The sequence below is a fragment of the Embiotoca jacksoni genome, unplaced genomic scaffold (assembly GCF_022577435.1).
Source record: "Embiotoca jacksoni isolate LCO1_2020_lvr unplaced genomic scaffold, fEmbJac1.0.p SCAF_8, whole genome shotgun sequence".
Lineage (NCBI taxonomy): Eukaryota > Metazoa > Chordata > Actinopteri > Embiotocidae > Embiotoca > Embiotoca jacksoni.
The window spans coordinates 7,055,635-7,343,992 of record NW_027185436.1 but is presented as its reverse complement, the minus strand read 5'-3'; the positions used below and the strand labels follow the sequence as shown (position 1 = coordinate 7,343,992).

General features: G+C 40.4%; 14 protein-coding genes across 24 annotated transcripts in view; 7 read left to right on the top strand and 7 right to left on the bottom strand.

Moving 5' to 3' along the window:
* The window catches only part of sema6a (sema domain, transmembrane domain (TM), and cytoplasmic domain, (semaphorin) 6A), a 106,671-nt gene extending 70,868 nt beyond the window's left edge, over nt 1-35,803 (top strand). The window contains exons 9-19 of one of the 2 annotated variants that reach the window (XM_069178004.1): nt 125-213; nt 2,523-2,740; nt 4,521-4,652; nt 6,558-6,713; nt 9,161-9,334; nt 11,074-11,214; nt 11,339-11,416; nt 15,829-15,887; nt 16,766-16,786; nt 19,819-19,998; nt 31,359-35,803. In XM_069178004.1, coding sequence (XP_069034105.1) covers nt 125-213; nt 2,523-2,740; nt 4,521-4,652; nt 6,558-6,713; nt 9,161-9,334; nt 11,074-11,214; nt 11,339-11,416; nt 15,829-15,887; nt 16,766-16,786; nt 19,819-19,998; nt 31,359-32,521 — 2,411 coding nt within the window. In that variant the 3' untranslated portion in view covers nt 32,522-35,803. The remainder of the gene's footprint in view (nt 1-124; nt 214-2,522; nt 2,741-4,520; nt 4,653-6,557; nt 6,714-9,160; nt 9,335-11,073; nt 11,215-11,338; nt 11,417-15,828; nt 15,888-16,765; nt 16,787-19,818; nt 19,999-31,358) is intronic. The other variant, XM_069178005.1, reaches the window with a different exon arrangement.
* A 45,851-nt stretch (nt 35,804-81,654) lies between these two features.
* commd10 (COMM domain containing 10) lies at nt 81,655-141,798 on the bottom strand. 2 transcript variants are annotated; one of them, XM_069139009.1, is made up of 7 exons: nt 141,675-141,798; nt 140,381-140,471; nt 139,225-139,335; nt 138,437-138,592; nt 135,327-135,437; nt 82,716-82,775; nt 81,655-82,296 (listed from the first exon to the last, which is right to left on the bottom strand). In XM_069139009.1, the coding sequence occupies exons 1-7, from the start codon at nt 141,701-141,703 to the stop codon at nt 82,258-82,260; spliced, it is 597 nt and encodes a 198-aa protein (XP_068995110.1). In that variant the 5' UTR covers nt 141,704-141,798; the 3' UTR covers nt 81,655-82,257. The 2 variants fall into 2 exon arrangements, with proteins under 2 accessions (XP_068995110.1, XP_068995112.1); XM_069139011.1 differs by lacking the exons at nt 81,655-82,296; nt 82,716-82,775 and adding an exon at nt 99,446-100,329.
* A 2,144-nt stretch (nt 141,799-143,942) lies between these two features.
* ap3s1 (adaptor related protein complex 3 subunit sigma 1) lies at nt 143,943-155,556 on the bottom strand. 3 transcript variants are annotated; one of them, XM_069138341.1, is made up of 7 exons: nt 155,266-155,556; nt 151,703-151,794; nt 150,866-150,977; nt 150,032-150,103; nt 149,156-149,263; nt 147,646-147,687; nt 144,664-144,751 (listed from the first exon to the last, which is right to left on the bottom strand). In XM_069138341.1, exons 1-6 carry the CDS (start codon nt 155,332-155,334, stop codon nt 147,652-147,654), a joined length of 489 nt encoding a protein of 162 aa, XP_068994442.1. In that variant the 5' UTR covers nt 155,335-155,556; the 3' UTR covers nt 144,664-144,751; nt 147,646-147,651. The 3 variants fall into 3 exon arrangements, with proteins under 3 accessions (XP_068994441.1, XP_068994442.1, XP_068994440.1); XM_069138340.1 differs by lacking the exon at nt 147,646-147,687 and having other exon boundaries at nt 143,943-144,751; XM_069138339.1 differs by lacking the exons at nt 144,664-144,751; nt 147,646-147,687 and adding an exon at nt 147,694-148,947.
* Nucleotides 155,557-161,345: 5,789 nt separating this feature from the next.
* cdo1 (cysteine dioxygenase, type I) lies at nt 161,346-166,825 on the top strand. Its single transcript, XM_069138841.1, has 5 exons — nt 161,346-161,581; nt 162,736-162,813; nt 163,993-164,150; nt 164,716-164,885; nt 165,798-166,825. The coding sequence occupies exons 1-5, from the start codon at nt 161,412-161,414 to the stop codon at nt 165,825-165,827; spliced, it is 606 nt and encodes a 201-aa protein (XP_068994942.1). The 5' UTR covers nt 161,346-161,411; the 3' UTR covers nt 165,828-166,825.
* Nucleotides 166,826-172,677: 5,852 nt separating this feature from the next.
* On the bottom strand, nt 172,678-184,271 carry cep78 (centrosomal protein 78). Its single transcript, XM_069139085.1, has 16 exons — nt 184,190-184,271; nt 181,737-181,999; nt 179,792-179,973; nt 179,394-179,466; nt 179,178-179,281; nt 178,902-179,076; nt 178,698-178,811; nt 178,260-178,324; nt 178,063-178,165; nt 176,957-177,068; nt 176,767-176,809; nt 176,431-176,571; nt 176,268-176,345; nt 175,820-176,001; nt 174,369-174,531; nt 172,678-173,910 (listed from the first exon to the last, which is right to left on the bottom strand). The coding sequence occupies exons 2-16, from the start codon at nt 181,990-181,992 to the stop codon at nt 173,329-173,331; spliced, it is 2,373 nt and encodes a 790-aa protein (XP_068995186.1). The 5' UTR covers nt 181,993-181,999; nt 184,190-184,271; the 3' UTR covers nt 172,678-173,328.
* A 5,116-nt stretch (nt 184,272-189,387) lies between these two features.
* On the top strand, nt 189,388-209,028 carry lifra (LIF receptor subunit alpha a). Its single transcript, XM_069178042.1, has 18 exons — nt 189,388-189,518; nt 195,736-195,947; nt 196,145-196,281; nt 196,816-196,969; nt 197,243-197,518; nt 198,795-198,921; nt 200,339-200,475; nt 200,660-200,802; nt 200,945-201,098; nt 201,380-201,444; nt 201,786-202,017; nt 202,275-202,460; nt 203,109-203,210; nt 203,334-203,480; nt 203,699-203,836; nt 204,180-204,273; nt 204,502-204,568; nt 204,698-209,028. The coding sequence occupies exons 2-18, from the start codon at nt 195,842-195,844 to the stop codon at nt 205,382-205,384; spliced, it is 2,952 nt and encodes a 983-aa protein (XP_069034143.1). The 5' UTR covers nt 189,388-189,518; nt 195,736-195,841; the 3' UTR covers nt 205,385-209,028.
* A 401-nt stretch (nt 209,029-209,429) lies between these two features.
* spef2 (sperm flagellar 2) lies at nt 209,430-226,330 on the top strand. The gene is made up of 38 exons (XM_069178041.1): nt 209,430-209,603; nt 211,663-211,765; nt 211,901-212,153; nt 212,390-212,560; nt 212,824-212,970; nt 213,095-213,171; nt 213,314-213,515; nt 213,815-214,003; nt 214,936-215,123; nt 215,974-216,139; nt 216,339-216,561; nt 216,684-216,757; nt 216,871-216,937; nt 217,091-217,419; nt 217,611-217,714; nt 217,930-218,177; nt 218,317-218,401; nt 218,513-218,655; nt 218,888-219,067; nt 219,552-219,670; nt 220,006-220,133; nt 220,624-220,762; nt 220,882-221,019; nt 221,215-221,360; nt 221,611-221,686; nt 222,025-222,084; nt 222,197-222,317; nt 222,429-222,548; nt 222,788-222,926; nt 223,235-223,307; nt 223,414-223,570; nt 223,670-223,776; nt 223,963-224,145; nt 224,240-224,332; nt 224,705-224,875; nt 225,096-225,311; nt 225,789-225,911; nt 226,179-226,330. The coding sequence occupies exons 1-38, from the start codon at nt 209,546-209,548 to the stop codon at nt 226,242-226,244; spliced, it is 5,382 nt and encodes a 1,793-aa protein (XP_069034142.1). The 5' UTR covers nt 209,430-209,545; the 3' UTR covers nt 226,245-226,330.
* Nucleotides 226,331-228,541: 2,211 nt separating this feature from the next.
* On the top strand, nt 228,542-232,007 carry LOC138191818 (UDP-glucuronosyltransferase 3A1-like). The gene is made up of 8 exons (XM_069138847.1): nt 228,542-228,607; nt 228,843-229,006; nt 229,269-229,433; nt 230,072-230,280; nt 230,502-230,647; nt 230,785-230,870; nt 231,379-231,598; nt 231,700-232,007. Exons 2-8 carry the CDS (start codon nt 228,871-228,873, stop codon nt 231,965-231,967), a joined length of 1,230 nt encoding a protein of 409 aa, XP_068994948.1. The 5' UTR covers nt 228,542-228,607; nt 228,843-228,870; the 3' UTR covers nt 231,968-232,007.
* A 2,875-nt stretch (nt 232,008-234,882) lies between these two features.
* pdxp (pyridoxal (pyridoxine, vitamin B6) phosphatase) lies at nt 234,883-237,870 on the top strand. Its single transcript, XM_069178347.1, has 2 exons — nt 234,883-235,677; nt 236,767-237,870. Exons 1-2 carry the CDS (start codon nt 235,080-235,082, stop codon nt 237,111-237,113), a joined length of 945 nt encoding a protein of 314 aa, XP_069034448.1. The 5' UTR covers nt 234,883-235,079; the 3' UTR covers nt 237,114-237,870.
* Nucleotides 237,871-239,411: 1,541 nt separating this feature from the next.
* Nucleotides 239,412-243,158, bottom strand: kgd4 (alpha-ketoglutarate dehydrogenase subunit 4). Of its 3 annotated transcripts, none has more exons than XM_069178349.1 (5): nt 242,792-243,158; nt 242,424-242,537; nt 240,989-241,052; nt 240,556-240,764; nt 239,412-240,028 (listed from the first exon to the last, which is right to left on the bottom strand). In XM_069178349.1, exons 2-5 carry the CDS (start codon nt 242,475-242,477, stop codon nt 240,011-240,013), a joined length of 345 nt encoding a protein of 114 aa, XP_069034450.1. In that variant the 5' UTR covers nt 242,478-242,537; nt 242,792-243,158; the 3' UTR covers nt 239,412-240,010. The 3 variants fall into 3 exon arrangements, with proteins under 3 accessions (XP_069034450.1, XP_069034449.1, XP_069034451.1); XM_069178348.1 differs by having other exon boundaries at nt 242,811-243,158; XM_069178350.1 differs by having other exon boundaries at nt 242,424-242,495; nt 242,811-243,158.
* A 1,261-nt stretch (nt 243,159-244,419) lies between these two features.
* LOC138191795 (betaine--homocysteine S-methyltransferase 1-like) lies at nt 244,420-247,854 on the bottom strand. Its single transcript, XM_069138806.1, has 8 exons — nt 247,748-247,854; nt 246,922-247,054; nt 246,663-246,775; nt 246,326-246,517; nt 246,075-246,222; nt 245,447-245,629; nt 244,996-245,224; nt 244,420-244,884 (listed from the first exon to the last, which is right to left on the bottom strand). Exons 1-8 carry the CDS (start codon nt 247,763-247,765, stop codon nt 244,707-244,709), a joined length of 1,194 nt encoding a protein of 397 aa, XP_068994907.1. The 5' UTR covers nt 247,766-247,854; the 3' UTR covers nt 244,420-244,706.
* Nucleotides 247,855-249,130: 1,276 nt separating this feature from the next.
* LOC138191980 (betaine--homocysteine S-methyltransferase 1-like) lies at nt 249,131-251,647 on the bottom strand. The gene is made up of 8 exons (XM_069139101.1): nt 251,563-251,647; nt 250,897-251,029; nt 250,669-250,781; nt 250,350-250,541; nt 250,107-250,254; nt 249,819-250,001; nt 249,492-249,720; nt 249,131-249,383 (listed from the first exon to the last, which is right to left on the bottom strand). The coding sequence occupies exons 1-8, from the start codon at nt 251,578-251,580 to the stop codon at nt 249,302-249,304; spliced, it is 1,098 nt and encodes a 365-aa protein (XP_068995202.1). The 5' UTR covers nt 251,581-251,647; the 3' UTR covers nt 249,131-249,301.
* Nucleotides 251,648-260,432: 8,785 nt separating this feature from the next.
* On the top strand, nt 260,433-272,896 carry LOC138191946 (LHFPL tetraspan subfamily member 2a protein-like). Of its 4 annotated transcripts, none has more exons than XM_069139050.1 (4): nt 260,433-260,629; nt 268,656-268,868; nt 269,035-269,396; nt 271,096-272,896. In XM_069139050.1, exons 3-4 carry the CDS (start codon nt 269,069-269,071, stop codon nt 271,350-271,352), a joined length of 585 nt encoding a protein of 194 aa, XP_068995151.1. In that variant the 5' UTR covers nt 260,433-260,629; nt 268,656-268,868; nt 269,035-269,068; the 3' UTR covers nt 271,353-272,896. The 4 variants fall into 4 exon arrangements, with proteins under 4 accessions (XP_068995151.1, XP_068995150.1, XP_068995149.1 ...); XM_069139049.1 differs by having other exon boundaries at nt 268,977-269,396; XM_069139048.1 differs by having other exon boundaries at nt 268,659-269,396.
* A 529-nt stretch (nt 272,897-273,425) lies between these two features.
* On the bottom strand, nt 273,426-282,666 carry LOC138216008 (secretory carrier-associated membrane protein 1-like). 2 transcript variants are annotated; one of them, XM_069178567.1, is made up of 9 exons: nt 282,438-282,665; nt 281,375-281,455; nt 281,058-281,168; nt 279,308-279,419; nt 278,466-278,594; nt 278,005-278,164; nt 277,701-277,802; nt 277,478-277,595; nt 273,426-276,058 (listed from the first exon to the last, which is right to left on the bottom strand). In XM_069178567.1, exons 1-9 carry the CDS (start codon nt 282,492-282,494, stop codon nt 275,897-275,899), a joined length of 1,032 nt encoding a protein of 343 aa, XP_069034668.1. In that variant the 5' UTR covers nt 282,495-282,665; the 3' UTR covers nt 273,426-275,896. The 2 variants fall into 2 exon arrangements, with proteins under 2 accessions (XP_069034668.1, XP_069034669.1); XM_069178568.1 differs by lacking the exon at nt 281,375-281,455 and having other exon boundaries at nt 282,438-282,666.
* Between the last annotated feature and the right edge of the window lie 5,692 nt (nt 282,667-288,358).

Here is a 288,358-nt window from a genome sequence, read left to right as displayed (position 1 = left end):
CAGTCAGAGCTTTTCTGCATAATATGACAGATATTCTGTCTGTTTACTGTGAAATATTGTCAGAACTGTTTTGTCACACCAAAACGTCACTTTGACTCATATGTTCTTTTCTTTTCTCCTGCAGAGCCCTATTTTGTCCAGGCAGTCAATTATGGGGACTTCATCTACTTCTTCTTTCGGGAAATTGCTATGGAGTACAACACAATGGGAAAGGTAAGCACAGGCCCTATTCTTCTGCTATTGTTTGAACTCTAATCAGAGGTGACTTCCTATTTACAGGGAGGATCGGGAAGTCCCTGAGGAAACTTAACACATAGCTGGAAGGAGGCTTTCAGGAGCTGTAAAGTGGCCAAAACAATTTTCAGCAAAAAATAAACACTGGGCAGGATACAGGACCTAAAATAGAATCAAAAAGAAAATCCATGGATGTCTAGAGATCCCATTTTGAAGTCTAAATATATCCCTTGAATTGCACGTCCGTAAGCGTCCCGCAGCGCTCCCATTTGACCTATCATCTCAATGTTTCCCGAGAGGAATTCCACCCAAGAGTCTCTGAGAAATGAGACATGGTGGAGAAGAAAAAGGTTAAAGAAGGAACAAGCTTTCCTCAGGTATTACATCAGGAGGACTGACATTTTTCTATTAATCTTCTTAATTCAGTTTTGGACCCTGCCCTGGGAAGGTTTAATTTGATTGCAGGTAGAAGAAAATACGTTATGGAAATGAAAAGCTCATATTTTTTTGCAGAATAAATGAAAGGAAACACACGAGAGAGAGAGAGGACGAGATGTGAACAGAGCGGAGAGAATACAGATCATGCCAGGGTGTTTTGAAAGCAGTGTCAGTATAATTATGCACGTGATGGTAGAACTGATGGTGCAGAGAGCAATTTAACATTTAGTGAATGATATCTCTTCATTATTACACAGCAGAAAAGCCTTCCCTGACAAGGTAAACGGTGCTTTATGGTGAATTGATAAATCCGCTGCAGCACGTTTGTGTTTGCTCTAGTTTTAATGTTGGGCTGTTACATTGTTATCTACATAACACAAAAGGATAAATATTTCATTACACAAGTGAATTAAGAAGCCTCAGGTAAGGTATTTGTTCAGTGGAAGTCATCTGTATTTGTGTGTACATTAGCCCCATTTCTGTGTTGGTGTGTATCAACACACGGATAAGCCAATGTAGACATGTGACATTGAAGTGCAGAGTGTAAAGCTGACATAATTCCACATTCAACTTGACAGTGTCACCTATTCTGCCTAATACATTTACTGTAATCTCAATGCTCCAAAATCTCACTCTGAACAGGCGTGTGTCGGCTTAAGTGTTTTTTGTTGTTGTTTGTTTTGCTGCGCTTCTGAATTCATATTTGTGTGTGTGGGTCAATGGAGAAGCAGAGGGTTGTGGTGTATGCATTGGTGTGTGTGTGTGTGTGTGTGTGTGTGTGTGTGTGTGTGTGTGTGTGTGTGTGTGTGTGTGTAGGGATCTGGTTTAAATACATGTTTGCTCCCATTCACACTGTCAATTTCAGGTCAGGGTTAGATTTATAGCTGTTAAGTATAGTGTGACAACAACTAATTACAATACTGGCTACATGATCTTACAGCAGAGTTGTAATTACAGCGCTGGCTCCTATTTGAAGCTGTTTAGTTTAAACTTTCTGTTGCCAGGTGATGACTCTTTAACAGCATATCAAACACACCCATTTACTCCTCTGTCTTTAATTTGCTATAAAGTGATGAAACACTGGATTAAGACAGTAGTATCTCCCAAGGATTTTTGTCATTCAAACAGAAATACATGTTTCACATGAGGACAATAAAACCTGTACGTGGTCACATGTCATCACTTGAGTTTTTGCATATGTGAAATTAATGTGGTTTTGCTGTACGGTTACCATGGATGTCTGGTCAAACTCCATCGGTTGATAAAAATCATCTAATGATATAGAGCTCGAAAATAGATTTCCAACGCTCATAAAAAGGTGAAAGCATCAAACAAAAGAGTTAAATATCCCAGGAACTATGAAACATTAATAGATACTTTCACAAGTTTTTCTCTCGTGTTTTTTGTCATATTATATATAAAAACCCTAAAAATAGAAGAGGTCACAAAACTTTGAATGCTTTGGTTGTTAGATAGAATAGAGATAGAATTGTTAGTTTTGTCTGTTTTGTTAAATAAACCCCAGACCCCCATATATTTGACACATTTGTGTATTGTTCTTGGAAAATATTAATATGTATGTGAAAAAGCCCTTTTATGGCTCCAGAGAAAAGCCCCAATGATGAATTGCTTCACCTGATGTATCTCTGGCTCTGCAGCAGCGATTGGGATTTCTTTTTTAAACTGCATCATGACTCTGACCATGTTATATTGGTGTAATGCTAAATCAGAGCAGTACTATTTGAAGGATTCCAAAGATACTGAAATTGCAGATGTAACATGTGACTTAAGTGACTTGACAACCTGAAGCCATTCAAATGTTGCCTTTAAACTGTTTGTGGTCTGATCAGGTGGTGTTTCCTCGGGTGGCGAGGGTTTGTAAGAACGACCGTGGTGGCTCGCCACGTGTCCTGGAGAAGCAGTGGACGTCGTTTCTCAAGTCTCGCCTGAACTGCTCCATCCCCGGTGACTCCCACTTCTACTTCAACATCCTGCAGGCTGTGACGGATGTCATTCACATCAATGGGAAGGATGTAGTAATGGCAACTTTCTCCACACCTTACAACAGGTACCCTGAGAAACAGAAAGCTAAATAAACATTTTAAAGATTTTAAGCATTTTTAAAAAAATATAATTTTAGACCCTGAAGAATCAACATTGAATTGTGTTTCTTGAAGTTATTAAATTGAGCTTTTCTGTCATCTCAAATATCAGCAAGTTCATTCGTGTCAACTCATTTCCATTTATTATCCCGATTATCTTTCTCAGTTTGAAATTCTTATAAAATGCCATTAATTCATCAACATTATGACAGTCTGACCTTTGTTAACGTTGGTAGCAAGTGCCCTGCTGTGCCTCTTGGCGACATGTAATTTCTGAGCCCACTGGGTCAACATTTACATCTTCTGTCAAAACAGTTTTGTTTCCCTCTTGACGTGCAGGTGTTTAATCTTATTTTCCCTTTTTGCAATTCATATTCAGACCTCCTTTCATATTCGCAGGCAGTGGGAGTTTTTATCTAAATTGAAAATTACTACAAAGCCATAGAGCTTGGCTGATAGCTCACACATATTGTAATTTTCCATTTTATGGCTGCTTTTTAGCAGATAAGACAATTGCTTGTGACAACGCAATTGAGCATGGTTAATGGACATTAAAACCCAATGAAGCAGTGCCTCTGAAAATTTCTATAAGCCCTGGTTTTGATCCTGGCATTAATTTTCCATTTCATAGTCAGGGGGTGAAATTAGAGGGAGCACATTCAGAGTGTCGGCAGCGCTCAGAGTTTGTGTCTGGATGTCTGCTGAGTTGCTGCACGGCCTCGTCACTTTTTAACTGGCCGGCTCGTTCACCATCTCTCTGCCTTGTTAGCAGCTGCGTATAAACAGACATATGACTGTCTAAGTTTCTGTACATAGCCAACGCAGAGGGTAATTACTGTAATTTAGTAGCTCAGCCAAGAATTAACAGCTCCCTGACCTTGCTCTCTATAATACTGCCCTTGTGTATGCTGTCTCGCCGATGTTACATGATGAATTTAACCCATGATGCAACAGCCAGAAAATCCAGCCAGCTAAGAGGGAGAAAAAGATTTATGTCTTTGTAAACAGGTCCTCGTTTTTATTTCTGAGAATAGATGCATAAAAGAAATCGACAAGTGACTCAGTAATCTGCTATGCATTGATTCCACACAGACAAAAATAAGTCAATGGCTCCACTGCTATCAAGATTTGGTGATTTTCCCCTAAAAATGAAAAGCAATAATAAGATAATCTGTTGTCCATATTTTGAGCCCAACAGTGGACTTGTGATGAACTTTAACGCCTCAAGGCTTTCCGGAAAACCAGCCAGGGAGTGAGGGGAGGCGGGGGGAGGAGGGGGTGTCCTCATGAGACTCTGTAGGCACAGACACTGCAACTCTTACATTACTATACTACAGTATGTGCATCGAAATATTCAGATCTGAAATAACAATCAACACAGAATAATAATTAAAGTTCTATTAAAAAATAGAGGACATTGAAATGTTTTTGTTGTTATATGTCTTTTTTTTTTTTTTTTATAGAAAAGGGAAGTCAGAAGTAAAAAAGTTAGAGTCTCTTATTTTTTCAATCTGACAAAACCTTGACAACCTTCAAAACTTGACTGCATCACCCAGTGTAAACATGCAACAGCTAAAATAAGCCATCGTCAAGGGATTTAGTCCTTCTGAAAGAGGACTTAAAATCCATTTTTCTGTCTCCTGGTGATAGTCCAGAATTGGCAAGGTGTTTCTTTGATTTGTTCAGTCAAGAGGATTGTTAATTTAGTTTTTGTGTGTGTGTGTGTGTGTGTGTGTGTGGTGGCAGTATTCCAGGTTCAGCAGTGTGTGCCTATGACATGGCGGAGGTGGCCAACACGTTCACAGGGCGTTTCAAAGAGCAGAAATCCCCAGACTCCACCTGGACGCCTTTTCCTGAAGAAAGGGTTCCCAAGCCAAGGTACTTACAGCAGTTAATCACACACACACACACACACACACACACACACACACACACACACACACACACACACACACACACACACACACACACAATATATATATGCCCCCCTAATCAATGCATAAGACTCACATTGTGTTAAAATCACCTCATTCTTAGCTCATGGTGCGTCATTTTTTTGTACATACCCACATTATTTCAAGTTACACATTGCACCTCCTATGTCACATTGCGTCCCACGCACCCAATGTATGCACAGACACACTCACACAGATATCACCTTTTTTTTCCGAGTTGCACCTCTAACCCATTACGTCACCTCCCCCCCACATGCAGCTGCATCAGCATCAACAAATGAAGCATGAGATCATTTTGCAGATGGCTGGCTAATTCTACAAATGTGCCAACCTGATCAATCTCCCATCTATTGCTCACTAATTAGTGCGCTAAGAGCTACTCTCCCATCCTCCAGAGGAAAAAAAAACAGATTTAGCTGCTACAAAGATCTGGGCCATGATAATTGTTGGTACTATGTGTGTGCTCCCATATGGCTGAAAAGACGGTTCCCCACCTACAGAGAACCTGAACTGTGCATTAATCTCCATGCGTTGTGTGAATGAGTATATATGTGTGAGTTTACTCGCTTACTTCAATTAGCATGTAATTGCTTGTTTATGTTCGACAAGGTCAGACTCTGCAAAGATCAGATACATCCGCCGTTGTTTCTGCAGTAATTGATGTGATTGATTTCATTTCCATCCTCTGGTGTGTTCAGACCTTTTATCTGCAGTCAAACAGACGGAGAGTTGTAACAATGCCACCTAGGTCTGTCCCCGCAGCAGACTGTTCCTCCATGTGTTAGACTCTCATACTGAATCATTTACAGATTTTCGTATTTAAGAGATGTCTGTTTCCGTTCTGCCGTCCATATGTGTGCAGACATAAATGTAGCTACAGCAAAGAAAATGTTCGAGTGCCGACTATTACTGACTTTTTTTTTTTTTACAGTGACAAACGGCTGCTTGTGCTTAATTTAACGGTATCAATTTGGAGGTTGACTCAACATTAGCAGCAGCCCACTTGAAATCATCTGTTTTCTACACTTTATTTCAGGTCAAGGGAAAGTTGACCAAAAATGAGTTTTCCGAGTATGTTTTCACTGTAGGTTTCATTCAGCAGCGCTCTACTTTCTTCTGCAGGCTCTCATGTTTTATAAAGACTAAATCAAACTACATTTATGTTGAATTTCTGTCCAGTCCTGCGTTGTGAGATGTGTATAGCTATGCACAAAATGGCTTTTCTTCATTCTTGGATTTTTCTATACTCACACATCATTACCTCAAAACCATTATATAAATGAAGTGTTTCACAGGAAGACGAATATACATTTCTCTTGAGCACACACAAATACATGTATCTTGACATGTTGACAGTGGCCAGCTGGCTAATATATCTAGGACCTGGTGTGGATTATGTTCTGTGGCAGGGTATCAAAGACGACGCAGTAAAGGGGTTTTACAAGCTCTCAGAGGTGAGATGCCTGCAAAGGGGATATGCTATCAAAAGCAGCTTCTCTTTTACAAGAAGCTCACCAACTCCCTGTAAAAGGATCAGATAGACAGAATGCCTTGTAGCTTTACCCCGAATCCAGAGAAAATAAGACATCTTGTGTCCTTCTATTTGACCAAAGCCACATGAAATGAGAGTTTGGTCATTTAAAGCTGCGCTCACATTGATTTTGTGAACTTTCTTTCTTCTATTGGGGCTTTCGCTGTGAAAAATTCCCCCCTACAGTCAATGTGGTGTTTTTTTTTTTATTTGAGCTTTTTCCTCCTTCTACTAACCATTACATTTTCTGCCATCATCCCTTCTCCTCATTACCATTGTCTTCCTCTCCATTTGCAGGCCTGGCAACTGTGCCGGCACTCCATCCATGGAGAGGTACAAGGTATCCAATGAGTTCCCCGACGACACTCTCAACTTCATCAAGATGCATCCTCTGATGGATGAGGCCGTGCCCTCCATCGCTAACAGGCCCTGGTTTCTGAAGACCATGGTTCGGTGAGTATTACACACTCCAAAGGCCGTCGTCATCAGAGGCTCTATGAGCCTCTTCAGCCCAGGACAATAATTACATGCAGTGCTGCTCAGAGAGTCAAGCTCATTAAAAGACAGTAGTACTCCAACGCAAACCAGCTGCTGACCTATTTTTTTTTTGTAGTAGAGGAAGCACCATTCTACACTACAGTATCTGTCTCCCTGAGTGACTGTGATGAAGATGAACTATTTGATTCTCAGCAGTGTTTATGTTTATGCTGAAATGTGTCAGTTACATGAAAACATCTAGCCCTTACCCAAAAGATGAGTTCATCTCTTTGTCGAAAATTGCTTGTTTAAATCCTGATACTGGAGTAAAAAGTCATTGTTTTATTCTGTGGTTGGCTTTTCTCCAGAGCTTCTGTAGTTGAGCCCATTTCCCAAAAGCCAGTGCACTGAGGCTGATGCTGTTTGATCATAGAGGTCTGTCTGGCTTGTACTTACACTCCTCACAGACATTTCAGCCAGTCTCTAGGGGAATGCGACAACGTACCACCATCCCATCCGTAGGGTTGAACTAACTGACAGCGTATTTGGCAAAAAGTAAAAAAATCTACTTTTTAATTTGGACCCACTGAAAACTTAAAGTTTGGACAGCTTGCCAGACCCTTGACAAGCCTCAGTGGTGGTAACATCCCTTTAAAGATCGGCTACATAAAGAATTCTTCCTGTTTCAGGTTTTACAAGTTATTTGCATCGTATCACATCTTGCCACCACTTTGCTGAGATCTGACCTACATACTGTGCTGGAGTAGTCAGAATATGAACAGAATATGAACAGCTCTCATCAAGGTTATCCCGACAATTCTCTTTGTTCATTAGTGTGCTGTATCATATGACTATACTAAGAATGACACCGTGTTTCTGTCTTTATAATCTTTTGAAATATCACAATGAGCAGAGCCTTGCATGCAAGTCCATGGCAGTAGTTAAAAGTGTTATGTAAGCTCAAAAAAATTCATGAAGGCATATGAGGTGGCAGAGGAGTGATGCTTTTTACGATATCTGTCACCGTGTCGATGTGGGATTTCAGTCTTGAGCTGAATTCAACTAGAAATGAAATCTTTAATAGGGTTTGATCCTTGTTACACCCCAGCGAGGACACCCCAATATCCAGCAAGACATTTTTTCTGTCTTGAGACTTGGCTGTGCTTCAGCAAGGACCTCAGCTGGCTCGGCACAATGAATCACTTGGAGGCGGGAGACACTCTGAAGAATCCCCTTTCTTGTGATTTTGATTATCTTGAATAGGAAAGACAGCAAATATCTTATTCCTTAAACCGTATTATTTCACTGAGATCAAATCCCATTGAGACAGTCCTTGGAGCTGCTGTTATGATTGAATAGATGGAAACCACATTAGAGCTTCAGATTACGGTTAATGTTGATTGGATGAAGCCGGTGACAGAGAACTGTGAAAGATATTTAAAGAAAACAGAAGTGGTGAATAGGATGAGAGGACGTGACCTTGTTTTTTAATGGGCTCAGTGCACTCTGCTGGGATTAAATTTATTGTCACCACCTGCAAAGACAAGCTCTTTCAGAGTGATACATCAGTTTGTGCCCTTTCGCCCATTTTCACATAGAGAGCATTCAGCAAGCATTAATGAGGGTAGAAGGGGACTTCCTAGATTTCCCGATAAGCTCTCATCTTTTCAATCCCATCTCCCAGAAATCATAATACACACTGATGTGCAAATAGGTAATTTTTTTACAACTCTTACAACTTCTTTGCCACAGTGCCAGCAATGCAATAAAACCAGAAGTAAATATCCTGAGGCGATGTATCTTAAATCCAGTTATTGTCTTACACTCACCAAGCACCACTCTGAAACTCACTGACTGGCAGGTGTCTAATATGTTAACCTGAATTTGAATTTGTTGTTTGGTATGACTGGAGCCAAACTTTGCAATCAGCAGCTGTCAATTACAGGGGGAAAAAAAGCAGTTTTTCTGAAAGGAACCACCTGACAGGCTCAATGGCAATCTGATTGAGTTTCTAATGAAATTACAATCAATTAACGAGATTAATAAGAGTCCCCTGCTGTTTCTAAATATCCTTTTGACATTTGACCTACATGATAGAAGGCCCATTAATTGATTCATTGACTATATAATTATTATCTGGGACATAACATTTATCTCTTTTTGTTGTTCTTCTTTATCAGTTTGTTTGTTAGCCGCTGTAGTGTGTGTTTATTGATGCAAATCTAATCTCCCTCCTCTCTTGAATGAGATCCAGTAGAAGAAGTCCTATACTGGGATAGAGTTCAAAACATTTACATCGAATCCCTGCTGGTGATGTTCAGCACCATCTGTTGCTCTTCCAGTGAGCAAACACTCCTGCTGGGAGGCAAATGGACTCATTAATTGACAGATTTGTTGTTTTTTCTTGGTATTCCTTCTTCCAGGTATCGACTGACGCGCATCGTGGTGGACAACGAGGCTGGACCCCATAAGAACCACACGGTGGTGTTCCTGGGATCTGAGAAAGGCATCATCCTCAAATTCTTGGCCAATATGAACAACGGCCTTCTCAATGATAGCCTGTTTCTAGAGGAGGTCAACGTCTACAACCCCGACAAGTATGTCACTGGGTAATGGTGTGTGTGTGTGTGTGTGTGTGTGTGTGTGTGTGTGTGAGGGATAGATAGAAACAGAGAAACACATGGATACAGTTGCTACAAACGAAGGAAGGTCATTTATTGCATATGTGTGTGTTATAGAGAGATCAATTTAGCATGTTTCCACCATCTATCGGCTCAGCCAACCCACCAACCCACCAGCTCCATCACTACCAGTCAGCTCCCCTGACCCAAGCTATTCAGCGAAGCCAGCCAACCAGATGGCTACTCTATCATTTAAAAGAGTTTTATCAGGTTACACTCTGCCTAACCACAACTACTAAATTAAAGACATGGACCCTAAGGCTCTGGATAACGTAGCGCTGTGGTTCCTGACCGCAGTGGAGCCCAGCTCCTCCAAAACGTTGGTTGATTAAAGGAAACACACACTCACACCGAGGTCTGTGTTTGTCTTCAGGGCCAGCCTGGGATCTCTTGCTAATATATTGCACGTCTGTTGGTGCACGTATAGATGTGAGTGAGTGTGCTTAATAAATTGGTAACGAGGGGTGACTTGAGCATTGTTCTGTACTGTGGAGCATAAGTGAATAAGGATAAATAAGTCTCAGTATGACCCTGCCAAAGCAAATATTTACCTGAGGTGAAAGATGAGAGGGAACGAATGGCAGCACAAACACAGAAGGCAGAGAGAAGAGCGCTGAATATCAGAGAGGAGCGAGAGGAAGAAGCAGAGCAAAAAATATAATATTGTGTTAGACAGCCAAGAAGAAGAAGGGATGGAGAGTGAGGGCTTTCAAGGTTACCAGTGTTTGTTATCCAACATGCTTCGGCCATGTGATGAGACGTATGTAGGGGATGAAGGGCAAGCCCTCTCGTCTCTCCTCTTCCTTTGCTGCGTCTCCTTCTCTACTCCTCCCTATCTTTATTTCCCTTCTCTCCTCTGGCTGGGCCCGAGCATTCGTCGGCTGCCAGCCATCTAGCTTTAGTCGCGTACAGTAAGTGACTTTGCCCGCCTACCTCCCTGCCTGGCTGGCTGGATCAGCGCAGGCCCGATTGTCGTGCATTACCCTGTGTAGATGGACTCTAAGCCCTAATTGAGAGCGTTAATGCAGGACCAGAGCTCTGCGAAGGGGAGATTAAATCCCAGGAGCTGGATGGCAGGATGGAGAGAGGAATGGAGGGAGAGAAGAGATAGAAAGATGCTTGACACGCCCCAAAGGGATTAGAGTGTGCTCCTGTGGGGCAGTGGAGACAAAGAAGACTAGCAGGGATGGAGGAATTGTAAAGTGTGTGTGTGTGTGTGTGTGTGTGTGTGTGTGTGTGTGTGTGTGTGTGTGTGTGTGTGTGTGTGTGTGTGTGTGTGTGTGTGGGAGGGGGGGGGGGTCAAAGGGTTTGAGTTGGTGTTAGTGGATTTTAGAGCTAAGTGCAGCGTTACTGCTGACTGCTCACAGTGCCCATCTGTTTGTTTATCTGTTGTATCTGTATCACCCCTTTCTTTATCTCCCTGTATCGCCCACTCTGTTCCTGACCCCATGTTCTCAAGTCCAGCATTATCTCTGTTCACCCTGACCTCATAGTTTGGCTCTCTGCCGCGTCTTAATCTTCCTTTTTTTTTTTCTTTAAATTAGCCTTTAAATCTTTGTGACTCCAATTTTCCTCGAAACTCTGTCCTTAAGTTACCATATAGTTGAAGTAAAGACCTAATAAGTCTGTTTTATCCTCTTCTCTGCCTACTATAGGTGCAGCATAGATGGTGTGGAAGATAAGCGCATCATCGGTATACAGATAGACAGCAAAAGTCATGCTCTGTGGGTCGCTTTCACCTCCTGTGTGGTCAAAGTGCCGCTCTCTCGCTGCGAGAGGCATGGACGATGCAAGAAGTAAGTTTGATGCTTGCCTGCCATCATGCCTGTAGTCAAACAATGTCCATTCCTTCGGAGAGACTAAAAATAGTATTCTTTTGTACAATATGAGGTACAATATAAGGGTGTGTTTGTCCTCCAGGTCCTGTATAGCCTCCAGAGACCCGTACTGTGGTTGGGTATCAGAAGGAGCCTGCAGACAGGTGGTCGGCAACACAAAGTAAGTAAACACAAGAGCAATCACAAGAGAGATGCCAAGTGGGAGAAATAGTTTGAGCATCCAGTTCTCTGAAAGTTAAAAAAAACAAAACACTAAGTTTAGATTGGTGTAAATTGATTTTTTTTTCCCCCCCCTACAAAGTCAAAGGTTGTGACCTGTGTGCAGAAATTCTGTAAAACTATCAAGGAGCATTATTGAATGAAACATCCAATCACGATTCCTTTTGGATGAATCTTTAAAAGTTTGTGCCTCTAACTACTTTTCCTCCACAGTAACAGCAGCTGAGACTCATGGGTATTGTAGTATTTAGATCCACCCTCCATCATTTATCAATTCTCATTATCCAAAACTGTTTCTTATGACATCATACTATACCATTTCTACTGAATATTGAACTGAAATCACATTTATATCTTAGGACTTGAATTATGTTAGGTTGAGTTTAGGTATTAAACTGGTATTTCACCTTTTTTCTCATACCCGGTGCCCTTCTGCTTTCTAGTCTTCATATCTGTGATCTTTCTAATTTTATGGTTTGTAACTTTAATTTCCTCAAGCTTAAAGGGCTATTGGAAGGATAAATGGAAGGAAAGTGGTGTTTGCCCCAGGCTCGGACTCGGGTACGCAGCACTAAGGAAAGCTTGACGGCCGCTGTAACTATAATTTGTGGCTGTAGTTATGACACAGAACCAGATTATGCTTTCTGAACAAACAGCATATGGAGTTCTGTGGTGGGAAAAAACATTTTACAGATGAAGTCATAACAAAAGGACCAGAGCTCCACTGGCTGTTTGACGATGAATGAATTTGATCCCCCTGCTGCAAAATGATTGGTCTGGCACGTCAATACACCAAAGGCACACGTACCCACATGCACACACAGAACTTGCATAGCAAAAACACACACGCTATACCCATCCTATTATTATTCTGCAAAGCCGATGCGGTGGACTGTTCTCGTTGACTTTCCACTTTGGAGCCGACACAGAGGCATTAAGAGGGCAGATGACCTCGCCTCTTTACTGTACAATATTTCTAAGTGAGAGAGGGAGGGGATTAGGTCTGGCTGGATCTGTTGGTCTGTGGTGAGCTATTCAAAACATTTGCCAGGCTGGACAGGAGGAGAGATGAATTAAAGGAAGGTGAGAGTGAGAGACATTTTGTTGTTTGCTCATACAAACAGGTTCTTGCAGAGTAGAGACTTCTCTTCCTTAACACCAGGCTTTCTTTTTTACTTTTTCTTTTCCATCATTAAAATAAAAAAAACCTATTGTCTCTTCCCCTGTTTCCTTGTCTGTCTACCTCGCCAGCTACGTATCTTCTTATCTGCGTATGTCCATCCCTGTCTGTGTGTCTATTTTTATTCACCTTTCTTTTTCCATCTTTCCTCTGACATATTCTTTCTCTCTTCCAACCCTCCCCTCCTTTCTTCTTCCATCTGGCCCTGATGCCTGCGTGCCAGCTTTTTCATGTGGAGTTATGCCTCTTGTACCTACTGCCTATAAACAGCTTGCACTCTGTTCTCTTGCAATATGGTCCCCAGTCAGCCCCTGTTACTGCATATAATTGCATATGATTCTGTATGGTTCCTATTTTGTAAACTAGACACACGATTCTGTTCCTCTGACTATCAGCATATCAGATCAGCATAATAATAGTAATAATAACTTCAGCCATAGTCTCAGACACCAACCTTGACATGTCTCTGGGTAAAACTGATCAAATATGCCCATATCTACTTGGTGAGCCCTTTATTCTTTTTAGAATTAAAGCGATGAATCACAATGAATGGGCAACTTTGAGGAAACACTGTATGTCACTGTATGTACAGTATGTCAAGTCCCTGATCGCCTCTTCACTTCTGATATGAATAATTAATGTTATTATGCCAGACCCGCATTTCAACATCCAAGTCCCCTCAGTGCAACCACACATCTCACATAATAATCACATCTGATGCACGATAATCTAAAATGGGGTTCAGTGCTGCCTCCAGTTATATACAGGGCAGCTTGAATTTGATTTAAATATGCATTCTGTGGTTGCAGTGGGATCTTAACCCTGAGCTGAACTGTCTGTAGTGTCACATTTGAACAGACTGCACTTCTGTTGCTATAATGCGGCCACTACGGGACCTGAACCCCTCAACGGAGGGCTCACACTGTGTTTCATTCACTTTCATATGTGCCAAGTACGGCCCAGACACTGCATCTGTAGTGTGACGGCTCATTGTTAATTCATCTCGAGACCAATGGGATTTAAACCTTGTAATCTTCATCTCAAAACAGTCCCACCACAGTTCTGTAATGTTATTACCAACCTATATTGGAAACCATGACCACAAGGTTGTCTTGTGTTTTGGTCTTGTCAAAGAAGCCAAACAGCGTTTCATAGCATGGTGGGACGAGGTGACGATGCCTGCGAGGAAAATCTGGCAGATACTGGGAGTGCCTGGGCTGCATTTGTGCTTCGACAGGTTCAATTGTGCAACTCTGCGTCTGCTTTGTGATTATGACAGTGTACGATAAGCAAATCAGATAAGCCGATTAACTGTACCCCCTGATATGAAAAGAGGATGCTGCTGTTGTTGTTGTGCGGATGTTGTTGTGCTTGAATTTGAAGGGGAATTGGTTATCAAGAGGGTAGAAATTCATCATCTCCTTTCCAGCAAAGGTTCTGTCAAACTGGGGGAAACAATGACTTGTAAATGAATTCATTACGTTTTTCAATCATCTCCCAAATATAAATATACATGAAGTTGTGACTTTGACTTTGTTTCTGATTTGAGCACCGAACAACAGTAATCTTCCTAAAATCTTGTCAGGTTCACATTTCCGGCTCTGATCAGGACACAAGGGGTGAATGATGCTGTTTTGGAAAACCATTCTTCTTCATGCTATAATTGTGACCAGTGGAGGGTGAGGAAGATGAGAGGCGGGTGGACAGGCAGGAGGAGGAATAGTGAGGGGGGAGCTGAGGAGGACTGTGAAAAGCTGTCATGCGTGACTGTGATCCTGGTTGACAGTTGGTCCGCTCTGTTTCACAGACCTCCTTGCTGCCTGCTTGGTGGTCTTTCGGGGAAAAAACAGGTCTCGGTGCAGATTGCATCAGAAAATAACATCTCCAAAACTCCCTTCCTCCGTGTCATATGATGGCCCTCGAGCATGGTTACCCCTCACTGCTTTGGTCTTGGCCCATGTGATTATAACAGACTCATATCTATGCTGAAGTTCGATGAACTCACACGCTGCGTAGAGGGAGAAAAAATTGTACAAAGTGAAGTTCTTACAAAACCATTACATTGGGAAATATGCTTTTTTTTTTTGCATTCTTACCAAGAGTTAGATGAGAATATTGATATTGAATTCCTTGTATTGCTATACAAGGAATGTAAAGCTGAAAGCAGCGGCTGGTTAGTGTAGCTTAGCATAAAGACGGGCTGGATACAGCTTTCATAGCTCTGTTCTAAAATTACATATCCGCCTACCTGGTCTTGAACAGCAGGTAGGCGTTTGTTTAACCATCACAAAAACCGTGAAAATTGTAATTTGCCATTATATGAAAGGAGTTTGTGCTGGACATGTTATTTGTTATCCCACATGTATTCCTTTAAGTCCTGTCCTTACTCTGCCTCTGACTGGCTCGTACTCATTGCTTTTGTTATGTTAGTTATGTTTTGGCATGATGAGTTTGCATAAGACAATGAGGATCAGAACCAATCACAATACAGAGTTGTAATAGATCTTAAAGGGAAAACAACAACATGTACTGGACAATTTTTTGGCTCCGACCAATAACTTCACAGAGTCCGAGCTGGTTGCCTAGCAACTGATTACAGAATTAAACTGCACATAAAATGATAATCTGACTGATGTTATAATTAATATACATGGGTTGCTATTAATTAGTGGGCTAGATGCTAGCTATTTCCCCCGTTTTCCAGTTTGTAAGCTAAGTAGCGGCTGGCTTTAGCTTCACATTAACCTTACTAACACGAGAGTGGTAGATATCAGTCTCAAACTGCTGGCAAGGAAAGCAAATAATCAAACAAAACTGCTTCTAAAATCGACACAACATAAGATAACTGTTTTTTTTTATTACAGTCAAATAAAACATCTATTTTTATCAACACTACTGTCAGTGAGTCCTGTGCCAGCTATGGATTTACCGGCCTGCTGCATTTTTCATAACCACTGATTTTCAGCCTCCAGGCCACCTGCTAGGTGGTCTATGATTTCGATCCAGCATCGGGGGTTTCCGTATTTTGCACTGTGTGCTCGAATAGGAGACGCTGTGTTTGCTGGTGTTTTTGTAGGAGCTCTCCTGTAGCTTTGTTACTTTATTAGGTGAGGCGAGTCTGCATGGCCTGGCCTGTTTTCCACTGCTGACCATGATGTCTCTGTTCCCCGCAGATCAGCCTTTGAGCAGGACGTGGAGCATGGTAACACAGATGGCCTGGGAGACTGCCAAAGTAAGCAGGCCCCCTTCACTCTTATCTTTCCTCCTCTATTCTATACCCCCACCAGCACCACCACCACCACCATTCCTCTCTTCTCTGTTAACTCCGTCTCCCTCTTCTCTCGGCCCTCCGCTTCCTTCTTTGCTGCTGTCACCTTTTTCTCCCCCGTCTGTTCCGCCCTCACAATCCTCTCTTTCAGCCTCTTCCATCCATCTGTCCCTTTCGGCTCTCGTCCTTTTCTGTCCTTCTCCCGCTGTTCCTCTGGTACCCCCGGTCAATAGAGAGTTGTGTCCCATTGGGCAAAAGACTGGGTTCCTTCTTGCAAATCGCTTCGAAAACACAACACAAACATTGAGCGACACACAGGGAAGGGATTTTTACTTGTGAGCAGTCACAGGGCTCATTTTGAAACCCAAAACAAGACGGGGCTCTCAACCAAGTCAGACTCAAAATTCTTGAAGGGTCTCTTTTACTCCGCAACACAAGGAGTGGCATATGGGGACTGTATATTTGATCTTTTCATGTCCAGAATAACGGTTTTGATTTGTCCAATGCGATACCCTGTTAATATAATACTGAGCTGCTCAGTTTGGAAAAGACACTTCAAAACACCTTGACATGAAATCATTTATCTTAATCCATTTAATTTCGATTTAGACTATTTACTAAATAAAGCCGATGCATTTTAACTTCAGTTTCATTAGTATGTTTGGTCAAAGCAAACCACAGTGTGGGCCCCTATTAGCTGTAGGAGCCATATAGATCACCTCTGATTAAAAGTAAGCAGAATATTGAGCAATGAGTCATGGCTTTTGAACATGTTAAAGCGTAAGCTCCCTTTACTGCAAGCAATAACATGTTTCCCCTCGTTTCTTTTCTTTTTCTTTCAGATACATTTGTGGCGCTGAATGGTAAGTATCCCACATGAACTGCACAGGCAAATCTAATAAACAAGCGGAGCTGCATTTCATCTCCCCTGACTCTTTAACTTCAGCCACACCTCCTCATCTAGTCAGTCAATCTTTCCCTCTCAAGGAAATTAAAACTCCTCCCACATTCGTAAAGACAGGTTATTAATGACTCAAGGTTTTAACTAAATTGATTTCGCTCCTTCTTTTTGATAGACATCCCTTCCAGTTATAAAGGTAATGAAACATTAAAGCACAGTTGGTCACGTTCCCCGCTCGTAGCATTTCCCCTCATCCAGCCCCTTTGGTGTTTAGAATAAAGGTCATAGAAATAGAAATCAGAATTTAAAAAACTTTCATGTTGATTTTGATTCTATTAGGTCCATTAGACATTCTATCTGAAAGGGCTAATGTAAATACTGCACATGTGCACACAGTTTTACTGCTGGCTTCTTCTCGCAGATACGTTCACTCTTCTAATCACACAACACAATATCACACTTCACTGTCGGCTGATTGATACCATTTTCCTCACACAAGACTGATAAACAGATTTGATTAGCCGGCAGCAAAGTCACTGTTATCCATGACACCTACACCTACACTCCCGTTTTCCTTATTTTTATCTAATCGGAGAGCACAATCGTTTGGTGAATCTCTCTCATGCACACACACACACACACACACACACACACACACACACACACACACACACATCTCAGCTGCCAGATCAAAACAGTCAGATCCATACAGAATGACAAGAATAGATATTTTGAAGTCGTTCCAGAAAGCCCAGCGCTCTCTCTGTGCCCCCCCCCCCCCCCAGCCCCCCCCCACACACACCCATACCTCCACTGTGATCCTCCCTCCTTTTGGAGATCCAGGGTCATGGAAAAAGCATCTGTGTTGGTGTGCACCCCTATAGTGCTGAATATGCTCCCACAGGTTTGGCTGTATGTTCTCCGGCACACACACACACACACACACACACACACACACACACACACACACACACACACACACACAAACCCACACAGACAACACCCAGTTTACAACCCCCTCCAAACAAAGTCTCAGCCATTGCCCCTGCCCCTCCATCAATCTGTCGGTGGTTGATATGGATTTGAAGATAAATAAATGCCCCTTCTCCATTCTCCTGTCTCCCACTCCAGACTAGACATCCTCGCCTCTCTTTTAATCTGTAGAAAGAGAGGGATGTGCATCCGTCGGCAGTTTAGGGCTTTTTTTTTTTCCTGATCCGTGGAGGAGCTCCGAGCTCTCTCTATGTGTGTCATCTGCCTGAATTGCACTTCCCCTGGCGGTGGGGGAATGAATTATAAAATAGGCCTGTCACACTAATCTCTCAGCCTTGGGCCAATAGTTAAATAAATCATTTTAATGATTGCCACGCCACACAGAGAAGGAGGAGGCTCTGGGTCGTGTTGTGTGTGGGTGTCTGTTGTGGGTCTACCAGCAGCATCAACGTGAGCTCACTTAAACGCCTCCCCATCTTCAAACACAAGCATAAACACATATTGAAAAGGAAGTCGCAGATCCCCAAACAAACACACACACACACATTGCTTTCGCCTTCTCCGTGGAGAGAGCGTGTCAAAACAGTAAATGGGGGTTGAGCTCCACAAGAGGCTGTTGATAAAAGTGTTGTCACTCTTCATCTAAGGAAGATTTTTTTTTTTTAAACATGTGGCGTCAACACATTATATTTAATACAATATATAGCTTGTGAAAAATTGTGTGGGGTGGCTTAACTGTAAGCATGTGGGACGGGAATGTGATTAGCATGGTTCAAAAATAAGCAGTCAGACAAAGCTTATGCACAAATTCTGCCTATGAAAGAAAATGAGAAAACGGAGACACGGGGATGCAGCGAAACACAGATTGTTTGAGCAAAAGATCGACAGAGACGCGAGACAGTAGGTGTGATCCATCATCCACAAATAAAAGAATACTTTTTTGTTCTTCATTTCCACAGAGACACACATCTAGTGTGTTTGTTTACTGTCAGTGTTAATATATCCACCAAATGTCTCCTCAATTAACTGAGTTATTATTTACTCTATAAATGTCAAAAAAAGCATGTTGTGTGTGTCAAATGGTCCAAAGCAAAAATGTTCAGTGAAATGTCACATGAGATGATGAGATGATGAGATGAAAAAAACAACAGCAGCAAATCATAACAGTTGTGAAACTTGAACCACAGAATATTTGGTGTTTCAGTTTGGAAAATGACAAAAATAATTGTTTGATTATCAAAATAATTGTTGTTCAATTACGAATTCTGTTTCAAGCTTTGTTTCAGCTCTCGGACAAAGTATGATCTAAAGTTGGAGAAGTTATCGGCATACATCAAAATGAATTGAACGTTCCAACAAAATCGATTGAAAAGTTTGATTTAAAGGAAACTTTAGAAAGGTTGCGAGAGGAACATGAACAGAGTTGGAGGCGCTTTGCAAGCAAAGGAAAGTTACAGGCAGACTTCTCGACAAGAGCAAGGGGAAAAAAAGTTTCTCTCTTGTCCTTCATATCGAAGGTAGGCACCCTACGGTGATTGTGGAGAAACACAATTGTAGTTTTCTCTGCTCTGACAGGCCCAGCAGAGCTTTGACATGTCAGTCAGAACAGGAGTGGAGAGAGTGAGAAGGAGGAGGATGGAAAAAAAAGAAACAAGTCTATCCTGAGAAAAACACACACACACACACACACACACACACACACACACACACACACACACACACACACACACACACACACACACACACACACACATTTGCTAATGACTTGCCCAGGGTCACAGAGAGAAACACTTTGTTGCCTCATACAGCCCAGCAGCTGTCCTTGTGTGTGTGAGCGTCTGTGTGTACGCTTCAAAATAGGAATAGATATGTGTGTGTGTGTGTGTGTGTGTGTGTGTGTGTGTGTGTGTGTGTGTGCCCCCCTGCTGGCCTGTGCCTGCGTGCACTGAAGCCTGTCCCTGTCTGCCGCAAGCGTCAGTTAACCTGTGTTGTGTCCGGCAGGCCACCATCACCATCACCATCACCAAACCCTCTCACTTCCCACCTCGGCCCTCCCCGAGGCGGCAGAGGGCCCCCTGGGGCGGGGCCGCATGGTGGAGCGGAAGGACCTCCCCATGAGTTCAGACAAAGGGGAGGACCCCTACGTGGCCGTGCCCTCTCAGACTCAGCCCGAAGCCAATGGTAAGCCTTGGAACGCAACAGTGAGCAGTCAATTTGGTCCATTGTCACCTGTGGCAAGGGAGGGATGAAGGGGAGGGGAGGGGTTTGTGTAATTGAGATTTACGGCTGCCTGGCTGCTTCCAGCTGATGAGGTGCAGAGATAGTGGATCGGTTTCTCTCTAGGGGACAAATTGTCTCACACTGCGCACGCAAACCCCCCACAGAAACGTACGCAAACACACCTACACGACACATACATATGCAGGAACAGGCGCATACACCTTCCATGCTCATTAAGACGCATGTACACGCACACAAATGCTCATACACACACGCTGTGGGATGGATTTATTATCCGTGGCCTGTAATGTCCCACAGGAGATGTAATATCCAGACCATTACACTCAGAAAAGGAAGATGGCAATGTATTTATTTCCCCGAGAAGATGGCCCAGTCCCCGGCTTTGTCATGCTTTGTGACACACTGACATGACATTGAACGCCCTTTTCTCCTGTGTTAACAACCTGCCTGGTGCTGAACCGCCTCAAGGACAGCTCACTGGATAAATGAGTCAGAGTAAAAAAAAAAAAAAGAAGGGGAGGAAACGAGAGGGACGATACCCGTTGGAAGGAGGAAAGAAAAAAGGTCACTGCAGTGCTGGTGATCCATGTTTTGTCCCTTAATAAAACAGAAAGACCCATAACACGTCCCATTAAAACAACATGCAACATGTCCCCACTATATAGTTCAGGCTGTCAGACGCGTCACCATGGCCACCAAGGACTTATGGAGGTTTTGATTAAAATAATAATAGTGATTTATCATTAGTGTTGATAGGTACTTTCTACAGATGAAAAAAGGAGGCAAGAAAAAAAAGAAGAGCCAAGACTAAAAGATTTTGTCATTGAAGCGTTTTACAAAAAACATAGCTTCAACCTTAAAAAGACCAAACAGAATATTTTTTTACTCACAAAGTTGGAAGAGTCTTTGAAGACTGAAGTGATGACAAGTTAGATTGATGGGTGAATAAATACATCCCAAAAGTTTAAAGATACTTGGTGATGTGATTCAAATGTAAGGTTGTCACATGACAGCCATAAACTTGGGCGAGCCAAAATCACAGCGTCTCTCATTGCAGCCTCTAAAATAAAACATTACGTTAGTTGAGTCTTTCCCAAATGCACATTTCAGTATCTCCTGTCTATGGACTGAACAGACGTACAGCAGTGTCTGCAACATGTCAGCTGGAAGCAGTGAGGCACCAGTAGGTAGATCCAAGCACAATGGTGGCAGAGACTTCAGACAGCATGCCTACAGCCAGCATCACAACATGCTGTCGCTCCCCTTGTTGCCGCTACCTGAGCAGGTGTAACATTACTTGAGCCTCACGCAGAGCGGTGAGGAGTGCTGAGCGTCAAATGTAACAAAAGCCTAAAGCTGTTGTACAATGATAACAAAATTATAGAAATATTGTTCTTATTTTGGTATAATGTGGGTGACCCATGCTCAGGTAACTGCAACAGGACTTCACATTTCAAAACAATGCTTCCTGCTATTTTTTCTGTATGATCATTATTATTATTATTATTATTGTTTTTATGAGACACCTTTGCAGCTTGTTTCACTCTTTATCAGTTCAATTTCAGCTCTACAGTCTTTTTGTTTTTCTTTTCTCTGAGAGTCAGCGCTGCTGAGATTTCCTTTGATTTCCTTGATTTTTGTGGCTTCTCGTGAAAAGTTCTTGATATTCTGCATGGCTTGGTCTAAGATTATGTCCTTTTTTGCTATTTATGTACTTGCCTTTTTTCCTGTTTTGATTGCTTTGAAGGTATTAAGCACAGTTTTGCCTCCATGCAGCTTAATGCTTTTCAGCATGGCAAATTGAGCACCACAGCCAACAGTACTCATTTCCCGCTCCACCCATCCTGCCTCCCCTTCCTTCCTGTCGCCCTCAGTATTACTGGCTTCAGGTGTCAACTGTACTGTGAAAACTTAGCAAACTGCGTGTGAAAGTGAAAATGGAAAAAAACAAACATTGTGATTATGAAGTCAGAAACCAAATAAACAAGTCATTTTATCTACATTTTATTGGCACAGAGATAAATCTATGCAGTCCATTTTACAGAAGAAATCAGGCATAAACATTTAAGTATACCATCAATCTAGAGTTTATGCTCGAGTGAAAACGTATTAGCTCATATCCAAAATCGTTTGCAAGCTTTTTCATGATTTAAAAGAAAGTAGAATTACTCCCTAACTTTTTCATTTGCAGTTGAGACATTGTGGAATCTTATCTGCTAATGAATATTACAGTACTGCCAATGTGTATTAGCCCAACACCACCAGAGTAATTAGAAATACTGCTAAGTGATGAGCATTCACACTGATGATATTTAGCGCCCAACAGCGTCATCGATCGGAGGCCTCTTGTGTTTCACAGTACATTTGAGCTTGGTGTTTGTCTGTCTGTCTGGGCCTCATCTGTCTCTGGTATATTTTATTCTACCAATAGCCACTCAACCATGCATCTCTCCCATTTCTCCCCCATTGCGCCCCCCCAACCCCCCCAAAAAAAGAAGAAAAAAAAAAAACAGCAGCCCCGCCACTTTCCACCATCTGCTGCCATTGTGATCAGTCTCCCTTCCACAGGACTTCTCATCTGACTGGGATGGCATGTTCCAAGGCTATACCTTACCTATAGTGCAAATTAATTCCTGAACCAATTTATGGAGCCCCCCTTCCCCCCTTTCTTCCTCCTCCATCTCTGCACCTCCTCCTCCTCCTCCATTTCTCCCCTTGTAGTCTGTCTCTTCTCCGGCTGGAGTCATATCTCTTCCCCTGTCTGCAGGAATGAATCCTCGCCCTTCTCCGCCTTTGCTCTCTATCCTCTTTTTCTACCTGTCTCCCTGTCTCTGTCAGGCTCAGCTCTTCTCCCCCTTTCCCCCTTATATCCACCCTCCCCAACCCCGACCTGTAGCCACTGCTGTGTTGCTCCAATTTATGGGTTCATTACAGCAGCTATCCAGGGGAGAGGGGACGAGGGAGAGGTTGGAAGGAAAGAGGGATGGAGAGAGACAACAGGGAAAGAGACATGGGAAATAAGGGGATAGGGGAGTGCATGATAAAGATTTAATAAACAGAACAGGACAATAATGCAGCAGTGAAGGTTATACGCCGGCAAAGAGATAACAGGTATACAAACTGGCTGAAAGATGTAAACAAACATGATGGAGGAAAGGAGAATCTGGGAGGATCTGTAATGAGATATTGTAGCTGAAGCGAGTGAGCGACAGTGTTTCTCTCTATCCCTCTCAGTCATTTGTCTTCATAATGACCCACAATTTTAACCCTGAACAGTCTACGTTCCGATTTTATGTTCACCCAGCTAACTCAGCTGATCGCTGCTGAAACAGCTGAATGTCAAAAATCTGAGTACATCTGATGCCGCCCTGCCTCCTAAAAATTACATTTATAAACCTCTATACTTTGTACAGCAAATTCATTTTGAAGTAAATGTAATGTCCATTTTACATTTTATCAACATGATAAGGCTGTTGATTAAGTGGCAAATTACAAAATGAAATGATGAATAAAACATTGCTGGAAAAGGTCCTTCATTTGCTCTCCTACAGTATTCATTCATAACAAGAGAAGCATGATTTCGGTTTCATGTTAAGGGTTGGGGTTGGGGTTGGGCTTTGCACACAAAGCACTTGATCCTGGTCTTAAAAAAGTCGAGAACTACTTGAAGCACAAGGACGAGTGTATAATTAACAATAACCAACACTTGAATTAGCACATCTCTTAAACAATATTAGCAAAAACTGATCATTAAAACAAAAAGTAATGCAGTACTGTTTTATTAGACAGTATTGGTTTTAGTTTGATGTATCTAATAAACTGGCAAAGTAGTATACAGTAGTACAATGTATGTAGCAATTTCTACATTCGAAAAATCTATTTACAAAATACTGGCAGCAGTTACTTCTCTTTCCAAGATATAATTGGAAAAAGTTTTATTATTGTAATTTCTAGGAGACATGGTTATCTGATGAGATGATTTTTTTTCGTCATGATCACAAAAGTCAATCCACTGCTAAAGAAGAACATGATGCAGTGTTTTTATCGTGATAATTACAAACTTGATCAGCGAATTTATTCTGAACAGCCATAATATTTCTTTTTTTTTAAATTCAAAACAGCACAACATTTTGATGAAATTTCTTCTCCATTACACGAGAGCTACTGTAATTTATTTGGGAATGTGACTTCCCTACCGTGTCAGGATTTCACACTAATACCAACTGTCAACTGACAGCTGCTCTGCAAGGGTTATTTTCAGATGCAGGCAGCTTTCTGACACCTGTGTGCCAAGGTGAGCCTGGTATGATAGATGGAGAGTATGACCCTGCACAGACAGGGATGCAGCACTATTTTTTTTTTCGTGCCAAGATGTCTTGATAGCGTGAGAACTTCAATTCATCTCACTTTTCTGGAAAGCAGTTGAAGGAACATTTCACCATCGTTATTGGGGATCCCACGTCAATCTAAAATGTTACCTGTAGTTATGGAAGGAAAACTGTCAAATCTGTCCAGTAACAGCACAGAAAATAGCATTTTTTGTTTATAGTCAAATTCTGGTGTCAAACTTGTCTACACTCGAGCATATTTTAACGGGTCATCTTGATTCTGTTCAGCTACATTCCCCTGCAAGATCTAAATTGTGGGTTTGCAGTTGCAATTATGCCTGTACAGTTAGAAAAAAACACAAAAACCAGAAAAGTAAAATATCTAGATTTGGAAAGGTGAGTGTAACCACTGATTTCTACACATATCAGTTCTGAAAATGGAACAACCAGTGGCAAATACAAGAGAGCTGTTTAGGTGCTAATTCTCTGAAATGTGGCCAGTATATAACATCACACATAACCTTTCTGCTTTATTTCTTCTTCTACTAGTGAGGAAGAAAAGATAGAGTAGGGATTTCTTGGTTGTCTGATCATTATAGACAACTCTTGTTTTAAATTGCCCTCCTATGGAGGTGAGCCGATGAGATTTGAGGTAATAGAGGCTTAGGCTTAGTTCACCGTGAACTCTGCTCACTGTCAGACAATGCACTTGGCTGGTGACGTTTCTAAGGAGCCTTTGAGGTTGAGCACATTTGGGAAATTTAATGTTAGTAGTTTCATATGTCCTTGCAGTTGAATGATAGGGTTTAGGTTAATCCCATTAAGAAGGATGCTAGGATTTGGGAAAAAAGTTGGTGGAGTGGCCCTTAAGCCAAGACGACGACAGTAGAGTAAAGAAAAAAATATTTATTTTAATTACATGCTCTTACAACCCATATTCCTGTCATTTCTGATTTTGGTTTTGTGTTTCTTACTGGCCAAAGATGTGTTAGGTCTTTTGAAGCAGATGAATTATTCACAGCTTCATTGTGAATCATAATAGCAACAGTGGACTGGATGTTTTCCCAGCATTACGCACTTCCCTGACTGACGTCAAACCATAAACCATAATTTTCTCCACTGATTAGCTTATTGTTCTGTCAGACCGCCTTTGTGCTCGACTCACAGTTGATGCTTACTTTTCAATTTTTTTTATGTTTTGGTTATGCTTTTCAGTGAGAGTCATCACCATTTCTGTTTCATACAAAAGCTGTGTTTTGTTTTTCGGCCGTGTGAGACTGAATTTCATATCACGGCGGCTCATCCTTTTGTGCTTTTGAAGCTCGTCTAACCCACATTCAGCTGTCATTATTCTACTTTGAACTGAATTTAAACTTGCAATGTCCATGACTGAGGCACTCATCACGTAGATACAAGCTGAGTCTTTGTTCTGCGGTGGTGTTAGGACGGGCCTGTTGTGTACTAAAACATCTCTGAATGATCACCAGTAGCTGCATTTAAAACTGGATGAAATACAATGAATATCAGTGCATGCATACTGTGGCACTTTTACAGACGTCAGAAGCTTGCCACACATTTTCAGCAGCTGCAGTTGGTCACCATCTGTGTAACAGTGACTCATCAAGCTTAAATATGAATTAATGAGAGTCAAGATGATGAACTGATAGCCACATTTGATTTCAAACCCCTGTTTTTCTACTTCGAAATATCCACATTTGTATAAACTGTGATTTCTTTTCTTTTTGCGGTAAAACTGCTGTCAGGGAGTTTGTTTTTTTAACATGTCAACATGGTATCACTCATTCAGAAAGAAGTGGATTAAATGTTTTAGCTTTGCTATTCATGTATTTTAACAAGTCTATCACTCAGTAATAGAAACAGTAGTAGTGTCAATTCAAGGCGTCCCAGGGATGTTTAATTGGGGTTGATTTCCTATGGCTATTAAATACTATACTTTGTATAAAGGGAGTTGGCTACTGCAGGTACAACAGTATTAATACCTGAGTAGTAGAATGATATAATTGGGAGTTTAATTATATCTTAACTTGCTCATCAGTATGCACTGCACTGATTCTGGATTGTCTGATGGATGCTTTAATATTGAGTAACACTATTAATGCAAGTGCCTCTTGAACAGAAACACACACAAGACTTAATGGGATAATATCCAAATGGGGGATTAAATAGGACAAAATGAATTACTGTCATCATCTAAACAGCAATGTCCTTTTTGAATGATGACAACAAGCTAGTCCGCAACAGAAAACCGTTTCTCAAGCTCTCACTGCAGTGAAAGCAGACTAAACGTAAGCCACTAAACATTTTGTGCTTCTACTCTTCATCTTTTGCCTGACTCCATTCTGTAGTTGTCAAGGTCCCCCGTTCTGTCTTTCAACAAGTGACACATCAGTGAGTGCAGTTAAGTCTGATTAAGATTTTTATCATTTTGCAGACAATGTGTAACGGCCTGTAGTCAGAGGTTAGGGCTCTCTCCGTAACCTCTCTGTGATGTGTAACTGCCTTTGAAGTTTCCCCAACACCAACACAAAGACAAGCTCTGTGGGCTTAAGTCAGCTGGTGCCTCTGAAGAGATTAAAAGAGTGTAAGAGTGTCTATGTGTCAGACAGATAGAGAGAGAGGGAGCATTCACGAGTTCCAGTCACAGCAGATTACAATGTTTCTGATTCACAAGTAAGTGCTGCCGATCCAGCCTGTTTTGACAGCAAGAAATATCTGATATGTGTTTAATATCTGAATGTTGAGGCCCGAGGCAGTGTGAAATTCAAATCAATTCAACCGCTGAGAGAAGTGTCAAGCTGCAGGAAGCCTCGCGATACGTTCTGGGGGCGAGGCGAGAGTCGAAACCAGAAGATTACAAGTCACTATATAGTCAGAACCCCAACATGATGAGACTAAAGCAGAAAATCTGTGGGTTTTCGCTGCACTTTGATATTGTTCAAGGTCACGCTGTGGAAGTTTTGAAAAGTTTTACCGAGACCACAAACGGGCATCGAAAAATAAGAGGCAGAGCCACCCTGATTCAAAACTAAGAAGTCCTGTGAATCGACTGAGACAGCGCCGGTGTCCTCTGTGGCAACTTTCATTCTCTTTGATGTTCGGATGAGAAACAATTCCTCACATGAAAAATTGAAGTTTCAAAGTTTCCCCCTTTTCTTTCTTTTGTGTTTTACTCAAAGCCCTGGGCTAAATACTTTCTAGGAGTGTGTGTGTGTGTGTGTGGGAGAAGTGAGTGATGGATGGAGAAGGAGGAAAAGAATGAGAGCGTTTTTTTTTCTTTAAATCAGGAAGAGCCATGCAGTGCAGGTTAAATAGGGCTTTAACCTTGGCTCCCACACCCAGAATAGAAGACAAAGATCCACCTCCACAGTTCGCCTACTTCACCAGGATGGACAACCGTTTGGCTCTGCTGCCCCCCGGCTTTTGTTATTCAATGTGAAATCCAAATGCCCAGTCGAAGAAAGTCAGCAATAAACTCACTGTCATGAAAATTCATACCAGTTTTGACTTGCTGTTTCAGCATGAAAGCACCATAGACCGAGATGAATGAATGTTCTTCCTGTTAATTTTGAATTGGTTGCGACAGAGAGATTTGGCAAAGTATTTGTTTCTGCTTGCACTTTTATTTTCTTATGTAAATTTTTTTTTGTCGATTTCCAGGACTCCTCACCTCAAGTGAAGCCGAATTCCTTCCTCCATCTTTTCTTTGTTCACAGAAATATTTAACCCAGCAGCTTTCAAACGGCAGCCGTCACCACTGCTGTTTCTGCCAACGGATGATAACTCACGAATACCACAAGGTTGTAATTATAGCCTTCCCAGTTTCCACTGAATAAGAACACTAAACATATGGAAGATGAGCAATGTGAAAGAAAACACTCTGAACAAGAGGAAAGTCAGAAAAGTGAGTCATTGTTTTCTGTAAAGAAGACAAATAGCAAAAAAAAAAAGATCTAAGTGAGGACAGAGCAATGTCAACTGAGTGAAAGATAGCAGTGAAGAAGAGTATCTCTCGCTCTTAGATGTTGCTGAATGAGATGTGAAGCAGATGTTTCGTTGGACAGGCGGGGCTGTTTGGTCACACGAGTCCTCGCCATAACACTTCTCAAACCTCAATGCTTTGCTGCAGATAACACTCATCACTTCTCACACACACTATCCACACAGACAGGCACGTCCCTGATAGAAAGATTTTGGCCCGAAAATACGTTTTTAAACCTTTTGTTTAGCACTAAATGAGGTACGACTGAGCTCCATTTTGTCAGCACTTTATTAAAGAGAAAAGTGAACTTTTGTTTTCACAATAAATGACGAATGATCAGAGGAAATGCTCTTTTTTAAAGTGAGGTATTGCTCAGTGCTTTATTTCAACAAGGAAAATGGGTTTTAAGTCATGTTGGACTAATGAAGTACGACTGCAGCGAGTGAGGATTATGGATGTTAGTTTAAGAGAGTCTGGATCTCAGTTCCATGAGAACAGATTACCCTGCTGTCTCTGTGTCTGTGTTATGTCTCGCTCAGGAGACGCAGAAAGAAGATATTCTTCGAGTACATCCTCAGTGACACAGACGAGCTGAAAAGCCAAACATGATTACCCAGCCCCCTCAGGATTTTAGAGAATTATTGGAACTAAAGCTTTGTTTTGTGGCATCTTCTTTTGAAAAACTACAGAGCAAAAATTGCAAGATGTTTCGTGTAAACAGCAAACTGTAAAAAGACTAGATTGCATCGATGTTTTGTGTTGACAACTCTTTTGATCAGTGATTTGGCAAAGTTCCTGTTTGCAACTCACACTGAAGAAATTTTGAATGTATTTGGTTTTCCTGTGAGAAGGTATAGTGTGCAGTGTAAGTTTTGTGGAACAAATTTAATCCATTACAGAAAAACTACACGAGTTTCCACATGGGACACATGGGATTACATGTATGACACATGTTTATCACATGTTGCATTATCACATGACCACATGGAGAAAATGTGTAAAAGTTTTCACATGGGAATTTACATGGTCTTCACACATTACACCATGAAAATGTTCCAAAACCACGTTTCGCAGACATCTGTATGTTGTCATGTCATCACGAGTTTTTGTATGTGAAATTCATGGCTTTTTCTGCAAACAATGTTCATGTTCATGTTTTAAAATATCTAGAATAATATTGTATGTCACATCTTAAAAAGCATTTTACTTGAAAAAGAGAAGACATTAACAAGGTGGATTCAGAAGATTTTACGAATGCCAGTCAATAAATTACACTAAAATGACACAGTCTGGGACATTTTCAGCCATGGTTGCCCTTTTTAGGTTATATACTTGCAAATTTATTTTAGATTCACTGTCAACCAACAACTACAACCAAAGTACCAGATATTTGTGGAAAAACTCCTCAAGGGTCGACTGACTCATCTTTACTACCTGTCATGCCATAATAACATTACCTTAATACAACTACCCACATTGCTCGTACACCCAAGTAAGACACTACCTGGTACAAAGCCTCAGAAACACGGTGAGAATGTGCAGTATCTTACTGGGGTTATCAAGTGGGCACCTCCCTTCACTGGTGCTTCGTCTAGTTAAGCCCACGACACCTCGGGAATGCTCAACAGCAGTCCTGACGTCCCAGTACTACCCTCAATACTCACACCTACCCCTGCTCCACCTGTTTTACATCTAAACTATATGACTTGTGGCTACATACTTTGGGAATGTTATCTTTGCTCAAAGTATAAAGAAACACATGATGGATTATGTGAAGTTGAGTTCCATTCATACATATGGATATCAGTTTAATTTCCTCAGATAAATCAGGTTTTTATGACCTCCTTCTCAAAATGAAAAATGTTTGATATGTATGTTCTGTGCATGGAGTAATACATACCGTGATATGAGACTATGAGTGAAGTACACACGTGTAACTGAGTCACGTTATGAAGACTGGCAGTGCACTGTGGGAGCTTTTTACTTGATAAAGCCCACCTGCCTAATCCTCTGTCTGTGGTAACTGATCTGTGCAGGACACAGGTCATGTGTGAAGTCATTATAAATCTCTCTGCCGTGGACCGGTGTGTTTAACCCAAGGAACAGAGTGCTGCATTAGATGTCTACATTCATCAACAGGCTGCGGGTTATCATCTGTGTGTGTGTGTGTGTGTGTGTGTGTGTGTGTGTGTGTGTGTGTGTGTGTGTGTGTGTGTGTGTGTGTGTGTGTGTGTGTGTGCGTGCGTGGAGATTGTTGTTGACCCTGTTTTATTACACACAACCTGCTGCTCCCACTCTCCCACCGCTAAAATACTTCACATCTGCTTTTATTGAATTATCTTTTATTTGGCCGTATCACATCGCGTTTTTGAAAGTAGCGCTTTCATAAGACACTGATGACACAGCTCATTGGATTTAGCGCCTAATCAGTGGCTTTTTAATGTATTCTCTGTGATTCATGAGATTGGATCCAAGCTTTATGAAAAGTCTCCCATTTGCATCTACGAGAAGAAAGGGTTTGGGTATTTCAGGCTCCTTTATCTGCGCTCATATCTTTTCTCATTTCAGCAGAAGGTTTTATCTTGGATTTAAAATGTGAATCATTATCACCCCTCCAAAACACATTTTCAGTCTAAGATTGGATTTTCGGGACGTATTGAATGTTGCCACTTCAAGCTACCATTTTTTGCCCGTTTTTGAATAGATGTTCCTTATGATGGGATAAATCCTTCTTCATTTGCATTTTTTCATGAAATTATTTAAACCGCTAATCTTTTTACCCAATAAATATCTTTTAATTATTTTAATTTAGTATTGTTTTTTATATTTTGGCAGGTCTAATAACAAGTATCTTTCCCTACAGCTTTATTTTTCTTAGAAACAATTTTCTCTAACCCCGCCCCCTTGCAGCAGTGTCACCTCTCCTTCATGCAGTCTGCCTGTCTGAATGTCATCTTTACATCTCTCTGCAGGTGTGATCCGTGAGAGCTACCAGAAGGGTCGTGACCAGCTGGTTCCTGTGACTTTGCTGGCCATCGCCGTCATCCTAGCATTTGCCATGGGTGCCATCTTCTCTGGCATCATTGTCTACTGTGTCTGTGACCACCGGCGGCGAGACATGAACCTGACAGGCCGCAAGGAAAAGGACAGCCACCACCTCCACTCGCGCCGGGGATCCATGAACAGTGTGACCAAGCTGACGGGCCTCTTTGAGACGCAGGCCAAAGACGGTCGCCCCGAGGCGATCCTCACCCCTTTGATGCACAACGGGAGGCTGACACCAAACGGAAAGATGCTGATAAAGGCAGACCAGCACCACCTGGACCTTGCTGCTTTGCCAACACCTGAATCCACCCCGATGCAGCCACGTCGTAAGCCCAGCCGGGGAAGCCGCGAGTGGGAAAGAAATCAGAACCTCATCAATGCCTGCACCAAGGATATGCCACCTATGGGCTCCCCTGTTATCTCTACAGACCTGCCCCTGAGGGCCTCACCAGGCCACATCCCCAGTGTGGTAGTCCTACCTCTGCCACAGCATCAGCACCAGCTTCAGCCTCATCTGCAGCAGCACCAGCAGTCCTACCAGCATGAGTATGTGGAGCAGCCCCATCATAGTGATCTGAGCATGGGCCACGGCCTCATGGACGACCAGGGGGCCACCCTGGAGTACAAGACAGTGAAGAGCCCATGTCACAACCTCAACATGGTGGATCCAGACGGAGTGCTGCCACCTCGTGTCCCCCAACGAGAGGCCTCTCTCACCATACCTCCTGCTGTCCCACAGATGGGCAAACGCCTGGAGGTCCACTCGTCAGTCTATGGGCTCCGGAAGGGATCGGCCTCCGCTGCTTGTGGATCCTCCGCCCTCAAGAAGCACAACACCAACTCATCTAACTCCTCCCATTTGGCGAGACATCACAGCTTCAACCGTGTGGAGACCCCACCACCTGCACCTCAGAGGGTGGACTCCATACAAATGACAGCACAGGGCATATCTCTGTCGCGGCAACCTGGAATGAGCTCCTACGGTTCACTGCCTCGAACGGGCATCAAACATCTCAAGCCTGATGTCCCTCCCAAACCCTCCGTAGTCTCACTCTTGACAAAAGTCAAGTCCAGTGACTCCGGCACATAGTCAGCTCGTTACCCCGCCAGTCCAATGTGAACAGACAGTAGTGAAAGGTGTTTTCTGAAAGAGAGAAAAAAACAGGGAAAACTGTACAACTTGCGTCTCCTTTTTGTGATTTGTTTGTTTGTTTTTGGTGTACAGTACAGTGGAAAATGCAACACAGTTTTTTTTTTTTTTTTTTAAGAAAACACTTTCTTTTTATATAAATATGTAAATATTATACAATGGTTGTCGTCAGTTGTTGCCGTCATCGAGCTCAGGCTCTGGCTGGCTCCCAGTTCCTCTGTTAACACACACAGGAACACGTGCTACTGAAAAAGAAGATGATGGTTGTCCTGAATATTTCATCGAATGGCACCCTGTAGCATTCAAGACAGTGGCTCTCTTGTTTGTGGTGTCTTTGGTCACTGGGACTTGATACTTTATCTTGCTGGAAAAGCACATAAGAAGACAGCACGTGGGGTGGGGGTTGGAGAATAATCGTTGTACAGTACCTTGAGGATCGCAGAATCTGAGCGAACAAGCACTCAGAGGGATTGAGTTTGGACTGAAAGGACAGACGGCTGCCTGAGTTCTGTCGGAAACTGTGAAAAGCCTCTCAGTGTTACAGCAATCAAGTCCTGCCCGGGTTTCTCTCAGAGCTCGGGCCAGAAGAATCTTCTACTGTACTGGTTACTGAATAACACATGACTGTTAATACTAATAGCTTGTTGTATTTATTTTTATTAAGTGCTTTTGAAAAAAAACAAAAAACAGACTGACTTTCTAGGCTCGGAGAGAGAGAGAGGACAAAGAAGAGATCTTTTAATATGAATTAATCAAGTGTGAGAAAAAAATATTTAAAGTCATTAAACTGGAGCCAGTAGAACTTTCTTGGTGACTAAAGGTCCACGAGGTCTTACTGTGTGCTCAGTGGGACCTGCAGCTTGAGATATACGTGACCTCTGTGACGAGGAGGAGGAGATATTTATTTAAACTGTGCCAGACCAGGACTTTTACCTTTGCGGACCAGAATTTCCATTGTTTTAGACCAATCATAAAAAAAAGACTTCCTGAATCTCACCCTGTCACTCCTCCAATGAGCATCCCCCAATCAGCACTGTGGTTTTCGTGTGAGTCAGAAACATTTGTCCTGATTGGTTGCTGGATTACCAGTGCCATCCAAGCTCACTGTTGCATGTTGCAATTATAAGAGAAGCAGCTGCAGCAGCAGTTCGGGAATCTGCATACACACATACGAAAAGAAGCTGTAAGTGGCTGCAAGCAAACGAGCGGTGCCTCCATCTCGGAGCGTGTTGTCTTTTTTCTGGCGGCCTCACAGATGAGCAGGTGAAAAGGAAAACTATAAAACCATCTGTGTTGCCTGCTTCTTTTTCCACATGTAAATTTGTGCCTTACACCCTAAAGTAGTTACAATGTTTTCTTTACTAGCTGTTAACTTTGTCTCCTTGTTGTATTTTATTTTTTATTTTTTCTTACGTCATGATATTTCCCTGGTTTGATAAAAATGCAATTAAAGAATGTAGGTGTTATTGTTGTAATTCTGGTCCCTAGACATAACACACTTATAGCCCTGAGGGAGGAGAGAGGAAGGAGCATTTCCTTTCTGTTTTCACTCTTTCTCTCTGGCACCCACACATAAACACATGCACATATATACACACACACACACACACACACACATACACACACTCATCTTTATGGTTCATTTCTGATTGTGCCATTAATGCGCTTAAAGCAACCCTTTATGTTGTGCTGGCAGTGTCGACTACGACGTTGTGAGTGTTTTTGATTTTTCTATTTTATACAGGTCCTGGTATTTGTTTTTACTTGTTTTTTTTTGCTGTCTGTTTGTTTGGAGTGACGGTTAATTGACTGATTAACTGAATAATTAACATTTGTTACTTGAGAAAGGCCAACATATGTGTATCTTTCTGGTGCACCGCAATAATAATGCAACAATGACACCATAGCAAACGTACAGTATGAGATACACATAAGCACCCGGTGTACTAACACAGCTTTAGGCTTCTTGCGTGCACCGTAACACTCATTTGTTAGGCAGTTGCATAAACAGGCTGGTTCCTGTGAAGAAACATTTTAAAACGACAATAGTCAAAAATTGTACTTTCTTCAAAGCCCCTTTTTTGTAAGAGACAACACAGCTTGAGGAAGTTTAGAGTTGCGTTTTTATTTTGCTTCTTTAACTCTCATTATGAAGGCCTTACTGATGGCTGAGAGTTTGACTAATCTGATCGTTTTTGCATTCACTTCCTTTTTACTTGAGGATTTTTATCGATCACCCCACCCCTCACCTAAACACTTAAATCATCTGAGCACTCCCTTAGTGTCGTACGTGTAGATAGGTAAAAGTTTTCTTGATATCAAAGCATTTTTCTGTTTCTCAATGGAGGAAAGCCAACTATGTCTCAATCCACAGCTAAAATAGGAAGAACGTGTAGGATCTGTGACCTGACTAACATGTGTACATAGGCGCTGGCAAGGTTCGGTTGCTAATGACAGAGTCATGGGCAACAGATGAGGTCAAAGCATGAGCCAGGAGGAAGGTGTCCCATCAGAAACATGGTCTGGGGTCAGTTGAGACATTATCAATATAAAGATCTTCAAAGTGCAAATGACTCGAGGTTAGCATGAAGATGTGCGTTCACTCCAGACTTCCAGATTACCACTGTGTTGTTAACTTGCGACTGGACACAAAAAGGCCCTATTTACACCGTCCAATGTATTCAGTGCATGAATCCGCAACTTTCCCTGGCCTTGAGTAAGGCTGATCTACGACTAAATATTTCTTGTTTGGAAATGTACGGTCGTGTTGGCTCTCGCCTGCGAGAATTGTCCACAAAGAATGTGAACAGGTTAAATGTCCACATCCTCTGGAGTAAATTCAGCTGCAGGTGCATTTTAAAGTTTCTAAACACGAGGCGTTTTGATAGAGGAAGGTTCGAACATTTTAAAGACTGGATTGGGTTTGACTGCGAAGGTTGCTGTGGACAGTGATGTTCTTTGGTGTGTGCCTTTTTGTCTTTCACCCTTGTTATAATACACTGCTATTAGATGCAAATCAGCTCTCTTCTCAACTTCTCAAACTTTTGAACTTTGTAAGCTTGTAAGATATTGTGACGTCACAAAGTTTTTTGCCCTACTCTCCACTTCCTTAACATCTGATTCACAGCTTAATGTATGTTGTAAAGAAAAAAACTCTTTAATTTAATGCAAAATGTAATAAAAAAAAAAAAATGAAAATAAAATTCTTGTCATGAAGACGTTGATATGTCCTTGACTTTTTCACTTGTTTCTGTGCCTTAGGTTGTTATCTTTATACTGGTAACATCTTCAGTTGTTGAATTCTGTGCTGTACTATTTGGGGAAAACCAAGCCCTGGTTTCGCGCAGGATTTCAAGGCTCTTTTGATGGAGAATCCCTTTTAAGGAAAATGTTTTACTTTTGTGACCTCGAGTACACTATTCTTCTTTGGTTGTAAAACCACCATCAACCCCTGGAGATCTGAGAAACGCTTCTTAGAATAAAATTCTACTTCTCATAAAAAGCTTGCCTACGTGGATGAAAGTACTTTCAACCTAAGTGAAAATTATCTTTTTAACTTCATATCCAACAAGTTAAAAAAAAGACTCAGTGATGAGCAGGATGAAGAGGCCTGTACTCTGTTTTATTATTGATCCTGTCGTTTAAATGAAGCAAGCAGTTTGATGGAGATTGGAAGCTGATTTCTGTTATGCAGGCTACTACAGGAGACACTCTAAATCACCTCTTAAACTATAAAACATTAGAAGGAGTTGTGTCAGGTCCTATTTCAAATTAGGGTCTCTAGCTTCGTTTTAGCACATTCTTCAAACCATTTTGTCATGAAATACGGCTTTGGCAGGCAGTTTCAGACTCCTGCCTTTGATCCTGAGGTGAGTCATAAGTTACAATCATTGGTAGAAGTTAGGCTGCGTGGAGATCAGATAACCAGGATGGGGTGCAGATAATGAAGCCTGTCACTGCCTCCACAATGCTGCATTGTGCAGTTCCATTCAGGCACCTGTCTTGTTGCACTATTCAGAGATCAAGATTCGGATATTCACCGCGAAGTCTTTTTCAACATGACAGGAGCACAATCGTATCTAATGATGACTAATGTGAGCTGGTATTTTTACAGGGGTCAAAACAGGGGAGCGAGGGTTGACTGGGAAAGATAAAGACAACACGTCACCCTCAGGACAACAATATGAACGAATGATTAAATAATGAGTGGTTTGATTAGATGTTATATTTTTATAACTTTTTGGGTTGTCAGTGTATGGATTATTAAAGCCATCCATCTTGTTCTGTTATGATGGTTTGTTTAAAAAAAACCTGAAATCACCTCACCAATACTTTTACGATGCTTTTGCTCGCTTCTTGCTGAATGTTTCTGTGAGTATGTTTTCTACTTTTATCAGTTTAAAATTAAATTCATAACATCAAGGAAACTCTCAAGCCTGATCAAATAATTGAGGATAATTTGAATAGATGCAGTGTCTGTTCTGTTTAAACTGCACTATTAAGGTATCAAGTGGGACACGAGTTATTGAATGAAATTTCATTTAATTTCATTGAATTTTATCTATTTCAATTTTGTGTAAGTGCAGACACTACAATATATTTCCAAAACTATGATGTCAAAATATGCTCGTGTGGAGCTGAAGCGTCAGATCTCAGCAGTTGCATCGGGTCCAGTTCTCCCCTATGAAACCATTGTCCTCAAGCGCTTCATAAAGACTGTTTATCTTTATTAGTATGAGCAAGTTACATGTGTGTCCCACAGGATTACTACCTGTGAATGTGGATTGTGAGTCATCATATTTCTAGACTAGCCTATGTTTTGTAAAGATTTTAATTTACTATCATCTGTTTTTTTTGTTGTTTTTTTTTCAAATAAATGCAATTTTATTTTTAAAGCTTTGTAAGATTTATAGATAACTTATATCTTAATCAGTGGAGCAGGTGGGAGTGCTATAGAGACAGAAATCTGTCAGGGAGGGATTTCTTGATGTTTACTGTCCCTATAGTTACTGTGTTACGGATTTCAGAAAAGAAATCAGAAGAAACAGCTGTGCTGCTGCTGTGGGTTTGTAGCTTAATATACTAATACTTTAATGCATCTGGTAAGTATGAATCCCAGTTGATTAGCAGTTGTTGTGGAAATACAATCTGCTGCGAATGTTATGTAATCATGACCCTAACGTTAAGACCTTTCAAGCAACAGCCTGATGGCTTTTTGCCCTGACAGCACAGAGGGCAGCCAGCCAAGCTTTCAACAAACCAGCCAGCCAGCAGCTGACCAGTAAACCAGCCAGCCAGCAGCCGACTAGTAAACCAGCCAGCCAGCAAACCTTTAAGTCAACCATCATGCAGCCAACAGGTCCCCGCCTCCATCAGTCCTTCACAACTCTAATCCACCTTGCTTGGCCGTGGCCCGGCAGTGCTCATTTCGAGTGCCCTGCAATCTGTGGTCACAACAAGCTTAGCTGTGTGCTAATCTGTGCCGTCCCATCCAGCAATCATTATCCTCTCACTGATACCGTCTACATCCGTCACTGCTCTTAATGGCAACGCAGCCGACTGTTTTTTTCATGCATTTTCCTTCCAAAATATAGCTGCTCCAGCTACGACAACTCAGACACAAAAGAAATAGACACATAGGCACAAAAAAATAGATAAACAAGCGAACGAGATAATTACCTGCCAAATGAAAAAATAAACCGGCATAGATTTGAAGCCGAAATAGAGAAGGAGGCAGACACACACGGCACAATCATGAATAATGTGTCCCCTGTGAATTAATGTGGCTCTCTATGAGTCATTAATGGGGGTCAATAAGCACCTTAATGGCCATTCTCCCTGTTGGTCAGTTTGTCATTGATGTGTCATGGTAAAAGTACATGAGCTTCATAACACAGTCGGTGTTTCAGTTTTACAATCATTTCAATGTGTGTGTATTTGTGCTGTGAATGACAACATTACCATTAAAAATGATTCAGTAAGAACTGTTGAAAAAAAAACGTTTTTTTTCAGCAGCTTTCCTGTTATCACAAGGAGCGCAGTTGACCAGGCGTCAATCGAGGCTCAGCAGCCTTAACAAGGCATGGCAGGTCTTTTAAGCTGTGCTAAAATGGTGTGCATGGTGGTATTCAAAAAGTTTGAAAGAACGTGGTGTCTTTTTAAAGTCTTTACAAACCTAGCAACACATGAGCAAAAGTAATGTGTTTAAAATGCGTGTTTATAAGCTTCAATGTAATGTAAGCTGGTTTACTATCTCATTTCCTGCATCCCTAACATTACGTCCAAGGCCAGGAGCATATATTCACGAAGTCGGCTATATCAGTTTGTGTGGTTAGATGTCATAGATGTTAGATGTTTAATTTGCCCTGTTCATGGCATAGACATTTACTCCTGGATCAATCCGGGACCAAACAAGCTAAGAAGCCAAACTGGGGGATGCCAGAGTGAAATAACTGTCTAATCTTCTTTTAATACATGGACCAACACGCTCTACACTGCAATGGCAATGCTTCTTCTCAAATACGTCAACTGGAAACATCAGAAATGTTTTCAGCCAGCTAGTTTCAGCCAATTTTCAGCCAATGGCACGAGAGCCACATTAATTAGCTAGCGAGATACAGCCGATCAAATCTGCCAGCGACAGTTGTAGTTCAGCCAGAAAAATCACAGAAATGAGAAGCTGTTTTTGTTGATCTGTTTAAAATCAGTGGACTGAATTTTGACTGTTAAATCTGTTTATCGTTGTTAACTGTAATGTGCAATGCTTGCATAGAAAGCTTGACAAACATAGCAACACGAACTATGCAAGACTTTGGGACTTTGGATTGTGAGCCTGATAGTGTGTCTCTCTGTTTGGCTGTATGTCTGTGAGGGTTTCCCTATCAGTGTTTTATATGCATGGATGTGTGTGTATGTCCAGTATTTGACTCTATGCATGTTTCTAATCCTGGCCTCCTTGGAAAAACAATAATCCAGAGAGCATGCCGATCTTTCTGCTGCTCCATTGTAAACCAGCCCGGATAAAATATTGGCTTAATTTGACCAATGTTACTGTATCTGCACTTTTGTTAATTATTATAATGACATACAATGCCAAACAATACCTTTGTTGTGCCTTGCTCTTAGATACTGACTATAATGATTTTAAAAAAAAGTCAAGTGGTCGTTCAGCTTCACAGTGGTAATCTCCACTTTGCTGAGGATCTCTGCGGTTTAATGGCCAGCGACAATGTTTAAAACTGCACCTTATGTCTTGTTCACTGAACAATATCTGCACCATGTCGTATTAAGCTGATTAGGTCTTGCAGAAATTTGGATGCTGGCCAAAATCCAGTGCAAAGCAGACATTATTGCCTTGTCGAATACATAAACGCTCACTGGAGACATTTTACCCTTGTAGGAAGCACATTAACACATCCCAAGCACTTAAACAGCACTAAATGTACCTTTAAGGCATTTAGTTGGCCTTGTTGTGAAGTGTGGAGAGATGTAAAGGTGTAAACAATGAAGCAAGTCTCGCTGCTGCTGCTACTGCTGCTGCTATTGAGTCATGAAGCCTGGAAGCCACGCAAAGCAAAGACAATGTGAAATTCAAAGACATTAAAATAGATACACTGACATAGTTGTGACATCATCCGGATAAACCGAGGGAAACTGGGCCAATTAAACAAACCACAGTGTAACTGTGTGGCTGAAGACATAGCTTTCTGATTATGTAAGTGTATCTTTTTTGCATCTCTGAAAAATGTGATGCTCACATTCATACAAAATTCAAAATGTCTGTCATTTCAACTATTCCATTAGCAGTAAATCCACATTTGGTCCATGAACTTTCACCAAGAATCCATTAAAATGTCCTTTAAAGGGCGTCATGATATGATGGCTCACTGAGAAAGATGGATGCACTGAAGGGATGGGTAGCACGCCGAAGACTGTTGTGGTGATAACAGCCTATTCTTGTATGATTTCCAGCATACTAGAGCATGCATCATTCAGCTCAAAGTTCTCAGAACCCAAAAAGAAACCAGCAGAAGATTCTCAGCAAAGATTCGCAGGAACGAGGGCGAGAGCAACTGTCTCTCACGCTTTGAAAAAAAAAAAAAAAAGCCTTAGGCTGTAAAAAAGCAGCAAGAGGAGTATACCTTTGAGACTTCTGATGGCAGAGTGAGCAGGGAAAAGAGCCAAGCCTTGTTCTGCCGTCATAAGCCCTGCACTGCATACACTGATGAACAAGCACGGGAGAAATTGGCAGTGGGAATAAGGGCAAGATGGTGTAAATTTGGAGCACAAATGGCTTAAGGGGGTACTGTGCATTCATCCCTGTGGCCCTGCACACACACATACAGTGCAGTATGCACGGGGCTTAAAAGGTGGCTGTGGAGAATGGCTGGTGAGGGGATCAAAACAAAGCCCATGGGTGATGTTGGAGGGGAACTCAGGGACTTGGGATGGAAGTCTGCTCCTCAGCTGCTGGTCATATGCACATTCGGACGTGCACACACTCACACATGGAACATATTCAGTCAGTCTAAGAACATAATGACCATAAGAGAAGGAGAGATAACCCAAAAAGAAACACCACCAGGAGAAATAACTGAATCCCAGATGTATTCATTCCCACATACACACACACAGCATGAGCTTCGAAGTGGCTGATATTGCCAGGAGTGCAAGGATAATCCTGTGAAACTGTGTTTGTGTGGAGAAACTTAGTTTTTGTGGCCAGGAGAAAACCCCCTCCAAATGTTGAGCGAAGATGCCAATCAACTTTATACCACAATCATCTGTGACCTGGTTTCTCGATGCTGTCAGCATCTTTGAGGGGTGAAAAACAGCAACACAGCTACATCCAATTATTTTCATTTCAGGGCATTTCAACATTTTCTGCAAACATGCCTGGTATTTTCATATTTGCAGTTCAGAGCTGCGATTGGCCCGATCAGAACGCCCCGTGTGTATAAATAGTGTGGAACAAATAGTGTGAGTTGTATTTGCGTAGGGCCTTGGTGTGACTTAGCCATCCTCCAACAGCATAGGTGCACTGAGTGGCAGGAAAATGTGGCGATAATTTACAGGAAACCAAAAAGTCAGAGTTTCTGGAAGTGCAGCTTCTATTAATGGTGTCATCCTGTGAGGAGCCATGTGTTACAACTGGGATGACAAAGACAGAAATGGAAACGTCACTTGATTTATGAATTCCCATATGTTGTTAATTTTGCACAGGGCAGTGTGGTGGAGTATAAACAGCTCCTTCCCAAAGCTATAAACTGGAGCAGCTAGACTTTTTTCTGTGCTGTTAGCATCTCGAATAAAAGTCAATATGGAACTGATTTTTTTTGTGGGAATGGCAGTTATTACAAAACTGAATGTTACAAAACTTAACAATTTGAAGTAAGAGATCTGCTTTGTGAGTTTTAGCCCCGCTTTCTATGTCTCAATAAGATAACACAAAAGAAAACTTGTGTTTGTGTGCAAGCTAAAGATACGTTTCCTGAAGTTCTCACTTTCTATTGAAAATTCTGTTTCTGTTTGTGTTGAGTGTGTTTTATCTTGACTACAGCAAACATGTCTAAAGGTGCTTCAACTTAAGTGCTTGGCGGAAGGTTTACAGCATCTGAAACTTCGCTGGTGTTAGAATTGGGGAAGCGGTGGGAGTGTTAGTGGTGGTGGGGATGGTGGGGTGCATCCAACAATCTGTAGCTGACGCTCACACTCTATGCAGCCTGCAGTCAGGTGCGCAGAGGTCAGAAAATAAGCTTCTGTGTGTGTACACTATGGCTGCCAAAAACTGTTCACCATAATCTCATTTAAACGATTTGCACGTCTTGTCAATCTCTATGAAGGCTTAATTATGTTAATGTTAATGTTTAAATAACTTTTATTTCAATTTCACAGCACAGTTTTCTCCTTTGACTGTTCAATTTAGAAACTATATCATATAATTATTTGTAATTGCCATCATTAAGACTTTATTTGTCAAAGAAGACAAAAAAGGCAGAACCATGTATGTGATAGGTGTGTTCCCTCATGCAAACCAAAAGGGCAATATTTCAAGCACACACAACAGCCCACTATCAAGCATGTAATACATCCGTCAGCTCTCTAGAGGATACTGTGTCAGTGTAATGTTTTCCTCTCCTCGGTGTGAAAAGTACAAACATGAATGTCCAGGGTCAACCAGAAAGTAGAAGTCCAAAGGTTTGACTCCTTGTAAAAGTGACATGGATTTCTTTAAAGAAATCTGTTCCAAATCCAAAGAAAGCCGTTTTAGTGCATAACCCTAACCATATTAGTTTTTCATGCCTAGGTGAAGAAAAACTTAACACTGACACAATATGCTGTAGTGGACTGAATGGTGTATTACACACTTTGGCGTGATACCGGGTTCCTCTGTTGATGCAGCTAAAATCCTAATTGACGTGTTGATGGATGGTACCCCTATCCTTACTTTTAGAACTTCAATTACAGTCCAAAAAAACTGCTTCAGTGTGCCTGCAGTCATCAGAGACGTGAGAGGAGGAGGTCAAAGGAGTAGTGTAATGAAAGTCTCACCTCATTTCTATCCTCTCAGGCCACTGCGACAGGGGACAGGAGTGAAAACATGCATGTGTGAAAGCTGCCACATACTTGTTAATTCGCTGACAGGCTTTCATCCATCTACACTGAATAAGGGAATAGAGTTTGTCACCTTGTTTTTTTTTTCCAGCTGTGGAAATGTTCTTTACTTTAGATCTGCGTTTCTATGCTTCTGCTGTCTTTATATTAAGCCCGTCATTTTTCTTTATTTTATATAATCTTTCACTGTATGTTTATTTTGCACTGTCTTGACCTTGTTGATGCCTGCATCACAGACTTTTAAAAAAGTCTTCAAATAACATGAGCATTGAAAATTAAAGAGCGTATCATCAGCTATAAAGGTTAATAGAGAATCATGACTATTTACTTCTTCTCCCTCAGAGAGGAGACAATAATTAATAGTTAAAATGGAAACATAAATAAAAGATGAAAAACAGAGGATCGGTCATATCTAGCTGACAAAGTCAACTCTGCAAAACATTTTTCTGAGCTTAAATCATTTAAGGACAATATTTTTTGATGGAAAAATTATTATTTCTAATATAGGTACAAAAAGATGCGTGCAGAGAAAATTATAACGCTGCACCTGACTTGAGTTTTGATGTATACGTTTCAGTAACGGGATCAAGCCTGCAGCTCTGTGAGGTGAGATAAATGCTGATGTCAGTATGTTAACATGGTCAAAATGATGGCCCCAGCTGAGGTTGATGGGAAGTCATTAGTTATGCTGTAATGATATGGGGTGTGAATGGACCCAAATGCAGCACGCACAACAGCAGACTTCAGGTAGGAATGTTTGTTCAAACACAGGACAGGCGATAATCAGTCTAATGAATCGTGTGTGAGCACAGAACCAAGTCCGGAGGGAACCAAAGTCCCCGTAATCCTCACTGGGGTGAGTTGGGCTGGAGCAGAAAACCGGCTGGCAAGTCTTATGTTTCAACCTATGGGGATCATGAATGTCAAAACAATTGTTTAGATGTCAAACACTGATGTTTTCTGCTATGAATTGATTTCACAAGGAGCCCATTACAGAGAGTTACAGAGACAATCTTATGTTGGAATGAATCCCACTAATAATGTAAAATGAGATGGACCCGCATTTGAAAAAGAAAACATGCCAATTTCCCATTAAAGTAATCATTCAGCCATCTCACATGGTGATCATTCATCCAGGACCTTTACTGGAAGGACATGGCGCCTGCTGCTGCTGATAGCTGCTGTCAGAGGGGATTGTCTGGGCTTGTCTGACACAAAAGTAAGAAGAAACATGTTGCACTGTGAGTGTGATCACGCCTCGCTTTCAGCAGCCGAACCCTGAAAACAAGAACATCTAACTGAGATCACATAGGGCCTTGTAAACATGTAGTTCTTCCTCATACTGCATGGGTAGGTCAGTCTAGAAAATGCAGTTTCCAATAGCTTAAACACTTCCATGATGACAGTTTCTGTGAAGATCAAGAGTGTCTAAATAACATTTCAGTTGGCTTACAAACTTGAAAAAAAAAAACTGTCTGAACTCATGACACCTGGAAACTGTTGTCAGAGGAGATTGCCTGCTTTGTCTGATTCAGACATCCGCATTAGGCTGTATCAGATGGAAAAAGTGAAAAGCTCAGTGTGATAATCATTTCTCTCTGTCTCTATCTCACCCAACCTTTCACTCTCTTATCAGAGTTGCAACTCGAAAAGGACAGCCTTGGCACTCAGATGGACAGATAATGTAGAAAGTTTGTTTGTGTATGGCTGAGGGAGGGGGTGAATATTAAATACAGAAGATACACTGTTGGACTGAGTGCAGTGCAAAGCATCTTACGATGTTAGCTGTGGTCAATGGAAGAATGGAGCATTGTTATCTTGAAAGCTGGATTTTTGTTTAGTTCATAAATGTGCAAATGGAGACTCAGTAGTGGCACACATTTGAATGGAATTGGAGCAGATGGAGGAGACAAGAAGTTCAACAGCTCTGTCCATTAAAACAGTAGCGCGAGTGAGAGAAATATGACAGGACGTAGGAAGAACGGATGCTTGTGTAACATCTTTGGCTATGACACAGTCAAGAGGAGTCAGCCTCAGACTGAGGACCTGGGTTACGCTAAAACACGCCCACAAGACTGAACTTACTTTGATGAAGGTCCTCAAATGTTATTTTGCTCCAAGATGATCAAATGCAAAAGATGAGTGAACTCAAGATGGCCGGTTAATGCACAAAAATGTCAGGTACAGAGGAATAGCTATAAAGTGTATAAAATGTGATGTACACATGACCGAAAAAAAAACACTCTTTTTGGTCACATTCAAAGCAAATATGCCAATAAAAGGAGATTTTCATTGCTCATATTTATTGTGAAAAACATTATGTGTTAGAAACAAGATTATAGCCTCCACACATAGAATTACGGAGGTCTTCAAAAGATGATACACTCATAATTTTATGGCTTTACATCCTTTTAAAAATGTGCATATGGGATGGTTTTAGTTTGTGCCATATATCTTAAAAAAGAGACTATCACTGCTCAAGTATTTTTGCATGATTTCCTAAAATGAATTCCCAGGAGGACAGATATACAAAAACAGTTTTCTTGAACCACAGGCCTGCGTAAGCAGTTCCCCTCAGCCAGATGAGCCACCTCCCATATCTTCACACATTATAGCCTCTCTGTGGTATCAGCCCAGCATTCTGTGTGCAAATGCAGACATATTTGTGTGTAGTGGTGGCTGTCGTCCCAAAATGCACTTCTGATATGAAAACAGGGATATTTTACAGAACCACAGATGTGGCTACTGAAAGTAGTCTCTCTGCTCCCCAGAGGAATACTTTTTATAAAATCCTGCAGACGTTGTGCAGCATTAAGAAATCTAAGAAGCTGGCTAAGCAACTGATATCAGGTGCAGATGTTATTATAGGCATGGTTATTATAAAAGAGCATTTAAAAAGCATACTAATGATCTTCCAATTATTTAATAAACAATGGTAATAACTATGTTTTTGATAATACATTTTTTCAAGGTGGAGTTCAAAGTTTTTCAGATAAAAGGATTAAACTGTGACTCATAGACAAGAAAATTATTTACACATATATTCACACTTGCAATGGGCCAAAGGATGAATAGGCGAAACTGGACTTCAGTTAAGCCCGTTAAAAAAAAATTCAAAACAACGCAACACACTAATGTTGCCTAAACATTTGCCAGTGGCACTATTGGACATACATTTTTGCCTCCTCTTTTTTTGGCTGCAAATTTCTCAATGAGTCTCTGTTTAAAGTCTGTCATGTCAGTCACAAGCTTCTGTTCACTCAGCTTGTGTCTGTTAGAAGCCTTGATCAACACTGATATTGACACATTTACTCGGATGATACTTGTAAGTCCATTATCCGTGCCGGATATTAATTTCAGCTGAGTAATCGTCTTGTGCCTAGGAATAACCGAATTTTCCACAGTTCCACTTTAAGCTGATGTTCCAAAAACGTAAAATAATAAATAATCATTATAATAATAAAACATAAAATAATACCAATTAGCTGCCTATGAAAGAGGGTGGGTCGGGGGTGTAGACATGTGCACCCCATGGAAAATCTCAAACAACCAATTAAAGAGCAGCCTCTGGTCCCGTGGTTGACAAAAATCGAAGGACTTGTATTTAATCTCATTTGGCTGGCGCCCTGCACAAGGAAGTATATGTATCTGTAGAGAAATTTACCAAATACTATTTATAAACAGTTTTTATTGAATGCTCACAGGCGCTGACAAGACTATCTGGTGCAATTTATAAGCAAACTATTATTATGTTAGTAATTTCTGTTTTACATTTTACATTGCATTACAAGTAGTATTTTTTTTTCTCTCGATGTTGACGGGGGCGGCGCCCCAGCGCCCCGTATTGACAAACCGCCAGAGATGGTAGAGATGCACTTTATCTAATCAACTCTGATGATTGGAGCATCGTATTAACTTCAGATCAATCATAAATTTTGGCTGAAAAATGTGTCCTCCATTTGAAATCAGCTCAGGGTGGGATGCTTTCATCTCCAGTACAGAATGAATAATTGTATCAAGCTGTTATGATGTTCAAAATAAGAGCTCATGACTGTCACAGTGAGACCGACTTGAAAAACTGAACACCTGTTTGCTTTGAAAAAGACTGATACGACTGAGGAATCGGCTGGCACGCCTGATGTTTGTTAGCTGCTGTTTGATTGTGATACTTTCACACCTGCATTCTTCAGGCCGGCGATGATGTCACTGTTGTGTTTGTTTTGTTTTAGGGTTCTTCTTCACAGCTCGAAGGATTTTTCTGTCATTTTTCTGTTTTTTGTGGACGAGCTATCCTGTGTTTATTTTGAAGTGTACTAGTGGTTTCTTTTTATCTCAAAATCTCCCACACTGCTGTACTTGATTTATCAATTTCCCTTGCTGCTGTTCTCAATGGATTGTTTTTTGGTCTCTTCTTACAGATGAGCTGTTTTTGTTGTAGTCAGGTGTCTTTATGTTAGCACAGGACGGTTAGATAAAGAGAAAATAAGGTAATAAGAACAAGTGTGCACAAAAATTGCACTGAATAATATTGAATGTATGAATGATAAAACAATGTGCACAGATGGTTGTGTTGTTATTGTACAGTGCTGTGTTGAAAGGTAAGAATACTTTCCTTAACAGTCTTTACGCCAGCAGAGCTGGTCGAGTATGTTTGAAAATGAGCTCTACTGCAATAGCATTGTGTCATGGTGGAGGTTGGATGGACTAAAACTGCAATGTCAACAGATGAAAAGATGAAGCCTGGACCCCATGCCATTTTAAGTCATGAAAAACACCTGGGCAACAGGTTACATCTGTCAGTCTGTTTTAACCTACTTTTGCACACCTGGAAGTAGAAGCAAACAACACAACATAGCCATTTCTGGGAAAAATTTAAGTCGGCTACATGTGCACAATTAAATGAGTTTGGATAATCACTGCTTTCATTTGAGCCTCAACTTTTCATTTCAGATCCAAACACCTTAATGTAATGTCAAAAACATCAAATTTCACACTACTTTTGACACTTTTGGAGGGCACCGCATACTGTTAGTAGTTTTCAACTATTGAAGCATTAAGCTGGCCTTATGGAGTATCTTTGTTGCACAATGTACAAAAATAAAAGTATACACCCAAAATGTTTAGGTTTATACCATCCAAATATCTTTAGGGTCACAACATCTTATGGTCTTTGGTACCATATTTGGCTGCTGACTGGTTGTGTGCATATAGTGTGTGTGTACTGTCTGTCTCAGTCAGAGCTGTGTACAATTCATCAGCTCACAGCTGTGATTTACTGCCTGTTGTAGTCAAGGTCGTCTCACACACAAACACACACTGTCCTTGAATGATCATGACACATAGAGTGTATCTGTAACTGCACATCACTGAGTCCTGACTTGACAAAGCTAAACTCGTGTGTCACCACTAATTCCCTTTTTAACATTAACTAAACTACTCAAAGTGGACTTTGAGTGAGGTATGTGCCCCAACATTAAAAAGCATGGATTCAGATGGGGCTCATGTTTTATGTCTTTCCCCTTTTCCCCATGTGTGCTGTCATTCTCCAACATATGTTATCTAACAAAACATTTTATAAGCAGGTTTGGAGCATTTTTAGTTTCTTGCCCCTGTCCTGTTGTCGTGCAGCAAGTAAACAGCTTTCAAGCCTCTGAAGATCAAGCCATTTCAAGAGAAATTGGCTAATCCTGCAACTGTGACTGTCAATTGGCCAATCAAAGCCCAAAGTCCCACTGCAGTTCTTGAAAAGACTGAGCCCAGTTTGAAGATGCCCCCAGTCCAAACAAATTGATTCCTTGTTGTAATGTCTGTCCAATTAATTTACCTTTTGCAGCTGAGGCTTTGTGGAGAGGTTGGCTAATTGCAGCTGCCTTAGTCAGAGCCATCACTGCCCTATGCAGAGAGGGAAGCCAAACACTGAACCAGAGGAAGACCGACCATCTGTAAAGGCTGGTCAAATGGGGGGGGTAGTGGTGAATAATGAAATAAACACCAGCAGTTTCTTACTGTAGACCAACACCTCTTTAATGAGGCAAACATATTTTTCCAGCTGTGAAAGTGATGTGTTGACATGTCAGTTTAAAAAATGTAAATGTTGAAAAATTAAACACAAATAAATTCACAACATAAGTTGCAGTAAACTTTGCAAATACAACAGATTTAATTGGGTTTGATACTTTCAAAATGTGATAATTGTCTGTTTTAGAGGGAAAAAAAACAGATGGAAGCTCAATTCAAGCACTGAAATAGTTCTCATTTTGCCTCTGTAAACACCTGCACTGTGAGAGCAGCTCTAATGTATTCCATTTTAACACATGACAGATAAACATACACACATAACAGGCATCATAAAATTTAAACCAGTGATATTTTCCGTCATGTACACACTTCACCTTTATCCTTGTGTGGTCCTTGGTGGGGGCACACACACACACACACACACACACACACACACACACACACACACACACACACACTATGCTGTTGTTGCCATGATGCTGCGTCTCTAAATTTTATTCAGACCACACAACTCAGTGTTGATAATAATTACACGGATTACCTGGAGCCATAATCACATGATGTGTGACGAGGAGAAGGTAAAACATAGACCATCTGGCCTGCCTGGGTGCGGCCGATGAACACACACACACACACACACACACACACACATATTGTATGTATACAGGCCAGCAGGCAACACACACACACACACACAATTGAGAGAGGCAGGCAAAACACACACACACACACACACACACACACACAATTGAGAGAAAAGCAGGGAAAACACACACAAACACAGTCAAAAAAAGAATGCATATGCACAATTCTGTAAAAGTGTCATGCAGTAAAATCTCCAATTAATCCAGTGATGAATTATGCCTTAATTTTAGCTATAAAACATCTGTATAAATCTAGAAGACAATTTGTCTTCTATGTTTTTTCTTTAATTTTTATATCAGATGTAATGTTTACAAGAGTTGCCCTTACTATTTAACAGCAGAGGTGGGTCATTTTATGATATGAACAAGACAAATTGTATTACCACAAGTTTAAACTGATCATCAGTTTTGTCTCTTTTCTCTCTTGTTCATCAAGTCTGTTTTTATTGTCATTTTATGGAAATGTTATACATAAAGAGGAGTGAAATAGTGTTTCACACAGGGGCATCAGCACCAAATAGAACAAATGATGCACAATGAATATGAAAAAAGTACAAATTTAACTGTTTTTGACTTCTGAATTCGATGTTTTACTCACATGTACATTTTATTCTGAATTGACGGATCTTGAATTTTGACATAAATACCGAACCTGGCTCCGCCCAACTTTTGCACACAGCTTTAGTCTTCACTGTGATTACGGTCTGTAAACCAGTCAGTGACCAGTGAGCGTGGCAAAGTGCAAATACGTTGAAGTAATTCCAACAGCGGTGGCGTTGGTAGAATTTCGGCACACAACATACAGTAAATGGTGGTGAGCGATTGATTAAAGGCTGCTCCAATAGATTTAGAATTAATCCAATGTCTACGGCCATTAGTATGCAACAAATGGAAACAATCCTCAGTGGAGCGCAACCAGACTCATATATTCAGGCAGGGAATTTGGTTCTGGTAATACGAGGTTGGAAAATAACTGTGGAATATGTGAATTATTCAAAGGTTAACCCTAAAACTATTAGAACTGACTCTCTAGAATCCAAACAGTTCAAACTCCAACAAACATCATAAATGCACATATATATTAAAAACACATGCATATCAACATTCACAGCCTGTATCTGTCCTTCCCTTCACCCTCCCATTGTTTCTTCCTCCCTCCTCACCTTCCCCCATGAGTGTTGCATCATCTTTCCTGCTCCACCCTGCTACCACATCCCTCCAACTCTCTCCTCCTCCTGCCTATCAGCTCAACCACCAACCTGTCACTTAAGCCTCAGTGCTGTGGGACACAGCTGCCGGGTCTCTGTAACCTCTATGAATACACACACACACACACACACACACGATTGTCCCCTGCTGCCTCTCTGGACTATAATCAGTGGGGTCTCAGCTGCAGGTCTGGCCATCTCTTCTCTGAGGACCGTGGAGATCAGTCATCCCTCCAGGGGAAGACAGTGTGTGTGTTTCCAGTGTGTGTGTGTGTGTGTGTGTGTGTGTGTGTGTGAATGTTTTGGACTTTTCACACATTTGGAGATAAATTTAGAATTTAAATCAGTCGATCAGGGCGACTTGTCTAATTAGTGACAATTTGTTTTCAATGCAGCTGCATTCAGTGTGTGAGTGCAGAAGCACATGAACTAAAGCATTTTAAAACGATGTGCAATGTCTGATCCATAGTCCGTCGATAAAAAAGGTTTGATCCCACATTTGATGGCTGACTCATGAGACTGTGTGTGGAAGCTCCATGAGCCTTGCCCTGACAACACTTACACTGAGCTGACTCGATATATCATTTTTTTTTTTTTTTTTTTTCATTTTTCACCATTACTGTGCATGTGTGCAGTGGTGAGTTCTCTGAGGAATAAATTCACAAGTCCATGCAAAGCCCCCAAAGGAGATTTAAACCAACAATGTGTGTGTGTGTGTGTGTGTGTGTGTGTGTGTGTGTGTGTGTGTGTGTGTGTGTGTGTGTGTGTGTGTGTGTGTGTGTGTGTGTGTGTGTTAGAGAGACAGCGATTGAGAGGGAAGTTCAATAATCTGTGAGTATGTGTGTGTTTGGGTCTGTACCTTCATGTCTTTGTCAGTCTAACACGTGTACAGTACATGTGGCAGCTGCTGCATGTTTCTCAGCCTGTATGAAGTATTTTATGTGCGTGCGTGTGTGCGTGCGTGCGTGTGTGTGTGTGTGTGTGTGTGTGTGTTCTCCGGAGGCCCTGAAGGTCAGCGCCGAGGTGATTATACTTCAGCAGCATCCAGGTTTGGAGCACAAACGGCTGCACTTCCACATTGATTTCCTGTCACTCCAGATGGAAATTCATACTGTACACCAGATTGCCCCCCCCCACCCATACACACACACACACGCACGCACAGACACACACCCTCACCTCAACCTGTTTCTCTCACACACACACCCTAATCATCCAAAAACTGATAAATTATTTCAAAGTTGGCAGTGAAGAGGTGAAGGATCAGGCTGTGTTTGTGACAGGTCACTGATGATTTCCGTGGATAGTTAGAAATTTATTCTCTGGGATCTGGATGAACTGTCAAATGAGGTTATAGGAAAAGGTTTCATCTGGAATTTAAATTCTCAAATTTAAAACGTCTGACATGTTATTGAAATTCAAATGACCACCTCCCCACTATTTCTCAATCTTACTGCATGAATATGAATGGAGTGATAGCCTCCATCTGATTCTTCCTTAATATGCATGAAGGGAGAAGACTTGATGAATTACCCGAATCTGTGTACTGATCTCCATTTGAGATTATCGGACCAAGAAACCAATTGTTCTATAATGAGAAGCATTTACGTTTGCTCTGGATGGACTTTTAATGTCATTTGGGTTCCTCCCTGACCTGGCCTTCTTACACGAGGGGTCAAGGGTCGTACATCTTGTGAAGGGAGCATCAGTCACACTTGACATTTTGTTTTGACCTCTGCAGAGTGTGTGCGTCCTGGAAGCCGGGAGGGGCGGGTGAGCTGCTGACAGTTCATCAGCAAAGGTGCACGAGTGGAAAAGCACATAAACACGAGCAGAGAGCCCTGTTACGTGGACGCACACGGATGCACACACCCATTCCAGTTTCATCCCAACCTTCCCCCATCCTAGACACACATTTAAAAAGCTTTTTATTTCGAGCAGTAATGATAGGCTTTAACCATTAATGGTGAATAGGGACCACCATTAAGGCTTGTTCATTGCTGTGCTAACAGCCCTGCACCCAGTGACAGGTCAGGGCTGAGTAAGGGGAACCGCATGACTGCTGACATCAGTGCTTGATTTTTATGCAAAAAGCTGTAGTGCAAATAAAAACCATCATTTGGCATCATGCCATGTAATGGATTTCAATCCACCATGTTTGACCTGCAGTCTATAATTTGATTGTTTCTTTACTTTTTTGACCACTTTATAAGACTCAGAATCCTGACAAGCATCTCAGCCATTTGTATTCGAAAGCGTCGTCTTGAGAGAAGATCTCTGGTGGATCCTTTTTTTTTTTCAGTTGCTGGGTTCGTGTATTTTACTGATGTGGCCTCAGCTGGTTCATCACAGATGGAGAGGGTATCTCACGATGACACACCCGAAGCGCTCGATAATCCCAGGACACATCACTGAAGATGTATTCAGGACACATCAGTGAAGATGTATTCAGGTTCATTTTAGGATGTATTTCACAAACTACCTGAGTAATTTATTTATATGACTTCTATAATTTAATTTTTTTTTTATAAACATATAAGGAGTATATGAATAATCACATGCATAAATGCACTGCAGTACATTAACCTCTTTATACACTGTTGGATAGTTTACAGTTAAATCCACTTCAGTCAGGTCCAACGTTAAAAGAATGATTACATTTTAATGTCTGGTATTTTATGACCATCACGGATTGATTAACCTTAAAACATTATTATTGGCTGGTCGAGGTGGAGCAAATTTGAGCTATTTTATATAGATAATTAATTAATTTAACCAATAAAAACACATAATATCTTTTAAGTTCATTACAGTTGACATTTTGTGTGCAAAATTCAAAAGATAACTCTTCCCTACTTTATAATATATGATTGTCAGATATATGTTGGGGAGAATAAAATACAACATTTGGTTCCAGGGTGCAGTGGATTATACAATTATAACGAATAACACCACCACAGTTATCATTTCAGCAATAATATTATATTATAATAGAGTTGAAATTAGAGATAATTTGCCTGAGTACCTTCTTCATAGGTTCATTTTTTTTCTGATAATAGTTGACTACTTTTACTTTTAAGTAAATTTGTGAATGCTTTTACTTATAACGTTTTTTTTTCCTTCTATTTTTAATTTTAAGCAAAGGATCTGAACACTTGTTCAGCCACTGTATTCAGTTTAAACTTTCTATCGTGTCTTTATGCTCCAATCGTCATATTTTCCATGCTACGAGTTTAGTAATGGGAGAAGGGTGATTAGAATATTTGTATCTTTGCGTGGAAGGTTAGATGAACATGACCAGTGCATTTGCTGAACTGATTCCCGTCCGTAAGAGTGTTTCCTTGCCCCCCAACCACTCCCCCCCCCCTCTCTCTCTCCCTCCCCATACACACTTCTTCCATAATTGATGTGGGAGATGGGGCTCCCCAGGGGTCATCTCCTCTCTCTTCACCCCTCCCAATTTCCACTGCTGTTCTTGGCTGTCTCCCACTCACCTTCTCCTCTCCTTCTTCCTCTTCTTCGTTACATTTCAGCTCTTCATCCCCCTGCCTTTCATCTTGCCCATCCATTTACATGCCTGCTGGCTCTCATCCATTTAATGTGCTGATGGCGCTGGGGGTTACCGGTTCGGTTCCAGAAAACCACTCATGGCAACATGCCCCTGTTTTTCACCTCCTCTCCGTTTGCCCTCCTCCCTTTGTGTATCTATATCTGTATCTCGGTACAAACTCACCCTCCCCTACACACAAGAACTCTCACAAAACCCTCAGTTTGCAATTTACGCACGGATACACACACACACACACACACACACACACACACACACACACACACACACACACACACACACACACACACACACACACCTTGTGTCTCTCTTGCTCTCTCTCCTCAGAGGCTTTTATCACACCGCGCCTGGGTCCCTCTCCAGATGTTAAGTGTCTACCTGGCTGCTGGAGATAGTAAGGAGAAGACGGGCACAAGTAAAAGCACACACACTCACTTGGAAGACATACATGGCAGGGGAAAAGCTCATTTGCCGCGAGACCACCAGCTGCCCTTTATGGAACAGACACACATATTTGCACACACACTAAGACACATGTTCACATTAGTTCTGACTTTGCTGGTCACCTGGCTGTAATCTTTTATTCTGATATACAATACAGGCAGTACATCTCACCCCACATCATGAATTTACATATAGCGTGTCTCAATTTATCAAACATGATACTCGCACTCTCTTTCGGGGTAATTGTGGCACAATGTTATTTTATGTTGCTTTAAACTCATCTTTATTGGATTTATTAATGCAGCTACTGAAATGCAACATGTTTTATTGCTAAAGTAAAAACAAGAAAATACACACTTCATAAAATCTCTCAAAGTGCCCATTGAGAGAGAGGACATTTTTCACTTAGTCCTATTCATGTTAAAAAAATCTTCCTTCACAGTTATTGTAGAACCATCAGGATATCATAGTAAATCCAACATGAATGTCTGAAAGAGTTTTAGGAAATGTGACATACTCAAGTTCATCATAAATTGAATTGAAGTGAATTAAAACGGAATTAAATGCTCCCTTTGATTTCCAATGTTGTTTTTTCTTAAATTTTACATTTGGGTTGATTTTGTCAGTGGAAATTATTGAATTCTCTGAACATCCTTCTCTTACTGTCCTGCCACCATGGTCCAAATCTAAAGATCTGAGTCGATATAAATGTTGATACACTCGTCTTGGTTGTCTTCCATTATGACAGTGTTTCCAGCTACTGCTGGTGGTTGTTGGTGCTGTACGAGGGTGGGTCAGAAAGTTCAGAGACTGCCTCTGTTGTATGTAAACAGTGTTGCAGCACCAATATGTGCAGGAGGAGGCTATAATCTGTGAGTAAGTATTTCAGATGTCATCACTTGACCAACAACAACAAAAATCTTTGCATGATTTGTTATTTACTAAATTGATTTCATTGTTTTTAAAGGTAAAGTTCAGTATAAGAAGCATAAGTGCTTTTCGTAAAATCATGCTATGTTGCTGAACACTATTCTTCTAAATAACATTGCCTGAGTGTGTTACGGGTCATGCAGTGTAGCCTGAGGAGGTTGTCTGGTGACTGTGTCTGGTTCAGGTGCCTCGCAGGCAGCCCTTGAGCCCAGAGAGGGCCCCTGCTCCCAGGAGACCATCTGAATGTCCTCCAATCACTAAACCAGCAGATGGTGAAGGACCAAGAACTGATTGGCATGAAATGCTCTCTGAAATGCTTCCTGAAAACAACAGTGATATAAGTGAGAACACGGCCACACAGTGGAGCAACCATGAATAAAACATAGGGCTATGACTCCTATTTGACTCCTCCGTGTTGACATTATTTAAAAAAAAAAAAATCTCTAGCTCTTCAACACAAGAATCAAGAAGAGCCTAGATGGCTTTACATGCAGTGGATATACGGATGTTATGTGGCAAGAGAGGCAGACTATTATGAGACATCTCTGCTTTAAAACTAGACAGCAGGAGGGCGAGTGACAGGGAGGACAGGCAGAGGGGGACATGAAACAAAGTCTTTGAGCTGGAATCAAACCTGCAGAACCCTAGCTCCCAAAACATGAGGTCTGTTCTGTCAAACAAAATGTAAAAATATGCCTCAGTTGAGCAGGAAGTTTTCATATTTGTCCTCAGAAAGTTGTAGATGTCTGGATTTTGTAGACTCGTGTGAATTAATGCGATTTATTCTGTCATTTGTTTGACAGGATTTATGGTCATCTCTCGTCTTTTTTTAGGCATATCATCCAAGTGTACTAGTGACCACGTTTATGGGTAATTTGGTTGGTTATAACAGCCTGTTTGGCAGTGTGATTTCCTGGATTGCTGTGCAGCTGTCTCGAGAACAGCTCGCTGTGGAAGTAGATGAAGAGACGCTCGACTCTGTCCACTGCAATGCTCTCAACTATGGCTGTTGCAGTTGCCTGTCTATTAAAGTTTATTAATATTAAACGTGCCGCGTGTCCAAATCATACACAATTCCTCAGTGCACATCCTCAGGTCCCAGAACCACACGCACAAAGTTTTAAGCAGATGGGATGAATGGTTGTTGAGATATTCGGTGACAAACATACAAACATACAAACATAAAGACAGACAAAGATTACTTGAATTATGTATAGTAAGATATTGCCTGTCAAATAATGACAAGATAAATAGCAAGACCTGTTGAATATTTCCAATCATCAGTTGATGTTACCAGCATTGCACTGTGGATGGCTGTGTTGGTGGATCCAACACTTTGACCCAGACTGACATATCTCCACAATTCTCCACATGTAACTTTGCAGACACACTCATGGTCCTCAGAGAATTACTTCTTGCAAATGTGTTGATCCTCTAATCTTTCTTCCAGCAACACTAGCAGGGGAAGTTTTTTACTTATTTGACACACTGAAAGTAATTCATTGCAAAAACATATACATTAATTAAGAGTTACTAAATTACCAAAAATATTGCAAGAAAAAAAACTAACTGCCTTTGTGGGACTTCTGGAGTAAATCAGCAACTCTCAATCAAAGGGATATTTTACACTTTTACTAATGACCCCTTCAAGAGATTGAATCTGCTGCTGGAAAAACACAATTGACTTGATTGGAATTTAAAGTCATACTCTCAGTATCAGTTATCAACATTGTAGTTGTAGTAGAGATGAAAATAGTAACATGGTTTTAAAATGCTGTTAAAGTTCTCAATAGCTGATGTTAAAACACATGTATGGATGTATGAGAACATATCACCATCCTGCAGGTCGACACCAAGAAGCTCTTCAGCATATTAAACAGCTGACAGCAGAGGCTAAGTTTTAGTGTTTCACACATGGCTCCTGCACATGCTCCACATTAGACAATGGATCACACGATTACAGTAGTTCACACCGGTTGAATGGGTGGTAATCATGCATGTTGCAAAGTGTTTTTCACCGTTGTATTACTTGCACGGCAAACATCTGCCAAGCCTGAGAGAACAAATAGCTCGATCTGAAATATTTGATTGGACACGCACACTTACGGACACACACAGATTCAGAGTGAGACTCAGTGATGTTTACTCCCCAGAGACAAGCTCATTTACCACAAGTGCAGAGCAGTTTTTACCATCGCTCACAGAGTTCATGATCATCTAAATATTGTGACACATGTGTGAAGAGGACCATAGGTAGCACTGATGGATGGGGTGAAACTCAGGGAATCCTTCTTCCTCATATTTGATTAAGACAAACACAAACAAACGCAGCTCTTCAAATGTTCTTTCATGTGTGATGAATGTCCAATAAGCAAATGTAAAGGAAGTGATGATTTGATCATAGCTGACACCAGCGAGTGTTGTGTTGATCTAATGATGGAGAGGCAAAATCTGTTTGATATAATTTAGTTCAAACGGCCATTTATCTTCCTCAATTCTACCGCCAGTTACCCGAGAGGTTTCTGTACCTCCATCGCATCTGCTATGCACCCAACTAATTCATGTTCTAGAGGTCAATGAGATGTTACAGCTTCAATAAGTTAGTATGCTAAACTTTGTGTGTATGTGTGCTTCCTCTTTTTGAGAATCAACTGTACCTTCAGGATTATAGATGAAAACTTGTTTTAATCTGAGACCTCTCAGTGAATACAGGTTGAGGGGGTCAGACTAAAGGTTAATGAAGGAGGACGAACAATGAGTGTGTGTCACACACACACACACACACACACACACACACACACACACACACACACACACACACACACACACACACACACACACACACACACCTGTCTTTGTGAGGAAACTGAAAAACTTTGTGTTTCCTAGCTCCTTAACCATAACCACCACAACTAAATATTGAATCCTTGCTCTAACCCTGACCTGATTCTAACCTTATTCAAACCAATTTGCCCCTCAAACACTCAAAACTTCCACACCCTCGGGGTCTAAAACTCATACTGGGCCTCACAAAGGTAGTCATTCAGGTTTACATACACTCACACACACTTACAGGAGGGAGAATAAAGGTGGATAGTCGCTCTCATTTGTCACAAGAACCGTCCAATCATAAACGAGATGGGAGAAGTTGTGACTATCAAAATGTTAAAACTCTCATCTGAGTCACCTTCATGAATTACCCTGTACTCACAGTTAAGTTAGTTAAGCCTCACAAGCAATAGCGACTCGTTTGTGAAAATCTTTGGGCTGAATTTTGTCTCTCATGCAGCATTCAGAATAAGCTGATGACTGCAGAGATTACTCAGAGCAAGAAAGGTTCCCCAGCTCTTTGGCTGTTTTTCTTTACAGATCAGAATAAATGAAAGATAATGAACTAAACACATTATTCTTAATCTTCCCCACCTCCTCAGCGTGCAGCCAGGCTTCCTACCAAGTGATGTTGTCAATCTCATTAGAGCACACAGGCTTTAAAACCACATGGCAAACACACACCTCTTTAATATGCCCCTATGTCCATGTTAGTCTCCCTCACACATCCACGCACACACAAATATGAATACCTCGACAACTGCAGGCAGATATACACTGAGAGACAGATGGTGAGAGCACACAACTAAACATGCAACCTTACTGAAATCCCATGATGACACTAAAGCACTTACAGGTATCCATCACATACTCTCACTTACTTGCGCGCGTGCGCACACACACACACACACACACACACACACACACACACACACACACACACACACACACACACACACACACACACACACACACACAATATAATCCATGTGGTTGGCACAGAAGTCTGGGAGCAGTTGCTTTGCTACACACATTGAAGTAGGCATCATCTGGCTGCTGAGAAATGCCTGTCAGATATCACACATTTGGACAGACGTACAATCCTGCAGACACAAATACACACACACACGCATTGTCACATACACAAAATGTCACAATCACAAACGTCACACGATTAATTATAAAGTAAGCCGTACAGATTGAATGCAGGCAAATGGATCTGACAGTCCATCCTATCTTCTTTCTCGGTAACAAACACTTGCGTTTCACTGAAAAAAATATACCCTCATTAATTCTTAACTAAAACTCTATCAATAAACAAACAGAGCAATAAATAAACCACTAAGTTAGTTACAGACTGGCAGGCAACCAGGCAGAGGACGACAGCAAGTGTCCCATTTGTCTGTGTTTTTGTGTCTCCGCTTCACATACTCTGCCCAACAATGCAGGCAATGATAAACTTGAGACATTGTTGATTATAGGCGGGGTGCAGGGATTTTGTGGGTGATTTACAGGACAATACATCGGGAAGGCAGGCTGGAGAGAGACAAAGGCAGTCTGGAGGACAGAGGATTCCTGTATGCTAAAGCGTATGGAGAAATGTGCAGCACCAATAGGATTTTCTCAGTGGAGTCCAAGGTACTGGGATTTGGGAAACAGGATTAACTGCTGTGTAATAATGTGGATGTGATGGGGGCAGCGTGCTCAGAAGAGTCAGCCCATGTGGTGTGTGTGTGTGTGTGTGTGTGTGTGTGTGTGTGTGTGTGTGTGTGTGTGTGTGTGTGTGTGTGTGTGTGTGTGTGTGTGTGTGTGTGTGTGTACGTGGCCTGAGGGGTTGAAGAGAGCAGTAAAGGGGATTATTAAGATCCCAAGAATGAAATGTTCTTCTTTGTCTCCCTCTGTCTGAGTTTGATGCATCCATCCCAATTTTAGGGCTGAGGGTTATAATGAAACATGAATGGGGCTGGTTGGGTTAGCAGGTGTGGGACTTCGCTTACTCACTCACACACACACACACACACACACACACACACACACACACACACACACACACACACACACACACACACACACACACACACACACACACTCAGACACACACACACACACACACACACACACACACACACTGCAGAGGCCTGAGAACAGGACTAAGCCTCCTATGACATGTCCTGCTACAACCAGTCTTGCTAAATTAAAAGTGAAATAAAAAAACAACTTTCTCCCCTTGTTTTCTGACTCATCACAACAAACTGAGATAAACGGAAAAAAAACTATTATGAAAGTCAACGACAACATGCATTGATGAAATCCCTTTAAAAATGCATAATTTAAAGTCCAAACAATATCTCCTCTTTATTTGTATTTTTTTTAAATAATCTTGCTAACACAATTTAGACGAACAGTGTGACAGATTTTTCAGAAAAAATAACTTCCGACAGTAATTGCTAGCACAGAGGAATATATATTTTTTTATTTTCATGGTAGGTTTCTTAATTTATCAATACAGGAACTGACATTTTTGGCAACCAGAAACACCATTACAGCTTTTATGAATGATTTCTAAGTCTTTATTATGCTATATTAACCCAAAGCTGCAGGCATTAATACGTCTCCAAGAGTGAAGCCACCGCAGACAGTATAATGGTGATGATAATGATGAGTACTTGGTTTTTGTAACCAAAATCGTGTTTCTTTGGCACCAGCATGCGACCCGAGGATGAAAGTCCTTTTCAGTGAACCCCACTAAAGAGAGGCAAAGAAATCCAATCAAAAATCCTCAGCTCTTACTGTTATTCAATAAAAGCATAAAATTAAAAAAATATCCTTCTTCGTTACACAGTCAGTCCTGTCATACTCCATTACCACCGTAGCTGTTGTTGCTCCTGCTGTCTTCCCTGCTGGATTAGCCTCTTTAAAGCTGATTGCTCTGTGACAATTGTTACTGGGTTTTATTCACAGCTTCCTAACAGGAATGGGCCTTTAATAGTTGCTGTGTGATTGTCTGGATTTGAGGGAAACTCCACAGGTTTTTGAAGTCTGATATATTGTTAATAGAACATGATAAATGTTTTTAAAAGAAAGTTTGAAAATGAAAAACCACCTGGTGGTGTGGAGTTAGAAAGAAGTGAAATTACAGACTTCTGCAGTCGACTCCTCATCACTGCATGAGCTTTATTATCCACAATCACAGCCAAATCTCCAGCTGAACTGAAGTCAGTCGTGTTAAATTGTGAGTAATGTATTCACAAAGTTTGGACAAGGAAGCCTTGAAAGACAATACTTCTGGTTCTACTGCATAAATTTTGGAAGTTAAATCAGTGGAGTACTTATTTAAAATGGCATGTTTATGATCTCAGTTGCAGGAATTTCCCCACTGAACCTAAAATCCAGATTCACTGAGAAAAATGTTAAATTGCATGAAGCAATACAACACTGACATCCTTTTGCTCTTTGATTTGAAGTGCATATATATATATCACCCATAGTTGTTTTGTTCCAGTTTAATCAAATGGTAAAGTAGCACCTAGGAAAGGGGAGTCCCTCTATAATGGCAGACTATTACTGGATACTATAGAGGGATGTTCCTGAGGCCAAACACAGGCAAACATTTAGTGTAAATGACCCTAATTCTATAAACCGATCCAAATTTAGTTTAAAAAGTACCATAAGATCCAAGTTCCAAGACTAAACTTCTCATGTGTTTATTGAAATATTTACAGGGTGAAAACTGAGAGGCCAGTTTCTTTTCCCACCTTTTGCTATGTCATATATTGTAACTTCTACAGTTTATAACATTATGTATATAATAATTTTTTTTTGCCAAATTTATTTGTCCAGGTATTGCCTACACACACCAAAGAACCGAGGGTACTAACTCGAGGTTGGACTGAGATTTTTGGAGCGAAATCAGGAGGCGGTGACATGTATAGTTCTGGACCTTTACATGTTACTACCTCCGTGTCTGTATTGTCATATTTGTCTCCACTGAAAACAACCTAATAAAACCAAAATGTTTTAGAAGAATCATAATCTTAAAACACCACCTCACTCTCTGCCTTTCATCATATTTCTGTTGACTGTAACCTCTCCGTTGAATCAAATATATTAAAATAAGAGGAGTAGTGGAGATGAAATTTGATATTATAACATTTTCACCTCAAGATACCTACAGATAAACAAGTACAGGCACAAATAAAAGCATGTCAGTTTGCATTACTGTGGTCGACACTATGGTAACATGGTTGTCCCTGGATCCACTCTACCTCTGTTCTCATCTCTGCTTCATTTAATATCACTGCTGGAAAAAACAAAACCAAAAAAAACCCAGCATTGTTTCAGACCGCGCAGTTTGGCAGCTTAAGCATTGCAGGGCTGCACCACCGGCCTGCAGGACACAGATCTGGAGTGACAGGTTAGGAAGTCAATAGTTCTCCTCTGTTGCTTACAGCCCTGACCTATGGACTGTCATCTCACATCTGCAGTAGGTTGGTTTCAGTAGCTGGACAACCCTGCTCCTGTCTCACATCACGGCTCTCTCTTCTCAACAGCCAAGAAATACTTTTACTTTTTCCCAAATTCCGATGATGGACAGCAAACCTGCTCATTTAATTTTTTTAAGTGCATATCTTGAATTAGATTTACATTTATTTAATTTTATTCCTCAAAATTCGGATATAATTTTAGACACATGAAATAGTCCATTTGACGATTAAGTCTGCCATCAGTAACTCTTCATTTCATGTTAATAATGTAGAAATTTAGAGATCAGAATGATATTTATGAGGACACTTCTAATGTTCAGGTAACTTAGTTCCATTCTTCCCCTCACTGCAATCCCCTGTAGCCCAAAGCACTATAAAGTATATTTAGTTAAAATAATGTGAAGCTGAGAAATGAAGGAAAATGTAAACATTTTCTTGATTAACAACTTGGAGAAGGAATCAATTACCAAAATGATTATCAGTTTGCTGCATCCTGTTGGGGGATTCATGTTCTGTTGTGCGCACCTTTGTTCTGCTTTTATTGTGAAGGTTGTTCATGTTTTGCCTGTTTACTTTCTGCGGCTTTGTTTTGCATCAGTTTCTGTATACACCTTTTTCTCATGTATTGTTTCTATGATTTTTGACTTTGCCTGCCATTTTGGATTTTGGATATTTGCCTTGCCCTTGCCCTTGTCCTTTTTATGGCTGACTGGTTTGGACTGCCTACATTGTATGACCTTTTTTTGCCGAGTAAAGACACTGCTTTGGCCAGCACATTCCCTGGTCTCTTTCTGCTTCTGAGCCTTAGTTCCCCTTCAGTACGTTACACAGTTCCTCTTACGCTGATTAATTAAGTGACAAATTGACTCTTTATTTCAGGACTAGAAATCAATTCCTCTCAAATCAATACAGACTGTAAATAAATCAATTCATCACATGATTCAGTGCTTTGGTTGTTCAATATATTTCCTGCTATTAAATAACCACTGAATTATTTCATTCCTTATTCCCTTTGGTAGCTGTCCCTTTGGGATTCTTCTGGAGCTGAGAACACGGTCAGTGTGTGTGTATGATATGTTTTGTATTACTTTGTGGCCTTTGTTTCTTCCAGATGATTTATCGAAGTTTATAAAATCTTTCCATTTTTCTTCACCACCAAAGTAAAAGATAAAAGCATCTGGTCAGAGTTGGCAGGTCCTGCTGGAATAGAAGAAATAACTTGACAGAAAAATGTATTCCCTGTCCAGAACTGCAGGACACCTGTATTGAATTGGCTGAATCGGTTTGTAACACACCGTGTTCGCTGAACTAGGGAGCAGAGCTTCCCCATCAGGTCCAACACAAGACCAGCAAAACGGCTACAAACTAGCCAGAAGGCTGTAACAGTCACTAATCTCTCTGTCCTACTTTCCCTCTTTTCATCCTCCTCCATCCTCCTCCTCCTCTCATATCTTCCCACCCTCTAACTCTATCCCTCTATTTCACTCCTCCATCAGAGAAAGGAAATAGCAGCACTGGTCTGATTGCTTTAAAGTGCCATTGATAAAAATAAAAACACCACTTTCTGGATGTATCTGGGAAAATTCAGCAGAAGATTTAAAGTTGTTCTGATCAGCTCAGATCATTTGATATCACAAATTACTGTTGGCTATGATAGAAATAAATCATACTATTCACGGCATCCGGTTTCATTTGCAAAATTTGAATATGCAAAAATTAGATGAAATATAAACATGTGCAAAGGAAAACCAAACAGGACATGAGAAAGAACCTCTGAAAAATGAAAGATCTCAGGTTGAACATCCTTCAGAAGCAAACAGACTTCCACTTTTTCCATTTTCTCATCTCATTTCCTTATCACTGTCTACAGGCACACCAAACCAAGGAGTTCAGGATAGCCAATAAAGATGGTGAGAGCACAGGCCTGCAAGAAATGTTGTACATTTCAACTTATTAATGCATTTCATTCACATAGATTTTTCTCTAAAACAAGACAAGCCACATTTGGGTCTTTTTAGGTAGCTGAAGGGTGCAAGAGAAAGTGATCTCATAAGAATGCACTCACCAACTAGTAATGTTTTCTAACTATTATCATCAAATATTTGTTTGTGTGTGTGTGTGTGTGTGTGTGTGTGTGTGTGTGTGTGTGTGTGTGTGTGTGTGTGTGTGTGTGTGTGTGTGTGTGTGTGTGTGTGTGTGTGTGTGTATGTGTGCGTGTGTGTGTTGTATTGCTTATACAAACTAAAGCATGGGAAATTACTTTATGGTGGTTATGTTTAGACATTCAAAATATTTGGTTAGGGAATGATTGTGGTCTTCTTGATTAAATATTGAAAAAGTCAGCACATCTTTGAAGCAGTAAACCAAATGTGTTGACTTTTTAAGCATGTAAATTAAACATTATTTCATCACAAACCTTACCGAAGACCTTTTGTTGGCTAAACTTAACCACACATAAAATCCAAACTCAGGTCTCAGGGGGTCAGTCCTGCAGATTCCTGTGCTTTCAACAATCACTCATCCACCCTGATTACCCTAACTTTCGTGTGGCACATAGATGTACCCCTTTATTCACTTGTATGTATTTATAGAAAATTCAAGCAGTAACTGGCAAAATAAATAAATGTAAATGTAAGACAGTGGATTGACTGTTCTAGTTTTGGGTGCAAATAGGTTTCATGGGGAAATATCAGCTATTAAAGTACCAACAGTTTGGGTCTACCATAAATAAATTGGTGCAAATGTCTTAATTACTTTTGGGGTTACAGTGTTCTCAATAATAGACTGACTCTCATAATGATGGGCAAACTTAGGAAAATTATATTCATAAATTGGAATTATCCTTTAAAAGCAGTACACAGGACAGCACACACACTCACAGAGAGAGACAGGTACAGACAGCGTGGCAGACCAATAAAGACAGTGACAGCAGGTGCAGAAGACAGACAGAGTGACAGACAGAGAGAAAAGAGAGCGAGAGATAAGAGAGAAAGGGAGGAACGAGGAGGATGGTGAGCTCCCCTGGCTGTGAACTTGCCATGTGTAGAGGCATGCTGCACCATCTGTGATGAGACCGTTTACGTAACACACCGCTGCTGCAGACAACCTGCAGATACACAGCCCGTACCACCTTGCCTGGGACATCTCAGGGCAGGGCAGAGTTACGCTTCACTTCGTGTATGAAAAAAGCAGCAAAAATGGCAAAATGCAATGACAACAAAAAAAATTTGCAAGGAAAGGGCCATCTGTCTGCAAAGTAATACTATAAATCTATATGGCGACATAAAATGGGGATGTAAATATACAGTGTTACTATTGATTACTAAAGTGTGACACTGGTAACAGTGGAACCAATAACAGTCAAATGGGATAAAATAGAGGAATAGAAATGAAAGAAACATGGCAGCATGTTACTGTCACCATTTGTTCCCCTGCAACTCAACATGACCCTAAACAGCAGTGATTGCTATTGACTGTTGTCTATCATTGGGCCCAAATCCCATGCAAACACTAATCATAACAAATTTACATTCATCAGAACTGTTAACAATGAACAGCCGCCATAGTGTCTGCCACAGCTACACACGGAGAACAAAGAGGAGCAAGAGAGTGGGAAAGAAAGGACAAGACAGAAAGAAAAAAACAAAACAGAAGTGATGTCATACATATTGACAGAGAGGGAAAGACAAGGCAAGACATGATGAGGTTTGTGAGGAGGAAGAGGGAGAGGAGGAGAAGGGTAAGGAGTGTTTGAGAACAAGTGGGGTAAAAGAAGGCCATGAAAGAATGACCAGGGAGACGGGGAGAGTGTAGTGCGTGTTGACAGTGCTGTCGTGTCGTGGCGGTGCCAGCTAGACTCCAGAGATGTCTTCAGCAGACACTGCCGCTCAGAACATCAACTCTTTGTGTGGAACCAAAGCCGAATAAGTGTCCACAGAGAGGTGGTGGCAATTGTGTTGGTGGAAGATAAAGGCCCGAGTTTTCCCATAAGCATTTTAGAAAGAAAAAATTGTCATCAACTGACCTTTACCTAAACCCCTGCCCTAAACAGTGATTATCCAGCCATAACAAAGTCAGACAGGCCTGTCAAAGCTTTGGATTTATTTTATTGTATTAAGAGGCAAACTATGTATAAAAAGTTTGAAGGGTCATGTCTGTTTGATCAGCTGTTTATAGCTTTTCAAAGCCAAAACCAAATGGGTGTACACAAGAACAGTGCTTGTTTATTCTAACCCCATCTGCTCATACGAGCATTTACGGCAAACTAGCTGATATTATATCAACATGTCAACATAGCAATGGCTAACTGCATTATTTTATGGCGTTACAGGGTATATTAAAAAAAGCAACATTTAGGACTGACATCAGTCCTGGATAATATTTCATCAGCTGTGTCCTACTGAACAGTAAATTTGACTTTACAAATATACTCAAGTTTGCCAGACTACTCTGTAATAAAAACATACTTACTTGTAACATAGTAAGAAACGTAAAAATAACTCATGTATTTCTGTCATGGATATCTAGTGTTGTGTTAAAAATAAATGTCTGTAAATAATTTTTTTCTTTGTCAATATTGTATCAATGGGGCAAATCGAGTCTGTCTTCATGCATCATCAATTGGTGAAGATATTGACCTTTTTAATGAGTAGGATTAGACTTTTTTCCATTGTAACATGACCCTTTGTTATCTTGTCTGTAACCGACAATATTTAAGATCCTTTTGTAGGCTTGAGTTTTTAACCAGCTCATAGAGTTTATTCCTATTGTCTAATTAGCTAAAATGCTGTGGACAGCACTCAAAGGTTCATACAAGGTTGCTGAAATACTTGATTTGCACCTGCATTCATGTGTGCATAATTACTGTCTTGCGTATCCTGTCTCAGTTTGGAGCTTTGGCAATTAAAAGTTAACATGATGCATCAACGAAATGTAATATGCACATAAACAGTAGGGGTGGTGTAGAAAATGAAAGGATCAAGAGTCAACAGGCAAGAAAGCTGCTACAACAGTGGTAGAAAGTTTTAAAGACACGTTTATAGACCAAGTCTGTTATTACCCATGTCTGTAAGATGTGTCAAATATGCTTGTCAGAACAACTGGTGTTGCTATTGTCACAACGTGCCTGATTCTGGGGCCTCATATTGTCTACGATGGTGGTGCTTTCGCCTTTTCTGTCATGATCACTGAGTTAACAAAGTACTTGACGTCCTCCAGTGTCATCATGTTTAGCATCTACATGGAAATCTGGAAGTTCTATTTATGTCCTTTGAACTCTTGTGTGCCCTCTACTGGCATCCTCCAGTAACATGCAAAGTACATGGGTGACTTACATGGGTAAACAATTACATTCACAATGATGCCAGTTTCTGGCAATACGTGGTTGAAAAGGCAAACACATCTCCAATCATAGATGGAGCAAAAATGATAAAAGCATAAGATCACCACAACATCAGAGCATTCACAGAAGCTACATCCCCTCTAAAGTCAAAGGGACATGCTGTGTCAAGGTTTGACTGAGTGATGCAGACCACCCAATATGTGAGACCAACCTGCTCTGAAAATATATATATATATATATATATATACATCAAAACAGAGACACAAGAGCAAAAAATAAACATTTCTTATGCCACAGCAGCAAATTTCCTTCTTCTGGGCCAGGTGCACTTTGTCTGCGCCAAGGTCGACTTCATAATATCATATCACAAGATCAAAACTGTGACTTGTTTATTGGAAAATCTGCCCATCTGGCTAAGTATCACGGCTGGCAGCGAGATGAAAAGATGACTCACAGAAATAATTTTGGGGAATGAGGGGAAAGCAAACGATGTGAATCATGAGTAAGGCCTGGCACGCCCGGATTGGCTCTATAATGGAAACCAGACTACACCGAGCCAGACTAGGCTGGGTGCCCAACGCTGCCACCTAGGGCAGTGGACCAACAGAGAGGCGCTAGCTGAATGAGTGTGCCTATTCATTTGGCCAACTGTGCAGCCAGCTAGGCAGAGCATGGAAGCAGAAACAGAGAGACAGAGAAAGATGAGAGTTTGAGGAAGACATCATGGTCATAGCTGGAAGGGTTTGGAAGAGCAAAGACTTTGAAAAAAATAAAAAGGAGGGGTGGAAAGGAAGACAGGCAGTAAGTTTTCAGAAGAGATAATGATGTATCTGCTTTGAACAATGTGGACGGCGGGACAGCGGCAGTGTATGACCTTTGAATCAAGGAGCATTTGCGGTGCTGGCTCCAGCCTCTCAGTTAGAAAAACTTTAGACAACTTTAAGTACTATAAATAGTCAGCTGTGCACACTTTAGCTATATATTCTTCTTCCTCCGCTTGACATTACTAATGTCCACCTCCAAAAACATGCCATACTTTTAATACGAGCAATTGCTGTCAGTTTGTATCAGGAAAGCGTGGAAATAAACCTGTCATATTTTTCTGGCCTCTGTATGTGAGGCTTTTATGTTTTTTTTACTTGAAGCAATGTGAAACTGAAAGCTTTATTGAACAACAAATTCAAATCAATCAAGTAAAACAAAATCAATCAAATGAGATATCATAAACAATGATGACACCAAAGTATTCGAACAAAAATAAATTATTAAAGTAGCTATGAAGTTTAGTACATTGTTTCTCCATGTCAGGAAGAAACATACAAACATATACATATTAAGTTCAGTATGGCAATTTAATCTTGTGAATTAACTCCACAAGAGTAAAAGTAAAAAGAGTAAATTATGTACTGATAATATTGTCTTTGTAACACTTTAGCCAGACAGCTAATCTAAGGGCTAACTTGGCTGGTACAAAAAACGAAATAAAGAGATAACAAATGAACAATTACTAAACAGCTATTATAAAGATAAGTACCTACATATAATGGTCCAACAGTAGAAGATGCTTGTTAACATTTCCTTACTCTTGCATAGCCAGATCGACCTCCACCATGCTCTGCCAGCGTTTGAGAGTAATCTGGTTGTATATATCATTCTAATATAGGGGAAAATCTGTGCTCTGGTTTGTTTTGTATTTTTTTAGACTCATTACACTCGTCTTGGGCGGCTCTAAGTCCAGCATGCAGCGACAGCTTTGCAAAATAGTGTTGGGGGGAACTTGTTTTATTTGGTGCACGTGGGGAGGCAAACCATTAAAATGTCTAAATCCTGAAAATAATCACTTGGATAACCAAGCAGACCTGCTGAAATGTGTGAACAAATTTCTTTTGTCAAAACCTGCTATTTTCAGGGTGTAGGTTGCTGTTTGGAGGTTGTTGTAATTGTTTCAGGTTGTGAAGAGAATTTTGAAAATGATAACTCACAGATAGTGAAAGACGAGGAGTGTCACTTGACCTGTTGGCCCGTCGGTATAATATTAGCTTAATCACATTTGACCAAAAGATGGTTATAAAAATACAAGTTGTTTTAAAACTTGTGCAAAGTCTAACCTGCTGGTGGTATAAAATTTATGTTGATTTATCAGAGTTTTACCATCATCTGTCATCTGTTTCTGTTGTATGTAGGGCATTTTTGAGGGTGTTTATTTTCAAGAGCCTTCCAGAGCCTGTTCTTTATTAATGATGTCCATTGTTGCTCATTTTGGTCTCCTGAGTGTGATTTCTTGAAATGTTTCCTAATTAGTGCAGCACTTATTGATTGCTGTCTCTCAAACCCTGATCTTTGCAGGAAACAGCATCAACATTGAGGAGTTTAAAGAGCAAGGCCTGCTCATTTTCGCATTATCAGGAGACTTTAATATATCTTTGGCAAGAAAATAAAGGTGACTCATTGCCAACTGTGATAGATCTCGTGCCAGTTTCCAGCCTCCGTAAGATAATTTCTATATTTTACTGTTATGAATGAAGTAAACAGCTCCCTGCAAGGTAGAAAACAAGTCAGTGTGTTGTGGAAGACAGTTGGCAGCAGCATAAAGTACACAAGATTTGTAGTTAATGGGGTAAAAGAGTCCTTTCATGCATTCCACTAGAGAAAAACAACCCATTTAGCACAATAAACTCCTGCAACATTATTAGCTATAGTTGTATTCACAATGAATCATCACGCTTTGGCTTATGTTTGAACTCATAAAGCATTGCTGCTGCTGATCTGTAGACGGCCATGCTGCTCCTCGGGCAGGGGAAACAAAAAGACGTGGGCTAATTTTAGACATGCTTTAGCACACAGTGAAACGCCACAGAAAATTTGAGTTACGGTGACATGTTTTGTACTTCATATAAATGCATTTGTGATACTGGCAGATGTCTCATGCAGTCCCGTCTCAGGTGGATAAGGCTAAGCAACTAAAAACACAAAACAACATTTTATATGACAGAGCAGTTAGTGTCCAATGATTCATAAACATGACAGCACAGAAAGTTGAGAGTCAGTCTAAAGGTGGGTGGAGGGGGAGCAAAGGCAGAAAAAGTTATAATAACCCCTGTGCTGAGGAACACTTTGGTTCTAAAGATACAGAGGAGAAAAGAAGCTTTAAGGGGGGCTGGGGTAAAGTGTCTTTATCTGTACAGGAAGCGGAGACTGCTGGGTGAAGTGAGGCTCGTGGCTGGGTGGAGTAGATAGTGAGGCTGGAAAGTTGTGGGAGAGTGTTGGCAGGATCATAACGCTGTGATAAGAGAAGACAGAATTCAGGGGGAAGCTAGGTGTCCCAGTTCACTTGAAGAAAACGAGATGAAATTCCATTCAAGTCAGCATCCTTCATAAAAACATGGAGGGAAGACACAGAGGTTACGACTGTTTCTGTCTGCCCTGCGGCAAGACAAAGCAGCAAACTCTACACGGATAATAACAGTGAGAAAAAACAAAAAAACACCAGAAAACATAATTGAAACGAATTTGGTTTTAGAATAGAAGGGAAACCTGATCATTTGGAAAACATTTGTTTGTGTGGGGACTGACCCAAGGTGGATTGTTGGGGCTCAAAGCAGAATGGTAATTTTGGAAGGAAAACAAATAGAGAGCAGCACTGAATATTTCTGCTGGTTATAAACGCTGGTGCTGAAGAAAAAAAAGAAGCCGAAGATGTGACGTGACCATTTTAGCACCACTGGGCTTATCACAACAACAAAAAATTCAGTCAGTAGCGGCTCCACAAGTATGAGTCCAAAATGAACAACAGATACTTGTGAGAATATTAAAATACAATAAGTCTGCTTATTAGGCTGGAGTGACATTTGAAAAACTGCAACAAAAATCAACATATCATACTTCTGCCTGATAAAAAAAAATTTAAATTAAGAGAGTAAATATCAGCCGCTGACTTATTGAACCTGCTCTAAAAAGTCTCAGCCAAAAGTCTACCAAATCTGATGCAACAGAAATGAAGCACAACAAAATGCTGCATCTATTTTAATCATCGCTGTAGGCCCACTCTTCAGTGAACGTGGTATGCTCTGCTACCTTCTCTAAGTGGTGGTGGGTTGTGTTTTACAGGGACTTCCAGGGCAGATAAAGGGTTAAAATGCACACACCCTGAGTCTGTGAACACAACTTTGCACACAGAGGCAATTTTATAGGTGTAGCTGTAGAGAAAGTGTGTATGATGAGAAGTGTGTACGACAGGGAGTTAAAGGGAGCTGAAGTGTCACAGCAAAGCCTGAGTAAACAACTGCAGAGTTAACAAAGCAACAAAAGGGACTGAAGTGCAAAGTTCAAAGGAAACAGATTTCACAAAAAACTATCAACCTGCACTTTAAAAAAAAAAAAGATTCCAGAGTGCGAATATCTTTTAAGTCAAGTCTGTACAAAGCTCTGTGACAGTGCCATAATGACATGACTACCATACAAAACGGAGTGGAAGTACGTATGTATCTTCAGTTCAGATACTTTTCTTAATAGCTGATCTTAAGGGAGTTGGTTTCACATTTGTCTCAAAGTCGTATGTTAATCTTCTGGTGCCAGTTGGGCTGCGATCACAACACTTCTTTTCTGATGGCAGGAGTTGACAGGCTCTTAAATGACATCACCCAAAATGCCTCAAATATGTCACAGATAGGCCACAGGGGCAGGATGACATGGCTCAAGGTTGTGGATTACATTAAAAGAGCACCCTATATCTGCATTATCACTAATTTAATTCAAGGTTGGCATCCCAGTTTCTAACTCCAGTAATCGCCTTGCCAAAGTATTCCAACACCTCCTTGGGACCGAGCTGGTAGGGAGCCAAAAGAAGTCGAACTGTGAATCCAAAGCAGCTCAGTGTTTTAATAATTCAGTCATCCAATTTAAAAAGTATTGCACAAAAAGTGGATTTTTATAAAAGGATGAAAGTCTTCACTCTCGCGTTCATCATTTTCTCTTAAAGATGGAAAAATGGTGTCAAAATAAATGTGCCCTATTAAAAGCTCTGACAGAGCACTGATGCTGGTTAATGGTTGTTCTGACGTGAGATGCTGCTCCTTTTCAGTTCAATAATTGCTGGAGAATTAAAAAAAAATGTGCTTCTCATCAAATCCGGGAAGCTCTTAGTTTTTGTTAGTAGACACGATTTTCTACTTAAGAGTTTTGTCACATCCAGACAAAGAGATGGGCAATGTGAAATAGTTTGTTCCAAAGATTGGAAAAATAAGTGATTAGAAAGCACTTACGAATCACAAGGTGCATCAGGAAAAAAAATGCTGTTACATGTCATTCACAAGTAAATGTGCTGATCTTCAGTAAAGCAGCATACAGTGCCTGAAAAGGCTTCCAATGTATTATGGCCTCAGGGAGAGATTATATTATAGCTGTCAGCCTCTGAAATTGTTTCCTATTTTGCTGCATCATGCCTTAGCACGCCCCAAGAAACACACATCAATTAAGAAACTTTCTCAAATGTTTTTATGTCTCAGCTCCAACACAACCACTTCCCTACTCACTGAGTCTAATTGACAAAATCAACAAAGACATCTAGTGTTTGATAATTAATCTTCGACCTGAACGGCAACACCCTTACGTCCTGCTCAAGCAGTGGAGCGAGCGGCAGATCTGACTGAGAACCCTATTTCCACCCTCTAATACTGGAAACCTGACTGCACACCTGACATGTCAATCAAACCAGGCATGCCCCTAAACATACCTCTCTTTGAGTCCTAATATCAAATTAATGATGGAATCATTTTCAGAGAAAGAACCAGAACATGGATCAGATGGAGGGAATTTAGCTAATGACACAATATTGAACTGTGGAAAGAATTATTGACTTTTTATTTCATTTAAGAAGTTGACACTTTTTGAATGGAAGTCTATTGGAGCCAGAGGTTCTTTTGGAGCCAGCCCCTAGTGGCCCTCAGTGGTGTTGCACTTTAAGGCACTTTAGCATTGGCTTATTTTGAAGACAACATCCATTTTTATATCCAATCTATGCCTGAAACACAAAGAGTAGGACTTGGACTACAAAAAGGACTTATTGATCTTGATTTAAACATAATTTCAGACATAACCTGTGTTGCACTAATTCAGGACTTAGCCAACACTTGAGTCTTAATTGTGACTGACAGATCAATGCCTTTTTTCTACCATAGGTTACCAACTCTATTTTGATCAGGAATATAACTGATTAACAGGCTTAAATTACAGTAGCATGCATAGAGTACACTTTAGTCATACATTGTCAATATTTTCAGTGGTTTCCTGTAGGCTGCCATACATTCTCCTGAAAATTAAATCAACTGTCAAACAATCATATTACATTACATTACATTTCATTTAGCTGACGCTTTTATCCAAAGCGACTTACAATAAGTGCATTTCAACCATGAGGGTACAAACCCAGAACAACAAGAAACAAGAAAATACAATTTCTTCAAGAAAGCCAAACTACAAAGTGCTATCAGTAAGTGCCATTTTAAGCGCTACTAAAGTTCTACCTATTCAAGGTCAAGTCAGAAGAGGTGTGTTTTTAGTTTGCGGCGGAAGACGTACAGAGTTTCCGCTGTCCTGATGTCATTGGGGAGCTCATTCCACCATTTAGGAGCCAGGACAGCAAACAGTCGTGATTTTGTAGAGTGTTTAGCTCACAGCGAGGGAGCGACAAGCCGATTGGTAGAAGCAGAGTGGAGGGAGCGGGCTGGGATGTAGGGTTGGACCATGTCCTGGATGTACACTGGACCCGATCTGTTCAGAGCACGGTACGCAAGTACCAATGTTTTGAAATGGATGCGGGCGGCTACTGGTAACCAGTGAAGGGAGCGGAGGAGCGGAGTAGTGTGAGTAAATTTCGGGAGGTTAAAGACCAGTCGAGCTGCGGCATTCTGGATGAACTGCAGAGGTCAGATGGCACTAATGGGTAGACCTGCCAGGAGGGAGTTACAGTAGTCTAGACGTGAGATAACCAGAACCTGGACCAGAACCTGCACCGCCTTCTGAGTTAGAAGGGGACGTATTCTCCTGATGTTGTGCAGGTACCTAGGAATACAGAGGAAATTGGGTTCCCTGTTGCCTGTGAACCATGAAAATGCTTTAAATTATGACCCCAGTCTGGTTATTCATGGTGAAATGTGCATTAAAACTGACTTGATGGAGAAAGACGTGAAAATCTCAGAAGTACTGCGGTGGTTGGTAAAAAAAAAAAATTCAGTTAGTATCCTATTATAGCACCACTTCCTTCTGAAGAAAACAGTATTACATATTTTAATGACAAGGCAAACATAAGAGACAATGACATGCAAAACAGATTGTTCTCGACACAACACAGATTTATTGTGACAACCTCTCTGATATTGTTAATTTTTCATTAGCTGCTCAAAGGTTGCTTGTCCATTGTAAGGGTTGTTCCTCGTGAAAACAGACTGGTGCTATCTGTGCACCTCAATGCAGTTGTTGCGACTCTCAGCTGTTGTTCATCTTATGTTCAGTAGTTGTTGTCAAGCATAGCCGACAGTAGACACATGAACTTACTGTATATACAGACATACACTAAAATGTACAGTAGTTCTTTGTCTATGGTCCACACACACTTAATCCACACTCACAAAGTTCTGACAATCAGTCACGAATGTGCTCGTAGATGCACACTTTAATGTTGTCTCACTGTTCGCACTGAAACACCAAAACAGTAACATCTAATCTGTAATTTCTAAATTTTTAGCACTATTACTTAAAGCCATGATAAAAAGCACATTTCCTCCCTGTTAAAGGTCTGTTAAAGGATTCTGAAAGCCACAGAAACAATGATAATCTCACAGCGAAGATGCGGAGCTACAAACCTCGTGCAGCTTTAAATGTGAAAGCTCGGACCAGAAAAAGCCAGAATATACTAGTTATTATATAATACCAGTGACGTGCCTTTGAGGGGTGATGTGTTCACTAACTGAAGTGATGAAACTGCAGTTTAGGAGAAAAAAATAAATGAATTCAGTGAATATGAATCTTAGCAAAGTGATTTTTCATTTTCACCTCTACTAACACTTCTTTTCCTCTTTGGTTTTTAAACAAAGAGGTGAATTTCCATCATGAATCTGGTAAGAGGGGCAGCTGGTTGGAAAGAAACACCATTTTAACAAACCAGACGCTACGGCACTCGGCCTTAGCTTTCGTTCGCTCCTGCTTTAAATCAATTTTCTTCAATGGAATTGCCTCAATCTGTGCGTTTGCAAGTGGAACTCCAGTAAATTTGTGTGCCGCCTTCATGCAGAGCTCAGGCAAATTTTCACATGTGAATTTGGGCTGGTGACCACTTACCATGAGTCGGAACAGTGACTCTCCCACTGAGCAAACTGCAGAGTCTGAAATGGAGAAAGCATCCAATTTAATACAACCCTGTTCTACTGAATAATGGCACACCCTGCACAACCCGTGAGTCTCTATGTCGCCGAGGCTGGAATGAATTTCACTGGGACATTTTCTGGTATGACCAAGCACTTAACAGGGTAATGCCACTGAAGGCTCTGTGGCCTCACATTTTACACTGTTTCCTCAGTTTGGGTTTCTGCCTGGCTTAACAACAGCTATAATAGGTTATACTTTTACTTTTGAAAAGCTTTCCTATCAACAGTACATGAGCCTGAAATTGATTTAATGTTGTGATGTTATGAATGGGGCAAAAGATGAGAGGGTAAAGAGAGTTTTGTGTATCCTAGAAGCAAGCTGTCATCTGTAGCCCAGCTCTATCAGTCCAACAAGACCATAACCACATACTGAGGTAAGTCCAGCAGAGACTCACAGCTCGAAAAATGCATCACCCCGACTAGCTGCTCCAAAACAGTGTGTCTGTTTGTGTGGTGTCCGGCCGAACTCAGTTTCCCTCACAACGCACACCAGAGAATGTAAATAGCTTTGACAAGTACATGCACAGACACAACTAACCCGACATAAATACACACACCACAGACCCACACACACTCCTCCTATCGCTCTCATCGGGACTCGGTGTGCTGTGTTCTGCCGGATCTCAGTGTGAGTCTCAGTGTGTGAGTCTCTTTTTTTCTCGTCTTTTTTTCCAGGCTGCCATCTCTGCTCGGCCTTGCCATCTGTTCTCCATGCTGTGGAACACGGCGCTCCCTCTGGCTGCAGGCGTTTTTGCATGGTGGCAAAAATTGTCAATTGGAGTGAAATAAAAAAAAACATTAAAAAAAAAAAACACTGAACACAGAAATGGTTCAGGACGAGCCCTACAACACGAAAGTTAAGGGACCTAATAAGTAAATAATGGTACAGATTTAGTGCGTGCATGATTTCTTTGTGTTTTATATCTATAGATTTACTCTGACAGTGATTTTGTCGCTGGAAAAGAGATGTGTCTTTTCTAGGTGTTACATAACTTTTAAAGTTGCTCTGCTGGCATTGATCAAACCTCGAAAAACTCATCTTGCTCATCAAAATGACATATTTAGGAGTTTTTTTACAAGAAAGAAAATCCCTGTTCACATTTAGCATTATGATCAAATCACAAAGGGTCAGCGCAAAGTACGCGTATGAAAACACACAGCACATTGAGGATCCATTGCGATACAATCTGTTTTGACCCCATTGGGAGTTGGTCTGGAATAATTAAATAATCTGAGCCTGAACAGATCAGGTCCTGACGGTTCATGTGGTCAATTACAAACTGTTCAAACATTTTCATACGTCATCAATTTCTAACAGTAGGCAAAATAAAAGGAGGCTGCAGAGAACAAAGATGATTTATTGTGTTAACTGCCTGTTGCTCCAACTCCTCTCATCCGTATCCCTAATTATTAGAGCTGTCCACTTGTGATCGTTTCATCCAGGACATTTAATGGCAGGTGTGAACAACCTCAAAATGGCTTAGATATAACTCGACATGTTTGTCTTCATTCAGTACGCACCGTTCTATGAATATGTAAATAGTTTCTGCCTCTATCCCCATCCACCCCGACACCACTTACCTGCAACTTGATGATATGGAAAGCCCAACATTTGTACACTGTAATTCCCCAGCAGAAATACTCATTCAAGGCGCTGACTGCTTATTTCACTCATACGTCTTCAAAGATGTAAAAACACTACATGGACATGTTAACAAGGTTAAAAACCTGAAGTTCATTGGAGGGGGTCTTTAAATAGTTTTGGTATCTCTGAGGGTGGCAGCTTTAAGGAGGGTTCCCACAGTAAAGTTAAGTTCATCTACTTTACAAGGTGGAAGTGAGAGTGATTTTGTTGGTTTAGTGTGTATTTACAGTGGGTACGGAAAGTATTCAGACCCCTTTAAATTTTTCATTCTTTGTTTCATTGCAGCCATTTGCTAAAATCAAAAAAGTTCATTTTATTTCTCATTAATGTACACTCAGCACCCCATCTTGACAGAAAAAAACAGAAATGTAGAAATTTGTGCAAATTTATTGAAAAAAAAAAACCTGAAATATCACATGGTCATAAGTATTCAGACCCTTTGCTGTGACACTCATATTTAACTCACATGCTGTCCATTTCTTCTGATCCTCCTTGAGATGGTTCTACTCCTTCATTGGAGTCCAGCTGTGTTTAATTAAACTGATTGGACTTGATTAGGAAAGGCACACACCTGTCTATATAAGACCTTACAGCTCACAGTGCATGTCAGAGCAAATGAGAATCATGAGGTCGAAGGAACTGTCCAAGGAGCTCAGAGACAGAATTGTGGCAAGGCACAGATCTGGCCAAGGTTACAAAATAATTTCTGCAGCACTCAAGGTTCCTAAGAGCACAGTGGCCTCCATAATCCTTAAATGGAAGAAGTTTGGGACGACCAGAACTCTTCCTAGACCTGGCCATCCAGCCAAACTGAGCAATCGTGGGAGAAGAGCCTTGGTGAGAGAGGTAAAGAAGAACCCAAAGATCACTGTAGCTGAGCTCCAGAGATGCAGTAGGGAGATGGGAGAAAGTTCCACAAAGTCAACTATCACTGCAGCCCTCCACCAGTCGGGGCTTTATGGCAGAGTGGCCCGACGGAAGCCTCTCCTCAGTGCAAGACATATGAAAGCCCGCATAGAGTTTGCCAAAAAACACATGAAGGACTCCCAGACTATGAGAAATAAGATTCTCTGGTCTGATGAGACCAAGATTGAACTTTTTGGCGTTAATTCTAAGCGGTATGTGTGGAGAAAACCAGGCACTGCTCATCACCTGCCCAATACAATCCCAACAGTGAAACATGGCGGTGGCAGCACCATGCTATGGGGGTGTTTTTCAGCTGCAGGGACAGGACGACTGGTTGCAATTGAAGGAAAGATGAATGCGGCCAAGTACAGAGATATCCTGGAAGAAAACCTCTTCCAGAGTGCTCTGGACCTCAGACTGGGCCGAAGGTTCACCTTCCAACAAGACAATGACCCTAAGCACACAGCTAAAATAACAAAGGAGTGGCTTCGGAACAACTCTGTGACCATTCTTGACTGGCCCAGCCAGAGCCCTGACCTAAACCCAATTGAGCATCTCTGGAGAGACCTGAAAATGGCTGTCCACCAACGTTCACCATTCAACCTGACGGAACTGGAGAGGATCTGCAAGGAAGAATGGCAGAGGATCCCCAAATCCAGGTGTGAAAAGCTTGTTGCATCATTCCCAAGAAGACTCATGGCTGTACTAGCTCAATACTGAGCAAAGGGTCTGAATACTTATGACCATGTGATATTTCAGTTTTTCTTTTTTAATGAATTTGCACAAATTTCTACATTTCTGTTTTTTTCTGTCAAGATGGGGTGCTGAGTGTACATTAATGAGAAATAAAATGAACTTTTTTGATTTTAGCAAATGGCTGCAATGAAACAAAGAGTGAAAAATTTAAAGGGGTCTGAATACTTTCCGTACCCACTGTATGTTTTTATGTCCTCTCTAGATGCTAATTATCCTATTAACACAACATGTCACCTGCTAAGGTTGGACACAAAAAGCTTTTTGACATAAGAATGTAGTTTGTGAACAATTTTCAACGTTCCCAAAGCAAAAAGAAACACGAGAAAGCAGTCCTTCAATCACACAAGAGACTAAATCTTTGTGATCTCATATTTACTTTGATCACTTATTCACCACTTATCTGGCAGTCGGTTTAAAAAAAAAAAAAAAGTAGCTTAAATGTATTTCTCCCAGGACTCCGGCTCCTCCTAGGGAATCCCAAGGTGCAAGCACACCAGGTGGGATATATTACCTATAGTGTATTCTCCACATGCATCCCAGTAGGACGTGTCAAGAATACCTCCACAATAAAGTGTCCAGCAAGGATCCTGATCAGAACTTCAAACCACCTTAACTGGCTCGATCCAAATGTTTGAGCTCCTCATCCTCAGCTGAAAAATTAGTCCATGGTGAGATTGTTTGAATTACTAATCATGTGCACAAGACTGGTTGGGAACATACATCTCGTGACAGGTACAATCCTCTTCCTCAAAAAGACATGTGACAAATAGGAGACATGTAGGCCAGTGTGAAAGTATACAAGTATACACAGGTAGCAACCAGTAATCGTTTGTTGATTGACCCTTGTGTTACATTTTACAAATCTGAATTCTCCAATTTGATAAAAAGCCCATCATTACACATCTAATCTGTAGAGATAGAAGAACAGAGTTATTGGTAGATCTGATAGGATTGGCTTTACTAAATCTCCATGGAAAAACAACACCCATGAGGGAACTTCTCAAGCTTGGATTCAAAGTGGGGAAGGGAGGAATCTATCCACACACACACACACGAACACGAACACACAAACACGATCACACACATATGTAAGGGCAGACCCATGAACAAGGACATATTCGTGCACCCATCTATGCACAGACACATGCATATGTGCGTGCACACACACACACGCTGGCGGTCCGCTGCGCCTCCCAGAACTCCCATCTGTTGAACCAGCAGTCCAGGTTGGTCTTAATGAGAAATAATGAGCCTTCACTAAATAACAACAGCTTGGATGGATCTCACCTCCACTTCAGATTTTATTCGAGTGGCATGGACCGGAGTTCATTTACCAAGTTACAAAATCCGTTTGTTTCAACTCAAATGGCATTTTGATAATATTTTGAATCAATTACCTTTTTTTCTTCTCAGGGTACAAATGACATTTGAAGATAATTGACTATTGGCACATTTTCAATATCTTCTCATCTACAGTTCATTATAAGTAACATATATGGCAATAAAGTATTAAGTTACCAGACTTACCAAAATGTCAATAAGAAACTTGTTTAAGAACAACTTATTTTGACAAAGAGAGTTAATTTCCCATCATGAAAATCCAAGCACAATCAGATTTATCACACTGAACTCTCAGTAATGAGCACAATCCTGGAATAAAAGGAGCTCAAAGGGAAAATAAACTTCTTCAATCAAATGTGACATTTTTCTCTGATGAATCAGAGCTAGAATGGAATAGTGAGGCCTCAAACAGCTGGCACAGCTGGCAGCAAAAAGGCTAACAACATAGTGTGTGTGCGTGTGCGTGTGTGTGTGTGTGTGTGTGTGTGTGTGTGTGTGTGTATGTTCTTGTACAAAGAGCACCAGGCATCAAGTTAGGGAATCCAACTGTCCTTGCACGATTTCAAGCTGAAAGAAAGAGGAGAACATCTTGAGTGTTTGGAAAAACAAATTACACAAAGAAGCACACACAAAGAGAGAGAGAAAGTCAGAAAGACAGAGAAGCAACAAAATGTATCAAAGTCTGAAGATGACAGTTAGATAGATGGATTTTGTCAGGCCGAGGTCTGACGATCACCACGAGACCACCGTATCGCATTTGCGAAGGATAATATAGATACACTGTGCAACTGTATGATGTACATTATATACAAGTAACGCAACAGCATCCATGGCTGAAAGGGGTCTACAGTGGAGGAGTTAGTTCCATAAAGGGGGGGGGGGGGGGGGGGGGGGGGGCAATGTCAGAAGTGTGGACATGGTGATATCTCTAATATGCAGTATGTGCAATATAAGTAACACAAACAAACAAAACATAACAAACAGACCTTGTTGTAGAACTCAAGCAGCTCCTGGTGGTTAAACTCAACAAAGACGTTTTCCTGAACCTGAGAGAGAGAGAGAGAGGGGGGGGGGGGGTTACAGATGGTCAGAGTGGCTCAGCAGTGATGGGAATAAACAAGCTCACAAATAAGAAAACTAAGTCCGGAAACATACAAGAACAACGGAGCAGAGGAGAGAAGGCAGCGATGAGAGCACGCACACGCGTAAGAGTCATGACGGAGTCTTCTTGAGCTCACTTCTTGTGCTTTCCATAAAAACCTTCATGAATTATTACTTCTCTCTGGCCAGTATGTACTATCCTCTCAGTCTTATCCATCAGACTGTTTAAAAATACACTGAAGACAACGTCACAGTCCACCAACTCGTGGAGAGAAAATCCATCACTACCCATTCTGTTGGCTTATTTTTTTTTTAAAGTCGAGGCTCGCTGTATCATTTGTGGCCCGGTGTAACTAAATATGTACGAACAGGGCAAAACATTGAAGTGTATTATTTCAACACTTACAATATACATACAAGTGCAACAGTCATATGTAAGATTGGGCCTCTATATAGGTCTTTTTTTTCAATTGGTCCACCTAAGAAAACAAACAGCTCAAGCATACAAGAAAAACAACAAACTTAGGGTCTGATTTACTGAACGTTTGCATGTGTAAGATCACGTGCAAACTCCACACCGCCCGCAAAAAAATGTCCAAGCAGATTTACTAACGACGTGCAGTGAGGATTGCATCTTTCAAATGTGCAATTTAACACAGGTTGTCCATTTTGCATGTTTGCCTGTATGCATATGTGATATTGGGCGTTTCTACCTGAAGGTGTAAAATACTTTGAGGGAACATGCAAATACATACATTTAGGACCCGCAACGATATTTACTAAACCTGAAAGTAGAAACAGAAGAAGTGATTGCGTGTTTATTTTAGTACGACTGAAAGGAACGTATTAATCAGGTGCGCAAATCTGGAGAGACGACTGCTCTTATTGTGGTGAGAAGGAGACGCAGAGAAGCCAAAGAATACGTTGACAACAAGTTTTATAACCGTGGAAAAACTTTTGAGATGACAGAGGCAGAAAGTATTCAGACATATCGTTGGTCCAGCAATAACATTTCTGAGTTGTTGAATGAACTGAATGATGATTGACAGCCAGCCACAAGGAGGAGCCACGAAAAACCAGCAATTAAAAACCTTCTTACGACTCAGCATTTTCTTGCCTCTGGGTCATTCCAGCGTATCTCTGCTTGGATATCCCACCCAGTCCCGTTATTCAGGTGTGCTGTCACAGGTACTGAATGTGTCCCGCAGAATTCACAGGGATGCTATAGGCTTCATAAGGTTCACGAGCACTCGCGACGCACTGAATGAAAAGTCACCTGCTCATCACAGAAAGATCTGGACCTGCTGATCGCTGTTTGTTGGAGGATCTCATCCACCGTCCCTCCTCTTCTATTTGCCGGGGGGGTTTTTTTTCACCTTATATCTTGCCACATACTCATAATTTAATATTTAAATCTTTTTGTTTTTCCCATGGCATTGACTTCCTCACTGATAATCTCCTATATAGCGTTTTATTCTTGTTATATTTATTAATTTCAATGGGATCATATTTTCTTCCTCCTTTTGCAGTCGTTCTACAGCTGGAATTACTTTAACACATGCAAATACCTCATTTAAATAGAGCGATTTGCACCTGATATCAAAGACGCAATTACTCTTAATAAATCACCCACAAGACGGGTGCAAAATAAATGTGCAAACTTTTGTAAAAAAAAACAACATTTAATTCAGCACCCTTTATTTTAGATCTTAGTAAATCAAGCCTTAAGTGTAGTGTTTAGTGTAGATTTTTGCCTCATACTTTAAAATTAGTGGAGGATAAAACCTGTCAAGGATATGGTAAATAAGTTCTCAGTTTGCAAGTATGTCAGTTAGTTCCCTAATTTGTCTTCCTTAAAATTGGAGCTGTGGAAGTTAGAAAGTTGAAAATAGCAGCTGATGATCATGATGAAACAAGAGTTTTTGGTAATATGATGGATGATGCAGTTTGTGTCTTATGAAGTTGGTATATGTAATTAAGATTTGAGAACATTGCTCCAATAATAAGTTTTGCTACATCTGTGTTCAGTTTAATGATAAATGCTTTGGTAATTTACATTGACAGAGCATTACATTATGTACTTCGTATTCAGTAGCCTCAGAGCATTTAGCTCTTCCTCTTTCCTTTCTAGAAAGACTGCAGGTTTGACAAATTATTAAACAGAGTGAGGCTCCTCAGAAAACCATTAGAAACCAGGGGCAACCATCACTGGACTGCTATCATCATTATCATCATCATCATCATCATCATCACCCCATCAGAAACAAAGAGTGGACAATAATCCTCCCCCATGAGCGGGTCTAATGGCTAGACACTTCTGGGTAGAATAGAAGACATGGGCCGTGTTGTAGCCAACCAAAGTGCACTCAGTTCTTTCACAGTGAATGCTGATAATGGCACCAAACTGCTTGTACCAACGAGGAGGGCAGAACAGATAAGAAGCACAAAGAAACACACCAATAAAAGTACAGAAAGACAGTAAAACCACACACGAGTTGTCTGGTTGCACACTCCCGTCTACAGCTCTCCTCCCCGCAGTTCGGTGCTCAGAGACTAAAAGGGGCTTCGGGGCTTGAAGCTAACAGGCTGGCTGGTTGGCTGGTCGGGTGGGTGGAAGGAGGCCAAGTGTCACAGCAAATTAATGACAGAGATATTAATTAGAAGCTACGTTAAAAGTCTATAAAGGAAAGCACAGAGGGCTGTTATCTCTTATCAAAGCCCTCATCTCCACAGCAGCTCCGCAGCACAAGGAAATGTAGAACAGCCTTGAAAGGAGCACTGCAAGGACAGCCCAACAGGTATTAAAACAACTTCTTAAACTGTTGTTTCGGAGTGAGATACAATAGAAAGAAGGCAGATTAAAGTTGCTCTATACGGTGATCATTTCTCAGAAGAAACAAGGTTGCTGTTAAGGAAGGATTTTATGTGAAATTTTTCATATATAACTATAAACACTGTGTTTCCAGCAGCACTACTCCAACTCCCAGCTCACTCCACTTTTTTTCTATTGATCTCCACTGTGGCAAAACACTGTTTTAATGAGGAGAAACCAGTGCTGCATAATAATTCATTTAGGTTAACACTCTTTGGTGTGTTTGGGTCACAGTAACACCACCAACCAGGCCAGAAAACTAGAAATAAAACACTCGCCAGCTAACGGCGCGGCGTTTCAAGCTTTCTGATAGAGGTGAGAAAGAGGTCAACCGAAATGGAGTTTGTGTGTCTGAAATATGATGTCGATCAAAACTCAGCTTTGAGAAAAAGAAGACAACAAACCAGACTGTAACACTTTCTGTCTGTGTTTGTCTGTGCTCATATGAATGTGAGACTGACAGTGTGTTTTAAATAGATTTTCAAGGTACTGTTTGTGTGTGTGTGTTGTATGTGTGTTTGGCCCATCACATTGTTCCTCAGGGTTGAGATTTTGCCAGGCAGTAACCCAACAAGGCTCTGACAGATCTAGGCTAACACTAATGGGGATAGGATGCATCATCCTCATCATCACAGCCCTATATAACCAGAACGCACACACACAGCCACACACACACACACACACACACACACACACACACACATATATATATATATATATATATGCATACAGATCTTATCTGTCTCAGTGCCAAAATAAAGCATGCCAGGATACAGAAAACAGGATTAATCCATGAAGATAATCAGAAATTCACTTGCATCTGGTGCTCCATATGCACGGTATGTTAGACTATACAATGATATTACAATTTAGGTTACACACTAAGGGAGATCCAAACATTTGAGAGTGAATAAATCAACAAAAGTAAAACAAACTCCGAAAGGAAATCATGGAAAGTTTTCCACACTTATCCTTAAATAACTGCAGAAATTAGGGACTACATGTTCTGTCGCAGCTCTCAGTACATGCCTGATGGCTTTCAACACTGTTACTCATACAATTCCCTCAATGAGAGAACAATGTCAGAAGAGATGGAGATGCTTTTCAGGGATTACAGCACAACTCAACATGGTGATATCACTGTTTGAATCCTTTGGCCTCCCCTGGGACACTTAGAGCAAAATTACCATTATGGCACGTTACGAATTATCTTCACAGCTTTGGAATTCATTCCTATCAATAACAACAACATTGTACTGCAATATGGGAGTTTGACAACAAAAGAGGTTTCGTGAGGAAAACAGACATGTCGGTTAAAAAAACAAAAACAAAAAACATCCATTTTAGTTTGAGTTATTTGGAAGAGAAAACAAAGATCAAAAGTCAAATTATTTTTTATATTTAAAGTTTTACTTTAAAATGATGGTAAATAACGTATAAGCAGTGGCATTATTGACAACTGTTAAATCGACACTTGTTTCACCACTGTAGCTCAGATTAAACTGTCTAAACAATTACTGGCATTCAATTTTGAACAGACATCCATGTTTCCCAGAGGATTAAGCCTACTTCACTAACTTTTCCTCTAGAGCCAGCATGGAGCTGTCAATGTTTGTTTTTTTACATTCTTTGCAAAAATGTTTCAGTGATTATTAGAAGTATTGCCATAGGTCTGGCAGTTATCTATTGTACCCAGAGAATGGATCCCGGTAACTCAACTAGTCCCGTCACTTTGTATCTCGAGCAGCAAGCACATCAGTTTTCACTTATACAGATTCCAGATCTCAGACGTTACTACACTGATGCAGGGAATAGAAACGGTGGCCAGGAATATGAAAAGAAAACCCAAACTAAAGCATACCAAATGATAATTTCCCATTAGATAATATATCTCACTGAATAAGTCCACTCTGCCTAAAGCGCAGAGAGCATCTAAAGTGGTGAACAACCTGTAACTGCTGAATTGATGTTAAGATAAGAGCAATTTTATGATATTCAGTTTTAAGAGGTTCGTTGTATTCTTGACTGAACCAATCTATTTTTTTCCAATTGATAAAAAAGCTGTGCTTTTTATCCCATCAAGTGGTTACTGTTGTCAGTTGTGTCAATTTATATAAGATGGCAGTTTATATCATAGAGTAGCAGCATTCTTATAGCAGAAGCAGTCTGTATGAATGAGGCTGGGTGAATCCAAAATGGCACTCTTCATCAATTATTTGCATCAGTGCAATAAAGTATAGCTTGGATTTGAAACACTTGTCAAAGCATAGATTTTTTTTTTTTTTTCTGAGTGCTTCAGAGAAACTGAATTTCTTACTTTTGACTGATAAAAGCAAAGTAAGGAAAGGGAGAGGGAGCAAGGCAGAGAGATTGACAGAAACTATAAGGGGAGGGGAGAAATGAGTGGCACAGTAAAAGCCAGAGAGGAGGACGAAGTGAAAACACTCACTGACGGAGAATAACAGCTTAAGTAAAAGAATAGAAAACTGTGATTGCCCAAGAGAGCTTTCATTGCAACAAACAACCGAAACCATAGTAAACATCAAACTGTAGAGAATTTTGGTGACATAAAAAACACGTATTTTATCCAGAAATATAACGTCAAATCTGTAAAACAATAATCTCTATCTACAAATTCTCAGAGTGACAGATGAGGGGACAACACTGATCGGTATCTGGGTGAAACTGTCTCCCGTGTGAACCAATCGTAAAATATGCATTGCAAAGATGGTACCAAACACAAAGTGAAGCAAATCAATCGCAAGTGTTGACAACGAGTGCCAATCAATCCTCTGCAGTGTAAATGATGTAGGTGGTTATGCCAAAGTTTGCGTGTTTCAGAGAAAGTGAAGTTCATGAGTTGGTTTGGTTTTAATTAGCAGAAAAATACAAGAAGACCTAAAAAAAAGAAATAAAAAAAAAAGAAAAAGGAAAACACATCTCCTGGTAATTACACAGACTTAACACAAAGTGTTAAGTGTGTACATTTTTTGAGGCTTTGATGTGTCCCACTTGGCACCGCAAATGGCATAAATGTTTCAACATAAGAACTGAACTGACTGGATTTGGCAGTTCAGAGTATTTGAAATTAAAATCATATTTATGATAGCACTTCTTCCAAAACTGCACAAAATGTTGTGCAGTTCATGCCTGCTCGACAAAAAAACAAATAAATATAACAAGTTTGGGTGTGAAATTGAGAATAAAAAAGGCATCGCCCTGCCTTTCTGTTGCTTTCAATGTGACACCAGAGCAGCGTTAAATCAGCATCAAAAGAAATGGTTTCTGTAATTTCTCTGCAGAACGAGGGGACGCTACATTATAGGTCCCCTGTGACTTTGTTGCATTATGTGTCCTCCGTGACTGTGAGCTCTGTGACAGTTTGTCCGACTGGAGCTCTCTGCCGCAGCCTGGTCTTTGACTTTTTGCCCGGCGGACAGAAATCCTGACACTGAAAGACAAAGAGACAGAACGAGAGATGGAATACACGGAGGGCAGAGCTGCAGGGTTTTTGGCAACCCTTTATCCCTTCTACTCTCAACACACACATGTACACACACACAGTCTGGTGACAAACATACCTTTCCCTTTTCTCGTAGCTTTACTGCTTTTCTCTCTCTCACACACTCGCATACATGTTTTTCTTTGCTTCACGACCCATCCAAACCATTATTAATCCAGGAAAAAGTACAATCCTTCCGTTTACATTGTTATGTTGCCAAGGTCACACACATCTTTACACAAACCTGATGACTATGTCACCGTTTCTCTATCTTTCAATCTGGTTTAACAACTCGTCTGCATGCTTGACTACCTCCCTGTCTCTCTGTAGTGGGTCAGCTAACAGCCACCAGTCTGTACACCATTGTTTGTCAGCTTACAATGCAGGTATTTCTGCCAACCTGTCTTGCCTGTCCTCTTTTTATTGTCTTTGTGCCAGCCAGCATTCACAAGCTTCCCCAGCTTTCTGAGCTGCATCCTGTCATCTTGCTGAAGGCTGATCAGCAGGGGTTATTGAAGAAGGTCGTCTTTCGCAGGTGACTTCATAAATAAAATTGTGGCATTTGCACAAGCGTCAAGAAGACAGTAATTGTGAAATAAATTGGCATCTCATCATTAATGACATTCTTGTTCCTTTTTTTTAATTAGAAATAAAGAGTGATTAAAAAGTTTTCATAACGCAAATGTTTCTTCTTTTTTTTTCATAAAAGTTAAGCTAACAATGTTGCAAAAGCACGCATCTGTCACTTCAACGTAAAAAAATCAACTCATGGAGACATCACCCAGATGTGGGCCCCTTTTTTGCTTGAATGTAGGAATTTGTTCGGTGCTTGAGGATGCATATGGTTATGTGTGCACGCTAGTTCAGTTGCATAGTTGTCTGTCACTGAAACAGATACTCAAACAAACGCAGCCCTGCTGTCAAAACACAGCCTTCAAATGTCTCAATCAAGATTTTTGTTGTTCGCTTTGGTGCTACAGGTGCACTGCCGGCTCTTTTATGTCGTGAGTGTTTCTGTTCATCTGTCTATACATAATCAACACTGCTGAGGTAAGCCTAGTTTGTAGCCACCTGATTCACGATGGAGGAGGAAGAACTCAGATGGGGAATGAGAGACAGGTCAAAGGTTCAGCTGTGGCGAAAAACAAACACCAAATTGGCTTGAGCATTATGCCGCCCTGAATAATAGCTATTCATTATGGCACACTGATCAAACAAAATGTAATAAATCATAAATTTAATATGTTCTCTAACTACATTTTCAAAAAAAAAAAATAAGGGAGTGGCATAATAAGGCAATTACAGTATGCTGACTATCGACCCTCAAAACTTTCAAAATGTCACGATCTATTGCAACCAGCATTTCTCAGGCATTCTGCAGGGTGTTCCTTTAGCCTGTTAGTGGACATGCTATTACAAGTCCATATACACAGAGTATTAGTATTTAGATTTAGATCATTTAAACTGTGATTCATTTGAAAATAAGTGGTCACAAGTGGATGTAATAAAACTTGTTCGAAGTCCCTGACATTAAATCTTTGTCATGCTTTTAAAACTTCTACTGTGCTTAAACAATTTTTTTTTCTCAGAAGTCAAACATTTAAGAGAGAGTAAAGTATTAAACGCTGCTTTTAAATGTTTTACTTTTCACAAATGTCTGTCATTCCTGTCTTTGTTTTCCATTGACCTGAAAAAGAAACAATCTTAGGTGCTCTTCAGCACTATTTTGGTAAATATTGTAATTTACTTTTTGTTTTATCCTCTTTCCCTTAACCTTTCTTGATTCCATCTATTTCACTTGTGATTTCTCACAGTTTGAAACTACTGACAAAATAATTGTACCTTAAGTCCATCGGAAATAAATTAAACGTAAAACTGAGACGTACAGATTCGAGACCTTTATCTGCTGATGAAGAAGAAGAGTGAAATGATGATCGTTTTTCAAATTCACACACTTTTTTCCAACTGCTCGGAGAACAGGGATGCACTCGTTGCATTTACCTGAGAGTGGAGGTAAAGACAGCTATGGGAAGAGCAAGAGTTTTTCAATTTAGAGTTTCAAAACATTGACTTTTATTTGGAAACCGTGTTCTTTTTAATTGCTTTATTGATGTTTAACCCTTGTGTTGTCCTTGGGTCAAAATGACCCGCAGCTGTGTTCAACCAAGTTCTATTTTATTTTCATATTTTTGGGGGGATCATTGGTGACAAGGAGGCTGTGAGGGTTTCTTTAAAAGAATGATGACCAATGATCCCAAAAAATATAAAAATATAGAAATAAAATAGAACTTGGTTGAACACAGCTGCGGGTCATTTTGACCCGAGGACAACACGAGGGTTAAAGTGTGCAAAGGTAACACATTTGGCATTCACCAAGCGCTAGTGGTGTATAGATGTTTGAGTTGGTGAGTGAACTTTGGCAGCTACAGCACCACTTTGGTGTGTAAAAATAAATACAGATAATTATGCTTCAGAAAGTTGTCTCTGTCACTTCAATCTGATCGGTGTTGTGCAGTGTCCAGTAGTTAATATGCTCCAGTGACTGTGGTGACCAGATACTTTTCTGTGCGCAATAGCCTAGATACCATCTAGGAACATTGGTAAATTGTAGCGTCTACCGATAGCCTACATGTGTGGCGTTCTGTAAATTATATCTATATCTAACAACCTGAGTTACACTCTTTCCCTCTACAGTGCGTGAGTCTCTGCATGCACATCAGTCACACGGTGCACCACCCACTAACACAAGTCAATTATAAACCTGTGGGAAACCCTGACACAGAGAGAGAGTGAGAAGCAGAGACACTCCCTGGTGTGTAACAATATGCCTCTGTACTGTGTTCATTCAACAGTAATTGTTAACTCGTCACCTCCCCTGCAGTATAGTATGCTGCTATCCGTTTGAAGAATAAAATGTACCACCGAATGATAAAAGAGGAATTAAACCTGAATTAAAATCTTCAGTAGCTTTGAACTTTTCTTTTAATCACCTACAGCAATACGCAATATATAACTTGTCCTGTGTGAAAACAGCAAACTGTTGGGCCGGTGGCTTTACACAAAACAGCAATGTGCCAATCAACAACAACAAACAGAAAATAACGGCTCAAAAATCAACCATGTTTAATCATCCCATGACCCTTTGAGACCAGAGCCATTCAGAAAAAAAACATTCTGCAGGACCCACATACGTTCGCTGTGTGTATGCATGCTGAAAGGGGGCCACCACAAACTGGTATCCACTCACACAACACTGTCCTGTAGTCATCGCACAGTGACAGACACGGAACCTCAAAACGTCAGCCATTCACTAAAAGCCCGTCGACTGCAACAAATAAGAACTGTCAAAGCCAAACACTAGAAACTGTCAATCACCTCTGGTATTTATAACAGAAATGAGCACAAGTAGATATGTGCACACACACATGCAGGCTCTCCCACACACACACAGAGAGAGAGAGAGAGAGAGAGAGAGAGAGAGAGAGAGAGAGAGAGAGAGAGAAAAGAGAGAGAGAAAAGAGAAGAGAAGAGAAGAGAAGAGAAGAGAAGAGAAGAGAAGAGAAGAGAAGAGAAGAGAAGAGAAGAGAAGAGAAGAGAAGAGAAGAGAAGAGAAGAGAAGAGAAGAGAAGAGAAGAGAAGACATTTTCCAAACCTTTATGACATGCATTGGATGACATGATGGAAAATCCATCCCGCAGAGTATGGGGGCCTCCTAAAAAACATGTAGAGGGGCCAACATGTCACTCAGATTTTCTCATATTATGACTTGGAGAAACCGCTCTGCATTAAGCTGGCCCTGAACCTTCTGTCAGTCTGAATATGTCCTTTCCTTAAAATGTTCTTCCTTTTTCAAATGTCCTTTTGATAAAACTGTCATTCCATCTCAACTCTGAAAACCACGAGGATTAACTACTAGCACAGAAGAGTGGAGGGTATGCTGCTACGTCGGGGGAGACGGTGGGAACTTTGACAACAATCAAAAGAAAAACAAGGCAGACAAAACAATAAACAAACTGGGTTTTTTTGCTTTGATGTGTGTGGAGACAGAAGCTGGAAGGAGGTAGCTGGCTGTAGCTCCTACAGGATGGCTTTCTGAGAGCACACCAGGAAATAGGAAATACACACACACACACTCACATCACTAACGATCCACCCCGACAAACACAAACAAAAGGCCACATATACTTTATTCTCATGGGTATGTATATACACAAACACGCAAGGGGAAAGACGCTCAGCCACCCAACAACACAAATACCAGTCACACATAAACATAAGAGGAAGCAAAAAATGAGACAAAGAGAAACACACATTCACACTTGTGTGTGCATATGTACTCTAAAACAGCGGTCTCCATGAATGGATAGTAAACTGGATGTTATTTAACACTTAATAAGCAGTTGATGTTACAATTATACAATGAAACCATAAATGCGTGGGTACTTTTGGTCAAGTTTCAACTATTCCAACCATGAAGGAAATATTTTAATGTTTATTGTTTTGTATGGCTTTTGCTTTTGCTTTTTTTTTTTCTGATTTGGTTGAGTTTTGTACTTCTAGCAGGTAAATGTTGTTGCTTTCTGTTTTTGTCCATCTTGCGTCTATTTTTGCTACTTCCTACTTTCCTTTCTGCTGTAGCCCACAAAGGGAGTACTGCTTGCTTCACCTTTATAATTATTTTGAATTGCTTGTCCTACTTGAAAGAGCAGGGGGTACACTGATGCTGTGGTGATGAGATATACAATCGGGAGCTGCACAGGGGTGTTTTTAAAAAGTTGACCGGATGCTGTGCTTTACTCGTTATGGCTGTCTGCTTGGCTGATCTGTTCTGGGCAGATCGACATGATCTTCGTCCATCTTCCAGACACGTCTGGGATGCTGTCTACTGGTATGTCAAGCAGTGACAGAAGGTTGTCCAGTCTGTAGAGAGGCCCAAACTACGAAGGTGTTCTTGAACCTCTGTCGTGCACCACCTGAAGCGGACCAGACGAGAGACCTTCCGCAATCTAGAGACCAAGGAGCATGCAGCTGCTTGCAGGTGCAGCTAACTTTTCTGTTGTCCACATATGAAGCTCTTGCTTGTCAGGTGGGAGAGGTTTAGATGTTGTTGTTTTTGCCTTTTCCAGAAAACTGCACACTCAAGCTTTAAAATGTTCCAACAGACTCAGCTAGATGGGCAGCCAAGTGGTTATTGCAAATTTACTAGTTGATTAGTGGGGCTTTTCACGTACCCCCTGGCAACAGCACATGGAATGGGAATCATTGCACTAACACGCAAGTTTGCTGACACACACACACAGAGATACATCACTACTTGTATGTGACCTCCCTCTTGTCACACACCATGCAGTTTCACAATCACTGGCCTCAGGCAGCCATAGCATGAGGTGAGCTCTTGCTCTGTCTCCTTCAAATTGAGGTAATTTCTGTATCCCTTTCCTTTTACCATCTTTCCCCCCATTTCTCATTGATAAGAAACATCTCCTTTCTTGATGTACTCCTTTTCTTTGTCTCTGTAACTTCGCCTCAGCTCCCGTCTCCCCTTGCATTAAGTGACGCCTTGTTATAAACAGCCCATCAGTGAGCTGTCCATCCGTACCTCGGCTGTGGACTGACATTTATTAAGAGTCAGCTTTGCCTGCAGTCTCTCTTCCTCTCTCTGCATCCCCACATGAATACAGAGAACCAATTAGAGGAAGAACAAGGCTTATGTCTACATGCTCGGAGAGACTAGGCCACAAACATAAACAAGGAGGAGAGGAGAGGAGAGGAGAGGAGAGGAGAGGAGAGGAGAGGAGAGGAGATGTTTGAATAAATCTGTAATATCTGAGTGACTGCACAGAAGTGGAAATGGGAACACTACCTATGGTGCTAAATGGGTGCTTTAACAAAGGCTGAGGACAATAAGTGTGCGGTGAATAAAAGAGACATTACACACTTGCTAAATGAACATAGAACACCATCCTTCAACACATTAAACACACTGGGACACCCCGCACAGCCAAATTGTGCAGCAAACTCTCATTCAGCAAAGATGAGGATTGACATTTACTTCGAGCGGCAGGAGGCAGCTCCCGGAGCTAAACAAATAACATCCTCAGTGGTGGACTGAATAGGACGATGGATATTTTGCCTATTGGTTTTGTCACACATGGCTGAGGTCAACGATGTCCTGTCTGTCCAGTTTGAGTGTGCGTATGCTTGTTCATTATTTGCTTGTGCGTGTGCGCGTGTGCGGTACCTATTCACCTCCCAAATTAGAATTCACCACATCCTGTGTTGTGGTTAGAGACAATGGGACATGACTAGGCTTCCACCGGAGTGTACTGTTACCACATCCGCCTCATGAATCTTCACATGCCAGGCAGCAAAACACAGTGCAGCACGAACACAAGTGCCTTATTGATGGTGATCTCCATCTGTGGGACTCATTCAGACATGATTCACAGGGAGGAGACAGGAAGATAAAGAAAAAAGACCCTCGTAGGTATGACATCTTGAACCTCGCTGTGTCTGACTTATGAATTCATTTTTGGCTTTTATTTGCAAACCTCTATTTTGGAAAAGTTCCATGTTGACTCAGGAAAGAACTGTTGTATAGAGTTTCTGTACAATGTTTGTATGGTACAGTATGTGACATCTGGCACACACAAGCCCACAGAAGGCAACACGGGAAGTTTATTGTGAGCACAGAGTGGTAGACTGTTTACTAAAACACGGCAAGGAGGAGTCATGTTCCTTCAACAAGGAGGACATTCTCTATTATCAACACATAAGCAAGAAGCTATCTAGGATTTTTTTTTTTTTAACATAAGCAACTTGGGTTTATTTATTCATTTTTGTATTTGATTTGTTTTGTATTTAGCATTTAGGATGGGTCCACCTCATATAGTTCAGTGGGTGTCACAGCCTCTGCGTCTGGAAAACCTGTTTACATGAAGGTTCGCTCAACCCCTGTGAAGGGTGGACCAATCAGCGACCAGCAGAAATAGCTAAGTGCAACGACGTTGAAGTCAAGAGTTTCATTGGTAATGTAGTTCCGACAATGGTGGCGCTAGATAAAGTTACAGTTGTAAAACTGCTGGCAAATATCAAGGAATTGAAGCTGGAGCAAGAAGAATGCTTCAAATTTAGAAAACAGTCTGCAATAGTCATTTACAGACATGATGTTGGACGATAGCAGTAACCCACATTAACTCTGACTTGCTAGTATGGAGAAGTGTTGTGCATTGCGAGGGTCAGAGTGGTTTAATGGTTAATTGAAATACGAACAAAAACTTAAGTTGTATCCTTATATTGAATATGAAACTTGAACAGCCAGTGGTTTGAGGGCGTTTCAATTTGATCCACACCGGCAGCGTTCCTAATATGGAGTGCCTTTGTGCACCTTTTGGCTACTATTTTTAGAGAACAGCAGGGTCCTGAACTCAGCTCTAACATGCTAATCATTTGCCACAAATGGATGGAAGACGTGCTATATGTTTTACCCTAATTCATATAATAATAGGTGTGTCCTTCTGTGCTAAACTGAGTGAATTTAAGTCTGGCATACCAGGCGAGGTGGGAAAATGTGAAAAAATGACTGAATGGGATTGTAGTCACGGACCATAAAACAATATAATCATTGATCTTGATCGATATAAAATCCCGATATGCAACTAGTTCACTCACATAGGTGGCTTCCATTATGTTGCCTTAACACTCAAGACTCTTCTTGCTCATGTAATGTTTGTTGCAACTGTTAGGGCTGAACAATAAACAATCTACACAGTTATCACTCGTATTAGTGTAATAACATCAACCTGGATGGAGGTCTGTTCAGCCAGAGTAATTAAAAACATGTGGGTGTGAAGGACCTTTAATGATGCTAACAGTGATTTCATTCAACACTTCATTAGGCTCATTAAAAGGTATGTGTATAAATAATATATTTTCTTACCAATTAAAACGTTTCATTCATATAATTAATAGTAATCAATACAATGACATCAACAACCCAAAACTCCAGAAGCACATGCACACAAGAGAACATTTTGAAGAAAAAAAAAAAAAAAGGAAACAGAAATCAAAAACATTATATCATTAAATCAATATAACGTACATGACTCATTTGCTTTAAGGAACAAAATGAGCATACATAAGGACATTTAATGTTGCAATCATTAATGTTTGTCATTATGTCTGAAGAAAAGAAAAGATGAGAAAGCGTCAGACATACAGGCATCGACAGCGGTGCTGTGTCTGAGAGAACAGCATGGCTTCTGTTAGAGGTCATTTGTCAGGTCATTAGGTTCCCCCAGTTAATGAAATAAAAGAATAATAAAGAATATGTCTATGATGTGAAACACAGAGAGTGGCTGTTCGGTGTGGAGTGTCCTCCTCCGCCCACCACTTCCCAGCCTACACATGAATACATGCAGCGACACAGACCCTTGCACACAAGCATTCTTTTTCTCTTCGTTTCTTTCTTGTACGCACACACACACACACACACACACACACACACACACACACACACACACACACACACACACACACACACACACACACACACACTGTTGACGGTCTCTAGGTGGGCAAGGGTGGGATTTTCACACGCCTCAGTCCCCAGAGCACATTCAGTACAGTACAGAGCATGGCAGCAGGACATACACACAAAGGCTGGGATTGTCTGCACCCAGTGGGCCACTCACTGAACTGGAGTGACAGAAACACACTGAGGCATGGATGCAGATACATACACAGGCTCCCTACAGGCCTGCCTACACACACACACACACACACACACACACACACACACACACACACACACACACACACACACACACACACAACACATTGAGAGCTCTGAGAAGCAGAGGCCCGCAGAGCTAACGCCTTGTCTTAATGGGGCCCACAATGAGAACAAACACATGAATGAGTCACTATCTGATGAACTGACTTTTTATCTGAATAAATAATTGACTTATTCGAAAAAAAATTATTGGTGAGTTCTAAGAGACTCAATAACTTAACTACTGTAAACTTACAAACTCATGATTCTGAGAGAGCTTCGGGTAGGACGCAGGCATTATTATTATTATTTCAAGCTCAACAAACTCAGTTGCAAACAGAGCCACTACCCTATACATAAATATTACTTTTATCAACTTGCTGTCAGGCTAATTTAAATGCACTTTGACACAGATTCAGTTGTTCCATTTCAAAGGCTCTTGTGCAGTGTCATGAAAGGATTTTTGAGGCATTTTTAGCAGTTGATTAATAAATAATAGCCGAGGCAACGAGGGACTCATTTAACAGAAATAAACATTTGAATGGCACTGACTGTTCTTCTGAATAAAAGATCCTGCCCTCCTTATTTGATTAAGCATGGCCATAATAAACTCTCTCTCTCTTTATTAAACTGGACTGGCAGTGATGTCCATTCAATGTCTCTCGTTTCTATCTCAGTAATCCAACCTTGTAACCCATAGCCTTGTTATATTATCTTCTGCCCTCACGTAGCATGTAGGTGCACAACTGTGCAGCAAACTAAACACACTTCCAGTTAAGGTTGAATACAGCAGTTGGCCCTTGACATTTTTTTTACAGTGAAAACACTCGATCACAAATTCACTGAATGATTACAAAATGGAAAGAAATAGAGCAAAAATGGTGTCAAAATCAATTAAAACAACAGAACTGCATTCACCAGAGTATAAATGAGCTGTCAAATTACTTATATTGTCACTCAGGTGAAAAGTAATTATTCTCGTAAACATACAAAGAGTCAATTGGACCTAAAGTCAAAACTGTAAAATGCATAACCGTTGTATTGGCAGCACATTAGCCCCAGAGAGCTGAAGCCAATCATTAGCTGAAACTGTCTAGTGCTAAACTGATCAGAGTGACAAAATTGTACTAAATGGCAAAACAATAATCACAAAGCAGCTGTAATGACAAGAGCACCTCCATATGATGCTCCAGGAAGGGCATTTGGGGAGCAGACAAAAGATGGTCTGTCAGTATTTGACAATAAAGTTGTTCTTTAAACTACAAGTGTTGCTGGAGTTCGCTTAAACACTAGATAGCTGACTGAACATATTCACTGTAACCAGTCCAGTAGTAATACAGATGGACTACATTTACCTTTATAAAGATGCAACATGCCAGTTTTGGACACAACATTAATTTCTAAACATATAAATGCTCTATAAACAAGTATGATTTTAAAAAGTTCAAATTGTTGGGCTAAAAAAGAAAAACAATGGATAAAAGCTGAAGCAAAATCAAATAACCGTTTAAACATTTAAACTGCTGTTTAACACAGGGTCCTGTATGTGAGGGCTCATCATGGAGATTATCATGGTCTTCCAGATTTTTGTGGAGTGACTTTACTGAAAGGAAAAACTGTCTCTGAATTGACTTAACATTTTCCTTAATTGAGCCAAAGCTGTAGCTTGTGGGTCCAAAGCTACAATGTGGTTTTGACACAAAGATAAATACAAGCTGAAAGACACTTTTCTCAGCCAGTGATGAGGCAATGGATTTGGTCTCCATATAAATGCCAACTAAACAAACCACCAAAGTCAGTAAAACACGCTCAGTGCCTTCATACAGGGTGATCTACAATATTTAGGCTCACATCTTGCAGAGGGTGTGCACTCGTGTTGCTTCAGAGGCTGCACCATGACATCTGTGCTCCTCAGTGGCCTCTTCAAGCTGACGATGACTGGGACGACCGCACCATTGCCACATCCTTCATGCAAGCCTCTCACTACTGAGCAGCCCAAACTTTAATCAAAAACACATCACTAAATGCATGCATGCACACAACCAAGAGCGCCAGTGACACTTCGTGAACTTCTATGACAAATGCTCTAATTCTTGTCCACCCTCTTTGTATGCCGCTCCTCCAAACGTCTCTCTGGTGAGGTACAGCCACATTATTATTCAACCAAATGGGGATCTCTCCCTCCCTTCATTGGGGGAACATGGCAGCTCTTCTTTCCTCCTCTGTCCCTGCTGTGGTCAGTGTTGAATAGAAACAGAGGCTGGTTCTGATCAGCCGTCAAGTTCGTCCACAATGCGTCATCTGCCACATGCTGCGGTTGCCGGTTTCTCCCTGGCTTTACAGCCTATAGACCTAAACCAACATACAAGAAATGAGTCGTATTGATTTGATGCATTTCCACTGCCTCATTTAAATGTGTTCCTACTCATGACAGACATCAATAATTCAAGCTTTCAGCCATGAGAAGTTTTCCTAAAAAAAACCAAAAACACTCTAAGTTTAGGTTGCCCTTTTTGTTTTTGCTTGGTAATGTTCTGTACTTAATAACTGTGCTTATATCCAACACCATGTATCAGCCAGGTTCGATTACGCTTCCAGCCAGCATCGCCCAAAGCTGAGCCAACGGCAGCGAGAAGAAACTGACACTCACCAAGCCATGTACAAAACAGTTTGTAAATTTTTTATAAGCGAATCTGGGGTACTTTCTTCATTTTTTTTTTTAGAAGACTCAGAGATACTTCTTGATGTGTCACATCAAAAACACCCCAAACCACTTTATATATAATACATTTACTCTGCACTTTCTGTTGCGGTGCATTTTAATTTTGTGCCTGACACATACAATATACTTAAGCAAGATCCACCTTTTGAAGCCTTGTGTATGATGCATGATTGATAACTGCTCACAATAAAAGGAATCACTTGAAGGGGGCTTCATGGCTTTCCGATTAAACAGGCTCCATATGGGGTGAGGAAGGAGGCAGCGCAGGGCATTAAGCTTTGCCTACATCAAACCAGTCCTCCGACCATCTAAATTTGACAATCTTAATCTGACAAACTTGCGCAGTTCACGACTTCCTTTTATGTATGAACTTGAAAACTTGTTACAAAAGCCTCAAGAGAGTCTTTAAATCCAAGCACACCCTTAAAGACTCATCTGTGAGAAGGCTCAGACATCTTTTCATCATTTTAAGAGGAATCCTGAGGTTTCAACCCCTGTAGTGAATTTGTGTAATGTGCGCAGCACAGTGCATGATATAAAAATTGATACACCTCGCTCCCATCTCCAAACCTCCCACTTGTATTTTGCACACTTTAAATTCATTCTCATTTGTTTCTTCCAAATAAAACCTTCCACCCTTTAAGCTCCTACCATTGCATTTTACTCATTCCTGCTGTTTTATTACTGCAGCTTATGAATGTGGAATTCCCAAAAAGCAGAGCATTGATGGGAGGTTGAGCTAGATAAGAAAGTCAGTTTAATGCCAGCTTAACATGAATGTAATCTCATCTTTCTGCATCAGGTAGTCTCTGTGAAAAGTAAGGAAGATAACTACAGAAGAGCCTGCCTGAATCTGACCTCCTTTTCAACATTTACTCAACATGACTCACAAAGTGACAAACTCGCAGATTTGAATATAAAATACAAAAAAAAACTGTGAAAAAGACAAAGACAGAGCGGGGAGGATGAGATTGGGGAAAGAAACAAGAGATGGGAGTGCAAACTGAGGGAGGACGACAAGGAGGGAAGCTGAAATATGAGCAATTTCATTTTGATTGTGAAGCAAGAGAAAGAAGTTAATCCATTTCATAGTCACCCACCATACCACCCTTCATATGTGGTCTGTGGGAGTGGCAAGGGCTGGGCTGGCCTAGATACATGCAAAATGAATAAAGCCATAATATCCTTTGATATAAGTCTTTGAAACATGTTCAGCTTCAAGCAGCATCTGTTCCTACTTTTAATCTGGTTAGGGTGTTTCTCTAAATACCGCTAAGTATTATCGTCATCGGCAGGCGTTATGGATAAGGGGGATGTGACACGATCAATGGAATGTACTAATTTAGTGGAAAATAATGTCAATAATCCCTCTAAATTCAATTTCTCAGTGTACATTTTTAACTTCATCAGGGACAATGAGATGCATAATGCAGCGTCGGAGGAAAAAACCCCACAAAATACAAACACAATAATGTTGATTAATAATAAAGCAGCTGACTTGTATCTGAGGGAAGAGGTTTGATACTTGGCTCACTGTGCTCTCTATCTCCAACAATCTTTCCTATGTGGCCTATTTAGCCCAACTAACATCCAGCATCTGAAAAGGACCAGACCTCAAAGTGTGTGAAGCCTCTCCCCGTGCTCGTCATTACCATGTTTGTTTATCTGCTGCTCGCTCCCTCAGAGGAACACCCAGCCTTGTTAAGAAGGGAGAAGAAAGCTTTAAAAGTGGAAATAAGGCATACATTTGAGTCCGGTCCCAGGACGACGCGCGGTACCGAGCTATTTCCATAATGGTAGCTTAACAGGAACTAGCCAGTTGAGCGAGGGGCACGTCGTCCTCATTAAGGCACTCGCTCAGGAGCAGATTAGCGCTTCATTAACATACAGAGAGAAGCGGGGGAAATTACCGCTCTCCATTTCACAGTCTGAAAGGCAGGCAAAGACCAGACTTAGAGATAAGTGGTAGGGAAAAGATGGACTCAATTTGGGGAGATAAAAAATCGTTGTACGGTATAAAATTTGTTATTATGGCATCCTGAATGTCTCTGGCCATGAATATGCGAGACAGTTTCCTCTCTGTCTCCGTCTCTCTGTCTGAACCCATATTTCTTTGTCAATCTCTCTTTATTCTCTCCTTTCACCACCTCTGTCACTCCTATATTCCCACTGCTCCCTGCTTCTCAGACAGAGGCCTGTCTGGGCTTCATTATATTTGTTAGAAGAGAATGAGAGTGGCTGTCTTGACCTGTATTGGTCTTTTTTTTTTTTGCGTAATACCCAAAGTCTCTGTACCACCCATTTCCACACAGCCAGAAATCCCTCTTCCTAATTAGCCTGATGCTAAAAGGAAAGGAGGCCCAACAGGACAGTGTGTTGAATAATGAAACAGCATCTAAAGAAGTCAACCTGCTAGCAGGGCAGGTCATACAAAAGCTATAAATCCAAAACTTGGTTTATAATAAGCTCCCTAAACTCCACCAAACCAACAATGCACTTATGAGTATGATTTGATGTTAATTTACCTCAGAAAACCTTGTTGACCGTAATATGGTAGCTGCAGCTTCTCTCTGTCCGTTCAGATTCAAAAGCCAAAGATCAAGAAGCACATTTTGCAGAAAAGATTAATCAGCCTTTTGCAGCAGTGAATGAGTTTTAAAAAGGACCAAAGTAGTAAAAAAAAAAGCCTCTGGGGAACTGACTTTCTCAATTCTCCAGATGCATGTGAACATCGAGTGCAACATTTTCCTGTAGTGTTGGCCTGCCCTTCAGTACCTCAAATCTCAAATCCAAATCTTAAAGTGATAAATTCCACTGAAGTGCTTTTAACCTTTAGATTTAATGTGGCTAATTAGTGAAAGTACCTGTCATAACGAGGCAGAAATATCCTGGGCCTCACTGGGAAAAACAAAAACTTAAAGAAGTGTCTCATTAGGAAAGCTACCTGCAACAGGACATTTCACCAAAAGAAAAATGAACTTTTCTAACCCCGAACTTTGTGTTGTCACACTCACACACTTCTCTCATAATGTTGCCAACCCTCACAAAATTGTATATTTTAACCTTTCTAGGGTGTTTAATTGGGAAGAGACCTGCCATCCTCTCCCATAAATGTGTGCTGAATGATCCTCATACAAACTGTGATAAATAAAAACGGAACTATTTTGATCATTGCACAGCTCTAATTAACTAGTGAAATCCCACAAATAAAAGAAAACCAAAGGAAATGTATATGTTAACTTCTTTTCTTTCTTCCTTGCCCCCTGCTAATAATTTCCCAGCTAGTAATATAATGGATTGTCCTTTTTCTCTCTGTCTGACAGAATGCTACTGACACCTTGTCTTTCTCTTTAATGGACTCTCGGTGGGAACCTGATTATCTAAAGGTTGGCGGGGTTATTATTACCTACGCAGTTTGAGCTGACTTTGACCATGGGGCTCTCAGGCTGAACAATGCGCTCTTGGCTAATGAGCCGTGCTTCATTCTATATTGAAAAGAATACATGTCAAACCTCTGTGAGCTTAAGCTCACTGAAGCCACATTAACCTTACAGGAGAGTCCTTTTACACTGGAAAATCTTTGATGTCAACATTTTCCTTTTTTGTCCCTTGATACAAGTTTTATTTAAACCTAAACTGAAAGGTCAAACATGAGATAAAAGCAAAGAGGTATGTTCGTAGGTTCATGAGTATATGATTAGAAGTGACACTGCCCACACTTATCAAACCTGGTCCTCCAAATCTGTGCGAGAGCCAGTTCAAATTTTATTCTTGCTGTAAACACAACAATGTTGAAAGTATGGAAAAAGTAGCAAAAAATCAATAACATATGCAAAATGCTGCTATTCTGCTGCAGACCAACCAAAAACCATATAAATGTAACGTGTAAAACCTCGTGATCAAATGCAATTGTGCATTTGTAAAACATTTGCCCATGGAAAGCATGTGGTTTTGGAAAAATGTCATGGTCTACTGTGTGAAGACCATGTACATTCCCATGTGAAAATGTTTGCACATATCTTACCCATATTATTATATTGTTGCAACATGTGGTAAACATGTGTCATGCATGTCCCATTATTAAAACATGGGAAATGCATGTCTTTTTTTGTAAGAGAACCTTGAGGTTCTTAACTAAAACTACAGTTCACTCCAAAGAAAGTCTGATTTCCATGCAGAATTATTATAACATTACCTATTAATTCAGCCAACTCTGACCATTTTCTAATACTGAATTTCAAATTTAGCTTTTGGCTTCAAAATGACCCGCTTAAGTTGCACTTTGCCACTGTGAATAATTTGTGAATATTTGCAAAGGTTGCCTAAACCATGGCATTTCTGAGTTCATGAATTCCAGTCAGACACCGAAACTGTAAAATAAACAGAAATTGGCATTACACATTATGTTACAAATATTTAGCTTTCATGCAGTTTATAGGGGGAGAGTGTAACCCAGATTTGTATGTGCATGCGGCCAACCAAGAAGAGTGCATGTATTTAGTATGTATGTAGTTCACTGATGCTGCTGCGATTTACTCCTGCTTTAACTGAGCAAAATGTGTTTTAAAATGAAAAGATCTTGGTGGGGTTGTAGCCTTGATATTAGCATTTTTCTGTAGTAGCTTGTAACAAAACAATTCGGCCGTTGCCATAAAGGTATCGACTCTTGGTGCCCAATTCTATTCAACTCACACACAAATAAATTAATAATCTACTATTCTCGTCCATACTGCTCTCCCCTCCCTAAAACACCTGTACAGCATGTTAGTATGGCTACAGTTGGAATTAAATTATAAATTAACCATACAGACAGGGCCACTGCTGGCAGTGAGAGCATTGAATTACAGGATAATGAGCTCAACCTGGGCTGTGAGGTTCATTCACAAGTGAGACAATCACGTCTTGCAGTATATCTTAGGTGTCAGAGTCAGACGCTGCGCTGGTAGTTGAGGTGAAAGTAAGAAATCACGCTGACTTAAAACCCTTGCTGCGCTGTGTAATATTAAATGGATGGTTGAACATTTTGGGACATAAACTTTTTAAAAGGTTAGTGGTTTTGGCTGGAGTTACGTAGTTCAATTCAGTTCAGTTCAGTTTTATCTATACAGTGCCTAATTATAATTCATCTCAGGGCACTTCACATAGTAAGTCTGAGAACTTACAATATTATAGAGAGAAACCCAACAATTCAACAATTCTCATGTGAGCAAGCATTAGCATAGAGTAACCATTTCTTGACCAAACACGTGGGTCCGCAACATCAGTTATAGTTACAGAAACTCCCAAAACATAAACTGGAATTTTTCTGTTTATGTACAAGTTAAACAAATTACATCACATATGTTAAATAGATCGCCCTTAGAGTATTTTTGTTTTTTGGAGTCAGGGTTTCAGTTTTATGCTAAGCAGAAAGCAGAGTTGCATCTATTAGTTGATAAAGTTGAAATACAGTTGTTAATTGTTTTGATAGTCAGTTTATCTTTTTGAGTCAGTTTTTAATAAAAACATGCTAAAATTCTCTGATTCCAGCTTCTTAAGTGTGAAGTTTCTGGTTCCTTCTGTCCTCCACGATAATAAACTGAATATATTTTGGTTAGTTGGGATAAAACAATACATTTTAGGCTTCACTTTGGGCTTTTCGGAAACACTGGTGACCATTTTCTGATATTTCACTTTTAAACAGCTAATTAATTAACTTAAAAAAAAAAATTAAAAAAAAAAAAAAAAAAAAAAGACTGATTAGTCTATGAATAAAATAATGTGATTTGTTGTTATTTGCAGCCCTTAAACTAAGATAATCCCCCTCCATGCAGCCCTTGCTTCATACTTAACACAGATGACGATGGTATCAATTCTTATCTGATTCTCTGTAAAAAAGCAAGTCAGGGCTGGAAGAAACTCAATATGATCATCAACCAACTTTCAGTCAAATAATATCCATATATGGTCAAAATTCTCTGAATTTACAAATTTTAAGCAGATGCAATTCACACTTAAGTAATGTGTTCCTGAGGGTTTTGTTTTCAGTGTGTGAAGAGTTTTTTTCTGCTTTAACGCAAATCAGTAAAACCACATTACACAGCAACTTGACAGATGAAACATTCTCACAATGAGATGCATTTAGTAGCTGTTCTGAATCTTTCAATCATATCACACAATCTTCCTCAGCAGCTGCCATTGTCATGGAGCTGAATTCAACAAATTCAATTTCATCTTCAATCTCAGCGTAAAATTTGAACATCTACAATCGTCTGAGGAATTTTCTGTGATGTAATCAAAAACAACTTTTTCCAAGGTCAGAAATGAACTTATATCATTAATTTATGTATATCTGGATCTTTATACATTAAAGACGGTACTGGAGTAATTATTAATATTGTGTGAAAAATCATTTCAACCATTTGACCCAGTACTAGTGAAAGAGTAAACATCATTTCTGAAGAACAGAAGTCACATTTTTGTCATACCAATAGGCACAGTATAAGAATGCTTTAAAGCAATGCATTCCTGAAATAAAATCCAACCCTGAGAAATAACATCACAGACCTAACTCATCCCAATGCAGTAGCCTAGATTCTTTTTCTCTTTCAACATCTCACAGAGGGGGAAAAAAACAGATATGAAAGCTTTGATTGTACTTTATCCTTGAAGTGTGAAAAAGTAAACGAAGCCCAAGCAAAGAGAGCGAAAGAAGGGAAAAAAAAGAAAAAAGGTGGAAAAGAAGCTTCAGGTGCCATCCAGATTCCACAGCTATCCTTTAGTCTTTCATGACCAAATCAAAACATACTCAGTGTGTCTTGTCTTCATTGTCAACCTCTTTAATTCCTCTCCCCCAGCTTCAGCTCCTCCATCAGCACATGTTTTTCTAACCTGAAAGCAGTACCACACATAGGCTTCTGCACAGACATATAAACACTCAGCTTCTGTCCCATCCATCTCATGCTACGTCCACATTTACACACTGACAAATACTTCACAGGCATGCACGTACGTATACAACACACATTCAGAGATAGGCACCTTTAACCCTCCCGGTCTCCACACTCAGCTCGTGATGGCTTCCAAGACGCGAAAGACAGCAGAAGCGTTGCCCCTGCCAAGCCTCCTGAAACGCTAGAGTTGTTTTTCAACCACGCTTTCACTATCTCAGGTCACTATGCTTTCTGCTGAAGGATGCTCACCATCTTGGAAATTTTGGAAAGGTCTGAGAAAGGTTTTCCGATGTTTCAAGTCCAGATGATGTGATGTCTCTTTCAAAAATGGATGACTTCTTTGGATTTAAGTGCCTCGCCTCAATTCCAAGTTGAACCCATTTATCTGTGGGGGCACAGTGAGGTGTTATCCAACTTCAAAAGTCTTAGTGGTGCCTGTGTTAATAATAAACTTTATTCACATTGTTACAGGTATATTCACCAAAACCTCAGCCTAATAGAGACAACTAATTTAGGATAATCCAGATAACTTTTCAAACTGTATGAGCAACACAGCTGTAGGCAAGACTGCAACACGCCTTCAGATAGAATTAAGTTTCAAACCAATAGTGACAAAGATGAACCCTTAAAAAGGTGGTGTGTGTGTGTGTGTGTGTGTGTGTGTGTGTGTGTGTGTGAGTGTTTGGGGGGGAAACTGTCTCCCTTTGAGGGCTTCTCCCATCTCTGCTGTGACTAAAAGGATTGTGGGGATTTTTTGACGTAATGGCAAAGAGAGAAAACTGCCTCGTTGGGAGCAACTGCCAAAATTATTTCTTTTTTACATCCTCGCCATCCATACACCCCACCTTCCTCCCTTCTTGTCTTCTTCCTCCTCCTCCTCCTCCTCCTCCTCCTCACTACACTATCTCTTCATTCTGCTCTCCACACCAATGTGTCTTTTTAGAGCCTTCAGAGCCTGGGTGTCTTATCGAGGTTTCCCAGGTCTACAGGCGAGGCTGAGGAGAAGCTACTGTCAAACCCCACTCTCTGCTATCAGCCCCGTGGCAGTCACAATGAGGCTGACATGCATACTCAAGCTCACACTCACCAGACAGACACACACACACACACACACACACACACACACACACACACACACACACACAGAGGTTTATCAACCCCAAACAAAAGTCTGGTTTAGACTGGAGTCATTTTCCCACAGGGCTTCAACACAGGAAAAAAAAAATTGTGCTTAATGGACATAATTGTAAAAATGCTTTATGAAAACTGTCAAGAGGAACCAGACCAGTAAATAGAGACTGCGTGAAGCTTACAACAAACTGACACCTTATTCAAATAAGATGCTGAACACATCAACTCCCTCCTGGCAGGTCTACCCGTTAGTGCCATCTGACCTCTGCAGCTCATCCAGAATGCCGCAGCTCGACTGGTCTTTAACCTCCCGAAATTTACTCACACTACTCCGCTCCTCCGCTCCCTTCACTGGTTACCAGTAGCCGCCCGCATCCATTTCAAAACATTGGTACTTGCGTACCGTGCTGCGAACAGATCGGGTCCAGTGTACATCCAGGACATGGTCCAACCCTACATCCCAGCCCGCTCCCTCCACTCTGCTTCTACCAATCGGCTTGTTGCTCCCTCGCTGCGAGCTAAACACTCTACAAAATCACAACTGTTTGCTGTCCTGGCTCCTAAATGGTGGAATGAGCTCCCCAATGACATCAGGACAGCGGAAACTCTGTACATCTTCCGCCGCAAACTAAAAACACACCTCTTCCGACTTGACCTTGAACAGTAGAACTTTAGTAGCACTTAAAATGGCACTTACTGATAGCACTTTGTAGTTTGGCTTTCTTGAAGAAAATTGTATTTTCTTGTTTCTTGTGGTTCTGGGTTTGTACCCTCATGGTTGAAATGCACTTATTGTAAGTCGCTTTGGATAAAAGTGTCAGGTAAATTAAATGTAATGTAATGTAATCTAAATCCTTTCCAGTCAGTGAAAGACTATGCATAAAAAGTGTATCATTGCCAAAGTGATTTCATTGAGGTTTGCTTTCTGTAATTATCTTTGATCAAAAAATATCAATCTTGTTAAATGTCCTTTTGTTTCTCTCCGTTACAGAAACTATAATAATATTTATGTCTGTCCCCAACTGTTTCAGAACCATAAATCAGCTATTCGCTTCCCCTCCTATTATTTATCAGCCAACTGCCATGTTGTCACTCACAGACAAGAACGCTCATTGATAAATTGATGTTTATTATTGTAGAGTGGTTTACTTAGATTGTGTGATGAGTTACTTGCCCTTAGACAAAAAACAAGTTGAGGAACATTACTGCCGATCAAATTTATGTAAGAAGAGGAAAGACAGACGAAGAAAGGGCGACACAGACCAACAGAGAGACGACATGAAAAGACTTGCAGGCGTTTTCATTCTTTGTCCATTGTTCTCTCAGGCTATGCAGGTGTGATTATCAGATGAGCAACTCCAACTGCTTTAACTTGTGACCCAAGAATCACAAACACACTTAAATGACTTATTCAGTGATTGATGAAAACATCTTATGCTCCGTTACTAAAGTGTGTATTTGTGTGTCTGTAGAGGGTGTGTGAGTTTGAGGAAAAGGTGGGTTTGATGTACCATGACGGACAAAAACATTCCCGCATCTTAAAAATCACTACAACCCAATGAGCTTTAGGTGGCAGAAAGCTTCTAAAAATGAAGAGGCATGCCAGAAAATTCAGCCAGGATCATCTATCTATATCCTCCTGACATCAGGATTTCCTGGCTGAGAGAGTTTGTCATTAACATCTCTAAATATAGAGACTTTAATATAAGTTTACATTTATATTCATAAGTTGAGCGATATCATTGGAGACACTACAAGTCTCCACACTTAAGTATTTAAGTAATGACAGACATGTTATACTTCCCCTTGGGGAAATTTGTCCTCTTCGTTTGACCCATCCGAACTAATTAGAAGCAGCAGGCTCTCACAGCGCAGCACCCAGTGGCCAGCTCCAGCTCCTTGGTCAAGGGCAACAGCAGGAGTATTCCCAATATCTAACACCCGGGAACACTCAGACGCAGGATGAACAAGATCACTTTCACAAAATCTTCTGCAAAACAACACAAGTGCTGGAGTTTTTGCAAGGCCTGCTGTACTTTTCGTCCTCTATTTGCCTGCCATTGTCTACATTCATCCTATATGATCAACAAGCTCTCAAATCTGCATGTTTATTTTACAGCTTAATGTCCAAACTGGCAATATGAAATGGCTTTATATCTTTGACAAAACTGAAAAAAATACCACTTGTACCCAAAATGAGAGTTGGGTGTGTGACATTTACCTTTGTTAACCTTTGATTCTGTGGATTTTCCTCTCACAGCTGTGGGCAAAGTTAAATCCCAGCTGTCTTGTTTCCATATCTGTCCGGACATAAACAACAGGAAGGAATGGAAATAATACAACAGGATACATTTACTCTGCAGGGATGTTTTTGTGAGAAGGTTTGCAAGAGAACTAATATTATACACTGTATGTATGATATGTGCTGTAAAAACTGTGTGTATTTGTATTTCTGTTTTGCTGCTTTGTTGTGTGTGCACACGTACACATAGAGTATGTGTTAGATGGGGCCAAAGCCTGTGAGACATAGAGGCAGAGGACGCCCACATAAACAAGTGGGTTCTGACACTTGTACTCGACTTAGAACAATGAGGATTATTTCTCAACACCCACCAACTCTGGCATGTTCTGGCCTATCTGACAAGCTGTCATCTTCTGCATTGTGCACTCTGTGCTATTGCATAGTGACAAATGGTACTAACAAAACAGTGTAGGAGAATAGCACAGATTTAAGGGGAAAAAAATGTCATAACTACAGTAGATAATCTCCGCCACTGGCAGTCATTTGAGAAGCAGAGCCCGAGCCATTTGCACTGAATCTACCTACACTGGCATTGCTATATCAAACACGGAGCTGAATGCCTCATCTGCACTGTCAGATATGTTAAATGGTAGTCCTCCACCATTCACATCAAATGTAAAATACTAATGCCCGTATTAAAAAGCAGCGCCAGCAGCTACTGCCCCTCTTAAAACAATAAGTTGGTTGTTTTTCATGCAACCGTGTCACTTTTACTTGGCTCTCAACAACACAATATGCAAACTGACAATGAATGCAACCTTCAAGTCGTTGAACCACCACCAAGTTGGTTTAAAATGTGGCGATATATTCAGATCACTTGGGGGAACTATGGCTTTGGCTTTGGCTGTGTGTGTGTGTGTGTGTGTGTGTGTGTGTGTGTGTGTGTGTGTGTGTGTGTGTGTGTTTGTATTAGTCATGTTGTGGGGACATGGTGTGAATCTTTGAACAGAGTCACATTGTGGAGACTTGCCTCCCTTTTGGGGACAAAAAGTAAGTCCTCATAACATAAATGATTAAATTCAAGCCTGAATAAATGGTTTAAGGTTCAGGTAAGGCCAGGTGTAATTTAAGGTTAGAGAACTAGTAGTAATGGTTAGGATTAAGGTAAGTCTCTGTGGGAAAAGTAATTAAAGTCCATGTAATGTAGAGGACATTAAGTGATGGAAACATGACTGTGTGTGTGTGTGTGTGTGTGTGTGTGTGTGTGTGTGTGTGTGTGTGTGTGTACTGCACATCTTTTTGCACATGCTTGTATACATTAGAGTGAATGTGAGTGTGCGCTTGTGTGTGCTGGTGCATGTGTGCACCATCATTAGAGGAAGGTCAGTGTGAGACTCGCAACACTGCTTCATAAATAATGTAAAACAACACAGGAATTAGACTTTGTAATTATACCTCTCCACAGCACTAGGGGTGCAGTTTGCATGTATGTATGTGCGTGCATTATTTGCATGCGTGTCTATGTGTGTGTGTTTGAGTAATCTCTAATTAGCTCCAGGAGAATAGCACCGGCTATTAAAGTGTTGCATTAGTTAGACCTGGGGATAGAGGAGACAGCGCAGGGCTCGATATGCCTCAGTTCATTAGAATTTGTGGGTTTTTTTTATGTGTGTGTGTGTGTGTGTGTGTGTGTGTGTGTGTGTGTGTGTGTGTGTGTGTGTGTGTGTGTGTGTGTGTGTGTGTGAGAGAGAAATAAACTCACAAGAGGAATATATGACAGAAAAATAGAATGAGAGACAACATTTAAAAATATGCATACTCACAGGCTTATACTGTATTTGTATGAATGAGCATGTGTGAATGGCTCATGTTTATGAAGTGCGCCTGGCAGTGAGTGTATGTGAGTGTTGAACTTGTAATCATATTCATGCCGGTCAGGTCAGCCACAGTTTACACTGCCACTTTCAATCTAGCGGCTGTGACTTTGCCTTAAACAGCACATGGTATTTGGCTGCTACTCTAATGACATTTAACGCTGACCGATGGGAACTGCATGTCACTCCAATTAGAAGAAGCGCTCCCCCTGTATGGCAAACTGTTAAGACTAACATCGAACCCCACCCTGCAAATTTGGTGGATGAATTATTGAAAAGGGCAAAGCTGAGCACCTTGATGAGGTTGGCACATTTGGCTGGCTGAATGGCCACACTGAGACAGCTCGAGGAAAAAGGCCACTGCTATCTCAGCAGCTCAGAGTGTAGCCGGTTCGATGGCTTTGTCTGGAAGCTGGACCTTATCACACAAACCACTGGCCATTCACCCCGAAGACAACCGACATGACAAAAGTGAGCGTAGTCCAAATAAACATCAAGATTCCGTCGGCTGTCCTCGTGGCGGTAATTTATCTGACACAAATATGAAAGATTTAGGTACTGCCATATTCTGAGTGCAAAATGTGCAGCCACATTGGTCCCAGGAGTGAAAAGTTTAATTTCCAGTGGGTAAATTGCACTGGAATTGGGGAAGTGACCAAGCCACAGACATCTGAACTGTGTTATCCGATATGAAAACTTTTTTTTTTTTCATAGAACACAATGCAGAGAAGAATGTTTGAGATAATTTTGAATTTGTTTTATTTGTGGGGTTTTTTTTGTTTTTTTTAGTTATTTAGAATTATTACATTCCCTGTAGAGTATCCTAGCCTGGCCCAACTATTTCTCGCAGCTTCAGTCTTTGCTTTGATTATGGTATGGAAATCCAATTTGGATGAAGGTTTGCTCAACTACACTGAAAGGCGGACAAATCAGCGACCAGTTGGGGTGGCTAAGTGTGATGACGTTAAAATAGTTCCAACAATGGCGGCAGTGGTCGAGTATCGGCTCAACACAGGTATACAGGGTCTATGCCAATTCGTTAAAGGCTGATCCAATAGTTCCAAAGGTAATCCAAGGTCTACGCCCTGTAGGATGCAACGACTGGAAACAATCCCCAATAGAGCATGGCCTGAGCCATGTATTCATGCAGAGAATTTGGGACTGGTAATATGAGGTTGAAATATCCTGCCTCCTTTACATATATTTGCCACAAGTGTTTGATAACCACATTCCACCATAGACTTTCCAATATCAGTATCAGTCCCAAAAATCCTAGTATCTGTTTATTACCATGCATCACCTAAGTATGGTAATAAAACTTTAATAAATCATACGATGAGTGTTAAATATAGAGTAATAGTGGAAGAATAGACTGAAACTGAATGTCAATAAACAATAAGCTTCATAAATAGTTCAATGTCACTGTACAGAAGCTAAAATTGTATTTCAGTGTTCTCAAATATTGCAGCAAAGGGTGGCCCAGAAAAAAACCCAGTATCGGACTATCTCAAAGAAATTGTTCAACCGTCATGAAAGCAAAGACAATCAATTATATGCTGGGATACTGTAATAATATATTTCTTTGTTTTCAAAAGCAAACACCATATCATTCCATTGTTGAATGTGTTTCTTGAATATTCTTCATAGATATCTTCATAGTTTCACATCAAGAACCGCACCAGGCTGATTGAAATCAAAGTTGCATTTTACTTGTTATATTTCAAAAGCTTTTTTGCAAGTCACTTGACAGCTGAATTGAAAGATAGCTACAGAGCCACCCAGATAACTAAACTACTCAATGTTGTACTTCCTGAATGTGTGCATAAATCTCTTTCATGTGTAGGAGTGAGAGAAATAAAGAGTGTGTTAGCCATTCCCAAGTTGCTGATTGAAGCCGCTGATGACAGAACGGTGGCACTGGATTCTTTTCTGTCATGCTCCCTAGGCCCCTGACCCACCTAATTGGTTTTCAGTGTTTAAAAAGACCAAACCTTCAAAGACTCGGCTGTCAGTTCAACTCCTTTCACTTTCGGATTCAGCTCTCTCTATTATTTATAGCTGACAAGAAACTTTTGTAAATTCACTCTCAAATATACAGACAAGAATCCGGACATGTCTACACGCAGATATATATGGTAGAGAGCCACAATCATGGTTGCACACTTACTGTATGCCTCCTCTGCAAACACACACTGATAGAAGCGTATACACACATGAACAATCTGAAGTGCGTTCAAAGTCAGCCAGCACACCCTGACACAGCAAAGAGAATACATGACCAAAGGTGACGGATTCAGTACGTCTGTGTGTGTGTGAGAGAGGAAAATGGAGATGGACATTGTGTGTTTGCATGTGTATGCATTTCAGAGAGAGACGGACCGATTCTGTGGGAGTGTGTATGTATGTGTCTATGTTGTGTTCTGTGTTCAAAGCCTTCAAATCTTGCCTCTACACAGCCTCTGCCGAACGGTTCTGACAGCGCAGAAGTACAAACACTGATACAAGTTCTGTGGGAGTTTTTTGCTCCAAACAATACAGAAAAGGCTCATATGAATGATCAAAGTCGTAGAGTAACCCAAGGAAACATCACTATATAATCCTAGCCATTAAAAATAGGCTCATAAATTCTTGTTAAACTTTGTTGCGCACGAAAATAAATGTCAAACACATAATGGACTTGGAGGCTTAAATGTTAAATTTAAATCACGCAAGTATTTGACACAAAGCCTGAAACAAAACAACAACAAAAATGTTACTGAGCTCTCGGTTGCCTCAAAATGACTTTTGCAGCTCCGCAAATAGGCTAAACTTCAAGAGCTCCTCGTGAAGCTAACGAAACAGCTTCCCGTTCAGCCTCTTTCACATCAACGTGTCAGCTAACGTCTGAAGAAACAACCAAAACCACAACAAACAACAATCTTTTCCTTCCTTCAGTGCATGCATCTGCCACCATCTCTCATCGCCGGAGCTTTGTTTTGACCAAACACGTTTCTGCAGGGCCACCCGGCTAATCTGCAACTATCTGCCCTACCTTCCTATCAAGGCTACACCAGAGAGCAAAGGGGATTGAGTCGGGCTTTGATACTCGGGGCCTTGATGCCGCAAAGCCATCTGCTCCAATCTGAACTTGTTTTTTCTTGTTAGATGGGACCCCAGTCTGCCAGATACAGCTCAAACCAGGAGAGAACCTGGTTCCACCTACTTCCACCCACACATGTTCAGCTACACACTACAAAGACTGCACACACTCACACCTCTTTTATCCCGGGCTATGATTCCTCTTTGGGATGCCAATCAAACATTCATAACTACTTGCTTTTGGACTTTCAACAACAACATCTTTCTCTACCTGCCTGTCTGTTTCCCTTTCTTCTTCATAATATTCAGAAAAAAAAAAATCACAATATGAGTTTTGTCAATATTGCACAGCAGCCTCTCTTTCATTCCCCCTCTCTTTCCTGCTGCGATAGTGATCCAAGTGATAAAGCTTGCCTCTATTATTAGCAGTGTAATAGAGGGCTGTGGTTGTGAGGATCTGACAAGGAGATGATAACAAGAGTGCTTACTCCTCCGTTCTCCTCGCTCTCCTCCTATATCATTTAGAAAACAGTCGCAGTGCAGCAGCACATCATGGCCGGCTAATGGCCTCAGAATATAACTGCTGCAACAGTAAGCAACACTTACCATTACTCAATTTGTACCGACATTAAAAAGAACGTCATTAAATTTAAGAATTTATCTGTTTTTCCGCTACTCAACCAGGCTTCAATAAATACTTGTGATCATGCACAACAGCCAGTTGCCAAATTAAGAGGTGGAATTAAGATAGAGGTCGAGGAGGCCCTCGAGTTGCTCTCAAGGTTTGAGCTTCCTATTATGGACTCACAGCTGCTTTGTTTGAAGTTTTATACCTCGTGTTTTGGCAGCTCTCAACCAGAACATGCATCTGTATTCCCTGAAAAAAAAAATGCCCCTAGGTGCCTTTCCAGACACACTTCTCATCTTTTTCAAATTATTATCTTTGACACCTTGTGACATCATGGAGTTGAGTATCAGGTTATTGCATTCGGGCTCTGGGGAACGTGTTTCTCGTGTTCCCAAATATAGACTGGACTGTATTTGACCAGAAGTGTAGCACACTGGAGTAAAGTGAGTGGAAACCCTTCTTAAAGGACAATACCAATTTATCAGAAGTTGAGTTTTAATTTTGTAGATTTGGGAATTTTAATCAGTTATGGAAGCGTGCACACAAAAGCAAATACTGACATATGGTAACATGAAGTTGTCCCTGCGGTACAATCAAATGGGGCAAAAATCTGCAATGGAAAACAAAATCCAGAAAAGTACCTGATACTAAGAGCAAGTAGAGTCCAGGAGACTAGAGCCGGTACAATCAGTGGAGATGCAATTTATTCTAGTTCAAATGTGATTGGGTAATACTGTTACCATCCACTTTAGATTATGCTTTCAAATATGCTCAATTTACCTGGGGTTTGTTTAACCCCCTTGGCAAGTACAATATTATTATTATTCACAATAACAGCCAAAACTAGAAAAATAAGATACAAGTTGTATTAAACTGGAATTTCCCTCTCAGGACCAAGATGCACTTTATGGTATAAGAAATGCGTGTGTGTGTGTGTGTGTGTGTGTGTGTGTGTGTGTGTGTGTGTGTGTGTGTGTGTGTGTGTGTGCATGCGTGCGTGCGTGCGTGTGTGTGTACAGCAGTAAAGGCAACCACAGCCATATATATATTTCCAGGGGTGATGTTTTTGGAGCACTGTGGGTGACTCTGAAAAGCCTTCAGAATAACAAACAAAAAATAGTTTCCCAGAATGCCACCTGATGTGTGTATATGTGTGTGTGTGTGTGTGTGTGTGTGTGTGTGTGTGTGTGTGTGTGTGTGTGTGTGTGTGTGTGTGTGTGTGTGTATACACTGTATAAGTGTGTTTCTGAGTTTTCAGCTGTGTATTTGTCAACTTTCGTGTACACAATTTTGGCTCAATTTATATCCATTTACATCAAAATATATGCTTTTCTGTATTAGGTGTGTGTGTGCGTGTGTCTTGCATTGTGTCAAACAGTCTCAGGCGTGTGTGTTCTGCCAAGCTTAAGAAGGTGACATATTGGAGCCGCTTCCTGAATCTATAATTCATAGCACAGGCTCTAAACAAAGAACAGAGTGTTCGGCTCCCATCAGACATGCTACAGGGGAACTGACATGGTTGCTAAAGCTGCAAACAAAATATAGCTGGATAGCTAGGACCAGGAGCTAATAAGACGTGTTACACACTGTGATAGCAGAAGAGAGCCCGCAGACTGACAGGCAGGCTGACAGCCACATGTGGAATAAGGGATACTATTTTTTTTTCTGTCTCTTTTTTCTCACCGCCTTGATGGATTTTCTCTGACCCACATTATCAGGAAACAGACAGGCAGACATGTAAACAGGTTGGGATATGACTCATTAAGCTGTCTGCACTGAAACAAAGGCTCTTTCAGCCGCTTCACATCTTCCTTTTGTTGTGATGTACACCTGTAATCACCCCATGCTCACAAGGAGGACAATCATGCAATATTTAGAAACTCCAGCTCCAATTATTCTCAGAGGAAAGATGCAACATTTATACCTGTTGTGGGTTGTGGTTTGTCTTCGTGCTACATGGGCAGAGGCTTGTCACATTAGTCACTCACCACTCATCTTTTCTGCAGAAAGCATCTTTCACCTTTTTTTCCCCACACATTAGGCGGGGTAATCAAAAGACATTTTCATGTAAACAGCGGAGCAGCTAGTTTTCTGGAGCTCAAGTGTATTGTCATGTTGACATGATAATCATCAGCAATTCGTATAATGCATTGACTGTTCGTGATCTATCAAGCAAAAATTCAGACTTCTTAAATAAGAAGTTGAGAAGCTTTTGTCTGATTCCTGCAGTTGTATCTTTGGGTTGTGGACTGTTGGTCAGACCAACCTGTTGTCATTGCCAGGGCATCAAATACTGAGGTTTTTTCAGTCTGCTAGCGTCTCATACGTACACATAAAATGTCTTAGGTTTAGGCACCAAACTCCAGGTGGTTGGAAAAAGCTTGTGCTTTGGGTTGAATGTGACACGGGGTGCAATTTGGTCAGGTTTAGGCATCAAAACTATGAGGGTTAGAAAAAGACAATTTTGGTGGGTAAAAAAAAAGTAATTTTACATTAGTAACGTTACTTCGTAAGTTACTTGATGTACCTTATGCAAGTGCTTTTGCATCCAACCACCCCTGACCTCCTCTCTGTGCAGACTTTGTTACTCTGTCACATGACCTCCTCCTTCGACACGGGTGGTCACGATGCCGATGCCAAAGGGCGTCCTGTGCATATCCCTCTGATGCCAAAGGCTTTGACAAAACGGCAGTATTTGATGCCCTGGGAATGAGAACGGGGATATGTGGGGGTTACTTGCAAAGACTTTTGGAGAGTCTCCCCTCAACGGTATTCATGGTGTTCCACTCGTTTGGACACACGGAAAGTGACAGAAACAGTTGTGTGAAAAGTGAAAAAGAAAACTTAAGAGAACTTTTTTCCTGCACACTTTGTCACTTTTGCTCATCTGGCCAATGGATGTGTGTTGTTTGATTGCAGGTTTTGGAGACAAGCCGAGAGAAGGTTGAGACTCTGATGACTTTACCAATGAATCAAATACATTAGCAACAAATTAATGAAAAGAAGTAAACTGTATTTAAATACATATCCGTCCATCCTTTTTTTTAGAATAATACAGATCTCATCCTCAGCTATTTTTAACAATGCAGCTGCTGCTCTAAATGCTGACATCATGCGTCAGTATCAGCAGCATTTGACAGGCTATAATATTTCATACACTGCTGGGACATGCTGCTGCTTCTGTTTATTCAGTACATTGACGTGATGATGTTTCCATAAGGCCTACCTTACATCTGCTCCAGTGTGTCTGTTTCAACAACTCCATTACTGGTGGGACATGCATGTGCTGTAATTAAAATGCTACATATTGTTAATAGCAGGTGACAAATGTGATGCTCTAAACACACAAAAATTGTCATGGGCTTTAGCTATCAATGTGATGCCTGCTGCAATTATCACACAGACAAATGAGCCAGGCAGATGGGGGTATGGTTATTAAGATGTAACGAAAAACTGAGCGGGCCGAGAGCAAAAAGAGGTGAGCCAAACACTGAAAAAAAAAAAAAGATGAGTGATTGCAGAAATGGCAAGATAATGACACTAAAATGGTGTCGATGTGGCAACGGCAATGACGGAGGGAGAAAAGTGGCTTTTTTGCAACTTAAGGAAGGATCGTTCATATGTATCTGTGACTCATCCTTTGGAGCTGCCAAAAATAGCTTTCTCACACAGTGCACCTCATTTCATTCATTTCGTTCAACTAAAACACCGAGCCAAAATCAGAGCATGTGCAACAGAAAGTAGGAGGGTAAGGGAAAAGTTGGGAGTGTTATAGTTCACAAAAGAATGAGAATCCATACAGTTTTGTACAATATTCTCTTACCTATAAAAGCTATTTCATCTGTATATTTATATAATATTTCAATCAATATTAAATTACAGCAATAACAATCTGACATTTGACACCTTTCTATCATAGACTGCTAGACCCAGTTGTCTGCATGTCCATCATGATGTGGTCTTTGTCAAAGTTACTCAGTTCCTTTTCCTTGCCCCATTTTTCAAGCTAGCGATGGTCGTGGCTTTTGAATATTTGAATATTTGTTCAAATACGGGGGAAGAAAATGGTTATTCTTCAGTTTTTACAGGTAAATGATGCTCAACTGGCACTGAGGTGATCAAAGGGTGCCGTGAAAAAAATGCCCCACACAATCACACAGTCACATAAAAATGCTGATCAGCAAAGGAAAAAAAACTGAGACAAGTACAACTAGAAAAAACTAAACCAACTAAATTAAAGTAGAAACATGGGTTTGAGGTTTAAAAGCAACATGTACACTATATCCTGTTTGAATGGCACTGGACTAAAAGATGTCTTGAAATAGCCTGGTGCTTTCACATTGTTTGTTCACACCTCCTACACTGCGAAGATGAAGGGTGCAAACATTGAAAGGAGACAAATCACATTAGGCACCTAAAACCTGCCGAACCCTAAATTGGAATGACTAGAACTGGCAGTTTATCCGTGGGCAGAGGCACCGCTGCCTCTGCGGACTATATATCCAATGCTTACTCTTTACAAGACTTTCCGCTCAACCCTCAAGCCTTTCAACTCTTGAATTGAGGCTATGCCCACACCAATGAGGGTACATCTGAAAAATCCTTAAACATATAACAGCAGATTTTTGGTATAGCAGCAAAAATATTCTAGTTTTTTTTCTGTCCACATTCAAATTCAAAGATGTACAAAACGCTCTGCTTTACTCCCTTATTGGAAAAATTAGAATCTATGAAGATGTCAGTATTTTTTTTTTTATTATAAAGTTCAACTGTAGGTTTCAAGATGTCTCCTACATCACTGGAAAATCCTTCTCAATGTATGTACAATAAAAGCCTTAAGTTTCCACATCACAGTAGTATAAGTTGCCTATTGGACCACGATTGGCTCCCAAATCCGTAATTTTGTCACAAATCCTGCTCATGGGACTTCATCAATCAAATTGAAAGCACTCTTCTAGCGTCGACTACTTCTAGTGACGTTATTTCACATTAAAAGGATTCAGCAGCCGAAACATTGTGTGGCTTCTATTATGAAGCGTTCAAAGGAAAAGCAGCACTGGCCACGATTACTTATCAGAAATTCATCTACAAGTCAACAGTCATTATTCTCATTTGTTGTGGTGGCATATCAGCTTTAAATATTCCAAGGAGTAATGGGACAAGAAGGCGCAGCAACGGTGAGTTGTTAGATGAAAAAGTTTCACATCTCCAACTTCTCAGCAAAGTTACCAGCTGCTGGTTCTGTCCTCTGTCTCATGGAGTTTAGTCAAGCCGTGTGCAGCAATAAACCAGATCACAACTGCTCATTAAATCCATATTACTGAGGATTATTTATCCAAAAAAAAAATCTCCTTATGTAAATATTTTGTAAAAGTACCAATAATCATACCTACTATTTCATTGGAATATCAATATTGAAGTATTTGGTTAAAATGTTGTGATGATTGATTTTGTCCGTATCACCAAGCCCCAACTTAAACTGAAAAACATTTTCATAAACAGCACAAGCCTGTCTCTCTCTACTCTGTTGTCCTTACCTTGCACTTTACCTTACTTGTATCTCAGTTAGGTCAGTCACACTATACAGATATCATTACCATTCATTTTTGCATCTGTTTTAAGATATGTGCACAAGTATTTAATATTAATGTGACTGGAAGTCATAAATGCCGCACAGGCTACATCATTATTTTATACTAGGGCCCTCATCATTTGAGAGTATAATTATGGGGATATGTAAATTATAACACTTGTGCTAATCTCACTTGTTGTCTAATGAAATTGGGCTGGAGACTTTCCTAATATTGTAAGAACTCAACCATGTCACTGAAAAGTTGACAAACATATTGGAAAAAAACCCACCTTTTTCCTGCACTACAATGTGAAACCAGCCTTTCTAATTCGTCCGCTCTGGACAACCTTCAAAAACTAGTGGTGCTGGTGTGTTTAGTATTGAGGCTTTGTAATAAATTCAACTCATCACTTTATATCAAACCATAACAGCTGGAGTTGAACACAGAAAAAAACAAGTGATATTTTCATCCATTTACTGCTCTAACATTGCCAGTCATTTCTTAAAATGCCTCCCTTGGTCTTTTTTTTTAAACCCAAACGACTTGTGTTTAAGAGCCTCTAAATCAGGAAGCTTGACGCTGCAAGCCAGGGGAAATGGAGACGCCACCAGCTCAAGCGCCAAGATAAACAAGCCAAGGAACACGAGCCATTTGTGAGCCATAACAAGATGATTATGGTGGTGGCGGCAGCTAGTTACTGTTGCCTGATACGGAGTAAGAGGGAAGATGCCATGTCATGTACAGGCCTCTGCTGCCAAGCCCAGACACTCTCCTATCTCTTCTCCAACAAGGCTGGGAAACAATGTTGCCACTGAAGAGCAGCCATCATGGGAAAGTTGTCATGCATATGTATTGAATGAACTAATATTAGATATTTCCATTTGAGTTTCAGGCTCTTTTTTCATATGGCACTCATGCCTTTGCTTGTGACTGACAAACCCTGAAAACTTGGAAACTAAATTTCAGCTAAAGTAAATTTAAAAACTTTAAAAGTTTCTTCCAACAAACTTCTGAATGTGCTTACAACAACATGACACTGAGACAGCATCTGAAAAAGCTGCATCAAACCTTAATCTTCTAAATGTGTGTGGGGTGGCTTACGATGTAGCTAGCCAACATCTTACAGTGTGAGCCCGAACTAACCACCGGTGTGCCAGGTTTTAGGATAAGAGGCACTCAACCCCTTTAGCCAAGGCCTCCATTTTGAAACAGTAGGCATTTTAATGTATTAGATTGGCATGAGGTGAGAGTGGGGGGTCATGGAGCAACTGAAGTGTGTGTGTTAAAGAGAGAGTTCCTGCACAAGACGAGTAACGCTGCTGAGGCCTGTTTTTTCCACGGTGAGGCAGAACTAGACGATTGCCAAGGCAGCCACCCTGTGTCCCCATGGTATGTAGACACTGTCGCTCTCAAACACAAGGGAAGAGAAGCTGGACGAAAGAAATATGTGTGTGTGTGTGTGTGTGTGTGTGTGTGTGTGTGTGTGTGTGTGTGTGTGTGTGTGTGTGTGTGTGTGTGTGTGTATGTGAGAGAGAGAGAGAGAGAGAGAGAGAGAGAGAGAGAGAGAGAGAGAGAAAAAGGAGAGATGGGAAGAGTTTACAGAGACAACAGCAGCTAATCGTCCAATAACGCAAAAACATTTCATCCAGAACCTACAACACACAGCAAGAACATAAATATGGTGTGCTGTAGTTATGACAAGAGACAATAATATTTTCTATTTCTCTCCTATGTTATTCAGTTAATGACAAAATACAATGTCAGATTACTGAGCAGTGCTAGACGGGGAAAACGACAAATTAAGTACCAAAACCTGGCAATAAATGTTGGGTCAGATTTATAGTTTAATTTGTTTTTTATTCTTTAATCAGATATTTACTGCACTTTATTTAGACAAAGTTCTTGTACATTTGCTTGACACTGGAGAACTTGATTGCTTTTGTTACATCATATAACAAGTTTTTAAAAAAAAAACAACATGTCTGTACTCCTCACATCTTGTCTAGAAATAATCGGTCGTGCTTTCATATCATCCTGGCTGTACTACTGTGAATTCTCTCCTCGCCTGTCTCAGCAAGTCGTGTCTGGAATGTCTACAAATGGTCTAAAAAGTTGCTGCGAGTCTATAGACCAGTTCCAGCAGGATGACTCGCATCACACCTGCCTTGTCTTCCTTACATTAGCTGCCCATCAGGTTCAGGATTCAATTTAAAAGGCCTGCATATATGGATTACCTTCTCCATCGTAATACCACCAGTCAGTCAATTAAGTCTTCTGGCCGGAATTTATTAATTTGTTCCGCACACTCTGAAAACCAAAGGTGGTTATGCTTTTGAAGTGGTGGGTTTGCCTTTGTGCAGCGCTCCTCCTTTATACATACGCTCTATTGACGCCTTTAAAAAGCAGCTTAAGACATATTTGTTGAAACTGGCCTTTGTCCCACCTGATATTGTCTAGTGATTGTAATTGAATGTGTTTTAAAGTCCGTTTTTGCATGTTTCTATTGCATTTTTTTTTCTTCTTTCTTTTGTGAAGCACTTTGTGATTTTGCTCAGTGAAATTTGCTACATTAAATAAACTTTACTTTCTTACACAGTAGACTTCAACTGCATTTTTAGATGTCTATCTGACCTGTGTCTAACAGATCACGTTTGCTTCTATTTAAACAATAAAGCTGTTTACACAGCAGGCACAACATTTGGTGTTTCACTTGCGCTTTACATCCAAAGCCAAGACCCGTATTGAACGCATACAGTATATACAGCGGGTAAAATAAGTATTGAACACGTCACCATTTTTCTCAGTAAATATATTTCCAAAGGTGCTATTGACATGAAATTTTCACCAGATAAATGGTAATGGTCTGTACTTGTATAGTGCTTTATCACCTTTCGGTCTCAAAGCGCTTTAACATGGTTTTTCTCATTCACCCATTCATGAGACAGATCACTATGCAAGGTGCTGCCATCAGGAGCACATTCACACACCGATGGTACACCATCGGGAACAACTTAGGGCTCGGTGTCTTGCTCAGGGACACTTGGGTGTGTTGACAGGAGGAGCTGGGGATTGAGCCACCAACCTTCTGATTAGCGTGCAACCCACGCTACCGACTGAGCCACAGCCTCCCCTACCAGATGTTGGTAACAACCCAAGTAATCCATACATGCACAGAAACCAAAACAAATAAGTTCAGAAATTAAGTGATGATGTGAAATGACAGGGAAAATGTATTGAACACATGAAGAAAGGGAGGTGCAAAAAGTCATGGAAAGCCAAGACAACAGCTGAAATCTATCAGTAATTACAAAGCAATCCGGCCCCTTGTCAGTGCAAATTAATATCAGCTGGTTCAGTCCCAACTGATGGACTATAAAAAGGTGTCTCATTACCAAGGTGTCACACAAGAAACATCTCATGACGGGTAAAAGCAAAGAGCTCTCTCTGTTGCAAAACATACTGATGGCATTGGTTGCAGATGCATTTCTAAACTTCTGAATGTTCCAGTGAGCACTGTTGGGGCCATAATCCGGAAGTGGAAAGAACATCATTTCACCATAAACTGGCCATGATCAGGTGCTCCTCGCAAGATGACAGAGGAGTGAAAAGAATTATCAGAAGAGTTGTCCAAGAGCCAAGGACCACTTATGGAGAGCTTCAGAAAGACCTGGAATTAGCAGGTACAATTTTTTCCAAGAAAACAATAAGTAATGCACTCAACCGCCATGGCCTGTATGCACGCTCACCACGCAAGACTCCATTGCTGAAGAAAAAGCATGTTGAAGCACATTTAAAGTTTGCTGCACAACATTTGGACAAGCCTGTGAAATACTGGGAGAATATAGTCTGGTCAGATGAGAGCAAAATTGAACTCTTTGGATGCCATAATACAGACTATGTTTGGAGGACAAATGGCACTGCACATCACCTTAAAAACACCATACCAACAGTGAAGTTTGGAGGTGGGAACATCATGGTGTGGGGCTGCTTTTCAGCATACGGTACTGGTAAACTTACACATAATTGAAGGAAGGATGAATGGAAAAATGTACCGAGATAAAAATCTGCTGCCATCTACCAGAATGATGAAGATTAAATGAGGGTGGACATTTCAGCAAGACAATGATCCCAAACACACAGCCAAGGAAACTCTCAATTGGTTTCAGAGAAAGAAAATAAAGCTGCTAGAATGGCCCAGCCAATCACCTGACTTGAATCCAATTGAAAATCTATGGAAAGTACTCAAGATTTGAAGACTGTTTGTGTGGAAGAATCGGCCAAAATCACACCTGAGCAATGCATACAACTAGTTTCTCTATACAGGAGGCGTCTTGAAGCTATTATTACCAACAAATGCTTTTGTGCAAAGTATTAAATAAATATCAGTAAGCGTGTTCAATACTTTTTCCCTGTGTCATTTCACATTATTACACATAACTTAATTTCTGAACTTATTTGTTTTGGTTTCTGTGTATGTATGGATTACTTGGGTTGTTACCAACATCTGGTGAAAATGTCATGTCAATAGCACCTTCAGAAATATATCTACTAAGAAAAATGGTGACGTGTTCAATACTTATTTTACACACTGTATATAGTGACTGTGTACTCTGTAGAGCACTACACTCATGCTGCAGGTAAACCAAACTCTAAACCCAGAGACCATTTTCCAAAGCAATGTTTTACCTTTCAGCAAAACCGTCAAATACCACAATAGCATCAAAGAGGTTTGGCATTCAGTAAGACACTGGTGACAATTTGTTGATACGGGCGGAGGAAGCTCTCTGTGCCCTATCATTGCATGTCGGATGACAACAGTGCCAGGCTGCAACCCACTCATTATAATCATTTTTTCAAGGCAGGGAAGAGGCCTATAGCTCATATCCTTTCATTTGCCATTATATGTCATCACAGTGTGAAGCAAGCAGACAAAGACAAGTCAGAATACAAAAGATCACAACAGAATAAATACCCAAACCTGTTCATAATGTGATAATATGTCTATATTATTACCAATATCTGGCATTTGAATAAAAAATAAAGCCTTTTTACCCCGTGTATGCCTATCAGACAACTTTCAATGGAATGAATGGATGTGATTTGGCTCTGGGCTTCTGCAATCAGTGCGCCTTGTTTAAACTGAAGTACATTTCTCACCCCGGCATAGTTCAACCAAGAGGCAGAGCAGCTTCTCTAAAATAAACGCCAACAAAAAAAGTGAAGTGAAGAAAAAAAAGACACACACACACACACACACACACACACACACACACACACACACACACACACACACATCTGAAAATCTCACTCTTAAGCCCTTTTTTTTTTTTTTTTTTTTTTTTTTAAACCATCGCTACCGGCTTTAACAAAATTGCACCACATTATCAGGGGATTAATGATTACTTCACAAACTGGGTGTGAAACAAAACAGGCTGAACAACCGGAGAGAAATAAAAGCTGATCACAGGAGTGGGAGATGTGAGAATAAAGGGGAATGTTAAATCAATGAGATTTAAATGGGAGTTGCAGTTATTTCGCAGGGTTGATGGCTTTCCTATCTGGATGTCAAGCATGTACCGTGGGTGTGCTAAATAACATCCAAACATCCCCAAATCCCCAAGGCGCCTTTTGAGAAGCAAAAGAATTTGAGAAAGGGACCGGCTGAGGAAAACAGGAGTGGAGGTTTGGGGACGGTGGGGGGGTTAACGGGGTGGACGGGGGAGATATAGGGAGTGTGTAATAGAGAGAATCAATGGGTACCCCGGGAGCAAATGAAAGCCATGACATCATCGTATGGCAAGGAGCAAGGAGTAGGGTGGCGAGAAGTGGGGGGAGAGAGAGAGGGAGAAGGCAGAGACGAGAGCACCCACAGTCACCCATTCTGCCTCTCGGGGCCCATCCACTGGAAGGGATAAGAGCTGAGAACAATGCGCTCCTCGATGAATGGGATCCCAAATCCCACAGGAGAAAAACAAATCACCAGTGGGAAAGTAGAAGGGCGAGGGAGAGATTGAGAAAGAGACAGGGAGATGGAGAGAGAAAAGGGAGACCCTTAAAAAGATGTGCACACAAAGCAACAAAGCATCTTGGGACATGTAGAGCAAGGCAAGTAGCGACGGAGACAAAGCTGCTTTTGTCCCTGCCGGCTGGTGGGTGGCTCGGTGTGAAGGATTTGAACATGGTACCATTCACATCAGAGCTCTCCGATATATTGATTGGGCCATGTAATCCCTCAAATGATAAATGAATAGGTTGGATCGGCGCTGGATGTGTTGTTTGTTTGGGCCAGTATGACGACAGCATGTGGGAGGAAAGAAGAGGGCTTTATGTAAGGAGAGCTTTGAGTTGCGTTCAAAGTTTGGCCTGCTGCTGGTGATGCTGGTTTGACGGAGACACGTGAGGCAGGGAGCGATGTTCAGGGAGGCTCTGATCACAGCATCTCCTCGCAGAAGTCAAAACAGGCTGTTTAATTGCATTCCTCATCACAGTGTTAATAAATAAAGTCACAGCCTTCACTGGGAGGGTTTAAAATGTGTGCAGAGCGTGAGTGTGTGTTGTTGTTGTGTGCCTTCGAACAAAGAGCTTCCATTCCTCCGTGATTACAGCAGTGGTGCTGTAAGCCAGAACAGAGAAAATGAATTAGAATCATAAAAAGAAAAGTCTTTCATGCCTGATGCTTTGATAACAAAAACAAGCAGGTTTTCACCAACTGGAAGAAGTTGGCTTATGATTGGGAGCTAGCTGGGGACAACTTGACACACAAATTTCCCACAACAAATGGAAGATTCGCTCATGAATAAGTCACAAATAAAAGAAAGAACTGCATTATGATATTTATTTTGGGATCAATAAAAAAAGGAAGACACTGAAAGCATGAACTGAGGTAGAATAATTCAAATATGGAGGTGTCAAGGATGCTGCTCCTCTCTGATCTGATAGAAATATGCTCTTTCTGACAATTCAGTAGCACTCGTGTATGAAAGAGCACAATTAACAGCAGGGCTTGTATGATGCTTACAGGCACTCAGCCGATGAGAAATGTGAAACAATATACAGCTGGAGCTACTCTTGAAGTCCAACTTTTACTGAAAGTCTACTGAAGTGCTACAGCATGTTATGCATCAGGTACAGTGAGGCAAAGAAACACTTTTCCTTTTCAGGTGCTTCAAGAAGTGGAATGTCGACAGTCTGACTTCAGCTCCAGTTTTGTGTTTCAATATATTGATTTGGTTGTGCTGCGTGACATTTAGGAAATAACTGAGTGCAGGTAAGATTCTTTTAAATTTGATTTGGATTGGAAAAGTTGAGGTTGTGCAGTGCAAAAGGAGACGAGACAAAAACAGACGACTTGGACAGAAGCCTCTTAGTCGAAATCCATTAAGAGACAGAAATCACCCAGAGCCAAACACAGTGTCTCTACCAGCTCAGAGGTGCTGACCTTAACCTTTAACCTCTGATGTTCTCGAAAAGGAAGCAAGTCAGGCTGCAACGGACACTTACTTTCATTATTGATTCATCTTTCTACATTTTTTTCCAAATAAAATTATGTTGCAAAATTTAAAAAAAAACAGTGATAAATGCTCATTACAAAATTCTGATTCCTAAAGTGACATCTTCAAATTCTTTTTGACCAACAAACAGTCCAAAACCAAAACATTCAATTTAAATAACAACCAACAAAAGAAGGCAAATACTGAAATTTGGAAAAAAAAAAAAGTATTTGTACTTTTGGTCGACAGATCTTTTAGATTTTAGCCTGAAGACTCAGCTCATTCCTTAGGTGTGTTTGTTTCCCTGTCCGATATTTGGGAGTGATGTGCTTGAGCTTAGCTTTGTATGTTTGCGTTGTCTCTCTCAGGTCTCCATAGTGGAAAGGAGACCATTTGGCTCAGGTCCTCTCAGTGTTGCAACACCTGGAAGTTTTTTGACGTCATTCAGGATCATGTTCTTTGAATCACGTACACACAACATCTGTTGCATGTCTATCTGTCCTTGAAGACAGATCCCTCCTCAGTCCAACTTGGATTTCTTCCTGTTTTATCTTGTTAAAGGGGATTTTTTTTTTTGAGGACAGTTTTTCCTCATCAGGATTGAGGGTCTAAGGATACGGGGTGTTGTGTGATGTACAGAGTGTAAAGCCCTTGTGATTTGTAGTATAGAGTAATACATAGGGCCTGATTTGAAATCCTATCAACTGATCAAAGAGTAAATTCAGTCCAAAGAGGAAGTGGATAATTGATTGAAGACTAAATGAAACAAGTACTTGGGTGGTGTCCAGTGGGGGCTGCAGCTCCAGGAGTAAGACGTCTTAGAAATTTTTACTAACTGCGTCATAGGAGGAACATAAGACAAATCTGTTGGGAAAAGTCTGGGATTTGTTTTAGAGCTACATTTAGTAAATTTTTCCCCTTTGAGGTTTGAAACTCAGAAGAGCTTTGCTTTGTCAATTCTCATCAAGTCTGTCTGAAGCTATCAACTAAAGATAACCTTTGAAGTCGGCGCCAGCCTGTAGAAGCTACATTAGCTCACTAGCTGTTAACCCGTGCCTTTGCACCCTAGCGTGTGCACAATAAATATTGAAATCGGCTGCGGCTGCCTCGCGAGTGGAAGTTCTGTATTATAAATGTCAATCCTTGGTCGGCGGAGCGGTGGCTCATCCTAATGCCACGTGAAAGAGACACAAAACAAGAGACACTGACACTGCAAAGAAATTTTAACTTTCAGACTCATCAAAAAGTGTGGCTACTTGTATGTTTATGAATAGGAAGGAGGATAGACAGTGAACAACAATAAGGAAGAAGAACAAAACCATTTGTCTACTCCTTATTTTTTTCCTGCAAAATACTTAATAAATTTACTTCTTTAGGTCTCCAAAAGTTACTCACCTCAACTTAAAAGGTAAAAAACACTCGTTCCTCTGGGTGATCAGTGCTGTGGGAACTATGAGAGGTTATAGGTTGACTTTACATTTTGTTTACAACCCAACTAGATTCTGAACCAATGATCTAGATGTCTCCGTTTGGAGCCTCTGTCCACTGAAAGCAGCTGGTACTTTGCTCCACATGATATGGGATGCCTGTGTGATGCACACGTCTGGGAAATGGTAGCTCTTCTCATTTCACCTGTCGTGCATGACGTTGCCCAAATGATCTGTCCAAGTATTTTAAAACAACAAAAACACACAGCAGGATCTGCTTTAAGAACGGCTGAGAACATGATATCCACTCATTAAAATCCTCCTCACCCTCTCACCATCAGACACCATATACACGTTCTACTGCACAAACTAATGATGCAGGTGAATGTTTTATTAACGTTTAGCTGCTGATTCTGTGGCCAAATATTTTGAAGATGACTAATAGCCCCCGAAATGCTTACTTTGTCGTTATATGTTTAATGTATAATGCCCCTCTTGTTGTCTTAGCAGTTATTTTCTTGTTCCCTTCAGGCCTATTTTTGCTTTCTCCAGTTGTATGTTTTACAATATTTGATAATCAAAAAAGGGCAATACGTTGCACATTTATCATGAAATGTTATCTTGCTGAACACTCTGTAGCCCGGACATGGTGTGATGATGAAAGTACATGGTTAGAATTCTCACTTGTTTCAACTTTTACTACTAAAGTTATTCTTGAAAAATCGTGCTGTGTTTGTTTGTTTTTTGTTGTTGTTTTTATCTCTCTTTTTATTTGCCAATTTTACCGCAGAAGCAAACACTTAAATTAATTAGTTCAATTATTTTCTCTCAGTTTTTATGTTTCTTTCTTTTATAATCCTTCAGCAGCATATTTTGAAGTTTTCTAAGCGAGAGACCCAAGAGGGCGCACGCATAAAGTGGAGAGGAGAAAGGAGAAACCAAGCAACTTAAAGAGTGAAAGAGAGATGCTGCACACACACATGAGTCAAGTATACACACACTGGGTACTGGGCAGAAAGCCACCGGTGTTTCAGTTGTTTCTCTTCAAGCACAGCTTCCATCCCACAAAGACCAAGCCTCTACAGATAGCACACCTCAGAATTGAAAAGGATTTGTGTTATTCTATTTCAAGGTCTGTGCAGCTGAAATAGAAAATAAATCTGACAATCTGCAGTCAAGTTACTTCCCAAAACTCCTCTTAAAATACCGATAAAAGTACACATTCTTATTGCTTTTGCTGTGTTGATGAATGGGAAGCTCTGCGGCTCATTAACAACAGGTAATTGAACTCCCCGAGGTTAAGAGACATCCTATACATACTACTGTTATAACCACTGCCACTTACTATATCCCACGATGAACTGCAGCAGGAATTTTAACAAATGCCCTCTTACTTCATCTTTATCTTCTCTCACTGTCATCCCTCTGTTGTCATTCTCACGTTTTCTTTGTCATCTTTCCTCTATCTTTTGTCCTTACTCTGCATCCTGATCTTCCTCCATCCAACCACTGCCAACTTGTCTCTCCTTTTGACAGCAGATCAATCAAATTGTTTTTCTGCCTCAGCTCCCTCTCCTTTGGGATAACAAGCTCTGCAACAGGTTCTGTGTCACACTTAAACTGAATTAAGCCATTTCCACCAGTCCTTCAGAGGATAAACTAGATATCAGTGTTTAAATATTAAGAACTGGATGAGAGGACATTTTTGCCTGTGTGAAGATGTGCTGCAATGCTTCCTCAGGGTTCATACAGGAAACAGCGACTTGCTGACAAACCCGATACAAATTAATTTTAGGAAAATAGCAGCTCCCATGGGTGGGGTGCTGCAATAACTGTTGCATGGAGGCAGAAACAGTGACCTATAATTTCAATATATGTTATTGATCCACATTTTTTTGGATGCAGAGGAGGGTTATGGATGATATCCCGTTCATCAAAAATATTTCAATGTAAATAAAACACATCCTGAAATGTGGTGCACTCATTTGTAATATCAAGTATGTCTTCTAACATCATATCCAGAGCACTGCAGATATACTGTATGTCACTTATTGTTTGGGATATGAGATGTGAAGTACTGGCAGCCCTCCTCCTCCTCCTCCTCCTCAGGGAGAGTACTAATGAAGTAGGAGGCTGGTCAGTTGGAAGAATCTCGAACTCTCCACTTGGGTTCCTACAGTAGCGATCAATAAAATACAGAAGGATACCCTGGCCTTACTCTTCTTTTTTTATCCTCTTCATTGTCATTATTGTACACCAAATGTCCCTTTTTTATTTGTTTTCCACCCCGTCTCTCACCCTTCAGTCTCTCCGAGTAGCTTCTTAATCCTCTAATGTCTCCTATTTGCAGTTTTGCCTTCCCCTCTCTTTCAGACAGTTAGCAGTGAGGGTGTTATAAATCTGCACTGTAATTAGTATGACACTTGCAGCTGAATTTCATTTTATTCACAACTAATTTACTTCTCAGTCACTGCAGTGTTTTGGCATTCCAGAAGTTGCACTGAGCAAAGCTCAGAGAGTTTGGAAGGAAACAAACTTACTGTCAGGAAACTCTAATCAAAAAACACAGATGGAAATAATGAAGAAAAAAAAAGAGACTCTGCACACTCAAATTGCCTTAATACAAAGCTAAAGGAGGAATCCAATCCATCTCATACTTTACTGACCCTGAAGGATGCTCTCCAACCTGTGAGGCAACAGTGCCCCCTGCAGGTTGGTGGTGGATATGCACCTCAGTGGTGTTCAGAAGTTGATTCCTTTACACTTTTAACCAGCCTTGTTTTAGCCCTGCAGCTATCTCCTCCCACAAGGGGAATTGTGAAAGTGGATTTGAATAAATGAATGCCTCTTTTGCAAGCCCAGTGGAAACACAGCAGAAAATAGTCCAAAACATTCCAAAAAATTGTACCGATGTCGCATTTTAAAAAAAGATAAAGAAAAACATATATTTTTTCTATCTTACGCCTATAGGCCCACATTTAAGATGGCAGCAATTTGAATATGTCATGCCTAATTCCACGTTTAGGCTGAGCCGGCATTCTCCAGGGACTGAATACAAAGCAGCATGCAAGAAAGACACTTGACTAGTCAGCTGGAACAACACTATCCAGGCTCGGGGGATAATCAGTCCCACCATTTTGAGAAAAAAAAACTGCTTTAAAAGAAGCCATTCAAATACCCAGAAGCTTTAACTAAAAATTTCAGTAGCCGTGCCAACCAACAACGATTTTATGCAGCAGTTACAGTTTCTACAATGTATTTCAGATATTTGTCAAAACGTCAACAGCACCTCACTGAGTCTCTCTTCATATTTGAGATTGAGGCTTTTGGAATAATCAAAACATGAGACCTACAGAAAATATTTCAATTCATTTGCACACTTCAAAGGTTCAAAATCATTCAATGTGAAAAAGAAACAGCCTTTTGAGTTCTCATTGCTTTTGCTACAGCTTCACAGCATTACTTCTCCCAGTGGAAGAGAAGGAAATGAGCGAGGGAGGCTCATGAGGTCTTGGCTATTAGACTAAGTACATGGCATTAGCTAATTGGGATCCAAAAAAACTGTACTAAATGAAAAGAAATGGGAAAACGGAAGCGCTACAGTGGAAAAAGTCTAAGTCAAAACCATATTTGTATCATGTTTCTTAGTATTTTCCTTTAAAAGAACAAATATCAAAGGCTCGGCCTCATTAGGACGCTGCAGCAAAAAATGCATTATATAAGACTTTGCCGTATGCACAGATTGAGAATCATCACTAATGACCTCAATAAGGCAGACATCTAGACAAAATCAAAAACATACTGTAAACAAGCCTATATGCTGTGCATTAATGCCTACAATTCAATGCTAGTTACAATACAACCTCCCAATAACAGTGTCAAATTTTAGCAGCAGAGTTAAGTCTCTGGAGAGAACAAAGAACCCTGGAGGGTTCAGATAACAAGCTCCCTGATCCCTGCTTTTTACACTACAGTTACTTTGGAGCCAGATGTACATCTACCTCTGTGTCTACATAGACACCAATGGGATTACCATCTATTAACGAAGAAAGAGGGACAGATTGGAGATGCTTCTCATTTGGTATAAACACACAGCAGCTCTCTGATTACAGTGCACTGTAAGGTTTTTTTATAATTAGTGTGTTTATGATAGAGGAGTGAAAGAAAAAGAGAAGCAGATCAGGAAAAACTCATAAATGACACGTACAAAGTGTGTGTGTACTGTGTGCATACTGACTGTTTGTGTTCATACCTCAGAGTCTTCATTGCGGAGCCCCAGTTGGAGGAGAGCACTGGGAGACTTTAGTCTGGCTTGGCTGGACTGGGCCATCTGCAGGTTCAACTGCCAGCCGACATACTCCAGCTGAAACACACAAATGGGGCCAGTTTTTAAGACTAACATATTCATGAAAATAAAACATTTTTCTGCTTAATAAATTCCCCAGACAACTTTTTTCAAAAGAAAAGCCACTTTCCCCATAAAATAAGCATGGAAGCACGTATACTGTAGATTTAAGCATATAGTGATGTTTAATTTGCCCTTTTTCCCCAATTATATTATCACTATTTGACCTAAATGTTTCACGGTCCACCTCCTTATTACCATATTACTGTTGTGTTTATGCTTTGTTCTTATTAATCACAATGTAACACTTGTACAAATTAATGATTATAAATGACAATGCAAACTGTCAAAAAAAGTATATCAACTTTTGAATCTTTCCTCTGTAACTTTATGGTCACATTATTTTTGTACTGTTTTTTTGATTGTCATTAACAGCTTGAAACCCAAACATAATCAATGCACTATAATGAAGGACCAAGAAATGAAACAAATCCTCACATATGACACTGTCACCATTAAATGTTTGGTATTTCTTTTAGCAATGAAGCCTTTATCACAACGGTTGCAGAATATTTTTTTTAAATGGAGTAATAGAGTAATCAACTAGCAGTTGCAGGTTTAATTATCCAAGATTTTGTTTTTTTACATATTAAGTAAAGAACTGTCAATTTATGTATTTATTAACTGGTGACAAGAATGCTAACCTATTCACAAGTTTCTTCAGCTGAAAAAAAGTCTGAGCAAGTCATTAATGTCTTGTTTGCTAACTATATAGAGTCCAGATGACCTCCAGCCATCATGTATCATGGCACTAATGTAGATTTACGACTATAAAACCTTAAATTTAAATCTTAATTTCTTTCAGTTAGCTTACTTCCGAGCTGCAGGTTGTCGAACTATCTTTCTCTCATCCTAACTTTCCTCTTACAATTGTGAACAGGAAGGCCTACGTGATGCTTCAGTCCTCCAAAAACCTTGTCGTGTCTCCTCATACCAATCTCACCAATTCACCGCCTGCCCTGCTGATTTACTGAGAGATACTTCATCAGTCAGCTGTGGCGGGGTGATAGATTAGCAGCACTGAGTCAAGGCAGGGCAGTTAAGTGTTTTATGATGCAGAGAGAGGCCATAATAATAAAGCTTGTGTGACTTATCGGTCCTGGATGCTTCCACAGCATCAAAGGAGGACAGGTGTGAGGTTGGGAACGACTGGAACAATATCCAAATTAGCATGAATAAACTTCACAACTTCATGATGTCTTACTTATTTTACTTTTAGTATATGCAAATTAATTGATTTAAAAAAATAAATAAAATAAATTCAATGAAATAACTTCATATGATATAGTTTAACATGATGTTAAACACACAAATGGAAGTAAATCACGAGTCTGAAACGACAAATAGTACAGTACATCATCAATACCAATCCCATCTAATGTATATTTTTTTGTAGGTGTGTCGTCTGGCATTTGTAGCATTCCCAGAAAGAGCTACGTCATTTTACAAGAGAAAACAGGTAATCAGAGGAATCATCACTGTTCACAGTAGGTGAAGGCAAATCCCTTCATTCACTGTAAACAGAACCAACGGGGTCGTCCAAATCAGACAACTGCCAGTGACCGACATAATGATGAACTGTGACGTCTTGTCGCATGTGCAACAAGTGGATGTGTTTGGGAAATGTTTCAAAAGCAAATATTTTTAGATGAATGAAGCTGAGAATATATAAATAGATTATTGACATAAATTGGTTTGTATTCATTTTAATTGTTTTGCATTGGTTCATGTTGGTTGTGGGAAACGCATTCTTCAACAGTAGAAATTACTTCCAGATTGTCACATATATCAAGTCTTTCTCTTATTTTTGGATCACGATAGGAAAACACATTTTTCCCCACTGTTACTGTAATTGCAATTATTTTCATTATTGATTGGTGGCTGTTTTCTAGTTTTGTCTATAAAATGCCCGAATATAGAGGACAATATCAATACTAATTGTCCATAACCCTGGGTGATGTCTCATTTTGTCCAACCAACAGTCTTAGACCCACAGACAATTAGAAGCTACAACCAGAAAATGTTTGGTATTCTTGATGACACACTTACATAAATGTCAAAAAATTTCTGATGGTAATTGACTAACAGTTGTGGCTATATAGTTCAACGCTAATTCGATCATCATTGGAAAGTGAGCAAGAATTGTGCAGTCCATTTTATTCAGTAAATATGAGGAAGAAATTAAAAGGCAGCAGTTAGTTGATTTACTGATTTCTTGAAAGGTACTGGGAAGATATATATTTTGTAAAACAGTCAAATGTCGCTGACAGTCTCTAAACACAAAACCCTGCTTTCTATTTAAGAGGGAAAGGGGATGAGAGAAAACAAACAGTCAGTTACATAGGTGTTATAGTATTAGTATTATTATAGTTATATGGTTAAATTGTTTTGCTCCAAGTCAAAGCAGTTAGCAGAGGGCGTCTCGAGGATGAATCACTGTCACGGCCTTCAGTTTACAAATTCATGGGCGAGAGAGAGAGACACTCGAGACACAGGCAGGTGAGACGTCTGAGTGTATGACAGCAGCAACAACTCCGGCATAATGCGTACATGCTGCATATTTATTCTGTGTTTGATCTTAATTCCCTTGTCTTTGAGAGGAAAAGCTCTTTGAAGTGTCACTGTTTAATCGAGATATAGACAGAAATACGTTTTAAAATTAATGTGACAACTTGTGTGAGCTTTGAAAGAACTCTTCTAAGAGTTCTTACAAAAGCAGGTCAGTCTTAATTTGGACAGTCTGATGTTGTTGTAATGTCTCAAGAGAACTCCAATCATGACAGAAGTAGAATATAATGACTTAAAGCCTGGAAGCAAAATACTTTTAGCATTCGTTTTGAAACGGCGTGCAAATGGTTTGTGTTACAGTGGCGTCATGGCAGGTTTTCAAAGGTCAGATTCAGTGCTGAAAACAGTTTGATGGTAACAAGGACTTTAAAAAAAAACATGTTTATTACCTTCTTAGGGGCAAAGATATTTCGTTTTAGCTTCTCCACCAGCTCAGGTCCAGCTGTGGCCCATGCTTGAGAGAACATCTCAGCCTTGTCCGCATTTAGATGAACCATCTCCAGCTGCTGTTGCAGAGAGGCCGGTTTTATGTTATGATACACTGCCTGAGGGGGGAGGGGGGAGGAGGGGAGGGGAGGTTAATAAGAACAAATATTACATATAAGAAGTTTTTACAGGTGTACTGTACAGGTATACATACAGTATTCGTAAAACCCCTTTATTCTAACGCCCAACACAAATACAACTACTGACAAGACAACAGTGACCCCAGGTGGTCATTTTCATGTGCATGGCAGGAAAGGCAAAGCAGTCTCTTTAGAGCATCTGCACAGTCACTGTAGTGATCATTTTTGTCAATTTGCATGGTTTTACTTTTCTGTTTTGTTTATTTGTCTTATTTAAAATGCTGCTTTACAATATAAACACCACCACTACAGAACTCTAATAAATTTCAAATGGACAGAAATTCCTCTTACTGCACTAAAAAAAAACATATCAACTCGGTTAAAGTCATTACATTTCTGCTCTTCCATATCCACAGAATAGGAAATCATACAGAACCCTTTTCATACTCCGCCTCCTCCATCACATCAAACAGCCAATGCTGACCGCTTAAAAATATAATACACAAAACTCCAACCTAGCAAAATGAGCATTTCAATTACATTATAATTTATTCACAAATCACTTAAAACCTTTCAAATAATGTAACAACGGATGTCAGATGACCACCCACCTGCTCTAATATGAAGGCGGCAGTTTCTAAAACTAGATCGAGAGCCTGTTTATCCAATAAGAGAGCAGCCTGGAGTTTTTGCTCTTCCTCATCACTGAATGTCCGCTCTTCCTGTGAAAACAAAAAAATGCTGTTTATGTAATTAATAACTGTTTTGAAGATGTAAAAAGCAAAAATCGGCTTCATTATGTGAAAATACACATTACCTTTTAAATTCAATTCAATCTGAGCGTTCAATCAATCTCCCAATGAAAGATTTCTATCTAACTTCAATTAAACAACCCATCAGAGCACGGTCACTTGTCAATTTATAAATTAGTCAAGTAAAAACAAATTATAATTAATTATTAAATCAAGAATGTATGCAACATTTACAACAGTTACAGCATCACAAATGTTAAACTTGAGTCTCTAGTCTTTATTTAATGACACTAATATGAAATTAATCCAATAGGATTTATGCTTTACTGACCTTTAATGGACCACTGTCAACACTTTGAACATTTTTAGATTAAATACTCCTACAAATTATTATTATATAGTCCTATTAGCTCTAGCTTTATAAGGCAATTTGATTTTTTTTTAAACTGCAAAAAGCAAATAGTGTTAAACAGTTGCAATACAAAAACTGATATAGCCCAGACAGGTAATATAAAATGCAATTAAAACAAAATATATTATAATGTACAATAATACAAAAAATAACATTAAATACAATAAAGCAAAGCAACTTAGACTTTTTCACAGCACACTGTTTTGCTTGTCAAGGCAGCAAAAGCACATGAACAACAGCTTGATTCTTATTGATTGTAACAGGGAGCCATGTCAGTGGAAAATCATGCAAAACCAACATTTTAAATTTTACGAGTTAGACCTGTGCATTTCCTGATATAGCATGTCATTACATTTTATAATATGATTAAACAAAGGTGTGGTACCTTCACTTAGCATGTCAAAAAATCAAACTGACTCAACTTGACAGGCAGCTATGTCTTGTGAAAAGCCAGAGTGATCAACAGTGTGTGTGCATTCATTAGAGTGGAGACTGACTGATGCTCCACTAAGTCATTATGCATGCACTGCACTCTCTAGCCCTTCAGCTTTGCTGCTAAAGCCTCTTGTCTTTGGCACAGATACCACTTTGCAGACTCGGTACCTTCAGATGAAGCTTTTGTATGATGCGGGAGATCAGCCTGGAGAACTTGTTCACATCAATCGCGTTGATGAAAGTCACTGCTTCTTTTATGCTGTTTGGAACGAGGGAGTGGAGAGTGTTAAAGACAGTGAGGAGGAACGTGCTCAGATCTCTTAGTTAAGAAGCAGAAGCAGATTTTACTGCTCAACATATGATCAAAGATATTTCTCACTGGCTGTCAGGGAATTTCAAAGGCGCCTCTATACATTGACAACAAACACATAAACTTCAAACATATAGCAGGGACAACATTGTTTGGGATCCAATCAGTGAGCTCCACAGAGTAAATAAGAAGATCAGCCCAGGTGGGAAGGGTGCAAAGCTGCCTAAAATGAGGCTATATGCAGATAAATTGAGTACAAAGACTATTGTAAACACACTCAGACACACTAACTACTACAAGGTAAACATGCTGTCCATGCATGTTTATGTACTCCATTCAAAGGAAACATTCCTAATTTCAGGTAACCGCAATGCAAACAATGCTGTATGATCAGTTCGAAGAATGTTGGACCCAGTTTGTGCATTTATGTAATAGCTGATATTATTTGTGAGGGATTATGTACGTAGATTTATATTATCTATACATTTTTCTCTATACTACTTTTTTATAATGATGACGTACTGCTATTCGTGACTTTTGTTCATGACCCAACAATACTGTTATTTCGGTTAAATGAAGAATAAAAACTACTCAGTCACAGTGCACATAGTGCACTAAAGATATAAAGTACCTATTTAGAGGAAATGGGATGTCTATGATTCGTTTTGTGATGATGAAACTTTCACACTCAAATTAAGAAACATGGCATCACTACATTAGACACATTGTACGCGTTTAATTGTATTGGGGTGGTTGAACCTGAAATATTGCATCACATCTCCAGTATTTTGGAAGAGAATCGTAAATATAAAACCTTTTTCTGCACAATAACTTGTAAACAAGGACTTTTTTTTTTACATTTTATTTACTGTATTATTGGACTGCCAATGTCTTAGTTCCACTATAGTAGCCTACTACAGTCATGCTACTTTACTCCTGCACATCACAATGTTTGGAAGTAATTGTTACCAAGTGTGTTACCATAAGTCCATAAGTCATCCTCGAGTTGTTACGTATTTTCTAATGTCTATTTGTGCACCATATCGCAATATCGACAACTTTCACCGGTAGCTTAACGTGAGCTACTGGAAGCGCTATTTTTCTGTGAATTTACTCAAACGAATGTAAAAAATAAAAGAAAGGCTGGCCCACCTTTGTGTTTCTTTTATAATAGACGTCATCGCTGTCTTCTTCTTTCAGCAAATGAGTAATGAAGTGTTGAAAAGTGTCAGAGCGGCAGCAACATCCTCACACTGTTGTCGTTCCTGCTTCCTGTTGTCACAAGACGTCTCACGTGATCGTCAAAGCTGCGCGCCAGTGCGCAGTCATGGATGCGCGGTAAAGTGCGGTGTTACGACAGCGTACAGAATTGGGGGGAAATTATTCCCTTCGCCGCTAGATTAAAATAAAAGGAAATGTCACTCATCATATTTTTTTATGATTTCAATTTCCAGAGACTGTGACCTCACAGAGAGTTTCATTATCTTGCGAAAAAGGTGCGCAGAGTGAGTCTCTCAAAGTGCAGCAGTCACTACGGAATGAGGGTTGGACAAATTCTGCAACCAATGAGCAAAAAGCACATTTACTCATGTAAAGCCGTCATTTCCAAATTTATTAACATAGATATTAAATGCACTTTTTCTGGTGCCATCCAGAAACAGTAGTTTATTTTTTATTCTGTCACAGCCCCTCTTCATCTGCATTTTGGAAGGACATAAACAGGTTTATTTATAAGAACACTGGATGTTCAAGTACGCCAAAACCTCTGAGTTATATGACGAATTTAAGTTAGATTTCTCAATCAGTAATATTTTTCTGTTTGAAATTTTGACAGATAGCCTACTTTACCTGTATCGCAAAAATGAGATCATGCAGTTCTTTTTTACAGAATTATTTTTAGCTCCTGATTAAGTTTGCCGATATAGAACTTGTTGATATAATATCTATTTGTTAGCCTTATACACTTTTTATATTTTATTTGTTTACTTTCTTGTATCTCATTAGATTGATATTTAATCCTTTGTACTCATTGGAGCCTTCAATTGCCCAAACATGTCCAACCTCCACCACCAGATGAATATCTGTTCATAATGTTCCACAGAGACAGACAGAGAAAAGGAGAAAAAAACACACAAAAGTAGACACTAACGAATTATTAAGCACCTGAAAATAATGTTTACTGAGTGCTTTAAGGTAGATTATTGTACTATTTCTGTTTTATGCTATTGTGTTCCCATATTCCACATCATTTTAGCAGAAAATATTTACATTTATCCTTATTTAGTTATCTGCTGCACTTTCACATAGACTACACAAATCAACCTGATATCAACTTCTGCATGAAATGTGCCGAACTGTTATTGGTTAAAGAATTACATCACATATTTAAAACATGAGCTCCACTCTAACCAAATACATGACAAAAGGCTACTTATAAATTAATACATAATAATTGTCCGCTGATGCGATTAACACTTTTGTACATCTTATTGATGTCTTTTTCAAACATTGTATAAGTTTTGTGGTTGCTAGTTGCTCGATAAAATCATTTGAAACAATCATAATAAAGTCAAATCTAATCTAATCTAATATCCTAACGCTTTAGCCACCAGTTTTAAATGCTAAATGTAAAATGTAGCCTTTAATGCTGGTAATCTATAAATGAATGCTTACAAGTTTCTCACTCCCTGATTTAACCCTGTAAACCCTAGAGGCCCCCAATTGGGGGCCAGGAAGAAGAGTTAGCAAAACTATTATTAAAATATGGACATATATACTGATGTTTACACATCTGAACAAATCTCACAAGTGTTCCCTTTATTATTAAAAAAAAAAAAGTTTTATAATTTTTTTTTTATTGTGGTTGCAGATATACTCTTTTTTATTATGGGTATGCAATTTTCAAGCAGAAGCCTAAAAAATAGGTGTGTTTTTAAAAGGTTAATAAAAAATGTGTTGTTGAGATGTTACAAGGTCATTCAAGTTTTTTTTTTTTAATGACATCAGATGTTTCAGATTGTCTGCAGCCCGTCCCTAGAAATAGGTCCTCACCTGGTCAAATGAGTTAAGAGTTTTAAAACACCCAAATTTTTTGTTATTATCAGCTTAAACAGACACATAAAACATCAGTAAACAATTTATGAAGTTCTGATCTTTAACAGTTACAATTTACAGTATAAACACTCAATTAGGGGTCTCTTTATAAAGCAGTACAACTTAGTAACATCATGTTTCACGACATGGTCTCTATCTACCTGCCACACCTGTCACATACAGTATTATCAAAAAAGACTATATAAATGGAAGTTAAAGTGGATTTCCAGGTCATAATATACTGAAGCTTTTATCAAATTTTGTTACATGTGCTCTACCAAATACGCATTGAGAATATATGAAGATTAAATGAGCCAAACACACAGCTTGAGTTTCGGCAGTTTATTATGTTGAAAAAGAAGAGAGAAAAAAAAAAAAAGTCATGCACAGACGAAAATTAAAAGAATTTTTTGATAAGACATGACAAATCATTTAAAAATATTTTGCATACAAAAAGGAAAAAAAAAATCATTTCAGCATATATATATCCATATTTATGTTACACAGCCTATCTGCAATATAATAATGTTCTGTAATGTATCACTCTCAATACTGTAGCAGTAGCAGACATATTCCAATTTTCTCTACTGACTGATTTCTCTATTCTGGAATAACTAAACCAGTAGGACTGTCCCAAAATGTCACTACATGCCATGCTTTCTCTTTAGAGTAAACACTTCAGTCAGTGAAAAAACTTCAGTTAAAAACTGACACAGAGCTGTACTGGAGAAGCTGAACGTTAAGAGCAAACCTTCAGTGAGGCAGAAGGAATGTACCACTGACAAATAAATACTTAATTTTTCCTTCAAACAGAAAAAACAACAACCCCAAAAAAAAAAAAATTATTTAACACGAAAAACAAAGAGATTACACCAGAACAAGGAGTGTCAAATCACACAGTACCTTCAAGATGTATAGATCTCATAAAAGTAATTTGAGGTTTTGGTAAACAGATTGCATCACAGTAAACATTGGCTGACATCTGCAGTCTCAGGATCTCGCTGCCACTATTTGAAGGAGGGTAAATTTGGCACTTTTATGCTGATGTCACCAATGTTGATGTTTCTGGGCATTTCCGGGAGGTTCATGTTCTTTACAGCTGATACGGCACGAGCAGGCGCTCCTGCAATACCGGCCTATACACACACACAGACATACACACACACAAACACAAAACACACACAAGGAGGGTTGATAAGATACAAACCAGTAAAGCATAAAACATGCTGTTCACGACAAGACACTGAACAGTGAACACTGGACACACACACACACACACACACGCACACACACACACACACACACACAGTGCTAAACAGAGTACTAGACAAAATAAACAGTCAACTGCTGACAAAATGCAAAAGCACTGACAGCTACTGAGACAGACAACATGTGCAAATGTACATTCAGATGCCTTCATAGCTTCGTATGCACATGCACTATTTGTTTCTAGAATGATTTACATCACAACCAGAGCCAATTATGAGTCAACTGTGAGGACATACTGTACTCCACCACTCATTCACTAATTTGGATGGACTGAGCAGTACTGGACATTCATCAAATGGACAAAAGGCAGCATTGCTTGGAAAGTGAACACACCGGACTCTTGAGGACCAATAAGGGTAAAAATGCGAGGAGAGAATTGGGTAAAGCAGAAAAATGGATTTGGATATGAAGACGGAAAGTGATGTTTGGATAGATAGCTGTGTATAGAATGTGTGGGTCAAATTTGAGAAGACATAATGTGAGCTTTAGCCATAATAATACAGGTGATGCTGTACCTCTAGTGGGTGGAATTACTGCTGGAAAGCCTACACATCACAGTGGCTAACATTTTTCTGTCTGAGTTCATATTTGTGAATAGAGGGACAAGAAAATTGTGCCATTTACACGTCTATCATGTTCACTACTGATGACATGAGAAGGTTGTAACAATACTGTATATTAAACTGCAATGGGAGCTCTATTCTGAGGGACAGCGGAGGCACTTCACTCTAACACAATGAATCTCAATGTGAAACTGTTTTCAAAAAATTTTGTGTCTTTAAGAAAAACAACAAGGACGTTTACCTTTTTTTTGGAATTTGAAAACACATCCTTAGTGAACGGTTTGATGTTTTTGTCTCAAGTGTCAGCAGACATTTGAGAATCACTGCAGTTAGAGATCCCCCAAATGAATCTTTAGCAGACAGACCCAAAAATGCCCCCAAAAGACTGTGTTTGTCGCCTCTCTTCCAAAAACACTGAGATCAACACCCTTATAAATCGTCTACTGATATGACACACACAAACTATGTCTGGAATGTAGATTAATCCACTTCACTTTTTCACAAGGTTATTTCAATGGAGCAATTGTCTGGGGGGCATTTCTCCCTCTGCCAGGAACCAAGGAGACTTGTCATACTGAAAGATGACCCTGTTGTTAACACAGAGGAATGCTGATCCAGCACATGGTCGCAGTATTCAGGAGTCAGACTCCAGATATTTTTTGCCTCCCGGGGGGTCTCCTGCAGACCTACTGTGCCAGTCCACTGTTGTGCGTTTTTAATCAAATGCTGTGTGACTAAAATGCACAGAAAAAGTAACTCCAGGTGTGGAACACACAACAGTGGCTTGATTCTCTGCTCTCTGTAAGTCAGAGAGCATTTACAAAGTTCGACCAGTGCCAAATATCTAATCAGTGAGGGATGTCAGTACTCAAGAATAATGTGATAAAGTCAAGAAGACAAACTGTATATACTTTAGAGCAAGAAACATTCAGCATTTGAGGAAATATGCTTATTTCTCACTTTATTACCAAACAAAATACAGAGGTCCGACCGATTAATCGGTATCTGGTATCGGTTGGACTCTAATCAGTACCATGTTATGTTATGCACTTTATGAAAACAGCTCAGCATATGGACAAGAAACCCAGAGAAATTTAAATGTATTAGTTTATTTTAGCTTCTTGCTCTGTCCTACCAGCATCTCTAAAGCTCACAGCACAAAACATGAAGTATAAAAGCAAACAATTCGCCGTTAAATGTGAGGTTATGTGCCGGACTATTTCTTGGCTTTGGGGTCAATCTTGAGAGGCAGATCTGGATCTGGAGCGAGAGTGGGAGGCAGAGCGCTTGTCTGGGGACTTTGAGAGATCTCGCTCCTTGGTGGAAGGCCATTTTGAAGCAGTTTTCTCGTATCTGCTCTCTGAACGGGACCTTGAGCGGCTTCTAGACTTCTTACTGGAAGATTTCTCCTTGGACTGACTTCGGGATTTACGATCCGCTTTGACTTTGGATCCGCTTTTGGAGCGTGATTTGCGAGTGTCTGGGTGAGAGCGAGACTTTCTGCTATTTCGTGTCTCTGCTGAACAAAATAGTTGAGTACAATCCCTCACAAACGGCACACTATCGTTGTTGCACTTACTTTTTTGTAGGAGATAAAGAAACAATATGAAACCTTTTAAGTAGTGGGCTTTAGAGGCGCTCATAGGTGAGTTTTGTGAGCGTTTGACAAAGCCGAGCAAGATGTTTCCCTGCTGCTAGCCTCTACGCTAGTTCTAGTTAAACAGTACTCATCATCCACACATGAAACTAGCATCAATCTACTCATCAAACTCTCGACAAGGAAGGGAATACGAGTATTTTCAAAATGTCAAACTACAGCTACACTGCAGCATTTTAGGTTAAAGAAATGTTTATAGTCTCATCTGGACAAAAATCGAATAAAATTATTCAAATATTTGCTTAAAATGTGTTTTGAAATGCTAAACTAGAAAATTATTTAAAAAAATGCCCTTCAAAGGAATTTTAAAAAAAAAAGAGAGTTGAATCATTTCCTCTGACAAAATGCACATTTACCAAATTTAATGCATTGTGTTCCTCGCTAAAAAGAGAAATGGCAACATTTTTGGGTCTGCCATGAAAGATTCCTACTGCATGTTAGTGACGTCAGTTAACTATTACATGGAGGGCCATATGGAGAGACTGAAGGGGGAGTAAACTTCAGTTAAGGTTACAGTACTTGGTTGTAAATTTAGCAGTACCTGTGTCTACCTGTCCTGCCTGGTAGACTGAAAGATAAACGTCTGTAAAGAGAGAGAAGAATGGAAAGAACTGGACAGGGTCAGGAAAAAGAGGAATGAGGAATGTTAAAGCAGATTAAAGTAATTACAGTTTATCTCCACAGAAAAGTGATAGGACCTATCATACACCACATCTGTAGATGCAAAAGTGATACTCGCCCTTCTCCCACAATTATTCTTTATGGCAAATTATAAGGATTTTAATTGAAAAGAATCAGTTTGATGAAGAAACACTAACTCTGTTTTATTCTTTGCCAGTTTGGAAGAAGAACAACTCGTTCCTTGTTCCCCAGACACTGCCCTGTAAATGAACAGTGTCAGTTTAAATTAGCACCTGTGTGAAAACACAAACGCTGTGGTCTACGGTAGGTCCAAGAGGGAAGAGACAGAGCAGCTCTGGTGACTGTAGAACAGTAGAAGACTCTGCTTACAGGAGGTCAATCAAAAAGAGAAGATTCTGTCTGGTTAAAAGCACACAATGCAGCGCAGATTATTAAAATAGGTATACTTTGTTAATGCTTTTTTTTTTTTTTTTTTTTTTTTTTTTTTTTTTTAACTTTACCCGTTAGAGCACACAACTGAAAAGCCGGTGGAAAAGCCGGTTAAAAACCTGACAATGCAACCCTTCACTTTGTCATGTAAGCAAACAAAAATGCACCAAATTTTTACAAAATTATGGTTTTCTGTCACTGTTTCTCTTTGTCAAAGTGAAAAGGATTCTCCAAATACACCGACTCAGTGTTTAGACATTACTGCAGTGTGGTGTCAGTAACTTCTAAACAAAGCCAAATCATTAGTGCAGTTATGTTTTGAGGGCTAAAATCCACACAATGCAGAGCAAAAAGGATGTCATGAAATTGTCTCTGGCTGTCTGTCCGATTAAAACTTTCCAATAAAGTAAATGAAAGTTTATCTGCTAGCAGAAGCTGCATGGAAAGCAAAGCAATGTCCTTGCATAGAGCAAATATCTAAGCGAGGACACTGACTTGTAGGGGCTACAAACACATTAGAAAAGCGTTTACTCCAACATGGGTAGCATATAAAATTCACATTCTCCTCTCAAGAAAATGAGCATGTAAAGAAACAGCTTGTTTTCTTTACTGTATGTCAAATTTAAATGATATGGGAGATTTAATGGTCACGGATTCTGGAGGTGCATTGGAACAATGGTACTGTTAAGTCTCCATAGTAATGGCAGGAGTGATGACTATGGTACTGTATTTTATACTGAGGGATACAGGAGAGAATATGTCGAGTCTTGATCTGCGTTGAGAGCAGCGCAGCAGCGAGCGAAGAGGCCGGAAAAAAAGAGCACAAACACTCAAGAGTAGGTAGGGAGCATCCACAGGGTCACTGGAGAGAGGCATGCAGGGTGCAGCATACACACATGCCTGCATACTGTATACAACATCTCAGAGTTGGGAGGTACAGTCAAGTCATACACGCAGCGAACTGGCAGGGTCACGCTTACCTCCGACTTCTCCATCTTGTTCTGGGCGTCCACTTGCATGATGATTTCGTTCATGTTGGTCTCCAGCACCATGCCGCCCATCACCATCTCTGCCAGAATATTGTGGACCTGAGGGAAAATAAGACGTGTGCATGAGCATTTTTCCAACTTTTTTTTTTGTCTGATTCTACAGAAGGTCACATGATAATACTATTTTTGTTGTGTTGTCTTACTTTTCAGTGCAATTTATTCCTCAATCCACAAATTATACTTTTCAACCACCAATCAGTCACTTATAATAACAATAAAGGACAAAATTAAATCATAATTACAGTAGGGCTTCAACTAATAATTGCTTTTATTATCAATTAATCTGCTGATTATTTTCAAAATGAATAGCTGGATTTTTGGTTTCGTAGTAGATTCCCAGGGATTTAAATGACATTTAAATTGCTTGTTTCATCCAAGCAGCAGCCTCAAATCCAAAGATGATCGGTTCACTATCAAACATGATATGGAGAGGGGGCACATTTGGGAGGCTCAAGCTGGGAACGTTTGACATTGTTGCATGAAAAGTAACTTGAAAAAAATGATTAATCAACTAACAAAATGATTAAAAAAAACTATGAATTACCTAACCAATTCATTAATTATTGAATGTATTAATAAACTTTTGCCCTCAGCCCTAAATTGCAACGTTAAGAAGTCACACGATCAGTCACATGATGTGTTACAGCTCAAGACATCAGATAAGCGTGGCTCTATAATGTGAAGCAATAATGACTCAGACATAAATTTAGAACTGATTGCTTTCATTGTAGGACGAGGCAATTTCAAAGCTAATACATTCAAACAGTATTACAAGCTACATTGCAGAGAGATAAAGGAGTATCCTACCTTGTCCACATGGAAAATTAAGTCCAGCTCACAAACATTCTCAAAGCATTTGTCCAGGGTTTCCACAAATACCTGAAGAAAAACACAATGCAGACTTGCCATTGATAGTTAACACAAAAACAAATCCAGAAAGACAAAAAGTACATGGCTAAATATGGCAAAGATCAATTCGTGCTTTCTGCATCTGCGTGTCTGCGTTGGTTTATGTGACGGAAATTTCATCATCTGCCTGAAATTTGTGACTGCATGGACTGTAGGACAACATGCACAGTGACTGCATGCACTGGAAAAATAAAACAGATGTTTATTTCAAAGAGAGAGAGGCTGCGCGAGGAGCGACACCGCTCCACATCTTTATAATTCATCATCAGAGGAGTACAAGGGCAAACAGATGGCATTAATCTCATGGTGAAACTGCTCTCCTTGAATATGCCACCATCACTTTAATAACTCTAGGCCGCCACGTCCATCATTGTGAAGAGATAATCTGCATTACATGCAGACATGAGAACAATGGAGTCTGTCCGATTGTAATTGACATACTCGCTGGCGGACTTTAAAGGTGCTTTGATTTGTACACGCTTTCCATTGACCGCGCTCCAAAAACTCCCCAAAAATCAGGTGCTATGCCCCTGTGGTGGGATGGGAACAATGAACTGTGGCTCACGTGTAGGTAGCAGAACAAAGCGGACGCGGAAAAAGTATTATGAATGGAACCGAGTCCGCAGTCCGCTGTCTGCTGTCCAGGTTCAAAATTAACGTAAGTCAGCACACGCAGATGCAGAAACCATGAACTGGCCTGAACAGATACACTGTAGTTTCCTAAACTTTTACCTGGATTAAGTCTAAAATTCCTAGTTCACTCTCTGAAGAGTCGACACAAAACACAAAGTACAGCGTGGCGTAGTGTCTGTAGATCAATTTGTAGTCTGATCCTCCAATCAACCTGAAACACAGGAGACAAGGAAACATGTGGACCATCAACACAGCAACCACAGTCTACTGTACATCTACTTCACCTTGATTTCCACTGTTCTCTCAGACACAAAGACGGTAAAGAACAACAGGATGTTTTTAGTCGCGTGTCGACACATGTAAAGATAGGACAGAAGATATACTAACGAGAGGACATGAAAGGTAGTGCGTATCACATCTGTTGGGTTTGTTAAGAAATCAGTCTGTTTCTGTGACCACAGGAAATGTTTTAACCCTTACTGAATCCTGCGTAATAACCCAGATATTTGAAACACTTTTTAATATTTGATTACTGTGATATCCCACTTATAAATGCTTGATTTTTTAAAAATTGTATAATATTTACTATAATTTGATTGTGATGCCACAGAGAGAGAGAGAGAGAGAGAGAGAGAGAGAGAGAGAGAGAGAGAGGTAACAAGTACAAGAGCAAGTGTGAGCAGTGGAGTTTCCGAGGTAAAACAACACCTAGTTCCTCATTCATGAATGATAAATGAACATCAGACAAACACTGTTACTATCGATTGTCATTCATGAAGCCCTCTGCGCTTTCCTTTTAGAGTGAAATTAATTCCTGCGATGTAGCATCGGAGTAAACTGTCCGACGAAGTGTTTACCTCCACTCACTTTAAACCTGCTTCTTTAGCATCAGCCACTTAAACAGGCCTTTCCAAACTCAAGCGTCTCATAACTTACATTCCTCCTTCTAGGAAATTACACACGTTCTCGTCTCTTTTTGAGACCAAGTGGAAGGTTTCCCTGATGATCTGCTGCTCTGTGTCTTCACTCTGCAAGATGAACGAGGAAACAGAGGTGGTTAAACAAAGACAAAGATGGTTCCTTTTATGTACTTAATTGCTTTTCTTTTTTTTCTTTTTATTCTATTTTTCTTGGGTACATGTATTAGTAAGGAGTAAAAAAAATTTTTTTTTTAAAATGTATATACTAATATACAGTTTTCATACACACAACATATCCCGCAGGCTACAGAGGCAATTATTTTATCGTGAAAACTGAACAAAGGCAAACTCATCTTATAGTTTGCCAATGGATGAGATTCTGTTTGAAACATCAAATATCCTCAGGCACGGCTGGACTAACTAGCAATGGATTGTTTTATGGCTTAAAAGATAAACAGATTTTAGGTGATAAAAATTCAAATGAAAAATCAAGGCGTCTAAAAGACACATTGTCTGACGTTTTAACCCCACCAATCAAACTCTTGGATTGTTTGCAGCTTTAATGCTGAGGAAGCCCCGTCAAAGGGTGTTAATGCCGTCTCAGGGTCCATCACAGGTCAGTGAGCACAAGGAGGGAGGAGGGCGGTCAGTATGCAGCTGGCTGGAAGGAATGAATTCGGTCATGGGACTTGCAGGATTACGCTACTCCCAGCTTTATCATACAGTGGTAAACAGGCACAGCAGTGAGACTGAAAAACGGTAGCGACTTTAAATTTTCTCATTAACAGGTTTCTTGTGTCAACAGTTTGAATGGACTCTGGATCTCATGGCCCTCTCTGACCCACATTTGACCTTTTGAACCTGAAGCTTTTACTCTAAATCTTGGGAAAAGTTTGAACAGTAGCACCACTGCTCCTCTCAAATTTCAATGCAGGATACATTTCTTGCTGTGGTCTTATTGTAAACTGTCAAATAAAGGCAATAAATGTCAGAGAAAGTTACTTATAAATGGCTTTAAACACATATAGTGCTTATATAAGGACATTTTAACTGCTCGGAAGACATTTCATATTATTACAGCTGTGTTTTTTTCATTATATGCTCATACCCAAGCCTCTGTGGGCACAAGAAGAATTACACTTGGAGCTACTATACAATAAAGTGTTTCTATACAGCTAATAAATACTAGATAGGGAGATGAAAGTAAAGTGTTACCAGACTTTTAAAGCTACTTTATAATACTGTGATTACATAGGCTGTATTTTAACAGAGATTTGCAGTGTCACTTTTGTTTTGGACAATGACCCACTGTCGTCACCGCCATCACATAAAATGCATCTACCAAAGAAGCTGTCAATCATTCACCTGCCTTTTTTTTTTAAATTCAAAACACAAGCAGACAAACAATCTCGTGGATGTCCAGTTTGTTTGACAGCTCATGTTGTTTAAATTGCAGAAGGAGAAACTCTCCACTGCTACACAACAATGAAGGACACTTTAGTGTACTTGCTGATGGGAAGTGAAGTTTTATGTGGTGTGGATTTGTGCGCGCACACATTTCACTCTGCTCTCCCCGACGTGTCGCCCTCAGATTGGACAGATGCTTCGGCTTTATGTCTAACCCAGTAGGCTGACTCTAACTAACAGAACGACGCCTCTTCAGCTCTGCCACTCAACACGCACACAAAAACACATCATGCTTCACTTTCTTATTTCTGTCTGCATAAACACAAACACCAAACTATGGCCCAGTTTTAACAGTAAACTAACTTAAATAAATAGTTTTCACAGCTGGCAGTATGTATGAAATATGATATCCTGCCAGCCAGTAAGCTGACACCTTAGCTGGTAATATAACAGATGGTGTCTTCATAGCCTCCTTATAATCCAATCAATTACAATTTATCCTCCTGGAATACAAACACACTCATGTCCTTCTCAATACACAGATTATACAACAAGTAAAATTAAACTGAGGGACTGTTTTCATTAGGAAATAATCTGCTGATTTCTTTTATGGATTTAGGTCTATAAAATGTTAGAGAACGTTCCATCACAGTTGTCTAAAGCCTTGTTTTGTCTGACCAACAGTTCAAAGATCTCTAATTTACAATAATAGAAATACCATCAAATCATCAGATTGGAGGATGCAATAATGAAGATACTTTTTTCTTTAACTATAACATAAATAATGAATTACTTCTCAAAGTTTTCAATTTTCTTATTCTACTGAAGAACTAATCAAATTAATCAATTGTTTGTTTGTGTTTGTGCAAAGTACAAGGAACACAGCTTTAACTTTGTTCTCCGTTTTGTTGGTATTAATTTATATTTTTTTCTAGAAAATGTCATGCAACAGTAAAACAAGAGTTTCTCAAAGCCTATAAGGTGACATTGTCAAATGTCTTTATCCAAACAGCAGACAGATATCTAGAGCTGAATTGTTCAGTGGAAGGAATCGAGTGAGACAAAATTAATCAGCGACGATTTTGACAATAGATTTTTGATCATTTGATTCTGCAGCTCCTTGCCTCTTACATCTGAGGATGTGCTGCTTTTCTTTGTTTATATGATTGTGGAGTACATATTTCTAGGAGTCGGACAACAGAAGCAGTTTAAAGATGCCACCTTGGCCTGTGGGAAAGTTTGTTTAGCATTTTGGTTTAGCTGACTGATCAATAAAATAAGAAAATGATCTGAATCTAGTTGGAGCTCTACTAAAATCCAAAGAAAAATGAGAATCAGTAAATCCTCACTTGACATACTGCAAGTGTCTTTGATTTTTAAAACTCGCATGACATCATGTTCTGTCAGTCAACTCATCTGCTCTCACTGGAGCAGATAATTAACCTAGTTGCCTGGTCAAGGCGCTGTGTACTCCACTTTGTTATTGTAAAACCAGTATTAAACAAGAGGCTGGCAGCCAGCATTGAGATATACAGTAAATCCAATTATGAGAACAAGCCAACACAGCTTGTCCAGCGAGGGATATTACATAAGCTGTCATTGGTTACCTACAGCCTGAGGTTACCTACAGAGTAGCTCCACCAGGTAACACCACCCTAAAGTTAATGGAAACAAGGCTAAATGGCACCAGCTGTGGTGAGAGGCTGGAGTGAGCACGAGTCACTCACAAGGGCGTTATTAAAGTCATGTGACACAAACAATGAACTCACCCACAGCTGGATCCTGCATGCGGACTGGATCCAGCTGTGGGCGCAGTCCTATTCATACAGGCTCGGCAGTAATGTGATCGCCTCGCTTCGGCTTGCACACGTTTAATTATTCATATTGTTAAAGGACAGCGTGGATCCGACTGACATCTCAGTCACCAGGATCGGTGTGTGAGCACATCACTCAAGCACACACTCCATTCAGACAGTATGCAACAGCGTTACTGTACATTTTCTTCCTCGCTCATACTGATTGCATAAGAAAACATGAAATAAAGTATGTGAACAGCCACAGCTTGACATTTTAAATTCACTTTTTCCATCGTGGCCTATCGATCCTACAAAATGCACTGTAAAATGTGGAAATGAATAACATTTTCAAAAAGAAAAGGGTGTTGTTACTCACATAATGCTCGTAGAATTTAGAAAGCCTTGGTTTCCCATGGTTGTTGAATATTAAAATGGCTTTTATCATGATTGTAGGTGAACAGAGTGACGCGGGGAGCAGAAAGGGAGCAGTCTATCAAAGACTGATGTCTGTCCGCCCAAATCTGAGGGGGATTGGGGTTTAAATCCCGTCTCGATTTGAGGTTAGCACGGGATGGCTTCGAGCTACACGCTGCTACTCCTCCATCGTCTCTTTACGGAAATATTCCACGTCAAAGAACCAGTCATGCTCGCCTCCTCCTCCTCCTTCGTCTCCTCCTGCTACGGCAGCCGCGATGGATCAAAAGTCTGCCGTGGTCGACTCCAAGCATATGTACTGCAACAGTTCAAATCCACAGAGCAAAAAGAAAACAGCGGGTTTTCTCTTTAAAACTCGGGTCATTCGGACAGTCGCGTAACACCTAAACATATTTAGTTAATAAGGAAATATGACGTAATGCTGTCTCCACTTCTTACGGTTCCGTTTTTGGTTATTTAAAATAAAGCCTCTCTTTAACTGTATTTTCACTTTCTCACGAATTAGCCTACGATAGATTAATTGAAATTATCTACTTCTAATACTGACTCCTAAAATGTAAACTTAAACAAAACCACTTAATGCCTTTTTGATCTTGCTTTTAATAATAGGCAAATAATGAGAACAAACTTTATTTATATAGTTCTTTTCTAAACTTATGTTACAAGTTGACAAGCACCACTCCTCCACGAATCGCCACCTTGATGTGGTGGAGGGGTTTGAGTGCCTCATTGATCTTGGGAGCGATGTTGTCCGGGGCATCAGTCCTTGGTAGGGTCTCCCAAGGCAAACTGGTCTCAGGTGAGAGCCCAGACCAAGAGCGGTTAAAAAGACCCCCCAATGAATAGTAGTCCACGGTCTGAGGTCACCTCGTCCAGGTCAGGGAAACAGGGCCACCCACCCGGAGCCAGACCCAAGAGGGGAGGCCGGGCCTTCGCCCATGGGGCTCAGTCGGGCTCACTCCGAAGAAACAACATGTAGCAGCCACCCTGTGGACCCACCACCCGCAGGGACAAGCATCGGGGTCGGGTGCAATGCAGACCGGGCCGCGGGCCGTGCCGGGGGCCCGGGCGTGCCGATCGCCGGCGGCATAGACTAGCTCTAGGGACGTGGAACATCACCTCGCTAGCGGGGAAAGAGCCGGAGCTGGTGCAGGAGGTGGAGTGGTACCAGCTAGATATAGTTGGGCTCACCTCCACGCACAGCACTGGGTCTGGAACCAAGCTCCTGGGGAGGGGCTGGACTTTATCCTTTTCTGGAGTTGCCTAGGGTGAAAGGCGCCGGGCAGGAGTGGGGATACTCATGAGGCCCCGGCTGAGCACCAATGTGTTGGAGTTCTCCCCGGAGAATGAGAGGGTCCCCTCCATGCACCTGCGGGTTGCGGGGGAGTCAGCTGGAAAGACCTGGCAAGCCCAAACGTGTAGTGAGGGTAAACTGGAACGTCTGGTGGAGGAACCTATCCATGAGGTCTTCAACTCTCACCTCCAGAAGAACATCTCACATCCCGAGGGAGGTTGGGAACATGGAGTCCGAGTGGACCATGTTCAAAGCCTCTATTGTGGACGGGGCTGCAAGGAGTTGTGGTCGGAAGGTCATCGGTGCCTGTCATGGCGGCAACCCGAGAACCCAGTGGTGGACACTGGGGGTGAGGGAAGCTGTCAAGCTGAAAAAGGAAGCCTTTCGGGCCTGGTTGGCTCAGGGGTCACCTGAAACAGCTGAGAGGTACCGGCAGGCCAGAAGGGCTGCAGCTGTGGTGGTCGCTGATGCTAAAACTTGGGTATTGGAGGAGTTCAGGGAGGCCATGGAGAAGGACTTTCGGTTGGCCTCAAGGAAGTTCTGGCAAACCATCCAACGACTCAGGAAGGGAAAGCAGGGACTACCCCAGGCTGTTCTCAGTGAGGGGGGGGGGGGACTGCTGACTCGGACAGGGGACATCGTCAGGTGGTGGAAAGAGCACATGGAGGAACTCCTAAACCCGGCCACCATGCCCTCTGGAGAGGAGGAAGCGTCTGAAGACTTAGGGGGGGGTCGCACCCATATCCCTGGCAGAGGCCTCTGAGGTAGTCAAAAAGCTCCTCGGTGGCAAGGCGTCGGGGGTGGATGAGATCCGCCCTGAGATGCTGAAGGCATTGGACATTGCTGGGCTGTCTTGGCTGACACGCCTCTTCAATGTCGCATGGGCGTCGGGAACAGTGCCCATGGACTGGCAGACCGGAGTGGTGGCTTCCATTTTCAAAAAATGGGACCGGAAAGTATGCTCCAACTATCGGGGTATCACACTACTCAGCCTCCCGGGCAAAACTTATGCCAGGGTGCTGGAAAGGAGGCTCCGACCATTTGTCGAACCTCAGATTCAAGAGGAGCACTGTGGATGCCATCCCGGTCGGGGAACAGTGGACCAGCTCTTTACCCTCGCAAGACTACTGGAGGGGTCCTGGGAGTTTGCTCGTCCAGTCTACATGTGTTTTGTGGACTTGGAGAAGGCTTTCGACCGAGTCTTCGACCGGAAGACTTAGGGGGGGGTCGCACCCATATCCCTGGCAGAGGCCTCTGAGGTAGTCAAAAAGCTCCTCGGTGGCAAGGCGTCGGGGGTGGATGAGATCCGCCCTGAGATGCTGAAGGCATTGGACATTGCTGGGCTGTCTTGGCTGACACGCCTCTTCAATGTCGCATGGGCGTCGGGAACAGTGCCCATGGACTGGCAGACCGGAGTGGTGGCTTCCATTTTCAAAAAATGGGACCGGAAAGTATGCTCCAACTATCGGGGTATCACACTACTCAGCCTCCCGGGCAAAACTTATGCCAGGGTGCTGGAAAGGAGGCTCCGACCATTTGTCGAACCTCAGATTCAAGAGGAGCACTGTGGATGCCATCCCGGTCGGGGAACAGTGGACCAGCTCTTTACCCTCGCAAGACTACTGGAGGGGTCCTGGGAGTTTGCTCGTCCAGTCTACATGTGTTTTGTGGACTTGGAGAAGGCTTTCGACCGAGTCCCTCTGAGGTTTTTTGTGGGGGGTGCTGCGGGAGTACGGGGTGCCGGACACGTTGCAACGGGCCATCCGGTCTCTGTACAACCGTAGGAGCTGTGTTCGCATTCTTGGCAATAAGTCACTCGTTTCCGGTGGGTGTTGCCCTCCGCCAGGGCTGTCCTTTGTCACCAATCCTGTTTGTGACCTTCATGGACAGGATATCTAGGCGCAGCCGGGGGGAGGAGAACATCAGGTTCGGGGGTCTTCGGATCGCATCTCTGCTGTTTGCAGATGATGTGGTCCTGTTGGCCTCTTCAGACCAAGACCCCCAGCATTCACTGGGGCGGTTTGCAAAGTTTTAAGTAGCTAAATCTTACACAAGGTGTATATTTTTTATTCAGTTTTATTGAAATGATAGCCTATTTTAATATCATAGTATAATATCATATATCATATATATTATCATCCGAATACTTTGCCCACCACTGACTTTATTACACTAATATTAAATCTGTCCCATTCCATTGTGTTTATTACAACAAATGTTATTTCCAGAGAAAATCCAATAATGCTACTTGATCACTGTGTGTATGAAACATGCTATATAATGCTAGTAATAATATAAATAGAGTCACACTATGAGCAAAAAGTCTGCATAGACAATAAACCCAGACTTGAAATAACATTTTAAAGAATAGGGTTAAAATGAATATAGTTAAAATAAAGCATCCCAAATATTGTTCACACTTGGTGAGTGTTTATTTTATGTGCTTCTCCAGAATTTTAGAGATACATAAAATCTATTCACATTAATTGAAAAAGTTGGGAATGTTGTTTGTTGCTCCTGACTAATGGATGAAAGCCTAATTGAATTTGACAGTCAATTTTGTTGTTTGTATAAGCAGACTAAAACAGAACCCTATGTATTTAAAAATCTGTACACGCAAATTACAGCTGCAGTTAAGAGCTCATATTTCACATTTATAAAGCAGTTCTGCATATTGACATGAAGTGTGACTTTGTCAGTGCAGTTTGAGACCAAAATACTTTACTTTTAATTACAAAACGGCTCAAAGCTTATGGAGAAGATTTAAGTTATCACCATCTTAGGTAGTTTTTTATATTTATCAAGCACACAAATAGTTGACAAACCCTTATTTTGGAAAAACATTAAATACCAGCTAACTAGTTTAAATGTTATTTCCCATCAAGCTAATGAATATTCACTACTATGCTGAATAATCTTCAGTTTATTTTTCCATGAGGATGATCCTGTCTGGGTAAAGGAGATTCAAAGGTTTAGCCACAAGGTGGAGCACAAGTACGTCTCGTATTGATGATGTGGCAGCTCAGAGGAAAATTTAACTACCATTGATGCAAAAAAAGTTCTCCACTTTCAACAAACATTAAGTCCCGAATCTTCCTCAGCCAGAGAGGATTTTCCTTTGATGTACTGACACGTGCTGGATGACTCAAAACAAACACTTAGTTTTCCTGCTGGAATATCCCAGCATGAGTCCAGCCGGTGCCCAACCAACCAATGTTACCTTATTTGTTTCTGAGAAATAGCAAAAGCATGCTGTGCCGTGCTTACAAAGTATCTTTGAGAAAGGCACTGTGCTCAAAGTTGCAACTCTGCTCTCTGACATCTTCATCGGATTTTTTTTGTATTTCTGAGCAGCTACTGCACAACAGTGTGCAAAAACAAACACTTTGTACATCATATTTTCACCATATAATCTCCTCCTTCACAGCATTGTTTTTTCTTGTAGAAAAACAGGATGAAGACTGTAAGGGAATGACCTAAAAAGTGCAGGAATGTGTTCCATGTACAGGAATGATTTATGGTGAAGTTGTGAGAGCTGGGCTGGCCAACAAATGGGCTCCAAGAACAGCCCATTCACAAGATGTTGGATGTGATGTCAAAAACATCTGTCTCACTGTTTGTCTGTGTCTGATTTTCAAAATGAATTATGCACAGGCAGGTAGAAATTTAAAAGCATTTCTTGAGGTTGGTCTCCTGTGGAATATACATCACAGGAATACCAGAGGCCCAGGTATGAGTTTTGTGAAACATCTCAGGTGGAAACCTTTGCACTGATTTGAATAAGCTATCTCAAGATAACTTGTCTTTCTTTCATTTAGCTGACTATTCTTCCATCTTAGCTAACTTACTCTAATAATTTCCCACCAAAGCTTAGAAACACCCAGCATGTCTTTATTGCATAATCCATCATCAGGTACAAAACGGCTACCTTTATAGTTTGATATCATTCCTCAGTGAGATGGCAAAGACCCAAGTAAAACATCACGTATCTGCACGAAGATATTTCTATCTCTTTTTTCTCCTTTCCTTTTAATAAATAGCCTTTTCAACAACCCGGATGTTTTCATAAATATCATTAACTAATTTAACAAATCTATTTATTCATGCGGTTTTAACAGTCATAATCTCTAAATGTATCCAAAACAGTGGGTATTCAAAGGCCTGAAAATAAAGCCCTATATAATAAGTGTCCATGCCAGCATATTAGTTTTCATGTTTCCCCTAAACATTCAGTCAACCTTTCTTCCCACATTTCTCCTTTCCACCCCTCACTTGTTTGTGAGTCTGTGGTCTGCACACACCTTGAACAGCGTGTTGTTGATTGCGTTACTGAGGAGAGGGCCCACAAAATAGAGACAGAATAGCTATTGTTGGAGAAATGCCTCAGTAAGAAAGAATGAGAAAAAGGGTGGTTGTGTTTGTGACAACGTGGTAGATTTGGACTCAAAGAGGATTAGTCCAAGTTGTTAATGTGTGAAATGAATGCATAATTTGATTAAAACATATAAAATAAAAACAGAAATCGTATAGAAATCACATCTCTTTAATAAAGTAAGTGAGGTGAAAATGCAGTCACGTAATTTTGCATTTTTTCCACAGGGGATTCAAGTTAATTTAAATAATGTGCTGTGGGCGTTCACCTTTTCCCGTAATGGTACAGTCCATCACCAGCTCGCCCCCAAATTGCGGCGCCAGCCTATAAAAAGTAAGGCACTGTGCAAAGTTGGTAAGAGAAAGCTGTTGTTTGAACAGAAGAAAAATAGCTGGAAAAAATAGCCTCTACTGCAGCAGAGATGGAGCAAACCGAAGTGGTGAAGCCGGAAACTCTGGATGACCTGATAAAAATCCTGCACAAGATCTTCGAGACTGACTGCATCAATGTTGAGGAGGTTCAAGATATAATGGAAGCATACGAGAGCAAGCCTCAGGAATGGATGAAATATGCAAAGTTTGACCAGTACAGGTAAAACTGTTTATGTTTCATTATCTTGCTGATATTTACAGCTATTTAGACACCACCAGCCTGTTGTGATGTTGTTATAACTATATTCCAGTTTTTATCTCTTTAACGGTATTCTTACTCTTGTTTGCACTGTGTCTACAGTTTATATCGCTGCCTTTAATTTTTAAATCGAAAATTTCTCTAAATTTCTCACTTATTCTTGGAAAAAAAAAAAAAGTGTAGACTACTATGAATACTATAAAATTTTGTAACGATTCAATGTGAAATTCACACAATCAGTTATTAGAAATGTTTATTATATTTGGATACAAACTAGTTGTTATCTCCGTGTAGAAGCACTCTTCGTCACATCTTTTTGAGTTAAAAAAAACAAACTCGTCTGCATAGACAGATAAATAGATACTTTATTAATCCTGCAAGGGGACATTTTGTGATTTCAATTTGGTTTTATTTTGAAAGGCCGCTTAAACAACGAGCTGTAAAACAGTTTATTCCTCAGTGCGATGAGGGATCCTCACTCTAAAATATGGCTGTCCAAAGATCCCTTTCCCAGTGTTTTGATTAGTGAGAGCTCAATGGAGGGTGGGTGAGTGGGCCATCCAATCAACACCGAGAACGCACACACACCCGCTGATTTTTGCAGACATGGATGCTCGGGGTGTGACTGCCTGTTGCCCAGCACGCAGCTGCAGCTGCCTGGAAAATATTTGTAGACTGACGAAGAGTACAGAAAAACGTGCCGACAATATTTACTGATGAAGAGTGGACATGCTGTCTTATATGCAGGGACAGAGAGTAGATGTTCTGTATGGGAAAAAAAAGATGAAAATCTTGTAAGGGCCACATTTTCATAATCTTATAAGACATTTTAATGGAATAAACCTCAAAATGTATGAATATTGTTGCTGTAGATTCATTAAAGTTTAAATGATTCTAGATTATTTGAATTATTGGCCTCTATTGGTATGTTTTATGTCTTAAATTTACAAAAAAAAACCTTTGCAGTACACTTTTGGAAGTCCTATTTTATGATAAAAGCTTCACAAATTCAACTCATGACTCCTTTAAAACCTTTTCAACTGTCTAGTAAAGTACTGGGGATGTATAACATATCATGTCTCCACATCTTTTTCACAAATTGCTCTCTTTTACAGGTACACAAGGAACTTGGTTGATGATGGCAATGGGAAGTTCAATCTCATGATTCTCTGCTGGGGTGAAGGCCACGGCAGGTGAGAATTGATGTTAATATGATCGGTTGTTACAGAAAACACAATGTTATCAAGAAACGTTTTGAAAAGTTGCATGATGTATCAACAGTCTCAGATTATAAATGTAAATTTAAACCTATTATATCCTATATATTGCATTTAGAAAATAGTAAGATTGTTGTCTTGCATGTTTATCAGTGATGTTAGCAGCCTATCACCTTTATATACTGTATATAAAAGCAACATATTGAAGTGATGTTCTCTGGCAGCTAATGTAGTAGCTATTAAAGATAAGAAAGTCCAATGTTCTCCACACTGACTGGAAGGTTATGTAAATAGACATTATTTACTATCTCGTGCCCTACTTCGTCAGCAAATATCACCAGAACAACTGATAGTTGCGGAAGTTGATAGCAAAGGGAGGAGTTCATTGAAGTCTGATCGTTTTTGGATGTCCAGGCGAAGCGATAGCTGAGTAGTTAGTAGTTAGGGTACATACTGCATGGGCGCAAATGCAGTCAGTGAGTGTCTCGTTCAATTCCCAGGTGGATGGACCAGTAGTGCATGATATTCCACAGCCCTGATTCCCCTCATTTCCTGTCTGAACTATCTAAATGAAGGAATGCAAAAATTATCTTCTGGATGTACTGCAAAACCTCAAGACAGGTCTTGATATGCTTAAATATTATAGGACACGGACAAGCAGCTGTTTTTCACAAGACAAAATATTTTATTTTACCAAAACTGTACCAAAGTGCATTAATGTACCGACAGCAGCAGGAACATGGTTGTAATGTGGCTTTTATCATCGTTAACCACTGGTTTTAGTGCATGAAAAACATGCTGTAATAAGGATGTGGTAGAAGTAATAGTTAATGTACATAACTGTTTAAGTTGTAGGTTTCACAAGAGTTAAACACGTTATGCATGTGTTTTGGCTTATTACTTATGAAACTGTAAAGGCATTGCATTATATCTGGGATACATTTTGGAATCGTGTACAGTATTTGCAGCCCTGTTGATGAAGACTGAGAGTTTCTAACAACACAAACTCCCCAGAACACAAAAATGTCTCACCTTTAGGCTGAGATACTTTTTCAGGACTGTCTTACAACCTTGGTCCTCATGTTAATGTCACAAAGAAGCCAGTGTTGACACATTCTGACACTGTATACTTGTGTGTTATTTAACAATTTGCAGTAGCATCCACGACCACACAGACTCCCACTGTTTCATGAAGCTGCTGCAGGGTCAGCTGAAGGAGACGCTGTTCGACTGGCCAGAAAATAAATCACCCGGAGACATGGTCCAGAAGTCACAGAGAATCCTCCAGGAAAACAAGGTTGCTTACATAAACGGTAAGAAACCAAACTGTAAGATGACTTTATTTTATCCTCCTTCATTATTAACACCACTTAGATCTATGATATCTGTATATTTATGCATGGGGGCCATTCTTTTACACTGGTTTTTAACATGCTGTCACACTCACATGATGTTGCTGTATCCAAAACGGTCCTGCTGTGTTCAGTTCAACAGAGCAAACATGTTCTGTCCCACATGAGATATGCTGCTGTGACATGTCTCTGAAACTCAGACACAACTGGCTTCAGCCAAGACGGTGTGCAACTCTGCCAAATGTGTGTCATCTTTTACAGCGCAAAGTAATCCCCAAGTTTCCAACCTCTGCAGTTATGTAATATCAAATTGGTCTCAAAAGTTCACAGCCTGTTGTAACTGTACAATGAACAGTATCCAGGTTTCTGCCACAAATCACCACGGCGCATTTCCCCAAAGCAAACAGAGCCCTGGTGTGATGTTTGATCTGCCACTAACTGCATCCTGTGTCACAGCATTTCCGTGCTGCACACTTATATGTATGTTTTGTGTGTGTGTGTGTGTGTGTGTGTGTGCATATTTTAGACTCCATTGGTCTGCATCGTGTGGAAAATGTCAGCCACACAGAGGGTGCAGTGAGTTTGCACCTTTACAGTCCTCCTTTCCAGACCTGCCAGACCTTTGACCAGCGGACAGGGCACAAAAGCACCGTCAAGATGACCTTCTGGAGCAAATTCGGAGAAAGGACTCCATTTGTAAGTAGATTTGTATGGCTTTAATACAAACTGTTTCAATTCAAATTGGCATTATAATGAGTTAGAGCAAAATCTTTCTCTTTATTGTCTCTATTTTGAGAGTACAATTCTGCTTCAGTCTATCAGTGCAGCAAATCATGACTACACACCTGTTAATATAGTCATTTTTTAAATATTACCAAACACCCCCACATATGGCAACAGTACTAACTGTTAATTCAACACACAGACTGCCACCTCCCCCCAAAACGCCTTATAAGCAGGAAGTGGGGAGTTTTTATAGTTTCTTGCTCCTCTCATTAAACAAAACATACGGGCAATTAAAGCGGCACCCCATGAAGATTCAGGAATTCATAGAAAGTTTCCATTTGCTTCTCTTGTAACAAAAATGTTTTCATTAGCAGGCAAGACATGTAATTTATTGACCAGAGAATATTATGTTCAGGGAGAGGAGAATGAACTTAAGTCTGAATAAAGTATTCCCAAAATCCTGCACACATTTAAATAAATTAGAGATAAATTGAAATTACCCAGAATGGTAAAGAGGTGTAATAAGACCACAGACACTGTAGGACATCTACCTGTTTCGGACATCCTGCCAATAACAGTGGCCTTATCTTAAATCTGCAAGTTTTATAAGCATACCGTGACTATAACACTGTTAAGTTAGTCCATTAGATTGCAACACCAAACGGAGGAGATAAGATAGTACAAGCAAGTACACAATGAACTCAACATGCGCCCATAGCTCTCGACGACTGCAAGTAGTATAACAATATTACTCAAGTCTTAATTTGGAACCTGTCTGACTAATCCTGGTTTAAATTTAGATTGGACTTAGTTGAAAGATTCTAGAGATATATGGACATCTGCGACTAATATTAACTCGCTCTGATTTCACTTTTTTCTTAGGAGACCACAGTTTCGCAGGAGAACAACTAAAGGTCACCAAAGGAGGCTCCAGATGATGAAGACAGTTGCATTTAAAATGACAATGCTACTAAAATGATTCACAGGAAAGTGCTGGGGAAGCAAAATGCGGACCTACTATGACTAAGCAACCCATTTAAAAAAAAAAAATCAGGAGCGGGCTGGTTCAAAAGGACAACCCGGTAATTAGAATGGCTTTATCGCTGCCCAGTGTGAGCTTGGCAAATACTGATGAGCACAGGACGAATGCATGAATAGGCTTGGACATGGGTTGAATCTGCCTTTTGTTTGCTGGGCCTGAGGAGACCCTTTTCCAATAACAACATTCCTGCCTATCCAACGACCTGTGTAACCACACTTTTGTAAAGTTATGGCCCATAGTCAAAGAGTAGAGCTTTAGCATTTTAAAATGGGGAAATATTGCTGTCATGGTGTTTCTCTTAAATTTTATATTTGAAGAAAAGGAAAAGAGTTCTGGAATGAACAGTTTTGTTCTCAATGGTGTACTTTTATAGCTGTTTTTACTGTCGATTTATACCACTCGAAATTGTCTTAACACCTGTTGAAAATTGTCATGGAATGTAACATTGTTTGTACAGTCGAACTAAAAAAAAAGTTTGTCCTATTTGCATTTGGAGAAAGAAATGTAAAGCTTTAGAGTTGTGTTGTTTTTAAAAGTGCGATGCTTGTAATTTATTTGCCGGGTATCCTGTTCACTGCAGGAGTGTTTCAATCAGCAACCTCCTAAATGTGTGCATACTAAAGTTTTGACCAAGAGGGCATTGTGGAGGGACTATTTTGTATTCTTAGCCGACTATATGTTTAGATGAATCTGGTACTTTTTCTCAGGATTTTGGGATATTTTGATTGTAGCTGTATTTATATAGTGTGTAGCTACACAGCGTAGCCCCTCTCATAGCACTGTCAAACACGCATGATTCCTGTAACGCAGTACATGATAAATCTGGCCATAACTGTAGACCATTAAACAACATTATCCTTTCACATAACTTTATTTTGTGTTGTCTTTTTTTGTGTGTATTTTTGTAATTGTGGAACAACAGGAAGACGAATGGTGTTCTTTTTTGTCTGAAATTCGTAGGCTATGCTGCAGGCACAGAATTCCACAAAGCATTTTGGGTAGACGTGTCAACCACCAAAACAACCTGAGTAAAAGACTTGAATCTGTTGGCTTCAATGCTCCTAATTGATGTATATAGAGAATGTTGCAGTGATTTCCAAACTCTGCAATACGAACTTTCGCCTGGTGGTGTGAAAGAGCCTAACTATGGCACTCCAACTGGCCCAAGTCCAAAAACAATTGTCCTTTTATTACAGAAAATGGACATTACATTTAAATACTAATTAATCAATCAGATTTGCCTTTGCTTGCTATGTGACATCACATTCAACATAGCATAATGCTAGGAGTTTTGAAATGGCTACAAGGTCTCAAAAAAATATGAGAGACAAGTGACAAAGCTGTTCCTGATAGGCCAGATGAACCTTTTAATTCTGAAGAGTCTAAGTTGGCAGTTAGGCGTAAAGTGGTACCACCTCCAGAAAGAGATTTAAATGCACTGCTCGATTTTGAAACACTACCATTATGCTGTCAAATTTAGCCTTTCCGAGGCTATGGCATGGTTAAGCCGTGAATTTTATATTATGATGGTATCTGCAGTGTGAAGTGGCAGCCTACGAGGAAACTTGGTTTGGTACATAGTGTTGCATAGTCTGAATAATTTGGGAACCTCTGTCCTAAAGGTTCACTGTACTAAGTATATTGCAGTAATTAAAGAAATACAGCTGTTTATTAACAGATAAGCTCTGCTTGCCACCAGACTGGCAAGTGCTAATGCATGCATTTTCTATCTGTACTTTGGTTTGATGGAAATATTGATTGGTCATTGCTTTGAACAATAAATACATAACATTAATGGTGCACTTATAACAGCATTAAAGTACCAGTTATCTGTGCACACAGACACACAGGAGCGTATGTGCAAAGCTTCATTTTCTTGAACTTCTGAGAGACTATACTGATACTTCACCTCGTCCTCTGTGTCAGTTTCACTCATCCAGTTCGACGATTGAAGACTTTGTTAATGAGCAGATAACAGAGTGGGCAGCAGTGTAAAGAGGGTGAATGCTCATTATCGAAGGGTCACTGGTTTTAATTCTTTGGACTGGCTAGAAGAAACCATCTTTGGCTGAAGTGCCCTTAAGCAAAGCATGTAACTGCTCCCCAGGTGCAACAGCTGGCCACGGCCCTGTGTGTGTTCACTGCTCACAGATGAGTTAAATACAGAGTTTACATCCCTGCCTGTAAAATACTGTAACATGGTAAATTATATTCTTCTTCTTTTTCTTTTTGATCTCTCTCCTTACATTGTATTTTAGGGTGTCCTTGTATCAACCTTGGGTTTATTAGTCTCTCCAATTCCATTTTTTTTTTTTTATTGTGTTAGTGCTGTTTCTGAAAAAGGGGGCAAATGCAATGTGTAATCTGAGTTTGAATATATAAAATAAAGCTGTATGTGAACACGTAAGAGAGAAAATGGCTGTCTTATTCCTCTAGATCAGTTTTCAGTGTGGTGTCAGCAGTGACCACAGGCCAGGAAATTGAGTCAGCTCAGCTAGAAGTGGATAAATTATGTGCACATATACATTTGTGTGGCATTTGAAATGCAAAGTCTGTACTACCCTGGATTCCGCTGTCTTTATTGACCTCCCTTCTCAGTGACCGTTCTTCTCAGATCGAGCCTCCTCTTAGCTCACGACAAACACACTGGACGTCAATAGTCATATGTCTTCATTATTTGCTTTTGCTGAAAGCGCACAGTGTCCGTGAGGTGAGTTTGTTAAGTAAATCTCAGGTTTTCTCTGAGCCCGGTCAGCCATGAGATGGCCATCTGTACAGTCGGTGTTACGTAATCATGACGCGATAAACTAGATTACCCCAGCAAAGCTCCTGTTTTGTAAGAGGCCATGTTTACTGAGTGTCAGACTGAATCAAGGCTCACCCGGAACACCTTTATCTTCAGCTCATGATAAATTCTCATATTTGGCTCTCTGATTTAATGACCATGGAGCAGCTTATCAAGAATGAATCCTTCTATAACAGGAACAGTGCAGTGTCATCACTCCTGGGTGTTGATTCACCAAGAGGATGCTGAGCTTCTTGTACTGAAACATCTTCACGGACTCTGCACATATAAACTTACTTTCTTTACTTACAGCTTAAACAGTTGACTCTAATCTGACACATCAGTGCTCTTTTCATCACCATTAACATCTCTGCTCATGTAAATTCTCTGAATTGTTGGTGCACCTCTTATTAACCTATTTGTTCAATCATTGTTTTTCAAAGGCTGATGATATACTCATTCAGTGAACAGACTTTTGACCCTAGTGACCCCTAGACCCTTTTAAAAGTGTATGAAGAAGCTCATCAACAGCTCGATTATAGATATTTCATGATGATGATTCTGGCTGATACTTTAAAATGTTGTATTATAGCAATTAATTACACATCTATTTGTGGTTGTTATTTGGTATTTTATGTTGCACTTGAATAAAAAGGATTTTCAGCTTTTCACAAAAACATGCTCTTTGACTTTTTGCAGTTAATTACTTGATTCCGTTTCAGTGTTTCAGTTGACAAATAAAATTTTAATGTGTGAGTGACCTATTTTTAGTATTTAATCATTTTTATTTTAACCAATGTTCCTGCAGTTTTAGACCACTTGGTGCTTTTAGAACTCACTTTCTGAGCCGATGTAATCAGACCTCTTAAATACACATACTGCTAATATAACTCACCTGTAAATATTTTGTTTTGTTATGGTGATTTCTTTACTTTCCCATTTTTCCATCTATCCTTTGTTCCTATGTATTCTGAGTGAAATTTCTCTGATTATCTTTGGACAAAAGCTTCTGCAAAATGACAGTAATATCATGTAATTGCCTCAGTGTACATGTTGACCTTGGGTGATATCTCTTCCAGCTCCAGATTGAAGACGGCTTGGCGTGTAGTCGCAGTAGTCTACTGAAATATTTAGAAGTGTGTCAGTTTTGTGTGGCATTTCTCTTGTTGCGTAAGCTGTCTCACGCCTGTATTTTTGCTCTTTTTTCCCTCTTCCTCACCCCTGAGAAACACCTCTGTTAGCGCCTCAGTTGTCTCCATATCTGTTGTGCAGCTATGGCAGAGATCATAAAACATGACAGCAGTTTTCACATTGTTTCCCTCGGCCCTCGCTGTGCTCTGGCAGTGCTGAGACTGAAAGTGCAAAGTAGAGTCTGGGACTGTGTCCTGTGATGATAACAGCAAGCCAGTGTTGTTGAAGCTTCTATAGCACCAAGGAAGCAGAGGAGCTTTGATAATTTACTTATCAAAGCAGCCTCAGTACATTGATAATGAAACACTCATTCATACAACAAATAGTGCAATGCTGTACTATGTGCACGACAGACCTTTTTTTTAAAAAAATTATTATTACACAGTGATAAACTCCTTGCTCTACACTGCAAATAGACTTTAAATTCAAATTATTACTATTAAAGTTCTGCTCAAAAAAATGTTTTGGTCATTGTCACTTCTCTTGGATGTTTATGCTTTATTTAACAAAATGACGTATGTTGATTCCAATAGGCAACTTACACCATTAGTATGTGGACACTTGAGGCCTGCATTACAAACCAAGAATGGCCTTTTAATGATACAGGAGACATCTCGTATCTAGCAGTCCAATTTGTAAAATGACAAATATTTGCATTTATAGATTCTAGATTTTCGTTTTTCTGAGAGAAGAGGTATACATGTGATTTTAAGAATTTCTAACTGGGTAATTATATAACAATTAGGTACATGTTTTTCTTTTGCTATAGGTTTTCTAAAATGGTGAATGTATCTAACTTTAAGGTTAAAAGGTCAGTTAACTGATTAAAAACAGATAAAAACTGAACTGACCATCTACTGACCTAATGGAAGGGTTAATGATTAATTACTGACTGAAACCAAAAGAGCTGCTTTCTGGCTTAGTTGTCACTTGCTCGAGATTGTTAGGTGGGGAAATATTTCAAGCACCACACCCAGGGCATGCAATTACTTTAGTTTTGTTATTATGCCCAGACACTTGCCCAGTTCTGTTTTGATGTGGTTTTGTTTCATAGTCACACTTTCATTCTAAGTTAGCAAAATAAATCAGCTGATAACAATTTCTGTTATGCAGCAATGTATACTGGAATTTGAGCTGAAACTAGCTGAGAAATGACTGATCATATCGGATCCAACAAGACTAAAAGCAAAACCCTGTGGTATAGATTATGTTATATTGATGAATTCAACTTTTCATTGTCAGAAGGACAGATGTCCTTCAGCACTGTGCAGAAGTTGAGATGTTTCGATACTTATACATCATGCAATACCATCAGAGAGACTTTTGATCCCCCCAAATTCATTCTGCAGCAAGAAAGAAGAAGTAAAACACTTCATGCCCTCCACGTGCACCAGTTTGGTGCTCACGTGTAATGGAAAACACAGATACTCCAAAAGAACAGTGTGTCACACTCCAACCCACAAAAATCCCACATTGGGTCACATTATGCTGTCGGTCGGGACGCAGCACTTTACTTGAAGCAGAACTAATGTCAAAACTGCTTAGAGGAAGCAGAAACTTTTGTAAGCACAATTTTATGTCAAGCAACACTCTGATTTACAGTAAATATTCATATTAGTTTTTAGTACACAGCAAATTTCTGGAGTGAAATATCCTGGAGTTAAACAAAGATTTTGATTTTGGGAGTTTATTTCCTAAGTTAGACTCCAGCTTGTGTTCAGTGTTACTCTTTAGTGGGGTAATATTTTGGGGTTGTTCGTTGAGTGTTGAGGAGCATCATTCAACACTACTCCGTGTTGACTGCACAGCTTTGTTGCTGTATTAGCATTTCCCAGCATGCCTTAGTTATTTCTTTGTAACTTTTGAGAATAAAGCAACCAAATTAAATCAACGTGACGGGCAGAAATTACATTTAGTTTTGTTAAAACATGCCGTTTATTAATATTTCAATGAAATATCATTAATGATAAATAAAATGGGGCTATCATTCAAAACCATACGTGTACAAGGTAGGAACGTAACATATATACCAATCACAGTCTATGTAACATGTTCATGCAGCCTTAATTGTTGTACACTGCATCTAATTATACTGCACATTAATATTAAATATAAATTTGTGACATATGTTATGGAGTTATTAGTCTAACCTATAACCTTTATAATGTGGTGAAATTGTAACTCTGTGAATGTTGAACAATGCAGACTTCTTTGACTATTAAAAAAACTGAAAGAGTTTACATTCAGACAACTCAAGGTTAAAGTACAATTTATTCATGGGAGTCTAGTTTTAATTAAAGAGTTCAGGTTCAACTCCTGAAAAGTGTTAAAAATCAACTCCAAGAAAAGAGTTACTTCCAGTTTGCTTGAGTGAATTCAATGGTCTTACATGTACAAGCAAAAAGAGTTGATTTAAATTATGTACTGCAAAGGTTTATGAAATGTTATTTTTCTCTAAAAAGTTATTTTCACTTTCATCCTGAATCGGAAAGAATAATCCATTGATCGCAATGTCTGGTGTGTCCCAAAAGACTGAAAGCAAAATAGTCTCGAATAGATGATGTTCTGTTGATGAATTAAACTTTCCATTTGTAGCAGGACAAAAGGGATTCAGTACTGTGCAGACGCTGGAAGCATAAACAGGAGAATCTAATGCCAATTTCCTAATAATCTGCAATTTCAAGCATTTCAGGCAGTTTTGGGGATTTTTAAAACTCACAAAAAGACAAATTCATGTGGGGTAATTCTGTATACATGTTTATTATAAACTAGAAGCAGAATATCAAAACAGGAGCATCAAATGATACGATCCTACATCAGAATAACCTTCTAAAAATTGTATAAAACCACCAAAAGATATTTTTTACTTAAAGCTAACACAGAATGGCTTTAAAATTTAGATTTTCCTCTGAGGTTTGATAGATTTCTACATGAATCAGGATCACAGTAGAGGGAACCTGATTTTCAGAATTGAACTGAGAACTGGATTAGCTTGGAAACCCAAATATTCATCATACTACTGAATAACACTGCAGATGTCCCGAAGCTTTGTGAAAATAAAATAAAATAAAATATAAAAAATGAACACAATAAATATATATAGCATTGTCTAATTACTAAAACTTTAATTTCATAGGAACTTCCTCAGATTTTGCTTAATTGCTACAAGATGTTAAACTGGCACCACTTGCTCTCTCACTAAAATGAAACAACTGTGATTGAAGATGTAAGAAATTTGGTCTTGTGTCTTACAAAGACTTAAAAATAAATCTCTACTTAAAGATGTAAAAAACTACAGTCAACAATGTTAAAATGTGCCATGAAGAACTTTAGGGAGAAGGCTTTGAGCACAGACACGGAGAGAAACAGTGTTTCATATTTCTCTGGTCAGCAGGTCAGAAGGATTCATTATCTGACTGATCTAACAGACCCCTCAGAGATCTGAGCTGCTCCAGAGCGCCCCTCCCAGTATTGGCTTTCCTCTCTGACTCTTCTGACCCTGACGGACATCCTGCCATTAGCCTCCCCCGGGTCCTTGACCTTACCGATCCAACAGACTCTGCCTCGTCACTTATAATGTCACTTGCGGACAATTCACCATGAGACCCATTGCTATGGGACACCCGACTATAAGAATAGCTGCTGTTGAAGCTGTATCCACGGTAACTGTTGCTTCTGTGTGAGTTGCTGTTGCTCTTGGATTGGCTTGGTTGAGTCTCAAAAGTTTTACCAAAGGAAATATTATCAACGGACTTTTGCTGACGGAAGCTGTGCTCAGAACCTGAGTCATGCTGGACATCAGGCTTTGAATATTGATCGGGCTCCTCTTCTCCACCCGCAACAGGGCCGTCCGTAGCTCCTGAAGCCTGAATGAAGGTCACATCCAGTAGCCCGTCTTTATGCAAGGATGCCCAGACAGAAGATGGAGGTCTGGGAGTGGTGGTGTCAGCTGCTCCAGCAGGCGGGACGCTGCCTTCCTAAAAAACAAAATTGGGGGTTTGATTACAAAAATGTAGACACAGAAAAATGATGCTATAAATGTGATACAGCCAGTGGAGTTAGGGTTTCAACCAGCAACATGACAATATAGCAATGCCCAAAACATAGGGCTATTTACATAACCATGGTTCTCTGAGGAACTAGTAAACCCCCCCCCCCCCCCGCCACCATGGAGTTTTGTGAAACAGCCCTCAGTGGAAACAAAACTATAAATCTTTGAACCACAACAGGTCAAGTTCATTTTGATACAGTTTAGCAGCATTACAGCTCAGGTGGAAACACTAACTCTTGCAGAGGGCGCAGATTTGCTGTTTTAAATGGTCAAGTAGAGTGTTTTAAAGCTATATGCTACAAATACATGCAAACACTAATTTAAAACCTTGAGTGTGAGTATACAACAATCACATTTCCCAGACATCGCTTTGGATATCCTTACCAAAGACGCAGCATCAGTCTTCGCCTTAACATCCCTGTACCCCCCTCCAGTCAGTGATGCTGCACAATCCATACGTGGTCCAACTGTAGAGGACAGCTGAGGTCTTCCTAGAGCCTGGAAATCGGACTTGTCAATTCCAGCCATTGATGCTAGCTGACCTAAACTACAAAAAGAGACGCAAATCATTGTAATTACTGATCCAGAGTGGGCATATGTATTCAATTCATGAAATGCTGAGGTAGATGGTGAAATAATGACAGATTGGTAATGGGTAAACATTAAAAAGTGCTAGCTTTTTTTCCCCCAAGAACAAATGTAAATAAAAAGTTTCATACTGGAAAATGTTAATAAAAGGAAAAAAATGGTTGGTAACATGAGGAATGTGTGCTGCGGTGGTGAAGGATGAATTTAAAAGAATAACCCCAAATAAATGTCAGAACAAATCCCCAATTCAAGAACTGACATTCAGTAGGGCGATTTTAGCAGTGCAGAATATTCAAGAATACTAAGCTGGACTGTTAATGCAAGGAGAATGCGGGTAACAAGGATGCCCACAAAATTAAACCGATCCTGTGAACTTTCGTTCACAACTATTAATTAACTATTAATTATTAATAATTTGATCATAGAAACAAATTCAAACCAAAAGAATATAGGACATTTTTGACAAAAACAGCAAGGTCAAATAAGTAAAAGACTGGTCCTCTCATACAGAAACTGGACTCAAGAGGTTTCCAAATACAGGAAGCCAGTTGTCTCCCAGACAAACCAAAGACTTTGTCTTCTGTCGTCAGAATGAAACAGAAATTACAACCATACTGTTTCTTTTAAAACACTTGTTTACAGGAATACTTTTGTTTCAAAAACATTTCCCATCTTACCAACAGTCACGAGAGAATATCCTTCCCCTTTATACCAGTCACGCTCACCTTCAGGCATTGTAATTATCATGCAATATGATGGACATCACCTACACAACCTGATGTGGTTTACAATACATTCAAATGTCATGATGTATCACCATCTGAAGAAGGTTGTATAGAGGTTGACATTTTTTTCAACTTTCAAATTTTTCTGCATCACTCAACCCGATAGGTGAACTTGTATTGAACATTCCAAAATACATCTATTGTTGCACAATCAAAACGTTAGAGCTAAAATGAGTCGATTCATCATGCAGCTCTAATATTACAACCACAGGAGGTATTCGATTACTTATGGTCCATAAATGTTCATGAAGGTCAAATGGATTGAAGGAACGCATAACAAGGACAAACAATTTAATTTAATCTAATCAAAACAGATTCAGAAAGAAACTGGTGATTGGTCAGAATGAAACTATCCAGAGAAACATAATGAAACCTAAATTTATTTTGTTAAATAAATCATCAAACGGGCAAAGTCCAGATCAAAAGAGAATTATTGCCCTGGCCATTTCAAAGAAGACCCACCCAGCATCCCTGAGGAGATCCAGGAAGGCGTGGAACTTAGTGAATGAGCTCTCAATGCTCTCGAGTGCTGACTCATCTTCAAGAGCGCTGAAAACAGGTGGTGCTGATGCAGAGCCAGTGGCTGCAAGAGCCTCTGACAGGGAGTGGTTGGCATCATGAAGTCGGGCATTTTCCAACTCATACTGAACAGAAAGAAAAAGAAAAAAAAAAGGAAAGGGAAGGCTTTACACTGTCTTATTTAGTATATATACAAAACCAATATGACCTTAAAAAAGCATTATGACTTAGGGCCTTAAGTAAACATTACAGTACATCCAAATGCTTCAAGTGCAATTATGTCACTCTCATTAGAGAAAATTCTAACTGGTGACAAAGCAAAACAAAGCAAAGCAAAGACAGACAATGGACATAAAAATCTTATTTTAAGTACTATGGAGATTATAATTACCTCAATGAGCCTTGATTGGGCTTTCAGTCTGGCCCTGCGTTCTTCTGCCAGCCTTAGACGACACTCTTTCAGCTCCATCTACAGGCCATGCATGAGAACACAGTGTAAAGTATCAACTGTTACAACATTTTGCAGGGACCACAGCCTGATGAGACAGACTCACCTGCATACGTTCAACCTGCCGTCTAGTGAGCCTATCCTGGACAGTGAGAGAAGATGGTCTCTGCTCCACCACCTCTTCCTCTTCATCGTCCTCCTCTCCCTCTGAATCTGACTCCACAGTCACTTTCACAGTTGCTGCACCCTATAAACAGATATATGTATTTCACAGTAGAGGAGGAAATGTAGGGGAACATACTGTATTAATGTGATCTAATGATAACAAGAAATGATCAGAAATAATGTAATCTGTACTTGACTACGATAAGGCTGCTGTTTGGATGATTTTCCTGCAGTGTAGTAATACACTATGCATAAACAGACAAAAAAAACAACTTACCTGAAAACTTTGGCTTGCCACAGTAAATCCAGGAGGCAAACCTCTGCAACAAAAGCATCCAACACGGTATCAGTCTCTGCATCACCAGAATACCAAGTGAATGCATTTTGTAAATATATTTAAAAAAAAAAAATAAAAAAAAAAATCTTTATTTGAGCTGTAAGTAATGAGTTTGTGACTATCTGCTGACCTCTGGCGTTCAGCTCGGGCAGCAGCACGCCACGGCACATAAGGGGAGTGGGACGTCTGAGTCTGAGCAACACCTGAACTCCGTCCTCCAGGAGATGTTCCTTTATGAGTGGCTGCACCAGAGAGGGAGCCATTTAAACAAATGTTAATTCAGAACAGAACTTTAAACCACTCAGATGTTTTCTGAGAGCACCGGCAGGGGGTCTATATTTTTGAACAGGGACATACTGAGTCAGGGATGCAAAGCCCTCATAGTATTATTCAAAGCCCTTAATTTAGTGGAAAGTCAATGATCCTGATTTTTATAACGTGCAGCCATTCATCATAATGGTCAACAGGACACAAATGGGCTTTCCATGAGTTAATTAATTAATGGATTAACATCCATAAGGGGGTGACACATTGTGTGGCTCCATAAAGTGCTTTACATCTAAAAAGCAGGGTCCAAACATCACAACAAACGAATATAAAGGCTGATGAATCCAGATGGAAATGACTTGGTTTCAGGTGAGCATCTACAGAATTTTGTCATTAAGGGTGACTAAACTACTAAACTACCTCTAAACACTTAACGACCAAATTCACATTTATTTTTTAACCTGGCAACAGGAGTAACACAAGAAGTACAGGATTAAAAGGAATTTGTTTCTTACCACGTCTCAAGATTACTTTAAAGCAAAAAAGGTGGGGAGTCAAAGACACAATACGAGAATTATATAAAACACTATTTCAAACCGATTCAAAGAAACCCCACACTGAAGGTTGTGTTCTTTTTTATACAGGCATGATTGAAGATTTGCAATTCAACTTCGTCTAAATGCCAAACTGGTACTTTGGGAGTGTCGAAATGTAAATTGTTTAATACTAGAAACTCAAGACAGTTGAGGTCATTAAGTGGAAATCAGCCTTTTTACCTACATAGTAGACTGTTTTATGGAGCGGATGAAGTGCTAGGACAGAAAATACAGTTAATGATTAGATCATATTTTTACAGGCTGACCGTATAGACACCACAAATACTTGCAGTAGGATTTTTCTGACTTATAATCTTTAACTATATGAAATCACAGACATGTGTGAGCGAAACAAAAAAAAAAATACAAATACCGATTCTGAATGTAGTTTTTCCTCTTCCTGTACTGGGCAGTGGTCTTCTTTTTGAACCAGGAGCTCTTTGTGGCTCTGTGGTTGCAGGCTTGATCCAGCAGTACTGCAGTACGGCAAAAGGAAGGCAATGTGTTAGAATGTGACTGATTTGTTTTTCAGACTTTGAATGATAATGTTAGCTCCATCCTTACACTCACCTCTGGTGACTGTCCATCAGTACTCATTAGTACTTTCTCTATTATAGTTTTAATTAGGACTTTGTCTGTAAAGGAAAAATATTAAAAAAAACAATCCGTGAGAAAAAAAAAAAGCATTTCCAGATATATGTTTCGTATTTTCAGAGATGTTTCTGACCACATATATATATTTACAGTAATTACAGCCCTATAGAGCAATGATAGCAATTTCAAATATGAAAACGCTACTTCCTCAGAACTTGTTCAGAATTAATATACAACTGCGAAATCCTATGTAAACCAATGCATTAGCTGCACCTGGAGGCTGGAGTGTGGATTACATTCACAATACAAAAGTAGTAAGTGGAACAAAAAACATGAAGGAATGAAGCAGGAATTTATGCAGTGTTAAAAAAAAATGTAGGGAATGTTTTGACTTTGGTTGACGTAGCTTCTTACCAACTAAAGGGTTACTCCGGATATCCAGCACACATAGAGATGAATTTGTTTTCAAAGCTTCCAGCAAACGACGAGCTCCATCACTGGACAGACCGCACCGCTGTAGGTCCACAGCTGTTCAACAAGTCCAAAAGCAGAAGCAGAAAACCTGAGAAAAACTCCTACATAAACCCCCCCAAAAAAGACGTTATTTTTCTAACTAACCTTTAACCCAGAGGTCCTCGGCCAGTTCATGTGCCAGAGCAGCAGCCCCCCGGTCCCCAATCAAAGTGTTACAGTTAAGTGTGACACGGCGGAGGCCTCCCATTCCTTCAAACTGTGGCAGTCGATACCTCAGAGACTCTGCCCACGCGGTACTATGCCTCTGCATTCCCTGATGCTGAGAAAAAGGTTGCATTCGTTTACAAATAGTGTCAATAACACATTAAAAATATCATGATCGCTGAAGTCTTGAACATTGACATTGAATAGATATTGCACCTTGATGATGTTGGCCATATGCTCTGCCCCTCTCCAGGTAAGACTGCATCCTGAAAAATCTACCGTCCTGATGTTTGTAGAATACTTAACACTTTGGCAAATGACTGAAATATATGGAAATGGCAGGTATCAAGACAATATGGCCACACGCAGAACCATCTTGTGAAAAGTTTACGAGCAATTAGAGGAAATAATAAATTCTATGCATATACATACCCTCCAACCCTGAATCACTGATTGGACAGTTAGCCAAAGATAGGTTTTGCAAAGACGTGCTTTTTGCCAAACCCTGGAATAGGACACATATGATAAGAGTTTTATAACATAGTTTATATACATTTTCACCAAAGTTTTATGTTCCCGTCATCCAAAACTTATGTTTCCTCCTTCAAGATATAAGACAGTATTCAACAAAGTTTAAACAGTATTTCTCAATGCTCACAGCTCAGAAATTGCTTCTGGTAATAAAGAGAAAGAGAAAAGTGAAGAGAAAAGTGGGAAATAAACGAGCTTAGGATTCTGTGTCAGTCTCTATAAAAATGTAAATAAAAAACAATAAGAGAATAGTTTAAAAATCACTCATGCTGTGCAGTGCAAATTATATTCTGTTTTACCTTTGTCAAGGTGATGAGGTCCCTTTCTCTCAGTGGAAGTCCATTAAGCTGCAGGGTCTTGAGGTTGGGAGAGACAGTCAGACAATCTCTCAGGACCTTGCACAGCTTTAATGTCATGTCCTTAGAGCGAATGGCTGGGATCTTCCTCCTGTAGCTAGACTTGTAGTATCTCCTATCTGAAACTAGTGGTGATAGGATTAATGTTTACAGTGCAGCCGGAAAGTATTCACAGCGCTTCACTTTTTCCACATTTTGTTATGTTAAAGCCTTATTCCGAAATGGATTAAATTAATTTTTTTCCTCAAAATTCTACACACAATACCCCATAATGATAATGTGAAAAAAGTTTGTTTGAAATTTTTGCAAATCTATTAAAAAATAAAAAACGAAAAAAATCACATGTACATAAGTATTCACAGCCTTTGCCATGATACTTAAAATTGAGCTCAGGTGCATCCTGTTTCCACTGGTCATCCTTGAGATGTTTCTACAACTTGATTGGAGTCCACCTGTGGTACATTCAGTTGATTGGACATGATTTGGAAAGACACACACCGTCTATATAAGGTCCCACAGTTGACATGTCAGAGCACAAACCAAGCCATGAAGTCCAAGGAATTGTCTGTTGACCTCCGAGACAGGATTGTATCGAGGCACAGATCTGGGGAAGGGTACAGAAACATTTCTGCAGCATTGAAGGTCCCAATGAGCACAGTGGCCTCCATCATCCGTAAATGGAAGAAGTTTGGAACCACCAGGACTCTTCCTAGAGTTGGCCGCCCGGCCAGACTGAGCGATCGGGGGAGAAGGGCCTTAGTCAGGGAGGTGACCAAGAACCCGATGGTCACTCTGACAGAGCTCCAACGTTGCTCTGTGAAGAGAGGAGAACCTTCCAGAAGGACAACCATCTCTGCAGCACTCCACCAAGCAGGCCTGTATGGTAGAGTGACCAGACGGAAGACACTCCTCAGTAAAAGACACATGACAGCCCACCTGGAGTTTACCAAAAGGCACCTGAAGGACTGTCAGACCATGAGAAACTAAATTCTCTGGTCTGATGAAACAAAGATTGAACTCTTTGGCCTGAATGCCAAGCGTCATGTTTGGAGGAAACCAGGCACCGCTCATCACCTGGCCAATACCATCTCTACGGAGAAGCATGGTGGTGGCAGCATCATGCTGTGGGGATGTTTTTCAGCGGCAGGAACTGGGAAACTAGTCAGGATGAAAGATGAATGCAGCAACGTACAGAGACATCCTTGATGAAAACCTGCTCCAGAATGCTCTGGACCTCAGACTGGAGAGAAGGTTCATCTTCTATCAGGAGAACGACCCGAAGCACACAGCCAAGATAACAAAGGAGTGGCTTTATTAACGTCCTTGGGTGGCCCAGCCGGAGCCCAGACTTGAACCCGATTGAACATCTCTGGAGAGATCTGAAAATGGCTGTGCACCGACGCTCTCCATCCAACCTGATGGAGCTTGAGAGGTCCTGCAAAGAAGAACGGGAGAAACTGCCCAAAAATATGTGTGCCAAGCTTATAGCATCATACTCAAAAAGACTTGAGGCTGTAATTGCTGCCAAAGGTGCTTCAACAAAGTATTGAGTGAAGGCTGTGAATACTTATGTACGTGTTATATTTTCATTCTTTATTTTTAATAGATTTGCAAAAATTTTAAACAAACTATTTTCACGTTGTCATTATGGGATATTGCGTGTAAAATTTTGAGGAAAAAAATGAATTTAATCCATTTTGGAATAAAGCTGGAACATAACAATGTGGAAAAAGTAAAGCGCTGTGAATACTTTCCAGATGCACTGTATATGCAAAATTAGTAAGTCATTCACATTACAAATTTTACTTTTCATGCACGTTTCTGTAAAATAGGTGATCAAGATGGCATAAACGGTTACTTGATGTCACAGATTTATTTTCTGACTTACCCGCATCTCCAAGACTAGCTTGGTATGTGCTGCTTATAGCAATGTGGTGCAGGTGTTTGTTGATGGATATAGAGTTGAGAATGGGTGGCCAGTCTGTTAGTTTGAGCCTATCTCCATTAAAGTCCAGCATCCCTTTGTCAAGGTTCATCTTCACAGCAGAGAGAGGGACAGACTCCTGCCTGGCACAGGCAAAGTCATAGTACGCCATAAAGTCTTGGGCACCCCGCTGCCGAATCAGAGCACTGTCTTGAATCATCTTTGACCTTTATAACAAAAATATTTGAAATAAGTCATTTAAGTTTTCTCTGGTCAGAAATAATTCAAGGTCCTTAAGGGCATGAGATTTTTTTCTACTTTGCTGGTGCTGAAAGGAAAACAAAAACAAAAGGTCATACAGAACATTTCTGTCATAGTATTATGCAGTAAATGGCTGCCCTAATCCATGTCTTACCTTCTGCAATTTTAAACACGTAAGAGTATACAACATAGATAACTACTGAAAGAATCAAAAAGTGCCATACATTATTTATCATGTGCTCTCACCTTTATTTCAATATTTTAGTCTATTCTGAATTTTATCTAAAAGGTCCGAGGATCAATATATCATGAATATAATGGCTCCACGAGGTCCACAGTATGAGGGCTTTTTTTTTTTTTTTTTGGGGGGGGGGGGGGGGGGGGGGAGTATTTCACAAATTCTATAAAACTCTGTGATGTTCAAAAACTACTGATATTTAGGATATAAATGGTTTCAGTTGACAAAACACCTTTGGCCAAATTCTAGCAATTGGTGAACTGTCAGATTCAGTCACTTGATTAGAAATGTCAGCTTCAGTCTGCAGACACTTCTAGATGTTTTTCTGCTTTCATCAGTACATTATGATTTATTATGATATTTGTTAGCAGACATGGTCTCCACATGATTTAAAAAAAAAAGTGATATTTAACAGAACTGACTCTTTATTATTAAAATGTGATATTTAACAGAACTGACTCTTTATTATTAAAATGTGATATTTAACAGAACTGACTCTTTATTATTAAAATGTGATATTTAACAGAACTGACTCTTTATTATTAAAATGTGATATTTAACAGAACTGACTCTTTATTATTAAAATGTGATATTTAACAGAACTGACTCTTTATTATTAAAATGTGATATTTAACAGAACTGACTCTTTATTATTAAAATGTGATATTTAACAGAACTGACTCTTTATTATTAAAAAGTGATATTTAACAGAACTGACTCTTTATTATTAAAATGTGATATTTAACAGAACTGACTCTTTATTATTAAAAAGTGATATTTAACAGAACTGACTCTTTATTATTAAAAAGTGATATTTAACAGAACTGACTCTTTATTATTAAAAAGTGATATTTAACAGAACTGACTCTTTATTTTAAAATGTGATATCTAACAGAACTGACTCTTTATTATTAAAATGTGATATTTAACAGAACTGACTCTTTATTTTTAAAATGTGATATCTAACAGAACTGACTCTTTATTATTAAAATGTGATATTTAACAGAACTGACTCTTTATTTTTAAAATGTGATATTTAACAGAACTGACTCTTTATTATTAAAATGTGATATTTAACAGAACTGACTCTTTATTATTAAAATGTGATATTTAACAGAACTGACTCTTTATTATTAAAAAGTGATATTTAACAGAACTGACTCTTTATTATTAAAAAGTGATATTTAACAGAACTGACTCTTTATTTTTAAAATGTGATATTTAACAGAACTGACTCTTTATTATTAAAATGTGATATTTAACAGAACTGACTCTTTATTATTAAAAAGTGATATTTAACAGAACTGACTCTTTATTATTAAAAAGTGATATTTAACAGAACTGACTCTTTATTATTAAAATGTGATATTTAACAGAACTGACTCTTTATTATTAAAATGTGATATTTAACAGAACTGACTCTTTATTATTAAAATGTGATATTTAACAGAACTGACTCTTTATTATTAAAATGTGATATTTAACAGAACTGACTCTTTATTATTAAAATGTGATATTTAACAGAACTGACTCTTTATTATTAAAACTAGATTTCAGACTAAGTTAATCGTACAACAACGTGACCGAGCTAAACGTTTTCAGGCTGACAGTTCGGCTGACTGGCACTGATTACAAAGTAAGTTCAAATTAAAGATGTAGGTCGTCGCATACCTTTGGCCCATTTCAACTATTTTCCTTCCTCTGGAAATCTGCTTTAAACGACCAACGATTGTATTTCATTGCACTTTTATACTTGTTAGCGGTAGTTGAGCCGGTAGCTTAGCTCAGCTCCTAGCAACGGTCGCCAGTGACGTAGAGCAGCAGGCTCTCGTGCAGTTGACAAGCCCCGAAACGGTTCACACGTTCAGCTGTGCTTTCATTATATCAAATCTATTGAAAAGAAAACAGCCGATTGTACCTTCCCGCGTGTCTCTGAAGACCGTGTCGTCGTGGCGCTGCTTTTTGAGCTTTCCTTGATCGCTTGTCTGACAACTTTTGCGGTCTGTTGTCGGCAGTGAAGAGGAGCGCTCAAAAGTGGCGCTGTTGTGGCAGCGAGGCCCCGCCCACTTCTCTTCTTCATCCTTTAACATCTGGGGCTCCGTCCGGCGGCATGCTGCCACCTACTGAAGCGGAGGTGTGCATAATGATCCCTCAATCAGATGGCTTTGAGTGGGGTGGCAAGGTTAGGTTAGGTAGTTACTTTATTAATCCCCGAGGGGACATTTTTTTCGCTACAGCAGCATACAGGAAGCAATAAGATAATAATAGAATAATAGAAAAGCAGTAAAATAGCAGTAAAAATATAAAATATAAAATGCACAGTATATACAGTACAGTATATATCTATATATATTATATACAAACAACCAAGAAACACAGACAACAGTGTTATTGTTGTGTGATGGATTCTGCTAGAGGTGAGTTATTGTACAGTCTTATTGCGGTCGGCAGGGATGATCTCCTGTATCTGTCCTTGTGACAGCGGAGCTGGAGGAGTCTTTTGGAGAAAGTGCTCCGCTGTCCCTGCAGCAGGTGGTGGAGAGGGTGGTCAGGATTATCCAATATGGATAATAGTTTGTTCAGCGTCCTCCTCTCCACCACCTTTTCCAGGCTGTCCAGTTTGTAGCCGATGATGGAGCAAGCAGCAGTTTAGTTAAGTTACATATATACTAGATCCATCTGTTATTATTATATATAGTGCAGGCGACAGACAGAAACAAGGATTAAAGAACCAAAAATAAATTTTCTCATTTACACAAAAATATAATTCTCTCATTTACATACATTGGTACCTGTAGGTCCTGCTGTCACTCACTGATTTGTATCAGACAACGCTAAAGTTAATTCAGATTCGGCACTTACTAGGAAAGTTAAGGAAAACCTGACATACAACTCAGAGCGATTCATTTTCCATTTTTTACACCTCAATGCTGTAAAAGCACATTTCTGATAAAACCATAATGTTGTCTTAAACCCACTTTAAAATTATTCTATTCATTATGATGCAAAAAAGGGACACTTCTCTGCATTTAGACCACATTTGACCTGGTCTAGATCTTAAACTAATCTACTTACACAGGTCAGACATGGACTAGATTATCCACACAGACTGTCAGTACAGCAAATGTCCGGGAACAACATCTACAACAGAAAAAAACAGAGGGCCGAGCAGGAAGGAAGAACTGACAGCCGGGGCCGTCACAAAAAAAAAAAATATTCATATGAAACATTCCCTAATAACTCTCTTAAAGCTCATTCTGTCTTCAACAAATTCAAAAAGTAGAAAAAATTACTGCTGAATTCAATCAGTTAAAACTGATATAAAAACCAGGAAGAGATCAAAGACTGAAAAATGTTCTACATACTAAAAAGGATTTTTTTTTTTTTTTTTTTGAGGGGGAGGTTCTTTTTTTGTGAAGAAGGAATGAAAGCAGAAAGTTGAAAGAAAAGGTTTTGAGTGTGTGTGACGACCAGTTTGAGTTTTCAACTATCAAAGTGAGGACATTTTGAGGAAGTTAGGATGTTATGACCAGTCCTTTCCTTTCTCACGCACTTTCAAAGGGATGTTTGAGGATTAATACTTGGTTTTAGGTTAAAGGTTTAGAATTAGGTTTGTGTTAGGATGAGGGTTACACTACTATGTCAGTGAATGTCCTCACAAAGATGTGAATGTTGTGTGTGTGTGTGAGAGTGGAAAGATACGAGGCTCACATCTCCCGGTTGTATGGGGAGTCAGTCATCCATGCCATCATCATCTCCACTACTGCATTAAAAGCAGAGGGCAGCAGACCAGGGGGTTCAGACCAGGGGCCGACGACATGACATCATGATGCTGAGTGTCCTCTACGGGCTCCTGGAGGGCTCTGGGCCGACGCTCCTGGACCTTTTTGAGAAACACAAGAGGAGAAAAAGTTCCAATCTGGTTCAGTTAAATCCTTTAAACGTATGCAGTAGAGGAGGGTGAATGTGCATGGGAACCATCAAGCTGGAATAGAGTGGTTCTGAGGTTTTGAGGTTACAAATGGATCGATTTGATGTACTACTCATGCTGTGAATGTAATTAATTACACTTTTTGAATCATAGGAACTGTATTTTAAAGAATTAAAAAAATATGTAAGCAGCTGAAGTTTCATGTTATATTTAATGGGATGTGAACACAGCATCATGAAGGTAATGCAGTGCCACTAACCTGAACTGACTATGGAAGAAATACTAATAAGATTCAGGAATAAACGCAGCTCATTCCACAATAACCTAATTTACTGGTTGTTGCCACCTGGTGGACATTCAGGAGCAGCAGGAGGACAGAGGAATGGAGGTGGTGAGAACATCAGCTTTGTCAAAAAAAACACTTCCATTACGTTATAAAAATAAAAACACTTTTATTAACTAAAACATGAAAATTTGAGAAAAATGAACAGAGTTGCTTTTACTCACAGCAAACATCACACAGTCAAATATGAATTTGATATTTTTTTTTTGTCAAGATCAAGGACAACAACAACAAACACAATCAGACTCCCGCACACACTTCCACACGCATGTATGATTCTCATCACATGACCACCTCCACCAGTGCATCAGCAACAGATCAAACTTACAGTTGACTGTGTACAAAGCACGGGCCGAGGCGGAACCAAACGCAAAATCAGCAGAAAATTACAGTCACTGGGCGCCGCAAGAAGACCTGCAGGCGGACAAACAGTCAGTGGGTCAGCTGCTGGCATCACAACATACAACCAGACCAATTCAATACAGATGACACTGCTGTCCCCAGCAGAGGAACGTAGTGGAGGTCAATAAATCAAAGTTTGGTTTTTACGCATTTTTGTAGCACCAGATTAACTGAGCAACACATCTCTTTTCCAAGAATACCCTGTTTGAAACTCACACAAACTAAGGTTCATCAAAAAGACTGTCATTGTGTTCACTTATTAGGTTGCTTAAGCTATCTCTGACAAGGTGCATGGTTTCCTTTCAGCATGTGGCACACTGCAACCTGTTGTGTCATGGTTGTCCCATTATCACAAACATGACATGACAGTGCTCTGCCACATATGGTTGTTATGACTGTTGATTTTACATTGTAAAATGTGTAGCCTGGTTATTTTATGGGGATTTACAGCTAAAATTAGTTACAATGTTTTAGAATGATTCAGCATTATAGCACTACAGGAAACTCAAGATAATCTACAAAATAATACTTCAAATAAGCACATGTTCATAGCAAATCTACAGGATACACACTTTTACTGTCTGTATGACAGACAGCAAAAGCCAAGTGTTAAGCCTTGTTGGTGATGGTGCCCTGGCTCCTGCTGGCCCGCAGCAGCTGGGCTGGTCCTCCAGTAGTTATGGTCGTGGAGGTGCAAGGGTACATTAGACATCTGTAATGATTGACATACAATTCAGAAAGGGAGTGTACTTAATTTGACAAAACTTGTATAAATATAGATATATAATAAAATAAATGTTATATTCTAAATGAAAACTGAATAAATTTGCTCATGCCTTCAACGTACTAAATTCACTTACATTTCCATTAAAAGAGCTATTTTCTCCTCAGTGCGTAAAAATGTACTTTTTTTTTTTTACTGTAATGTCACTTATCCTTAACAGAACTAAAACTGAGGGAAAAAAAATAAATCCTGATCAATTAAAAATTGTCAAAGAAAGCAATCAATGTGAGCTACATCTTGTTATAAATGTCAGGTGAAAAATAGAAACATTATGGTAATATTTAAAACAACAATTTGCACTGTCCTGTTCAGAGTAACAGCAATTTACAAAAAGTGGTGGCAAAATACACGACTGTCCATTGTGGTTGATGCTGCATCAGTTTGCTTGAAAAGCAGCGGTCAGTTCAGTCCAATTTACACTAAAGCTACATGTGGATGAGTAGCGATGTAAACTGCCAAGAGACAATAAATGCAGTGAGATAAAGCCCAATGAGAATACAGGAACATGTTATTGCACAAACATACTAAATACAACAAATTAAACAGAAATAAACAATAAGTATAAATTAATACAGAAAATAAATGTAGAAGCAAGAAACAAGAAAAAAAGCAAAAAATAAAAACAGGAGCAAACAAATTTAGAAAGGGATGCTTCCATAAAGGTTTCCGATGAGCTGTTATCATTTTTATACAATACTTTGTAATGAATTCCTGCAACACTTTTTCATTAAGACTATTAAATTGTAGACCGAATATACTTTTTTCGTTTTAACATTCATTAATGCTTTAGCAACGTGATTCATCTTATTGCCACCAGTATCAATCAAATGTAGGTAGTTAACCTCAACTAACAAAGTTAGCTGGGTGGTTAAACACACTGTAAGAGTTGGGGTTAGCAATATTTCTCAATTTCTGATTTTATTTCAAACCCAATAGTCAAAAATATGTTTATTTATTTTATGTTAAATATCGATCCCCAGACCAAAATCAATCAATCTATTTTTTGTAAATCTAATAGATATATTATAAAGCATCCCAATCAATTCACAACAATAAAAATATATGTTAAACATGTTCTTAAGGTCTAAATACCATCATGTTATCCTTTCTTCATCGTCGTTATTCTAATAAAACGTGTTTGTAGTCACGTTTGGAGACGCATTAATGTCCCACGACCTTAACATAACTCCATTTAGGCCTACTTTAATATCACACTAGTAAAATTAAATCACCACGTCTGTCGCGACCGTTGTGACTGTGCTCGTCTCCCTTTTTTTTTCTTTCATATCGACTTTTATATATATATTCTGTGCATTTTATATTTTTTACTGCTATTTACTGCTATTTTATTGCTTTTCTATTATTCTATTCTATTCTATTATTTTTATTCTATTATTTCTATTATTATCTTATTGCTTCTGTATGCTGCTGTAGCGAAAAAAAAAAAAGTCCCCTCGGGGATTAATAAAGTAAATACCTACCTGCCTATGTATATGCATATGGTCTTTCCTGTGTGACGTCAACGCAGCCCGACAACGCCCTCTCCCTGTCGGAAGCAGGTTGGTCGAAGCCCATTGGTCAGTTCACACGTCAATCTAACTGGTTGCTGTTTTCCAGTAATCCCAACCTACCGTGGATTCGTTGGGAATGGTCAAACTACGCAACTCAGGGTCAGGCTAGTGAAGACACTTAGCCGTGGAAGATATTTACCACGCTTTTAAGAAGCGGGATTTATTGGATATATTTTCGCGAAACAACACCGAAAAGGAATCCTTCACATATCAGAGGTAAAGTGCGGTATATTATTATTATTATTATTTTTTTTTTTACTGTACAATAACGAGAGCTCGTGAATGGCAGCTACGAAGCTAACTGTTTTTTTCCAAACATCAGTGGCCTGTGTCTAAAGTCAATTTTAACGTGACCGTCAGCTCACTTTATCCCCAACATCTACACGCGATCGCTGGATGAGACGCAGTGAAATTGACAGCCAATTTATGCTTAGTGACGTTGAGATCTACACAAAGACGCGTACAACCACTGTTTGTTGACGAAGATGCGACTTGCTGTAACGGCATCTTGTCATGCTGCCCCGTTGCTAATGCTAATGATGCAAACTGACCTGTGATGATGCAGTCAGGGATGCTTGCTGTATTAGACACTTTATCTGGAAGAGCACTATCAGGATTTAAAGATAGCTATTACACGTGACCATTGTAAGGTACTAGTAGATGCATGATATTGTTGACACCCTTTGATTTTTATTGTTGTGTATTTAGGACTTCAAGGTGGGATGTAAAGTGTGATGATGTAGTTCTTCGTAGTATTTGTTTGGTTCATAGACTGAAGAATTTCAGCTCAGCTCTTATTATACTGTCTCAATAGGTTGATTATCCAACCAATGTCATACACAAGGTAGCTGCGTGTTCTCTCTCTTGGTCTTAAAATGACAGGACCATGTTAATTTGTTCACTAAACTGTGAACAAATGTAGTATTTTGTTCAAATATGGCCTAAATGCTCAGGAGAAGACTTGTTCTACTCTCTGCAAACAAACTGCATGTTTCTGCAAGAAAAGAGTGGGGGATATTATCAAAGATTCTTTTTAAAAGTTGTATTAACATACCTTATTGAGTAGCTGGTTTCAGTACATTGGCCCAGAAGACCATTACAGAATGGTATCTTAAAAAGAAAGGCAGAAAGTGAATTAAAAGGGTTGGCTCGGCAGTCATTCATTAACTAGTGTTGAAGTGTCTGCACCGGCTACACTAATTGGGCAACTAATCCTATAAGATGTTGCAAACATTTATACATTTATATAAATGTTAAACAGGACGGTGTACGCCTTCATACTTGTAACATTCTTTGCTCTGGTGCAATCTTCCTCGTCGTCTTCTCAGCAAGAAAGGACAGCAGGTATTTGTGCTGCATCCTGTTCAATATGTTCTTATGGAATGATTCTGCTGTAGTCATATATAATGTGAATTGTAAAAACAGATGGCCAACTTTCATACTACATATACCATCATTCTATTATTGCTCAATTCAAATCACTGAACATTCGTCACCGTACCAGTCTGGATAAATATGAAGCGCCCACTCAATATAAGATAATCGCTGATGGGACAATAGCCGCCTTGTTGAATTGTTTTCTTTGTAACCAGTTACCTGGCTACATTTCTGCAAAAAAAAAAAAGGTGAAACTAGTTTGTATATTTCTGTTGGGGGAGGTGTTGACTGCCATGCTTTTGACTGTGTGTGTGTTGAATTGTCTTTGATGAGGAACTTGGACACAAACAACCCGTATATTTTTTTAAGTGAGTTTTTTCTGACTCCCTGTAGCTTCTGTGACTTGAATTTGCATTCATAATGGCTTACAGGGAAAAGCAGGGAAGGAAGGAAATGCTGTTCTGGTTTAAGTCCAAAAGCTACACACACACTCAGGACTGAATGTCCCTTTTCCACTGAGGTCAGAGCTCCAACATTTCACAGGGACACATTCATTTGTTGACTCTCCCTGTTTTTCACCCATTCCCTCACTCACATCCGGTCTTCCTCTCATCACATTCAAAGGTCAGACATAATTAGCTGCAACTTTAGCTCGTGTTTCAAAATGTCACCACACTTATATAGTACACTAGAACCACTGTGTGCTTATTTCTTAGGTCCCAGTGGTCATGGTATGACAGGGTAATGACAGCGTTGCTGAGCGTGGGCAGAGATCAGACACAGGTTTTTTTCTTGATTTGCCTAAAGAAAACACTATTATAGGTCTTGATTATTGTTTTAAACAGTGACTGTAATTGTAAGGTGCTTTTCAGGTTGTTGGCTGTATATGCAAATGGACGAACAAAATATTATTTTGAGCGATTAATATAAAGTCTGCCTGAGGTAAAATATGTATGGAACCTACAAACAATACAACACTTAAAATGTTTTGTCACAATCTGACTCCTTTTTAGATAGTTGTGAAACTTTTTAAGGTTATAATTGTGTTTTCCACAAGTACTTTTCTTCTCTCTCCAAGCAACTGTATTGTTGAGTAATTTTGGCTTTGGCTCTAATTCATACTTATTTTTGTCCTGGTTTTGGGTCTTGTGGGAATAGCATTCACTTTACACTTAAGGAAGTCTGTTAGACTGAAACTAGTGTCAAAACAGTTGATAGATAAGTAAGGAGATTGAATCTGACTTTTCGTTCCTACGGACAATCATTTATCATTAAATATGAATATCTATGCTTTGCTGGCTGCAGCTTTTCTGACAAAACAAATTAAAAACACTGTTGGGCTCTAGAAACTTGCGATCAAGCACTTTAATGCCAACTAATGCCGTGATAATTAGAAGGAGAGCGCTATTGACAAATTAGCCTTTTGAGTCCATTTGGATTAAGGAAAATGATTGCATCATAGTCCTGCTCAGTATATTTTGTACATGAGAATTCCTGGACACGGCCTACTCCAAAAAGCTGTTCTACATGGCTGAATAGTCAAACAGAACAGTGTCAAAGTCCAGTGTGGACAGAGGTTTGCAAACTCCACAACATGCTGCTGTATTTTCATTGAATCTGTTCTTCCCTAAAATAGGGTAGCTCCAGGCATATACAGTTGAGGTTTAGGCTTGGTTTTTAAGTAACAACAATATCCTTGTGGTTTTTGTAGTTTGTGGTCCCATTTATTACTGCTGCAAGGACAAGGACCAGAGCCCAGCAGAGAGGTATTGATTTGTGTGTTGGTGTAGCTATCAGTTTCTTGATGAGATTTCCCAGAATCTACAGCTGTTTTTCTCGCTTCCCATCAGCGCACAGTGGGTTTCTTTTTTTTTTTCATTTCAGGGCTGAAGGGGTCGTAGAATACGTATGGGAAGTTGTAAAACGTTTCAGTCGTTCAGTCGTTAAAGTTTGAAGAATAATTTAGGATCCTGGACCTCTAAAACATGTAACTGCTCTTTTCATGTGGGGACCTACAAGGCTCAGAAGCCATTTTGGTGCAGGCACATTCGTGTGTGAAACCTTGACTCCACACAGCTGTATCTATGTTGAGCCATGACTCTACATTTCATCTGAAGGTAATGTTTTTTTTAAGGCAGGAACACACTTGAAGACTTGTTAAATGCTAGCCAACTGTGGAGAGACCACAATTGGGTTAACAGAAGTGTTCAGATTTTCTTCTTAACCAAATCAAAATAAAGAAATCACATGAAGACTATTAAGTTTAGTTTGCTTTTTCGGCTTCAGAAATAGCAGCTGGTCCAAGACTCTGCAGTGTTTGTGTTATTTTGCATCAACAGGCCTCCAGTTGTTAAAGTAAAAGAAAAAGGCATTTACCGTGCAAAATGAGCAACTGACCTCAAAGTTCATCCATGTAGGCTTCATGGCTGAGTAACAACTCGTAAAAAAACACATGTTAAACCACTTAAAGAGCCAGAACTAAAAGAAAATTCCTCCTACTGCTACAATCTCATCTAGAGGACATCAAATATCATAATGTACCAGACAAACTGTTTCCAAGATATTCTGAATGGATTCATTTAGTCTCGATGATGGAAACAAATGGTCATGTACATGTTGTCGCCTAATTTGCTGTGCCATTGTCTTTTTCCTTATAATACTAATAGTCTTCGACTAATAGTTTTTCAAATACTCCTTGATAGATTTTGTATTTGAGCTACAGAGAATTGTTTTTCAAATCTTCTGTATGCCTTGTTTTGAATATTAGATTATATCTCTGTATTTTCATTCTTTCACCAGGCACTGGATGAAAATGAAACTAAACTAAACGGGGTTTGTGAATGAAAAACAGAAAAGTATTCACATCCTCCCACTCTATATGCAAGTGTACTCTTCTGAAATCAGTGTGTTTGTTTGTGTGGTCTCAGAAAGTAAAGCTGCCAGGAGAGCAGTTTGATTCTTGCAGTGTGTTTTGTTACCACTTTAAGGATGAATAGACAGCTTTCAGCTATCTTGTTTTCTATTAAATATAACTGTTGGACTTGTTTGAATCATAATTTGTTTGCAGTGATCACATATATGATAAATGAAATAACTTGCTCAGGATATATCAGCATCCTGCTGTATTGTCATACTGCTTGCGTTGCACACAGTGTTACTTATTTCACTATGATGTTTCAGGTTTGGGTGAGACTTGTTGTTTCAGTTACACAAAACAGGCTTTGCATGTGTGTTTTCTGGGTGTCTGCGGATTTATCGTTGAGGTTGTTTTGTTGCTGTAATGGGCTTGGTTGTTCTTGAGAGCATCGATTTATCAAGCCACTGTACCAAGCTGCTCGAGGCGTGCCCCTGCTTGTCTCGAGGGAAACCAGACGAACTGCGCCGCAGCGTCTCAGTGACAGTTAAGCACACAAAAGCAGAGAATTATATACACAAACATGCACACACAGGCTCGTCAAGGAAAAGGCTTATAATAAAAGTTGCAGTGTTTCATTTTGTGCATGAAGTTATGTCGGCTTTTTGTTTTTCGAGAGAATTACAGTCACGTAATGTACAGTGCAAGCTGAATCTTGATCTTGTATATCCCATCTCGCTAATGTTATTTCAGGATGCCAAATTTGAAACACTTTGTATCTTGTACTAGGTCATTTGTATCCCCCTTATTGCATTAGTGTTGCAGTATTACTATTACAATTGTCTTAAATCTAATCCTATGTAGTAAGTATTTGATTTAATTTGTAGTTGGGGCTAGATTTTCTCAACATGTCTAAATCTCAGAAAATGGTGATTAATGTCCATCTCGGTCTCCTTAAACCCAAGGAAACATATTTAAATGGCCTTTTTTCACCAGACCAGCCAACAGTTAAATCTCAGATATTTGGCCACTTTCTTTTTTTCTTTTTCTTTTTTTTATATCGGACAGCCAGCCGCAGTCAGTAAGCAGGTTGAGTGTATATGATGTTTGAGTTAGAGGTGCCTGTGAGAGGTGGTGTGTTGACAGTATAATTTAGTACACTGTGACTTTCCATTCAAGGTAATCAGGTTATGTTGGTGGATGAAATTTTTTCCTGGAAAAGATAGTTCCATGTAATTACAGGAAATAAAATTTGTGTATGTGATTTCCACCATATTATTGCACAGAGCCACTTCGAAATAGCAGTGTTTGTGTCTGAAGGGCAAGTAATTGGTCAAGTGTAACATTTATTTCTGTAGAAACCTTTCTCTCACCCTGATGTTTGCCAGCACGGTATACTTTTGCTTACACATGTATTTGAGAGGATATATTTTGATACTGAAATGATACAAAGAATGTGCTGGCATGTGTGAGGCAAGATTAGTTGCGCAAGCGCCTGTTAAGCGCAGGGGCAGTTCCAACTGGTTTACATCAGGCGTCATGTACGAGTTCATCAGTTTGGTCCCACAGCTGTCAGCTGTCTTTGTATCCAGCTGTACTGTGACCGTCTGCCTGACCTCCGTAGCTATTCCACTAATATAATAGTGTTAGCAGATACGCAGCAGAAATAAGCCTTCCACATTTAAAAACTACCCAAGCTGAGAAGTGGACAGGTGAACTGGAATAGCGGCTAGAAAGCTTTATGTAAACAGCACACTGGCTTGTGTGTTTCGACATCTGGCCTGAGAGCAGTTGCTAGAATGTAGTTTTCTTGTGTTGATGTGAATTTGGGCTTTTCCTGGCAGTGGTATCTCTAGTTTTGGCATTCATGCATTCATAAGGGAATCATTGCAGAAATTCAAAACAGTTGGACAGATAGCATCTCCTCCCCTGAAACCAGGGAGCAAACCTAAGAACCATTTCATGAAAACATGCTAGAATATTTCATGAATAAAACATTGTGTTTGCGTGACTCCAAGGAGAGCTCTGTGGTCTCACAACGGCCCTCAACAGCTCACAGTCCAGCAGTACGTGAGTCAAGGAGTTTTATTTGACCAAAATAGATTTACTTTTTTTTTTTTTTTTTTTCTGTTTTAACAAATCTCTTATTATTTTCACCTAACATTTAAAAAATGTTCTGTGTTCTGCTGTCTTTTCCAAAAGGACTTCCTCTGTCTGCGTCTTCTCAAGATGTCGAGCAGGGTGTCGATGTAGTGGAGACCACAATCACTGTAGGATCTGCAGACAGTCACTTGGCCAGTTGGCAACCATGCCACACTTATGTGTCAGTCTCAGCTCGAAGCCTCTCTGTAGCCTTATCTGGCTCATCTGTACTCTCCTGGGACTCTCGGCTGTACACACTCATGCCAACATTGGTAAGAACCAAACTACATTAAGGGAAAATTCCACCCTTAACATTTGAATAAATCAGTCAATCAGTCAGCTGAATGCATGTGATGTTGACAGTATTTAATATGGATGCAGAATGGAATCTTTTACATCTTTTAGATTTAAGGTATGTATAATGTGATCACTAAATCCTGTCCTGATTTTTTATTTTATTTTTCCCCAGTCCTTACTGTACCCCAGCAGGTGAGCCTGTCAGCCAACATGGGTACACAGCAACTATCCATATCCTGGTTGGGGGGAGCAGCCACGACCTTTGACCTCATCATCCTAAGAACTGAATTCAATGAAACTGTCTTCTATGTAAGAGCACTCCTTTTTTGGTCACTTCTTTCTAAGGTTTTAATTATTATATAGTTAAATTGCAAGTTGAATACATTCTCGTGAAAGTAGCTGTATCCTTACATTTATGGGCCCATAACATTTGTTTAAACAATTGCAGTCAAGAAATAAATATAATGGGGCTTTCTGGTGGAGGGACTATATAATGGGGACACTGGTTCAAAAAGCTATCTTTAGCATATATGTACTTGAATCTCTTACCATTTAGCAGCTGACACATTCTGTATGCTGATAATGATATATCTGCAATAAGAAAATACTGATGATCTAACAGCCTGGACACTTTGTCGGTCAAATTTAGTACAATGGCATCCGCAGCGCGTTTTGCTGTAATAGATTATTTGATTTTATAGTATGTCATAGGTTATGCATACAATAATTCAGAGCAGTTTGTTTATTTTCCTGCTTGAGTTATGACTGTCACCAACAATCGTCCACCAGCTCCATGTTGTTGTGGTCCAGTCCCTCACTCAGTTTTCTGTGGATTATCTGTAGGACACAGTGTTTGCGACAGTGAATCAGGTGAGTGGTCGACACCAGTGGAACTGGACTTCAGTTGAACCTCTGGAGTGTACCTCGCTGTCAATCAAACTCCGCTCAAGAGATGGACATACAACAAGTGCATGGAGCAACACTGAGATACTTCAAGGTCAGAGGGACAGTAATTACACACATGTATATTATAGAACACCAGTAATTAGAGAAACATAAATACTTCTCACTTGTTGCTTTGGGATACACATTTATTTTATAAAGCCAATTCTAATTTGAATTATTTTCCTCCATGGAATCTCTCTTTTAGGCCAAATAAATGGCTTTCTTTTGTACATTAAAAAAAAAAAGAAAAAAAAAAAAGATCTTTAGTCATACCTTACTCTCTCCTTTAGTTTTTAATTCCTTCTTCACCACTTTTTCTTTTCAGGAAGAGACCTCCCCAGCAATAAAGATTTCCAGATGTACCCACAGGACAGGATTGTACCTGCGGGGGCCAACAACAGCTTCTGTTGCATTGTGGAAGAGGGGAAAGGCTTTGATCGTATCCGCTACAGCATGACCGTCATGAATGTGACTCGACTCAGCAGGCGCAGTTATGCCACTTCAGTGGTCAGCCAGGGACCATCTGGCAGGACGGGAACCAACGTCTTTTGTTACGCAAACCAGATGATGGAATTGACTGGAGCGGTCATATTTGTTGGATGTAAGTTGAATGCGGGGGAAACAAGAGTTGGAATAGTTGGAATTTCTAATATCGTTGAATGTTGTTGGAGTGAGAGACAGTGGAACTTAGTTTTTCAGACTTAGAAATTATGTATTTTTACTGAAAGGGTTAGTGAAAGCTTGTACAGCTTCTAATTTTTTTTTTTTAGCAAGAGTTTGTTTATCAAAAAAGATTCTTTAACAAACCTTTTGTTGGTGGTAATGATATATTATGGGGTATAACTTACTGTTCTTACTGGTGATGCATGGAAAATATTATTCCACAGCATGTCTTTAATGAAGCAATACGCAAGATTAAGTCCCGTCTTGTGATACCACTGTACGTTCAGAGGCAATAGTGAGTCATAGTAGTATTCAGACAGTCTGGCCTCTGTGTGAGTCTCAAAGTTTCAGCAAGATATAATTATGGATCTACCTGAAAATAAGGACGATTGGTTAAGCTTATAGTTTATATTATAGCTTGCATATTTCTGTTTTGAGCGAAGGTGGATTTTTTTGTTTTAGTATGGTTTTTTGTCATTGGCTACTCTAAAAATCCGTTATGAATTGTCTAAACAAGGTCAGTACACCTGGTGTGTTTCCGCATTGAGTTAGTCACATACAGCTGGTCTAACTGTGTATCAGCAAACAGCTAACCTAACATATTAACATTATCAGTAAGGTTATGGCTTAACTATACGTTAAAAAAAAACTATCTATATAGCCACCGTTAGCATTAACAGCAGTTTACTTACCAGTCTTAAAGAAATGTTGTGAGTTCATCATTAAACTTCATTCGTTTACTCGCCAAAAGCTGTCGCAGTGGAAATCAACACCAATGTTAACCCTTCTTTTGATTCTATTTTGCCAAGACTTTGAGCATTTGTTGTTTTTACAGTTCCATTTATTTTAAGTTAGAATACAGCACTTCTTCCTCCTCTCATGTTGGACTGAGGGGAGACTGGACATTACAGTTACTTACTATCCCATATTGTGGAACAAATTGGTATTATGAGACGACATGAGCCGGGGTTAGCTGGTTAGCATGCTAACATCTGTGAACATCTGTACAACACAATACAATACATGTCTTTGACATAAGATCCAAACTGCTATTTCTTCACCTTTTGTGAATATTTGTTTTATGTTTTAAAGTAAAAAATCTTGCATATTGTACTTTTTAATTGTCTTTTTAATTATTTGTATATTTTAACATTTTTACTTGTATATTTAATTGACTAAGCATGTAAGCTTTCATGTGTTGTTCCCATCCACAGATCCTCCACTCCCCAGTCATTTTGTGTGTGAGACTCATGACTTGGTCTCAGCTGTATGCCAGTGGAATGAAGGACGAGACACTCACTTGTATGGCAAACGAGGAACACGCTATTCTGTGAACAACAGGTGCAAAGTCACACTCACAAACAGAAACTTACTTTTAAAAATCTGACTTTGTCAGAAACTGTTAGGTTGCAGAACACAACACACCCACCCATTCACACGAAGCATGTTACAGAAAGTACATGGCATAGAACACAAACTCTAATTTGATTAGGAATTTGATTTCTAATGAGAACAATATTTAACAGCAATGTCATGTTCTTGCTTAAGCCACATTATGTGCTGTCATAATGTGGTCCTAGATTACACTGTTTGACGAGTCCACTGATGGTAGAATAGCAGAGCGAGCCAACGGAAAAATTTATGATCAAGTTTTCACAGTGCTACAATTCACCATGTGTCCAGCACACAATGTGACATGCCTTAAAACCAAGTTTTACACTCTGGTACAGATCGCAACCAAGATTTTATGTGTTCACAAGGACAGACCATCAACTTAAAAGAGCCTTTAGTTGGAACCAGTCCCACCATCTTGTCTTGGTCTTTCGCTTGATTGCTTTCACACCAGCTAAATAAACCAACAAATGGGAAATTGGAAACTATACCAAAAATATTTGGTGTGAAATCTGTTTAACCTCTCAAGTGCAAGCCTAATTTCTGTGTGAAAAGCAAACCCACATTTGATCAACCTTTGTTTTTATGGATAAGGGACACTTTAGAGGATTTAGATATATAATAAATCGAGCTGTCCTGAATGATGTGCAGCCTTGTGTAAGATTTTGAAAGGGGTTACTCCCACCTAATAAAAAAAAAATAAATAAGAGAGTGAATAACCTACTTTATAGTTAAATAATAGTTGACACTGAGACTTTTGAGCCTTTCTAAAAATTTCTGAACTGCACTTCTCCCAAATTGGGTACAATGAAGCATTTTAGCATCTTGAAGAGCTTTGGAGAACAAAGAGTGCCACATTCTGTGTATCTCACTTAGATCCAAAACACTTTAAAACAGGAAACAATCATCAAGTATATATGTCTCAGTAGAAAGTTATAATGGGCCGGAACAGAGGTGGTAATAATTGAATGATGATTTTTGTTGTTGTTGTCTGGCTGTTAGAGTGATTGTACTGTATCTCTTTGTGCCTGAGATAAAATCTCTAAATTATTTGTGATAGATCGCCCTGCCTTTTCTGTAAAAAGTGTTTTCTGGAAATAAAAAAGTGAACCAACAGAGGGAGAGGAAGACATCAAATATAAAGCACTTAGTCTAAGTAACCACTAGCTTCTGTGTGTCCGTTTGATGGTGGATTGGCTGTGTGCCACACCTTTTACAGGAATGGTCTCTAAAAGGGCTGGTCAGAATGTGTGAGGGCCTGTGTCTTCTTTTGTAGGTTAGATTGTGATATGTTATTTGAAGTGTCTGTTTTGATTGTCATGCTCTTCAGGAGTCTGCTCTTTATTTTTTTGTGTTTTGTTTGTAGGCACTGTACTCAGGACATCTCACAGGAGAAACCGAAAGAGTGTAGTGTGGCCCAGTGGGAAGGTAACTGGACACTGGTAGCGGTGAATCCTCTTGGTCAGTACAGCCTCACTGACTCTGCTGAACTCAGTCACAGAGGTAGGTGGCTCAACCTTAGTTTTTCACCATCACTGCACAAATACACACCATTAAAATACATTTTTAGAAATCCATCTTTATCGGAACTTTCAAAAGAAGGTAAATCAGAAAAATACAATTGGAATAAGCCTAAAATATGTTTCGCTCTCCACTAAACCTATGTTGTTTCACCCTTTCTCCTCAGTGTGTCCGGTGCCACCAGTTAATCTGAGCTCTGTTGTCCAAGCCTGGAATGCCACTGTGCTGTGGAAGTGGAATTACAGCAGCTATTCCTCCCTTGATCTCATCTGCCAGGTAGAGCTTACCACCCGGGAGAACAAAACAAAAGTGAGTTGTCTGTGTGTTGTGGGTATACAGTATGTCAGTCAGTATCCCTTCAACAAATGTGAGTTTACATCGGCATTTTTTTCTCATTTGTGTTACCCATAAATATACAAAACCGTTAATAAAGTCTGATGTTTGTGTCCAGCGTGTCTTCTTTGGCATGGGTCTGCAGTCCGTGGTTCTGTCAGACCTGCAGCCTAATGAGGATTACAGCATTCAAGTCCGCTGTGGTGCCCAGAAGAATTTCTGGAAGTGGGGAAACTGGAGCAAACCAGTTTCCTTCAAGACTAACACTGATGGTAAAGGCTTTTTCATGATGATGATGATTTAAAAAAAAAAATTTTTAACAGAGACATCAGTAAAATATATCTGCAATTAATAATTATTTTCTTTCAGTAATCTATCAGTAGTTATGGTTGTTGAACTCATTCATTGTTTGGTGCACTACCTGGATGCCCCCTGCATTTCTTATTTAATGACTTGTTGCCAGTAATCACTTGATTGTCACTTTATTGTAATAATGAATCAACACAGTGGTGCCATATTTCATTTCACTTGTATGTGTTTTGTCCTCCATCAGCTCCAGATGCCCCTGATGTGTGGATGTGGATGAACAAAGACAAAACTGGGCAGGTCATTTGGAAGGTAATTTTTTTTTAATCTTTGATTCGAGTTGTTTTAAATTTAGATTGTAGATTTACAATCAAAAATCTGCTTTATGCTGTATTTTTTTTTTTTACTGTGGAAAGCTCGGATTTCCATCATGTTTACATACTGTAAGCCGCAATCATGGAGCACAAGTGCCTGTCTTCTGTTTTAGTCTTTGCAGCTTCTTCCTCCTTAAAATCTATTTCACCATTGTCGCATAATGACGTTTGATCTGTTGTGACTATATACTCTGAATATCTAATAAGGAACAGTTGGATTAAAATAGTTTCTGTCTTTACTTGTCCTCACTTCTTTCCCTATCATTTGATTTCTTTTAGCCTCTGACACGTAGACAGAGCCGCGGTCAGATCAAAGCTTATGAGGTTACTCTCTGGAACCCTGAAGAAAATCTACAGCACACAGAAATCTTGTCAGCAGATACTCATGCTGTGCTTGTCAACCTCACACAAATGGCTTCCTTCAGCAGTGACAGCAAGGTCATAGCAACTGTTATTGCAAAGAACATCAAGGGGATGTCTCAACCTGCAAGTGTGGGTCTACGTCTGACAGGTATGAGGAAATGTGGGGGCGAGGGTGTGTGGGATGTTTAGCGTATATAAAAGTTGTAAGAGGGCAAAAAGTGGTTACTTTGCTTATTCTCAAAACACAAGTTTAAGAGACAGTCAGCTTAATCAATTAGACTTTTATGCATTGAGATTTTGAAACAATTGTCTTCCTCGACAGATTAAATGCAACAGAGAACTATCTTATAAACGTAAAATATTAAGACTTGTAGATTCTACATATGCATATTTTCTTCTTTCCAGTTGTGGACCCTCGTGCTGTGTCCAGGATAGTTTATACAGAAAAAGGTTTCCCTCTATTCTGGCAGAGCAATGTCAATACCACCTGCAGTTATGTGGTGCAATGGCATGATGCCTCCTGCACACATGACTGTCCTGTGGAGTGGATCAAGGTGGCTGCTGGAAACACTAATGTCTCCATTGAGTCAGGTATGCAAGACATGTCAGTCTGTGAAAACAGAGTATTGTTCTCAGCATATTTCAAATGCACTACATGGTAGTGGTTCAGCTCAACTCTACTCAACTCGGTACCAGGTACCTTTCTGGACTGAAGTTACTGTGATGTCATCTTACACACTATACACATGCAATGAATTTTTCATCCCCAACCAAACAGAACGTCTGTACCCCCTTAAGTGACCACAGCGGGGTTTTCAGTGTTGATATTTTATCAAGTAGTCCAGTGAAATAAAAAAAGAAAAATTATGTTTGGTATGGTAACTTGGCTTCATCAACAGCGGGTTTGTGTAGGATGTCCCTGTGAGTGATAATTCTAGATACAACTCTTTCTGACCAATCAGTGGTCTTCCCTGTTTTTATATCACCTTTTTTGGTATCAGCTCAGCCCATGTAGAACTTTTACTGAGGTGATACTGAAATAGGTACCGGGTACTATCCACAACTTCTGCTAGAAAACCAATAAAGTCAAGTTGAGCCGTACCAAGTAGTGGAAAAGGGGCTAGAGCCCTCTGCTGTTCTTGGCTGTCGATAGTAATTTTAAGATGAACAGGATTTTCACCTTCACACACTTAAAGCACAATTTTAATCTCTAATATCTGCTTTTTTGTTTGCCTTCAGTTAACTTCCAGCCTGGAGTGAGATACATCTTTTCCCTGTACAGCTGCCCCTCAGATTCCCCAGAACTGCTGCAGCACTGGCAGGGTTACACACGGGAGCTGGGTAAGGATAGCACTACATGTGGAAAGATTATCCTTTTAAAAAGAAAAGTGACTTCAACAATCATATGCTGCATTTTAAGTGCTCTTGTCGTTTTCTTTCCTCCCTGCTTTGCGGTTCCCACAGTCCCCTCCAGGTCTGTCCCTCTGTGGAGCAGTCAGCATGACTCTGATATTGTCCTTACCTGGGGAGAGATTCCACTGCCCGACAGAAGAGGCTTCCTCCTGGGCTACAACGTCTACATGAGTAATGGCTCTCAGCTCACACTTCTAGGTAAATATTCTGACATGCCACCTCTGTTAACAGCTGTTACAGTGCAGTGCTTGAAAAAGGAAAAAGAAACATGTATAATTCTATTATTACAAGATTTATCTAAATAAGTTGTATTCTCACAAAACTTCCTATTCCTTGCTCCCTCTCCTCTTTTTGTTTTTGTTTTCTGCTTCTTCTATCACTTTGCTGTCCTTTTTTGTGCCCTGTCCTCTGAACAGCCAATATGTCAGATCTAGGAACGAGGAACTACATCGTAAAGGGTTTTCCTATGGGTTCCTATAAATTTACTGTCAAGGCCTACACTTCCGCAGGCGAGGATACAGGCACCACTGCCTCCATAATGCTGGAGCCATACAGTATGTAAACATGTGTATAGCTACGACTGATCATTATGATTATTTTTAAATTGTATTACCACTATTTGAGATTACAGGAGACGTACTTGTGTGCGTGTGTGTGCGCGCGTGTGTGTGTGTGTGTGTGTGTGTGTGTGTGTGTGTGTGTGTGTGTGTGTGTGTGTGTGTGTGTGTGTGTGTGTGTGTGTGTGTGTATTTATATATATCTGTAAGACTATTTATATATATATATATATATATAGCCTTACAGATTCTTGCTTGGGTTCAATTTTTGTAGTGATTTCTAATGAAATGTAAATCATCTTGCTTCAAGTCTAATATTTCTATTGTCCTGTTCTGACAGCTGATTGGCTGATCCTGGAAATCTTAGCTTCTTTGGGAATCATTGCCTCATTACTGGTCATTGTCACCTTCATTTGCTACAAGAAGAGGAAATGGTGAGACTCTTGTACTCATATCTTGTGTCTTTCTCGCTCTTATTTTTGTGTGTTCCATGAATAACCTAACAAGTACATGTAAAGCAACATTTCTAAACATAGCTGGTGAAAACTGTCTATAAGCTTCAGTTTATTTTGTATCAAAGAGGGGCTATTCGGGGATTTATTTGAATTTGTTTAGGCCCTTGTTGATAATGTATGTTACAAGTAACATCTTGCTTTTATTAGGGTAAAAAAGGCATTCTACCCAGACATCCCTGAGCCCAAACTGCCCAGTGATTGGTCCAGGACACAGGTGCAGTATCAGCTTAATACAGTCTGACTGAACTTATTGTGTGCTTATGACTGACCAGTCCATAGTTTTATGCAGTTTGATCATATCTGGCAATAAGACTATGACTAAGTGTAAAGTGTTCAATTTCAGGGGCCGTTGGATGTGAAGCCATCTCCCCACAGCATGGTCCATATTGTAGAGAAGCCGGACTGGGATTGTAGTAAAGAAGCTCTAGTCGTCATTCCAGAAGAGGATGAAGATGACGATGGGCAGGGAATAGGAGATGAGCCAGTTGACACAGATGAGCCGACATCGTTACGCTACTACAATCAAGTGGTAGATGAGCGTCCCATAAGACCGCGTTTTCCAGACTCTTCTGCTTCTTCTGCGTCTTCTTTAGATTCGGCACACACCGATGTGACATATACTGGGATCCAGACTTCTGGGTCTTCTTTGGTCTTCCAGATGGATCCACAAGGCCAACAACCCCAGGCTGATCACTCTTTCAGCTGTGGGGAAGGAGGAGGAGGAGGTTACCGGCCCCAAATGCAGCCTAGAGCCCCTAATGAAGACATGGGCCTAGCTTCACTTGAGCCTTTCTTAGAGCCCCAGGCTGCCAGTGCTGGGGGCTACAAACCTCAGAGCTCCTGGCATTTGGACTCCCCTGTGGAGGCTGGGGAAAGAGGCAGCCTGGCACCCTCGCTTGGATCCCCCACTTCTGTTGCTTCCACTCAGTTCCTCCTCCCTGATGGAGAGGAGCACGAAGAGGAGAAACGACAGCTGTCGTCATCAGCAGCAACCTGGTTCACAAACCTGCTGTCATCCACAAAACCATGATATGATCTCTGTGTCACTACTAGCAGCCAGGCCAGGGGGTTAACATAAAACTGTCCCACTCATCACCGTTACTAGTGTCATGTATCTACACACTTAACTCATATGGCTGAGGTAAACATCCCCTTAGATGTAGCACTACATTATTACAGTTGCATTTTGGCAGCAGGTAAATAATGCTTTTTAAGGTGTTTATACCAAACATAAAGAATCTAGTTATTTTCTCTTTCGTGCAAATATTATAAATCCAAATCTGTATATTTATATATCAAAACATTTCTATTCATACCTCTGTCCACCATATTTATTGCACCCCCTGGAAACCCGGTGGCTGTTGGATCCTCTGACTGGCTTCTCCGTGACACACTGTAATGGGCATTTCGTGATGGCATTTCCTGTGTTTCAGTTGAACGTGTGCAATCTGTAGCTTGCATTTCAGATGTTTTTTATTTTTCGTGACGTGAACATCACTACACCGCAGAAGAGAACTGAAAGCAAGAAAGTTTTAAACCCAATGAAGGCATCACAAAAATACAGACAGTTTTTGGACAAACACTACAAAAGAACAATTTCAAAAGATTGCTATGTAGACAGACAATGTCCTTCCCATTACAGTATCGATGTCTTGTGTTGGTCCGTAGTCTTGCCTGCTTTATGACGGCTGATGAACCTCTGAAAATATAAGTCTGAGTAGTGAGATGTTTATTGAAAGATGCACTTGTGAAAACAGTCATTATTTTACACAGATACAGGAGTTGTGCTTTCTACTATGGTCTGGAATTGTGTGGGTGACAAGCCCACTGGATATACACTGATATAAGCTAGAACATGAGTACAAACTGATGTAATTTAATGAACAAACACTATAATGTTACTTTTGAGTGTTTATTTTTGTCTTCCTTAACCAGTTTAACCAGAGTTTATTTTTTTGTTAAACACATTTCACAGTAAGGCCAGTGTCCTTTTTTTGATGCTTTTTGTCGTGCAGTCAATCATAACGTTGATGAATTGTATTAGGCTTTTTTTTTTTTTTTTTTTTTTTTTTTTTTTTAATAGAATTAACGCTGGTGGGTAATTAAGGTGTTTAAATAGCCTTTATAAATATGCTTCCACTGATTTGCACTGTAGCACCATTCACACACTGCCTTACTCTAAAATGTTTGTTGAAAATATCTCAGTAATGACGTTCAGAATTTAACTGAAAAATGCATTAATTGGACATTTACTCTAGATTCCACTGGCACTGAGTGTAATCTACAAAGTGTGTCCCTTTTCATCAGTTTTAGTGAGTGGATTGGTTTGCCTTGGCTACATTATAATTATTGTTACTTAGCCTTCTCAGTTTATTTGTGTGGATGCGAAACCAAGAATTCTTTGGTTGTTTTATTTTCAAGCTCAGAGTTGGGCAGTTGTGAAACGGATATTTATTAGCTATGCTTTTAAATCTGCAGTGCGGAACTTTTGTCTCCCTGTGAGAGTGTGAGAGTGATTACAACAACACTGTTAACACACACTTAATTCATAGGCTGTGCTGAGGCCTACTCAAGTTGCTACTATTGATGCTGTAAATTGATGGATGACTTGTTTTTAAGCCTCACAACCACCAGCTAATGACTCGTTTCACTATCAGAATTTGATCCATTTACTCCGATAACATTTGGAAAGTCCAAAGGAGCCACACGATTGAAATATTTGAGCCCTATTCAACGTAACAAAGGGCAAAACCACAAGTTAGCCAACTCGGCCGGTGTAAGTCTCTACCATGCTCTGCCCTATTCATTGATCTGGCCAGCACTAAACTGTCTCACCAGACACCAGATTGAAAAACGCTCTCATATACCTGGTGGGGAGATGCTTAATCGGCACTGTGTTAACTTGTTTGGCAAGGCTTTAATGTTATGAATATTAATTTATATGGAAAAGCCCGTCACCCCAGTTTTATTAGGCTTGTTTAATTTTAGGAAGATCTAAGTCTACACTACATTTCAAGTTTTTTTTGTTTTTTTTAATGTGACCATCTGTCCAATGCAAATTTTTAGTTGAAGTAACTTTTAGGTTTGGAAAAAGGGACCAAGGGGAGAGCGTATATTGGGAAATGAGAATTTCCATAAAGGCTATAATTTAGCTTTTTTTGGTCAAAAAGTTAGGAAAAATTAACTTGATCAGGAGAAAGCACTTGAGCTTTTCCATAATGATGAAGAAGATCTGGTACTGTGTTTGTGTTGAGGAAGTACCATTGACGAGGCTTTCCAAAAGTTAGTATACAAAGTTTAGTCTTTGACATACTAAGTGAGTAGACTTCTGTTTTATTGTTTTTTGTTTTGTTTTGTTTTTTGTTGTAGTTTGTAGAGTTACGTCTTGACTTGCCTGCATAGCAGACTGTGGTCTATTGATTCTACGTGCCTCCAGCCAACAAGCTTTAAGTAAAACTACTGTGACATGGATTATGACTTGGATGAACTATAATGGATGTCTTCACAGATGAACTGATAACATACAGGCAGTCAGCCGTCTTTGACTACTGAGAAAAATATATCCTCCCATTCTTTGTCTTAAAAAACTGATTTGAATTTGAATTGGTGGAGAAAAGTCCACACCTTAAACCAGTCAAATTGAGGAAAATGTGAACCAACAACTTTGCATTAGGTGAGATCAGTAGTTGCTTCAAGGCACTTGCAAAGGGTGAATATAGTTTTGAGTATTTAAACATGGCTGCAAATTGTTTTCTTTTGAAGTGTGCTTTCTTATACAAGCAGAGCATTGAAGATTACGTGTTACGAGATTTGTTGATATAAATCAACAAAATGGCACCTTTTTATTTTCCTCCAAATCTTCCTTATGCAACTAACTGTACATAATTGTGATTGTCTTTCAGTTGTTTCCTTCTTACAATACAAAACCACATGTTTTAGATGGGGTTGTATTCCCAATACTATAACGATGACTAACCAGGTTTCTTGAGAGAAAAAAAAGGCTAATTTTTGTGTGGATGATACAAGGTATAGACTTCTATTAAAATGTATATTTGTTGTTAGCTTAAATACATAGAAAGTGTTTCTGATAAACCATGTAAACTGAATTAGAATTGTGATCTTGTTTAGTTAGATTCGCTTGCTTTGCATTGCTACCTAATCACAGCGGTGTCGCTTTGCCAGAGACAGTATAACTAGGATCACAGTACTCACCGTGCATACGTGGCAACTGCTGGCATGCAATTTTCCTGTCTGTCCATCCACATTTATATTTGGAGCATATATTTACTCTGAAGAATGTTACAATTTTATAGTTTATACAGCTGCTTCTGACCCTAGATTTTTTGTGAAATCGATGCATGCTGCATAAACTATTACTACAAAATCGAGGCTCATAAACCCTTGAAATCCATGTTTATGTTACCCCGTAGCTTTATAACACTAACACTGACTAATGTTGAGCATGACAACATAACTGAGGTATTGTGCAACTGAAAAAGGCCTTCATTTCTGAATATGCTTTAAAATTTATGATATTTTGCAGATTATTTTATCATTGATTGAATGAAAATAGACAGTGAAATGCCTCTTGAGTGAATAAATAAATGTTAACACTAATAACAACTGAAATGCTACTTGTTTAAAGGCAATAAAGTGATTTGTCTCGCCACTTGACAGTTTGACAGTATTCTCTTTTTCAAGTATTTTTGAATAAACTTCGATCACCATTTGCAATTATCAATGTGCCAAATACTACTGTGAAGATCATTTTCAGTCCTGTTTAAGTTATGTTTTTTTTTTTAAATGATTGTCTAATTTGTGAAAGATGGCTGTAAGTGTCACTAAAAATACTCTCGTTCCTGTCGACCTGCACAGGTAAAAAAAAAAAAAAAAATAGTACAGTTTCTGGATCAGTTTGCAGTCACTCCATCACTATTTTCCTTTGAGTGCAAAAATATAACCCAGTCCAGGGGAAGCAGGCCCCGCCCCTTCCCTTTCAGTGCCCCCCTCAAACAGCCTGGGTAACCCTGTTGACGTGTCACCATGGCAACAGTGTACTGCTGGGATTTCATCCCTTCATCGTCGTCGTCTCTTTTTGTGACTAATTAGTGAGCTAAAGAGTTATTGTTTGTAACACAAAACAGAATATGGTTTAATAGTTATATATATATATATATATAAAAAAAAGACGATGTCGGATATATTGTGCAGGTGGCTGAACCAGGAGCTCCGGCTGTCAAAAGCTGTTGGTAAGAATGACTTGGAAGTTAAAAGCATATCTGGCTACATGCTAGCATAATTCAGCTAACTAACTCGTTCGGTTGTTTAGCTACTGTGACTCGTTTTTAGATATCTTGTCTTTTCCAAAACGCCCCGGTATGTATTACTTCACGTGTGCTTCTAACGTTAAACGTCACATAACTTTAAAGAATATAAAATGTTGACAGTGCTGTCTTTACTTGTAAATGACTGCACGTTACCATGGTGACGGGGGCACTTTTAGATGCAGCCCCCCCCCCCCCTCCTGTATGTCCCTGATACTACGGTGTTTACTTTGTCTGTCTCCGTCGTGTGCAGGTAAAAGATTGTCGTGTGTCAAGACAACAGTGCAGTCTTCAGTTTCTGCTAGACAGAAACAACACGTGTTACATCTTGGGCAGAGAAAACACAAGCAGAGAAACTTCAGATCCTTCCAGTCGGGCCAAGATCACAAAATTGCAAACACTTCTTTGTCCAAAATTGTGAAAATGCGGTTTAAGAGAACCCGTTCAGTCTCACAAAGACATACCTTTGCTGTTATCACATTTCGGCACTCCCCCCGACCCCATCAACAAGGAGAGAATCTGTATCAGGCCATCAGTGAACAACAGACAGACTTCTCGTTCTCGCTGTGGATTTCAACCAGGCAGACCTTAAGACTGTGCTTCCAAAAATATACCAGCACCTTGATTTTCCAACAAGGGGAAATCATACACTGAATCTGGTCTACACAACCCTTAAAGGATCATAGGAGGCTGCACCCCTCCTGCACCTCCGCCTCTCTGACCACATCACTGTTATGCTGTAACCAGCCAACAGTCCAAGGATTAAAGTCACCAGACCAGCTCAGAAACAGGTACGGGTGTGGCCAGAAAATGGAGCTGCTGCTGCACTCAAGACTGCTTTGATACCACAGACTGGGACATGTTTAAGCAGGCAGCCACCGACAACAACCACACAAACATCCAGGAATACACAGCGACTGTTACTGCCTATGTCACCAAATGCATTGATGATGTGACCCACACGAAAACCATCACCACCCGGGTCAACCAGAAACCACGGCTGATGGGGGAGGTCCACAGGCTGCAGAGGGTCCAGAACGCCGCATTCAGAGCCGGGGACGCAGCCGGTCTGGGAACAGCAAGAGCCAACCTGTCCCGTGGAATGAGGAAAGCCAAACATCAATACACCAAAAAAAAATTCCATGCCATTTCAGAGACAGCAGGGCATCGACACAATCACAGATTACCAAACTTCACAACAGACCTGTGACAGTGACATTTCTCTGCTCGACAACCTCAACAACTTCTTTGCACGCTTTGATGCACAAAACATCATTCAACACGAATGCTGAACTAAAGATGTTTCTTCATCGTCCCTCAGCAGTTGATATGGAAACTGGACCGGCTGGGCCTGAGCTCTTCTCTCTGTAATTGGTTGCTGGACTTTTTCTCTGAGAGACCACAAGCAGTACGGGTTGGCAACAATACGTCAGGAACCACCAGCAGCGCCTCTACTTCCTCCGCAAATTAAAGATAGCAGGAGCCCCAGCAAACATCGTGTGCTCCTTCTACCGAGGCACCACGGAGAGCATCCTGACCAGCTGCATCACTGTGTGCTACGGGAGCTGTGCCGCCTCCAACCGTAAGACCCTGTAGCGCACAGTGAAGGCAGCTGGTAGGATCATTGGTTCTGCACTCCCCTCTGAACATTGTCCCCCACCCTCACCCCTCTCCCTTCATCACACAAGCATACTCATATCCAGCTCCAGCACTTTATAGAAATAAACTCAAGGACAAACTTTTCACTATGGACCTGCATTTTCACTACATTGTACATATATATATATATGTACATATTGCAGTCAAGTGTCACTGTGGTTGTTGGCTGTTTTTATTGTTACATATTTATACTTTTCTTGTTTTATCTTTTTATTTTTGCGCACCGTGGAACTGTGAGAAACAATATTTTTATCTCTCTGTATGTCTTGTACATATGGTGGATTGTCAATAAATTTGACTTTGACTTTGATGCTTATCTTCACAGAGCCACAGACCTTTGCCAAGGATTTCTCCAGCGGTTATCTCATTGGGGAGATTCTGCATAAATATCAGATGCAGAACGATTTCAGTATGTTTATGAGGAAAGAGTAAGTTACCCTCTCGCTCCCCTTCTCTTGCTGTCCTTTCTTGTACCTTTGCTTTATGTTGCTGGAAAAAGTTTATTTCTCCAGCTCATTTAAAGTGTTTATGATAATTAAAGTCAACCACGCCTTGTGTCCTAGCACCTCCATCGCCAAAGTGAATAATTTTACCCGCCTTGAGCCTACTCTCCAGCTATTGGAGATCTCCTTCAACATAAATGCAGCCCAAGGCCTGATGCAGGAGAAGCCGGGTGTTGCCACACGCCTCCTTTACCAACTCTATGTCTCACTTGAAAAGAAGAAGAAAGCAGGAATCAGCGGGACAATGATGGAAATCATGCAGCCTGCAGGCAGTGCAAGCCTGCGACAAAAGGAGCACGAGATCTTCTCGGATGTAAGGGGACTGTAAGGCGTGTGTGTGTGTGTGTGTGTGTGTGTGTGTGTGTGTGTGTGTGTGTGTGTGTGTGTGTGTGTGTGTGTGTGTGTGTGTGTGTGCGTGTGGTTAAAGGCCAACTCTGACTGTCTTTCCACATTTTACTGTATATGTTTGTGGTTGACTTTACTAGTTTAACTGAACATCATTACTTATAAAAAAAACATGTATTTTCAAGCATCTTTTCTTTTATATAGCGCCTGCATCAGGTTGTGAAACGTGATGCAGACCTGAAGCTACAGAAGATTTCGCAGCACTATGATGCGAAATGCCAGCAACTGACCGACAGGACTGTGGTGACCGATCCCATCCAGAAAAAGACAGAACTCAAAGTCTCGCATGAGAATAGAATGACGAATATTAATAAGGTACTGGAGACCATGGAAAGTAAAACACAGTATTGTTATACTTTGCCTTGTATTTATCTAACATAAATAACAGACTTAATGGCATGTCGACAGTATATGTCTTTATCAGCATTACTTTTTACACATGCCACACAGTCACAATTCTGCAGTGTTTTTCTGTTGGACATTACTGTAATTCTATAACAATACAATACTTAGGGAAAAACCTGAAAGTAAAAGTTGCCACTGAGAGTGTTGAACAAAGGGAACTGTGTATGTTGCAGCAGCACGTGTGCCATCAGAAGCACAACATGACTTGGAACCAGGCCACTAATGTCCAGGTGCCCAGGCCACCTCCCTACAGTTCACAGCTCAGCCGAAAGAAGAGACAGCAGCAGCAGCAGCAGCGGCGCAAAGAACAGCTAGCGCAGGTGTGATCCGGATAAATTAATGCTGTGATAATTTACAAACCGACACGGGGAATTTCATTTTTTGGCCTGCTGACACAGGGTCTTCTTGGCATTAGTGGAATATTTGTCTGTTTTATTCTTGTAGACGGTCCAGAATGACATAGCCCAGTTTGAGACAAACAGGAAGAAACTGCTTGTTTCTTCTTTTGCTTCCTCTTTAAGGTAAGAGAAAAGGAAACAGTCACTGAATTATTATTTATGTATATAGTATTCTGACATATAAATGTTTGTATCAATAGTTTTGTAGTAACCTCAGATATTCAACTTTATGCAACTAATTCATATGTGATTTGAACCCTTTCAGTTCTGCAGATGTCCATCTTGGTGGCGGCAACCTGGGTTGTGAAGTCCCTGGAAGTGAGACAAAGCTGATATTACTATCCAACAGCAAATATATACAGGACATCCGACAGAGGCTGGAAGAGAATGTGGTAGCTTGCGAGCAGAGAAATAAAAGAGCCGATAGATTCTTGGTGGAGCAGTTTAAGGCGCATGAAGCTCGAGAGGTAAAACGTCTCTTCTTATAAGGAAATATAAAATGAATAATTATATAAAATAATACACCTAATTTTAATAGAAATATATACCCACTAAGGAGGTGCAAGAATAGAGAATAGTCAGTTTTCCCTTTGTAAGGACCTTTTCCTATTCTTTCATCCTTCATCAATTTGTTGATATTATGGAGAAGTTTTTGATACATCTGATGCATCTGATTCTCTTTGACCTCACTCAGTCTCTTATTTGATAATTGCCATTTTAACCCAAGTTTATTTAAGTACTCAGCCACCTCTGCCTTACCCTTTAGGAGGCGCAGCAAGACGAGTGGCTGGTGAAGCGCCTGACTCGTCAGACTCAGCAGGAGAAGCGCTTGGCAGTTCAGCTCCTCCAGATACGTAAGGTGAAGGAGGTGATTCGGGAGAACCGCCTGTTCAGAGAGCGGCAGTACCAACAGCGGAGAGAGAGGGACTTCCAGGAAGCTCTGGACAGGGAGGCGGTGAGATAGGATGAATAACGAAGAAGAATAATCCTCTCTGTTGGCCCTTTGTTTTAGGATTTGTCAGTGGTAATAATTTGGTGGTTTGTATAGTATCAGCAGGGTATTTGGTATTGTGAAGATAAAGAGAAAGGGAGGGACAGAGGTACATATAAAGGTTAAATACTGTATGAAGCATTGGAAATACAACTATATATCTAACTGTTGTGTTCTTCCAGTGATCACGCAGCATACTGTAATTGGGCAATTTAGTAGAAGTAGTGAGAAGAAGGCAGAGATGCATAGTTCAGTGTTATCCAGATATTCCGTGTTAATGGATAACTTTGGTGAGTACCTATAATCTTCTCTCTGTCAACAAATAAAAAATCCCATGTAAAGACAAACCCAACAATGAATGGAACCCTTTAAAACACATCACAGAGCCACACAGATGCACTGAACATGCCCCCCCACTGCAAACGTATGGCTCACTGATGTATTATTAATAATGTTTTGACAACAGTAGAGCATTATGGCACAGAGGAACAGACTCCATGACAATACTTGTTAGTTGGATCAATTCATTGTTGTTTTTATATTTTTTTCATGGCTTTTGTTGACAATGAGAAGAATGTAGAAAATCATCAAAGATATCCTTTAAATATTCAGTATATTGTAATGGTATGGTCATGGCGCAGTGGTGTTGTCATTAATTTAATTTCTCAGGAAACCTCTAAATAGAATTTTCTGCAATTAAGTCTCAAATTCTTCAGGTATTTGCCATCTACTCAAACTACAAATATAATACATATAACATATAATTAACTGTACAATAAATGACCTATGTCACATTGTTCATCTTCCTGAATTCTTTGCAACAGTGGTGATTCACAGAAACATTTATTTCATGCCTTCTCCACTCATTTAATCTTTCTGACTGGGACCTGGTATAGATTTTGGCTCAGCATGATAAGGTGATCCGTGAAGAAGACATCGAAAAGGAGCTTGAATTCTGTAACAGGATGGCTGCTGAGCGAGCACAAAGCCGATACAAGAAGCACTATAATAGCTGCAAGGACATTTTGGATCAGATAGTGGACTTGGCCATCAAGGTTGGAGAATACCGACTGCTCACTGGGAAGTACGTGATGTCGTTTCTTTTAAAGATGAAGTTAAAACAGATCTATTGGTCAGTCAAATTCATGAATATGTGTGTGTTTTATATATTTATGTGTGTTTGAAATGTGACTTTTGGTAGTATTATTATCAGAACGTACTGTAAGTAAATTGTGATGTGTGGAGATATTTCTACTTTGAAAACTTTATGATCTGAAGGATGGGACTGAGGGAGCGAAAGGTCAAATCCTCCGCTATTTCTGCAGACTTTATTTACTTATGCTTCTATAAAGTTCAAAAGCAAAGCAAAAATAGCCACAAGTTTGTAAGAACCTCAGAGGGTAATTTGGGCAAATATACCCTTAAGTATTAGTTTAAAAAACAATGAAATGTTATTTTAGGAGAATACTGACGAACCAAAATCCGACAGAATCTTTTCCATTATATTATAAACAAAAACTGAAACATTGCGTTGTTGTGCTAACTTTAATGTGAGTTAAAAACCTGTGAACAAATTCCAGACATTGGAAACAGTTTTGTGCAATTGACCAGTGGTCAAATAAATTTAGATGTCAATATCCCCTCTGCTTCTTCTCATGATCAAATACATCATATCTGATATACACGCTCTGTTTATGTATAATTTATGTACTGTATGCTACACTAGGTTTTACATGTCCTCTGTATCAGATGAAGCATTTCAACAGTTAACTTGAATGATTTTCAGGCTCAACCAAACAATGAATCATTACATTCATTTAGAGGACATTAAAAAGTACTAAGAATTACAAACACAAATAGTTGTATGATGTGAATTGAGGAGTTCATACAAGTCAAACCATTTTCAGATGCATGTTTTTTGTTTTCATCTCCAGCCTGATTCCACAGAAGCAGATGAGAGAGTGGAAGGAATTACTGTACAGTGGTTTACCTCTGTATGAGCCAGTAGAGGGCCACCAGTTTGAGTTCTCGACCCCACTAGACCCAGTAGAGCTTGAGCAGCAGGAGATACTCGACAACCAGGACTATGATGAGTACACTGTGAGTTTCAAAGATGAGTGTAGTGTTTTTACAACATATTTTTATGTAGATGTTTGCCTATACTCTTGGATGTAGTTTTTGCAGACTACATAACCAAACAAGAACCAACTAAATCAAATTTTTGGAGGCTTAAAAAGTTTGTTTTGTCTCTAAATAAAAGCCCTGAGCTGTGTGAAACGTCATATGTTATGTTTGTCAGGATATGGTAGGTGAGTGGGCTTGGCCTCAGGAAGAAGGGGAGATGAAATTACCCCCAACCGACAACAACATTCTTGGACATGTTGTCCAACGACTGAGGAACATAGTTCATCCACCTGTCGTAGAACCGTGCTCATCTTTATTTGCTCACTTTACCATGAAGGCCTGTGTCCTGGGCAAGTTTTGCTCTGGCAAAACTGTCTGCCTGGCCAAGATTGCTGAAGGCACGTATGCAGATGCAAGCATAAACACAAATACGATCTCACTCAAATGATAAAAGTTGTCTTTAAATATTATAATTATTGTATTGGCTTCTTTGTTGCTGAGTATGTATTGTTTTCTTTAGCACACGGCATCTATGTTTTATCGACCGACACACTGATTGAGGAGGCACTGAATGCTCACAAAAATGGAGAGGAGGTTTGTCAGATACAGTACAACAGTATTGTAACTTTAGTAGTATCCCTTTTATTCAATCCAGGAAGGGATTTTTCAGATCAATATAACCTTTTTTTTTTTTACACAATGTTCAGGTCACAGAGCAGCAGGGAGACAAAGACAGTGAGCGACTGCTCACATCCTCCACATCACTGGAATCTGGTGGGATACTGAGGCCAGAATGATTCTATTCAAGGCCATTTTATACTGTACATTGCAGTGTGTTTAACTGCTTTTGATATAAAGTAAATATTATTTTTACACAGCTGGTTGTTTGATGTAGTGTGTGTCTCTTATAATTTCATGTTTTTCCAGATCTTCATACTCAAGAGGAAAGTAAAGACAGTAATGCAATTCATACTCAAGAGGAAAGTAAAGACAGTAATGCAATTCATACTCAAGAGGAAAATAAAGACAGTATTGCAGTTCATACTCAAGAGGAAAGTAAAGACAGTAATGCAGTTCATACTCAAGAGGAAAGTAAAGACAGTATTGCAATTCATACTCAAGAGGAAAGTAAAGACAGTAATGCAATTCATACTCAAGAGGAAAGTAAAGACAGTAATGCAGTTCATACTCCAGAGGAAAGTAAAGACAGTAATGCAATTCTTTCTCAAGAGGAAAGTAAAGACAGTAATGCAAGGGTAAGTGTAACCTGTGTTCAACATACAGGACTAACCAATCTGAAGAAACTTAGCTTGTCTTCTGATAAAATACTAAATTTTGTAAGAATGATTTGAACAACTGGGTAATAACAGTTTTCTCCTAAATTGTTGTCTACCTGTTTTGAATATGAAACTTAACGTTTTCTTGCTTACATGTGCCCTTTATCCAGCCATCTGTACGTGCAACTCAGGGAGCAGCTGTAGACGAAGAAATGAGGAAAGGGAACACCATCTCTAATGAGCTGTTAGTGGAGATTATAGTAGAGGCAATCAGGTGAGCACCTATATTTCTGTAAAGTACTGTATATGCTGTAAGATTAAGTCAGTTATCTTGCTTTTACATATAATCTAATCTAATTTCACAGTATAGTATGACAGTATTTCAGGAAAATAAACTCCAAGCTTACTTTTATGTACAGTATGGACAAAATAAACAACAACCCCACGAACGCTCTCTAGACTGTGAAATATTTGTTGTGTCTTTTATAGTCAGCTTCCACCTCAGTCAGGTTGGATCCTGGATGGCTTTCCATGTGACATCACCCAGGCCCACCTGCTGGAGAAAGCCCTGGATGGGTCTGTTGACGAAGGGAATGAAGTTGTGAGAAGCAGGACGAACCTCGCTGCTGATCCTAATCCACCCGAACCTCCACCGCCGCCCGCACCTGTGCTGGACTTAGCTCTTCTGCTGGATATTCCGGACGACTGTGTTGTCAAACGTGCATACAGCCACATGGGTATGTTACACTGATTTTAATGCTGTGTAGCTGAGTGCACTCACACATCTGTTGGACAGTGTGTGTACGTATATATGCGCAAACACAAGATTGATGTTAGTTTTGTGTTTATGTGTTTCCTGCTCTTGCTCCCAAACAGATGCAGATGCAGATGCAGATATTGCTGCTGCTACAACCTCCCAACCTATAGACAAAAACTTGTATCTGTCACAGATTCCACACAGGTAAAAAAAAAAAAAAAAAAAAAAGAATCCGGTAACCTGAGAGGAATACATTACTTCTACTGCGTGACTCTGTGTCTAATATCAAACATGATCCCCCCCCCCCCCCCCAAGGATCACAGCCTTTCAGAATGACTGGCCAGAGCTGGAGAAATGGTTTGGTGGAAAGCAGAACATTTTGGTTTGCGTCGATGCCGATGTAGACCAGGAGGAGCTGCACAGGAGGGTGGAGTCACTCCTGCTGGAAACACAGGAAGGTAACTGGTCATTTTAGTTTCAAGCAAATGCTAGTAGACTCAATGTCTTGCTCTTTTCATTGTCCCACTTAGAATCAGTTTCATAATTTCAACTTTGGTTAAAATAAGCTTTTTCTTTTATCAGACAACAATGACAAGTTTATGTCTGTTTCTATGGTACATGATGTACAGTAGACAACATGTGAAGCAGCACAGTATCTACTCACTGTATTACAATATATTTCGTCATCAGCTCTTGCCACCACTTCTGTTGAAGATGTGGTGCTCGACAGTGTGAAAGCACCAGACTTTCCGACTTCAACCACATGTTCACCAACAGACCAACCTCCGGCCCTCACTGACAAAACCCTCGGCCCCACAGAATCCCACTCCAGCGTCTCACTTCTCAAATCCAACACACAATCCCCGAAAGGTGACTTGATCAGCAGTCTTTGAATTACATGTTAAATTGTTGTTTTAAAGTCAGTTCTGGCCCTAAAAGAAATTCTGCTTAAAAAAGAGGACTTCTAACTGATATCTACTGCTCATGAACACTGTGTTACAGTTTTACTGATAGTGATATATATATATATATATAAAGAAGTAAACTTGACCTGTGTGGCCACTAAGTGTATTTGAATTGAACAAGTTGAAGCCACAGAATAGGTCATAAATGTATATTTCTTCAATAGCATTCTGTTGACTGGATTTTTTTAAGGTAACTTAGATACAATTACCAATATCTATTTTACTGAGATTTAATCAATAAGAAAACTGTCATTGCCATTATTTATCTGAGTTAATATTATATCCTGATTAATAATTAAATGGCATTCAAGTAGAAATCAATATATATGGTTAATCTTAATTTGTTCTAGGGATTATTATTTTTGTATTTTTCTATGACTATATAATAGGGCATTCTGGGAATGTGTCAACTTCCTCACTGTGCAATGAGGACTCTCAAGCAGTCACCAAGAACCCACCTGACTCAACTTCAGTTGGTCCTGTGTATATGGATGAACCTCTTCCTCCAGTAAGATACAAATTCTATTTGTGATTTTGCTTATTATAATTGATGGTGCTTAATTCTTCCCTAAAAAATTGTTTCAGTCAAGAAAATATGTCCTTGAACTGCACTAACTAGGGGTTACCACCAGGTGGCCTTCCAACATGATTCCAACTCGATTCAGCCTTTGGGCCTGTGGGTTTCGACCTGTATTTCCTTCCATATTGCAGTTATGAGAAAATGCACGTCATGTGACATCGCTGTGAAATCTGATATGCTTATTGTTTTGTATTGTTTTCCTGTCGTCCATCCTCCCACGCCCCCTGCTTTGTTCATGTGTTCCCCTCCCTGTCTATCTGTAGGACATAGCAGAGCACCTGTGCCCATACTGGGACACAGTTTGTGATTCTTATGTGAACAATGTGAAGACAGTGATGCAGCAACTGCGCTCACAACGTGATCATATTGACCATCACCTGTTCAACATCAGGTATTTTGCCACGCTTTTCAGACAGCATGAACATGGTTTAGTTCATGTTTTACCCAAAATTCAGATAAGCACATAAGAATGAACATAACAGGCACAGTTCTGTCTTGTATAACATGAAAAGGTAGCAACACATTTATGCTCTGTAAATGTAAGTGCAGGTAACCATACACTTTTGCACACACCCAGAACCACTAACATCTTGCTAGCTACAATCAATTGATACTTTTTTACTTTTAGGAGTAATATTTGGGAAGTTTTGAAAGTTGAACAACTGAGTATTTATAATCATTTTCAGAATACAGTATCAGCCGCAGGTTGTCATCGTTAGTCTTATTTCTGGATACAATATATGACCCAAATGTTCACACCATTAGACCCTTTGTCAGAAATATTTTACAATGAAAAATAAATGTATGTAAATAGGAAATAATCCTCGATAAATATGATATGTCCCAATACCTAAATATTGCCTGGTTCTCTGTGTCTGTAGAGAGAGTTACAAGCATTACTTGGGGCGTCCAGACTTGAAGCAGGAGTTAGTGACTCAGTGGCAGAAGGACTTCAACAGCATAGCTGATGATATGAGAGAAGATGATGATACCAAAGCAGACCTGCATCTGAAACTGGATGTAAGAAGAATTTGCAACAAAATGCACAACGAATACTCTTAAATTGATCATGAAAGTCACGTAAAAATTGAAAAAAATGTAAATGTAAAATTGATGGAGCTGTTCTGATGTGTGCACAGGGACTCTGCGAACGTCTGTGGGACATCAGTGACAAGCGTAAGGAGGAGGACGAGAAAGAGAGGGAGACTCTCATGACTGACGGCTGGTTGATAGGCCACACTGCTGTCCTCGTCAACCACCATTCTGTTCTTACGCAGGTGACTTTGCTGTTTTTGTAAAACCATTTGCCTAAAGAAATTTATTTTTACCCATTTCAATTCTGTAGTGTAAGCTCATGTTATACACTATTCCATTGTGTTTATAGTGTTTAGGTACCTTAATGTACTAAATATCTCTTCAATGTGACTTATTTTTTGACCAAACCATAATCTTGGGTTGTTTATGTTGTACAGGTGGAGTTGAACCGTTTCCAGGAGACACTCAGTATTCTCAGGGTCTACTATTTGAGCATGTCCAAACTGGAGATGTCTGAACACCCCTCCACATTTATCTATATCCCCCTTCTGGACTCTACAGGAACTAGGGATCATGATGAGAGGCAAGAAACACTTTATTTAATGCAGCCTAACCCTATTCTTACAAGTTAATAAAAGGACATGAAAAATTAATAAATAGTTTTCTGATAATGAGGGCAGACAGTGAAAGATTTATTTCGCTTCACCGGAAGTAGATGTAAATAGGAAAATATGATCCTGAGGAAGAAACACCATTGCACACGTTTGATACTTACCAAAATATTTCCCAGTTAAAAAACACGCACACGTAATCAATTCCCTCCTCCTCCCCAGTGTTCACCCTTCCCGACGTCCCTCCGCATCTGGGGGCCCCAAGATGAAAAGCCAGATTCCGTCAGAACTTGATAAGGTTTGTTTTCCTGCCTCTCTTTTTTTGCACCTTTTATTGAGTTAAATTACTTTGTCTTTCCAAAGGTCTGTAACTGTTTCATAGATATAATATAAAGATATTATAAATTATACACCATGCTATCTTTGTTTATTCTTGTTTCAGGATGCACAACTTTACAAAAGTGTTCTGTTTGGTTGACAGGATGCAATTTTGTCAATCTCAATTAATTTAAACATAGCTTGCAAAATTGTACCTCAAAACAGCTTGAAACTTACATATTGATATTAATTGTGACATATTGATATACACTATGTATACTCTTTGTAGATATTGAGCCTTTTCATTGTTTACTCTAGTCATCACATGAGAAACTGAACTATGACTACGAGGAGGCACTCAGCACCATCAGCAAATTGGTAATGCTCTGTGGATCTGTATATCAGTTTGGATGATCATATTATGAAGGTATATACACTGTATATGGAGTATTTTTCACTCCTAACTTGCATGGGTTATATGTTTGTATAGGTATCAGTAGAAGCCCACCAGAAGGAGACAAAAGAGAACGAGAAACCACAAGAGAAGAAAGAGGATAAGGCCTCAAGTGCAAAAAAAGGAAAAGCAAAACCGCCAGCAAAAAAAAAGAAAGGCATGTCTTTTGCTGAGTATTAACAAAACTGGAGAGGTGCCCTCCAGCATGCACTGTATGTTTCAACAGGTCATCGACATCATCATCTTTCTTCCCATTTTGTTCCTTCAGGTCCACCATCCCCACCTCCAGCACCCAGCCCACTTGATGAGAAGGCCTTAGAGAAGATTCATGATCGGGAAGTTTGGAAAAACCTATCTCAAGAATATTTGGATGCACTGAATTTCGAGGGTATGTACACACACACACACACACACACACACACACACACACACTCACACACTCTCACACACACAGATATTGTCAAATTATTAAATTGCCAAATCTGATAGACATGCAAGCCTGCCTGTTTGAATATGAATGCTTATGTGTATTTGCAGTTGTTCCCTTACATGCAGACGTGTATAAATGATCAGTCTGTTTTATATACTGTAGTTGTGTCTCTCTGTGTGCATGTGTGTGTTGTCTAGCGGACGCAGCGCAGGTGCGGCTTGAGTTGGTGAAAGGTCACGGTCTGGTGATGGTCCGCTTTCTGCAAAGCGCAGCAGAGCAGGTCTTCACCAGGATGAAGGAGTGGTTACAAGCATGCTATCTTGCAGAAATGAAGAGGTATGGTACAGTGTGATTGTGGGTTCATGTTTGGTATGGTATGGTACTGCTCCCCCTGTTGTATTAGTGTTGTTTTTGATTAGTGTGTGATAAATGCTACCTTCTTTTCATCATCATGTCATGTCACAATGTTATCTGTGTGAGAATGTACAGAAAATATGTAGCTAGTGTTAATGACAAATTGTAGATTTTAGAATAAGCTATTTATAACAACATTTCAGCCAGTCAGAAGGAGATTTTTTTTGGTCATAAATTATACATAGAGGACATGTTTGATATTTTATCCGTTTCTTTCTCGTTTTCCATAGTATTGACCAATTATCAGAAGTGGTTCGCCACCATATAGAGGCTGGCATTAAGCTTCAGAATAAGCTGGTGTTGGTATGTAATGACCTGATAATGTATCTTTTTTGTTTTTTGTTTTCTCATATCTACTTTCAGTGTGTGACATTTAACAACATTCCCCATCTTCTATTGTTTTCTCCAGGAATGTTCTGACTTCTATCTGAATGGAGACTGCCAAATGGTGGCTAACGAGGCTCCTCCTCCCCGTTCACCTCCTTTGGAGAAATGTACAAGGTCCACCCTAACCATAGTTCAGCTGGAGTCACTCCACCACCAGCTATGCAACATTGCTCCATCAGGTGAATACAGGGCTGACAAGTAGTGGAATTACTAAGTCAGTCAATCCTCCTGTCTAGCAATCCATCCATCATTCCTTTTCCCTGCTTCATGACTTGCAGGAATCATGTCCAGTTCTGAGTTCTGCATTTTTCTCAAGGATGTCATCTCTGTTAAAATTGGCAGAGACACCTTGCCAGACCATTGGACAGACATGAGTGAAACACAGGTAGCTGAGCAAATATGTCTTTTTTCCTAGCTTCATAGCTGACTAAAACCCAGCACTGAGAAAACAAAGCAAAACACAGAACATTCATGCACTAAATTGTTCAGTTTCTTGTGTTGTCTAAACAGTCAAATAAAAGACACGTGACGTAGCTTGTACATGAATTGTTATTTCCTCTTCCGTCCCCAGTTGATGGAGATTGTGTCTGTTCTTGCGGACGACTGTGAGCTCATAGACTGGCGTCAGTTTCTGCTCAGTGCTGCTCTCCCATGGCCTTTTCCCTCTTTGACTGAGCTGCTGGACGTTCTTCAATGTTTCAAGGCAACAGATACTGGTGACACAGGCTATATCAATGAGGAACAGTACCTACAGGTTAGTCTCTGACCTATATCCTGATCCTTGAACTCTGGATAAATCTGTATCATAAAAAAAATGGTTAAGCTCTGCTTGCCTCCTTTCCTGACAGATAGAGTTGTGGTTTTCCAGTGAGAGTGTTCTCCCTGTTCCCGAGGACCCCACTGAGCCTTTACCTTATGACCGTCTGGCTAACCTACGCAAGGTAACTGCCTGCAATGGCCGACAACTTAGTTCATTTCAATTCCTGAAAATAGAAAATTCAGGCCTTCATGGGACAAAACAACACAAAAGACAGATTTGATGGACATGGTCTAATGAGTACTGCGGAAAAAAATAGTACAATAGAGGATTACACAATTTTTAAACTATAAAAAGACTCTTCAGCAATTTTCAGTGATGTCTTAACGTAAAAAGAAACTAACCTAAATCACAAACTGGTAGGGGATACAGTCATCACATCCTTTGTGTTGTACATATTTGTTAAGTCTTGTGCTCACTGCTCAAATGAACTGTATTGCAAAAAATAAGTAAAAAATAATGAACAGTAACATTAGTCTGTGTTCTTTCTTGTTAGTTCTTTTTCCAGTTGTTTGCAGACCACTCCATCTCCCCCCCTCAACTGGATTATGTGTCCATGCTGCAGTACTTTGCAGCTGACCTTAACCCCCAACAGGGTTTCATCAGAGCACTCAGTGCCGTGCTGGGACAACATCTCAGGCTCTACTCGCCGAGCGACCTTGTCAAGGTGAGTATGCACAAAGAAAAAGTGAATAAAATCCATGGCAAAGCACTTTATATTCTATTGTCAAAAACATTATTTTCTGTAACAATATTTTCACATAATCAAGAATTATAATGGAAACCAATTATGTTATTTTCAATGACAGCATGTGTCAGATTCCTGGTGGTTTCTAAGTTGTTGTGGAAGTAAACGTGTAAGTGTTATCACTGTGTTGTGTATACAGTCTCTGCCCAGTATAGGAGAGGCTACAGAGCTCAGCCTGTCAGAAATGACTGGAGACTACGTGGAAGAAGAGACTCTGTGTGAATCAAGGAGCTCGTTTGAGGAACAGGAAGTGTCAATCCCTGCTCTCCTTGCCATCATCTCCCACAAAGTCACCAAGATGAAAGACATCAGCTCCCTTCCTCCAGGCTGCCTGAGTCAGGAGGAGCACACTGAGGTATATTCCTATGAATCTATGGACAAATAGTTATATTTATTAGGGAAAGAAATGTTTGCTTATATGTTCAAAAATATACAAGGTCTTCCTGAAGCAAGAATTTATTTTTGATTATTTCACCATCAATATGCATATAAAGGCACAACCTATTTTATTTAAGCTTCAAAATGCAACTACTAGGGGTGACTAGCAAATCTCACAATCAAAATGTTAGCCTCCTGAAATGTCTCTAGAGCCGTGGACATTTCACTGAGTGTCAGGGACAACACATGAGGGTTTTTAATGCCACCCTAGTTTGTATATTGAGAGGACAGTTATGCCTTCATTAACATAACATTAAACAAATTAGGACACATCGCCTGAAGAAAATCACAGGTATACTAAAGCTGTCAATCTACTCAACAATGCATAATTATCAACGATATTATTTAACTGAAACTTTGATGTCACGGTAATACTATCTCTGCTGGCTTCTAGTACCTGGTGCAGATGTTCAGAGAGCTTGGATACGAGCCTGAGGACTGGGTCCCCTTCTCCCTTCTCTCTCAGCATCCTTTCTTCCAGACCCTGATGGACAACTCAACACAATACCAGCTTGTGGTAAATCTCTCTGTATTTCTATTATTTTCTTTATTCTGAACCGTCTGTTCGATGAGATCTGATGAACACCACGCAGCTCCACATATTTATCCAGCCTGTATCATGTCATGTGCATTAATATTGTCATGGTTTATTTTTTTAAGCTGACACACCTACATGAGGATTGACCTTTATCTTGCACCCCTCACTCCCTCCCCTCCCCTCCCCTTTGCGTCCTGTCTTTCTCATTTGTTATCTCTCAAACTTGCCTCTGTCTTTGTCTCTCAGAACATTCATAGTCTGCTTCTGGCCCATCAGGAGGGAGGAGAGGTTAACAGTTCGACAGTTTTCTAAAGGACAAGACAACATACATCACATTTACATAGTGTTGTCTGCATTTTGAAGACCTACTCCACTTAAGAAATTAAAAACATGTTTATTTGTCCCATTTGTGAAGTATTCTCATTACTTCAATGTTTGAAATGTTTATTCTTATTTCATGGCTGGATAAATACGCAGATGTGAAATTATACTTTGATTCAGTATGTATAAATGACTATAACTGATTAAGGTTGGTATGACAACATATTTGAAATGATCGCAATAACATCCATGGTGATAGGTTTGACCCATCTGTTCCTCGATACACTCCAGCAGTTTTTCTGACTCAGTTGTTTTTCTAATGACCTCTCTGACACAGAGAAGCATCGGTTGTGGTTACAATGAGTGCATTGTCCAGGATAACCTACATGTCAAGCCTGACTTACCAGTCGCTGCCTGCCAGTGTTATGGTAGCCACTCTGTTTAGCAGTCACTGTTGCCTGCCCACCGGTCAAGTTAATGTGCATCCAGTTTGGAGAAGAAATTCAAATAAACAATTGTATAAATACATTTTGATAAAATGTATGACAATCAGTGTTGTTCAATAGTTTTTTTTGTTACTAAAGACAAAACAAGTTATTAATGCATCATAGATCTAAATTAAGTACGGGTGTACAAGTAGCGTCGTTATCATTAAACAGTGCTTTCCTGACTTAGTGATGGAGCAATTTAATTTCTGTTAAGAGCCATTAGAGAATGAAACTCCTTTTAACGTTTGTCTAATTTGATTCAATGAGGGCTCGGGGAACCCCTCGCCCCCCTGTCCCACCACCCTTTCTCTCTTTCCCTCCCTTTCATTATCACTGCAGGTCCAGGGTCTCGGTGTCTGACTTTTAGAGAAAACAGAGCCACTCACATGTGTCATATAGACAGAACCTTACTCACGGACTTCCATCCAAAACCTCCTGAATGATAAGGAAAGAGTTGTCGGATCTTTTTCATTTGTTGCAAGACAAAGCATACTGGATATCTTTTAAGTACACTAAATAAGGATTTGGGATTTCCCCTCTTTCAGCACAGCGCAGACTGCGTAAAATAGTATTTACTCCTGGCTCAAACAGATAGGAGATCAAAAGGAAGACTTTCAGGACCTACTATAACTTGGTGAAAGGATGATTTTGCCAAGAATGTGATTTGTCTCAGTTTTTTGTTGGTAATCTTTTTTGTCCTGCTGATTTCTCGTGGGACTCTGTTTCAGAAGCCGTCTGCTACAGTCGCTCACTGGATCTTACTTTATTGTTACATTAAAGAGGTAAAACAGTACATTTTCTCTCAAGGAATTGTTGTTCTAATCTAGCAGGAAGGTTTTTATTACAGTTTATTTTGGAATTGGAAGAGTACTTTGGCTCCAGGTCCGTAAGTGTTACTCTACCAACAGCATGGGGATCATATTTTGGACTTTTTCTCTTCTGGCTCTTCCAATGTTTCAGTCTGCCAAGATCCTGACTGTGTGTCTGATTGGTGAGTAGTGGAGTAATGATTATTTAAGTTCCCTTTATTTGTTGTAATAGAGATACTTATTTTAAGAATAAGCCCCTCCTCATCAGTCTGGTGATCAAGAAATTACATAAACTAAATGTATTATAGATAGACAGATAGACAGATAGACAGATAGATAGATAGATAGATAGATAGATAGATAGATAGATAGATAGATAGATAGATAGATAGATAGACAGACAGACAGACAGACAGACAGACAGACAGAGACAGACAGACAGACAGACAGATAGATAGATAGATAGATAGGTAGATAGATAGATAGATAGATAGATAGATAGATAGATAGATAGATACTTTCTTAATCCCACAAGGGGAAAAAAATTCCCTTGTGGGATTAAGAAAGTAGGATTAAGAAAGTAGCTACAGCAGCATTTATAGATACAGGTAAAGACATAAAAATAACAGTAAAAAAATATTAAATATGAAAATAGTGTGATATATGCAAATTCATACACCATGTTGCAAACTTTAATGATAGCACAGTTTTTTTTTAGAAATGTCTATTTCATCTCTCTCATAGGAGGAAGCCACTTCTTATTATTAGATGAAATTTCTCATAACTTACACCAGCATGGCCACGAGGTCCGAATGCTCTTTCAGCTGGGCACCCCTGTTATTACAGGTACACTTACACACACAAACATACATGCACAGAAAAATATTTTAATAACTAATTTTTTTGTAAAGTATTGTCCATTTCTGTTGCTCCCAGGTTTTTCCTATGCAGGCCGTGCAGACAGTTACAGGAGAAGTACCTGGTCCTTAGGAGAAAAATACATCAAGGAATACAATAGCTGGTTCCTGGAGCAACAAACACAGTTTTTACTGGGAAGGTATCGTACAGGTTTTAGGAGACTTTTTTTTTTACTTGAATAAGAATTATAGAATAAAAAGACAAACTCTTAAATTCATGTCATACTGATGTTAAGTATTTGTCTCTGAGGCTTCTAAGCCTTCCTGGAAAATAAGTGTCTCTAGCTGCGTTACATTTTAAAGGATTTTAACTGATTCTTTCTTTCTCCTCTCCGTCTTTATCTCTCACTCTTTTTCCTCCTCTCTTTCTCTCAGGGATAGTTTTAATGAATTTCTAAACTTCATGGGGCATCTGTCCTTCCAGTGTGACAAGCTGTTGGGGGACAAAGAGATAATAGCTTTCCTCCAGAGGGAACGCTATGACATCGCCATCCTTGATGCTTTTAACCCCTGTTCCTTCATCCTGGCACACAAACTTGGTATATCTGCTTTTTTTTTTTATATCACTTTGGTTTATGTCAAAATTACTACCATCCTTAAAATTACTCCAGTAACATCATATTTCATGTACAGTACCAATACTGTGGCACTTTCAATGTTTGCCTATTGTAGATGTGAATAAAAGTGATTTATTTAAATGAGGTAATTCAAACAAACTGTTAGCCAGATTCGTAGTGTTCTTATTCTAAATCTGTCAACAGCTCAAAAAGTTTCATGTACTTCACTCTTGATCTATTTCAGCTGTCAACTACATAGCTTTTTATCCTGGCACTCTGAACGGTCCTCTGTCCATCGCTCTCCCCAGCCCGGTCTCCTACATTCCAGTGTTCAGCTCCCAGCTGTCCGACCGCATGGACCTCTGGTGTCGTGCAAAGAACCTCTTTTATGCATTCTTGGCTCCCGTAGGTAAGACTGTTGTTACACTGAAGATTTCACTTTATCTGGGTTACTGAATAGCACACTTTTTTCCCTCCACACAGTAGCCCTCCAGACATAATAATATTCTACCTTAGCACATTTTTAGATATCATGAATGTTTATATACTTTATGTTAAATCTCATATTTGGAATGCTTTGACTCGATGGCAGTTATTTTAGATAACTACTCTCATTAATTACTTTCACCTAAATTCAATAACTAGCACATCTTCCAAATACAATAATCCTTGCTGTTTTATAATTTGTGATTTCCTCCATACATGTTTTGGTTGATATTCTACCAGAACTGCTGTGCATGTGGTGAGGGTGGTTACACATGCTCCTAGCTCATTAAAATCTGCCTTCTTTGCTGATGTCTAACATAGTTTGCATTGACAATAGCTTACTATCTGAGAAATAAGAGTTATTCGTGCGATCATATGAAATAGTCATTTCCTGGTATCATGCAGCTTTTGTCCATTTCTTACTGAAAGAATGCTTTGCATTATTTGCAACTAGCTTTTAAGTGGTGTAGTATGTAATTATAATTAAATCAGAATAACTTTGAACAAATATTTGACATACAATGTTGGTGCTTTTTGATTATGTCTTGTGTCTCATCAAAGGTCAAGAACTTGTGTGGTCGACATTTAAGGAAGTAGCTGAGCGCCATCTTGAGTCAGGCCCACCCCTTGGTGGTCTCGGTGAGTTCCACCAAGGAGCTGAACTCTGGGCCTTCAACACGGACTTTTCTCTTGAGTTTCCTCAGCCTCTTATGCCCTACACTGTGCTGGTGGGAGGTCTGCTGAATAAACCGGCAAAGCCGCTGGAGCAGGTCTCTTCTCTTGATACTCATACCTAAATTATATCTGTGACATTATAGTTTTCAGATTAACCGGGCTTCTTTTTGTATCCTTACCTTTCACCTTCCTACTTTATTCTATTTCTTCTCTCTGTGCACATCTAAATCCCTCTCAACCTGCCTTACTCCACACTGCAAATTTCCCTCTGTGTATATTCTCTATTGCCCTTACACCATCCCATACGATCCCTCAGGATCTTGAGTTATGGATCTCCAGTTTTGGAGAGGCAGGTTTCATTGTCATAACTCTGGGGTCAATGGTGTCTTCAGTCTCTGTGGACCCTCTGCTGGTGGAACTGGTGGCTGGCTTCTCCAGGATCCCTCAGGGGGTGCTCTGGAGGTAAAAGCACGATACAATCAATACAAACATAAAACACCTCACCTTTAACAGCTTTAAGTTTTCTAAACATTTAAAATCCCCAAATCAAAAAAAAGGTCAGGATGTTTGCGACGTTCCTAATCTGCAGTGTTTTGCAGGTATGACTCTCAGCGATGGCCTTCTCACATGGACAGACCTCCCAATCTCCGGCTAGTGGACTGGCTGCCTATTAATGACCTACTAGGTAGGAACCGTCTGCTTCTTTTTACCCTTTTCTACAAATATCAAGTTACAGTTACAGTGTATTGTAGGTTGCCAAAAGGCTTTTAATTGCTGGCAGTGTGAGACCACAACAATGAATTTCAAGGTAGATTCATGTCAGACACAAAACCAAAATGCAGCAGAGGTTGAAAGTTTTGCATTAAATGTTGATTAAATAAGTTGTATCTCATTAAAACTATAATATAGTACATTCCAGAATGAATAAATTGTGGATGTATCACGTGGTCACTGTTCTGTGGTGTAATTTTCCTGCTGTGCATTGTTTCGTACAGATCAAATCATGGTAATAAAAAAAGTGTCCCCACCCATGTCTCGTTGAAAATTAGGTTTACCCTCGTTTGGTCTGCATTATTTAAAACCTGGAACATAGACTGTTCTCATCTGTATGTTTTATCAATTTGCTCTAGACCTTAACTTACTGCCTTTAGTCCTTTACAATGAAGTTTCTCTATTTTTCTGTTTAAAATCAGGCCACGAAAAAGCGCGTCTCTTTATCACCCACGGTGGACAAAACAGCCTGCTACAGGCAGTCTACCATGCTGTTCCTGTGCTGGGAATCCCTCTGTTTGGAGACCAGTTTGATAATGTGGTGAGGGCTGAGACAAAAGGGTATGGCCTCACCATCAACCCCACACACATCACCAGGGAGCTGCTCAACTCCACCATTCGAACACTCATACAGGACATCAGGCATGTGGATGGGTAACATTTGTAATGCCAGTAGAAAACAGAGTTGTAATGACTTCCCATCTCTCTTCCTTTAATATTCCTAATCATTTCTTCTTTTCTAGGTTCAAGACGTCAGCTTTGTCCCTCAGCAGGATCCACAGATCCCATCCTGTCCCTCCAACCCGTCGACTCATCCAGTGGGTGGAGCACATTCTGCACAGTGGAGGTGGAACTCATTTAAGGCCAGCATCACTGATGCAACCCTGGTACCAGAGATACCTGCTGGACCTGGTGCTTCTTCTCTGCCTGGGGCTTCTTGGACCTGTAGTTTTCTGCTGGACTTTGTGTAGGAACAAGAATAACAGGGACAAACACAAAAAAATACACTAGTGTTTCCTCAGAGACACTTCAGTCTTACACTTTAGTTCTGTCTTCATACCAATAAGAGAAACTTTGAAATAAAGAGTATTCCTGTTGCCCTCAAATACTGCAGATGCTCAATAAATAAACCATCCTTGTTGTAACTAATCAATGCTGTTCACCTGTAAATTCATAAAACAAATAATTGGTAGCAGACTGACAACTCAAACTTCCATTCCTCCGTAGCATCCACATCCCTTAGAAGCAAAAATATAACTGTTTTTCATTTCAGAATACTCCGTTTGATTATCAAAAAGAGCTACAAAGGACTGTACAGAAGAAAATTCACAAATGTTTAACAAAGAAAAAAAATTGTAACAATAGTTTCCCATGTTTTCCCCACAGGACACATTGATCACGTATGACACATGTTTACCACATATGGCAAAATACAATAACATGGTAAAAACATGCTGAAAAGTTGGAATCTACTTGGGTTTCACGCATTACCAAGAAAATGTTCCAAAACCACATGTTTCCCATGGGAAAAATACATGTTTCACATTTGATCACGTGTTTAGCAATCATGTGTAATTCATGTGTTTTTTTTTTCTGTAAGGGATACCATTAATACTATTGCTCCATTTTGTTTTTCATGTTAAGTAGTTTTATATTCTTTCTTCATTTCCAGTTTTTTTCTTCAGGGTAACAGCCCTGGTGCCAAGTGTCCTGCCCTCTCCCCTCCCAGCGCCATTATGTCTACCAGACATCTCATTTGTACCCCAGCGCCACATTGTCCAACACCTCTGTGCGGCTTTGACCTGACCACGCTGCACGCAGGGGTGATTCACAGGATACACGCAACCACACACACACACACATGCTGAACTAACGTTGTTTTTGTGTGTTGCTTTGCTTGTTTGGTTTGGTTAAACATGTGTAAACCAAGTATGAAAAGAGACATAGGATACACCTGAATTCTCAAAACTCTGCTCCGCCTACGAAATTTTGGCTTCCACGTGAGTGCGTGCATGCGTGTGTTTGGGGCAGCGTTATGGTCTGCTGGATCTTAACCACCAGCAGCACCTGCAAGTCTCAACTCTGACCCCCACACCCTCCTCTGCTGGTTTCCATTGAGTCTCCTTCCCGTTCCTAAACAAGACACAAAAGCACACAACAATGTTCACGGTCAGTGCTCGAGCCACTGTTGAGAACATACCAGGCCTCGGAGGACCCCCTCTCTCTGTTCTGTCCTCCCTTCCATTCCTCACATCTGTGTTGGGGGTTAGCAGGGAGGAAAATATAGATTAGCGGGGAAATAATGACCAATTAGGACAGCTTGTTCTCTGTCCATTCAGCTGTCCGTTCCTTCATTCCTTTCCTGCATTTCATTTGTCTGTTTTTCTGGCAGTTGCGGGTGCCAGTGAGTCTTCCTCGGTCTCGCACGCAATCCAAAACAGGCAGGGCACAGCAGCCAAAAACATGACGGGACAGAACGACTGGGGGGAAAAAAAAGGAAAGGACTGAAAATTGTAAAAACTTATGAAGCGGAAGGAGAATACAGCAAAGCAAAGTAGAACACAGGGAATTTAGAGCGGTAAGAAGAAAAAGATTCTAAGACAGAAAATAGAAAAAAAAACTGTGATCATAATACCACACAATAAAAAACAACTAATACAACTGACTAAAAGTAACAAATTGTGTCACTTTTGGCCATTTTGATATTCCAACTGTGTCTAATTTATGGTTCTGTTTAAAATGTTGGTTTAGGCTGGAATTTGAATCATCTATACATTTTGTTTACAACCATGACAATAAGTTGTGGTTTTACCACAGGTATCCTGCAGGAACAAGCTAAATGAAATCAACATAAACAAAACGACGTCATTCGTGACGACGGCATCACAGTTTCATATGCAAACAAAGTAAGCTGCAGCAAGTGGGAGTTGATTTATAATGAAATAGTTTTGCCCGTGAAGCATGAATTGTGTAATTTTTTTTTGTAAATATTGAAGGTCAAGAGATTGTGCTGAGTCGGATGGGATGTTCAAAGAGAAAATGAGGAATACAGCTGGTAGTCAACTAGCCCAGTGATTTCTCTGACAGTCGACGGCAGAATGGGGGAAACCGTCGAATGCAGAGAGAGTAGGACTGTCTGAATATACTCTACATGTTAGACTTGCTGGGGATTTTAACCATTCTATGTTCTTAAGTTCATGTCCATGTTGTTTGTGGGTTAGAGCCCCATCTAGTGACCTGAAGAAAAAGACTTGGTTGAGTTTAGACTAAAAAAAAAAACCAAGGCTCCCTGTACAAGAATCAAATTACATAATGCATGACATTTATTCAGATACTCTTGTTATCGTAACAGTTTTTAGGATCTGCTAAATTACTACCATCTCGTTCATAATATTGTAGCTGTATTACTATGATTATTAGTACTCCAAAAATAATCATGGAGCTACTTTTACTTTGTTTGAATATCATCTTTTTACTTTATTCTTTGACTTAATTCCACCCCATTTCAGAGGGAAATATTTTACCTTCTACTCCATTATATTTATGTAAAAGATAGTTAGTAATTATTTTACAGATACGATTTTATCTATTTAGATTTTATAAGATCTAAAAAAAAGAAAAGAAGCTTGTCTTGTGAAATATGAAGCTGTTTTATACATACAGTAACTACCCAGCAGAATATAGATATATTAAATTGAGTCGAAATCCGTTTTATTTTCTCATTATTAATCCAGCATTTTATATACTTTACATACTACTTTATATTCTTTCATATACATAAAATGTAATATTTTAAATTGTCCGCCAGCAGCAATGAGGGCGCAATTTTAATTTTAAGAGGCTGCTGCTCTTGAAAGACTTGTGACAGGCACGGCCCTGATTGGCTACAAGTGCAGCAGTTTGATTGGTCAGTCCTGACAGCGTGGGCGTGGCTGGACGGCAATGTTTATGTAGCCCGCTGCCCGTGTATGTAACTGCACCAAGGACTTCTGCAATGTGATTTCCTGACATTGATTTGTTGTCATATCGTTTCTGCTGCTGTCTTTACCACATTATGCACCGGCCTCTGACATGGGGCGCCATTAGCAGGTGAAACACGGAGGAAGCCGAGGAAAAAGCCGGAATGGCAGGCGCCTTTGGGTTCAAAGGCTGCCAGAAAATTCGAGGTCCGCAGATTAGAAATCTGCTCGAGGTGAAGGACTTCTTTCTCTTCGACTGCGACGGGGTCATATGGCACGGAGAGAAGGCGATCACGGGCGCGGCGAAGGTGGTGAATTCGCTGATTCGGCGAGGCAAAAACGTAGTGTTCGTCACCAACAACAGCACCAGGCCGCGGGAGAATTACGTGCACAAGTTCTACCGGCTGGGCTTCACCGACGTGATCCTCGAGCAGATCTTCAGCTCGTCGTACTGCTCGGCTCTCTACCTGAGAGACGTCGTCAAGGTCTGCGGTCAGGTGTTCGTCATCGGCTGCGACGGACTGCGCAGAGAGCTGCAGGAGGCGGACATCCCCTGCGTGGAGGAGGCGGACGAGCCGGACGCCACCATCTACAACTGCCCCCTGGCTGCAGACGTCAAGGCGGTGCTGGTGGGACACGATGACAAACTGACTTTTCTCAAACTGGCCAAAGCCTCGTGCTACCTGAGGGACCCGGACTGTCTGTTCCTGGCCACCGACAACGACCCCTGGCACCCGCTGTCGGGTGGAAGGATACTTCCAGGTAGGGTTGTGATGAGGCCCGGTTGAATTCAGTTCAGGTGTAGTTACTCACAATGCTGCTCATTTCCCCCAGTTCTTCATTTGTATACTGCCAAACATGGATAGATTAGTTAAAGGGGGCCCTGAGCTAGAGCCTCAATTTGAGGTGACTGTTAAGCATTTCTTACTGATTTAGATTTTTGTTGTTGGTTATACAGCTGCATATTGCATAGTGAAGCTCAATCAAATTTCTATTATAAATTAGTAAACCAATTTAAACATGTTTCAACAAAATAGCCTGCTCAAAGAAAATGTAACCTGGATCACTGGTCTCCTCTATTGGTGTCCTGTAATATGTAGGCCTACCTCATGCTATATTGTATGATATGTATGTGAAAACGCATCACTGTCAATCTACTGTACTAGAGAGGTTTGCAGCTCTTCTGTACGTCCAGCATGAACCAAATACTTTTACACCAACAAAAACTGCGTTTCTGCTTTGCTACGCACTTAGGTTGTCAAAAATACAAATAAACATAGTGCCTATTGTGAGGGATCACGCATGACTGAATAGGACCACTATTGATTTCCATTCTTTTCACTCTGTGCATTGTTTACGTACCCCACCACCCTCAAGGGGCCCACCACATATGGTGCGCACACAGCAGATTACACGTCGGGGTCATCACATTATTTAGCCGAGAACCTGAGGCAAAGAAATACCACCTGGTTTTAGTTTCTGCTCATTTGATTACGTACAAATTTACTAAGTAATGAACGTCCTTCGTGTAAGTGCAAAATAATTTGATCCACTGTAGGTGTTAAAACGACTGTGCAGGGCAGTGGTGTAGTTTTAAGTACACTGTATGCGATTAGTAGTTGGCTGGCACGTGCACATCCAGTGTCACAGGACCTTTTAACGAGCATTCCCACGCTATCAAACACTACGTTTTTGTGACTAAGTGTTTAGGTGTCGTGGCCTCCTGCCAATCACTGACTGAACACTCTGGGTTGATGAGAGACACACAACTCCACTTGTAGTCGAACGTATTTGGAGGAGTCCGTTCAGCTCCACTGAGATCTAATCTCTTTGCCTTGGCTCCCCCGGCAGGTTCTGGGTCCCTCATTGCGGCCCTGGAGGTGGCCTCCGGCCGCAAGGCCACCGTGATCGGCAAGCCCAGCCGCTTCATGTTCGAGTGCATCTCCAGTCAGTTCAGGGGGGTTGATCCCGCCCAGTGCCTGATGGTCGGGGACCGCCTGGAGACGGACATGCTGTTCGGCTCCAACTGCGGCCTCGACACCATGCTCACTCTCACCGGCGTGTCTCAGGTCGAGGAGGCCCTGGAGTACAGGGATAGTGACCTGACCACCAACCGCAGCCTGGCGCCCGACTACGTGATAGACACCATCGCTGACTTCCTACCTGCTTTTGAGGAACTGGAGGAACAGAGCAATTGATGAGTCTTTTCGCCTGCAGTGTGCAGCGCAGGTTGCTTCTACTACATTTCAAATGCAATGTTGAGTCTAGCATTTGCAGAAAAAAAAAAACAATCCACAATTCTCAATGATTTGAAATAACAAGGCGCTGTTTATGTTGTGACCGAGACGCGTGTGAAACGAAAATCCTCCGTGAAAATAATCAAGAGTAATCCAGTGCATACCTCCGTGTTTCTTCTCGTGTTGTGACCATTTGTGACTTGGCAGTTCCTTGTTGCTGTGTTTATATCAATATATGAATATACTGCACTTTCTTGTTCATGAAGTTCATAGATGGTGTTTGATATTGGGTTTTGGACATCCAGAGGTATTTTTGTAAAGCCATGAATTTCTCTGAATTCATGTGTTTAGGAGTTGTGTGCAGACATGTACTTACTGATGCAGAATTTCTTTCTCCAGTGTGTTTTCCTGGATGTCACTTCTCCTTGCTTAATTCGTGACAGGAGGAGAAACGGTGAGCCTCTCGGCTCTGGTAGAGACCAAGATGACAATATGCCAAGTCAAACAGGTGAAGTGTATATATTTACTTTTGATCTTTCTGTCATGTCACTCATCCGAGTAATAAACGGCTTACTGAGACTCATCGCTAGAAAACCAGTAGCACATTAATGTTGGCTGGTCATACTGCACTGTTGTGAAATTTCAATGTTGTCAATGATTACCATTATAGAGCATGCCAGCAATGGTATCAACAATAAATACCGAAAATGCAATTGAATTTTGTTCATCTGTGAAAGGCGACGACGACGGTGCGCTATTACAAATGTCCTTTTCTTCTGCTTGTCCTGATGTCTGCGTATCGACACCGAGCATGATAAGAACATCTGGCCTGGCTCCGCCCACTGACGGCTTCGGTCTTCGCTCTGGTTATAGTCTGGAAAACCCTCCTTCCGTTCAGAATTGCATACTTTCTCCTTTTCACTTTTAGCACGTGCTGCAGCTGTCGTTAAAAAGTGTGTACTATTGCACGCGGTGTGCACGCTGCTGGGACAAACTACTCCCATCGTAAAAAAAAAACACACCCCGAACGTTGCCCCCGTTGGTCCCGTCCATCATGATCCGTTGCGTTGACATTTGAATTAAAAAAAAAAAAGGGAAAAGCATGCGGTTTGGAACAAGCAGGCTTTCTTTTCATGCCGCTCTTTCTTCTTCCCGTTACGGGCGGAGCATGAGAGCCACCAACCGTCGTGGCGGCTCGGTATCTCCCGCCGTACGGAGGATTGTGGGTCCCAACAGCCAGAGTAGCACGCTGGCCCGCGTAGGACATCCTGCTACTTTTTGGCTTACTGCATCCAACGTACTATGTTTTGGGACGTACTAATTCTGCGTTTCCGCGTTACATAACGTCCCTTTAGTACGTTAACAAGTAGCACTCTTACATATTAGAACTCCTACTTGCGTAGTGCGGGAACAAGAACAGGGTGGTGGTGTTAAAAAAAAAAAAAAAAAAATCACACACCGTCATTCTGCACTTACAGGAAAGCACATCACCTGCAGCTTTAATTATTTTATCCAAAAATAACACATTTTCGTGCCCTCTGTTTAACACACTCAATAAACACCGCCGGTTTCTGCCCAGCAGCAGTAGTGGGGGGGAAAAAAAACAAAACGCTTTTGTGTTCAGGGACAGCGGCGGCTTCTTCAGACGCCTTAATTTGAAAATCCTTCACGTCGGTGGTCCGACCCCTTTCTTCTACGTCGCCGAGATGGCGACCGTTTAGGGTGAAAAGTGTCCAGAGTTTCGCACTTCTTGTGCATCACCTGGGCACTCGTAGCGCACCGCCTTCTTCCGTACTCGACGGTGTGAACGTACTTATTACACTCAAAATAGCGATTGTTAGTACACAAGTACGCCATAAATTCGGTTCCAACGATGGTGGCGGTGGCAGCGACAGATGAAGCAATAAGCACAGTTTTAGCCACGCCAGCAAATATTGGAAGAAATGAAGCCGCTGTGATAACTGCGGTTTAAATTTTTTGTAAAAGGTCATACGTGGTCTTTTACCGACGTGACTTTACACTCTGCTGACATCCGATGAAAGTCTTTTGTTGTTTACAGCTTGGCGAGTTTAGGCGCACAGCATGCGTCATGACGGTCAATGCCGATCGATTAACGGCTGCTGCAATAGTTTCAGAATCGACCGGAGGTCTTTGTCCATTAGGATGCAATGACTGGACACGATCCTCAGTCGAGTGTGGTCAGACTCGTATTCACAAAATGAACTTGGGTGTGTAAGTCCAGGCTAAAGAACATCACAATCAAAATAAAATATTCTTTTAATTTTTTTTTTTTAAATCCACTATTTCATGCAGTACTGTTGCAACTCGATATCCACCGTCCCTTCAGCGTAAGTTCAGCTCCAAAGAAACGGAGCCGTCTTTACTGCAGCGACGGACATGAACAAAAAAAAAAAAAAGCATTTTATACTATTATCCCGGAGCCTTGTGCTTGGATTCGGGTATGGTGACACTGCAGGTGAAGCTCAAACTAAATTATATGACAAAATTAAAAAACCAGAAGAATAGTGAAATAAGCTGGTCCAGTAAAATTAAATAATTTTGTTAACAAACAAAAAAAACTGCCGGGATTGTGCAGTAAATAAATGAAAACCGAGAAGTTAATGTTGTGCGTTTGCAGCGTGTATTACAAATGAAGATGTCCCATAGAGTGAACTCAAAGTACAATCAAGATTTTAAATCTAAAAATAAACATATGTACATTTTAACAGGATTCATGTAATACTTTATTCTACATATCTGGTGGCGTTGGGTTCTCTGGTGCTGAGGAACAGACTTAAAGACACATATTGATCTCCAACACATCAGGACTTTGGTTGCAGTGATCAAGTCGCTTCGTGTCATTCTGGTCCACCACGCTGTGGCGAAGAAAGAAAACAGAATACAAATTTGTCAAAAAAAACCAAAACAAACTCACATTCACTGATAAGAAACACGACATTTAAGCTCCCTATACTCTCTTTAATGGTCCAACTTTACTTAGATTTACATTACCAGTTCTTACCGCTAGGTATTTACAATAAAATGTAATAAAATTTATAAAATGGCGATGGACAGTTACGTTAAACTCCTTTTATTGTTGTTGTTGTCGTTTTCCTGTTATAAATTCTCCCTAATTCCCAATCAATGACATCAAATCTAGGTTATAGAGCACACATAAGCATCACTATACCGATACCTACAGTGCAATAAGGCTGACGGTTAACATTCACAGTTTTAAAGCCAACTTTCACGCTACATGTTTTTATTAAAGGCAAAATCAAAGGCAGCCGTTATAATTTTAACTGCCGCCAAATTAAAAATGTTAAAGCAACCATGCCGTCAGGACATTTCCCCCTTATTTTCCACCACCTCATCCCCCGTACTGTACGTCTCCGCTCCTCACCTGGATGTAATCCATTTCATCCAATGTCAACAGTCTCCTGCGGTACCTGGCAGGCAGAAGCTGAGCGGAGGCCAGGGTGTCGGGCGAGCCGGGGATCGGAGTCAAAGGTACATGAGGTGTGGAGAACGGAGGTGGCGCTGCAGCCGAAGGGGAGCTGGGAGCGTTGTGTTGTGGGAGGTTTACCGCTAATGTCTTCAAGGCCTCTTGGGCTGGAGGAGGAAAGAAGAAGAAGAAGAAAAAAAAAAAAGAAGCAATAATCGCTGGGTAAAAGATGTGTTCACCTAAATTAATACATCCAACCAGTTAGACACAAAATTGTGAAAATACTCCCCAAAACAAAAGAGAGGTTGTAATACAAACTGATTCATGGTGCATTCCTCAGCATACGTCATAATGTCAGCTACGTGACTTCGTTCACTCTTATTTGACTTACCGTTGGGCCTCGGGTTGCCTTCTCTGTTGGGGAACTTGATCAGAGGAGCACGAGGCCGAACAGCCTGAGAAAACACACAACGTCCGTGTCAAGTCAGTTGAAGGGTCAGTTCACGAAATGATAAGAAATATGGTTCTACGTTCTCAAATGTGAGTGTTTTCTACGTTTCACTGATTTATGTGACAGCAAGTACAACATATCTGGAATTTGGATTCTTGGTTGGACAAAACAAATAATCTAAATCCATTTTCGATGAGTACCCGAACGGTGGGACTCTTATAGGTCGAAGCGTCGGTAGTAGGAAACTCTCAAAGGCTGCCATCACGGCTGCAAAGCAGAAAGAGAGGGACCACCGGCCGAGTCCAGAAACAGCGGCTGCACAAGTCCGCACAAGTGTACCACAATACTGCCATCAGCATATTTACCGTGTGTGTGAAACACATTTATTTTTAGGTAAAATAACCACTCTGTGCTACCCTGTCAAAAATGTCGGCACACAACTAGGTGCGCTGACAGAAGTACGTAGTAGAGGACTGGACTGTATAAAAAAATTAAAAAAAAAGCTGGGGCACTTTTAATTTGAAACTAACACAGGAAGCAGCTCCACACGTGACCTCTCCACTCTGGCTCCTCTAATCAGACTAAAGTAATCCAATAGTTGATCAATTATAAAACCAGCCACTGCGGTCGCAGTTGTTTACAGGTTTGCTGGGTCTAATAAGGTACAAAGATACGAGCTTTTCACATCAAATATTTGTCTTTGACTGACAACAAATATGGACAAAATGGGTGATTACTGAGTCAGCAGCAAAGTAAATTCTGTCTGGAGCTTATTTTTTTTTTAGGTCGTTTCAGCTCAGGACCAAAGTTATTTACCTCCTCAACACACGTGTGTCTCTAGGTCAGCCGGGACACTTCAAATGTCAATAAACGTTGATTTAGTGTGTAAAAGGACGACATCATAAAAGGAGGACATCATAAAAGGAGGACATAACAAAAGGAGGACATAATAAAAGGAGGACATCATAAAAGGACGACATAACAAAAGGAGGACATCATAAAAGGAGGCCATAACAAAAGGAGGACATCATAAAAGGAGGACATAATAAATGGAGGACATAATAAAAGGAGGACATCATAAAAGGAGGCCATAACAAAAGGAGGACATCATAAAAGGAGGCCATAACAAAAGGAGGACATCATAAAAGGAGGACATAATAAATGGAGGACATAATAAAAGGAGGACATGTCTCTGTGTTTGTCGGTTTAACAAGGACACTAACAAGGGTACGACGGTTATTCTCCAAACGGCCCCGCTGGAACAAGTCATCGACTGTTCAGAAGAAACAGAGAAACATCGTTTGACTTTACAACCTTCATTTCAACACAACACGCAGACGTCATGAGCACTTAAAGACATCAGGAGCGATGTTACCTGAATCACTCGGGCGGCGGGAGCTGCCATTTTGGAGCTGACTTTGCTCCCCATGGCGACCTCACGGCTTCACTTCCGGGATAAAAAAAAAAAAAAAAGAAAAAGTTCCTGTAGCTGCGGAAACACACCACATGATGGCGCTGTGGTCATTGAAAACAGGAGTCTATACCATTAACGCACAGTGGTCCAGGGGATGCGATTTAGGAATATGGTGCATGGGGGGGGGGACAGACACAAGAGACAAAGTCTATCTGATACAGGATGAGTCTTCATCCTAGTGCAGTGAGACTATTTATGTTATCTGGACAAGAAGACATAAACTTACACATGAACATAACTTCTAATTCTTTTAATGAGACATATCTTACGTTTGAGCTCCGTCTTTACCTTTCTGGCGATGAGCCGACAGATAGGTTGTTAGTGACTGGTCCTGCTCGGTCAAATGTTCAGGCCATTACTACAAGCCTTCTGTTACTGTCCCGGACAAAAAGGACATGGACAAAAATAGATCACTCGGAGACCTTAATCCACTGTGGAGGAAAATCAGCCGAGGTCCCGGAAATCCTCCGCAGGTGTTTTAATTCCACTTAAAGCAGGTAAACGGCAACAAAAATAAAAAAAAAAATAGTGTCAATATTGTGATAACGGGAAATGTCATTCAAGGCCACTGTGCGGGGCAAAGACAGACACCGGACCCGGTCCTGAATCACACTCCCCCCTAAAAAAGAAAAGAACCGGATAACCCGGTCACGTGGTCAAAGCTCGTCCAATTATAAACGAGGAAGGCAGCAGAGATCTTTTATGATGAAGATGTGTCACCAGCGGAAAACTTCACAGTGCGCTTTAATAAACAAACATCAAACAACTAAACCTCAAACCTCTTGTGCTGTATTTTTATTTACACATAATATAATAGATATAAACAAACGATCCCCCTCCAATATTTCATAGGCCGAATAAACGGCGTAAATAAAGACTGTCCAACTGAATGTAGCTTATTATTGCTGTTCAATAATGTTTGGGCCTCTATTATAAAATGCTGTATATTACTATTCTCATAATGCAGCTCAATAGCAGTTTCATCGGGCTAATCTAAACTCTGGTTTACAGTGCAGAGTTGCTGGTCAGCCTGCAATGCACAGAACTCTGATTCAACTGTTCACAGGCCTAATTTTATATGGAGCAAATTGATCTTAAGAGTACCCGCTGTGATGTATAAAACCGTTAAAGAAAAAGTCATGTAAATGACCGTCGTGGATTGGTTTGTATGCTCTAAAATTCGTATTTCTCTTTGATTAAAAAAGGATTTAAAAGTTGAACACAGTGTCAACATCTTTTCAATGAAGCTCTTTGTAAATGTGGTTAAAAATGAGCCTCATGAGAACAGCATTACTCCTGGATTCCTTCATTGCATGATCCTCTGAAGCCTCGCCATGTTTTAGGACTTTTTACTCATGTGTAATTAGGAATTCATAAATTATACTGAAACCACAGTGTGGGACAAGGGAGTCTCCAAACCCTAACAGCATGTTTAGAAATTGTATTGTACGGACTGAAGAGATCCACTCCTGTGCTATGTTTTTGAATGGTTGCTGTGTCTGGGGAGTAACAGACCTGCAATTATTCAGACTTTTACTTTCCCATGGCAGGAATTAGCTATGAATAATAATAATAATAATAATAATAATAATAATAATAATAATAATAATAATAATAATAAAAAAATGATAATCACCACTGCTACTGCTAGGCCTAATGGTTTTGTGTTAGCCCTCATTGCTTTGAAACCTTGCCTTATTTAAACATGTTTGAGTATGTATTACATATTTGTCCAGGTTTAAATGTTCTTTCCAGTAATAAAAGTGTTTGTGTGATGGTGCCACATCTACAGAGGATGGAAGTGATGAGGCAGCGACTGAGAGTATACTGCACCCAAACTCCACCCTCCCATCCACAGCAAGAAACTACATCTCAACAGTCAAGTAACCAATTCATATTTTGTTTGATCTTATTTTATTAAACAAACTGGTCCAGGGTTATGGATAACAAAACGGTCCCGATCTTAACATGGGGCAACTCCTAACTTGAGATACTTTGGCCTCAGTTTTACAATCGACAGACACTCAGAACAGTGCCAGTCTCAAGTGAGGATTTGCTGCTTGACATTATGTTAGTTAGGTGCAGCAGTGTATGCAGATAGTGTAACACCACTGTGCATCAGTTGCTCCATAGCACAGCTGTTTGACTCGTGTCCGCTGCCAGGTCTGAGGGAGACAGACGGACTCAGTGGCTCTTTGACCTGTCGAACAGCTTTTTGAGTTGGTCCTGAGAAGTGGCTTCTTTCTGTTGCATGAGGTCAGAGTGGCCCTTGGTGACACCCCAGCCATCGGGAAGGGACAGGGAGGCACACTGGGGGCGACCAGAGGCTGGCTTCAGGTTCTCCCAGTAGTTACGACGGGATCTGAAAGAAAAAACAAGAATACTCAAGAGCCAATACTTCACATTTGACTGACTTTATGTGCATATGCATGGTACTTGGTGGCTGATTGACAGATTAGTAGTTGCCTCTGACCTGGCTCTGACCCAAGGCTTGGTGTGCATCTCCAGACCAGCACCCCAGTTGCCGTGTTTCTCAGAAGCAACTGGGAGGAAGCCTCTCTCGGGGGCCAGCTCCTCTGCCACAGCCCTGATGTGATAAGGCTCAAACCCACAGCAGCCGCCAATGTAGCGGATGCCAACATTGTAGGCCTCTCTGGCGTACTTGTGCATGTCCCAGCGGGTCAGGATCCTGGGCTCCAGACCTGACAGAAAAGTCCGTTTTAAACACATTTAATTGCGGTTTGGTTGTTTGTGGTGAGAATTGTGCATTTTTGTGTTGAATGTGTAACCTTGCTGCAGTGTAATACAGCACACCAGCAGAGGGTGTAAAGGCATGCACATAAAGAAAGCACTTCTTTTTAGGGTGTAATTTTATCCATGGCAATTGAATGGCAGATTTTAAGTGCAACACAGTATGTTATTACCGAAGGGGAACTCTGGCAGATCAATGAATCCCTGACAGTTGCAGTCGGGAGTGTGGTATGCCAGAGGCTGCACCATGTAGTGAGCCTTCAGCCCGGCCTTCTCCACTCCCTCCTTCATCAACTTGACAGTCTTCACGCAGGTCATGGGGTCAAAGTGGCAGTTGACTCCCACAATCTGGGCACCTACAGAAGTACACGCAATGGTTTAGGCTGACTGTTACAGATAAGGAAAGAAAGTACACAATTAAGTGACACAGCACGAATGGTGGTTTGCAGTTGTGGTAGCAAAGTCTTCAAATTTCAAATTCTTCTCGTTCTTTGAAATGGTAAACATTTTGGTGCTGGTGACTGAACAGAACGGCTACTGGACACAGTTTTGGCCTGTAGACTGCTTTAAAGATTCACCATTAAACCAACAACAGATGTGTTATATCGTACTGTATATCTATTAGTTCTAAATGTCCTCATCAACAATAAATATTGGCCAGTTATTATAAAATTAAATGTCAACATTCATCTTACACTCACTGGAAAACTAAATTCTATGTAGCTGCTCTATTGGGAAAGAATGTGGACTTGTAAGTTATGTTAATGAGTCATTTTGGATAAACTGTATCAAAGAACCCACCAGCTTTAACCAGCCTGACAGCGCACTCTCCAGGTGAGATCCCGTGCATGTCTCCCTCTGGTCCAATACACAGAGAAGCAGCCACAGGCTTCCCTGTCTGCTTCAGCACCTCCACAGCCCACACGGCCTCTTCAACGTGCTCAAAGTACTGCAGGACAGAGGCAGAAGACCCAACGTCAGAAATAAACAAAACTGATACAGTTATTTTACAGCATTCAGTTGCCTCTTGGTGTTTGTTACAAAATCTCTACCTCAGCAATCAGGAAGTCCACATTTTTCTTGATGAACACATCCAGCTGTTTCTTGAGGATAGCCTTCACCTCTGCCTCACTCTTGCAGCTCAGGTAGGATGGAGTCTGGCACACTCCACCAGCAACCAGGGCGTCGCCCTCATTGGCGACCTGACGGGCCAGATCACAGGCGGCCTCGTTGATCTGAGCTCCCTGCAGAAGGAAGCCAAATCATGGTGGGGGCAAAGTTGAGAATCAAACGTTTACTTTGTGATTAACATTGCGTTGATAAAGGAATGGCTGGAGTCATTTTAGCTACTGTTTTCATTGCACAGGTGACATTGTCCATGTAACTTACAGTGAAGGTCATCTTGTTGCCCCTGTTCTCCAGCTTGTCGTCACTGGCGTAGAAGGTGAAGGTCTGCATGATGTTGGCCCCAGACCTCAGGAACTCCCTGTGCAGCTGTCGCACTGGAAATCATTAAGAGATTGGATCATGAGGTAAACATATTGACAAATGCACACACACAACATTTCTTGAAATAAAATCCTGCAGAGAATAATGAAGAGTCCACTTTAAGAAACCCATTAAAGTTGGTGTAACAGCTGGTTCTCACCTGCTTCAGGGTACTCTGAAGCAGCTTCAGGGGTCCAGGGACCGGCCTTCACGTAGCCTCTCTTCTCCAGGGCAAACACGAAGCCTCCATCCCCGATCACTACCTCCCCAGCGTTAAGACGCTCCAAGATTCCCTGTGAAGGATTACAATAATACACATTGAGTATGACTTGATTAGTCAAGCTGCAAATGCCACTGCTGAGCCACTGGGGGTCTACAATGTTTCATTCCAAGAAAACCTGGAGACCACCAGCTGATATAAATTTATAATCCATTATGCCTTATGCATTGTGGTTTCCCAAATCCAGTGCCACATCCCCCCTTATCTCAAAGACCACGAGTTGACAAGTTAGCAGCATTATTCATTCACATATCTAAAACTAAGAAAAGCTCCACCTGTTATGCACGCATTCCATTAAGCCTCCCCAGAACCTCTAATCACATTGAGTCAAGTTTGTTCCTCATGAAAAAGGCTAATGTGAACAGAATACACACCACCCAAAAACACAACTCTAAATATCCAGCCCCTAAAACTGCTCACCAGCAGTGCACCAGGATGGGAGCAGAATTCTTCCACTCAAATATCAAATATATATATATTTAGATTTTTTTTTTTTAGATTTTTAGATTTTATGCACTTTATTAATCCCCGAGGGGAAATATAACAGTTTGCTTTTTTTGTAATTTGTGCTCATCCATCCTAAGTCACTACTAAATGTTTCAATAATGTGATAAACTTTGGAGTTTGAAAATGACATTCCTGCGTGGATATTCTGCGGAATGGTCCTGATAGCATACCTTCCCTTTAGACAAAAATCAACACGTACCTTCTTTGATGGTGCCATAATCCTGCAGCTGTGTGGACCCCTGACTACTCAGACTTTGAGAGGCTGAAGTGACACTAGAGTGGGGCAGAAGGCCACAATAAATCTCACTGAAGATGGGGAGGGATCTGAGGAAGAGCTGCTCTGATTGGCAAGAACCAAGTTACACAACTGCAATGTTTATTCCTTCCCCTCCCCTCTCGAGCTGAATGGGAGTATTGAGACTGTGTGCTACTAGTTTGGTCCGGATTAATTATAGTTCTTGGTGTGTTTGTCAGCGTTCCTGTTATTTTGTGAGGTCCAGTTTTAGTGACCCTAAATAGACAAATTCCCTCAGTTCAATTTGATATCAGGCAAACACATTTGACATGTCAGTTTTAATGGAATTAAAACAATCTAATAGTCTTAAAACATTTAAGATATTAAAGACAAAATAAGCAATTTGGCAGTTGTATGCCTCTACTAACCACTCAAATTGTAGTTTACATGCATATCTGTCCAAACTCATGTAAATGTTGCTGCAGAGAAGCAATACATTCTATAAAGTGAAAGGTTCACACTCAACTTCAATCCTGGCAGCACAAAAGACCTGTACAATCACCACAATTTCTAGATGGACACCAAGGTTTACACCTTAAAATAAAATAATAAATTCAGTATCTGTCCTAAATGTGAAATAATGTGCCAATTTCCCCTTCTGCTCCTCAGTTTATGGAGTTGAATAATTGTATCGCATTCACAAGAATGGGACTGATAGATAGGACAGACGTGAGGTAATATTGACCTTGACCGTGATATCCAGAAAACATAATACTTCCGGCTATGGCTGTCACCAGATTTGTAAAAAGATTTTTTTTATATTAAGCCAAAACAGCAACCTGCATCCAGGATGTTCATGCCTGGCACATTCCTGCATACAAAGAATTGCAATAGTCCAGCCTCAAAGTAATAAAAGCATGAATGACTTTCTCAAGATCTTTGAAAGAAAGGCATGAATTTACTTTAAGAAAAGGAGCTTTGACAAGAGATTCAATCTAGAGGTCTAATGTAAAAGAGGAATCAAAAGCAATCCCCAGGTTCTTTACATGAGTTGTACAGTAGGGTGCCATAATACAGAGACATGATCAAATTTTATCAAGTCACATTGCTGGGAGGCATGAAGGACTGAGCAGCAAAATCTCAGATTAATCAGTATTAATCAGTACTGAGAATTTTTTTCAGAGTTTTAACATTCTTTAACCTTTTAAAGAAGAAGCAGAGTTGGTGTTCAGCGGTAGGTATATATGGGGAACATCTGCATATAAGTGTGTTATAAAAATAGACTCAAGAGGCGGCACATAAAATGAAAACAAAACTGCACCCATAATGGACCTTTGAGGGAGCATTTTTTATAATTAAAATACATACAAGATTAAGTTAGGTTTGTTGTTTTGGGCTTTACATTATAACACTCCACAACTGGAGCTTTGTTGCTACAAAGACAGCACTCTTTCTCCATCGTCCCTCTCCTACTGACGGACTGCAGGGAGGGGTGCATTGATTTTGTCTCTGTCTTGCTCATGTGTCTGGTGTGGAGAGGGACGGGCACATGGGACGACCAGATGCGGGCAAGAGGTGCTCCCAATAATCACGCCTGGACCTAGAGGAGATAAAAACCCAGGTTACACACAGAAAAAAGATGCACCAAATAACTATAGTCCTAAAATAGTGTGCATTTCAGTCTATTGAATATTTTCAGATGGTTTACCTGGCTCTGACCCAGGGCTTGGTGTGCATCTCCAGACTAGCACCCCACATTCCATGTTTCTCTGATGCAGCCGGGAGGAAGCCTCTCTCGGGGGCCAGCTCCTCTGCCACAGCCCTGATGTGATAAGGCTCAAACCCACAGCAGCCACCAATGAATCGGATGCCGGCCTTATAGGCCTCTCGGGCGTACTTGTGCGCATCCCAGCGGGTCAGGCTCCTGGTCTCCAGAGCTGAGCGAAGAAGGAGAAATAAGACAAATGTGAGAAGTTGCCAATTGCGCGATTCATTGTTTGTTTGTTTTTTTTAATATGCAAGAAAAATATATTACCAAAGGGGAATTCTGGCAGATTGAGGTATCCCTGACAGTTGCAGTCGGGAGTGTGGAACCCCAGGGGCTGCACCATGTAGTGAGCCGTTAGCCCGGCCTTCTCCACTCCCTCCTTCATCAACTTGACAGCCTTCACGCAGGTCATGGGGTCACAGTGGCAGTTGACTCCCACAATCTGGGCACCTGGAGAACATGGAGGAATGGATTATTGCTGTGTCTGAAAACACAGGTGAATTTCAATCGAGTGAAATGAGAGGACAGAGTGTGAGATCAGGCCCTATAAAATACCAGCCTTCACCAGCCTGACAGCACACTCTCCGGGTGAGACGTTGTGCATGTCTCCCTCTGGTCCCATGCAGAGAGAAGCCGCCACAGGCTTCCCGCTGGTCTTCAGCACCTGTACGGCCCACTCAAGCTCCTCAACATGCTCAAAGTACTGCAGGGACACAAACAACAGAGTCAGCAATAGTTTTAAAAGGACCTGTGAACTTTTCTAGGGCTTGAATTCACTTAAACATGATGTGAGTCCACCTCAGCAATCAGAAAGTCCACATTCTTCTTCACAAAGACTTCCAGCTGTTTCTTGAAGATGGCCTTCACTTCTGTCTCGCTCTTGCACTTCAGGTATGACGGAGTCTGAGACACTCCACCAGCTACCAGTGCGTCTCCTTCACTGGCAACTTGCCTTGCGAGGTCGCATGCTGCCTCATTGATTTGTGTTCCCTGAAAGAATGTTGAATTTGTTGATGCGACACAATGCGCATAATGTTTAAATGCTAAAGAGTCAAAGCCTGGAATTTGCAAGATCTGCACAAGCTTTCTCATGTTGGTGGTAAAGTTATACACTCACTGTGATTTTCAGTGCCTCAGTACTGTTCCCCAGTTTGTCATCGCTGGAGTAGAACGTAAATGTCTGCATGACATTAGATCCTGCCCTCAGGAACTCCCTGTGCAGCTGTCGCACTGAAGGAAACACACTTTTCCGTATTAAAGGTAAAACCTTGTTTAGGTTGGTGCATCCTACGTATTGACTTTGTGAGGGTTCATTTTCAAAATATGTGAGTGCTGTCTGTCTCACCGGCCTCAGGATGTGTGACAGAGGCCTCAGGAGTCCATGGCCCAGCTTTCACGTATCCCCTTTTCTCCAGAGCAATCACAAAGCCCCCATCGCCAATCACCACCTCCCTGGCATTGAGACGTTCAAGGATACCCTGTGGGAGCAGAGGAATCCATGGACACACTTAACCTTTGCACTACACTGAATGGGTTATAGGCTTATGGATATTTTGTTGCTCATCTCATATTCTTAAAAATAATACGTGTGAAGGGAGGGCCACAAATGATAAGCACGAAAGTAAGGTATAATTTGAGAGCACAGGAAGGTGATGAAATTCATGTTGTGGCTGAAAAATGGACAAATATCTGCTGTATACTATGCAATCACAATTTGAAGATTCAATGTGTGTTTACGTGAGAGAAGCTGCGGTTCAGGTTCAAAGGTGCAAAGATAAAAAGTAGTTTTTAGTTGGAGATTCTCCGGCAACGGCTGCTTTAGGCTGGCTGTTTCACAAACCACACTCACGCGCACACATAGAACCTGCACTGACAATGTTTTATTACAACATCACAGTCCATCGACTAACAGGACCACGGTGCCCCACAGTTACGTTGCAAAATCTCTGTTCTCTTCAGATATTCATACAAATAATAACATGTGGTAATATGTGCAGAAAGTTTATTTTACCTTCTTAATAGTTGCCATTTCTTCATCAACCCCTTTTTGTGGTGGAAGAGTGCCGAGTTCTGTTCATCAGCAGTTTATATTGTTGCATGACTATGGGAGGATTTGATGTTGATGCCAAGTTCATGTCTAATTACCCCGTTTCTGTTTTGACTGTTTTGACATTATGCAACACAGTTTGGCTCACTGGTCGGGGAAGATGACCTTGGAACGGTCAGCTGAGGTGAGATTGAGTCAGGAAGAGATCCATCTGTGTAATGATTATATTTCCAATCCGGCCAACATTTTGTTTAACCTTGACATACTCCCAAGCAATTTGTGCTTTGTCATGAACTACTTTTTGGAAAACTGTGGATCAAAGTGAAATGTGACCCAAAAAGGGAACGCACCGGAGTTTATTAAACAGACCACAGCATCTTTAAAATGTAATCAGAGTACACAACTATGGTTCTGGTTTTGATTCTCCTCACAATTTAACTTGTCCATTTGTGAAGACTCCTGTTAGTATTAACACACAAATCAAAAGATGGTGCCTACAACTGAAGCTACAGAGCAATATGTATCAATCGGAGCAAATATTCTTATAATCCGTAATTTTTCAAGCAAAAATGTACAAAATGTAATTATTATAGCTTCTCCATTGTTTTTACTTGTCTTCTATTATGGCATTTGTTTCTTTAGGACCTACAACATAGCCATGAAATTTCAGGTTGTCCAACCTTCCCATTCTAGTGCATGTAAAATGTCAGGGAACGCCTGGAGGGAATTTCTTCAGATTTAGCACTTATTCACTTGGTCCCAAAGATGAACTGATTCGATTTCGGTGATCCAGGGTCAGTGGTGAAGAGTACTGTGATCCCACGTCTGTCCATCCAATTCTCATGAATGCAATATCTAAGAAACTGATCGTAATGTTCTAGCCAAAGGTCACAAAACACGTTAACTCAAGAATCCATATGCTAATTATGACAAAATTCCTGATAGGATAAATTAGTGAAATGATGACATTTTATATCCAAAGGGTCAAAGGCCAACTTCACTGTGACATCAAAATACAAAAACACTTTTCTGGTCATTATTCAACACCATAACTCAGAACAGAAGGGGAGATGGGTCTATGTTTCACATCTGGTCAGACACTGAATTGATGACACTAATCTTTGGTGTCCACCTTGAAACCGTGCTGATTATTTAGATGTGAAGTATCTATGCTGTAGAATCTGTAGCTTTTTGCAGCAACATCCATATTTGAAGCATCTTCTGTCAGTCAGGTTTATTGGCCGAGCACGGGAACACATATCAGAAATCAGCAATGAAAATAATTACTTGTTGCTTGACCCTTGACTCTTGAACTACAACCTGGCCCGACCACGTTGTCTTGTATCATAAAGCTCTATTACACCGGACTTTAAACCACTGGTGCTTGTAGATTATTGCATGTATGTAAGTCAACTATTAACACCTTCTTTTCTTCCCACAGACTTTGCTGTCCTTATTTTTTTTACATGTGCTGCCACACATTAAAGTACACACACACACACACACACACACACACACACACACACACACACACACACACAGTGGGGATATTGACCTCCAGCAGTGTGGTGGTGTATAGTTCTGTCGGCGCTGGGTCGATCCAGTTTCAGGGGGAACGTTACAGATAGGCCTTTCTACTCTGTTTATCAACAGAGTCAAAGTTCAGAAAACCGCCTCCATTCTATAGTTCACCATTCCATCAGCTTGCATTGAAGCAGTGCTGCATTACATAAAAGTTTTAACCGAAAATGAATTCTGACACTCGTCTACAAACATGCTCAGAATTAATTTGGACAAATGTTGCAGTGTAATTACATTTCATGAACTATAATACAGCCATAATATGACTTCTTGGGTTTTGATATGTCACTCAGTGTAAACATCAAGATGCTTTACTCTAAACTTGAAGCTGCTAAAATAAAATAAAAGTTAAAAAGTTAAATATACATACAGTAGGTATATATCCAAAAGTACTGTATTTCAACAGTAGATTGACATTTTAGAATTTCATGATTTATGTAACATAATCAATGAACCAAAGAAGCTTGGCGTGATAAGAGGTCTCTTTTGTTCATTGATCACCTACTTTTGGACACAAGATTTACACCTTTGTCTAATTTTTCTTTCCACCTTTTCTTTATTAATGAACTCACTTTGTGCCTCCTCCTCTTTTCACTTTCTCCTTTTCTTGTCTTTTCCAAGAAGTTACATTAAGCTTTACATGTGAAGTCTTGTCAGGTTACGCCATATATTCTGTTCTATGAAATCTATTTACATCGTGTATATCTACCATATCCAATTTCTTCTGAGTTATTCCAACTATTCCAGTTGGAGAATCAGACACTGACCAACAGCTGTACTCAGTGACATTTTCCTCCAGTAGCCACAACTAGTTTTCGCAGGCTGATGCTGGAACTGCGGCCATTTGTGCAGCTCCAGTGACCAAAAGCTGAAGCAGGGGGTGAAAGGAAAAGGACTAATGGGGGATTGGAGGGGGGGAAGGAACTCTTCACAGTGGGTCGGAGCTGGAGTGGTTTGAGGGGTGAGGAGTGGGAGTGGGGCAGGCTGGGAAAAAGGCCAGGTTTGAGGCATGAAGGTGGAGAAAGAGCACAGAAAATGACATGTTTGCAAGCTTGCTGTGGGGAACACATTTGTAAGCTGAATGACCTGGGCTGACACTGATAAGTTGTGGTTAACTATTGACTTCTAACACAGATAAAAGATTGGACTTGTCTAATGGTCTTTTGGCCAGGTGGCCACAGAAATATAACAAAAATGTTGGTGTAACACTGGAAATTGTTACTTTAAAACAACAGGTTTCATTATAAACTGCACTGCAATTAACCGTAATGCTGTTTTTATATGTTAATCATTGCTGATCTTTTCAGTCTGCATCTAGATGCCATTGCACGTTCATGTTTCTGGCCGTTTGGGTAACTACTAAAGCATTAAAATTTCCCTTTGTGATAAATGTCATGAACACTAAGCCAGTGAATGAGAATGCTGTGCACCGGAGCCTGCAGAGCCGCCACTAATCTTGATGTCTTTTCTCCCTACAATCTTCACACATGTTCTGTTTTCTGTGTTGCTTCACTCCCAGTGCCACTGCTGCAGCCCCCTGTTTACCTCCACCCCTTCCTCTGGTCCAATCACGACTCACGCTGAGAGAGACATTCTGCTGAAATCGTCCATTCTTTGTGGATTTGCAGGCCACAGAGACACAGTTAGGAAGAGAGAGACACGGAGTGAGTGAGACAGAGCAGACCAGCACTTTGTGACCTGATAAACTCGCTGCAGTCTTTGTAGGCTTGTTTCTTATCTTGCTTATGTTGCACAGATATAAGAAATAGCAGCTGGTCAGCTATTCCTATAGGTTTAAAACGTAAAAATGTACAGAACAAAAATAAGGTGATCATAATAATACAATGTAATACTTCTTTGAGACACAAGGGGGCAAGATAGTACACTTTCTTTAGTGTCAGCAGTGGCCCTTACGTCCTACATGCAGAAAAGAACCCTGACACCTGAGTAACAAACCAATAAAAAGAGATCACTCAATATTTTAAAAATGTGAATGATATTTTGAAATTCCTATGGGACATTTTGGACTGAGGTGTCAGTGCCCTCCACCTCTATCATCAATTAGCCTAAAGGAGGAAGATCTAATCGGCCTCCAGAATGCTTCAGTGATATCAGGTTTGGGGTGTTAGTGCAGTGGCTCAATGCAGAGAATGAAACTTTAATATGTTGAGTTTTATGCAAAGGTTCAGGCACTAAAAGACAAAAGGAGAGCATAAAGGCCTGGACAGGCAGCTTCTTGGATTTGCAGTTACTCGTAATCTTGGCACTCTCCCTTAGATGCTAAACTCGTGCGTTGGTGCACAAAGTAAATTAAAAATTTGTTAACAGCTTGTCTATTTAGTGTCCTTTAGTTTTTTCCCCTCCTAAATGTATTTATGTAAACTTAAATTTGAGAACTTTTCAGTGCCTCGGCTTCGTGCTGAACAGACAGACTGATTCTGTGTTGCTTCACAACAGGTGACCATAAATTCTGTGACACTAAAACTAAAAAGAGGGCTGGTTTGAACCAACCTATTTGTAGTTCACTGTAATAAAGCAGCTGCACAGCTTCTCATTACCTTCTTCTTTTTTATCACTACTCAGTGAGAAGACACTGTAAATGTGAAGTCTATAGAGAATTTACAGTAACTTATTTTTTAACTGCTCCTTCTAATCTCACCGTGAAGTCTCATAGAATGACTTGGCAGAAAACCGAACAGCTACGGCCTGTCAGTACTTGAATGTACATGAAATTTAAGTACAGAAGAATAAAGTATGTCATCAAATATTATCCTGGTTTTGTATATATTTTATGAATATTAAGAAACAGTGAACAACAGATCCTGTATCATAAAACAATGTCATTATTCCTTCCCTTATATCACATTAAAACAAACAGCTGCAGGATTATGAAAAACCTCTTCAAATATAAAACTGCATTAGTTGATGTCTGTTGTTTCTCCTTTGTTTGCTAGCAACCATGATGTGCTGTCCAAGTACAATTCATGAAGTCACCTGCATCCAAGACCTTGTATTTATTTTGGCAAAGCAAACAGCAGTGAACCACTGTTGATGCTAGTTAGGTTTGGATACTTAATGTGGTTTCATGGGAATGTGTCAGGAGATTTTTAGTTCATTCCTCGTGTCTGCGGGTTGATTAATTTGTTGAGATTGGCAGCAGAGAAGAAGGTTTGTATGATTAAGGTTAGCAAAGAGTAAAAAAATATTTTAAAAGTCCTCTTCAAAATTACCAAATAAAGATGATCTAGTTTATGTATGTGTCTGCTCACTTATGAGTCAGACACAGATTGAATATCTTTTTTTTTTTTTTTTTTTAGATTAAATGAAAGACAACTTAATTATCCTTCATGGTGAAAATGTGCAGGCAACAGCAGAGACATGACAGCATTTTCTCTCTTACAAGCTTAACTCATCTGTTGTGTACTTTTCTGTGTTTTAGTGATCCAAAGTCGTGTGTCACCTCGATGTCACAGTTTATTTCTGACCTCATCTCCAACATTAAACAGTGTACAGCTGGAAAATCCCCCAAAACAAAATTGGACGTGATGTATTCTCCTTTTTTCCTAGATGCCAGGTCGGTCTGTGACCACATTGTTGCCAGCTGCATGTTTATATTGACCAACCTCCACTGACGTATTGTTAACCCCTAATCAACTGAAGTCTTTCTTCAAGGTCTGGCTGAATGACAAACTGGAAGAAAATGTATCTGTTTTGTTTCTTAATATTCAAGATCTCATTGTTGTTATCAGGGTAAAGCTTCGCCTGGTGAAGAAACAATGACAGAAACAACCTTAACATGGTGTTCCCTCTTAACTTCTTCATGTATCTGTGGGTCTGAAATACGATGAAAAAAAATATTTCTCATCATCTCTTGAAACCACACAGTTCAGTACAGAGATAAAATGTTTGAAGAGGGAGATACACCATGTTACCACATCTCCTCTGAAGTGCAATGACAAGAGTAACTGGCCAAACATATCAGGTCGTTAATATATAGTCTAATGCATTGATTGTTATTATTCCTGTTGTTACCAGTCCAAGAAACACCTGTGAAATAATCCTGCTGTTTGATCACCATCTTGATGTGCCACATCTGTCAGGCGGATGGATAACCTTGCCAAAGGTGAAATGCTCACTGACAGAAGTTTTAACAAATTTGGAAACAAATTTAGAGAGAAATAAATATTTTGTGTGCACAGAAGAAGTCTTAAATCTTTTACTTCAATTCATTAAAAAAGGGTGCAAAATAAATATGTTTGCTGACTGTAGCCGGTATCGACACAAAGGCACATTCTTATTGGAAATTTAAACACCACACTTAAATCTTAGTTTTAATATTCTGGCATGATTTATTTACTGATAGATTTAGAAACAATGTAACTATGTATTAAAAAGCCCTAACGCAGTTAAGACAAATACCAGCCCTTATTTTCACACACACACACACACACACACACACACACACACACACACACACACACACACACACACACACACACACACACACACACACACACACACACACACACACACACACATGCCAATGCGTTAACACAAGCAACGAGAATGGCATCATCATAGCTTCCTCCCCACAGCCACTAACCATGAAACCCAACTATCTCTCCCAGAGTCTCTCAAGCCCTGTCTGCATTTCCCATAGAGTTACCCTGCAGCTAAGAACTTCTTGCCTCTGAGACCAGAGCCCTGTCTCGACCACACTTCTCTATTTACAGACCTCTCTGCCTCCCACAGAGTTCTCACCAGGATGACACACAGAGACAACGCTGGTGTGGAAAGAGGAAGTCCTGCAGGCAGAGCCAACCAAATGACAGTGGCTGGGCTGCAGCGCAGAACTAAGGCACCGTGTGAGCGAGGAGACAAACTGCATAGTCGGTTTGAGGCTATGAAGAATGTCAGGAGTGAAGCGTGAAGGGATGGATTTATAAAACTCCCACAGCAGCATCCCAGAGAGGAAATTAATGCTGGTGTTAACTGGCTGGGAAGAGGAGTTGCTGGGCGTTTGTTGTTTAGGATTTTGTGTATGGCTTGTACAAAACACTAGAAGCAGTATGCAGCAGGAATGTAGTAAATACCCGTGTGGGGGAGTCACAAACACTACAAAATATAGAAAGTCAGACCCAAAAAAATTATCTTAATCACACATGTGAAACACAAAAAGCTGCCACACCAACACTTTAAAAACGAAAAACTGCACTAAATGAGCTTCAACAACAGTTAATTAGCCTACTGCAGGAAAAGTATTTATGTTTTTGTTTTTTTTACATCCACATATCATGTCAGAGGAAGGAACATGTCCAAATAATCATAAAACAACTTGCCTGAACTGATGGCATTTTCATTATTGCTGAAAATTCATCATAGACATTCTAAGAGTGAAGAAATATATGGCGCCAAGAAGCACGCAAGCTGCTTTAACTCACTGTACAGCATGTTTCTCAACATCACAGCTTGCATGTGCTGAGTGATATTTATTGGATTTGGATGTATTGTCACTGTTAAAAGATCTAAACAGAGACAGAAGACAAGAAGCTGAACACGAGAAAGTCCTGGTAAAGACAAGACTTGTGATGCCTCTACTAAAGTATCCCATAGAAGACTAAAACAAAGAACCGAGCAAGTAAAATGATAATGAGTCTTCATAGATCATTCCGGGTGTCGCAAGCTTATCAGCCACGCTTGAACTTAAATCAAGGCCCGGCTAAATAGGAATACACAAAGTGAACAGGGATTTTCAGAAGGCGTTATAGACATTAAATCATCAATACGACAGCAAATACAACATACAGTATGGGCCAATTTAAGTGCTGTTTCTCCCTGATTAGTTTGAACAGTTGGATTATTGTTTCCATCCCCATAAAATGAAAGCATGAACTTGTTTTTCCAAACCTGTCTGGAAATGATCCCTCTCATATTTGCCAGGTTGAGGCTCGAGTGACACTAAACAAAATAGTGCAAAGCCTGCATGAATCCATATGGACTTCCTGAAGCTGTTTATCACTGTCACCATTTAACATTGCTTACAAGCCACACAGTCCTTTAAAACATGCTGTGGGGGGCCACCGTGTCATTCCCTGTCCCCCCACCACCGCCGTGTATTTGCCCTCCCTAAAAATGTTCATATGGTCCCAGTGTGACCGTCTTCCCTGAGTTGTCACAGTTCCACAAACCACAAGATAAAAAGTGCAGTTTATGTCTCGAGCTCAAACTGCAGGAGTAGACACAGCATGCAGAGGGACGCTTCTCATTTCAAATCTTTTCTGGAGCCCTCTTAGACAAAAACAAGGAAGGTGGTTCTGTTTCTCTCTAGTTTCCTAAAGCAGTCAAATCTCAGATACTTTATCGTTCAACATTTTGGTTGCATTTTTTCCCATGACTGTTTCTTTAAGGATAAAGTCACAAATCCTCACAAGCTAATTTGTAAATCTGTCGCAAATCTGTGAGCTATCTGAATGCTGGCCATTAAAATGTCACAGCAGTGTCAATGGTTTTCTTTTCAGCATAGCTCAGACCAAATCAACCAATCTATCTATCTATCTATCTATCTATCTATCTATCTATCTATCTATCTATCTATCTATCTATCTATCTATCTATCTATCTATCTATCTATCAGACAGACAGACAGACAGATATATATATCTATATATATATATCTGTCTGTCTGTCTGTCTGTCTAAGATTTCCAAAGTGTCAAATACAGTTTTACCAAATATAAAAACCTGTTGTGAACCAGCTAATGGAACAAGATAGCACAGTATAAAATAATAAAATAATTAGGCACAATGATTAACAGGCTATTTTTTTGTTAAACCCAGTAGTTTGATGGATAAATAAAAAACCTTTTGGGGATGATAATCCAAATTCCACTGACGTAATTGTAGATTAAATTACCTTTTTATCCTAATTTATATTTCCATGTCTGTATGACTACTTATAGCCAAGAGGTATGAGAACATTTGTTGAACTGGTTACCCATTAATGCTGCACAAAAGAAAGCGCGATAAAGTCTGAACTGCATTACACAAGAAAAGTCTGAAAAGAAAGCGTGACTAACTCGCGCGTTCATTACAGGAGTTTACGGGAAGAGAATCCAGGAAGTGCAGTCATCATCTTCCTCATCTTCTCTGCAACTTTTCTTTCTTTTCTCTGACAAACGAGGTGGGGGATGGGAGAAGGGAGAGGGAGGAGGGAGGAGAGAGGGAGGGAGAGAGAGAGAGAGAGAGAAAGAGAGGGGAGCCTTAGAGGAGAAAGGACGACGTCAGATGGTGGTGGGATGGCTTTGTGGAAAGGAGAAAGGAAGAGAATAACGTCCTGAAGAAAGGAGGACTCAGTGAATGAAGCGGTTTGGAAAGCTGGGGTGCCCCCGGGAAAGACAGCAGCGTTTCAAAACTTCTGTTGCGCCTGCAAAGTCTCCACACTTTGGCGACACGTAAGTACAAGACAATCCCATAAGGAAACGTATTTTTCTTGCTGCCGAGTGTCATTAATGAAACAGTTGTTCTTGGATTGATTTACAGCTGCACACACACACACACACACACACACACACACACAATGCAAGAAATCCTGCTGAGCCTCATGCTCCGCTCACTGTCAAACCCTTCAAACTTTTAATTGCCCAGCAGTGTTTATTGGCAGCTGTTACGTTTGCATGCTTCATTGAGTCTTCATTCATGGAGATAATGCCAGCGGAATATTTTGGCTGTTGGTAGTTTTTTTTTTTTGTAGGAGCAGTGTTTATTGAAATCTCAAGGGAGCTATCTGCAGTTGCAGCTGCTCTGCACCGCTCTGTGTTCATTTGGTAGCAGTTGGTCATCACTGCAGAAATCACCCCCACCAATTACCACATTTCTTCTTTTTTTTCTTTTAATGTTTTTTACTTCTTCATCCGTCCTTCACACATGTCCACCCAGCAGCCCCACACGCTCCCCTTCTCCCTCCACCACAAACCCCCAATGTCCTTGAAGTGCATGGGAGGAGGTCCATCTCTGCGAGAGCCACCCATGGAGCTCTGCTTGATGCACACTGTGCCGAGAGGGGAAGTGGTACTACATTATAAACTAAACAAAACCAGGGACATCTGCAGTGTTTATTCAAGCTGAGTTCGAGGACAAACTTCAGGAAAAATTATGAGAGGAGTGAATCACCGCTCACTACCAGAAAGTACTTCTAATCTTCCCTTAAAACCATCTCTAATGCCCATTTATACGTGTGTCTGAAATTCCAGGGATTGTTTTATGAGATAGTTATGCTGGGGTTTACTTTATCGTGATGGCCCTAACCTGCCTCCTTCTCCCAGGATGAGTTTTGACAAGCGCAAATATGCTACCTGTCATTGGATGGAGCAGTGTGATGGCGAAAGTGAGGGGAGTTTTATTTCCTTAGTGTAAAAACATGCTTCTTGGTGAATACACAAACTATCTGGTGGCCATGTGTTAAGTTGATCTGTTGAGATTTATACCAGACAGCAGCGACACTGGCTGCTCCTGACAACAGCCTCTTCTGTGATTGATTTCATCCTGTGAGTTTGAGAGAGGTGAGTCTGGGAAGAGAGTCGAAGTTTTATCCTGTGAAGTCAGCTAGTAAACTGATCTAATGCTAAATCGGTGACTTGCCCCTTGAAGACAATAGTGTAAGTGTTTTTTTTTTTGTGATTTAGTGCCAGTGTACCTTGTTAATTAGGTGATCATTGGCAACCGACTGTCACATCAGATTGGGGACAGCAGTGAGATGATTTCGTTCCTGTTCACATTTTACAGTTTACAAGCAAGTTTCTGCAGGAGGTCAACATTTAAATCCATCTAAACCCAATATATGAAGTCATGTAGAGTCTAAACAACTCCTTATGAAGTTAACATGCAAAACCACTCATAAGCTATTTCCCTGTAAACGGGACAGTGTAGAAAAACGTTTTTGTGTGAATCCATCATCTTTTCAGCAACAAACTGAAGAGCAGCAGTGAAGAAGGAGGAGAGTGAGGCTGTGTCATGCCTGTCTTTGTGCAAGTGAAATGTGAGGGTCACTGAGGGGCTTTGTGCGTCAGAAAACTGTGGGGCCAAAGCAGAGTCAGCACGGGGAGCGAGGGGCCGGGGTGTTGCACAGATTGAATAGGTTAGGGGCCACAGCGACCTGTCTGTGAGAATGAAGGAGTGCATTCCAGGCCAACGGTGGCATGTCTTTGAGAGCTAAAGAGTGAGTGAGGGGGTGAGTGAGTGTTGGCGCGTCTTTGTGCAGCCTTTGTTGAGTTGAATCTCACCAGACGAGGAGGGCTGATTTTATTCAGTTTATTTATTTTTTTTTTTTGGTGCACCCACACACCCACACAGAAACACAGAAACACATAAACACATAGAAGCAAGCCTAGCTGATACTCCTCTCTGGGGAAGTCATGCGTTTTGATGCGGTTACACTCTGGTTGAGTGAGCACAGGCGGGCACCTTTCACAGTTTGTGTGTGTGTATCTGTTTTTGTGTTTGTGCGTCACTCAAGTGGGCTCTATTGTTTTGGCGAGCTGTTGGATGGCATCTCACTGTTGACTCGTTGTTTAGATTTTTTTGGCCCTCTCAATGTCATTGAAACCTCGGGCCCTCTGGTTGTATATGAAAGTTAGAAGTGCTAGCATTTCTTCACTCTACGTGTGCAGCCTGGGAGAACCGTGTTGAACGGCTTCTCACAGCTCAGGTTGTTTTAGAGTGTTTTAATCGGGGTCTGTAAAATAAATCTAACTAGCTCTGGAGTACTAAACATGCATTTGATGGCGGCCATCACTCACTGGCTGAAGTTTATGACACACAAGTTGTGGTGAATGCCGATCCATGGGAAACATTTTCTCCCCTTGCAGCTCTTTCAATCGCTGTTTATGGAGGGCAACAAAAACAGCGGCTCACATGGTTATGGTTAGCAAGACAGAGTTCTTGAAGAGAGCAGCTCTTGTTTCCTAAGATCTGGGGCAATTGAGAAAGTTTCATGTAAACCAAAGAAACCTAATTCATCTTTGTGCTTACTCTCTTTGGTGTTTCATATGACTGACTATCTCTCCTTTGTCCTTGTATTTGATATGAAGCACTATGTGGAAGCAGGTGGATGTTTGCCACCCTGAAGCTATAGGTTTAGGTGTGGCAATCACAGGGAGCAATAATGTAGAAATCATTAGTGCTGTGTGCAAGTTCTTTCATCTCTTTTTTCTTTGTTTGAAGGGCTTTATTGTTGCTCCACATCTGATGGTAGACTCGCTTTGGGTTTCACGTGTTCCTAAATCTACTTTTCAGACTGCTGGAGGCAAAGACAGCGTGCTGTTGTCGTGTTGAGTTGATAAGAAAAAAAGAGAATTGATGAGAGTTTACCAGTCAGCATGAGTGTGTCTGTTCTGGCTGATGTGGGTGTGAACAGAGTCTTGTTGAAATGCAGAGAAGGAAGCCTTTCTATAAGAAATGACGGAAAATTGATCAGGACATTTAGATTTGAGGGTGCAGTACTATACCAATGTTTGGGTGGTGTCTTTTCATTATTCAAGCTGAACTGCTTCACTCTCCCTCACCTCACCTCACCTCACGCTCAGCTGCTTGCATTCTTTTATGAATGAGGGATGCGTTTGGTCCTGCCCCACTCTGACTGGTGACATACTAGTTTCATATCCCTTGGATTTAAAAAAATAAAATTTCCTGAAGGAAATTTGACCCTCATTGGTGGCTCATGATTCACCCACTGTCCACATCTTGTTTGAGTAGCTGTGTAGCCCTGAAGAAACAGCCTTTTATGTGGTTTTGGTCTGAGGGCCTTCCTCCTGGCTGGTCCAGATGCATGACCAGACCAGACCGGAGCAGCAGCTTAGGGAACATGTTGCCCTGGTTTGAGGTTTCTAGTTCAGGATTTATTAGTTAACGATTAAGAAATTAGCTAATGGGATCCTCTCAGACCAGATCAACAGGAGGAGGGTGGTCTGATCTGTGTGGGTTGGAATATTCTTTCCCAAACAGGCTCATTACAAGATAAACAAAAACATGTTTGATTGATGTACATGAAAGTAATTATCTCTTGCAAACTTTAACTTTGTTTGTTACTCTGTTCAATCTCCTCTTTATAGAGCAATCTGGGTCAGCTGCGCTTTAGATCTCTCCACCACCCACCTTCAGTCCTCATTCACTTTCACCCTTCAGATTAGACTGCAGTGACCAGCACTCATTACCTCAGCACCTTGGCATGCTACCAGCACTGTTGCTGATATCTCAGACCAATTACTCCAGACTTACTCCTCAGCGGCCGCCCCTAACTAACGGCCTGACTGACTGACCCACATATGCCTCGTAACTGCTGCTTTGACTCAAGCTGATGTTTCGGTTCATTAGCAGAAATTTTTATTGGGCATACAAGCTGCTCCCCAATGGGTTTCATGCCAAAGCTGCAGTCCACATGGCTAGCTGTTGGAGTGCAGACAGTATTTTTTTGTAAATTCCACGAGAGAAAGTTTGTCTCGTAGCAGCTAGGAGACTGTTCATGTTGGCCTGCTGAATGAAGGATTGGAAAACTGTGTGTAAATTGGCTTTTGGCCCTCAGTGCATGCATATAATCCTGTGTGGCAGGCTTGGTTTGTGTCAGGACAGGCCAACAGTGTGGGATAAAGCGGCTCCAGATCAGATGTAGAGCCACATTACTGTTGACCAGCTTTCATCTTGCAACGTATCTACGGTAACATCAGTCAAACTCAGCACTGTTGAGGATGCATGAAAGAAGCCCGAGACTCCATGATCTATCAGTGTTGGTGATGATAAATATCTAAGACAGTGACTCCACAGGCACACTGAGAGCTGCAGTAACAAAGATCTGACAGTTCGACGATACATATCTATCCAAAGCAACTGGGAGGCAGAGACCTCTCACCTTCAGCGCCTTGATCGCTGGGTTATGAATAAGTCATAATTCAGAGTCTCATGTGCCATGAAGTGTAAAATACTCCTCCCTCAGCACTCGCATAAAAACACAGAAAAACTTGACCTTGCTGAGGAAGTGCTGTTCAAGCACTTTTCCCAGAAGTCTGTTCAACAAGCGGCAAACAAGCGGAAAGTATTCATCAGCTTCAGGATGTAGTGACCTTTCTGCCCATTGAAAGACACGGCAGCACGCACGCACACACCCAAACACACAGTGTTTAGTATGGATATGCTTGCAACCACAAACACATGGGAAAGCAGATTGATTTACCAGGTGTTGATGTGATGTGGATTATTGTAGCTCCTGGAATCTGCAATATTTTCTGTTAGCAGCTGTAAATTCTCACCTTAAATATCAATATCATTTACAAAAAAGCGGATAAAAGCCGACTCCAAATTTCCTCAAATTACTCTGCTCTTAAACCCAGCAGAAAAAGTCACATGACCTTTTTATTTCCCTCTGATCGCAGTTTTTAGTGACACTATGATGGATTCCTGTAAGAGCTGAGGGCAATCACACAAGGTGCCTGGTCGCCGCATCGACAAAGTATGCTTAGGCTCCATCTCTGCTGTTTAAAGAGGCAGAGCTGCTAATTTGTGGCCATTGTAGTCTTAACAGTCTGCCCCATAAGCCTGGGTGGTTGAAAGCAAAAACATGCATACAATATGTACTACATGCTGTATATTCATTATATATTCATTAAGGATAGACACCCATTTAAAAAGCTACATTTCTGTACTGTAATAGTTGCTATAAATAGAGTTAAAACGCTGCCTGTGTGGTCAGTCGGGCTAAGTGAGTGCTGTTGTGTGAAACCATTGTAAATGCTGCAGAATGGAAACTGTGATAACAATAAGGAGAGACGTGGCGTGTGAGGAGGCCAGGAATAAACTCAAGGACTGTAATAGAACAGGGCACTCCCCAAACTGTCCTCGACCACATAAACACACTTCAAATACCTGGTTATATTGTACTGTGTCTTTTTCTTACAGCCGCAAGTCAGTAGAAGTCGAATCACAAATGCTTCTTCAGGCATTCCTTTAATTCCTTTCTGCAGAAACTCGTGTGAGGGGCAACAGTTAAGATTAAAGGAAGATTATCCTCACAATGCATTGACAGGGTCTCAGAGGCCTCCACTCAGACACGGATGCTTCCTGTTTGCTTCCTGTTTATTTCTGCCATTTCCTTTTTGGCTGATAATAAATGGTGACATCGTTGCGGCTCCTTTATCCTGTTGCTATAACTCGACTCAGCTCGGTTGTAATTGAAATGCACCCTCCCTCCCTGTTTATCTTTCTGGGTAATTATATGTGGACAGTGTATTTTGGCGGAGGTTTCGTGTAATCTCTAATTAGGAGACAAAATTGTAGAATGAAAATAAATAAAGGAAATTTTAAGTGGAGACGTGCCCCTGAAATTCTACTCAAGCTGAGCAGAAAGAATAAAATGAACTTCACAGGGAATGTTGCAGATAGACATCAAACCTGCACACAAACAACCCTGCACACCGAAAAAAATCATTATCTCAAAACACTGCTGTACACACGACTGAATCCTGCCGGACTCAATCACACCCGCATCTTAAGTGTTTTAAATCTCCTACCTGCTCCTCAGATGTCGCCATGCCTGTGCCTTCGTTGCTGTGACCTAGTTCTGGTGGTTTCCAGTTGACCCCAACTTCAGATGAATCAGTCAGCATTTATAGCTGCGAGAGATAATTCACTTTATTTTGTGGTCTGGGAAATATCTGAAGTGTTTTGCCTTGAAATGACTCGGATCATATCAGACAATATACAGCGTCAGTTCATTCCCTGCAGATGTGGTGGAATGATTTACCATCTTAACTCAAGGCTGGTGGGGTGTTATGTAGAAGGCACAATTATTCCCCTCGGGCCATCGGAGTGACTTGTAGCTCTTAATGAATGTTTTTGTGCTCAACTTCTCATCACCAACAAAGTCACACTTTCAGAAAGAATTAGAGCGAGAGCATGACGGAACAGTCCACTTGTATCAGTTAGACAAGTCGCCCCTTCCCTTTTATGTGAACGTTATGACTCTACTAAAGGCTGATTTATTGATTTATAGTTCATAACTGGTACAGAGTGAAGAAGCCTCCTTTTTCACTTCCAGTGGTGTCAAGCCATGCAAAAACATGTTGGTTTTATTTTCCCAGATTTTCTTTGAGATTTTTGCCTCAGTATAAAGGAGGTGAAAGAAATTTTGTTGAAAGAAATGGAGAATTACATTTAAAGGCTATAAATGCTGTGGTGTGAGGCATTGGTTTATGCTACATACTTGTTTTTATAGGCTACACATAAACATTAAATAAATAAATGAATTTAACCTGGATGATAAACATCTGCTCACATCTTTGATTTGTTTAGCCTTTCAAGTCTCCGTAGGTTTGATCTTGAGTTCATGAATGTCAAAGTTGGAGAAACAATCATTCAACCTGAGCTTTTACAGATTTTAACTGATCAAAAGCTATGGAAACATCAGTGTTGACTAAAAATGATGTCATTGTGATGAATGTGTCACTTTCTGTTGATTTGTTGGAGCAAAGAAAAACAAAATAATCTCCTAACCTTCTCCTGACTCCACCAGTGAGACCCACCAGCACAGAAAAGACAGGCAGGCAGTGCTTAAACCAGAGCCCACATATTTGTGAGTGTGTATCATAACGCTGGATCATGACATCAGAGGACTTCTAAGAAACCTCCTCGCTCCCGTGAGACCACGGCTGCGTCGAGGCCAGTGTGGTCACAGCAACTAAATCATAACATAGCAACAGTATCACAATCACTTTGATTGGGACCTATATACACTTGAACACTGACTGACTCTCTCTCGCTCTCTCTCTCTCTCTCTCTCACACACACACACACACACACACACACACACACACACACAATTGAAATTCATCTGTTATAGCTTACGAGTTATTTGTACAAAGAAATTAGCTTTAAAAAATGCTTTAAAAACCCAATAACCACTCTCTTTTTTTTTATTGCGTTTATTAAAATAGGAATTTCAACAGTGAACTGCCCTGATTATGCAGATGCGCTGTGTATGCTTGCCACAGCAGTGAGGAGGATCAGGCATGTTATTCTGTGTTACTGTCAAATGTGGCATGCCGCAACAGAGCTCTACACTGACCTGCATTAACAGCTGCCTGCTGGCAAAACACACACACGAGGCTTGTGTCATTTTGCAGATAAAATCAAGCACACAAAGTTCTATTAATCCTGAGTGAAATTACGACAGTAAAAACTAGTGTGAGTCATTGTGACTGTTCCAACAGACATCTGGAAGTGTTGCTCATAGTACACTAACAGCTGGCAAATAGTGAATCTGAAGTAGCTCTCCGTGGGAAGGTCTTTGGTGAGGACGGGTCTGTGTGATGACAAAAGTACAAATTGGACATCCTGTGGGCCAAAAAGGGAGCTTGATGATTCATTCTGAATTGGAAACTATTTACTGATCTTTTTTTTTACAAATGTATACAAATGTGTGTGTCTCTGTTCCAGTAGGTTTGCTGTTCGGGCAGCACCATGGCTAAAGGAAGCTGCTTCAGAGTGCTGTAACTGTTTGGGATGACCTCAGCCAGACCTTGCTATAAAGAGGAAGAGGGGAAAGCAAAGATGAAATAGAGGTGAGAGGAGGGACAACATCTGCTCTGAAAGGATAAGATCAGCAGCCCATCTGGATCTGAACAGGGGACCGACACAAACTTTCTCTTTGTAAGAAAAGTAATTCAAACTCCACAGCAGCTCTCTGTCATCTAGAACTTTAAAGGGCTATTTAATTTTTTTTTTTTTTTTTTGTCATTGGTTGTGACCTTCTCACAGCTTCTGCCATGTGTCATGTTATTGTAACATGCCGCTCCATGCTCTGGACCCTACTCAGTATTGTAGTTGCCTTTGCCGAGCTCATCGCCTTCATGAGCCCTGATTGGCTGCTGGGATTCCCTCGATCGGACTCCAACGTGAGCGGGGCAGGAGTGGACTCCGGGGAGTACCGGCCGTCTCTCGGCCTCTACAGCCGCTGCCTTCGTGTCGGGAGCCGGGGGGTCGGGGTGAGCTGCGGGCCCTATGCCGGGACGTTCGGAGAAGTGGCCAGTGGCTTCTGGCAGGCTGCCATGTTGTTTCTGGCAGCGGGGACATTAGTGCTCGGCTGTGTGGCCTGTATATCCATCTTCAGCCTGTGTTTTCAGAGCATTCTGAAGAAGAGCATATTCAACATCTGTGGGCTACTGCAGGCGATCGCAGGTGAGACATCTGCATGACTGTTTCATACATGTTTGACACAGGAAAACGAGTCCTGTGGAGGTCAGTGTACCTCCAATTTGCAATATTTATTTTAGAATTCTTTGCAGCATTTTCCTTTATTTAGTCATGTACATTTAATACAGGAAACAAAAGAAAGAGAGTCAGATGATGTGTAGCAAAGGTCCCCAAACATAGTACTGTATACAATTTACTCGTATAACTTTATTTCAAAAAGTGCACTATTACGTTTTTTTTTTTTTTTTTTTAGCTCTTTAAGTCTTATTTTCTAATATGTATGATGATTGAAATAAGTCCAAGATTTTATTGTTTTATTTTTGACAAAATCTGACCAAACTAAACAATTTTTTTTTACGTGAACAGAACACAGACAAACACGATGAAGATCGACATTGACTCCTCAAATGAGTCGATCTACTTCAGAAAACACTGAACTTTGAGCCAAAAAAAAAATATAGTGATCATGAAATATGTAAATACAGTATATTTTACACACATTACATATGATGATTTTGCCTTTTTTTTTTAAAAAAAACACTCCAAACACAGTAAGTACATGCCCATGCCCTGCTTCTTCTTCACTCGTTCCCAGCAGCGAAGAGAGGAAGGAAAGAAAGCTTACGTGCTCTAAACCAGGGGTCTTCAATGTTTTCAGGCCGAGGACCCCCAAACTGATAGAGAGATGGAGCAGGGACCCCCTACTATATATATTGTATAAAATTGTGTTTTATATTAAACTGGAGGAGTGCAGGAGGCTTGGAGGGACATGTCCAGGCTAGTCTCACTCTGTGAGTGAACCGGTGTCCAGCTTGAGAGAGCTCCTGTGTGTCGCTGAATGTGCGCATTTCTGACTGAAAGATAACATCTGCTGCCTCCATTTATCTATTCACTACAATATGTTGGATTCATGTTAATGTGTATTTAAAGACATTTAAATTTGTGTAAAAAAAAATGTGGAAAACAAAATAAATAAATTGTCTAATCAACCAAAAATTTCACGGACCCCCTGCAGTACCTCTGCGGACCCCCTAGGGGTCGCGGACCCCCCCCCCCCCCCCCCCGGTGAAGACCTCTGCTCTCTGAACTGTTTGTTCCCGTGACTGAGCTCAGCAATAGCAGGAGAGAACCTAGAAGATAAGAAGCTAATGATGCTCTATAAAAATGGACGAAATAAAAATGCCAACAATATGGCATCTGTGACACTCTGCTTTGCGAACAAGACTATGCAAGCATGTTACTGCACGATTTATAATCCTGCCATGGCCTCGGGGGTATTTGATTGTTGCTGTTGAGTTTACACGTTGCAACATCTTGACTTTACCAGTTGGCAACATGAGGTAGTGTAGCTGCATCGCACTTCACTGTGTGAATATCCCAACAATGGGTTCCCACAGGTGTGTTTGGCTGGACAGGTCTGTTCAATAGGTTGTTGGTCACTAGATGACATCACAGTGTGCGTGTTTGTGTGTGTGTGTGTGTGGTGGGAGGTGGGACAGGGGCACGGGGGGGTTGAATGGGGTCCTTTTAGCCATTACAAATCAAATACGTGTCGGCTGAAAAGTAGTTGTTATCTTTAGCCGAGCTGAGTCATGTTCCCACTTGCGCTGTGATTTATTCGTGCTTTCAGCCCTGATATTTACGTGACTTGAACCCTTCTTCTCGTCGTCTGCTCTCCCTCCAGGCCTGTTGCTGATGGTGGGCCTCATGCTGTACCCCGCCGGTTGGGGTTCAGAAAAGGTGATGGGCTACTGCGGCCCTGAGGCCTCGCCCTTCAGGCCGTCTCTGTGCTCGCTCGGCTGGGCGTTCTACGCGGCGATAGGAGGAACGCTGGCAACCTTCCTGTGCGCCGTTTTGTCTGCGCAGGCTGAGATCGCTACGTCCAGCGACAAGGTTCAGGAGGAGATCGAGGAGGGGAAAAGTCTGATCTGCCTGCTCTGAGCCTTCAGGAAAACTGCAAGAAATCCCCCTCTGATGTAGACACCTGTACATCTCAGCAGAGGGAGGGTAGACATTTCTCTTCCTCATGATAGCCGGGATAAAATCAGCTGATTGTAGAGATGATAGAAGCCTTGGTAACGGCTAGCTTAAATCGTTAGGCATGATGTTAACTCGTGAATCCTGCACAAGCCTATCTGATGATACCAAGACAAAAAAAAAAAAATGCTTCTTCTTCTACAAATTCAGTTCAAACTGCCAAAAAAAACCCCCTCTGGTACAGCAGCAGACAAAGGAACTTTAACCGTACATGTATGTACGTATGTTTTAATTTTTTTTTATTTTTTTATAACAAGATACTCTATTTTTGTACTAATTTTTGCTTTAAACAAACCACTGTACTAGAGTAGCAGGAGATTAGTTACAGAGACTGGTAGTGGATAGTGTTAGTGTTAATCATGTACAGGTTAAACACTGCCAGTTAGAGTGTGCAGGTCTGAAACGTCATTATGTTCATTCACACGTTTCGCCTGCCAACCTCAACAAAACTACGGACCACCAGCAGATTTGTCCACTAAAACACACAACAGCTTACATATGTTGGGTGTGTGTGTGTGAGAGAAAGACATTAAGTGTTAAGGTTTGTAAATGCTCTGAATGTGTGGCACAGCAGGACCGTAAGACTCTTTCGCTTACTTCAGATGTGCCACTTAAGGGACTGCTCACTTCAAAGGGAGTTCCTCCTGTGAAGCAGATTGTTTGTGGGTCCATCGCAGCTTTAGTAAGTGACGCCGTGTGTGCAGAAAAAACACAGAGACTCACCAGATGTTTCACCGTGTGGACTTTCATGAGGGGATGTTTGCTCACAGTGAGATAACGCAGGCTGCACCACAGTTTATCATGAAACTCCCAAAGACAAGCAGAGAACAAGATCTGGCTTTACAACAAAGTCCAGGACTTAAAAACAAAATGTGGGTAGAAAGTCAAGCAATTTTCTATTGAGCCTTTGTGAGATGAATGCAGAAACTTCCAGTGGATCATTACTGTTGCCACCTCGGTGTGTTTTGCCTCCTTCTTGGTTTGTTACTTTTGTAGTATTCCCATTCCTACAAACACCGGATATGTGTTTTGCACTTGGTCCTTTTATTCATTTCCCATCTCTGCATATTTTATACATTTGTGTTTTCCTTCTACCTTTCATCCGTGCTCCGTACGTCACTGTAAATGTTACGATTCATGTGATGCTGTGCTTTTACTCATTGTAGATGAGACGTGCAATAATTCCGCTATAGTGTTGTTTGCTGTGAGTGAGTAGACTAAGAGATTGAAGGTGAAATCATGTCATGGATTTGCATCAAAAAGCATTTCTAGTCTGTCTATGCTTAAATTAATATCCTGACTGTCTGCTATTTTTGTTACATTAACAAAAGAGTGCCAGCATCTGTGGTGCATTGTATGATGCTATATGTATGAGAGGTTGATATGTGTGAAGACGGATAGTCTGTACTGTAATAAACCAGGCCTTCTTTCGTAGAAGTGTGTGTATGTGTGTGTGTGTGTGTGTGTGTGTGTGTGTGTGTGTGTGAGAGAAATGTGTTAAATCTTCCAAACTTCCTGTGGAAACACTGACACCTAGAGGAAGAAGGTGGAACACACAACACTAGTTTAGGCTGTTAAAACTGTGTTTTAACATACATTTTAGATGATTAACAAGATTAGAAAGAAAAACATATTTTTTCTGCAAATGTTAAAAAGTGTTTTTTACTTTCAAATGTTTTCTTTTTAAAAAAAAATTAAATACAGGTACGTTTACTTCTCAAAACCTCTTAAGTAAAAAAATTAAATGAGAGCGTTTGAGCATGACCCCTTGCAAACTGTGACATGAGTTGACATTTTAAACAAACCAAAAAGACTACAAGCTCTGGCTTACAAAGCCTCTGCAAATTTCTGGTGTGATTTAAAAGGGCTTGATTCGTTGCCTCATTTCTATAATTAATTTGAGAATAATTTACACAAAAAGAGAGATAAAACTAGAGTAATTGTAAAATTACTGTCTGTCAGTAAATCCACAAAATATTTCTTTCAAATTTTATTTCATGTTAATACCATAAATATACAAAACTCAAACTATTTCACATGCGACAAAGGCCAGACAAGAGTGCATTATTTTTTTTTCTTTTTACATGTGATTGATAATGGGGATCAAATTTTCAACTTTACAAAATATACAAGTGTCCCTTTTTTTGGATGAGTTTCTTCTCTGATTCAGTGAAAGAACAGGGTCACAGGTCAAAAACACAGCTGTGTGTCAGCAAACTTCAAAACACATTTGTTCTGTACTGCAGACCAGCTGGCCAAATACATCAAGAAATGACCCACTGTGGCATGGCTTCATATAGCAACTTTTTAAAAACTATAGATACATGGGAATCATGTATGCAGCAAAGACAGGTTGTGTAATACCTTCAAAATAAAACATGGAAAGGGAACACATCACAAACCAAGATTTGAAAACAAATCTATATGGACATTTGGTAGATTTCTCACAGCTTTTCAGGACATAGAATAACACTTCAGGGAGATTTTTTTTTTTTCCTTTCATACCGTTCATACACATCCACAGACAACAAGCGAGCTTCTTGCAGGCTCAAGTTGCAAAGTCACTGAACACTCTTTCTTTCAAATCTAGCTGACGCCATGATCGTGTTAAAACAAAACCACACAAACAAAACAAATGTAAAATCAAACAAGAAATACAAATTTAAATTATAACATAAATAAAAACATTTCTGTCTTTTGCACTAACGTAAAACGAGAAATGTGCAATGAAGAAAAGATCTCCGAACAAAAAGAATACTGCCGAGATGCAGGCTTGTTATGTCGCGACAAATCATCGACCCTCAGCTCCGTAACGCTCGCAGGAGGATTTCATCGACTCGACTGTTCAGTCTAGACATTTGTAATAACAGCAGTACCCATCATCAGTCATCTATTATGCACATCTTCGGACAATCACCACCACTATGAGAGGTGCTAAAGCACAACGAGAAAATGTAACCCACATCCATACTTCACTTTTAGTGATAGTAGTCTGTACAACTTGGTGCTGAATATCACTGGTATAACTGTATATAAATTAATGTATCATAGTGATATAACTGAATGTGCATCAAGTCCAAATTCTCATGATCCTTTTAACTATAAAAAGTTTGATGCCAGAAATCCACAACTGACGGAGAACAATGAATGCAAACGGACTGTTAGTCTATGTGATGAACATATACACAGTATCAGTGTTTTTACTATCTTATGTATCCAGGTTAATCTCGCGAGAAATCGCCGCTTTATCACTGTTCAGATCATCTTCTGTGTGAAAAGGTAGGTCAGTTCTTCTCACTTCTCCCGACGCATCTCTTTACGATAGGAAACACGATGGCAGGATTCCACGAGGCGAGGCGCTCTCACATTCATAGCAGCGTTAGGTGTTAACCGAGTATGGAAGAGCTACAGAAGCAACTGAGGGAGAGCCACATACTGTAGTAGTGTGTTATGTCATACATACAGAAAGGAAAATGATGATAGTTCTTACTCCCCCCCCTTCTTTAGTGCACCAGGCCATGAAAGTTGAGTTTAACCTTCATCATTGGTCAAACAGCCACTGGGACATGAGAGGGAAAATCAGTTGACAGCAGACTTTCCCTCAAAACCAGCTGCCCCCTGCAGCCTGAAAAAAAAAAAGGCAGTTGACTGAATGACTTTGCCAAAGAAACTGCGACCTTCAGTGTGCTAAACATGCATGTTCGCTATCATGCTGTCGAATCTAGAGATGGTGAACCAGCCCAATCAGAAGTAGCACACCGAGCAGGAAGAACTTACAGGTTGTCGCCTGGGGCCGGTCCTTAAATAAGAATGTATTCCTATTCATATGAGAACGGTCTTCGTCTCAATAAAAGCTGAGATATAGGACGAGGTACAATTTACCTTTCAGAGCTCAATGACCAAGCACAGGACTATCAAAAAAATTAATTAAATCAGAGCCTTAATTTTCTTCAAGTGAAGCACATGTTCGCAGTGGCCCAGCCATTCCAACATCCACTGTACCTGCAGTATGTGGCCAAGAAAACCACCACGATCAGATTATCACTTATCACGACTCGACACCGGATCGATCACGCAGGAAGCTATTTGGAGGCCGTCACCATGACAAAAATAAGGTATGCTAGAACTGCGACCTCTGCCTGACCTGGGATCACCTCGCGGGGACAGAGGAACGAGGAAAGCGAAGGAGCGTGGGAGTGCGCGAGATGAAATCCCACACTTGCACCTTGAGTCACTCAGTGGATGTTTTGAGGGACGTGAGCAGACAGTCACCTGACTGAAAAGCAGAGAGGGAGCATGTAGGAGACTTTAAATATTATTTGAAGTAAAGATGCATAACTCTGGCCACGTGTCTTTGATCGGAGAGGGCCAGAGTTGTGTATCTCCGTCTTGTCAGTGTGTGTGTATGCTTTTATGTGTGAGCATGTGTACCACGTATGTGTCTCAGTTTATGGTTGAGCTTTGAAGGCCCCGCGAGCAGCGTTGGTTGCAGCATTAGCTGCAGCGTTGGCAGCCGCTGTCTGAACCGTCTTGTTGGACATGACGCCGGTGGCAAACTCTTGCTGAGCCTTCTCAAAACTGGCACCGGTGGTACGGTACAGTGCGTGCACCTGGAAAGAGTGGAGAAGAGAAGTTAGTCATGACCTTGACATTTTTGGGACGTCTTGGCTTGAATTAGGATTTTATGTGGGTTGTTAAAACAGAGTAACGATGTTTAAAGTTCTGTTTAAGTTGTTAAATATAAAAAGCACAGTGTTTAGGAGAAAAGCAGTTTTCTCCTTTGCACAAGAGAGATAACAGGAAAACTTTCAGGTGCACATATGAACAACGCAGACCAAAACTATTTGTTTTGAACCGGCAAGATGTGAGTCAGCACCAGAGCTCAAATTTGGCAAATCAGCTGTATGCAAAACCCTTTGGATTTCCTTTGATGTGTCATCCTGTTCACTTCCCAGTGTCTTAGAGAGGCTGCTGGTGTTACACTGATTCTAACCCATGTGTTAGACTACTGCTGTTAAATGAATGACTACATGTTTGAAGGAATTACAGATCTAAATAAGCAGACTGCAGCGTTTTGGAGAACTTTCTTTTTTTAATCATCGGTGAATCGCCTTTGCGTCATCTTTTGAGCTCAGCCTCTTTCTCTCTCATCTTTTCTCCATAATTTTTCCTCTCTGTAGAATTGCTTCCCTCTTTACCTGTCAGTCGTCACACACATCAAGCGTCTCTGACCCCAAATCAAAGAGAAAACCGAATTGCTTTGAGTAGCAGACTGAGTCAGTTTCAGTGAAGTCACAGGCAGCATTCATGTGCAGCAGTGTAGCTCATCCTGAACGTCAAAGTCATTTAATTTTGTTTTGAAAAACGTCATGATACAGCATGAAAGTCACCTTGTTAACGTGCAGTCATTGTCGTCCATTTCACTGTTTGTCATTTTTGTGTTAAGTGGCTGCATATTACAATTAAAACTGTGTGTAGGATAATGAAGTTTATTTATTTCTCAAACATATTGTATGTAATAGTCAATGTTTATCAATTTTCTTTATTTTTAAAAATGACAAAGGGCAGGACCTGACTTCCTAATTTACTACCAAACATGATATTAAAGTGTTAACACCATCCTTCTCTTGTACAATCTTACAGTGAAAACATGCATAATTATGCATTATAGTGTATTGCATGTTGTTGTATCACATGGGATTTGGTTCCTTCTGGCTGGACTGACTTTAAATGTATTACTGTCACAGCAGACTTTAAACTGGCTGCACACGCAATCTGGATTTTAGTAGGTACAAATCTGCATCTTATTTGATTTCTCTCCTCCCTGCTGTCTTTCGGTCTGTCAATTTGTTCAAACCTACCTCAAGGCCTTTAGCAATGCATTGCGTCGTTCACTGATCCATCTCACGTGTTGCCCTGCTTATTCCTAACACCTTGCCCTTAATACATCTGTCCACTCTCCAATATTCAACCAATTACAGCGTGTCATTGAGTATATCAAACTTAGAAACAAGCGCTGACTTTCTTACCTTTTTAAACATGATGAGCGAGCCCACGGACAGTGCGGTGAACAGAGCTGCGATCAGCAACATGATGATGCCCACTGGGATGCTGGTGTTCAGACCAGTAAGAGCTGCGATCCAACCGCTGGTCAAAACACAAAACAACAACAACAACAACAACAACGTGATTGAGCCTCAGTGCCACACACTCACAGAGGGACAGAATAAGTAAAAAGCACAAAATACTCACCATATTCCCCAGTCAGTGATGCCAATGGTTTGAAGAACGTGAACTCCGAACTGACAGATGTAGACGAAGAAGAAGACGAAGAAGCGGAATGAGCTGTCGCTCCTGTAGTGAGGAAAAATAACTGTCATTCATTTTTCCAGAGAGGAAAATATTCTTTAGAATTAATAAGTGCAGGTTCAGAACATGGCATGATAACGAATGAGCTTCAAAACCCTGAGAAAAAACAGCACATTGAAAGTTACGAGTTTCTGCTTCTTTCTACTGCTAGACAAAAGGCGTTTTCATTTCCCACGTTTCTGCTTACCTGAAAGCCCCGTAAAGCGGTCTGTACCAGCAGACGAAAGAACAGGGGGTAAACAGCAGAAACCAGAGCATGGCCAGCCCAAAATCTACACCGCGAGACGTGTCCACACAGAACCAGGCCAGGCAGCCGAACATGTTCACAAAGAGTGTGCCTGCATGGACTGACAGACAAAAACAACAAACCCCAATGTTACTCAAGGACAAGAACACAGTCAACCTAAATTAATGCTCAACAAAATAAATCAAATCTCTGATGTCCTTTTGATAAATGAAAGGACAAGTATGTTGGATAACAAATATAGGTAATTCGGAAGTGAGATATGTTTTCATGCTTCACTTGAGATACAATAAGCTGTATGAGTTCATATCGTAAGCCCATATTACTGGGGAGCGTGACCGTGATAATATTCACTGGTACAGGAGGCAGTGCTGCCTTTGTTTGGTGCCACGTGATCCACTTACACATCCAAAGGTTGTACATAATTTTGACGGTCTTCTGAAACTCTACAGGAATGTCCACTGCGATATCGTGGTAGAAACATGGACCAACAGGGAACTTCTCCGGCAGCGGAGGCCAGTTGTTCTTACGGCCTGAATGGACAGAGGAAACAGGGTTCGGATGATTAGTATCAGAGTTTTGACCCATTTCACATCTAATGTATTATACTAATATCAAGCAAGTGAATAAAGTGCATTACGCTACCTATCAAAAAAAGGTTAATATCCTGTGGTTTAGCTTTTTGGGCTCAATCCCAAACAATGCGATTACTATATATACCCTAAAATCACAAATTTGTGAATAAGGCATAAGTGCATTTTAATTTTTTTTTTTTTTTAGTGCAAACGGTCTTTACAGCTTTGAAAATGGCATCAATATTGTGATGACTAATTAAGAACTGACTCTACTTTTGTTTTAAAACTGATGCTTGCATACCTCTTCCATTCAGTTTCTGGATACCGTCCGATAATCTAAATCCCAGCACAGAGCAGCAGCTTTAAACCTTGACTGAAGTCTTCACTGTTCACACAAGTCATCTACCAAAGAATCCACTTTTGGTCATCTGATCCGTACTTGGCTAAATGACAATTTTAAACTGGAACAGCTTTTGTTTCAAGGGTGTTATTTATGCACAGAGGTTTAAAATGTTCTTCACAAGTAAAATGTTAAGCCACATTATGCTGTCACCATAGTAACACGTCAAATTTCCTGTCAAGAATTGGGCTTTGATTGCAAACGGCCGTTCAGACTCTGAGGTTAATGAAGTATGTGAGCGGCGAAAGTGGCTAAGCGCTGGACCACTGACCTCCGGCGGCTCCGTGGGACTGTAACTCTCTCTCCCGACGATCGAGCTCTGCTGCTTTCTTCTCCAGCTCCTCCTGCCTTCTCAACAGCTCAGCCTGAGCACGCGCTTGGTCCTGAGGCAGACAAAGAAAGTGCTCTTAAAATTCACCTGACAGGTATTATTATATACAATAAGGTGAGTAATGGTGGTATTTTTCCACTCAGATAAGCATGGGTGTGTTAGTTTGAGGAGAGGGAAAAAAAAAAGGGGGTTACAATTGGAGCAGCCATCACTTGTCTTTATCAGTTATTACTGAACTATCTCTACGGTGGTGCATACTGTAGGTTGACAGCTACAGGTGGGAAAAGAGCTTTAAATGGATCCACACTATTCAAGACGGTGACATGAAGGGGTTGAAGAAACATCAGATTAAAGACAGTACCTCATTACGCCGCTGTTGGGCCATCAGAGAACAGGTGAATATATGAAGGACAAGAGGAAACGTAAACCAGAAGCAAACAAAGAGTCTCTATTGTGTGATGATGTTGTGAATCTACAGTCCAGACCACAAGTATTTGGACAGTTAACACGTTTTTTTTGCACTTCAGCACATTTAATTTGTATCCATTTTAACACAAAGTTTAGGGTTTCAACAGTAATAAGACGGATTTTAAGTGAAACAAATCCATCATATTTATTATTTAAATCACTTCCTGAAGTGATGTCAAACCATCAGCAGATACTTTATATCTGTGTCTCGCCTGGTGATGCTCTGGAGTTCAACTCATGGACTACGTCTCACTCTGATTAAGATCAGGTGACAGTCCACCTCTTCACCCTAAAACGCTTTTGGGTTGCTTTGGCTGTAAGTTTAGGATCGTCATCCCGCTGAATGATGAGAGGAGTTTTGTCTGAGTCTGAGCAGAGAGAACGCTCTTGTGTAACATTTATTGTTTTTTTCTGTCATCAATAAAATCATTGATAAATGTCAGTGTGTCCATCACACTTTCCTCTTTTCATCATTTTGATGAACTTTGTTTCATCAATCCACAAAACTGATGAAACTTTCAAGACCCAACTTCTTTTTCTGTTTTTGCCAACTGCATTCCGGCCTTTCGGTTTTTGAGTCTTGGCAGACGTTCACATCTTGAACGCCTACACCCCCGGAAAGCATTCTCAACTTGCTGTTCAAACACAGAGGGGTTTTTCTTCACCATGCAAATTATTTTCTGCTCATTTACAAGGTTTGCGCTCCTTGGTCCATCAGGCTTTCCATTTCTATTTTTCTTCCAGAAAAGACCAGACCCAAACCAGCTGCTGGTTTTGGCAAAACCAACTACGTTTGATATCTTTCTCATAGATTCTGCTTGTTTTTGAGCCTCACTCCGATGTTTGTCATGGTCTCCTCTTCACTCCACATATCGATGGACAACCTCACATAAACATTGAAATGACAAGCAGCTGCCCAAGAAAGCAGCCAAGTGTCCCATTTCTTGCTCTGGCAACGCTGGCAACTTGGGCACTGTGTTACGAGGTCTACATCTATATTGAATTAAACCTTCTCGAATGAAAGCTGTGACTTGTAAGTTGTATCTATTATTTGATTTAAAACTGAATATGCTGATGCACAAAGGCCGAACAGACTGTCCAGATACTTACAGTCTGAACTTCAAATCTTAAGAACATATGTAGTGAACCTAAACTAGACAAATACAAGTAGAAGGACGAGTAGATGTGATTCAGTGTACGTGAGCATGTTTCTGTGTGTTACCTGAGTCTGCTGCTGTGAGTAAGCTGGCGGCTCTTCTGTGGGCTTCATGATGGCCGGCTGCGTGTTCTGGGAAGGTGCAGGAGCAGATTTGGGGGCATTCCCAGGAGCCGCCTGTAAACCAGCACAGATTTTTCTATGTTCATATTTGTGCAACGGAGAGGACAGACTCTGAATCAAAACTGTAATTAGGCCACATTCATATTTTGTCAGTGAAATCCTCTGTGACTGAGAGTGGATAAAATGAGGTCACTGACCCCAAAGCACACAAACACATGCATGCACAATAGCCATCGATAAGAGATGCTAGTTAAGCTGACCGTTCTGGCGTCTGTGAAAGGGTTATACTCCTCCAGACCACCAGGAGGGGCAGACTGTGTCACCTGGGTCACCGAAGGATCCTACAGGGCAGAGAGGTCCATACAAGAATTCAGGGGAGGGGGGTGAAAACTACAACCGCATAATAAAAACCTTATATTTTACTGTTGACCTACAGTTAACACACACATTCAGTGGGTCTATTGATTCCCATGTGCTGACAGGTATAATCAATGTGCTCACACCTGCACTGGGTGGGGGCAAAGAACAAGATTTACATGCGACTTTTTTGACATGACTACTTTATATGTGAAGTCTACGAACTGGGACTAGGAGCAGAGAGAATTGGGGGAAAGGGCCACAAATAACACGCTTTGCATGACTGGACAGTCTACGGGAGCCCAAGCACGTGCCATAAGGAGCCAAAGGTGTGCATAAGCCCCACCCACAATAAGCACACCTCCAGGTAAAGGGGCGGGGCCTCAGCTTTTAAATCACCTTTCAAGCGGTCTGCAGGGTTTTGAATAGCTTGTTGTCATTATTTGACCTATAATAATAAAATTTTTAAAAAAACCACACAAACACAATTTCATCTACCTGAAACGCTCCTCTGTGTCGGTAAGTTTCGGAAATGTTTGCCACGTTTAATCGTGTTGTGTATTAAATGAACGCTACACGTGTGCCACTCGGACAAGACCCTTTAAATCTTCCGAACCTGCAGACCAGCGACATTAGTTGGTGACTAATGAAGGCCCACGGTGGACCAAACCGAAGAAGCAGCCGGGAGGCTTGTTGGACCAAAACGAGCAGCTGATGTTTACTGACGGTGAGCTGCGGCCAGCGCTAACCCAGCCAGCTCACGTCGACATCACGTGTCTTTGTGGCTATAAACCTCGCGATGCGGCCCCTGAGCTTCCTTCACCAAAAGTAAGAGGCGCATTAAATGTGATCGATGACGTGAATAATGTGATCGACGCCATCAGCCGTATTCCTAAAGCTGCCGAGCTATGAGCTAACACAGCTAGCAGGGATGCTACCGTAACGAGTGGCCTCGCAGTGGGCTACCTGGAAGGGGTTGCTGAAATCCGGGTCTGCGAACGGGTTGCTGTCGAAATCGGACATCGCGCAGCCTTTCTAAAGAACAGTTTCCTGTGTGTAGGAGCTCTCCCCCCCGGGAAGGTTCAGTCCTCTGCTTCTCTCGGCTGCCAGCAGTCTTCTCCGCCTCCTGCTGATGGAGACCTCCCGCTCGGCAGGTTGGCCAGTAGCACACAAAAGATGGCAGGAGGAGGAGAGGATGCGTGATGACGCGGCGCCCTCTACTGGCGACTGGTGTTTCGGCACCGGGGACGGCGTGACGTCTGGACAGGTATGACGTCTGGACAGGTATGACGTCAGGTACGACAGGTACAGTACATCTGAACATGCTGCTGCAGGGCACTAGGATGAGAGACCTCTGCTCTCTTTGAACACTGATCTTTACGTTGGACACACATGGACACGCTGCTTTCGCTCATTCACTCGTCGTTTTCATTACAGACATGAACGTATGTCCGGGCGGGGAGTGGAAACGTTGATGTACCCTTAATCTCCTGCTTTGTGTTCATTATTTTTCACCAATAATAAACCGGTACTCTTATCTTGAAATACTTCTACCTGCACCTCACATTATTTTCACGTTAGTATGTTTGTGTAGGTTGTAATTAAATATATCATAAAATAAACAGGCCCTTATTGCAGAATATACAGTACAGCAGTTATTGTGAGGTACAGTTACTAAAGTACATGACTGCATGTTTCAGGTATTTGTGCTTGCTATGCTGCTTGCGCTCGCCACCGTTTCACAGTGAAATATTGTGCTTTTCACTCCATTATATTGAAAGAGTTTAGATAGAAAATATACAATGAACTTTCTATGATGCGATGCTTTAGATATCTACTCCGTGCCTTTGGTGTTTTTAAATAATTAAAACTTTGACAAGCTGAAAGATTATTGCTTACATAGTTATATTTGTGATTAGATAACCATTATAAATAATCCAAAATATAAGGCCAACTGTTATCTTTTTATATTTAAAGAGCATTTTGGTCCAAATGTGTCTTTTGTTCTTTTTAAGTGACATTGTGAATGCATATTCTTTTCTTTTATTGGTTTAATATCACAAATTGCATACCTGTACGTATACAGTAAGGCAGTGAATTAAATCATTTTCCTTTTTATTTTATTTCCATAAACTAAACAAAGACTTCAACCTGAAATTGTAGTTGCTTACTTACTTTCAGAATTTTTTTCTCAGACAACCCTTAAAGAAAATTGAAATTTTAATTAAATTTACTGAAGGGAATATATTTGCAAATTAAAACTTTACCAACCTAAAGCACAACTGGAACTAAAAGGCAGACAAACTTCATACACCTCGGCTCCAAGGTTGACTAAAATCAAAAGAAAGAAGGAAACATTTTTCCAGGTATAATTTTGATGTCATTTAGTAAACTGTGCACACTCTGTAATATTTGAGCTCCCATAGGTCAAATACCACAGCAATCTCCTCTACTTGATGATTATGATGATTATGTTAATGATGATAATGATGATGAGGATGATGATGTATGGAAGTGTCTGCTGCTCATTTGGTCGGTTTTGCCTGTGAAAGAAGTGGAGAGGCAAACCCAGACTGCCTATTTCATGATATGTAACAGTGACCTCTTTCTCTGGAGCAATCACAGACAATTTACTGGAAATCATTTTGTCTCACTTGTCCATATAAGAAGTGTCAGACCCCCTGAGAGCTCCTGTGGCGTGTGGTTTTATTTACCAAAAATGCCCACTTGGGGGCGCTACGATCCAATAGGTCTCCTCCAGCCGGTTTTGCAGAATCTTTTCTCATTTGCCGTCAATTTATTTTCATTCAAACGAAGGGTGACCATGTGAAGAACATCAGATCAGTTGACAGCCTGTAAATGTGATTTAAACATTTAAGCACCATTTACCCAGATTAAGTTTCAATTGAAGAACAAATGCTATTAGGTTGAAATCTTACAGTATGTGGTAAATGATGGAGGTTAAAATATTCCCTTTCATCGTTTGAATTCTGTTGCTCATTTTGAAACTAAGGCACCACAATGCTTTGGTTTTATAGGAGCTAAAAATAATACCTTAAAAATCTAATAAATGCACTTTGGTAATAAGTAAACAAACACCTCCTCTGCCTTATATACTGTACCTATATAATGTTTTGCATTGATAGATTCTAGATAAACACAGGCTGAGAATTAATTACAATTCAACTCCAAACCACACACACACACACACACACACACACACACACACAGACAAACAAACAAACAAACAAACAAACAAACAAACAAACACACACGCGCGCGCGCGCGCGCGCACACACACACACACACACACACACACACACACACACACACACACACACACAAAATGAGCATCGGTTCCTTCCCTAATCTTGTATTAATGGACCCAATCACAGACTATATGAATAATCAATGGCCAGTGGTCTGCAACCGCAGTGCTGAGACCTTGAGTGAAACTGAATTTTCCTAATAAGACACACACACCTACACTCACACACCTTGAGGCCCTTATAAGCTCTAATGCACTGTGGGTTGAAAATACGTCACATGGTTTGTTTGCTGCGGAATGTGAAAGATAAACATGCCGTGCAGTGTGTGCACGCCTATATGTATGTAATGTATATGTGTGTATGGAGAGGAATAGTGTGGTGAAGCCGGGGATCTGTCTGTCCTTGTGCACTCTCTCCTGCCCCTCTAATGCCACTTTCCACAGATGACTGTGTGGAAACAACCTCTTTGGCTAATAGCTGCTACATTAGTCTCTTAACCAGCTGGTCATGGCCATTTAGAAATGTTCATTAGGTCGCGGACCGGAGTGGATAGGTGTGATAGTTCACTCCCTGCTGTTGACTGTAGAGAGACAGGAAAAAGAGACGGGTAGCAGAGAGAGACAAGCAGACAGGCAGATAGACAGACAGACAGACAGAGGGAGAAGCCATTTATTGGCCAATATGACGACCAAGTGTAAAAAGCCACAGATGCAATTATCATCATATTGCCCTGAATAAGAACCTCGTGCATAATTAGATCTCATTAAGGTCTATGAGTGTTATTTTAGGGCTCTGAAAGGTTGGGTAAGCAGGACTTGATATTATGGGTTATTAATGGTGCAACATCTGGTGCTATGCTGGCAACAGTCTACAGTGTCTGAATGGGCTGGAGGATTCACTGCTGAAGTGATGTTTTGACCAAATAGTAGAATACAATGCAGAATGTATTATTCTTATTTAAATATATGGATGTGGATATAGTGTATATAGATATGGGGCAGGATATAGCTTTATATACGGTGTTTGTATGCATGTGAGTTTGTTTGTGCTGATCACCAGTCAGAACACATTACACACCGCAGAGGGAAACAGTCCTCTGTTGCCGGAAAAAGCGATTGATTCTCCATTTCCATATTAATGAGCAGATTTGTTAAGAGCCTGCAGGAGAGGGAGAAAATAACAGGGTCTTCATAGGGCACGACATTTATAAATAAAGCTGATGCAGAGAAAAATGGAAATTAAACCTTTTAGTTTAATAAATTTGAGGCGTCCGCAGCAAAGCGAGCGATTTGCATTTCCATTTGTGGCCAAATAATGAGAGTGCGGGTCCATGATGAGCCTGCTAGTGCTGCTTTTGGGTCTCAGACAGTCAGACAATCACTCCAGCGTGCAGCCCTCCACATCAATGTCATTAGCTCAGGCCTGTTAACTCTGCTGCTTGGCTTTCTAAGATGATCTGGTGAACTAGAGACTCCTATTGTCACTTTGAATGAGGAATAGGATCACGCTGAGAGTAAAATGTATTCACTTCAATATTTCCTGCATTTCCCAACTTGGATCTGTCTATATATTTTTCCTTGAATGTTCAAGTTCTTCTATACATGCAGGTGTCACTTTTGAAATGATTGTTTTGTAGTTGAAACAACCCTGTCAGAAACGGTCGCTGTCTGCCTCTCTCATAAACACTTACACACACACACACACACACACACACACACACACACACACACACACACACACACACACACACACACACAAAGCATCACTGATTGAATTTATTGGGGAATGGATGTTGACTAGACCACTCCAAGTAGGCTAGATTGTTGTTGTTCCCAGATTGACAGACAGACCCAGAGTGGCTGATTGAAAGTGCCTTTTAGCTTGCTCTCACTGTATATTTGATTTGGCAAAATGGAAGGGGAGTCCAGTCTTTTCCCAGGATGCAAACACAAGTCCTTGTGTTTGTGTGGGAGTATGTTTGTGTATTTGTGTGTGTGTGCGCCGCGTACGTATGTTGACGACGCTTTAGTAAATGCTGCATAAAATGTACCCTTTCAGGTATTAATTGAATAATGCAAGCACTCCTCCTGTCAGCCATCAAGTGGGCCACTTTCTCAGTGGCCTGCGCTGCTCTCCTCGCCTGTGAATTGACTAGATTTATCTGTGTTGTTCCAGCCAATGGATGCCATTTGTTCCAAATATTTGGCATAAACATGCAAAGAGCAGAGGCGTGCACTCATAAAATACGCTTCGGGACTGTTGTTTTACAGCCCAAAGGGACCAATGGGGCGGCTCTCAGCCTATCAAATCTTGTGGTGCTCTTGCTGAGCCAACAGCGTGTTAAAGTTCTCTTTCAAGCAATGATGTGATGAAAAGGAACAATTGGCTGCCATAAAGAAAGAAGAGTAGAACAAGGGAGACCATGAGAGACAGAGTTTGAAGAGAGATGTGCAGTGTCCTGCTAAATATGCCTGGTTATTTCCCATGCCTTTAATGGGACACATCTCATTGGGTGCCTTATGTCTGCTTCCAAACTGTAAAAGATATTTAGCTTCACACCTGCAGGAAATTCCCCATAATAAAGACAATATTGGCATGTGGAGTCTTTGCTGAATCTGTACTCTGCTTTCTAATGTGGTTTTAATGCAGCTGAAAGTTAAAGTGGCATTTAACTTGTATATCTGAATGCAAATGATGTGACATGAGTTGAAATTAATCAGGATATCCTTTAATTTAGGAGAAGAGAGTTTTTGCAGATCTAGACATTTCTCGTGTATCTATATTGTGTTTATGGATCAGACTCGTGTGTGTGTGTGTGTGTGTGTGTGTGTGTGTGTGTGTGTGTAGTGTGTGTCGCATGTTCGATTTGCTGATTTAGCACCCCTCTAATTTTCCACACGGTAATATTTGCCTTACCTACCTGCCATCTGTTTTTATTATCCGGGTGAATATGTTTGTCTAAGGATATCAATAATCATAAACAAAGCCATGACTCTTTCACCTCTCCCTTAGTGTACCGCTGGCAATACCTCTGCCTGTCTCTCACACAAGGGTGCTCCCAGTTCACACTCTTCACCGCATGCACTCTACATATTTCAACGCGTAATTGGTGAAAATCAAACATTTTCAATCCTAGTTTCAGTCAAACAATGCGAACACGTAACAGTACGTGGCCGCACATTCATAAATTCACACACTGTGCTTGTGGCTCATGCCTTGACTGAGTGTGTGCTCGCCTATTACAGACAGTAATTACCGTCAGTCACCCTGTGTGTCCATAACAAGCCAGCATAATGCCCTAATCAGGCCTGGATTAATCTAACCCTCTCTCTAATCACTCTAAAAGTGATTTATATTGTTTTTCCTGTTCGGAACAAATGAAATCTGTAGCCTAAATTAATACTGGCTTTTCATCACTGGGAAGCTAAAAAGCCAGTAACCATCACATTCGTGTCATTAAGGTTGCATCTGTGGAGACATGCGCGCGCACACACACACACACACACACACACACACACACACACACACACACACACACACACACACACACACACTCATATAAGAGTTGAAGAAAAAAAAATATATAATGTAATATTCCATTAAATTAACAAACTAACA

What these genes read in the sequence shown, in the direction of transcription:
- commd10 (XM_069139009.1), bottom strand. Translation starts at nt 141,703, where the DNA reads ATGACGTCTATTATAAAAGAAACACAAAG. An exon ending in TACAAAAGCTTCATCTGAAG is followed by an intron (nt 139,336 to 140,380) that starts GTACCGAGTCTG and finishes TTGTTTTCACAG; the next exon opens with GAAGAGCGGACATTCAGTGA. An exon ending in CCGCCTTCATATTAGAGCAG is followed by an intron (nt 138,593 to 139,224) that starts GTGGGTGGTCAT and finishes CTCCCCCCTCAG; the next exon opens with GCAGTGTATCATAACATAAA.
- ap3s1 (XM_069138339.1), bottom strand. Translation starts at nt 155,334, where the DNA reads ATGATAAAAGCCATTTTAATATTCAACAACCATGGGAAACCAAGGCTT. An exon ending in CTAAATTCTACGAGCATTAT is followed by an intron (nt 151,795 to 155,265) that starts GTGAGTAACAAC and finishes TTCATCTTGCAG; the next exon opens with AGTGAAGACACAGAGCAGCA. An exon ending in GAATTTTAGACTTAATCCAG is followed by an intron (nt 150,104 to 150,865) that starts GTAAAAGTTTAG and finishes GTTTTTCTTCAG; the next exon opens with GTATTTGTGGAAACCCTGGA.
- cdo1 (XM_069138841.1), top strand. Translation starts at nt 161,412, where the DNA reads ATGGAGCAAACCGAAGTGGTGAAGCCGGAAACTCTGGATGACCTGATA. An exon ending in GCAAAGTTTGACCAGTACAG is followed by an intron (nt 161,582 to 162,735) that starts GTAAAACTGTTT and finishes TCTCTTTTACAG; the next exon opens with GTACACAAGGAACTTGGTTG. An exon ending in TCGGAGAAAGGACTCCATTT is followed by an intron (nt 164,886 to 165,797) that starts GTAAGTAGATTT and finishes CTTTTTTCTTAG; the next exon opens with GAGACCACAGTTTCGCAGGA.
- cep78 (XM_069139085.1), bottom strand. Translation starts at nt 181,992, where the DNA reads ATGATTCAAGACAGTGCTCTGATTCGGCAGCGGGGTGCCCAAGACTTT. An exon ending in CGAGGACCTCTGGGTTAAAG is followed by an intron (nt 178,812 to 178,901) that starts GTTAGTTAGAAA and finishes CTTGTTGAACAG; the next exon opens with CTGTGGACCTACAGCGGTGC. An exon ending in CTGATGGACAGTCACCAGAG is followed by an intron (nt 178,166 to 178,259) that starts GTGAGTGTAAGG and finishes GCCGTACTGCAG; the next exon opens with TACTGCTGGATCAAGCCTGC.
- lifra (XM_069178042.1), top strand. Translation starts at nt 195,842, where the DNA reads ATGCCACACTTATGTGTCAGTCTCAGCTCGAAGCCTCTCTGTAGCCTT. An exon ending in CTCTCAGCTCACACTTCTAG is followed by an intron (nt 203,481 to 203,698) that starts GTAAATATTCTG and finishes TCCTCTGAACAG; the next exon opens with CCAATATGTCAGATCTAGGA. An exon ending in CATAATGCTGGAGCCATACA is followed by an intron (nt 203,837 to 204,179) that starts GTATGTAAACAT and finishes CTGTTCTGACAG; the next exon opens with CTGATTGGCTGATCCTGGAA.
- spef2 (XM_069178041.1), top strand. Translation starts at nt 209,546, where the DNA reads ATGTCGGATATATTGTGCAGGTGGCTGAACCAGGAGCTCCGGCTGTCA. An exon ending in CCTGCTGGAAACACAGGAAG is followed by an intron (nt 218,656 to 218,887) that starts GTAACTGGTCAT and finishes TTTCGTCATCAG; the next exon opens with CTCTTGCCACCACTTCTGTT. An exon ending in ACCTGCATCTGAAACTGGAT is followed by an intron (nt 220,763 to 220,881) that starts GTAAGAAGAATT and finishes ATGTGTGCACAG; the next exon opens with GGACTCTGCGAACGTCTGTG.
- LOC138191818 (XM_069138847.1), top strand. Translation starts at nt 228,871, where the DNA reads ATGGGGCATCTGTCCTTCCAGTGTGACAAGCTGTTGGGGGACAAAGAG. An exon ending in CCTCAGGGGGTGCTCTGGAG is followed by an intron (nt 230,648 to 230,784) that starts GTAAAAGCACGA and finishes AGTGTTTTGCAG; the next exon opens with GTATGACTCTCAGCGATGGC. An exon ending in ACACTCATACAGGACATCAG is followed by an intron (nt 231,599 to 231,699) that starts GCATGTGGATGG and finishes CTTCTTTTCTAG; the next exon opens with GTTCAAGACGTCAGCTTTGT.
- pdxp (XM_069178347.1), top strand. Translation starts at nt 235,080, where the DNA reads ATGGCAGGCGCCTTTGGGTTCAAAGGCTGCCAGAAAATTCGAGGTCCG. An exon ending in GGGTGGAAGGATACTTCCAG is followed by an intron (nt 235,678 to 236,766) that starts GTAGGGTTGTGA and finishes CTCCCCCGGCAG; the next exon opens with GTTCTGGGTCCCTCATTGCG.
- kgd4 (XM_069178349.1), bottom strand. Translation starts at nt 242,477, where the DNA reads ATGGGGAGCAAAGTCAGCTCCAAAATGGCAGCTCCCGCCGCCCGAGTG. An exon ending in CCGCCGCCCGAGTGATTCAG is followed by an intron (nt 241,053 to 242,423) that starts GTAACATCGCTC and finishes GTGTTTTCTCAG; the next exon opens with GCTGTTCGGCCTCGTGCTCC. An exon ending in AGGCAACCCGAGGCCCAACG is followed by an intron (nt 240,765 to 240,988) that starts GTAAGTCAAATA and finishes TTCCTCCTCCAG; the next exon opens with CCCAAGAGGCCTTGAAGACA.
- LOC138191795 (XM_069138806.1), bottom strand. An exon ending in TTCAGAGTACCCTGAAGCAG is followed by an intron (nt 246,776 to 246,921) that starts GTGAGAACCAGC and finishes AATGATTTCCAG; the next exon opens with TGCGACAGCTGCACAGGGAG. An exon ending in TCTGCCAGAGTTCCCCTTCG is followed by an intron (nt 245,225 to 245,446) that starts GTAATAACATAC and finishes CTTTTCTGTCAG; the next exon opens with GTCTGGAGCCCAGGATCCTG.
- LOC138191980 (XM_069139101.1), bottom strand. An exon ending in TGTCAGGCTGGTGAAGGCTG is followed by an intron (nt 250,002 to 250,106) that starts GTATTTTATAGG and finishes CATGTTCTCCAG; the next exon opens with GTGCCCAGATTGTGGGAGTC. An exon ending in AAGCCCTGGGTCAGAGCCAG is followed by an intron (nt 249,384 to 249,491) that starts GTAAACCATCTG and finishes TATCTCCTCTAG; the next exon opens with GTCCAGGCGTGATTATTGGG.
- LOC138191946 (XM_069139048.1), top strand. Translation starts at nt 268,985, where the DNA reads ATGTGTCATGTTATTGTAACATGCCGCTCCATGCTCTGGACCCTACTC. An exon ending in GCTACTGCAGGCGATCGCAG is followed by an intron (nt 269,397 to 271,095) that starts GTGAGACATCTG and finishes CTCTCCCTCCAG; the next exon opens with GCCTGTTGCTGATGGTGGGC.
- LOC138216008 (XM_069178567.1), bottom strand. Translation starts at nt 282,494, where the DNA reads ATGTCCGATTTCGACAGCAACCCGTTCGCAGACCCGGATTTCAGCAAC. An exon ending in TATGTACAACCTTTGGATGT is followed by an intron (nt 278,165 to 278,465) that starts GTAAGTGGATCA and finishes TTTGTCTGTCAG; the next exon opens with TCCATGCAGGCACACTCTTT. An exon ending in CCGCTTTACGGGGCTTTCAG is followed by an intron (nt 277,803 to 278,004) that starts GTAAGCAGAAAC and finishes TCCTCACTACAG; the next exon opens with GAGCGACAGCTCATTCCGCT.